This window comes from Nycticebus coucang, chromosome 2 (assembly GCF_027406575.1).
Source record: "Nycticebus coucang isolate mNycCou1 chromosome 2, mNycCou1.pri, whole genome shotgun sequence".
Taxonomy (NCBI): domain Eukaryota; kingdom Metazoa; phylum Chordata; class Mammalia; order Primates; family Lorisidae; genus Nycticebus; species Nycticebus coucang.
In genome coordinates this window covers 6297641-6541433 of record NC_069781.1, presented here as the reverse complement: position 1 = coordinate 6541433, position 243793 = coordinate 6297641, and the positions used below count along the sequence as shown (strand labels likewise).

The following is a 243793-nucleotide window of genomic DNA, read 5'->3' as shown; positions in this document are numbered from 1 at the left end:
CAGCAACAGGAGCACTTTCCAGAGTTAGGAGGAACCATCTCGAAAAGCTACCTATGTGCATTTTATCCACAGAAGGAGACGCGCAAACGGCAAAGACCCGCTGAAGATCCTTGTCCCCTTTAATCTAAGGACCTTAAAGGCATTGGTGAGCAGTTTCCATTGAATGAGCAGTCACTGAGACCTTAATGATCCTGTATCTTTGCCAACCCCATTCTCCAGATGTGGACACTGAGGCTCAAAGATGCCTGGGGGGCCCCCGCTGCCGGGAGGGTCCGGGTCGGGAGGCAGCTCTGGGGCTCCGGAGCCGGGCACTCCCGGGCACGTCCACCAGGTGGGGGTGAGCTCCAGGGACCGCGCGGCCTGGGCGCGGGGGCGCCGCCCGCCGCCGGTCCCTCCCTCCAGCGCTCCCGCCCCCGTCGTGGGTCCCGCCCGCCGGCGAGGGCGGGCGCGAGCCGGCGGGCCGGCAGAGCTCGGCGTCGGTGCCCTTGGCCATGGCCGTGGCTGCGCTCCTCCTGGGGCTGGCGCTCGCGGCGTCGCGGGCGGCGGGCGCGGGCATGGGCGCGTGCTACGACGGCGCGGGGCGCCCGCAGCGCTGCCTGCCCGAGTTCGAGAACGCGGCGTTCGGCCGGTTGGCGGAGGCCTCGCACACGTGCGGCAGCCCGCCCGAGGACTTCTGCCCGCACGTGCGCGCCGCGGGCGCGGGGACACAGTGCCAGCGCTGCGATGCCGCCGACCCCGAGCGCCACCACAGCGCCTCGTACCTCACCGACTTCCACAGCCAGGACGAGAGCACCTGGTGGCAGAGCCCGTCCATGGCCTTTGGCGTGCAGTACCCCACCTCCGTCAACATCACTCTCCGCCTGGGTAAGTGCGGGCCTGGGTCGCCGCCACCACCACCGCGTCGCCTGTCGCCACTCCTCCGGGGCCCAAGGCATAGGCCTGAACTACTGCTGCGAGCCCCAGCTAGGGCTGTGGGACCCTGATACGGGGCCTCAGGAACAGGACTGTACCCCTTTGTGGAAGGATACACTGAGGAGCGCCCCTTGGGGCGAGATGGGGCAGGAGGCCTCCTGGGAGTCCCTTTGCAGAGCCGAGTCCGGGTGTAGTTACAGTTCCCTCTAATGGTTTTCCATCCTCCACCCAGACCGTGGTGGGGACTGTTACACACCAGGGAGTGGACTCGTTCACCCTCTAGGGCAGGGGCTTCTGGTATTGGGGGGTCGTCTGGTGGACTTCAGTGGCTCAGTGGACCCCCGAGCTGCCTGCAATCTTGGGTTGTGCTCTGGATGGTGGGAGCTGAGACATTCAGGAAAAGAGAAGCCTTCTGGGTGGGAGGTCCAAATTTGTCCTGCTGTTAGGTGGCTTGCTTTGCCCACTCCGTGCCAGGGTGCAGCAGCCTTAGCACCCTGGACCTCGGAATCCCAGTCTGGACCCAGCCCTTCACTTCAGGGAGCCAGAGTGCCCCTTCCCCTCCATTCCAGCCTCCACAGCCCTTGAGGGAGGAGGTCACTGGTCACAGGCCCTGATCTGCCACAAGTCAAGATCTCCCAAAGCTTTGCAAACTCCAAGTACTTTTATAACTCATTTTTGACTGCTAAGCCTGACCTGAAGCTATTTCTAGGCTTTATAAACTATTTTCACTAGTTTATCCTAGTGAAAATGAACATTCATACATTTTGCCGCTGAGATCTCCTTTAAGTACAGCCTGCAAGCCCAGACCCCACTGGGGTGTTAACATAATGTGTGATGTACAACCTGGATCATCTTTCTAAACCCTGTGAAGTTCTGAATTCCAGAACCCATCTGGAGCCCAGGAGTTTGGAGAAGGGATGATAAGATGGCATACCCATGTTTCAGATGAGAAAATTGAAGCTCAGAGAGGTTAAGTGTCTTACCCAAAGGCAAGCAGCTGCTAAATGACAGTCTGGACCTGAACTCCACCACCCATCAAATGTGTTGGCTCCTCCCAAGCCTGGGCGACAGCATCTTGGGAAGGGCTAGGAAATGACACTGGAGTGAGGTGAGGGGAGGACAGTGAGGCCCCTCCTGCCTGCTGCCACCCCAGGGCCACGTCACCTTCTTATGGCCTGTCTAGACCACCAGGTGGGGCTTCTGGATGGAGTGAAGTCTCCTACCCAGGCAAGGAGGAGGGACAGGAAGCCAGTGGGCTGGGGGGAGGCTGGGGGAGCTGTCTGGATGGGGCTGGCAGGACCCCAAGGCCACAAGGGAAGGAATCTGGGACAGGGTGGGGTCTTGCTGGGGAGACACACTGTTCCATAACAAAGAGTGTCACATGTGTTAGGGGGACCCAGGGGCCAAGGAAAGGGGCCCAGCTGGGCACAAAAGGGGAGTAGGGGATGGAGGAAATGTCCATGCGTTTGGATTTGGGGACAGTTCCCACTTATCTACTGAGTGCTCACCACATGCCATGCCCCGTGTTTGAGCTGCACAAATAGGTGAACTCTGCACAGAACCCTCAGAAGTAGGGTATTGTGAACCTTCTCTAAGTCAACAGCCTGAGGATCAGAGAGACCCTGTGAGTGTGGAGGGAAGATGTGACCCACGCTTATGCACGCACACTAGAGTGCCTTCCCCTTGGCTAGTGTCCTTTCCGGCATGCTGTCCAGCACCAGGTACACTGTGTGTACACTGAGCAAAGAATGAACAGACAAATGAATGATGGTGTCACCTCCTCCACTCTGTGCTCTGTGCCCAGCTCAGGTTCTTCTTCACTTGCTCTGGGAGGCAGAATGGGGTAGAAATCACAAAAGGGGGCTTTGGACTGAGGCTCAGCAGAGTCACTTATTGGGCGAGTGGTGTCACTTCTCTCTGCCTCGGTTTCCTCATGTGTACAATGAGACTAGCAGTCTCTACCTCCTAAGGCTGTTGTGCGTATTCCATGAGCTGAGGTCAGAGCTGTGACGGTCCTTGTGTGTGACCAGCATCACTCTGCTGAGGACAGCTCAGGGCTGAGGCTCCCCTGCAGTTGAGCTCTACTGCAGGGATTGAGAAATGCTCTCCTTGGCCAGTGGCTCCTGAAAGACATCTAACCCCGGGCCCTGTTTACGCAAGATAGGTGCTAGGGGCTCACAGCAGCCTGGACTTTTCAGTTGCGTATGACCTAGATTTGCTCCAGGCTAAGTCATGGGTTGCATAATATTGGAGGAAGTGTCCCCAGTGTCCCTGGTGGATGCTCTGATTGTCTGAGGTGGGCCAGGGAGCCTCTCCTCTTGTTCCTTGGGCTACCTCTGTTGGCTCTATTCCCCTCCCTCCCTTGAAGGCTCACGAGAGGGGAGAGTGGGTGGCTAGCGCTGGCCCCAGGTCCCCTAGAGGGAGTAGAGTGAGGGGCAGGGGGAGATGGAGGTCCCGGAATGGAGGTCGCTGCTTTCCCAGCCCCCTGTAGCTTCTGGACATCTGTTCCAGATCCTCCCTTGCTGCGCTGAGCCGAGCCTTCCTGTCTGGAATGAAAGGCAGCAGCAGAGCTTGGCAGTTCCCAGCCCGCCTCCAAGGCCTAGGGAAGCCTCTGGGCTGGGGCCTGGTGGTAGGTGGGCAGCATGGGGGCTGCGGATAGTCATGGGGGCAACAGACTATCAGGGGATCTCACCACATGCCAAGAAAGAATTCACTGAGTAACATCCCAAGCTGGCATGGTTTGTTCTTTTACAGACAGGGAAACTGAGGCTCTGAGCATGAGAGGGTCACACAGGCTTGTAAGTCTGTCCACTGGGGCTCCCTCCTAACTGTGCTCCAGCGGGAAGTGGGTAGTGTCCAAGCGAGGCTGGTCCACATGTTCCAAGCCTGGGGAGAACCCAGGCTGGGCTGTGGCTTTAGGTGGGCACTAGGGGGTTTCCCTTCCAGCTTGAACACTTTCTTGGATTGCTGAGACCTCCTGGAACCACAGAAAGACCCCTGAGTCCCCAGGTGTGTTCTGGACCCCAGGGCCGAGAGTGCCGCTGCAGGGTCGCAGGATGGGCTCCTGCCTCCCCAGCTGCCACCCTCAGGTTCCGTTTCTTTATGTGCTGGTTCACCAGTGCACTTGGTAGTTACCAAGCCTGGCTCATGGGCCCTGAGCAAGACCGCACACAGTCCCTGCCCTGCAGGGCTCAAGGTCCGGCCACAGAAGATGGCCTATACTGAGGATAAGTGCTTTGAGAACACGTGGTGGGATCCATGCGTCTCCCTGAAGGTCGGCAGGGCTTCCCTGAGACCTAAGGGTAGTCAGATTGCCCAGTGGGGGAGGGACGTTCAGGCCAGGGGACGAAGGGACCACATGGGGAGGCAGCTCCGTATGTTGTGGGCCCTATTAGGCCTAGATGACCTCTGGTGCAGGGACTGAGGCAACCAGGGGGCCTGTCTGGCCATAGCAAGGAGCTGGGCCTGGTGGGGGCTGGACATCAGGGGAACCCTGTGGCTCCCAGCCCCCAGCTGGGCTCCACTGAGTCTTCCTGTCGAGTGGGCGGCCTTGTTTGCCTTGGCTGGAGCCAGCGCTGGGGGCCAAGTCCTCCTTCTTTCTCCCTGGACTATTGGCTGGAACACTGGGCCCAGGCAGGTCAGGGGGTCAAGGCAGTGGCCCTGGTTACCCTCCATCCACCCACAGAACTGGTCGTCAAGGCCCCTGGGCCCAGCTGGTCTTGGCCACCTCCCTTGCCTCTTGGGGCCTCCCAGAACTAATCCAGGAGTGGCATGGGTGGGAAATGCCAAAGCCCAGGAGGGTGTAGGCAGCCTCTGGTGGCCCCCCAGTGTCCAGGTCACCCCTGTGCACCTCCCAGTCTGGCTGTTGCCTGCTGTCCTGTAGCAGGGCCATAAACTGACCAGGATAGGCGCTCTTTCCACCAGATCTTTGCATATGCTGTCACTTCTGCCTGGCACACTTTCTCTTCCCACCTTCTGCTGACCCAGGGCGTGTGGTCCCTGTGCTGAGCCTTGGGGATGCAGCAGGGGTCAGGTACCCATCTGGCCCACTCAGCTTAAGAGGGGACCTCCGGGAAGCTACCCCCAACCCTCCAGGATTGGGCAGGGGGCCTGGCTATGCATTCCTGCATCCCTCCGCCTTCCCCCACCCCCACAGTCTGGGTCACACTGCCTTGAGGGTTTGGTTGGTTCATGGCCATCCCTAGCTCCCAGCAGCAGGGACTGCCTGTTTTCACAGCTGTGCCCCAGCGCCTGGCGCAGGGTGCTGGTGAAGGTTGCTGGGTGAATGAATGGGGCAGCGGGCGAATGCAGTTATGAGTGTGCGTCTATCCGGGACTGTCCTGAGTGCTGCACCGGCGTTTGTTTGTTTAGCTCTCTGTTGTGGTGATGTTCATATACTGCAAATGGGGAAACTGAGGCACTACACTGAAGTCAGTTGCCCAGTTAACCCAGAGAAATTTGAGGCCACAGAGCCAGAAAGCAGTGGAGCTGGGCTGTGAACCCAGCCTGCCCCGGCCACACGGCACTTCCTCACTGGGAGCGAGGGAGGGAGGGAGTGAAGAATGTGTGTTTCAGCCATCCTGGCCTTGCGCAGGCGTCAGGACTGCTTGCCATGGCAGCACCAGCCTCCCTCCCCTACTCCCCTTTCTTCCCGGCAGCTGTGCCCTCACCATCTCATGCCCTGGCTTTGCCTATTGAAATGGAGGTCAACATTCAGGACTTCACCTGCACCTCCTGCTCTGGCCTGGCCTCCCACATGAGCCTCTGACGGGAATCTGAGCGCTTCCTGAGCCAGCACTCATGGATGTCACACGAGGGCCCTAAACACAGGGTCCAAAGGAACGAATTCCATGTGCAGAGCAGCGTTATTGGTCATGACAGCCAAAAGGTGGGGGCAGCCCGCATGAATGCTCTATCCACACGTGGAATATTACTCAGCCTTACAAAGGAAGGAAATTCTGACACATACTGCAATGCAGATGAACCCTGAGGACGTTATGCTAAGTGAAATAAGCCAGTCGGAAAAGGACAAATACCATATGGTCTCACTTACGTGAGGCCCCTAGAATAGTCAAATCCGTAGAGACAGAAGGTAGAATGGCGGTGCCAGAGATTGCGGGGAGGGGAATGGGGACAGAGTCTCAGTTTGGGAAGATGAGAAGAATTCCGGACACGGATGATGGTGATAGCTGCCCAACAATGTGGGCTGTGAATACAGTTCAGTACTTATTGCCCCTGAACTGTGTGCACTTAAAATGGTTAAGATGATAAATGTTTGTCACCATAAAAGAAAATGTGGGGGAGGTGGCGCCTGTGGCTCGAGGAGTAGGGTGCCGGTCCCTTATGCCGGAGGTGGCGGGTTCAAACCCAGCCCCGGCCCAAAACCACAAAAAAAAGAAAATGTGGGGGAAACTGTATATATTGGCCCTTTGGGAAGGTAGTTTGGTGACATGGAGAGCCACCACAATGTTCCTGGCCTTCAGCAAAGGAATCCTACTTCTGGGAATTCAAATAAGGAAAGGAGCCTAAATGCATGAACAAACATTCATCAAGGCATTTTTTTGTAGCAGGGAGAAATTGGAACCATCAGGGAATAGTTAAATAAATTGTAGGACATAAATTCATACAATGATTGCAGCGGTTCAGTGAAATAGCTGACGGAGTTTGTAACAGTCAGGGCAAACCAAGTCTCAACGTTGAATGAAGAAAAAGAGACGAGTTGCTACATGTGGACTCAGATTTCTATTTCATTACCCCTAAAGAATAGGGCATGTAGTCAGTCCACTAGGCCAGTGGAATGAGCAGGGGTGCGTGGGAGCCAGCTAGATGAGGAATAGCAGGAACAGCATTCCAGGCAGATGGAATAGCATATCAGGTGGCCTGGAGGTGAGGGAGCCACATACTTCCAAGCAGTTTCACCACCAGTTGACACACTGGCAAGTGTGTTTGTCCTAAGGACTTTGAGTGACTTTTCTTCCTTTGTCAGTTTTCCTGCATTTTCCCAGTTTTCTTACATGAAGCATGCTCTAATTTAAAAACTGGAGAGAACACATTTTTACAAAATTTTTTTAAAAAGCAACCGCCTTGCCATGTTCTGTTTTAAGATGTTTTTCAAAGTTCTGTTGCAGTGCAGCTTGGCACCGTGACTCCTAATCCCTTAAAAGAAAGCGTGTGTAGCAAACAGAGTCCGGATCTGGGGGCGTCCTGGTGTCTGCTCCTGTTACGAGCTGGCTTTGGGGCTTGGAACCAGGCAGGGGTTAGCCCAGATGTGAATTCGCTAAAGAATGCTGTGCAGAGGTGCTGTAGGTCGGTGGTGCAGACTCCTCAGTAAACATCCAACAGCCAGACACCTCTCGGGAGGGGAGCTTGGAGCCACTTAAAAGGTAGCCAACAGCTAGAAGCATGATCAGAAAAAGGCAGTCACTGGTATTTCATGCAAACGAGCAGCATCACGCGATGGGAAACATCCCTGTTTTCCTTCCTTGCCAAGCCAGGAGTGAGAGAAGATGCAGCAACATCAGAGACACCGCAGGGACTTTCTGTTACAAGAGTTAATTAGAAAAGCCAAAAAAGCAACTTAATCCCTGCTTTGTGATGAAAAGGTTCCTGCAAGAGACAACTGAAAGCAAAGGGCCCCAAGATCTTCTAAACAGTGACAAGAATTAAATGTGCAGCCCTAACCCAGATCCTTATAAGCTCCAGGGGGTTATGAGGCTCCCAGGTGGTTGAAACAAGTGTGTTCTCATCCAGAAAGCTGAGTCCAAATGTCATCCCCAACTATTAACTGGTGGTGAAACTGCTTGGAGGTATGTGGCTCCCTCACCCCCAGGCCACCTGATATGCTATTCCATTTGACTGGAATCCTGTTCCTGCTGTTCCTCACCTAGCTGGCTCCCACGCACCCCTGCTCATCCCCCTGGCTTAGTGGACTTACACGCCCCACCTTCACTTCTCATTGCTGCCTCTTCCCTCTCTATGCTCGTGCCAGCCTGAACTGCCATGTGAAACATTCTTCTCCCTGCCTTCCCTGGCCAATGGCAACTGAACCTTGGAGCCATGCATGGGTTTGGATGCCTCGTTAATGCTCATTCAGCCTCCCTGAGCTGCTTCATCCTGTTCTACAAAGACCTGCCTGCCTCTCCCACTAGTCTGTAGCCCCTGTGGGGCAGAAGCCATGAATTCTTAGACTTGAGCATGGCTCCTGGCACACAGGAGGTGCTCTATAAATATTTGCCAGTTGGCCTGGCACAGTGGCTCAGGAGTTTGAGACCAGCTCCAGCAAGAGAGAGACCCTGTCTCTACTAAAAATGGAAAAAATTGGCTAGGTGTTATGGAGTCCCTACTCAGCAGGCTGAGGCAAGAGGATTGCTCAAGCCCAAGAATCCGAGTTTGCTGTGAGCTATGAAGATGCCATGGCACTCTACCCATGGCAACAGAGTGAGACTGTCTCAAAAACAAAAAAAAAACCACACTTGGTTGAGTGAATATGGACGAAGCATGATTGTCTAATTTGGTGCAGGTTGAGGCAGGTAGGCATGGCGGTGTGGCTAATGCTGCCACAGGTATGCCTGCAAGTCACAGTCCCTAAATGGGTCTTTTTAACAACAGCTGCATTCAGTGAGCGCCTACTGTGTGCCAGGCAGCACACTAAGTGTCTTACGCACACTTTACTGCTGAGACCCCCAGATAGTTCCACCTTGCATGTGGCTTACTGATGAAGAGTCTGAGGATCAGAGGATGTCACCCAGAAAGCTGTCTCCACTTGTCCACCGAGCTGCTGCCCAGAGCTAGTTACTTTCCCACTCCAGGCTCTGTGGATCCTCAGAGAGAAGGGGCTGCCCTGTGTGGAGGCGCCAATGCGCCTGGAGACGTGGAGGTCCCACTCGCCCCCTCGCAGTCCTCACTGCCTTGCTGATCCAGCAGCAGGAGACAGCAGAGGCCCCCCTACACGCTAGACACCAGGAGCACCAAGCTGTGTCCTCTCTAGCCAGCTGGGACATAAAGCCCATCAAGAATGACACTGGGACAGTCATAAAATCAAGCTGGCTCACATCCGGCACTGACCAAGCAGAATGAGCCAGATCGGAGAGGCTTATTTTGGGAAAATGGAAACAAAACAAAGCCCTTTAATTGGAGCCATCTGGGGATCAGTGGCCTGGGGAGGGGACAGGGTGGGAGCTGAGCTGGGAATGCATGGGCGAGGCTGCCCTGCCCCCATGGGCATCAGAACCAGGCGAGGGAGCTGCTTGCAGCCTGCAGGTGGGAGGGATCGCAGCAAGGCCCCTCAACCCCACCATCTGGCCACCCAGGATGCCTGTGTCTCCTCTCCCATCCTAGCTCTTGACAATTCTGGGCATGGTGAATCCCCGCCCATGACTGTGATCCCAGACACCACAAAAGCCTGGCTGAACCAGGGCTGTGCCCATCACAGCCTTTCCATCTTTGGACTAAGTCTAAGTCCCAAATATGAATTGAGCTTGTCAGGTCTATTGTCTAAACTGGAGAGAGCAAACAAGTTTCATCTGATGATTGCCTAGAGCCTTGTGTTAAGAAGGATTCTGAGGTCTAGTCTGAGCAGAGACGTGACTCAAGTATGCAAACTACAAGTCTGCAGAGAAGTAGCAAGGCATTTCAGATCGGTGCAGTAAATCAGGGAACAGACGACAGGCTGAGAGAATGACAGAGGAGAGCAGACACAAAGAATATTCCAGAGAATGATCTGGTGATTTAATGAATGCCGAAGTCATAGAGCTAGGAAGCAGTTGATCACAAGTTTCTCATTTTGGTACACAGACCAGGGGAGGGAAGAGGATGCTTTTCCTTCTTTTCCCCTATGGATAGCACAGAATTTAAGTCTCTTCTTTTAGTTCTTTTGGGTATATATCCTGAAGTGGAAGTGCTGGATCATATGGTAATTCTGTTTTGGGGTGTCTTTTTTTCTCTCCTTCTTTTTCCTTTTAAATGGACCAAAGCGTCCTGGGCTTGCTTTTAGTTTTAACCTTTTACAAGTGTAATCAGCCGAGTGAAGGAGGTGGGGGATAGTCTCTAACTCTTATGTAGACTCAAGCTTTAGGTTCTTCTTTAGAGTAAAACAGCCTCTTCTCTGTTTACAAAGGTTATTCCCGAGTTGCAAAAATTCTTTCCCCACTTTTTCCCCTGTATTTTATTCCTCATTCCATCTTAGCTGCCACAATCAGATGGAAAATGCGAGGACACTTTTTTCTTACATCTGTAGCAGAAAACTTAGCAGCAGACAGTTACTGCTTCAGGTCTGTCGAACAGACACATTATTTTAGTTTTTCGAAGAACCTGCCAAACTCATTTCCACAGTGGCTGTAGCCTTTTCATTCCCACCATCAGTGGGAACAGTGATTCCAATTTCTCCACCCCCTTACCTTCTTATTTTATGTTTTCTTGGTAGAAGCCATACTAATGTATGTGAAGCCAATTTTTTTTTTGCAATTATAAAATATGTAATATGTATAACAGCTTTACAAAGACATAATCCATATGCTATACAATTTACCCACTTAAAGTGTACAATCCTATGGTTTGTTTTTTGGGGTTATTTTTGTTTTTGTTTTTGGGACAGAATCTTTCTCTTTCGTGCTTGGTAGCATGCCGTGGCATCAGCCTAGCTCAAAAGCAACCTCAAACTCGTGAGCCTTTTGCCTCAGCTTCCCAAATACCAAAGACCACAGGCACCCACCGCAATGCCCAGCTAGTTTTTCTATTTTTAGTAGAGATGAGGTCTTGCTCTTGCTTAGGCTGATCTCAAACTCCTGAGCTCAAGCAGTCCACCTGCCTTGGCCTCCCAGAGTGCTAGGATTTCAGGCGTGAGCCCCTGTGCCCAGCCAAACGATGGCTTATAGTATATTCATAGAGTTATGAACCCCTTACCACAATCAATTTTAGAACATTTTTATTACGCCACAAAGAAATCCCGTGCCTATTAGCAGTCACTTCCTACTTCTCCCCAGGCCCCACAGTCCACCTTCTGTCTGTGTTCAGATGTTTCGTGTAAGTGGAATCATGTAACATGTCGTCTTTCGCAATTCGCTTCCGTAGTTCTTTCCGGGTCCGTCCCTGGTGTAGTGCGTGCCAGCGCTTCATTTCTTTGTATTGCCCAATAATACTCCGTTCTGTGAAAGTCCCTTTTAATGTATTTATTCATCAGCTGGCGGACACTGGAGCTCTTCCCGCTCTTTGGCTGTTACAGATGATCCTGCTGTGAACATCCACATACGTGTTTTTATGTGGACATCTGTTTTCATTACTCTGGGGTCTACTCCACCAAGGAGTGCAACTGCCGGGTCATATGGTAACTCTACGTTTAACATTTTGAGGAGCTGCCAGACTGTCTTCCAAAGCAGCTGCTTCTCCCTAGTAGTGTATGAGGATTCCAGTTGCTCCACATCTTCACTGAGGCTTAGTATTAATTGGCTATAAAAAATTTTTTTTGAATTTTAATTTTTTATGTTTAGAGATAAGATCTTGCCCAGTTGCCCGGGCTGGAGTATGGTGGCACAGTTACAGCTCAATCGACCTGGAGCTCCTAGCTCCTAGGCTCAAGTGACCCTCCTCCTTAGCGTCCTGAGTGGCAGGGACTGCAGGTGCTCACCACCATGCCCAGATAATTTTTTATTTTTATTTTTTAGAGATGGGGTCTTGCTATGTTGTCCAGATTGGTCTCCAACCTGTGGGCTCAAGAGATCCTTGCAAAGTGCTGGGACTTCAGGTGCCAGCAGGCCTGGCTAATGTCCTGTCTTCTGATTCTGGCCTACTGGGTATGGAGGGTGCCTCACTGTGGTTTTGATTTGCATTTCCCTGGTGGCTAATGAGGCTGAGCATCTTGTCCATTTGTGTATCTTCTTTGGAGAAATGTCTATTCAAACCCTGTGTCTGTTTTTTAATCGGGTTTTGTCTTTTTATTATTGAGTAGTGAGAAATCTTTGTGTAATGTACACAGAAGTCCCTCATCAGACATGTGATCTGCAGATATTTTCTCCCCTTCTGGGGGTTGCCCTTTCCTTTTCTCTGCGGTGTTCTTAGAAGGACAAAAGCTGTGGTTTTGAGTAGGTACAACCTGTCAGGCTTTTCTTCTGTTGAATGTATTTTTGATATCGTGCCTCAGGCTAACTCATAAAGATTTACTCCTATGTTTTCTTCTGAGGGTTTTGTGGTTTTAGCTCTTACGTAGAGCCAGAAGTTTAGGCAGAAGACTGAAGTCCTCAGTCCCAAAGCTAGGCAGTGACAGAGCTGGCAGCAGCTGGGGTCTCTGCAACCAGGGACAGAAGGGCCAGAGGAGAAAGCCCACCATGGGGAGGGAGTGCTCACCTACCCTGACGGTGGGCTGTTTGGGAGGGCTCATAGGGCATTCTTTCCTTCATTCACTTATTTACGCGCAAACACACTGCAGATGCCTGCCGGGCTGGGGTGGCAAAGATTACAAAAGAGAAGCAGGAGCTGGTGGTGAGGAGCTCTGTCCAGCAGGGGAGATGCTCTGATGATCAGTGGTTTCCACGTGGCGTGGCGAGCTGGGTTCCGGAAACAGACCCTCAGGAATTGTGTCCTGGAGGGCCCTCTCCTGGCTGGAGGAGGAGGTGGGGTTGGGGTTCGGCTAGTAGAGTCCTGAATGGGGGGTGGTATCTCAGACAGTGGGGAAACTGTCATGTTAAATCTACCCTTTACAAGGATGGTACCTGTGGCTCAAGGAGTAGGGCGCTGGCCCCATATACTGGAGGTGGCAGATTCCAACCTGGCCCCAGCCAAAAACTGCAAAAAAAAAAAAAAAAAATCTACCCTTCATTTCCTTCTTGTTACTAAAATCGAACATGCACTTCCTGTAGAAGTCGGACACTTCCTAGGGCCACCTGTGGCAGGTGGCGGTGCCCCACTCACCTGCCCAGCTCCTCCCCACCTGCACTCTCTAGTGGTCATGTCCGCACCCCCACCTCCCAGCCAGTGCTGCCTCTGCCCTGGGGTGGTCTTTCTGTTCCTGGGCACTGCTTGTTGCCCTGAGAAATTAGGAACCCTTTCCCTCCACCCCTTCCCCTAGCCTTGACGATTCCTTAACGTGGGCTGTCCTGGGGCAGTCTGGTGCCTAAATCCTGAACACCCCCATCGTGGTCTTGGCATTTGAGAGGGAGCTGAAGCCAAGGAGGAGATACCACTGGGGGTACGGGGTGAGCACAGAGGCTCAGGAGGGGCTGAGGGACTCAGGGGCTCAGGGAGTAGGTAGATTCTGGGAGTGCTCAGAGGCCCAGGGAACAAGGCAAGGCAGGGTCCCCTGGCTGGGGCCATGAGGGGGTGTGAGGAGGTGGCTTTGCAAGAGCTGTTTCTGTGGAATGGCCCAGAATCACTGAATTGCAGTAGACTGAAGGTTGAGGAGGCGATGAGGCCGTGGTGGAAATTTGGATTACAAAGAAGTTAGTAGTCAGAGGAAATGTGGGGTCCAAGAGGGTTTTGTTAGAGGTCTGTAGTCATTGCAAGGGAACGAGGTCAAAGGCATAGATGGAAGGGTCACCTTTGTTGGGGATATAGTAAAAGAAATAACTTTCTAATGATAGAGCAGGCTTTTTTAGGATGTGGCAATTTCCTGTTGGTAGAGATATTTGAGCAGAAAGACAGCTACATGTCAGGTGTACCACACAGGAGCGTTCACCTACATAAGGGGTGGCAAATACCTGGGAAACATGCCAGCATTGTCCTCTCCTGCATCTCCAACAGGCGTCACTAACTGATGTGGCACTCCCAGCCCAGCACTCCAGACAGCCTGTAGTGATCCACGCAGGAAAGTTTATGTGATGTAGCCGTCTGCTGTCCCTGGACCGGGGCTCTGATTCTCTCTTTTCTTCTCTAAACTGGTCCACATCTTCCCATCGCAGGGAAGGCCTACGAGATCTCCTACGTGAGGCTGAAGTTCCACACCAGTCGCCCCGAGAGCTTCGCCATCTATAAGCGCAGCCGCGAAGGCAGCCCCTGGGAGCCCTACCAGTTCTATAGCGCGTCCTGCTGGAAGACCTATGGGCGGCCCGAGGGCCAGCACCTGCGCCCCGGTGAGGATGAACGTGTGGCCTTCTGCACCTCCGAGTTCAGCGACATCTCCCCGCTGAGCGGGGGCAACGTGGCCTTCTCCACCCTGGAGGGTCGGCCCAGCGCCTACAACTTCGAGGAGAGCCCTGGGCTGCAGGTCAGAGAGGATGGGGCTCAGGGGGCCGGGCTGGGGCCAGCAGGAAAGTCAGAAGGCCAGACATGGGGACCTGTGAGACTGCCTGGTTTCAAACCCTGCAACGCAGAAGCCTTTGTGTGTCTGAACCTTTTGTGGATGCTTGACAATGAACCAGATGGCAGAGGGGCTGCAGCTGGCCAGAGGTGTCCCTTCCCTTGCCTCCAGTGGCAGAGCCCCCTTAGGAGCCCTGTGAGAACCACAGCTTACCTGGTCCTTTACTTATATGGGTGTAGGAACGAAGGCCTAGAGGGGGCAGGGGCTCTCTAGGGGTATATGTGGTGGTAGATGGACCCACACCCAAACCTGAATGTTCAGACTCCTGGCTGTTTCTCTTTCTGGAACTCTCTACCGTGGGCCTGGCTTCCTCCCTCTGTGAGCTGGTAATAGGCCTGCCCTGTGTGTCTTCAAGGGCTCTCACACAGATAAAATGGAAAAATGTGCCAAGAGCATGGGCCTGGGAGTCAGAAAGAATCCTGAACTGATGCTATAAGGCAGTGCTGGCCACCAGAACTTTCTGTGACAACAGACACGGTCTCTAGCGCCACTGTCCAGTTGTTGTGCCAAGAGTCACTGTGAGGTGTGACTAGCACAGGAGGAACTCCCCTTTAAATTTCCTTTTAATTTTAATAAATGTTAACTTAAATAACCACACATAGCTGGTGGCTGCCCCGTGGAGAGTGTAGCTCTGGGGGTGCAGGAATGCAGATAGGGCCAGCACAGGCCTGGCGGACAGTGAGTGCCCTTCCCTGTGAAGTCCTCATGCCAGGGAGAGCAGCAGGCCTGTGGCCGTGGCCATCCATTCAGGGCCCTCCAGTTCAGGCCACGTGGGTCCTGCCGGCACTGGTGCCCGTGCCCACATTCCTGCGTGTCAGCAGCTGTTCACCTGCAGACAGTTGTGTCAGTCTGCCTGGAGCTGCCGGGCACAGACCGCCTCTCCAGGCCATTTCCCCTGGTGCACACAGGCCTCCCCTGAGGCTTTCAAAGCACCTCCTGTGCCCACCTAGGCTCCCAAGGGGTTTGAGGTTAGAATCCTGTTTGCTTACAGGGTGACACTGAGGCCCAAAAGAAAGTTATGTCCTGCCCAGGCCATGTGCCCAAGAAGGCCTAGGGTCTGTCCAAGACCACACTCAGAGTCTGAGATCCACTGTGCCCAGGAAAGCTGTCACACTCCTTGTTACAGTTTATTGTAGCACAAGGGCACAGGTAAAATGAGTAAGGGAGAGGCACACAGGGCAGGGCCGGGAGAGACCAGGCCGAGGCTTTACTCATCCCTCATTGTGGAGTCCTGAAGACAGCACTGACTTCTCCCAGTTATGCTGTGTGACATTGTGCACGGATATTGCCAATAGGGAAACCCATCTGGGCCTCAAAGTCCAGGGTTGTTATTGGAGGATGGGCATGTAGACACAGCTGACTGCCCATCCGTGTGGCTGTCCTGTCTCTAGCCCCATCTGTCTCAAGAGGATACTGTGTGGTGAAGGCTCACACCAAAAATCACATGGTCAGCACAGAATCTCTGACGTGGTCCAAGGGAAGACACTCCTACCAGGCAGGACATTGCAGGGGCTTGAGGTCACCTCCCAGGAGCAAAGGGCCAGGCCTCTCTCTGGGCCAGGTGACTCCTTTACCACAGAGCCGCATCTCCAGGCATCCAGATGCTGTTTGTCCCATCAGAAATGTCCCCATGTCATCATCATGATTTTGTTTAAAATTAGTCTCTTCTCCTTGGGCTCTAAGCTTTGCAGATGAGAAAACCTCAGCCAAGGTCAGATGAAGACCAGGACCAATTCTGTTCCAACCTGTGCCAGCACTGCCGTCGCCCTCTGGGGAGGCTTGACCTCAGACCCTGGGCAGTTGGAGAGTTTATGACTTGTCACCTTGTGTGTCTTGGACATTGTCGCTGATGGAGAAATGGCCTTTTCATAAATGCTTCCATGTTTCTCTCTGGCAGATGCCAAGGTCACGAAAGGACAAAGAGAAGTAAACCCACCTTGCCTGCTTCCCTCATCCTCCCTCTAGACACGTGTGGGGGGCAGGGGAGCTTCCACAGAGGATGTGGAGCACAGAGCCGTGTGGCTACTGGGTCTCAGGTCCCTCTCTCTCCCCAGGGAGGGGCTGAGGACATTGTGGGAGAAGCCTACCCAGCTGTTGTAGAGTAAGGTCACAGAATTGAGCAGTCACCTGAGTGCAGGCTATCCACCATCTAATACCACTGACTGTCTGGATCAGGGTCTGTCCGGAACCCAGCTGCAGTGCTCACGCCTAGTGTAAGACGGAGGCATTGCAAGTCACAAAAACCCGTTTTCTGGTACAGCAGGCTTCAGTTGGCCCTAACTAACCTGGAAGCATCGAGGCATGCCCCCTGCGATTTGGGCTAACCACAAAATTCCCTCCCCCTCTCAGCTGCCATCCTGGGTCTCAGAGGTTTGACCTTGCTCCTTTACTGCCTTCCTCACACACTATCGGAGCAGGTCACAGGCCAGAAAGTGCCTGAGGAGCCCAGAGGAGAGTTACCAGTGGGCCAAAGGCCTTGGACAGGCTGTTGCCCTCTCTGGGCCCCACTGCTACGAGGATGGAGTGAGGGTGATCACAGAAGGGTGGGATAGCCTAGTTGTTAAAGCTTGGGCCTTGGGGTCAGATAGACCTGAAGCCGGGGTCTGCTGCACACCAGCTGTGCAGCTTGGAACAGAACCCTCTCCCTTTCTGAGCCACGGCCTCCTTGTCTGTAAATGGGGGTAAAAGCAGTGCTGCTCCTAGGGTTATCATGAGGGGCCCGAGCCATAATCACACAGTAAGAGACAGCAGATGCTTCACTGTCCAGCTGTGACATCTAGTTGGTTTGTGTTCCCAGGTGGCAGATTTTCTGGAGAAAGAGCAGAGTCATGGTGCCTTCAGCTGTAGCCATCTGGGTTCTCCAGCCCAGGTCTTAGCTCCTTGGTCCTTCGCTGCTCTGGGGACCAGCAGTATGGGCCTGACCTGGGCGTCTGTTAGAAATGCAGACTCTCCGGCCTGCCCTCCTCCTCTGAGTCAGAAGCTGCATTTTGACCTGATCGCTGGGTGCACAGCAACCTCTGAGAAGCACAGCTGTGGGTGCTCTGGGAGGAGGGGCTGCAAGCTCCTCACAAATTTGCTTAATGCTGAGGCTCCCACTTAAGTTTTCTGGTGCTGGACCCCTCTCCCCCCTGCAGAAGCACACCCAGGCAGTGACTCTGAGTTGCTGGGCTCAGTTGTGCTGAGGGGAGAACAGGCTGCCAGGAGCTCATTTTCTGTCCTAATGGGCCTGATTGTGAAGCCAGGGGCTTCTGGGCGGAATTGAGATGCTGATTAATGCTCAGCAGAGCTGCTCTGATTCTAACAGCAGGTGGATGAAAATGTCAGCCTTCACGTGGGTTTCCCAGACTTCCCACCACACTCTTCCAGGGAAGCTGCTCATTCAGCCATCAGCAAGTCTTTATCAAGCGCCTGCTATGTGCCCACAGAGCCTGGGGATGGGGGATAAGCCAGAACAAGGGCCCCAAGTCCCGGTTTTCCTGGGGCTTCCCTTCTGGTGGGAGAGATGTCACCTGAGACAGGTAACGTGTTGCAGAGCTGGGTTCTCAGCATGTCAGAAGCCAAGAAGCCAAAGGCCTGCCCCAGGCTGGGCCCAGCTGAGCAGGGAGAAGGTCGCTGAGCACATCATCCCTTAGCTTCTGGAACGGGGTGCAGGACGCCTGCACGAGGGAGTCTTCGATGGGATGCAGCACCCTCCAACCCCTCTGCCGCATCCTGAGCAGCACTGACATTGGCCTTTGCCCTCCGTACACCCTTGTAGAGGAGGCACTGTCATCGTCCCATTTCACAGATGAGGAAATGGAGGTGCCAAGACGCCGAGTCCCATTGCACAGTTTTCAGTGTCTGGGCTCCCAGGCTGGCTGAGCCTGGAGCGCCGGCTCCTTATTTCTGTTGAGTTCTCAGAATGTGTTGGGCCTGGCCTGCCCTGTGCCCCAGGAACCCCGGGGTGGCCAGGTGGCAGATGGGCACACACACGGCAACCTGCTGACGGCGTCCCTTTCCCTTCTGCCCCAGGAGTGGGTCACCAGCACCGAGCTTCTCATTTCTCTAGACCGGCTCAACACATTTGGTGATGACATCTTCAAGGACCCCAAGGTTCTCCAGTCCTACTACTATGCCGTGTCCGACTTCTCAGTGGGTGGCAGGTAGGCGAAGGCAGGGTGCTGGGGCCCAGGGCGAGGCCAGGGGGAGGTAGGACCCCAGTGGCCGGTCCTCAGCAGAAGGTGGCTGCTGGGGACTGGTGGAGCGGGAAGCCACTCCTGGTGCCTGGCTCCTCTACCTCCATCAGCGTGTCACCACACCCAGCTGCTCACCACTTGCTGGATTTTTGCACCTGTCATCCCCTCAGCCTGGAAGTACCTTACGTGGGAAATGTCACCTCCCACCCACAGAGAGGTGCTCCCTGTCCTGCCGCAGGCCCTCAGCATCCAGTCGGTACTGAGATGCTGTTTTGTCTGTTTCTCCAATATCTGTCCCCTGCCCAGGAAGCAGAGGCCCATCTCTTGCCTCGACATTCTAGGGCCTGTCTGCATGCCGCCACCTGCCGCCGGCTGCCCAGGAGGGCTGTGGAAGGAGGGGAGGCACAGACGTCCACAGCATACATGTCTCTCCTTTTAAAGGAGCAGGGGAGACAGATGTGTTCCGGTCTCAGTCACCTGGGGGTGGTGGACACGTGTCTGATGGCTCAGGTGGCTCACTGGAGAGGCTGTGCACCAGTGAGCGGGAAGCAGGGCTCGGGGGTGGAGACACGGCTGGAAGAGTGTTGGGACCTTGGTGAGTTTGTCTTCATCCAGCAGTCGCTGGGAAGCTGCAGAAGAATGTGGCCAGGGTAGTAACAGGGTCAGATTGTTAAACTCACCAAGCCCCGTGCCCCCAGCTGAGTGGGGAAGGATAAGAGAGGGCAGAGAGAAGCCCCCCCCCCAGGGCTCCAGGGCGTGAGGGGTGCGCTGAAGCAGCTGTCCGTGTGAGCCACAGGCCAGGGGGTGCGATCTAGGGGTGACATTGGAGAGACAGAGAAGCAGGGAGGGCAACTGTCCGCACCTGAGGGTGTCTGCACACTCCGGGGAAGGCTGGGGCTTGGGGGTGTAGGGCCACTGTGGGGCCGTGATGTCCTCTCTGCTCCTCCCTGGTACATCTCAGGTCAGGCCAGACCTCCTGTGAGAGGGCTCTTGAGGGGTGGCGGACAGTCCTGTGGGCTCCAGAGCCTGCCATGAGGGGTCTTTAGGCCAGAGAACATCTGGGCCCCAGCTGGGAACTCAGACCACCCTGAGATCACCAGCTGGCTGGGGAAAGCTCTTCACGGCGGGGCACAGGTGGCCCCAGCAGCCTGGGCCTCACAGTCGCCGGCAGGATCTCGTTGTCCTTCCTGGGGTTAGAGAGCTTCATGGAGGGGAGTGTTTGCAGTATTCCCTCTGGGACAGGAGTGGTCCCTTGTCACTTCTCTGGTGATCACTGTCTCCAGGACTGCCTCACCCTGCCAGGAGGGCTGGGTGCCACCTGCCTTCCCTGGGCCCTATTGGGAAGCACTGCCACGTACCTTCCCACACACTGTGTCCCCAAACAAGAGAGAACACCAGGGCTCTGCAGTGTTCAGTGATTCCCGGATGCTTGCTGAAGGCAGAGCATGGAATGTGGCTTGCGGGAGCCATCAAGTGGCCACAGAGGAGTGTCCAGGAGCACAGGGTCTGTGAGGAGTGGGAGAGGAGGGCTGCGTCTCTGAGCCCTGCCACTCAGCACTAGTTGCCTCTGAGGCCTGAGCCTGTTTTGTCACCTGTGAAATGGGGTTAAGAACGGATCTCACCCCAGTGGCGAAAAGACCTTGTCTTGGTCTGGGGCTGGCCCAGAGCCAGGCCAGAAGCAGAAGGCCATGGTCGTCCTCTGAGCGGTTCAGTCTGGCCCCTTAAGACGTGGATGTTGTGCACAGGATCGAGCACCTCTTTGTTCCCTGCCCAATTCCATCTGTCTCCAGAACCTGTGGGTGGCCTGGGGACACGGGGCCAGGGCTGCGCTCAGAAACACACTCCCTGGGGATTTGCCCCTTGATGAGGCAACCTCTTCCTTTTGAGACACAAAGAAGAAGCCTAAGAGGCGGCCTCTCTGGCCCCCCACACCCACTGCCCCTGTGACCCCTGGGCCACCCTCTACCCAGGACACGAAGGTGACTTCTTCCTGGGTCCTTCTCAGCCCTAGGGCGGCCCCTCCTAGGCAGCTTCTGTGGCAGCCACTTACTTTCCTGTGCCTCAGTTCCTCCACCTGTTAAGTGCAGGTGATCACAGGCTGTGAAGATGCGATGGTGACAGTCCAGCTTAGGTGGTCAGTAGAAACCTGTGACTGAGGGTGGACTCAGGGGCTGCCCTGCTGGCGCCTCCCCTCCAGGTCCTCCTCCTCTGTGTCTTCCAGGTGCAAGTGCAATGGGCATGCCAATGAGTGTGGCCCCGATGGGGCGGGCCGGCTGGCCTGCCGGTGCCAGCACCACACCACCGGCCTGGACTGTGAGCGCTGTCTGCCCTTCTTCCAGGACCGCCCGTGGGCCCGGGGCACTGCTGAGGCCGCCCATGAGTGTCTGCGTGAGTGTCCTGGGACATCGGGGACCGAGGCTAGTGGTGCAGACCGGGAAACAAACTAACTGAAACTTTATAGTGGGGGCTGCTCCTGGGTGGGCCCGTCAGCGGCTTCGGGTCCTCGTGCAGCTACAAAGATGGGGGAGCTGGAAGGGATCTAGGGGTGTATTTATGCCTCATTCATCCCCCCACGGACCAAGTCCGCCACAGCCGAGGCGCCATGGCCAAAGGGCCCAGAAGGCCCTGACTTGCTCCTTTGTTTTAACTGCTCCCACCCCAGCTACTAATCAAAGCCAGGCTGCCCATGTGTACTGGGGTTGCCAACCTGCCACCCAGCCTCTCCCTCAGCCCCCCAGGCAACCCTTTGATGTCCCAGCCCTCCTGTGACGTGGTTTCGATGGCCTAACCTCAGAGAAGCACTAGAGAGAGAATGATGTGCCTGCCTCAGCCCCCAAACCCTGCCCTCTCCCCACACATTCATCTGGCTTCCTTCAGGCCTGGGTCCTGGCTGGCGCTACTGCCGCCACGGGGACAGCATCTTCACCCACAGGCTGACTATGGATAGCTTGGCTGCCAGGCCCTGTGATCTTTTGGGGGCTGGGCCTCTGGCGGTCAGAACTGGGGCAGGGAGGGGATGGATTTATCCGAGGGACAGTGCACTGTCTGCCAAAGCTGCCCCAGGGCCTTAATGGGTTCCCTTTGCCCCTGTCAGGGAGTCTGCCAGGCTAAGAATGTCCTCCCCCATGCTGGCTGCTGCAGCTTTCTCCATGCCGGGGACACATCTGACCAAACTGCTTCTCCTGCTGTGTCCTCAGCCCTGTGGTCACATCTCTCTCCTCCTAGACACCAACCTGGACCCTGAGGTTGCAGGCTGACCCGCAGCCCAGGCAGCCCCTGAGCCCTGATTCTGTCCCAACCCCTCCAGTCCACCTCACTCGTGTCCTGCACAGCCAGTGCTTTGGTCCTGGCCCTGTCATCTCTCCTCTGGGTACCTGAAGCTCCTTCCCTCCTCTACTTGAGACCCAGGTTCTTTCTAAAGTGCAAATTCAATAACATCCTCCCCCTGCTTACGCCCTACCTCAGCTCCCCCTGGTTCCAAGCTGACATCCACTGACTGCAGTGGACTAGCCCCTTTGGAGCAAACTCTGTCCACTCTGACTTCACAGCTGCCCTGCACACTGCCCTGTGCTGAGGCCCCCTCCGCACAGCATTCCCCTCCCCCTCATGCCACCTGCAGACCAAGCCACACTTGCTTCTCCAGCCCCCCGTGGTTTACTCCCTGCTTGCCATGCTCTCCCCCTTCCCTGCCCCTTTGCCTGGCTGACTCCTTCCTGCTCAGCCTTCAGATTTAGCACAGCCATGACTTTGTCCAGGAGTCTTGTCCCATCACCCAGCACCACTGCAGGGGCCCCACCTTTCAGCTGCCAGAGCCCCCTTGATTCCGTCACAGCCCTGCTTGTGCATCTGGCCTCTATCAGACCGTGGGCATCACGAGGGTGGCAAGTGGGTCCAACCACCCATGATCCTCACCCTGGATCTCTAGGGGAGCCGACATGCAGCTGGTCCTTCATATGCACTTTTAAAAATGACTTAATGAGCAAATGAAGGGTGACAGTTGTTTTCTGTATACCTGAGTGATCTCTATCTCTGGGAATCATACTATTATTATAGCTTGGAGAACCCACAAGAGATTTTGGGATTGAGTCACACTGCTGCTCCAGGAGGTGGTCAGCCTCTGATCTGCTCCATATATCCTGGTTTGCCTGGGATGGTCTTGTTTCTGCCTATCGTTTTGCTGTATTTACTAACAGTACCCCCTTTGCTCTTAAGAGTGTCCTGTTTGGGAAAATCAGTCAGTTGGTCTCCATGTCCTTGATCAAGCTGAGCCTGAACTCCACTCTGGACCATGCTTGTGCCCTTTCCTGTGCTGCCTGCTCCTTCAGCACAGGGAGGCTGACTGGGCAGCTCACGCACACCCTCCCACCTCCTGCCCACAGCCTGCAACTGCAGTGGCCGCTCTGAGGAATGCACATTTGACAGGGAGCTCTTCCGTAGCACGGGCCATGGTGGGCGCTGTCTCCACTGTCGTGACCACACAGCTGGGCCGCACTGTGAGCACTGCCAGGAGAACTTCTATCACTGGGACCTGCAGAAACCATGCCAACCCTGCGATTGCCACGCAGCAGGTGAGCAGGCCCTGCTGCCCCGGCCCCCACCCTTGCCCTAGTCTGGCCTCTGCTGCTGCCCTGTGCCCTTCCTCCTCCAGGCTCCCTGCACCTCCAGTGTGATGACACGGGAACCTGCACCTGCAAGCCCACTGTGACGGGCTGGAAGTGTGATCGCTGCCTACCTGGGTTCCACTCTCTCAGCGAGGGAGGCTGCAGGTGAGGGCAGCCGGGGGGACAGGTGTGGGGTGCCCAGTATGGGTGCTCGGTGGTGTGTTTGGACCGACTGACAGGGAGCATGAGGGACAGGATATTGGCTGTCCCCTCCTACATTCTGTGTCCTGGTGAGGATTAGGGACACTCAGTCCCTGGGAAGGCAGAGAGAGAGACTTAAGGCTGGGTGCTAGGGCCTGTGGAAGACCAACTGGGCCCAGAGGGCAGGGCAGGCTTCTCACAGGAGGCAGGGAGTTCTGATCTGAGGCCATATGAGAGGGGAGGGAAGGGGGTTCCAGGTGGAAGAGCGTGGCAAAGGCCCAGAGACAAGTCCAAGGTGAAGCCAGGGCAGGTGAGCAGGGCAAAAGCAGCGCAGAGGAAGGCAGAGGAAGGTGGGGCCTCTGGGGCCTCAGGAGGGTCAGGCAGAGGCTGGTAGAAGCTGCAGCATGAACACCTGGCAGCCTGTGGATGGCTGAGCCATGGAGAAGACAGGCAGATTCTAGAGCCCCTCACAAGGCAGAGCTGGCAGGACATGGCGACCAGGAGAAAGGGATGAAGGGTGACCTCCCAGGTCCTGCTCCAGGCATCTGCACAGGCAAAGGCTGAATGTCATCTGGATGTGTGGAATCCACAGCACCTGGTGGGCCAGCCCAGGGGAGAAATGGGCTGGGATTCCTGGGCCGTGGACCTCAGAAAGGCAGTTCAACACATTTGCGATCCCTTGACTGAGAAAATACATAATGACAAAAATAAATAAATAAAACTTAGAAATACAGAAGCACTTTTAAACAAACTTGGCATTGGTTAATAACAGCCTTCTCATGTATTTGAAAGGCGGTGGAAACATGTGGGTGTGGGGAGAATCAGAGCCATTGCAAAACACTTGGTAGTTCTGGGTATAAAACTGACCATTAGGCTCGGCGCCTATAGCACAGTGGTTACAGCACCAGCCACATGCACCGGGGCTGGTGGGTTCGAACCTGACCCAGGCCTGCTAAACAACAATGACAACTGCAACAGAAAAATAGCTGGGCGTTGTGGTGGGCGCCTGTAGTCCCAGCTACTTGGGAGACTGAGGCAAGAGAATCACTTAAGCCCAAGAGTTTGAGGTTGCTGTGAACTGTGACACCACAGCACTCTACTGAGGGTGACAGAGTGAGACTCTGTCTTTAAAAAAAAAAACAAAAAAAAACCCCTGACCATTAGAGGAGGACCTGGCAGCTTCCCCAGGGTCTCCCTGGCCTCTGGGCCTTGCACGTCCCATTCCTCCCCTCTGGAGCATCCACCCTATCCTCCTTGCCTCGCCCCAACCTGTGTCTAGCAACCTCCTCAGTCCTCAGTTCTTAGCTGAGGCAGCACTCTCAGGAAGTCCCCCCCCTGCTCGGCCTCTCACCTTCATCCCCAGACTTCATCAGATGCCTCACCTTGGGGATGCCACAGCCTTTCCTGTCTCTTGCCACAGCGTGGATCACACTGCAGGGACCGTGGGGTTCATAAGGGCGGGAGCCACATCTTATCACACGGGTGGGTGGATGGAAGGAGGGAAGGAGGGGTGGATGGAGAGATGCAGGGATGGGTGAGTGAGTGGGTAGACGGGAGGCGATGGATAGAAGGGTAGAAGGATGGATGGATGACAAGTGGGTAACTGGTGGGAATGGTGGGAAGGATGCCTGGATGTACGAGTGGGTGGGCAGATGGACCACTCTAGCAGCGTGGCTGAGTCACTTCCTTGGCAAGGTGAGAGCAGTAAAAGCGGGTAGGCTTTGGGGACAGCCTGCCCCTGATCATCTCAGGAACAGGGAAGGGTAAGGAGTTTTCTCCCTAGGATGGGCAGTTCCCACTCTGAAGTTGGTCGTTGGACACTTTGTTTGACAGGCCCTGCACCTGCAATTCTGCTGGCAGCCTGGGCACCTGTGACCCCCTCAGTGGGCGCTGCCCCTGCAAAGAGAATGTGGAAGGCAACATGTGTGACAGGTGGGTGAGCCGATTCAGCAGTAAGCCTTCTGGAAGTGACCCAGGGGCACTGACCCAGGGTAAGGCTGTGGAGTAGAGGGAGAGTTGGGGGCACAGGCCTGACGCCGTGCATCTGCCATCCGGGAAATTACTCAAAGGCTTTATGGCAGCAGCACCGTGGTTCATAACCTGGGAAGAGATATCTTCTTTCCTAGCTAAGAATTCTGGAAAACACAGGAGAGACCATCCAAGCCAGAGGCAGCAGGTGCATAGGCTTTGGTCCTTAACATTCCTGTGTGAACAACACGGATGGATGTGGGGTAGCAGCCTGGACCGTGAGCTCTGCTGTAACCTCAGGATCGTTCTTAGGGCCCTGATTCAATCAGCTCCTACCCGTTAAGCTGAAATTTGAGGCTGTGTGCCATCCCTGCAGTCCTGTCATGGTATCCACGGGGCATCTGAATCTCAGGGACACAGGGTCTTGCCCAGGGTCACGTAGGCTGTAAATGTCCTCATCCAAGGCTTCTTTGCTCCAGCAGTGGGCCTGGCAGACACACATGGGCTGGGCTCCTTGGGCACATGCTGTCTCCTCTTCCTGGCTTCACGTCTGATCCCCAGGGCTGCTCGGAGAAAGAGCTGATTCTAGGGCAGGGCAGAGAAAAGAGAAGATGAGCCCAGAGCGTCTTGTAGTGCCAGAAAGTAAGGAAGTGCCAAGGGACAAAAACAGACACTAACAAGCAGCCCAAACCAGGACGGGCTCCTGTGTTAAAATGACACAGCAGCCAACCCGAAAGAGCTCCCAGAGCTGGAGCGATCTGAGCAACAAAACAAATAATGATACTTGTGGATTATGACCCAAAGAATAAAGTAAATATCCCCAAATCCATACTGATGTAAATAGATGACTGAATAAATAAATAGAAGGGGACAAAGGGACAAATCTTCCTTGGGGAAGGATTCCAAACAATGTAGATGGAGTGAGGAAAATAGAAAACCACTATTGGAGCATCATGGTCACAGTCATGCCGGGAAGAGTCCCCGAGACATGCTGGTGTTGGTGGTTGGGACTCTAAGGAGCGAGGGGATGTTTGCACAGCCTCAAAACAGTGTTCCCAAAACGTTCATTACTGTGTGGTTTTAACGTACGTCCACAAATTCTCTGACACTTCTCCCTCCAGGAGGTGGAGCTTAAGCCCCCTCCTTTTGAGAGTGGGCTGGCTTTAGTGACTCACTTCTACGGTGGCGAGCTCGGGCAGACCCCACCTGCCCAGGTGATGAGGTTAGTGTTGCTCTGACGCCGTGTGGATTTCACATGCCCCCACGTCATGGGATCAGAAGGGCACTTTGATGAGAAAACAGACAAGCTCAAACTGAAGGCCTTTTTTTTTTTTCTGAGACAGAATCTCATTCTGTCACCTGGGGTAGAGTGCCATCGTGTCGGTCAAGCTCAAGCAACCTCAGACTCCTGGGTTCAAGCCATCCTCCTGCCTCAGCCTCCTGAGTAGTTGGGACTATCTGACAGGTGCTGCCCAGTTTTTCTATAGTTAGTAGAGATGAGATCTCACTCTTGCTCAGGCTGGTCTCGAACTTATGAACTCAAGCAATCTACCCCACTTGGCTTCCCAGAGTGTTAGGATTACAGGTGTGAGCCACCATGCCCTGCCTGAAGGCCATTCTAAAAAATACTTGACTTAATACTTTTCAAAAAGTGTCAAGGTTGGCTCGGTGCCCATAGCTCAGTGAGTAGGGCACTGGCCACATACACTGGGGCTGGCGGGTTCGAACCTGGCCCAGGCCTGCCAAACAATAATAACTACAACAATAACAACAACAAAAAAAATAGCTAGGTGTTGTGGCAGGCACCTGTAGCTCCAGCTACTTGGGAGGTTGAGGCAAGAGAATCACTTAAGCCCAAGAGTTTGAGGTTGCTGTGAGCTGTGCTGTCACAGCACTCTACCCAGGGTAGATAAATAAATAAATAAATAAAATATATAAATAAAGCAGAGAAGTCCTGATGATGTCTGGAGTCTAGTTAACATTAACCAATGTTAATGTCTTAGTTTTGATAATTAAATTAATAAATAAAATATATAAATAAAGCAGAGAAGTCCTGATGATGTCTGGAGTCTAGTTAACATTAACCAATGTTAATGTCTTAGTTTTGATAATTGTCAGATGCCAACTTTAGGGGACACTACATGAAGCAGATATGGGAATCATCTGTACTGTCTTTGCACCTTTTCTGTAATTCTGGGGGGAAAATGTTTTAAAACAGTTTCCAGGCGGGTTTCCTGTGGGTTGCGTGGCGCCTTTTGCTCAGTGAGTAGGGCGCTGGCCCCATATACTGAGGGTAGTGGGTTCGAACCAGGCCCCGGCCAAACTGCAACAAAAAATAGCCAGGCATTGTGGCAGGCGCCTGTGGTCCCAGCTGCTTGGGAGGCTGACGCAAGAGAATCGCCTAAGCCCTGGAGTTGGAAGTTGCTGTGAGCTGGGATGTTACAGCACTCTATCGAGGGCAATAAAGTGAAACTCTGTCTCAAAAAAAAAAAAAAACAGTTCCCTAGTGATTCCGGACTCAATTTTGAACTTGAGTTAGTCTAGCTGTGATGCCCTGGACCTGCCCCTTCCTGGCCGATTCACGTGGCCCCTGTGGGCATGTTCTGCCTCGGTTCCAGGTGCCGCCCAGGGACGTTTAACCTGCAGCCCCACAATCCCGCCGGCTGCAGCAGCTGCTTCTGCTTTGGCCACTCCAAGGTGTGTGCGGCTGCCGCCCACTTCCAGGTGTACCACATCCTCTCTGACTTCCACAAGGGTAAGAAGGGCCCCCTGCAGCCACCTCCGAGGGGCCCGACTCCCAGCCCAGCAGGCAGGCCACCCTGCTCTGGGGAGACCTTACACTGGGGGCTGAGTGGGTGTGGTTCCTCAGCCACTCCCACTGTGGAGAGGAACCCACACAGCCTTGGTGGGGTTGGATGTGAGATGGTGGCTCCCCAGTACCTACTTGTGACTCTTGGGTTCCTCCCTGGTCCCTGATTTTTTTTCTTTGTACTCACGGTTGGGGTCAGTCATGGTGGCTCACACCTATAATCCCAGCACTCTGGGAGGCTGAGGCAGAAGAATCCCTTGAGCTGAGGAGTCCGAGACCAGCCTGAGAAAAGCAAGACCCCCATCTCTACTAAACATAGAAGAAACTAGCCAGCTGTTGTGGCAGGTGCCTATAGTCCCAGCTTCTTGGGAGGCTGAAGCAAGAGGATCACTTGAATTTGAGGTTGCTGTGAGTTAGGACACCATGGCACTCTCCCTAGGGCAACAGAGCGAGACTGTGTCTCAAAAAAAGAATAAAAATATACTCATGAGTGGGGGCCTGGGATGTAGCACCCTTTGGATCCTGGAGAGGAATTTCTACTCACCCTGTCAAGATTGGCCTCCCTTGGGGCGTCTACATGCCGGGCCCGGTGTTTAGGCTCAATCTCTCAGCCTCCACTTATCGGGTACCTGCTGTATGCTAGGCACCGTGCTGAGCTCCTTACCTGCTTGGAATCTCATTCATCTTTTACAGATGAGGTAACTGAGACCCAGAAAAAGTAGGTCACTTGCCTGAGGTCACATAATTCAGGCATTGGTGCCAGGGTGCATCAGCTCCTGAGTTTTACTTTTACCCACTGTGTAGGAGGCCATCTGCTTGGGACCCCCAAATCCAGGTGACACAGCCACATCCTTGAAGCAGAGCTTTTGTGGGTCCCTCAGAGCTCACCGTCCTCCCACATGGCCCCAGGAAGGGCTGGGAGTTGGTGGGGACAGAACGTAAGGGCTGGCTCTGGGCGCCCAGACATGGGGCAGTGCGCCCTCTGCTGGACACTGTAGAAGGCAGGACTAAGGGGTGTGTGGGTCACTGTTGCATGTGGACAAGAGTCCCCATGTCACTGGAGGGCCAGACTAATTTTCTGGAGCCTAAGAACAGTGTCTTCTTTTCTTTTTATTTTTTTATTTTTTTGTCTTATGAGACAGAGTCTCACTTTGTCACCCTGGGTAGAGTGCCATTGCATCATAGCTCACAGCAACCTCAAACTCTTGACCTTAAGTGATTCTTTTGCTTCAGCCTCCCAAATAGGTAGGACCATACACACTCGCCACAGTGCCTGGCTAGTTTATAGAGATGGGGTCTTGCTCTTGCTCAGGCTGGTCTCCGACTCCTGAGCTCAGTCAATCCACCCTCCTCGGCCTCCCAGAATGCTGGGATTACAGGCATGAGCCACTGCACCTGGTTTCCCTTTATGTTTTTGATCATGAAAGATATTGAGAACCCCAAAGTGCTTTTATTATGTGAGTTTCTTACATGGATATTGACTGTTTTGGAAAAGAAAACAGTAATTTTTAAATGCCTACTTATTAATTCATTTTAAAATAGTCTTAGTGGGCTTGGCGCCCTTAGCACAGTGGTTACGGTGCCAGCTACATACACTGAGACTGGCAGGTTCGAGCCCAACCCAGGCCAGCTAAACAACAATGGCAACTGTAACAAAAAATAGCTGGGTGTTGTGGCAGGCACCTGTAGTTCCAGTACTTGGGAGGCTAAGGCAAGAGAATCACCTAAGCCTAAGAGTTTGAGGTTGCTGTGAGCTGTGACGCCACTGTACTCTATTGAGGACGACATAGTGAGACTCTGTCTCAAACAAACAAAACCAGCCTTAGTGAACCTGTTATACAGTAACAAAAATAACAGTCTCAAGCTGTCACCCTGGGTAGAGTACTGTGGTGTCACAGCTCACAGCAACCTCCAATTCTTGGGCTCAAGAGATCCTCTTGCCTCAGTTTTTCTATTTTTAGTAGAGATCAGGGTCTCATTCTTGCTCAGGCTGGTCTCAAACTCATGAGCTCAAGCAATCCACCTGCCTTGGCCTCTCAGAGTGCTAAATTATAGGTACGAGCCACTGTGCCCAGCCTGAAAGAGAACTCTTTCTAAAAGACAGAACAGAGGCCGGGTGTGCTGGCTCACTTCTGTAATGCCAACATTCTGGGAGGCTGGGCAGGTGGATCACTTGAGTTCGTGGGTTGGAGACCAGGCTGAGCAACAGTGAGACCCCTGTCTCTAAAGAATAGCCAGGCATTGTGGCAGGCACTTATAGTCCCAAGCTACTCGGGAGGCTGAGGCAAGAGGATCCCTTGAGCTCAAGAGTTTGAGGTTGCTGTGAACTGTGATGCCATGGCACTCTACTGGGGGCAAGAAAATGAGACTCTGTCTCAAAAAAAAAAAAAAAATGAAGCTCAGTGCCCCTAGCTCAGTTGTTGGGGTGCCGACCACATGCACACAGGGCTGGGGGCTTTAAACCTGGGCTGGGCCTGCTAAACAGCAATGACAACAATAACAAAAAAATAGCCGGGCATTGTGGCAGGCACCTGTACTCCCAGCTACTTGGGAGGTTGAGGCAAGAGAGTCACTTAAGCCCAAGAGTTTGAGGTTGCTGTGAGCTGTGATACCATGGCACTCTACCCAGGGTGACATAGTGAGACTTTGTCTCAAAAAAAGAAAAGAAAAAAAAAATTAAAAGAAAGAACATCTTGTGAGAAGAGTGCTGCTCACTTCACGTTTTTGTGAATCGCGTTAAGGCCTGGCTGAGAGAAGCCACCTAATTCTTACGTTCCTTCTGCCTTGGTGACATCACACTCCTGCAGCTTCTGTAAAACTCCACTGAATGTTCGTGAGAGAAAAAGAATGAGAGATGCAAATAACATCTTGTTAGTAGGAAGATAGTTGATTTTATGGGCTCCCCAGAAAGGATCTCAGGGGTCTCCTGGGGTCTGGAGACCAACTTTAAGAACTGCTGCCTGGGACATGTGTATTTCATATCCCTCATTTTTCAGGGAAGGAACCAGCTTCAGAGAGGTTAAGTAACTTGCCCAGAGCCCACAGCCTGCAATGGGCAGAAACTAGTCCAGCACCAAGGAGCCTGAGCCTCCCCTCTCTGACGTCTTCCCTCTCTCCATCCCTTCCTTCAGACCTATCCAGGTGTTAGGTTTCCAGCTGCCCCCTGAAAGCACCCCATGAGATCATTTGCTCTATACTGGGCTGTGTCCCATGTTAACTGCCATGGTCAGAGGGAGGAATGAGCCAACACTGGGGACCAGGGCCCCTCCCTGAGTGCATGGTGTTAATGACACACCTACCAGTAAGGACAGCCTGGTGAGGTCACAGCTGAGGAAGTTCTCTGAAGCCCTGAAGATGGATCAGGTCCAATACTGCCCTGATGTTCCTAGATCCCCATGTGGGGATCTCCAGGCTGTGTCTTCATGTTGAGCTCAAAACCTCCCTGAAGAGACAGGGCAAGCCCCAAGGCCTGATCGTTCCCCCAGCAGAGCCTCCTGGGGCTCCCTCCCCCACTCAGAACTGCTGTAGCTGTCACTTGGAAGCCACCCCCAGGGCCTCACGCTGATGTGTTTGCTGTCCAGGAGCAGAGGGCTGGTGGGCCAGAAGTGGAGGGGAGCCTGAGCATCCCCCACGATGGAGTCTGAGTGGGATCCTGCTGAGCCCAGAAGAAGAGGAGGAGCTCACAGCACCAGGTAGCTGCTGGCCCCAGGCAGGACACACCACTCCGTGTTGGTTTCCTCAGGTGCTATGACAAATTGCCACAAATTTAGTGGCTGAAACAGCACAGATTTACTGTTAGTATTTTGGAGGTCAGAAGTCAAAAGTGACTCTCACACGGCTAAAATCGGAGTGCCCATAGGGCCATGTCCTTCCTGGAGCCTCCAGGGGAAGTTCTTTCCTTGGCTGTCTGAGCTTGTAGAACCTTCTGGCATGTTGTAGCTTATGGTCCCTTTGTCTTCAGAGCAGGGTGGGTCTTTCTCATGTCCCCTCACTTGTGTGGACTCTCCTGGGTGGCTCTTCCAGCTTTAACATCCCAAGATGCCCTCCCTACTTGGGGTCAGCGGTTAGTATGTTGACACCTTGGGGGTTGTTATTCTCCCATCAGACTGCAGTGTGTGATGAAACCCTCATTTTCCTGGTCACAGCCTTGCCACATTAGGCCCCACATACCCCCTGTCTATCTCCCATCAGTCCCTCACCCTGCCAGGCCACTGCCCCCCATGTCCAGGGACATGGGATTCCCACAAAAGGAGGGAAATTCTTGATCATTGTGTGCCCACCCCACCATTCAAGGGGGCTTGGGTCTCCTGGACATTGCCTCAGTCCCAGAGCCAGGAGCTGGGGCCCGTTCTTAGCTCTGCTGTGGACAGATTTGGGGTCTGCTGGCTGACCCCGGCCAGTTCTGCCTTCTCCTCCCTCCCCAAGAAGGGCTGGGTGGTGATGGCATGGGTGTCAGGAGTGTTCACCCCGCAGCCAGGAAGCAAAGAAACCTCAGGTCTTGTCATAGGGCAGGTGCTCCAAGCTCAAGCCCATGAGCAGAAAACATGCTCATGGCTCTGTTGACGTATTTGAGAAAAAGGAGTTTTTTGTTCCAGTATTGTTTTCTGGGCTCTGCGCTGGGTGCTGGGCACACTGCAGTGGGTGAGCCACATGGACGCCCTGCCCTGCCCTGCAGCGCTCTTGGCCGCAGGCCCCTGGGGCTCCCTGAGCCAGGCAGGGAGGGAATGTGGAAATAGCCCTCTGGGCTGGTTAGTGACAGGTCTCAGAGTTAATGAACACACATACCCTCTGTCCCAGAAGGTCTCTTCAGTGTTCTGCCTGCAAGTGTCCGTACTAGGGCAAAGATGCACAGAACAGGTGTGGAGCAGTTCGTAACAGTGCAATCCTGATATCTTCCAGCAGGGGGCGCTGGTTCGCCCACTGTTGGGCTGTGATGTGTCCGTTACTGAGATGTATGTGCGCCCAGAACAGCATGGACATTGATCTCACGTGTACAAAGTGTGCAGGAAAAGTGGCAGAGTGAGCGCTGTACACGCACTGGTGATTGACTCTGGAGGCTCAAATTGGAGTATAGCTGGGGCGTGTCCACCCTTTCCCAGGACACCATGGTTGGAGACTGCTCTCTGCTCAGATGAGCAAATCCGCCAGGAAGTGCTCTTGGGCAGAGGGACGCAGGGCCTGTCAGCTTGTTCAGGATCTTCCCACCAAAGTTGTGGCATAACGGGCTGCAGCATTTGAGGGACCTGCTGCGGAACTGAAGTTCTCCCCCCAAATAGAGGGAAAGTGCCAATTAAGGTACTAAGATATAAATACTTATTTTTCTTCAGTTTCCCCCTCGATTTGTAATGGTGTTTTGGGGGGAGTTTGGGGTTTTTATTATTTATTTATTTATTTTTGCTATTCGATGCCATTCTAGGTAAAGAAAAATTAACATTTTAAGTTGTTAGCATCAATTTAAACTTTTATTTTGGTAGCATGCAGTGCTGATGCAAGCAGATATCAGAGGATTCAGCTCACATGTGGAATCACTGAAATGACATAATTTTGTTTTTGTAGCTCATACACAGTTGTGTATTTTGTTCTTATTAGGACAGTGGAAACCCTGCACAAAATGAACCCAGTTGTTTTTATTTTGCTTCTTGATAATGCACATGTTCTGCCAACCCAGTCTGCCTTTGGCTTCGTCATGAGTAAGGAAAGACTGCAAGAAAAAAAGAAGGAAGGGTGGGGCGGCGCCTGTGGCTCAGTGAGTAGGGCGCCGGCCCCATATGCCAAGGGTGGCGGGTTCAAGCCCAGCCCCGGCCAAACTGCAACAAAAAAATAGCCGGGCGTTGTGGTGGGCGCCTGTAGTCCCAGATGCTCGGGAGGCTGAGGCAAGAGAATCGCGTAAGCTCAAGAGTTAGAGGTTGCTGTGAGCCGTGTGATGCCACGGCACTCACTGAGGGCAGTACAGTGAGACTCTGTCTCTACAAAAAAAAAAAAAAAAAGAAGGAAGGGTGGCCTTCCTTCTCCTCCTCCTTTCCCTCCTTCTCCTTTTCCTCTGCCTCCTTCTAGGTCATAACTTTCAGCATGAGCGGTTGGCTGATACAGGAAAGTGACATGAGTAAGAAGGGATCACATAGGTCTTCTTGGTCATCTGTGATTTTCAGAACACCTGTGACTTCATTCCAAATTCAGAGCAAGTTCTGAACAGAATGGGAGGTGGGGCCTGGGCCCGGCAGTGCCTCAGCCTAACCAGGCCAGAGTGCGCTCACCAAGCCCTTGCCTCCCACACGTTGGGGGCCATGGGAATTCTGTGCTCATGGGCCATTGTGAAGGTTACATGTGAGTGGGCGGCAAGGCTCTGAGGTCATGTATATTGTGTGTGTGTCTCCTCTGCTCAGACTCCACTGTGCTGTCAGACATCACTTACAAACCCAAGTTCAAAGATAAAATTGTTAAGACTATCAAGACCGGCTTGGTACCTGTGGCTCAGTGGTTAGGGCACTGGCTACATACACTGGGGCTGGCAGGTTCAAACCTGACCTGGGCCTGCTAAACAACAATGACAACTACAACAACAACAAAAATAGCTGGGCGTTGTGGTGGGTGCCTGTAGTCCCAGCTACTTGGGAGGCTGAGACAAGAAAATCACTTAAGCCCAAGAGTTTGAGGTTGCTGTGAGCTATGATGCCACGCACTCTACCAAGGATGACATAGTGAGACTCTGGCTCAAAAAAAAAAAAAAAAAGAATGTCAAGAGGGTGACAGCAGAGCATGAAACCAAGCATGGGGCCGGCATAACTGCATGGGTCACACACGGGTGAAGCCAGGGACAGACGGGCTGTAGAGGTGTGGGTTGGCCACCCCCAGGGTCTGCTGTGCAGAGTGCCTTAGATGTTCTGCTGGCTGTAGTTATTTTGTTTCAATGTTTAATTTCCAATAAAATCAATTGAGATACTTCAAACCAATCCAACTGTGTTCAGACTGTCAGAGCTTTCTTCTCTTGTCTTCAGAGATGTTCCTGGGAGACCAGCGGTTCAGCTATGGGCAGCCCCTCACACTGACCTTCTGGGTACCCCCTGGGGCCACCCCACCCCCCGTGCATCTGAAGCTGGAAGGGGAAGGCTTGGCCCTGTCTCTGAGGCACTCCAGCCTGTCCAGCCCGAAGGACACTGGGCAGCCTGGGGAGGTACAGCTCAGGTTCCTGTAAGTGTCCCCCTCTGTCCTGAGAAATAGGGGTCGGGTGGCCCCTGAGGTCCGGGCCCACTTCACATGCCCTTATGGTCATTCTCAGTCCCTGGTGCCACCTGCCCGTGGCAGGCTGTCACTTTGACTGCTTCCCCCTGCCAGCCTGCAGGAGACCTCTGAGGATGTGGACCCTCCGCTGCCCCCGTTCCACTTCCAGCGGGTCCTCACCAATCTGACCAGTCTTCACATCTGTGCTGGCCACCACCAGAGCCCAGGCCCTGCCGGTCAGTGATGACAGCAACATTCCCCCAAGACCCAAGCACTCACCTGGTCCTGGGACTGGGCTGGGCTCCTTTGGGTATGGCCTTGTCACCTTCTCACATCAGGGTGGTTATTGTCCCCATTTTACTAGGAAGGAATTTGCAGCTCTTGAGAGGTAAGGACACTTTCCCAAGGTCACGTAACTCATAAAGGCAGTAGGGATGGTGGCTGAGAACAGAGGCAGGGTCTGAACAGGTGTTCCGTCAGCTCTAAGGGGCAGGTGTGTGGCTACTGAAGCAGTGGAGAGAGTGGACCACCCTCCTCAGTTGGCCAGGGTTCCTCTAGGAGAGTGGCTCCCCTGCTGGTCACTGGCAGTATTGCACTCAGGCCACCCTAAAAGCTCAAGGTATCACATATCCTTGGTATTTGACACAACCTCCCACCCTGGTCATACAGTGATTGGCATGGTTATCCTCTGACCTATTCCTGGTGATAACCTATACACCTATACACAATGTAAAAAATCAATATAATGTCCTAACTGTGATGTACAGAATACATACAAGGGAAGGGAATGATATAAAAAATAATCCTGTGGTTTCCAAACTGTCAGTGCTCAGGCCCATGACCGCCCTAGAAGATGTAGGAAGTGGTCAGAGCTTCCCTGCTGTAAGGAATAAGTTTGGATTTAGGAGAAACAAGAAGCTCAGAAGCCATTTACATACACAGAGGGCAGGGCCAGGGAGATAGCGTCTGGGTGGCTAACTGGTGAACAAGGACTAGTGGTGTCAGCAGCAACTGGGAAGATTTACACGAAGAGTGTGGTTTGTCTCTGAAAGCAGTGACCAGGACTGGAGTCACAGGCAGGCCAGGGCACCGCCACCTTCTTACAAAAGGTTTACTTAGGCTCGGTGGCTTTGTTGCTTTGCTGTGTAGGGAGAGAGCACTTGGCAGAGGAACTGCTCATTTGTGGTTAACACTGTAAAACCCAGTTTCCAACATTCAGTTGAATGTGGTTGACCCTTATCATTTAAATGCTTTGTATTGTCATTTTGAAATCGTAACTAAATGGGAACTAAATCATAACTAAGAGAGTGAGGGCTGCTCCTGAAATAGGTTGTAATGGCGATGGTGAATGGTTGTTGGGAAAATTCTAAGCAAAACCAAGTACAGTGTTTCCTCCAACTGCATGGACAGCACCTGCATCCCTGGACAGTTCCACATGCGCCTAAGACATTCGCACGTGCCTGGTAGCTGGGAGCAGTGGCATACACCTGTAGTCTTGGCTACTCAGGAGACTGAGGCGGGAGGATCACTTGAGCCCAGGAGTTTCAGAGACCTTGGCTTTATGTAAAGTGGAGTTGAGGTCTAGGCTCAGATGTTTACCCAGGGGTTTTCTGCCCTTTCAGCAGGACATTTGAAGGTCACATGGGGAGGTTTTCCACATATCCAGGTGATAACCAAATGTCACCCACCAAGGTTGCTGGGGTAGGGGGCGATTCTGCTCCTTTTGAGAACTTCTGGTTGAAGTGGCCAGATTTTCCCAGGGCCTCACTGAGTCTAAGGGCTAGGGGTTACAGCCCGACCCCCTGGGCCCAGCTTCTTCTGCTTTGGAGCTGTGGCATAATTGCCTCCATCTCAACCTCAAGCTCCTGGGCTCAAGAGATCCTTCTGGAATCCACAGGTGTGTGCCACCACACCTGGCTAATTTTTCTATTTTTTGTAGAGATGGGGTCTCACTGTTGTCCAGTCTGGTCTTGAATTCCTGGGTTCAAGGCATCCTCCTGCTCAGCCTCCCAGAGTGCTGGGATGACAGGCGTGAGCAACTGTGCCCTGCTGAACTATTATTTTCATTAGTCTTGAAACATCTTATGATACTTTAAAAACTTTAGAAAATAGATCTTAAAATCTTGTCTACAGCGTAGCATCCAGTTCTGAGCAGGCCATGTGAGTTCCTACACCCCATCCTCCACTCTTATCAATTTTTTTTTTTTTTTGAGACAGAGTCTCACTATGTCACCCTCGGTAGAGTGCCATGGTGTCACAGCTCACAACAACCTCAAACTCTTGGGTCCAAGCTATTCTCTTGCCTCAGTCTCCCAAGTAGCTGGGACTATAGGCACCTGCCACAACACCTGGCTGTTTTTTGGTTGTAGTTGTCATTATTCTTTGGCAGGCCGGGGCTGGGTTCGAACCTGCCATCCCCGGTGTATGTGGCTGGCATCCTACCAGCTGAGCTATAAGTGCTGAGCCACTCTAATCAATCTTTAAAACATTTACCAGTCTGAGGGTTTTAAAGGCTATCATTGTCATTTAAATCTACATTTCTCTCACAACCACTCATTAGATAATGAGTGGACGTTATAAAATGCTCAGCCATATCTATTTCTTGCCCTGAAAATTGCCCATTTGTCTCCCTTGCCCTTGATTTGACTTTTTATTAATGACTGACTCATCGGCCACCTTTATTATTGTATATACACAAACAGGCAGGTTTAGGGGAGGAACGGGCACAGTATCATTCTTGTCTTGCCATGCAGGCCAAGCGCTCCTGACTGCTGTCCAGCTCACATCAGCCCGACGGGGGCTTTCCCCGCCAGCCTCCTGGGTAGAGACTTGTTCATGTCCCACGGGCTACACAGGCCAGTTCTGTGAATCCTGTGCTCCAGGATACAAGAGAGAAACACCACGAGGGGGTCCCTATGCCACCTGTATCCCTTGCACCTGTAACCAGCATGGCACCTGTGACCCCAACACCGGTGAGTCTCCCAGCACCCAATCTCAAGGCCACCTGGCTGTACCCACAACAGTGAGATGAGTACCAACCTGGATGGGCCAGCCTAGCACAGGTGCCAAGGTGTTGGCCAAGCTGTGGTGACATACGGGCATTGAGCCATCTTGTGCTGCTGCTTGGGCATCTTGTATTTTAATAAAACCAGTCACTGGAATTTATTGAAGTACCAGGTGCAGTGCCAAGGGGTTTGAATACATCAAGTCTCTGCCGGCCAGCTGGCCCTGGCCCACCCTCTGTCTGGGCTGGCCCTCTTTTTCCCAGGAAGGGCCAGGGGAAGACCCCAGGGATCCTGCCCTGCTGGGGGGGTGCTGTGAGGAGGGGCAGAGGCATTAGCAGGCAGGCAACGGCAGGGGCTCCCCGAGGGTCATGCAGATAGTAGTAGCTCACAAGTGTCCCTCCACAAATCTGCTTGCTCTTCTGTCAAGTGGGGTTGTGGAGATAAGGCCACACAGAGGGCAGGAAACCCCCAGGCTCTGAAAACACAGACCTGGTTTTCACCAAAGCTCCGCCATGGCTAAGTGGGCTCACCTTAGGGTCTTCACCTGGGAAATGCGGGCGAGGAGAGTCCCTACTTTTCAGGACTATCAGGAAATAATAAAATATGTCACCAGGTCCCTCCACATGCGAGCCACCTTTTTACACACTGCATCACTGGGTCCCGCAGAGATCCCTGTGAGTACCAGAGCCATTGCTGTCCGTCTCACAGGGGACAATGGTGCAGCCACACGGCCAGTAGGTGGCAGAGCCACATTGCCCTCCAGCCTGGACTCCCAGGTCAGCTGCTGTTCCAACCCACTTGTGGAGGAGCCCCTTGGGACAGATGCCTCTCTCCAGGTCACACAGCCAGGAGGTGCTGGAGGGGGTTGGACAGGCCTCTCCACTCCCACACTCAGGCCTCTCCCTGGAGCAGGTGGGCTCTCTCCGAGAAAGGGAAGGTCAGTGTAGCATTTTTTTTCCTGGAAAGATAGTAACCTGGGAGTTGGCAGACCTAGCCAGGGATGGCAAGCACAGGGGTCATCCTCCCTTCTAGTGCCCATGGCCAGCATCCCTAATCAAGCGGGATGGGGACTCATAACTCTTTCCCGGTATTGTTCAGGCAGCCTCTCTTGAGGAAGCAGAGTCCTTCCATGTGCTGGGACCAGGTTGCCATCCCCACATAGCCTCTGGCCCTGCCATGACTCCTGCTCTGTTTGGGCAAGTGGCCACCACTGCCCACGTTGGGAGCAGTCATGAGCCTGTGGGTGCTGGGCCTAGGTAGGGACAGTCCCTTGGATGCCACCCATACTGTGTGTTCCGCAGTGTGGGGCTCCCACTCATCTGAATGGGAGCTTTCTGGAGAGGTGGTCGTGGTTAACCCCTTCTCAACCAGGCTTCTCACCTGACTCCTGGAGTGGGACCTACCCAAGCAACCCGGGCTGGAGAAAGACTTTGCAGAATCCACTGCCTTCAGAAGCCAGAGGGCAGGGTCGGGGCTCTGTTCTCTGTGACTAGGTCCTAGAAACTTGCATGAAGGCGAGAATCTTGGGCCCGTGCCTGTCTTCGGGCTGGTCAGTCTTCCTTTGGTCCCTTTGGTTAAGAGGACAACACTAGGAGAATGAGCATGGCCGTGTGGCCCGTTGGTTCAGAGCAAGCTCTGAGGACATAGTGATGCTGCTGCTGATCTCCCCGGGTGCAGGGAGTGTGTGGCGCCTCGGACATAGGTCACCTTGGGCACTGACGAAAACCTTGAAGTTAGTGCTGCTGTTATTCCGTCTTGCAGGTCAGGGCCTCAGGCGTGGGGGTTTCAGACAAGTTGCCCAGAATCACAGGGGCAGTAAGTGATGGGCATGAGTCCAGGGTGGGTGGGCTCCAGGCCGTGCCGCCTCCACCGTGGGAGGTTTCCTGAGCCACTTCTGCCCGGGCTGTGCTCTGTGACATCCACCAGGAGGACGCCCACGACCCGTGGAGTTCTGGGCTCAGGCAGGTGCTTGTCTCGCCCCTCAGGGATCTGCGTGTGCAGCCACCACACTGAGGGCCCGTCCTGTGAGCGCTGCTCGCCTGGTTTCTATGGCACGCCCTTCACAGGTCAAGCCAACCCCTGCAAGCCCTGCCCCTGCCCTGGACAGTCGGCCTGCACGGTCGTGCCGGGGAGCGGGGACGTGGTGTGCACCCACTGTCCCCCGGGCCAGAGAGGTGAGTGATTCTTGCCCCAGAGTCCCGCCCCAGGGAAGGGGCGGTCTGATGCCCTGATTCTGCCCTGTGTTTGGGGTGTGGCAGGTGGGGAGATCCAGGCAGACAGGACTTCTGGGGACCCCGAATCCCTTAGCCCCATAGCCAGGGCCCCAGGCTGCTGTGGGTTTCTGGCCGTCCCTGAGCCATTGGCCTTTTGAAAATACCCATGCTTGGGTCCTGACCCACAGAGCCTGGTGTCACAGCTTGAGATACAGCCCAGAAGGCTGGATTCCCAGCAGGTTCCCAGGGTAATGGTGCCACACAGCCAGGTGGAACGCCTCTGATTCAACTCCTGGCTTTTAAAAACATCATCAGGGGATGTGTGAAGAGGAAAGTCCCCTCCCCCGGCCTCCTCCTCCTGTCTCCCATACCTGACAATTTACCTCCTTAAATGTACAATTCAAAGGCTTTTGTCATATTGCGTTCATAATTTTTTATTGAGGGAACATCCATAACGTAAGATTTGCCATCTTCACCACTCTTAAGTGTGTAACTCAGTGTCGCAAAGTGTATTCACAGTGTCCTCAGCTGTCACAACCACCCGGTTTCACACTATTCATCATCCTACACAGAAACTGTGCCCATTAAACCAACTAATTGCACTCCTCCTGCAGCCCCTGATGACAACTGTCCTGCTTTCTGTCTCTCTGAATTTAGCCGTTCCTGGCACCTCACACAAGTGGACCTGGACAACGCCTGTCCTCTTGTGTCTGGCTCATTTCGGTCAGCGTAACGTCTCATGGCTTCTAGACAGAGAAGCCTAGTCATCGGCTTCTGACTGTGCTTTTGATACCTGTGGTGCATTAAATTGGTCCTGTCAAATGCTCTGCTTCACTGGGACTGTTGTGAGAACAGCTCCCTGGCAGTCAGCAGGGCTGGGCGGATGGCCCCAGAGCAGGCAGCCCAAGAACCAAGGGACCAAGGTCCGCAGGACCCTACACCCCACCGGACATCACACCATCCCTCCATTTCCATAACCTTCCCCACATTTTCTGCATCCTGACTGCGGCTTTCCTGATGAGCAGATGTGAGGAAGGCCCAGCCAATGAGAGCGGGCAGTTAGAGAAGCTCGGGCTGACCCAAGGGAGGATATCAGGGGAGCAGGCCGTGGGAGAGAGGGTCACCTAGATGAACTTTCATTCTGAGGCTTTCTGCCAGGCCCCTGTCCCTTCTTTACCCATACCAGTGTCCTTGGGCCTTGTGAGAGACTAGCACATGCAGAGCTCGCCTGGACATCTGAGGTGGCTGCACCCCCTTATCCTGGGATGACACCTGCCTGCCATCCTGACCCTTTGCAGCCCTTCCAGGGTACCTGGAGCTACTGCCTGCTCTGCAAACTTTCTCCACCTGGGGACATCCAAGTGAATGGCCACTTAATTACAGGGGCCCACATCCTTCATCACCAGCTTCGAGCTCCCTCTTTGCTGTCTACCTTCATTTCTGTTTTAGAATCCCAAAGGCAGATGCTAGCCTCAACCTTGCACTCTCTTCAGATTTTTCCTTTCCATCCTTTTCTTTTCTTCCTTAGTATCCCTCATTTCCCTCAGTAACATGAACTTGATTTCAATAGAACTGATGAATTTTGAGGGCACGGGGAGCTCACATCTATTTTTCACATTGACAACAGCTATTTTTTAAATCATAAAATTAGTACATACTCACTGTGACCATCGAAGCAGTGTAGAAATCTAAAGAGGAGCTGGAAGGTGCATGTGAACATGGCAACCTAACAAAGCCCTCACCTTGCTGCCCCCAGAGGACCACGGCTGCTTTCTGGGTCTACGGATCCCCCCAACTTCTGTTTCACATAGGGATATGCAGGGAGCTGAGTGTGTTTACGCTACCACATGGCACAAGTATGTTTCTCTAATGCCTTGTCTGTGTCCCAAATGGACCTTCCAGGACACCACCCTCCAAAGGCCTCCTCAGGCAGCATTTCCCCTGGGGCTCAGAGTGACCCTGGGGCTGAAAGATGAAGCAGTAACTGCAGGTCAAACCCAGGAAGCGGGGCAGGAGTCTGAAACACACAGTCTAAAGTGAGTTCAGAAGCCACGGGAAGCAGATGAAAGGTGAAGGGACCAGGAAGAGCAGCTGAGGGGAGAGGAGGGGGTTCTGAGAAGGGGGGGAGACAGGGGCATTGGACGGTGATAGTGAAGGTGATGGTGAAGAGGAAGAGTGATCAGGATAATGATGAAGATAATGAGCAAGATGATGAGGAAGGTGATGAGTAAAATGGTCAAGGTAATGTGAGGGTGAAGGTGATGATGCAGATCAAGATGATGAGGAGGAGAAAGGTGATGAGATAAGGGTCAGATGATGTGAGGGTGATGATGAAGATCAAGGTCAAGATGAGATGAGGAGGAAGGTGATGAGATAAGGGTCAGATGATGTGAGGGTGGTGATGAAGATCAAGGTCAAGATGATGAGGAGGAGGAAGGTGATGAGATAAGAGTCAGATGATGTGAGGGTGATGCTGAAGATCAAGGTCAAGATGATGATGAAGGTGATGAGATACGGGTCAGATGATGTGAGGGTGACGCTGAAGATCAAGGTCAAGATGACGACGAAGGTGGTGAGATAAGGGTCAAATGATGATGAGGGTTCGGGGCCTGTAACTCAAGCAGCTAAGGCGCCAGCCACATATACCAGAGCTGGCAGGTTCAAATCCAGCCCAGGCCTGCCAAACAACGACGACAACTACAACCAAAAAATAGCCAGTTGTTGTGGCAGGCGCCTGTAGTCCCAGCTACTTGGGAGGCTGAGGCAAGAAAATCACTTAAGACCAGGAGTTGGAGGTTGCTGTGAGCTGTGACACCACAGCATTCTACCCAGGGCGACAGCTTGAGGCTCTTGTCTCAAAAAAAAAAAAAGACGATGATGATGAAGGTGATGAGATAAGGATCAAATGATGTGAGGCTGAAGGAAGGTGATGAGATAAGGGTCAAATAATGTGAGGGTGAAGGTGACGTTGAAGGTCAAGGTCAAGATGATGAAAGTGACGAGGTGAGGGTGAAGGTGATGCAGATGAAGATGATGAGGAAGGTGATGAGATAAGGATCACATGATGTGAAGGTGACGTTGAAGGTCAAGGTCAAGATGATGATGATGAAAGTAAGGGTCAAATGATGTGAGGGTGATGAAAGTGATGAGATAAGGGTCAAATGAGGTGAAGGTGATGATGCGGATCAAGATGATGATGAGGTGATGGGGTAAGGGTCAAGATGATGGGAGGTGATGATGATGGTGATTGAGGTGCTAGTGAAGATATGGGGGAAGGTCATAGTGATGATAATGATGAGGATGAGTATGTGATGACAGACACCACTGCTGAAGACTTACCACATACCAGGCTCCCTGTTAAGTGCTTTGTACAGATCATGTCACCAAACCCTCTCAACAGTCTTATGAGGGAGCTGCCATTGTTGTCCCCACTTTGCAGACTAGAAGCCTGAGTTCAGAGAGGCACAGGGGCTTTCCCAAGATCACACAGCCAGTGGGCAGAGCTGGAAGCTGGCCCCACATCTGCCTGACCCAGAGCCCAAGCTGTGCCTGATGAGACCAGAGGGTGCCACTTTGCTTCACGCTCACCCTTACCCCTTGGGGCCCAGCCCTGCCATTCCTCACACCTGTCCTCTCCACACACAGGACGGCGCTGTGAGATTTGTGATGATGGCTTTTTTGGGGACCCACTGGGGCTCTCTGGGGCCCCCCAGCCTTGCCGCCAGTGCCAATGCAATGGAAATGTGGACCCCAATGCCGTGGGCAACTGTGACCCCCTGTCTGGCCGCTGCTCACGCTGCCTGTACAACACGACTGGTGATCACTGTGAGCGCTGTCAGGAAGGTTTCTATGGGAGTGCCCTGGCGCCAGGGCCTGCCGAGAGATGCTCACGTGAGTGCTCATCACAGGGCCTTCTGCCAGGCTGTGCAGCGGCTCCTTGTCTAGGAAGCCTTGGTCTTCTCCTGGGTCTCTTTCACCCCTGAGATCTAACTCTGCTGCTGGATGTGTTTCTCTACCTGGATAATTCAGTCCTTATCTCACAGTCTGTGGTGGTCCTACCCCTGGACTTGCAATCAGGCCTCCCCTTCCCTTCTCCTGGGTTAACATTCAGCCCTGTGTTCCCCTCAGGGGGCCACAGCCTGTGGAAGCTCCCAGAAGCCCCACAGGAGAGAAGCACAGTTAGCTCCAAACTGACTCGCACCGGGGCCCTTTCCCGAGCAGCCCCTTCAGGAAATGTTGCACTGGCCCCGGATGAGAAGCTGCCCTTGGGGTGGCCGGGGAGCAGGGCCATGTGACCCAAAGCAGGGGGTGCAGGGCTCTGCCTCTGACCCCAGCCCTCCTCTCTGGGCCCCCCTTCAGCCTGACAGGGCCCAGGGCATAGCCAATGGGCTGGATTCGAGCTCAGCCCTCGAACCTTCTTCCAGGAGGGGTTTAGGAATCTGGGCTGAATGTGTGTCATCGGGGGCTCCCCCATATTCAGACCCCCAAAGACTGAACAATCTGTACTATTCCCCAATACCCTTTTCTGCTCCCACCCCTAGCCTGCAGCTGCAACCTTGAGGGCTCAGTCAGTAAGCAGGTACCCTGTGACCCAGTGACAGGCCAGTGCTCTTGCCTGCCTCACGTGACCGGGAGGGACTGCGGCCACTGCAGCCCTGGCTTCTTCGACCTCCAGCCTGGGAGGGGCTGCCGGAGGTAGGTGGATCAAGGCTGTGAGTGCCCTGAGTCCCTCTCCAGATGGAAGAAGGCACCAGGCAGCCTCCAGGAAGGGGCCTTGTTGGAAAGGTGGTGTCCCAGGCCCACTACCAGGTACACCATGCCCTTCTCTAAATGGGGACAAAGGCATGGTCCCTTGGTATCAGACTCATGGCCCTGCCAGCCCAGGTCCCAGGCCAATAGCAGCCCTAGGGTACATCCAAGTGGGCAGGTGGCCAGTTTGGTCTCTAATTTCCTTCTCAGTGACACCCATCACTGAGTGACCTTTTTGGCCACGGTAGCATCTTAGACAAGCATCTTTAGGGAACAGTAGAGGGCTCCAGGGAAATGCTGAACGAAGCAAACAGATTTCTTCCTTGCGGGACTTATCAGAGCCTTTAATGTGCTAATTGCATTGTGATTTTCCAATGGAGGGGTGTAGTTTCTACAAGACATATTTGTGTCGTAGCCTTTTTTCTGGCAAGCATCCTGTGACACTTGTATTTTCCAGAGCACAGCTTGGGGAAGCTGATGACACACACTGATAGGAGGGGGGCTTTGTTAGGAGAGGGCCTACCTGAAGGCCCTGGCCAGCTGCAGCCAGAATAGGCTGGACTAGGACTGCCCCACAGCTTGCCTCAGACCAGGTTCTTTCCCTTACCACAGCTGTAAGTGTCACCTGGTGGGCTCCCAGGAGGACCAGTGCCACCCCAAGACTGGCCAGTGCCCCTGCCGCCCAGGAGTTGTGGGCCAGGCCTGTGACAGATGCCAGCTTGGATTTTTTGGCTTCTCTATCAAGGGCTGCCGGGGTAAGGAAGCTGGGTCCTTCCCAGGCTGCCTGGAGGGTGGGGCCTGAGGTCTCAGGGCAGATACAACCAATGGGGAAGATGCAGGGCAGGTGTCCCAAGAGCAGCTGAGTTCCTTGTGCCTGGGGCCTTCTCGTCACCTCTCTGGGCTTCAGTTTCCTCACCTGTATGGTTGGGCTGCATTGACAGCTCCTAAACCTGGCTGGTTCTTAGATCCACAGGGAACATTCAGGTAAGTCAGGTTCTAATCATCACCTCCAACCTTCTGATCAGAATTTCCAGGGAAGGGCCCAAGGATCTGTACTTGAGCCTGCCTAGGAGGGTTCTGGGAGCTGCCAGGTATGAGGGTCCAGGGGATCCAGGGGGCTTGGAGTGTGGGGTGACACCCAGTGCCCACTGCCTCCTCCCCTGTAGCCTGTAGGTGCTCCCCGCTGGGCACCACCTCGGCCCAGTGCCATGAGAACAGCACATGCGTGTGTAGGCCTGGCTTCTCGGGCTATAAATGTGACCGCTGCCATGACAACTTCTTCCTCACGGGGGATGGCACGCAATGCCAGGAGTGCCCTATCTGCTATGGCCTGGTGAAGGAGGAGGTGAGTCTGCCCGGCCCAGGCCTGCTCCACCTTCCCATTTAATCCCTGCTCCCAGTGAGCACCAGCTGTGTTCTGGGCACCCAGAACAACCTGTTTGTCCGCAGCTCTCAGGCTTCATGGGCCCAGGGCTATTGTCTCCCTTTGCCCACCCTGCCTCCTGGCTCAGCCTCACCTGGCCCTTCCCCTGCTCTGGGTCGCCTTGTCACCTGTCCTTCCTGCCTACCCTGGGCCAAGGTCCCACACTTTCTCAGTTTCAGTAGGGAATGAGATCCCAGATGACCCCTTGGTAAGGAGGGTTGAGAGGGGAATGCCCATTCTGGGACAGAAATAGAATTTCGAGGGGGGCACAAGGCTGGAGGTCGAGCTCTAGGGTTGACCCATCAGTGTCCACCTTTCCCCTTAATTGTCATGTACCCAGGCAGGCAGCAGCCCTGGTAAGCCTCAGCCCCTCTCTGGCTCTAAACTGTAGCCACTTCAGGCCTGCAGCCCCCTACCAGAACCTGGGGGGCAGCTTTCATGAGTGCGGTATTGTAGACATAAGATGGCATGTACAGAGCATCAGGTACCATGCCCAGCTGCACGTGGGCCGGCCCCACGACCAGCCCTTTGCTGTTTCTGAAAGTGGGTAAATAAACGCCACAGGTAACCTTTTTCAGAATAGTTTTACTTCCAAATCAGTTCAGGTTGGATTTTGCCTTTGAGTAAGGAACAGAAAGCCTGTGGTCTTTCCAAGTGTTTTGGACTCTGGAATTGGGGACAGGGCTTGGGACCTGCCACTTAGAGTGCTTATGGGGGAACTGTGACTGGTGCCTAATAGGTGCTTTGTAAATGTGTTATTGTTCATATGACTAAAAGGCGGGGCTGGGGACATTCGGAGCATACTCAGCCAGCAAGTATCCACAGTGTGCCTGCTCTGTGCCAAGTCCTGGGACTAAGTGGACAGGACAGACAGAAATCCTCGTGGGGCTTCCCTCCTGCCCCTCCCTTGTTCTCTCAGTAGGACAGAGGTGTGGTCAGCTGTGTGTCAACAGCTGCTGTGGGCATGAAAAGGGGAGGGATGGCTATACTGGGGTGGCAGGGCTGCCTCTCAGAGGTGTGGTGTGCCCTTAGCTTTGAGGCCCAGAGTAGGGTTTGGAGAAGGAAACTCACAGGCAGAGCAGGCCAGGCAGAGGCCAGCAGGAGGTATCTGGCCAGGACTTCCAGGCTGATGGCCTCACACACGTTTTCTTCCTTGTCCCCTCTAGGTAGCCAAGCTGAAGGCCAAACTGACCTTGATGGAGGGGTGGCTGCAGGGATCCGACTGCAGCAGTCCCTGGGGACCACTGGACATTCTGCAGGGAGAGGCCCCACGGGGGGATATCTATTGGGGCCACCACCTGCTGCCAGGTACAGCAGGTGACCAAGAGGCATGGAGGACCATGGGGCCATGGCAGCTTCAGTCTGGTCTTGTCAGATGCTCTCAGGGTTCTCAGTATACAATCCTAAGCCTAATGGACCTCCACGGCCCACTTGTACTTGTGATTCTAGTGTTATACCAACCTCTGTCCCCAGGCCCCTTGTCCTACCCAGACTTGAAGCTCAGCAAGGACAGGCTTAGTTCACTCACTCACTCCACAAGTGCAACTCGAAGCACCGAACCAGCAGGGTCCCGCTGCCTTCATCCTCGGCATTTTGCTCACTTTGTATCCCTAGCACTGTGCTTGACACATAGAAAGTAAATAAGTTAGTATAAAAGAAAGGATCTGTCACCAAAGCCAGGTAGAATTTGGCCCCAGGGCACAGAAATTTATTCATTTATTGTTTGAATCAGAGTCTCACTCTGTTGCCCTTGGTAGAGTGCCATGGCATTATAGCTCACAGCAACCTCAAACTCTTGGGTTCAAGGAATCCTCTTGCCTCAGCCTCACAGGTAGCTGGGACTATAATAGCCACTATGCCTGGCTTTTTTTCTATTTTTAGTATAGATATAGTCTTGCTGTTGCTCAGGCTGGTCTCAAACTCCTGAGCTCAATCAATCCACTCTCCTCGGCCTCCCAGAGTGCTGGGATTACAGGCATGAGCCACCGTGCCCAGCCAAGAGCGTGGAAATATAGATGGCACTGAAAGCAAATCACTCACTTGGCACTTCTGTAGTTACAAACCTGAGCTGCTTCAGGCCCTGGTGTGGGTGAGCTGAGCTCCATTCACAGAACTTACTGTCAGGATGGGGCTCTCACATGCCACATCTTAAAACACCCACCGTGAGCAATGTTGTGAATTTCAGAGCTGACTGCAGTAGAGTGTCACTGTTGCTCCTGATTGAGGAATTGCTTGTGTGGCTTTGGAAGGCCTGGCTCCCTCCTGGTCCCCTGTGTCTGGCCAACTTACTGCATGTGGCACCTTGAGTCTGCTTTGCTTTCTCTGGGCCTCAGCCTTTGCATCTGTAAAATGGGGAGACATTTCATTTGGAACTAACCATTGGTATCCAGGGATGGTGATGGAGTCCATGTGCCTGGGGAGAATGGGGGGACTCTAGTGGGTGGGGACTTTAGTGTGATATCTCTATGGCTCTGAACTGTGGGCTTCCTGCAGGGGCCCGGGAAGCCTTCCTGGAACAAATCACAGGCCTTGAGGGTGCTGTGAAGGCCACTCGGGAACAGCTGCGGGTGCTGAGCAAGGGTGCCCACTGTGCCCAGACTGGAGCCCGGAAGACTTGCGTTCAGCTGGCAGACCTGAAGGCAGTGCTGGCATCCTCGGAAGAGGAGATTCTGCATGCAGCCACCGTTCTTGAATCTCTGGTACCCCAGGACACCCTTTCCCTGCCATGAACCTGGTGTCCCTGGGCAAGAACCCCTTTGGGAGGCTCGGTTACATCTGCAAAGTGGGGGCTACATTGTGCCTCCCACGCCGATTCAGTGAGATAAAGTTTGCAGAGAGCAGACACGTTGCACATAGGCAGTGAACGTGCGGTCACCGGCAGGTGCATCGTATTTGGTATTTCTGCATCCTAGGACTCTGCTTGCTGGAGGCCGACTTTGTGTTTATGTTTGTGTGTTTATAAAATTACTGACACTGTTCAGTTCTGCTTAGTAATTTAGCCAAATGCGGCCCTTGACCTTCAGGGCTGGGCCATCAGTTTCTTCTTCTTTTCCTCTTTTCTCTAAAGGTGATTCCTCTGGAAGGACCCAGCCCACCCCTACACTGGAGCCCTCTGGCTACAGCGGCCCGTGCCCTTGCCAGGAGGTGAGTCCCAGGTGCCTGGGGCGTGGTGACATCATGCCCAGCCCTTCTCTCGGGGGTTCTAGGCTCAGGGACAGCCTCCCAGTTACCTCCACGCCAGGAGTTGGGATCAGATGACACAAGAGCTGCCTAGCTGGGGAGGCAGGTGTCACCACCATGAGAAGGAGAGGTATTAAGGGGAGTGAGCGCAGAGATGTTGGGGGCAGTGGTTGGACTGAAGGCATCTGGGGGCATCCACTGGGTTTATTTTTAATAGCAGCTTTAATGGGATGTAATTCACACACTGTACAATTCAGGGGTTATGTATTTTCACAGAGTTGTATAGCGATCACCACAACCAACTTTAGAGTGTTTCCATCGCTCCCCAAACAAACCCTCACCCACTTGCCATCACTGCCCATTTCTCCTCACTCCCCCACCCCTGACAGCCACTGATCACTTTCTGTCTCTCTGGATTTGCCTCTTCTGGGCATTTTGAATTAACGGAGTGATACCATGGGTGGTCTTTCACATCTGGTTCCCTTCATCCTCGTTGTAGCACAGATCAGTACTTCACTACTTTTCATGGCCGAGTAATATTCCACTGTGTGGATATGCCACATTCCGTGTATCCAGTCATCCGTTAGTGGACACTTGGGTTCGTTCATCCATTGATTTCAAGAAGCACCATAAGTCCTAAAAGCATAAAGCCTGCAGCAGCCTTCCCCTCTGCCATGCACCAGGGGCCTGACACTCATTTCTTGGATGAGGAAACAGATTCAGAGAAGTGAAATGACTTGCTTAAGGACACACAGCTTAGAAAAGATAAATCCAGTTGAGCACAATGGCTCACACCTGTAATCCTAGCATTCTGGGAGGCTGAGGTGGGTGGGTTTCCCAGGCTTGTGAGTTCAAGACCAGCCTGAGCTAGCATAAGACCCCTTCTCTACTGAAAATGAAAAACTGAGTCAAGAGGATATCTTGAGCCCAAGAGTTTGAGGTTGCTGTGAGCTATGACGCCACAGCACTCCAAGGACAACATTGTGAGACCCTGTCTCAAAAAAAAAAAAAGAGAGAGAGAGAGAGATAAAGTCAGAATTCAAACCCAGGATGTCTGTATTAGGGTACCTATAATTTTCTGTCCAAACTGAGGTGTTTTAATGTATGATAAAGACCCTTAATCCTTATGGCAGGACAACGGGCATAAACTGTAACAGAAATAGGGTGTGAGGGCCCCTTCCTCTCTTAGTCTTCACTGTGTGTCAGGCAGAGAACAGAAAAGGAGTCCCCATCCTCATGGCTGTACTCTGGGAAAGGGGGTGTGGTTGGGCCCAGGCCCCTTCTTTGTGAGCTCTTGGCGATGGTCATATGGGCATTTTCACACAGTCACAGAGACAGCACCGCCAGGATTGAAGCTGCTGCCCGGAGGGCACTGTTTGCCTCCAACGCCAGTTACACGCTTCTCTGGAGTCTGGTGGAGGGTACTGTGGCCCTGGAGGCTCGACAGGAACTGGAGGACAGGTGAGACCTCCCAGATGTGGGTAGGGACTTGGCCTCCTGGAGCTGGCAGAGCCAGAGGCTGCTGGTCCCAGGACCAACTTACGGAGTCCTGACCTGTGTGGTAGGTTGGGATGTCTGCAGTCTGTGTTTCACTTGGAGTGGGGCCTCAAAGTCATGGGCCCACTCGGGGGTGAATTATAGGAATCCCGTGCCTAGGAGAAGCAGCCCAGCTCCCCTCTCCAAAGAAGGCACAAGGGCTGGGACCCAGAGCTCAGGTGCCCTGGCTCTGCTGCCCTGCCCACAGGCCACTTCTCTCATTTCCTCTCTGGCACTAGCTTCCTTCCCTACCTTTGCAGACCAGATCCACATCTCCGAATGGGTGACCCCCATCTGTCCCTCTCAGTTCAAGGCTCAGTGGACACTCACCAATACCTTGCTGAGCCCCAGGTTGATGTTCCTAGATGAGAGACTCAAACTGGCTCAGCTCAGATCAGCTGTCTACCCTGAGCCAGTGGACACAGCTGGGGTGAGGTCACATGACCCACCTTCAGGGGCAGGACCCCAGCTCTCCCAGAGGGGTAAGGGATGGAAACGAAGCTGGGGTCTCTACCCCAGCAGTGCTGTGTGGGGAGGTCCAGGTGGGGAAAGGTGTAAACAGCTGGATAGGACAGAAAGCCTGATGTAGTTGGTGGATTACAGGGGGTCAGCCCAAAGTTATCATGCAGCCCAGGAGTCTTTATTTACCAGTAAAGAGTGACACGCCCGGGGTCACCAGCAAGGGTGTGGCCAAGTCAAGACCAGGGCCTGGGCCACCATGCTTCTCACATGCCCATGCATTTCTTCTTTACTATTTATCCTGAGGAGCTAAACATTTGCAAAACATGTGATTCTCAAGAGCAAACCAGCTGAGCCCTTGCAGAAAAAAATTTCGCTGAACTAAGGAGGATGTGGTCCTCCCTCTGCCTTCCCACCCCTGCAATGTAGTGGCCACTTTCCAAGGCCAGCTGGCTGCAGGGCTGCAGGCATGGACCCTGCAGGGGGCAGCTCTGCCTGGGAAGCTGGGAGGAGCCTTTGCACATCTGGGGCTCCATTCCAGCCCCCAGACAGTGACCCTGCACCGGGTCCTTGGGCTATTGTGGCCTCTGTTTCCTCCCAGGTACCAGGAGGTCCAGGCAGCCCAGAAAGCACTGGGTATAGCTGTCACCAAGGGGCTGCCCGAAGCTGAGAGAGTGCTGGCCACTGTGCAGGATGTCATCGCAGATGCTGCCCCACACCTAGCGTCGCTGGCTGCCTCTGGAGTGCTGGTGAGCTTGGTCATCTTCAGAGCTCTGCGTGCGGTGGGGCTAGACAGAGGCAGGAGGCCTCAGCTGTCTAACAGTTGAAATGAGATAGTCCAGCCGGGCACAGTGTCTCACACCTGTAATCCCGGCACTCTGGGAGGCTGAAGTGAGAGGATTGCTTGAGCTCAGGAGTTTGAGACCAGCCTGAGCAAGAGCAAGGCCCTGTCTCTACTGAAAAAAAAGAAAAAGAATTAGCTGAGCGTTGTGGCAGACGCCTGTAGTCCCAGCTACTTGGGAGACCAAGGCAAGAGGATCGCTTGAGGCCAGAAGTTTGAGGTTGCAGTGAGCTAGGCTGACACCATGGCACTCTACCCAGAGCAACAGAGTGAGACACTGTCTCTAAATAAATTAATTAATTACATTAAATGAGAGACTCCACCTGCAGGGCTTGGCAGAGTCAGCTCAGCCAGTGTTTGATGATGACCAGGACGATGAAATGGAGGTTGGGGCCATTTCCGTACGTTGGTGACATTAGCAATGATACCAGACAGACACGGAGAGAAGTCCCAGCTCTGCCACTCTAGCTCTGTGACCTCAGTTTGGTCTGTCACGTGTAACTTGCCTGTTGAGCTGTTTCAGGGCTACTTCTGTGGGGCTGGGAAGGGATTCATGAGTAAAGCACAGGGTGGCCATTTGGCCCCTCTGTGCCTGTCACCCTACACTCAACTCCTCTGGATAAATCCCTGAAATCCCCAAACTCAGAAACTGAACTTTAAAGAAGGACTAAGCTTATGCAAATGCACTGGGGACAAAACCTGTCCCATGCTGACTGCCAAAGACTGGTCATTGGCAGCCTGTGCCCGTCCCACGTGTGTAAAGAGTCATACTGGGTGTGGACATTTTTGCCCAGGTTGCTGCCTCACACACTGAGGTGTTTCTAACATGCAGAGCCTGCATGGTCTGCTTCTCAAGTCCGGAGAATTCTACATTCCAAAGCATAGCTGGCCCCCAAGGTCTCAACTATAGCATGGTGGACCTGGGGAAGGACTCTCACTTTGCAGTGAGGAAATGTAGGTTAGGAAGGGTTAGCTGAGTTGCCCAAGGCCACAAAGCTAGAAACCAGAGGGGGGATTGAGTGTGAGCCTCAAGTGACTGGTGCTGCAGGCTGCCTTGTCTCCCTCTGCCTCTCAGCCTCCTGCCTCCCTGCCCCTGGGGCTTCTACCCGGGTTCTGAGGCTTGGGTCTGACCCTCAGCTTCTGCTCAGTAGGGTGCTTCTCCCCAAGGAGAGGCTCTGCCCACTGGCCCTCCTGCCAGGCTCTGCTGAGCCCACCATCTCCCTGCAGCCTCAGAAGTCCAAGGCTGAGGACCTGGGGCTGAAGGTGAGGGCCCTGGAGAGGACAGCTGCATCAAGAGAGCACGTGGCCACTGAGGCTGCCCGAGCCCTCCAGGCCGCTGCCCAGGCAGTGCTGCAGAAGATGGAGCCCCTTGTACAGGTCAGCAGGACACCTATAGGTGATATGGGTTTGGGGCTGAGGGAGGGAGCCCATCCTTCAGGTGCCTCCCTTAAAGCTCCAGAGAACCTCAGAGGCAGCTGAGCTAAGAGAAGGGTCCTTATTTCCTGAAATGAGTGTGTGTGAGAAGAGATGGGGTGGACAGACAGACAGACAGGCAACAGCTCCAGCAGTCCCCAAGCCACACCCACCATCCTCACTATCAGTTGGAAATGAGATGGTCCCTGACCGGGTGCCTGTAGCTCAGTGGTTAGGGTGCTGGCCACAATCTCAGGGATGGCAGGTTCGAACCCAACCCAGGCCTGCCAAACAACAATGACAGCTACAACAACAACAAAAATAGCTGAGCATTGTGGTGGGTGCCTGTAGTCCCAGCTTCTAGGGAGGATGAAGCAAGAGAATCATTTAAGTCCAAGAGTTTGAGGTTGCTGTGAGCTATGACACCACAGCTCTCTACTGAGGGTGCCAAAGTCTGTCTCAATTAAAAAAAAAACAAAGAAATGGGGCTCGATACCCATACACAGTGGTTATGGTGTCAGCCACATACACTGAGGGTGTGAGTTTGAACCTGGCCTGGGCTAGCTAAACAACTGCAACAAAAAATAGCTGGTCATTGGGGCAGGCGCCTGTAGTCCCAGCTATTTGGGAGGCTGAGGCAAGAGAATCGCTTAAGCCCAAGATCTAGAGGTTGCTGTGAGCTGTGATGGCACAGCACTCTACCCAGAGTGACAAAGTGAGACTCTGTCTCTAAAAAAAAAAAACAATTCTAGCTGAGGAGGTTATTTTTTCTTGCTTAAGCCCAAGAGTTGGAGGTTGCTGTGAGATGTGACACCATGGCACTTCTACCAAGGGCGACATAGTGAGACTCTGTCTCAAAATAAATAAATTAATTAATTAATTTAATTAAATTTAAAAAAAAGAAATGAGATGGTCCCCTTGCTCCCTCCCTCCCTTCTTTCCTTCCTCTGCTCATTCACCTACTATTTAGTGAATACCTGTTTTGAGCTGTCCCTGGGACCTACAGTGCTAGACCACACCATTTGGGGTTTATAGTCAGGAGGGGAGACAGTGTCAAATGACCAGAGATTTCAACAATTATGGGGTGAGGCCAGGCAGGGTGGCTCTCACCTGTAATCCCAGCACTCTGAGAGGCCGAAATGGGTGGATCATCCGAGCTCAGGAATCTAAGACCATCCTGAGTAAGAGTGAGACACTATCTCTACTAAAAATAGAAAAACTAGCCAGGCTTGTGGCAGGCGCTTATAGTCCCAGCTACTTAGGAGGCTGAGGCAAGAGGATCGCTTGAGTCCAAGAGTTTGAGGTTCTTTTTTTTTTTTTTTTGTAGAGAAAGAGTCTCACTTTATGGCCCTCGGTAGAGTGCCGTGGCCTCACACAGCTCACAGCAACCTCCAACTCCTGGGCTTAAGCGATTCTCTTGCCTCAGCCTCCCGAGTAGCTGGAACTACAGGCGCCTGCCACAACGCCCGGCTATTTTTTGGTTGCAGTTTGGCCGGGGCCGGGTTTGAACCCGTCACCCTCGGTATATGGGGCCGGCGCCTTACCGACTGAGCCACAGGCGCCACCCGAGTTTGAGGTTCTTGTGAGCTAGGCTGACACCACGGAACTGTACCCAGGGTAACAGAGTGAGACTCTGTCTCAAAACAAAAAAAAAAGCAATTATGGGGTGAATTTAGCTTAGTCCATGGGTTTCCAACCTATGAAAGTATAAAAGACCCCTTTAAACATTTTTTTTCCACAGTATCTTTTTTGTTTTTTTAATTATTGTTAAATTATGGGCGGCGCCTGTGGCTCAGTCAGTAAGGCGCCGGCCCCATATACCGAGGGTGGCGGGTTCAAACCCAGCCCCGGCTAAACTGCAACCAAAAAAAAACTAGCCGGGCGTTGTGGCGGGTGCCTGTAGTCCCAGCTACTCAGGAGGCTGAGGCAAGAGAATCGCTTAAGCCCAGGAGTTGGAGGTTGCTGTGAGCTGTGTGAGGCCACGGCACTCTACCGAGGGCCATAAAGTGAGACTCTGTCTCTACAAAAAAAAAAAAAAAAAAATTATTGTTAAATCATAGCTGTGTACATTAGTGCAATCAAGGGGTACAATGTGCTGGTTTCATACACAATCTGAAATATTCTCAACAAGCTGTTCAACTTTTCATTTGGAAAGAATTTAAGTTTATAAGAAGGCTGCAGAGAGAGTACAAAGAATCACATCCACCCTTCACGTGGACTCCCCTTGGGATAACATTTGGCCAAATGACACTGCAGTACAAGTGTCAAAATCAGGACAACACGACGAGATACACTGAACTAATTGACACCTTGTTCAGATCCTGCCCACCGTCACAGAGACCAGGAGCTACCCTCAACTTCCTTTTAAAGATAGGAAAAGTCTCCTCTGAAGAGGGAGGAGTGTCTAAAGAGCTGAGCCTGGTGCCTGGCAGCTGCCTGGGGAGCTCGGCTGTGCAACATAGTGAGACTCTATGTTGGAAAAAAAACAAGGGTGGCGCCTGTGGCTCAGTGAGTAGGACACCGGCCCCATATGCCGAGGGTGGCAGGTTCAAATCCAGCCCCGGCTAAACTGCAACCAAAAAAAATAGCCGGGCGTTGTGGCGGGCGCCTATAGTCCCAGCTGCTCGGGAGGCTGAGGCAGGAGAATCGTGAAAGCCCAAGAGCTGGAGGTTGAGCTGTGAGTCCTGTGACATCACGGCACTCTACCGAGGGCGGTAAAGTGAGACTGTGTCTACAAAAAAAAAAAAAAAAAAAACAGGCTCAGCTCCTGTAGCTCAAGCAGCTAAGGCACCAGTCACATACACCAGAGCTGGCGGGTTCGAATCCAGCCTGGGCCTACAAAACAACAATGACAACTACAACCAAAAAATAGCCGGGCATGATGGCGGGAGCTTGTAGTTACTTGGGAGGTTAAGGCAAGAGAATCCCTTAAGATCAGGAGTTGGAGGTTGCTGTGAGCTATGATGCCATGGCACTCTGCCCAGTGCAACAGCTTGAGGCTCTATCTCAAAAAAAAAAAAAAATTAAAATAAATAAATAAATCTTAACCACTGGCTGGGTGTGGTGGCTCACGCCTGTACTCCTAGCACTTGGGAGGCCAAAGTGGATGGACTGCCTAAGCTCACAGGTTCAAGACCATCCTGAGCCAGAGTGAGACCTCCTCTCTAAAAATAGCCAGACATTTGGCAGGCACCTCACTCAGCACGTCAGTTCCTCCCCACTGCCACTGGACGAAGCTAGATCCGTAAAGAATTCAGGTTTGGGGCGGTGCCTGTGGCTCAAAGGAGTAGGGCTCCAGCCCCATATGCTGGAGCTGGTGGGTTCAAACACAGCCCCAGCCAAAAACTGCAAAAAAAAAAAAGAATTCAGGTTTGATGCATGAATGGGGAAAAGTATGGCTCACCCTTACACTGGGATGTGAATGGACCTTAAAAAGGAGTGAACTGTTGCTCCAGGCTATGATGTGGGGGACACCTAGAAGCAGGGGAAGTGAAAGGCCACACGTTGTATGATTCCATTTGTGCCAAGGCCCTAGACCAGGTATATCTACAGGGACAGAAAGCAGACTGATGGTTGCCCAGGGCTGCTGCAGAGAGGTGGAAATGGGAGCCACTGCTTAAACTGGGTTTGTCTTTAGAGTGATAAAAATGTTCTGGAACTAGACAGAGGTGGAGTTTGCACAACATTGTGAGTGCACTAAACGCTACTGAACTGTTCACCTAAAAATGGTTAATTTATGTCATCTGAATTTTACTGCGATAAATAAATAAATAGGTAAATAATTTAGGTCCAAAGATCTACTCAACACTGCTTAAGTCTTCTGACTACTTAGCAACTTGGAGGGAGGAAGGTGGTGCTGGATTCAAACTCGCCAGCTCTGGTGTATATGATTGGTGCCTTAGCTGCTTGAGCTACAGGCACCGAGCCTGTTTTTTTTTTTTTGAGACAGAGTCTCACTATGTCACCCTCAGTAGAGTGCTGTAGCGTCACAGCTCACAGCAACCTCCAACTCTTGGGCTTAAGTGATTCTCTTGCCTCAGCCTCCCAAGTAGCTGGAACTATAGGCACCTGCCACAACACCCAGCTATTTTTTGTTGCAGTTGACATTGTTTAGCTGGCTCAGGCCAGGTTCAAACCCACCACCCTCGATGTATGTGGCTGGTGCCATAACCACTGTGCTTTGGGCACTGAGCCTTTCCTTCTATTATTGTGTTTCAGTTTTCCTCTGAGCTTTTGTAGGAGAGGTATCTTCTTGGGAGAGAGATTTGGGCAAACCAGGTGTTCCTTGTAGACAGCATGGCTCAATTTCAGTGATATTTTGGGGACCCGTGTATGTGGTTTGGTGCCCGCCTGACCCACCTCCAGCCAGTGCACCTGCCAGGCCACCGCCTCATCTCTTCTCCTCTCTCCAGCTGCAGCAAGAGGCCAGCGCCACCCTGACCCAAGCTTCCTCGTCTGTCCAGGCTGCTACAGTGACCACCACGGGGGTCAGGACCCTGCTGGCTGACCTGGAAGGTATGTGTGTCTGGCTTGGCTCTAGGCTCTGTGATGCACGGACACCACCCAACTCCCCCTCAGCCAGAGCAGGCTTGTGGGCTGAAGCCAGGCAGATGGTTCCCTCTGCCTCTCAGGGTCTCTCCCATGGCTGCCCTAACTCCTCATCTGACATGCCACTCACCAGGTACTTCCCCATTCCCCCAGTGTCATCAGACCACATGCAGAACCCCCCAGGCCCAGATAAGAATCTCACATTACTGGCTATCCACCCTGATCTAGTCCACTCTGCCCCGGGGTCCAGTTACCGGGTATGAATACACCTGCAGTGGTCCAGTGCTGAGCTGGAGCTACGGGTAGTGTGGGTTAGGTAGTCCAGGTGTCTTTTGAACATTAGGAAAATAGACCAAGTGCTCCTATTTTACATGGGTAGACTGATGAAAGAAATTGCTATCCATCCCTGGGTCAAAGCTGAGCAGGAAATAGAAACCAGCAAGTAGGATGATTCTTCTCCTCAGAGTCTCCCTACCTATGGGGCTTCTGCAATATCCTCTTTGTTCCACAGAGAAGCCACTGGGCTCCTTGTCCAAGAGACTAGATAAGGCAGGAACACACCTGAGCCCCAGAGGTTTCTTGGGGGTCCAGAAGTCAGGCCCTGGCTGTTGGCCTGGCTCTGTGTCCCTCCCCACCTTGCCCACTGCACAGAGATGTCGCTTCAGCCAGATGCCCGGGCCCTCTGAACAGAGGAGGGACTGGTCAATGCCTCCTATTCCCTAGGTTCCCGGTAGCCTGGAGTCCTGGTCACCTGCTGGTTAGGGGGCTTCCTCCAGGATAAATGAAGCTGTGTGTGCTTGTGTACTAGAGTCATGTTTAGGAAAATGTACATTCAATGATATATAATGATGGAACATTAGGATCTTAGAACATTGGAATTGGCTTGACTCATCTACCTTGGCTTGACTATCTCTAACAATGGGGTGCTCAGACCGGGTGTAGTGGCTCACGCCGGTAATCCTAGCACTCTGGGAGGCCAGGGCAGGTGGATTGCCTGAGCTACAGGTTCGAGACCAGTCTGAGCCAGCGTGAGACCTCGTCTCTAAAAATAGCCAGGCATTGTGACAGGCACCTGTAGTCCCAGCTACTCAGGAGGCTGAGGCAAGAGAATCGCCTAAGCCCAGGAGTTGGAGGTTGCTGTGAGCTGTGTGATGAGGGCGATAAAGTAAGACTCTGTCTATACCAAAAAAAAAAAAAAAAAGAGGGTTAGTGTTCAAATCAGTTTAGGAAAAATCTCGTCCTGTAGCTCCCCCTTGAGGCCTTATAGAGGACTTTAGAACAGCAATTTTTTAACGGGTATGCTGCAAGAGGATCTTAGGAGTACTGTGAAAAATTTGAAAGATTATTAATGAAATTACTTTTAAAAAGTTCAAAGTGCAGTAAGTGTATTCTTTTTTTTTTTTTACTTTTTTTTAATCAACATAATTCAAGTGTGCCGTGGAAATATAACTATGGGTTCAAGTGTGCTGTAAGGTAAAAAAGGTTGAAAATCACTGCTTTAGGGTGGCACCTGTGGCTCAGTCAGTAAGGCGCCGGCCCCATATACTGAGCGTGGCGGGTTCAAACCCGGCCCCGGCCGAACTGCAACAAAAAAATAGCCGGGCGTTGTGGTGGGCGCCTGTAATCCCAGCTACTCTGGAGGCTGAGGCAGGAGAATCGCTTAAGCCCAGGAGTTGGAGGTTGCTGTGAGCCATGTGACGCCACGGCACTCTACCGAGGGCCATAAAGTGAAACTCTGTCTTTACAAAAAAAAAAAGAAAATCACTGCTTTAGAATATTAAAGGCTCTGAGTATTCCCGTAATAAAGAAACTTGGCTCACTTAAACTTAATTGACATTTCTGCCTAATGTTTATTAACACCCTATAGAATGAGGCTTCCACTGAATGAACTTTAAACACCAGTTTTGTGTACAAGAAGCAATTTCTTGATCTAACTTCTAGAGAGAATGATTATGTAATATGATGCCCCCAAAGTTTAGAAGACTTGATGCTTTATTTTATTTTATTTTATTTTATTTTTGAGACAAAGTCTCAAGCTGTTGCCCTGGGTAGAGTGCCATGGCATCACAGCTCACAGCAACCTCAGACTCTTGGGCTCAAGTGATTCTCTTAGCTCAGCCTCCCAAGTAGCTGGGACTTTACAGGCGCCCGCCACAACATCCCGCTATCTATCTATCTATGTATCTATATATATATATATATTTATTTTTATTTTTATTTTTATCTTTTTTGAGACAGAGTCTCACTATGTTGCCCTGGGTAGAGGCACAGCAACCTCCAACTCTTGGGCTTAGGGCTTAGGTGATTCTCTTGCTTCAGCCTCCCGAGTAGCTGGGACTACAGGCGCCCACCACAACGCCTGGCTATTTTTTTGTTACAGTTGTCATTGTTTTAGCTGGCCTGGGTCAGGTTTGAACCTGCCACCCTCGGTGTATGTGGCTGGTGCTGTAACCACTGTGCTATGGGTGCCAAGCCAGGCTTGATGCTTTTAAAAACTTGACTTTTATCAACTGCAATCAGTACTTCTTATGATAAATTTCCCATAGAATTTTATCAGAAAGGAAAAAAGGTCTCTTTATACAAAAATGGAGACTGCTTTTTATTGGATAATAAAATCTATGAAAATTGTTAACATTTAAGCTTTTTGTCTTGGCTGCTTGGGAGTTCAGAGGTAAATAGTACATTTGGTTCCTGAAGTACCATTATCCTAAATTTCTGGTTCCTTCTCATTCCTTTCCCTTCCTTTTTTTATACCTCTCATTACAGAAGGCTCTTGGTATTCTTTTTCCTTTTTTTAATATATGCCTTTTCCCGAGTAAGATTTATTTTAAGAATTCAAGGATAGTAAATTTTAGACATCCTTTAATTCCATTTATATCATTACTAGGTAAATCATAAAAAATGATATTATCATCTTGATACATACCAAAGAGACGTAAAATTCAGTGTGTTTTTTTTTTGTTAAAAATATATAGGAAACTAAAATTAAAGAAAAATTTTATACAAGATAGAAATGTTTATCACGAAAACCAACAAATATAATAAAGGCAAAACACTGGATGAATTCTTATTAAATTTGGAAACGAGAGAAAGATAGTCACTGTCACCATCATTACTTGGTGTAGTAAGTCTAGCAGGAACAATAAGTTAGGGCAGTCTATCATATGTGTCAAAAATTTCAATGTAATAATATACTGGCTCTTGGTTTTCTACTGTAATGATCCCATTGTTGATTTATCTGTCACTGCACACATCCTCAAAGCTTGTTAGAAATAGGTGGTGCATAAAAAATTAAGAAGTGAGCAGATCCAGCCATGGACTGTGTTGGGGTCCCCACCCTTGCCACTGGCCCAGGCACTGATCACCATGTAACTTTATGACTTTGGTAAATATCGTAATTAAATTCAGTATGTCCTGGATGAGTCTGAGGAGGTTATACACGGGCCTCATGCAACTTGAGCTCCACTTGTGTTGTCCAGGGGCTTGGGGTCTTTCACACCCCTGTCACTGACCTCCTGGCAGGCTCTGGAGGCGGGAGCGTGGTTCTCCCGACACAGCCTTATTTGGGTTTGCAGGAATGAAGCTGAGGTTTCCTCAGCCCAAGGACCAGACAGTGCTGCGGAGGAAGGCAGGCATCGTCAGGGACAGGCTCCTTGCAGACGCAAAGAAGAAGACCAAGCAGGCAGAGAAGATGCTGGGAAATTCAGCATCTCTCTCCTCCAGCGCCAAGAAAAAGGGCAGAGAAGCAGAGCTATTGGCCAAGGACAACGCCCAGGTCAGGGCTGTGAGGACAATAGCCTCCCACCTTCTGGGCCTGCAGAAGGGCTGCCATCTGAGAGCCACCCCACCCTGAGGGCCTTTCCCACTGTTTGATGCTGACTACTCCACACTCACTAACAGCACAGGGGCCCAGCTGTTAGCTCAGAGTGTCACATGGTGGCCTTATTGGTTCCTCATGAAGTAGGTGTCCTTGCTGTCCCCATTATACAGGTGAGGACACTGAGACCCAGCAAGGTTCATGAATGTATCCAGGATTCGCACCTGGTCTGTCTGGCTTCACTGCCTAAACCACCAGGGGTGTCCAAACTGTGGCCCACGCAGGCCGTGCTGATCCTGTGAGGACTTTTTTTGCTTATCTGTGGTGTCAGATATCATGAAAAGTATGCACAGACCATTTTTTGTGTGTGCTAATTAGTTTTGTTAGTGTTTGTATATTTAATGTGTGGCCCCAAACAGACAACTCCTCCTTTTCCAAAGTGCAGCAGAGAAAAAAGGTTACCCACCCCTGCAGGCTTTTCTTTATTTGGGGCCATGTCACACTAGATGTGTGTCTCCCCAGCTCTGTTGCTGGCTTTACTGCTCACACCCCAAGTAAGCTCCTTCCTGGTTGCCTTTTCATGGTTTCTTGTTATGCAGCTTAGACATTGCCCAGCTCTCCTTTCTCTCTGTGCCTCTGTGTCCCCCCTGGAAAGGAGCTGGAATCTCCCGTCTGGGGAGGGAGGAGGAGTATCCAGCAGCCTGCACCTAGCCTGCACTCAGTACATACTTGTTGAATGGATGACTTGCGTGATGCAGATGACCGCCTGGCATTAGTACGTAAGAACTCTTTACCACTCCATCACCCTCTTCTCCCTGCCCCCTCCAGCTTGCCAAGGCCCTGCTGAGGGAAGGGAAGCAGGGGCGACACCGTGCCAGCCGGCTTGCCAGCCAGACGCAGGCCACACTCGGACAGGCCTCCCAGGAGGTGCTGACGTCTGTAGTGCTCAGACAGGAGCAGGAGGAAGCTGAGCAGGTATATATGCAAGACCCCCATCCCATTTTCTCCTTCCTCTGACAGTGGGGGGTAGTGGGGAATGGAGGAGCACTCAAGCTGTTCCTCCCTCCCCGAAGGTGGGTGTCCGGCTGACTGAGTTGGAGCGGCAGATCCGGGAATCGCGCCTCTCCCTGGAGAAGGACATAGAGGCTTTGTCGGAGCTACTTGCCAGGCTGGGTAAGGAGACCCTTGGGCTGGGTCCTGGGCCCCTGGGGCACCTTGAGGATCTTCCCTCAAGATCCAGTCCTAGGCAAGATTTCCTCCTCCTGCTTAGCTTACAGGTTCCTTCATCCCCATCCTCGGGGGCCATCACAGGCTTTTGTACCCACCCCAGGCCCCTGGGCCACGTGCAGCAGGGCTGGTGTCTAGGAGTGAAATCACATTGAGTAACTCTTTGTGCCTCCAGGAGCTTCTAGTCTGGTGGGGGAGGGAGACACAGAAAACTTACCACAGGCAAAGACATCTGTGGGTTCTTGATGACCGGCGGAGCCCTCAGTGACTGAGGGTTGAAGAGAAGAGAGAATGTCACAGAAGCAAGTGTGGTGTCGAGCATCAGGCGCTGGCTCTATGCCTTCCTTGGATATGAGACTTTAAGAAAGTCACTTCACCTCTCTGAGTCTCAGTTCCCCCATCTGTAAAATGGGAGTAACAGTGGGCAATTTGGAAAGTGCTTACTATAATGCAAGGTATGTGGTGAGGGGCAGTAAACAGTGGCTTTTAGGAAAGAGATCAGATTCAAGATGGGCCTTAGCAAGGAGGCATTTTGAATGAAGGGGACAGCACATCCCAACATCACCAAGGCTGGGAGGACAGCAGTCAGAGCAGTTGTGCTGAAATGAATAGCATGTGGAGTGCTGTGGCATCACAGCTCACAGCAACCTCCAACTCTTGGGCTCAAGCAATCCTCCTGCTTCAGCCTCCTGAGCAGCTGGGACTACATGTGTTCACCACCACGCATGGCTAATTTTCCTATATGTTTTGTAGAGATAAGGTCTCACTAAGAGGCTGGTCTCAAATGCCTAGCCTCAAGCAATCTTACTGCCTCAGTCTCCCAAAGTGCTGGGATTATAGGCATGAGCTACTGCACCAGGCTGAACAGCATGCATTTTTAAAAATGTAAAATACACATGTGTATAGTCACATTACTGTGCCACTGTCCCCACCACCCACCTCCAGAACTTTTCATCTTCCCAGATGGAAACTCTGTCCCCGTTAGATACTACCTCCCCCACCCTTCCCCAGCCCCAGACTCAGCCACTCTCCTTTCTGTCCATAAACTTGACTCTGGGGACCTCCTGTGGGATTTGCTCTTTTCTGACTAGCTTATTTCACCTAGTGTATTGTCTTCAAGGCTCATCTGCCTAACAGCATGCCTTTTCAGTTATCATTACTGCTGAAAGGACGAAGAATCACCATGTTCTACATTTTGTCTGGACACCAGGCCTGTGCTAAGCTACTCACAAATGTGACCTTAGAGAATTCTTATACTGACCTTTTGATGCAAGGACACTGATTCTCTTGCCATTTTGCAGATGTTGAAACTGAGGCACAGAGAGCACAGATAATGTGCCCAAGTCCCCACAGCCAGTCAGTGGGACAGTCACATGTGGTCTTACTGACTCAGAGCCACTGCTCATAGCCACTAGTCTGTACAGGACACTGTGAGCATAAACCACTGAGGCCACTGTCACTGTTATTTGCTTGTCAGACTCTGTGCTGGCATTGTCCTTGAACTGGGGATAGGAGAATGACAACACACACCTGGACCCTACCCCTGGGACCCCCACACAGCCTGGGCAGGTAGAATGGTGTAACCCAATTTTGAAACTCCTCAAAGGCCAGGCTGTTTGGACTTTCCTGTGGACAATGGGGCCTCTTGAGGTCTTTGCTGGGAGCAGAACTTGCCCCAGGAGCAGGGCTCTGGCTGTGGCATAGCTCCTGCAGCTATTGTGCCTGGCCCAGCCTTCCCTATCCAAGAAATTCAGGAGCCCTGGGGGCCAGTGGGATCCTATGGGATTAGAAGCCTCTGGGACTTACTTTCCCATCCCTGTCACTCTCCTACCTGGCTGAGCTCTGTCTTGCTGTTGAATGTCACAGTGACAAGATGACAAGGGTCAGGTGGAAGAGGCAGCCCATGGATCTCATTCCACAATCATTATCAAGTTCTAATGTGAACACCTGCCCCATCCCCTTGTCTAGGGATTGGGGAGGTACAGAGAGGTACTTAACTCCCAGGAATAGGGCTAATGCACATAGGGGCCAGGGTGAGGACCCTGCTGCCCATTTTCCAGGCCTACAGTCCCAGCTCCAGCTGCCCCCAGCCTTGCTCTGAAGCCAGGGACCATGCTGTTTACTCAGGTGACACCCACACCCTGGCACACTCTGAATGAATGGATGGCAGCGTGTTGGAGCCAGCAGAAATCATGGGAATCTCTCTCTCATACACATTGTTTTTTATAGATAAGGAAACGGATGTTCAGAGAGGGGACTTCTTTTTTAGCAACAATAGTAACACCATCAACAAAAAGTAACAGTTCTCCAGTACCATCCAGGGGGAGAGCTCCAGGGTCTGGATGTGAACACTTTGGGGTGGCTGGGCCCTTACCAACCCCACCACACAGTTGTCTTAGACCTTGTCTTTCCCTGGTGGATGGTGAACAGCAGAATCCTGTGAAGTCTGAGCAGGGGAGACTCTCAAGAGAGGGGGCTGAGCAGGTTCTTGGGGCCTGTGGGGGGAGCTGGCTCACACTGAGGCTATCTGTGCCCCTCTCCCCAGGGTCTCTAGATGCCAGTCAAGCCCCAGCCCGGGCCCTGAATGAGACTCAGCAGGCCTTGGAACACTTGAGGCTGCAGCTGAGCTCACCAGGGACCCTGCAGGGGAAACTGAGGCTGCTGGAGCAGGAGTCTGAGCAGCAGGAGCTGCAGATCCAGGGCTTCGAGAATGACCTCGCCCAGATCCGCGCTGACAAGCAGAACTTGGAGACCATTCTGTACAGCCTGCCTGAGCACTGCGCCAGTTGGCAGTGAGGGCTTCTCAGACCCCCCCACACACTCCCCCACCTGCTGTTTTCATGGCCCAGGACATGCAAAGGCTGCCGCCCCCACTCACAGATGTGCCCACATCAGTATGCCCCCAAGCCGGCTGCTGTGGGTACCCTTCGAGCAGGAGCTAGTGTGCATACCTGGCTCTCTGGGGCATTCATGCATACTCCCATCCCTGCACAGGCATAAACACACACCCATGTTAGTAACAACACGTGCACATGCACACGTGGGTACATGCCTGTGTGTGATGCACACACATGTTCAAGTCCATCCAGGCATGCACACGTTAATGAGTCCACAGCTGCTGCTGAGAGCCACCTATGTACTAGGCATCCATGGGTGCTAGATGGATTGTGCATCAGAGACCCAGCAGCGTTAACATGCCTTAACATGGAGTAACTCTTATTCCAGATAGCAGAGAGATCTTAGCAGATCTACAGAAATCCAGGGTTCAGCAAGAGCTGGAGTAACTAGTCCCAGAGCTGCCCTCTGCCCCCGCCTGCCTGCCGATGGTAGTGGGTACCCAATAGCCCTACACAGCCATGGGTCAGCAGGCCAAGAAACACAAGATCTGGAAGGGTTCTCAGCAGTAGAATCTGGGCCCAGGGACCCCAGAGGCCATGATGGGACCTAGAGCAAGGCCTGCCCTGGCAGGGCACTGTTAGCTTTTCCAGACACTTTCCTCTTGGAACCCTGAGACTGCACTGTGCACTGGAGGAATCACCTGCCCTGGGCCCCATCCCCCTTCAGCCTGTGCCAGGCCCTCAAGGACTGGAGGGGACCTGGGTCATGGGGGTTCAGGCCGCTGAGAGCACGCCTTTATGGCCCCAGTAATCCAGTTGGCCTTTGACATTCCATTCACCAGTCCTGTGGCCCCACCTGCCATGAGGGAGGCCACAGGGCTGTGGAAGCATGGCTGCAGCCCAGCCTGTCCTGCCTGGGGAACCCCCCTGTGGCCAGGCCCTTGCGTGGCCTCTGCCCAGGACTCCCTGGCATTTCCTCCTGGCACTCCTCCCCTTTCCTGGGCCCTCCAGCAGACAGCAGGGCTTTGGCACTTAGAAGATGGGGGACCAATTCTGTTTAATGTGGGAATAAAGGATCCTTTTTCTGAGTTGGATGGTGAGTCTCTGATCCTCCCTGAGGGTGGGCACCAGACCCTGGCTGTGGGCTGCACACTACACATCCCAGGGAAAGCCAGTGTGCAGGCAGAGGAGGCACACGCAGTGGTAGGAAGTGGGCAGAACCAGAGTTCATGGGTTTGCCAATTCTTCCCACTGGGGGGTTCTACTGGGGTCCTTTGTAGGTACCTGTCCGCCTCCTCTGTACTATTGGTCACTTACCAGGCAAAGTATGTGGGCTGAGGAGCCTGAGGGTGGGGTACAAAGAGGCCCTCAGCTGACCTCTGTCCAGGCTGGACACAGGAACTCAAAGCAGAACAAGGAGCAGGGAGGAACATCTCAGGAGAGGTGGAGGTCGTTGGGCTTGGCCTTGAAGGGTGGGGAGCAGGAGGAAAGATTCCAGGCAAGAGGGTGGGCAACACCGTGGGGCTTGCAGGGCGGGAGCCTGGCCAGCTAGGGTAGCTCTGGGGACTAGATTGAATCGGTGGGATTATGGAGCAAGTTTATCAGGGCTCGTGCCCCAAGGCCCAAACCCCTCCCCACCGTTTTAAGCAGAAAAAGGGAATCTATTGGGAGGGTCATTTGGAACCTGGGTGGGAAAGGCTGCCAGGCCTTGGAAACAGCCTGGGGGGAGTCTGAGGCTGCCAGGGTGGGGCAGCTTCCCCCTCCTCCCTCCTGCCTTTTCTCCTGGTCTCTGCCTCTGCCCCATGCTCCTTGTTTGCTTTGCTTTTTTCTCTTTACAGAGTAGCTTTCTTTGCTTTTCTTGCACTTGATGGAAGAGGAGGCTCCACTGCCTCCCCCGCTCCACCATGGCCTCGTGTGTACATGTCATCAAGTCCAACACTTAGAGACAAGCTGGCAACTCTCCTGATTCCAGCTTCTCAGCTCAGTTTGGGTCCCCTAACCCCTGTTCAGGATAACAGGGATCTCTGGATCCAAGGCCACATAATGAGATGACCATGACCCCCTCGACCTAATGGGGGACACTTCAGAGAAGAGGTGCGCTCCTCCATAGATAACCTTAAAATCAAGGCGGGGAGGGTTGGTGTGGGGACATCACTGAGCTGAGCTAGAGACTTGGTAGATTTGCAGGGTCAGAGAAGAGATGCTGAAGACAGGGAAGCTGCTGCTCCAAAGAGTTTGGTGACTGGTGTTTGGTATAGTGGTGCCAAGGAGACAAGGTTTCTTAGGACCTTTGGGACAGGGTCTGTTGTCCTCCCTAGCACATGCCCCTAGTTTCTCTGTTGACGGGGCACACAGCCATTCTGATGTCTGCTCTAAGCATCAGCCTTTATCCACGCAAGCCGCAGAGCTCAGCAAAGCCCCATTCCAGCATCCCCAAAGGGTGGAGAACAGGCTTCCTCTCCATTCCTCAGGCCTGACACTTGTGACTCATGAGGGCCAATCATTCCTGGAGCATGTACACAGCCATTTTCTGGCCCCAGAGGTGGGGCTGCTGCTGGCTGGAATGTGGCAGCTGTTGAACATCTGGCCAGCAATGCAGCCCAGCAGATGGGCATTACAAGGTGGGGTGGCCCCAGTCCTACAAGATGGCTGACTGGGGCCAACAGCCCATGTGGTCAGGGCAATGGGCCATCTGAGCCTGGACCAAAAACTGAATTGTGAGAGCCCTGTTCTAAGTCAGCCTCTTCTTTGGCTTCCAGAAGGAAAATCGCTCATCAGCCAACACCTAAGCCCTCTTCCCTCCGAACTTTTTCTACTTGCACAAACCACCCAGAAGGTAATTAAAGTTATAAAAGCCCCCGCTTAGTGAGAAATTCTATTTTCCTCCATTCTGCAGACAAGGGGACTGAGGCTTGGCCAGATCAAGTGGTTTGCCCAAGGTCACAGAGCTTGGCCTGATCCAAGCCCTAGGAGAGAATGGGCAGAAGAGAAAAGCGGGCACTGGCTGTGCTGGACAGTGGTGGTCTGTCAGGTGGACAGGTGTGGGGGCAGCCCGGCCACTTCCCTCAGTGAGCAGCCACAGAAAAAAGATGAGCCTCTCTCTGGTCTCAGGATCCCAACCCTAGAGTCAAGATGGAGGTGACCTGGGGAAGGAGACTTCCTGGCTCTAATTCCCAGAGACATGCTCAGTGCGTGCAGTGGGCCATTCCGAGTGACCTCCTGTACTGTGTGCCCAGGACAATCCTCCTCGTCTGTACCTGCGGCCCAGGATACTTGGTGTGCCCTCTTTATTCTCAGACTGTCCTGATTTGGACATTAGACTTCACGGTCACCTTCGTTACCAGTCCTGGTCCCTGCACCCTGAGCTCCACCCTTCCTGGACCTAAGGGCTGGTTCGTCCTCCTGGTGAAGGCGCACTCCAGGCTTCAGCTTCCTGACTTTTCTACCAATGAGAACACCTGAGTCCTGTTTCATGGAGTTTTGAGAATGAAAACTGGTGCTTCGCAAAGCATATGGTGCATAGTGAGAGCCAGGTGATGGGTTTTATTAACAAGACAGGAATTCATTACAATCGAGTTGATGTGCCACGGGTGTCACAGTGGCGCGAAGGGCAGCATCAAGGTGACAGCTTCCGAAGTCGAGCGCTTATTCCTCGACGACGCACGCACAGCACTGGATCCTCACAATCGCCCCCTATAGTTCCAGCTAAGATTGTCCCGTTTTGTTCCTGGGGAAGGGACTTGCCGAGCGGGGCAGCAGCAGAGGGAGGGCGGCTCCTGGTCCCGTATAATAGCCGCTTTGAGGCAGCGGCTCCGGAGGCGGGAGGGGGGAGGCGGGGAGGGCGGGGGAGGCGGGCGGGCAGCAGAGGGAGGGGTGTGTCCGGCCGCGCGCGCCCTCCCTCCGCCCCTCGGTCCCGCCGCCACACGCAGCGGGAACTCGGACCAGGCGCCTGTCCTTCTTCGCCGTCCCTCGCCGCGGCCGCGATTCCCGAGCCCGCGGAGCCGGTGCTCACCATGTCGGTCGCGCTCGGCAACAGGTTCCAAGGTAGGCGCTGCTGTCCTCTCGCCGTCCTGCGCCCAGCGTCCCCCAGCGCCACCTGTGCGCGCCCGGCGGACGGAGGGGTCCGCGGCGTGCGGGAACCGGGCGGGCGGGGGCAGCGGCCCGGGAGGCCCCCGCTGCCCCGGCGCCTCTTTGTCTCCTGCAGGAGGGAAGGCGTTCGGTTTACTCAAAGCCCGGCAGGAGAGGAGGCTGGCGGAGATCAACCGGGTAAGCCTCGCCGCCAGGGCAGCCTGCGAGTCGCCCCGGCCGCGCGACGCGAGGGTGCCACCTCTGTCCTCCAGGCGGTGCGGGCCGCCACAGCCACCCCTTTCTCCCCTTTCCTCGGGCCCCCCCAGCTTCCTCCCTCCGCCCCCAGCCCTGTAGCCTCCGCACCAGGTAGGTCCGCCTCCACCTCCCAGCTCCGGGCTTGGTGTCTCGGGTTGCAAGTTACTCTCTGGCTGGGGAGGTGGGGCTGGCGAAGAGCTGGATGCCCGCCGGCTCGGGGCTTCCCGCAAGCCCTGTAGGGACCGGCCGCAGGGATTTGGCGGGAAGGGACCCCAGGCCTGGGCTTTCCCCACCGCTGAACGTAGGGTCGCTCGGAGATGGCTGGCAGTTCCCCGGGGCCTCCCGCCTCCTGGCGCCTCCAGCCACACAACTCTTTTGCATTCCGACTTTAAGGAAAGGTTGCCCGAGGGACCGATGCTTTTCTTGCCGGTCCTCCTGGATTCCTATGAAGAAATGCTTCCTGCTGTTGCCTGGCGCCCAGTGGGAGCTACATAAGTTTGTTTAATGACCATGTAGATTCTAGAAGATAAGACAAGATGTTAAGACTTGTCTGCATAGGACAAAGCTCAAAGGTAGCCTAGCCCCTGGCTTTAGGCTTTCACAAGACCTGGGGTTAGATCTGGGCTCTTTTGGGGTGATAGCTCTGTGGTCATCAGCGATGAGGGCTCAGTGAGGGAAGGTGTGCAGCGTGCTGGGTCCACCACACGGTGCTTCCCACATTCCTTCCTAAGTGGTGGCAGAGGTGTGTCCACTGAAAGGAGCCTGGGCATCCCCCCTGCTGCCCCCGCTAAGCCGCTGCACATCTAGGGTCTGAGCCCAGCCCGAAGTTCCAAAGTGGAACTTTGGATGCTGGTGGGGTCAGCAGAGTTCTGGGGAGGGCTGGGGGAGGAGGGCCCTGGGTTGGGTTCCTTCTTGCCAGCAGCTTGCAGACGGGAGTCTGCTTGGTTTTCTTGCTTGCTTAGAAGTGGGCAGCCTGTCTGTTATCTCCTGGCTACAGGTGTCCCATGGAGGACTCAGGACCTCAAGGTCCCTCTAGGTAAACTCCAGCCCCCTCCCCACCACTCTTGCCTTCTGATACCATGTTGAGCACCGAGGCTGAAGTTTTGCCGGGACATCTGCCTGGGGCTCCCACGGGTCCAGGGTCGCTGCTGGGTTCCCTCCCAGGTCCCGTCCCTCTGTATCAGCCCAGCCTCTGTCTTGGCTGCTCTTGCTCTCTGGACAGGAGCCTGGGACCCTGACCTCATACAGCCCCATGGGCCACTGGGGTGGGTGGGTTCTGAATTGGCTGAATCCACCCACAGCCAGCAGGACCCTGAGCCAGAGACAGCTGGAGATGGGTGAAGTGACCATAGTTGGACAAGCCAGAAGAGCCGGAAGTGCATGGGACTTTCTGTGCCAACCCCGCCCTCGGGGAGGCAGATAGAGGGTGAGAGGAGGCTGCAGGGTTGTTTTGGGAAGTGGACTGCCTTGGCTCAGAAGGGGGAGGAAGGTGGCATCTGGACTGATTTAGGCAGCACTGGGAATGGGGAGCAAGAAGGAGGTGTGGTCTCACGATCTTGGGACCCCTAATGCCCAGAGAGGGTAAGCCGCTGACCCAAGGTCACATAGGAGCCAGTAGCAGAGCTTGCCGCTGCTTGATGCTGTTCTGATCACGTGAGTCCAGGCTGCTGTAGGTTCTGCTAGGATCCACATCTGGGTCCCAGTAGGAAGGAGGCTCCATGACCAAATTGAAAGCTTGAGCTGCTTCCCTACCCCAGCAGGGCAAGGTGGCTCACCATGGCCTGTGACCTTGGGCAAGCCACTTCATGTCTCTGAGCCTTTCTCTCCAGAGGGAGATGGTGGTCGTTGTGATTTTTCAGTGAGATAATCTACTTAAAGTGCCATGGATAGCTGGCTGCCGTCCTGATGGTTATCACTCAAGATGCAGTGAGTGGGAGAGATACCATGGCCCATACTGGCTGCTCAGCCTGGCAGAGCCTTAGTCTTCCCAGTCTAGAATGGGAGCAGAGGTCCCTGCTCCCTCTCCAGTCCCTGCAACAGTGGAGAGCAGCAGATGGAAGCTCTTTGCAGACTGTGGGAGAAGTACTCTGTGTGGGGGTCTAAGTCCAGTTCACCCAAGACCATGGGCTGGGGTGGGGGGTGTCTGCTGGGGAGAACTATGTGGACAGCCCATCTGTCTGCTTTTGGGGTGCAGCTTTGCTGCCTCACTGCAGTGTAGATTTGGGGGAGAACTGGGCTGAACAGCTCCCCGGTGGCCCTCTGGAAGTAGGAAGCCATGTGGGACCGGGCTCACTGCCGAGAGTTACCAACTGCTGTGCCAGGCAACTTGGGCACTGTTGTGGCTGCTGCCTGGGACAAAGCCCAGCCTGGCTGGCAGCTCTGGGGGCTTCTCTGGGCCAGCACCCGAGTCCCTCTCATGCAGGCCGGCTTCCAGAGGGCAGCAGGGTAGCTCCTTCATAGCTGCTGTGATTATAAAGGATTCAAGAGTAAAAATAGGAGATTCAGGTGGTTCTAGAGGTCCTGGTAGAAGGAAGGAATGGGGGACTGTACAAAAATGCACTGTTTTGTTGGTTTCACTTTAGTTTTTGCTATCGATTTCTGGCACTTGGTTTAGCTCATGGAATGCCCACTGTAACCCTGGGAGGGAGGTACTACTGGGTATTGCCGTTTTACAGAAAGCCAGACTCCAGGGGCTCAGGAAAGTGCTTGGGTTTAGCAGCTGCAATTTGAACCTCACCTATCTTCTCCGTCTCTAAGCTTAGCTGGGCCTCCTCTGTGGGTGTTTATGTGTACACGCACGTGGCCGTGTCCACACTACTGGAGCAGGCAGAACTGGCGAGCGCCGCCTACTCCCCCCACATAGCTGGCATTCTCTGCACCCTAGTGACACAGTAGGTGACCCCAGGCCATCCAGGCCTGGCCTTATATGGCAACAGGAGATATTTTCTCCAGCTTCCCACAGGGACTGAGGGCTGTGGGGCTGGGGGCTGTCCCTCAGCATGCCTGTGCCCTGGCACAGAGCAGGGGGAGCCCAGAGGACAGCAAGGGCTGCTTGAGCCACCTAGTGGGCAGGATCTTTAATCCAAGATCATGAGCTATGGCCGTGCTGCCCAGCGTGTGTCATCTCACTAACCCTCTCATAGAGTGCGCCTGTCTGTAAATAGCTCCAGGGTTAAACTGTGGTCTCCCATTTTAGAGATGAGGAAATAACATTGAGGAGCTGTGACTCCTGTTTTAGAGATGAGGAAACAGAGGCTCAAGTGGATGAAATCACCTGTGCAAGGTCACACAGCCAGGAAGTGGCAAAGCTGGGATTCAAACTGGGTAGGACTCCAGACATTGCCACAGCCCAGCTGGCTTCTGTCCACCAGGTAACTACAGCCTCGCTGTGACACAGGCCTCTCCTGCTTATGTGGATAAGGATCTCTGGCAACTGTCCAACATCCCAGCCCTCCTGGGTCGAGTGAAGGGCACTCAGCATTCCCTGTCACGTTTAGGTGTCTCATGGTTATTTCAGAACCCATGTGCCATCTGTACTGAGAGGACAGCTGGGCAGGGCAGGCTGGGTGTTTTTGCCCAGGGGTGTACGTATCCCCCGCCCCTCCTCTAGCAGAGAGGGCCTCTGAGACCCGACCTGGCAGCTACAGAGATGTGTCTCTTTCCCTGTGTACCTGGCAGTACCACTGTGTCTCCGCCCAGGTGAATGTGCCCAGCTGGCATTGCTGGGCACCTGTTTCTTGCTCTTCCTTAATATATTATAAGGGAGATGGTGATAAGTGACCACGTGAGCCTCTGAGGATTCAGTGTCTTCCACAGGTCTGGCCGGTTATGACCTCGGTGTGGTTGTGCACAGGAAGCTGGAGATGGAATTTCTGCAGAGTCTGCTTCATTTCTGTAGCTGGTGGGGTGTTGTTCTCCAGCTGCCGCATCTATTAGTAGGGACACGTGTCCAGATGAGGCCCCGTAGGGACACGTGTCCAGATGAGGCCCCGGAGCTGCCGTGGGAACATGAGCCCACTGTCCTTGTAGGTGCACGTTACAGGCTCCTGCTGCTCACCAGGTGCCAGGCACCTTTTGTGGCCTGGTCTTGGCCCTTTAAGAGCCATGGGCTGCATCAGAGGCCGCCTGCCTGGCATGGTGCTGCTGGCCCCTGGAGCTCCTACTCAGGGCTTTCACCCCCAGCCCCTTGGATGGCCTCCAAGAGGTGATATCTGCCCACTCCAAAATTCTGCTGCAGCTAATACAAAAAGACCAGCCTGAAGGGCCAGGAGTGAGGGTCCGCCAACAGGTGCTAGAGGTACCAGCCCAGAAAGAGAGTAAAGTAGGGGAGTGGACAGGTGGCAGGGCTCCGGAGCTCCTAGCTCTGGACTGGGAGAGGAGAAGGAGGTAGAGAAAATCATCTCCCCTCCATCCCCCTGGAGGGCTATAGAGTGGCTCCCTGGCCTTCAGAATAGCCTACAGCTAGCTGCCCAGGATGAAAGGGAACGCCTAGTATTGGTTTTATTTCCCCAGAAACCTGTGGCCAGGCCACCTTCTCCTTGTTTGGGACAGGGAGGAATCTGGGATGGTAAAGGGAGGTAGACTTTGAATTGGTAAAACTTTGTAATCTTGAAGAAGTTGAGCAACCTCTCTGGGCCTCAGTTATCCCATCTGTCAGATGGGGATACCCAGAAAGTGGAGAGAGAAATCATAACGAGCCTACGTGGGTTATGGGATAGGGGAACAGTCTTCTTCCTAATCTGTTAGCTCAGTGGTTCTCAACCTTCCTAATGCTGCAAACCCTTTAATAAAGTTCCTCATATTGTGTGACCCCCAACTATAAAATTATTTTCGTTGCTACTTCATAACTGTAATTCTGCTACTGTTATGAATCGTAATGTAAATATCTAATGTGCAAGATGTATTTTTATTGTTACAAAGGGGTCATGACCCACAGGTTGAGAACCGCTGTGTTAGTTTATGAGGACCTGTGGAGGTTATAAGCTGTATATCTACAGATATACGTGTTAGAAAAAAGTAATGAATAGCTAACATTTAATATTTGCCAAGCATTGTTTTAAACATTTTACGTGTGTTGATTTATACCCTATAGTTGTCAAGACTTTGAGGTAGATAAGATCTTTTTTTTTTTTTGTAGAGACAGAGTTTCACGTTATTGCCCTCAGTAGAGTGCCGTGGCGTCACACAGCTCACAGCAACCTCCATCTCCTGGGCTTAGGCGATTCTCCTGCCTCAGCCTCCCGAGCAGCTGGGACTACAGGCGCCCGCCACAACGCCCGGCTATTTTTTTGTTGCAGTTTGGCCGGGGCTGGGTTTGAACCTGCCACCCTCGGTATATGGGGCCGGCGCCCTGCTCACTGAGCCACAGACACCGCCCGATAAGATCTTTTTTATCCTTCCTTTTTTATCCTGTGTGAAATGAAGTAGTTTTCACACAGCTACTAAGTAAATTCAACGCAGGCATTCTGGCTCCTGCCTACCCTCTTTTTGTTTCTTTTGCTTTTCTTCCAAACACCTGGAGTGGCTTCCATCTGCAACCAGGGGCCTTGGATGGACAGGGTACCTGCCCACTGGGCATGCCTGTGCCCCAAGGCTGGGCAGGCTGTGTGGGGAGGTTCCCTGGAGGGAAGAAGCCGTGGGCTGTGCATGAACAGAAATCAAGAATCCAAAGCTTGGGGAGGGACTGGCAGCCCAGCCGGTGGAGACCTGTTCCTGCTGCTTCCTCCCCCGACACAGCATGGCCGGCACAGCCATCCCAAGCCCAGGGCAGGAGGGGCTGCCTGCCCACGCAGGACAGGGTCAGCTGCTTCTCCTGCCTTTGTCAATCTGTAGCTCAAACATTTGTCATTTTTGGCTCTAAGGAAAATGTATGAGTCTAGTCCCTGCATCTCTAGTCTCTGTGACACACAGGCACTCACTTGCAGAGCATCCTGATCATTTCAGGGGTGAGGGTGAAGGACAGTGGGCCTCTCCATTCGTCCAGCAGATGTTTCCTAAGTGCCAGCTGTGTGCTGGGCTCTGTCAGGTGCTGGACATCCGAGGGGCACGAGAGACGCCCAACATGTGTGCTAGGTTCCGAGGACCTACCTCCACCCACTTCCTCGGTGGCTTCTGCCCCTCAGCTCTGCAGGGAGGGAGCTCCAGCAGGCCACTAGCCAGCTCTGTTGCTTTGGGCAAGTTATTTTTCCTGTCTGAGTCTCAATCTTATCAAGCACCTACTATGACAGTGAACAGTAGCCTTACCAGCAGTGACAGGGTGTGTTGTGTTGGGGAGAAGGAGAAGCTGAGCAAGATAAAGGTGGGTTGCAAGTAGGGGTGACGGCCATGGGCTGATTGGCCACGTTGAGAAGATGAGATTGAGCAAGGCTCAGAGGAAGTGAGGGAGAGAACCACATAGGTGTGTGTGGGAAGAACATTCCAGGCGGGGGCACAGCTAGAGGGGGTCCAGCCAAGGGGGCTTACCAGCCACGTCTGCAGTACATGCTGTGCTCTTGGCCTTGCTCTTCATGGTGGCTCTGTGTCTGCGTGTGATTTCTCTCCAAGATCAGGGACTGTCCTTCCCTCCCAAACCCCATGTTCCTGCAGAGTGGCCCACACAGAGCTGGATCCCTCAGCTCCCAGACGTGGGCCTCGGCTGTACTCTTGTCTCTCCCCATGAAGGTTTTGCAGTTCTGGGCAAAATTCAGGGAACGTAGGGCAACGTGGTGAGTTGGCGCCAGGCTGAATGGATTCCATTTACAAATTCAGAGACTGTGAAGTTCCTACTTTCGTGAGATGTCCTTTTCTGAACTCATGGCAACAGTCACTGGTAATTGTTTGAAAAGTCTTTACTTGGCAAAATCAAAACTTGGCAGCATACATTAGCGCTTCCCCCCTTCAAAAAAAATGTTTCTTGTCTGTGTGACCCCAAAGTCCAGGAACCGCTGATCTAATATGTCCCTCCACTGGACAGATACAGGTCAGGAGGTGCCTGGTTTGCTTAGGGTCACAGACAAAAGTTAATTGTCCTACTCTGAGTCAAAGAATGGGGTGGGAAAGCAGTGCCCAGGAGCTCAGAGAGGGAGGAGGGAGAAAGGAAGTCCCCGACGGAGCCAGCTGGGAGGAGGGCAGCCTCCAGCCTGCAGGAGAAGGATCTAGCACCATGCCTGATACATGGTAATGAGGCCTCAAGTGAGCTGTGGCCAAGCCAGCTAGACCCCTTGCACCCTGGGGCTGCCCTCTGCCCAGCTGCGGGAGTCTGACAGAAACAGGTTCCAAACCAACCTTGTGCTCCTTTAGCTGTCTGTGGACTTTAGACTTGTTATTTAACCTCTCTGGGTCTCACATTCTAATTCGTAAAATTAGAATAGTAGTGGCTGTGAGAATTTAGTGAACTAATACAGTGGCTGCCACAGTCAAGGTCTTACTGAAAGCCAGAGGGCAACCAGACCCCTCCCCCAGCCCAGTGAGGACAGCACATTGCCAGGTGGCTTTCTCCTGCCATCAAAGGGTGCTTAGTTAACGTGGAGGAACTTGAGCCATAGGAGGAACCATATTTCATCTCATACTCAGTCTTACAAGCCCAATGCTGAGTGTTGCCAGAGGATTAGCCCTGTCGAGGCACAGGTGTGTATTATTCCGCCTATTTCACAGCGTGTAAAGAGAGTACTGAGATCCAAACCCAGATTGCTAGAGTCATTGGGGTCCTTGTCATCCCTATTCTACTTTAAGCCTCTTGGCCATTTACAACAGCCTGGGAAGGCAGTGAGTTCTCTGCCCTAGGAGAGAGAAATGACCAAACGGTACAGATTTGGTCATCATTTAGTGGAAAATGATGCCTGGAAATTAGAGACCAATCAAATGAATGATGGTAACACTGAACGTCATTTAAAACACTGTTTATGATCTGTAATTTTGGGATAGGAACCTTTTTCACTTGGTCTCTCCTGCTCTGTGTAGACCTGGTCCCTTGTACATGGTGTCTCTGAAAAAATGTTGAGTGAATACACAAAAGGAGCCGCAATGCCCTTGTCCAGCCAGCTCAGGAATGAGGAAAGGGATGTCCAGGAAAGAGGGGGGGATTTTCAGGGTCTGAGTGGTAGGATGGGACTGTGCCCTGTGCACCCCCATCTGAATACAGGTTCTAGGGCTGCTGGAAGATTAGCCACCAGGCATGTAGGACCCTGGCGCTGTGCCCAGCGTGGCAGGTGTCACTCATTTGTAGCTTTCTGTTTTAGAGTGGAGACCAGGCCAGCACCTGTGATATGCCCTTATGTAAGCGTCAGGACTAAGCACGGGGGCTGTAAATGAGGTGGAGCTGAGATGAAGTTCAGGCTTGTGAGCCTCACTTTCCTCATCTGTAAAATGGGGATAACAACAGTAGCTACCTCTCATAGCTATTAGGAGATCTAAAGAGATCATATAGGTAACTGCTTCACCCAGGATCTAATCCTACCCCACTGAGCTGGTTCTGAAAAGACCAGCCGAGTCTCCAAGTATCCGAGGGGAAGATGGGGCAGGGATTGAAACCATAAGGAAACAGGTGGGAGGGTGTCATTCCCAGGCACAGTCATTTTCTGCCTAGAGCAGAGACTAATAATATGACAGCTGCTGTTTATTAAGTACTTTTGACATGCCAAGAGTTGTTTATACACTCTCATCAGATTCTCATAGAACTCAAGAAACAGCTGTGATCACCACCACCACCCCATTTGCTGGATAAGACAATAGAGGTACAGAGGAATTAATTATAATTGTTAATGATGGAACCGGGTAGCTTGTCTTTGGAGCTCACAGCTGCAGGGTGCCCTGGGTCACAGGTCCCAGCACTGGTAGCTCAGTTGCTGGCTGAGCTAGAGCAGACCTGCAGGCTCAAGCTGCTCAGCTGGCTTCTTGCTCCCAGGGTGAACTGTGCAGATCTGCCTCAGGGAATGGGAAGCCAGAACAAACCCTGCCTGGTCAAGCCTGGCCACCCAGCAGGAGAGGAGGCACCTGGACAGTGGGCCCACGTGTGAATTACCTCTGACCCCTGACCCCATTCAGCACTGTCCCCTTTCCCCTGTAGGAGTTTCTCTGTGACCAGAAGTACAGTGATGAAGAGAACCTGCCAGAGAAGCTTGCAGCCTTCAAAGGTAAGCAAGGGCTCAGGGTGCAGCCTTCTAGGGAGCTGGGCTAGCCCCTGCCCCCTTGCATGCAGGGCTAGGCTATGGCCCCGTTCCATCCAGAATGCCCCTCTTCCTGGCTAGGCGTGGAGATGGGCCCCTCCACCTGCCTCTCTGCCGCCACAGACCCCCTCGCCCCTGGCCCACAGGCCTGGCCCTGCCCTGTGCTCTCTTCGCGGCTGCTGCAGGGCTGAGGCTGGCTCCTGTCCGCTGCTCAGCCGCTCGCTCCGGGCCCCTGCACACAATCAGCTCTTTGTGAGCAGCCCTTGCCTCTCCCCCTCTGCATCCAGCATCGGGAGCCCCTGTGGAGAATGGAGGTTTGTGTTGCCACAGAGGGGTGGGGGGGGGGCAGAGTTTCTGCCCATTGAGTCCCGACAGCATGGATGAAAAGAAAACAGGGCCTAGAAGCCTGTGCAGGGAGAGGGGTAGCATAAAGGTCTCTCTGTTCGGGGCCCTGGCTCTTGGGTCCCAGCCAGCACCTCAAAAGGAGAGGAGCCCTGCACATAAGGAACATGGCAGACCCACCTTTCCTGCCAGGCCGTGCTCAGGCAAGGGAGTCCTGGACTCCCTGGAGGACAGATGGTGAATGGCCTGAAGTGGCGTCTCCCTCCCAAGACTGTAGTGTGGGCATCCTCTCTGCTGCAAGACCAAGAATCTGCCAACTGCTCCTAACACTGCTTAAAGCCTAGTCCCTGGGCAGGACATGGATGGCCTGTGATATTAATAGCAGCTGCATTTCATGGGCACTTCTCACAGCACAGGGAGCTCCTGAGTCACCCAGCTCACCAGGAGGGTGACAGTGTTTAGTACTGTACAGATGAAGAAACTCAGGCTCCACTGGGGGAGATCATTGGAAGGTGATACACAGCTCACCCACGACAGAGCTGGGACTTAATCCCTATGTCAGTCTGGCTCCAAAGCCCTTGCTCTTAACCATGCTGTTATGATGCTTTTTACATTAAGAAAAAAGAAGAGGGGCGGCGCCTGTGGCTCAGTGAGCAGGGCGCCGGCCCCATATGCCGAGGGTGGCGGGTTCAAACCCAGCCCCGGCCAAACTGCAACAAAAAATAGCCGGGCGTTGTGGCGGGCGCCTGTAGTCCCAGCTGCTTGGGAGGCTGAGACAAGTGAATCGCGTAAGCCCAAGAGTTAGAGGTTGCTGTGAGCCGTGTGACGCCACGGCACTCTACCGGAGGGTGGTACAGTGAGACTCTGTCTCTACAAAAAAAAAAAAAAAAAAAGAAGAGAGGCGGTGCCTGTAGTTCAGTGGTTAGGGTACCAGCCACATACACCAAGGCTGGCGGGTTCAAACCCAGCCCGGGCCAACTAAACAACAATGACAACTATAACAAAAAATAGCCAGGCTTTGTGGCAGGCACCTGTAGTCCCAGCTACTTTGAAGGCTGAGGCAAGAGAATCACCTAAGCCCAAGAGTTTGAGGTTGCTGTGAGCTGTGATGCTACAGCACTCTATGGATGGCAACATAGTGTGACTCTGTCTCAAAATAAAAAGAGGCTCAGTGCCTGTGGCTCAAGCGGCTAAGGCGCCAGCCACATACACCTGAGCTAGTGGGTTCGAATCCAGCCTGGGCCCGCCAAACAACAATGATGGCTGCAACAAAAAAATAGCCAGGCGTTGTGGCGGGCGCCTGTAGTCCCAGCTACTTGGGAGGCGGAGGCAGGAGAATCGCTTGAGCCCAGGAGTTGGAGGTTGCTGTGAGCTGTGATGCAACGGTACTCTACCCAGGGCGACAGCTTGAGGCTCTGTCTCAAAAAAAAAAAAAAAAAAAGAAATAGAAAAAAGACAGCTGTGTCCCCACTCTATCCCAGCAAAGACAGGACAGCCATCTATTGATTCCTTTCTCTCTGCATCCAGTGAGCACTTTCACTGGTGACTCCGGGAGGAGGGACAGGATCTTGGGGCTCTAACGTCCACTCTGATTATGTTACCTGGGATATAGGATTGGCTTTGTCGGGCCAGACTAGAATCACAGGGAGTTATGCTGGGAAGGGCCTCAAACCGCTCACTCAATTTGCTCTCCAGGTGAGCTCTTGTAGGCCAGCCCATTCTCCAGCTGGGGGCACCAGGGTGAACACATAAGTCCCTGCACAGGATAGGATATGTTCCAGTTGGGGGTGGTAGTGTAAACAGAGAGCAGGGAAATACAAAGATCACGGGTTGTGGTAGGTGCTTTGGTAAGAAATGGACCCTAGAGGGAGGATAGGGTGCTGGGGCGGGGGGTTGGGAGGGAGTGTGGAAGGCCTGAAGGCATGAGGAGGAGCCTTGAGAATACCTGGGGAACATTCCAGGCAGAGGAGCAGTGAGGTGGAGCGGGTGGGGAGTGGACAGGAGAAGCAAGGCCACCCAGGGACCTCAGCTTGCTCACATTGGCCACTCTGCTGAAGAAGGGCTGACCTGCCAAGGCCACACACATCACTTGACCTACCACCCTTGTCAGGAGATTACAAGCTCATTGCTCTGAGGACCCTCCTTCCCTGTTGGAGGTTTTCCTGGATTCCTTAATTCCCTTAACTCAGTCTGTGGCCAGGGCAGACCCACAGGCCTTTGTCCCGGATTCAGAACTGTAGGGACTCCAGGCTCCCACTAGAATCACCTAGGAGACTCTGAAAACACTCTATTCTTGCCGCCACCCTACTCTTCCCACACCCACTGGATTTGGATCTCCAGGGCCAGGAATCAGATCTAGCCAGTGTGCAGCCGGTTCAGATGCAGCTGGCTGGCACTGATGGGGACCCGGGAGGAAGCAGCTGACCTCCTCCCAAGAGGCAGAGTGGCTCCTAGCCCTCTTTCCCTCACAGCTCCTGCAGGCAGGATGAGCTCTTTCTCCAGAGATTGTGGCTGAGATGACAGGGGCCTTGGGTCAAGAACCCCTGGTGGATGAGGCAGGTGGTGTGAGGTCCTGAGAACCCGGTCATTTGCCCTCAAGCAAGTCATTGGGTCCCTTAGCTGTCCTTCTTAGCTAATGCTGGTTTTTGCCTGTGATTTCCAGAAAAGTACATGGAGTTTGACCTGAACAATGAAGGCGAGATTGGTGAGTGAGGCTTTGAGTGTGGGGGAGGAGGGTGTTCAGTGGGTAGAAGGTTTGAGGTTCCAGAGAGCCCCACTGACCCACCTGCATGGGTGGAGCACATGGGGTGGTCCCGTAAGAGTGATAAACACATACCGCAGCTTTCCCCTTCTGCCCCTGCCCTGGATCCCTGCCCACCTCTCAGCCTCCCACCCAGGTGCTACGGGGACTCAGTGTAGAGAGTGCCACACCCTGCCCAGTGCTAGAGACCCTCAGGCTGCTTTACATGGTCAGTTGACACCCTGCACAAGGGCTGGTGTTTCCTTGATCCCCCAGCCTATCTCTGATGTGGTTTCTTACAGTTGGCAAGCTGCTTTCACTTATGTTGATTCTTCCTGCAAAGGACTCTTAATCGTGTCCTGCTGTCCAGGCACTGGGGGTGACAGACACCCTGTCTGTGGCGCTTACGTTCTAATAGGCCATGGCTCAGTTTTACCAGCTATGACGTAGTGAAGGCCAGTTTGATGATCCCCATTTTACAGATGAGGAAACCAAGACTCAGAAAGATGACTGACTTGCTTGAGCAGCTGGTTGTTATGTGGCAGGCTGGGCCCAGCTGTTTCTGAATGTGTTCTCTGCTTTACCCTATAGCTCTGGTGTTGCCAATCCCACTGGCATTTCTGCTCCTGTCTCCTCTGTCCTCTCTCTTCTCCCTTTTGAATTTTTTTTTTTGAGAGTCTCACTATGTTGCCCTTGGTAGAGTGCTGTGGCATCACAGCTCACAGCAAGCTCAAACTCTTGGGCTTAGGTGATTCTCTTGCCTCATCCTCCAAAGTAGCTGGGACTACAGGCACCCACCACAAAGCCTGGCTATTTTTTGTTGCAGTTGTCATTGTTGTTTAGCTGGCCCAGGACGGGTTTAAACCTACCAGCCTCGGTGTATGTGGCTGGCACCATAACCTACGGGCACTAAGTGGACCCTTTTAAATATTTTGATCACTTTCTCTTTTCTTTTCTTTCTTTCTTTCTTTTTTTTTTTTTTTTTTTTGAGACAGAGGTCACCCTCAGTAGAGTGCTGTTGCATCATAGCTTACAGCAACCTCAGACTCTTGGGCTCAAGCAATTCTCTTACCTCAGCCTCCCAAGTAGCTGGGGACTATAGGCACCTGCTACAATGCCTGGCTATTTTTAGAGGCGAGGTCTCACTCTGGCTCAGGCTAGTCGCAAACCTGTGAGCTCAGGCAATCCACCCGCCTCAGGCTCCCAGAGTGCTAGGATTACAGGGGTCAGCCACCGCATCCGGCTGATCACCTTTTCTTTTTTTTTTTATTCGTAGAGATAGAGTCTCACTTTATTGCCTTCAGTAGAGTGCCGTGGCGTCACAGCTCACAGCAATCTCCAGCTCCTGGGCTTAGGTGATTCTCTTGCCTCAGCCTCCCAAGTAGCTGGGACTATAGGCACCTGCCACAATGCCCGGTTATTTTTTTGTTGCAGTTTGGCCAGGGCTGGGTTTGAACCCACCACCCTCGGTATAAGGGGATGGTGCCCTACTCACTGAGCCACAGGCGCCACCCTGATCACCTTTTCTTTAGCAAAAAAATTTTTTGGTTTATCAAATTAATACATTTTCATCATAAAAAATGTTGGGAGACACAGCAAAGCACAAAGATAAAAATATTTCACTGACAATCCCACTTGCCAGAAATAAGTGCTGTAAACATTTTGGTATATACTTTTTTTTTTTTTTTAATTTTGAGACAGAGTCTCACTCTGTCACCCAGGCTAGAGTGCTGTGCATCATCATAGCTCACAGCAACCTCAAACTCCTGGGCTCAAGTGATTCTCCTACTTTGGCCTCCCAAAGTGCTAGGATTACAGGCATGAGCCACTGCACCTAGCCCGTTGGTTATTTTGTTAGAGTTAAGGCTGAGGAATGAGATATTGTTGGTCAAAGGCTTTTGAAGCACCTTGACAAACTGCCTCAGAAAGGTTTTGCCAACTTAGAGTCTGATGGCTGTGTGTGGTGCCCTCTTTCCCTTTCCTGGAAAAGCCTGCCCCGCTCTCTCTTAAATGCCTGGACATCCTGGCCCTTCAGGCCTGGCCCCAGTCCTGCCTGCCTTGCCTCTTGGGGGAGTGCTGGCCACAGCACTGCCCACATCCCTGCAGACCCCACCCTGCTCCCACCATCTGCTCACCCATTGTTCACTCGAATAATCTGAAGGAAGTTGCCTCAGATCTTGGCAGTAGCTGGGAGGTCCAAGGCAGCAACTCCTTGGGGATGTAGTGACTTTTTGGTGCCTCCCTTGTTTTTCTTGAATTTTGTTCTTTTGTTGGTTTTCCTGCTCGCAGGATATTTCTGGCATGCTTTCCCTTCCAGCTGAGGCAAAGCCCTAGGACAGCTTGGGGGGCAGGGCAGTGGCCAGTGGGGAGGAGCTGCTTGCCACCCAGCACCCAGGAGAGTGACTTTCAATGCCTGGGGTCAGACCAACTCCCTGACTCCAGCTTGCTGGGCAGTGATGCCTGAGGGCACATGAGTGGACACGGCTCATCCAACACTAACAGTGTGAAGAGCAAGGGCTGCCTTGCTGAGCGCCTGCTGTGTGGGGATCACACAGTGTCCCTGGGAAGAATCCCCTCCACCTGTCCCATCACTGATGGGAGCAGGGGTTCAAAGGGGTTTGTTTGTTTTGTTTTTGTTTTTTTGAGACAGTTTCACTCTGTTGCCCTGGGTAGAGTGCTGTGGCGTCATAACTCACAGCAAGTTTAAAGTGATCTTGCCTCAGCCTCCTAAGTAGCTGGGACCACAGGCCTGTCCCACCACATCTGGATAGTTTTTCTATTTTTAGGAGAGATGGGGTCTCACTCTTGCTCAGGCTGGTCTCAAACTCCTGAGCTCAAACAATCCACCTACCTTGGCCTCCCAGAGTGCTAGGATCACAGGTATGAGCCACTGTACCCAACTGAGTTTGCCCCAGGTCCCACGGTAAGAATAGCGGAGGTCAATTCCAATGCAGGTTTATCTGACTCCATAACCGGGTCTCTAACCACTAGTTTCTACAGCTTCTTATGAGCTCGAGCATGATGGGCTTATGGAGTGGTTGTGGACGCCAGGGAGGGATCTCCCACCCAGCCTCCAGCATAGGATGCCAGAGTGGAACGGTCCCTGCTCGGGCAGCCTGTCTCCACCTAACAGATTTGCTTTTCGTCTGGCAGACCTGATGTCTTTAAAGAGGATGATGGAGAAGCTTGGCGTCCCCAAGACCCACCTAGAGATGAAGAAAATGATTTCAGAAGTGACAGGTGGGGTCAGCGACACCATTTCCTACCGAGACTTTGTGAATATGATGCTGGGGAAACGGTCTGCAGTCCTCAAGCTGTGAGTATCTTCTCACCTCTCCTGGGGCCTCTGAAGGCAAAGTCATTCTGTATAGAGGGGATCTGAGCCCTTCCCCAGCCAGGTAATGCATGTGTGACCTGGTGGGCAAGGTACTTAATTTTCCCAAACTTTATTTATTTGTCAAATGGTTATGTTTTATTTATTTATTTATTTATTTTGCAGTTTTTGGCTGGGGCTGGGTTTGAACCCACCACCTCCGGCACATGGGGCCGGCACCCTACATCTTTGAGCTACAGGTGCTGCCCAAATGGTCATGTTATTAATAGTAAGACATACTTTGTAGGGGAAATTAGCCTGTAGCAGAGCGTCTGGCAGAATTAGTGCTAAGTAGTAACTCTCAAGATAATTATGGTGATAAATCTGTCAAAACTTCCCGAGCCTCAGGTTTCTCATTTGTAAAGCAACTCCATCATCACCATGGGTTGTTGTGAGCAGAAAATGGAGTCAAAATTGATTCTAAAGGGAAGCAGAATTTCAATCTTGATGCTGTTACTTGCTACCGAAATGAATCTGGGCAAGCAACCTTAGGTCTGCAAGCCTCAGTTTCTCATTTGTAAAATAGGGATGCTCAAGGCTTCTGTGAAGTGTGTCCTGAGGGTTAATGAGATGACATGCCTAAGGGATTCCAGCCCAGTGTCTGGTGCTTCCCCACTGAAAAATACAAAGGTGAAATATACCTGTCTCATTTTATGAAGGAGTTTGTTCAAGCCCAAGGAGGCTGAGTCACCAGGTCACAAGCTCAGGGTTCACTCTGGCCAGAGGTTTTAGTGTCCCCACTTGCAAATGGAAATGCTGTCAGAGGTTGAGTGTCTTGCTTGAGTCCACCAGCTAGGCAATAGCAGAGTGGGCATTTGAACCCAGGCTGTTCCTCCCAGAGCCCCTGCCCTCTGCTCCTCAGGCCTCTTCTCAGAGCAGGAAGGGGGTCTGAAGATCTGAGAGGGGCCTGAGCAGAGCCATGCCCCAGCCTCGCTCAGCCTCCTCTAGGGAGCATGGCTAGGGAGGGGCACAGCCTCAGACTCAGAGGCCTGGAATCTTGGTCTGCCTCTGCCTTGGACGGCCTGTGTGTTTCTGAGGAGTCATTGCCATTATGAGCCTCAGTTTTCTCCTCTGTAAAATGGGACTAGCAGGCCCTTCCCCAAGACTGCTGTCTTGGGCAGACAGATTTGAAGACCTTGCTGACATAAAGGCTGGGGGTGATCTTTCCCTGGATGAGAGGAGTCCTAATCCTGTTTTCTTTTTTCCGTCTCCAAACCAGAGTCATGATGTTTGAAGGAAAAGCCAATGAGAGCAGCCCCAAACCAGTAGGCCCCCCTCCAGAGAGAGACATTGCTAGCCTGCCCTGAGGACCCCATCTGGAGCCCATTCCGACCCCGTCTGGCCTTCCCACCCCTGTTCCTCCCTGCGCCTCTTGACTCACTGTGATCTGTCTTGTTTGTTTGGTGTCTGTTTGAGTTTTCAGCAATATCCTTGTAAAGCACACGTATCTGCCTTAAGGGGGCTGTGGGCTGGAGAACCCTGAGCCTTGGGTCCCCTCCCTTTTTTCTTCCCTCTTTCTTGCTTCCCTGTGCAGAGGGGCTAATATCAAACCAAAAACTTGGAGGGGGCAGGGCCAGGGCAGGAGGCTGGTAGCCTGCGTTCTCCACACGTCTATCTTCCAGAAGGTCCCTGAGCTAAGTTCAGACTCTGGCCCTGGTGAGGACCCCAGCCCACTTTCAGAAGACCCTGGGGGTAGGGATAAGACTGCAGGGCCTTGTTAGGGTCTCCTCAGACACATGGTGCCAGCACTCTGGGTTTGTCCGGGAGGTGGCCACTCAGTGTCCACTGCCTTGGCTGGTAGCCCCCAGGCCACACCTTTTCTCATCCTTAGCACTGTGACCGAAAGTGGGAAGGAAAGAAGCTTGGCAATTTGAGCCCTTCAAGAAGGTACCAGAAGGAACCCTTTGGTCTTGCTCCCTTTCCTCACTTTTATGGGCAGCTAAGAGGGAAAAAAAAGGTGCAGCTCCATGGTCCCTTGCTGGGGCAGCAAAGGGCTTTGGAGGTAGAGATGAGGCAGAGGCCTTGGGGGGAAGGTTCAACTCAGTGCAGTCCTGGCTTGTAGGGAGGATGCTCAGCACCAGGATGGGAGAATGAGGAGTAAAACATACCTGCTCGAAGTCAGCACCACTGTTCAGCCAAGAGCTGAGAAAGAGGTTGTCCTTCTCATCCCAGTCGGCTTGATGTCTGACTACACTTCCCTCATTTGCTTTCCTACCGTACTCACAGCATTCATCCACTCATTGAACAGATATTTATTGACCACCCATCATAAGCTTTAAGTCCCCCACACTGTCCTGATATGTGCTGTGTCTACTGTCTCTCTTCCAAAATTGCTCAAAACCTTGAGCTTGGAAATTAGATTGGGGTCACCTATGTCCTTTCTTATGGACTCCAAGATTTTAGAGCACTGATTGCCCCTGTAGGTTAGCTGGGCCAATCCTCTCACTTGACAGGTGAAGAAACTGCAGTAGTCCACAGGGATTAAGTGCCTTGCCCAAGGAAGAGTCTGGACTGGAACCCAGGTGTTCAGGTGCCCTACCCACACCTCATCTGAGCTGCCTGGTCAGGAACAAAAACACGGGTGGGTGGGAAGAAGCCTGGGCAAGGCTTCCCTCACTCTGCAGGGTCTGGGTGAAGACTACCCTGTTTAACTGAAAATAAGACAGTGTCTTATTTTAAGGTGGCTCCCAAAGATGCGCTAGGTCTTATTTTCAGGGGACGTCTTATCTTTCCTGTAAGCAGGTCTTATTTTCGGAGGATGTCTTATTTTTGGCGAAACAGGGTAGGTTGCCTCCTACAGTTGTGCCTCTCCTACAGCTTCATGGTGGAGCCTCAGCTGCCTCTCAGAACACATGCAGGAAGATGTCAGACCTGGCCCCATCTTTGTTGAGCAGGGAGTTCAGCCTGGCCCCTACTTGTGTTAACATACTTGTTAAGCACCTGCCATAGGCCAAGAGTTAAGAACCAGAAATGAAATTGACTCACGGAATTTAATTATAGTAGGAAGGTCAGACCCAGACAATGACAAAGAGGTGAATGTTAGGAATGGGAAGGGTATGGGGTGACTGCCACATCCCTACTATCTTGGGGAGCATAGCTGGGCCCCAGACAGGGTAAGAGTCTTAGAGGAACCTTTGCAAAACCTTAAGTGGAGAGGACTGGGGGCAGTTTGCACCAGTGTGGGTTCCTGTGGCTTCTCAGGGTTCCAGGATGGAGATGCTGCCTCTACACCAGCTTGAGGGAGAGAAGCAGGTAGGGCTGAGGAAATGGCCAGGTTGGGTTAATCCACTAGTTTCAACCAGTTCAGGAGCAAGATTATTTGGCTACAACTGGCTGATCTTCAGTTTAAGGATCTGTTTCAAATGCACAGGCCTAGTTGAAGTTTAAACCCCAGCAGAACATTCCTCCCTGTAAATGTAAAATCCTACTACCAACTCTTTCTCCTGAGATCAATAGATTAGCAGCTGCCTGTCGCCACCCCTTCCCACTGTGTCCCCTCTTTGGGACAGGCTGAGACCTCTGAGGAAGCTAAAGCCTTTTTTCTTTTTTTTTTTTTTTTGAGACAGAGCCTCAAGCTGTTGTCCTGGGTAGAGTGCTGCTATGGCATCACAGCTCACGGCAACCTCCAACTCCTGGGCTCAAGCGATTCTCCTGCCTCTGCCTCCCAAGTAGCTGGGAGTACAAGGCACCCACCACAACGCCTGGCTATTTTTTTGGTTGCAGCCATCATTGGCGGGCCCGGGCTGGATTTCAACCTCAGGTGTATGTGGCTGGCACCTTAGCCGCTTAAGCCACAGGCGCCTGGCTGCTGAAGTCTTTCTTTTTTTTTTTTTTTTTTGGCCAGGGCTGGGTTTGAACCCGCCACCTCCGGCATATGAGACCAGCGTCCTACCCCTTTGAGCCACAGGCGCCGCCCATCTAAAGCCTTTCTTGATGACTTAGATTCAATGTCCCTATTCTTTTTTTTTTTTGAGACACAGTCTCATTATGTCGCCCTCAGTAGAGGCTGTGGTGTCACAGCTCACACAGCAACTTCATACTCTTGGGTTTAAGCGATTCTCTTGCTCAGCCTCCCAAGTAGCTGGAACTACAGGCGCCCGCCCCAACGCCCAGCTATTTTTTTTTGTTGTACTTCTCATTGTTTGGCAGGCCCTAGGCTAGGTTCAAACCCACCAGCCCCGGTGTATGTAGCTGGCGCCCTAGCCTCTGAGCTCCAGGTGCTGCCAATGTCCCTGTTCTTTACTAAGAGTGGAAGGCATACCCAAGCAGGCTTATTTTAGTGGGTTTTATGTTTACTACAGAAAGCCTAAGCCTCCTGGGACGAGAGCAAGGGGTGTGTGTCTCCAGTTTCTGGGAGGGCAGGACAGAGGATTCTGTCACAGATTAGGGGTGGTGTCCTGGTTAATCCCACCAGTCCCTTTATTGTTTCTTGGAACTCCTGGAAGGAGAGGGTCTCAAGAGTGGCCCCTGGAAAGGGGACATCTGCATGTATTTCAGGTTATTGCTTTTGGCTCCACGACCCTTACTTTCCCTGGCTAGGGAGTTAATTTCTTGGGACTTCAACTGTCTTGTTTTTGAGAGACCAAATCTAATGTAACCAGTAAGGTGGGCCTGCCAAGTATGGCTCTGTTCCTATGACTCAAGAGTTTGTTGTGCAAATTCAGGTGTATGAGGTATGTTTGTGTGTGTGTGCACATGAGTGTGTAGGGGGTGGGTTATCATCTGTACAGATCGGAAATAAACTGAATAAACTTACCAGTGTCTTTTGTGGTGTATTTTGAGGATTGCTTTGGGCTGAGCAGATAAGAGATAACGCTAGCTAATGTTCTAACTGGAATGAGCGAGTCCCGGGTATTGGGTCTGAAGCAGCAGAACTTCATCTACTCACAGCAACCCCACAAGATGGGTTCAATTATGTTATCCACGTTTCACGGCCGAGAAGCCGGCTTGGCTTACCAAATATTAAATACTAGAATCTGCCCTCCTGGAGCCAACCCATGGTAAGAACTTCTGTCCTAGAACCTTGATGACATCATCCACTACAGAAATGTCTTCTCCGTGGGACTGTGTAATATCACCAGTCAGCATTATCCAGACAACCTAAATTATAATCCTGCTTCTACTTTCTGTCTGTGGGCCAGTGCAGAATTTCCTCAACTTCTCTGCTTCCTTTGCCGTATCAATTAAACGTTAGTAAGAATCCTCCGGTGACCTGAATGTCTTGAAGATTACAGAGTATCACACATCTAAAGGGTTTTGCGCAGAACCCGGCACAAATTCTTTTGTGACCAGAGAGGGGTATTGCTCTTGCTCTGGAAATGATTACCTTGAAAGGACTAAAAGCCGTTCTCTGTAGCCCGGTAACCTTCCCTGCAGCCCGGACCCCTCTCTCAAAAGCTGCTCCCGGAAACATTGTCAAGTTTCTAACTTCCCTAAATCAGAAGCTACTAGTAGCCACCTACATCTAAGAGTTACTGTGAAGCTTCACGGCAACCAAAAGCCTGAAGCATTTTAGCTATCGCCTCCCAAGAAGGAAAGCCAAGTCTAACCAGCCACCGCCAGACGCAAACGTGGGGCGGAGCTAGGACTATCCAGGGCGCGGGAGCGCCGGCTCTACAGCCACGCCCTTACTCCCCCACCCCGCGAGCCGGCCAATGGGGAGAGGCGGCCAGCGAGCGCGCGACTTCAAAGGCTCTGGCGGCGTCCCTCGACGGCGCCGCAGAGGTGGGCTGAACGTCACCAAAGCGCGCCGTCAATCGCGACCCATCGCGCGCCGGAAATGCGCAACCCACGCGCGCCGCTGGCGCTGAGGGAAGGAAGTTGGCTTCTGAACGGCCTGGGCTTTGTGGGCAAGGCCGCAGGCGGTGGCAGCAGTGTCTAATACAAACCGTTGGAGGCGCGATGGGAGACGAGATGGATGCCCTGATCCCCGAGCGTGAGATGAAGGTCAGAGACTTCTAGACTTCTTCTGCCTCCCTGCCTTAGTTCTGGCGTTCCCTTTAGAACGGCGAAGCGTTGTGCCAGCTGCCCCGCCTCCTGTTTAAACAGTTTACCGAGTTGAGAGTTCTCACCTGTGCGCCCTGGAGCACTCTGTCGTGCAGCCAGCATGATGGACCTAGCGAATTCAGGTTCCCCGTCCTTTAATGGTCTTGAGCACGCCTCTTCAGTTACACTAGGTGCTTTAATGTGGGTTGCCGGAGTAGTGGTAATAACTGTTTATTGAGCTTTACTCCTTGCCAGGCACTGTGGTAGTCATCACAGCAACCCCGAGAAGTAGACGTTATTGTAAAGAAGCAAATTGAGGCTCAGAAAGTAATTTACCTAAAGTCACATTGGACAAGGGGCCTTGAAAGCCAGCTTAGTTAATATCCTCTGTTTTGTTCTACTTTTCTTGTACTACTTTTGTCCGATAGTTCATTCTGGCCTTACGATCATCCATCCTATAAAACCTTTAGTTATTTGGACTAAGAAGATTTTGGCACCGGTATCAGCTTATAAAGTCAGGAATCTAAAAAAGGGTCAAACGGTCCAAATGATGGTAATGCGGGGGCCCCCTGGAGATAACTCCCAGAAGGATGTGCTTAATAATTCTCAGATGTGTTCTAACAGTATGAGGGTACAGAGAATTAACTACATTTATTTTAAAAAGCCGAAAGGAAGTACGTTACAGGAAGATTTCAGGCATTTGTGTAAACAGCAGATCATTAAAATGCATTTTGGGATAGTAATCCATATCATATTTAAAATAGCGGTTCTTTTTTCCTTTTTGAGAATCACTGCCAGGGGTCAGCCACCTGATGGGGGGGGGTGTCATTCTTTAGATATGCTGGGATATAAGAAACAGGAACTACCGATGCAGAATATGTCACTTCCTTTGAGTTATTTATTGACTGTAATGGGAGCTGTTCTGTGCGTCTTCATCCCACTGGTCCTCTCCACCCATGTGACCAAGACTCATGTGGGATTTTTGGGATTGTCAGGATGAAGAGTACAAAAAAGACTGCAACTTTTATTCTGTTTTCTATGTGAAACCGTAGTAGTTTCACATGGAAAGCTGTGTGAATTTTTGCTTACTATAATTGGTAGGAAACAAAGACTATTTCAGTTGATGTTTTAAAAAATATGTATTAGGGCCGGGTGCCGAGGCTCATAATCCTAGCACTCTGGGAGGCCGAGGTGGGTGGATCGCCTGAGCTCACAGGTTCAAGACCAGCCTGAGGTAGAGCAAGACCCTGTTTCTGAAAATAGAGAGTTGTGTACCTGGGCATTATGGCAGGTGCCTGTAGTCCCAACTACTTGGGAGGCTGAGGCAAGAGAATCACTTGAGCCTAAGAGTTTGAGGTTGCTGTGAGCTATGATGCTACAGCACTCTACTGAGGGCAAAAAAGTGAGGCTCTGTCTCCAAAAAAAAAAAGAAAAGAAAAGAAAATTTGTATTAAATCACAAATCCAATGAAATTACCATGGATGTGTATTAGGGATTCTGTAAGAAAGACATCATAAGAATCTAATGTACAGGTGGCATCTGTGGCTCAGTGAGTAGGGCACCAGCCCCATATACCGAGGGTGGTGGTTTGGCCCCTGCCAAACTGCAACAAAAAATAGCCAGGCATTGTGGTGGGTGCCTGTGGTCCCAGCTACTTGGGAGGCTGAGGCAAGAGAATCGCCTAAGCCTAGGAGTTGGAGGTTGCTGTGAGCTGTGTGATGCCACAGCACTTTGCTGAGGGTGATAATGTACAAAAATGAAGACTGAGAAAAGCTGTAACAATTTTTGAAGTTTAAGCTTTATGCTGGGTCATAAGACAATACACACCATGAAATAAGATTATAAACAATAAAGTGTAGTTTTGTGGCAATTCAGATAAATATTATACTAGGAATTCAGAAAAAGAAATGATCAGTGTAAGCTGGATTAATCAAGGCTTCATGGACGATTTTCCCCCCATTTATTTCATTCAACAAATATTGAGCATTACACTAGGCGCTGTGGTAAGTATAAGGAATTTTTTTTTTTTTTTTTTTAGACAGAGTTTCAGTTTTGTCACCCTCGGTAGAGTGCTGTGGTGTCACAGCTCACAGCAACCTCAAATTCTGGGCTTAAGCAATTCTTTTGCGTCAGCCTCCCAGGTAGCTGGGACTACAGGTACCCACCACAACACCCGGCTGTTTTTTAATTTTTTTTAGAGACAGAGTCTTGCTGTGGCTCAGGTTGGTCTCGAACTCATTAGCTCAGGCAATCCACCCACCTCAGCCTCCGAAGTGCTGGGATTATAGGCATGAGTTACCTCGCCTGGCCAACTATAAGGAATTTAAAGACAATTGAGACAGTTGTTGGCCTTACTGTAACGCATACTTTTGGTTGCATTGAAATTGGGTCTACTGGAATATAGCAATAGACATGAGTTAATTTCCTATTTTTTCTGAATTGATCTTGTTTTGATTCCTTACAATAGGATTTTCAGTTTAGAGCACTAAAGAAGGTGAGAATCTTTGACTCCCCTGAGGAGCTGCCCAAGGAACGCTCAAGTCTGCTTGCCGTGTCCAACAAGTATGGTCTGGTCTTTGCTGGTGGAGTCAGTGGGCTGCAGATTTTTCCTACTAAAAATCTTCTTATTCAAAATAAACCTGGAGATGACCCCAATAAAATAGGTAAATTTGTTGCTTTATGTTGCATAGTAGACAGAGAGGATACAGTGGCAAGCTAATATGTTTCTTTCTCAACAAATCTCTCTGCTAATAAATTTAGCACTGCTACTTATTAGTTTTAAGGTTGACTCCTAAAAAGATAGTTCCAGTTAGAATGCTGGAAACCTTTGTAGGTTTTCTCTTTGGTCCTTTGTTTCTCTTTCAGTGAGTTGTTCCTTTAAGCTCAGAGGGAAGAACCTACCATTATACTATGCTGTTATTCTTGCTCAGTTGAACTTGATCTCTGGCTCTGTAGAAAAAGGATTTTGTTGCATGGATTTTTAGTTGGCATAACAGGACCACCCAAACAAGTGGGAATGTCTACTATTTAGAGCAGTGTTTTTCAACCTTTTTTATCTCATGACATAGTTGAACCTACAGGTAAACTTCCACGGCACACTTAAATTATGTTGATTAAAAAAAAAAAAGTAAAAAAAAATATGCTTATTGTGCTTTGAACTTCTTTTGAAAATTAATTAGTGATCTTTTTTTTTTTTTTGAGACAGAGCCTCAAGCTGTCGCCCTGGGTAGAGTGCCGTGGCATCACAGCTCACAGCAACCTCCAACTCCTGGGCTTAAGTGATTCTCTTGCCTCAGCCTCCCAAGTAGCTAGGACCACAGGCGCCCACCACAACACCCGGCTAATTTTTGGTTGTAGTTGTCATTGTTGTTTGGCAGGCCCTGGCTGGATTTGAACTTGCCAGCTCTAGTGTATGTGGCTGGTGCCTTAGCCGCTTGAGCTCCAGGCGCCAAGCCAAGTAGTGATCTTGAAAAATATTCATGGCACACCTAAGATCCTCTTATGGCTCACTGGTTGAAAATCACTGATACAGAGCATTGTTGCAAAAATACGTTCAACAAGGACAATAACCAGTTTCCCCAGGTTGTATGAGGAAGAATCCCTGGGATTCCTCATGCATATGTCTATAAAAAAGTTAAGACTTATCTGCATAGCTAGGTATTGGGGGCATGTATGTATTTATATAGATGCAAAAATTGTTTCACCTTGACCTGGATAAAGAGGTTGTGGCTTTGTGCTTAGAATATGCTGTTTTCTAATTTGCCATTTTTTATGTTTCCATAGTTGATAAAGTCCAAAGCTTGCTAGTTCCTATGAAATTTCCAATTCATCACCTGGCCCTGAGCTGTGATAACCTCACACTCTCTGTGTGCATGATGTCCAGTGAATATGGTTCCATTATTGCTTTTTTCGATGTTCGCACATTTTCAAATGAGGTAAGCTGTTGATACACTATAAGGTCAGTTGGGAAAACAAAGAGATTTCCTGAATTATAACTTGGAAGCTTACTTTGAAGTCTCTTTCTAGGTTAAAAATGTGGGTTTTAAAAAAGTTCTTAACTATAGAATTATAGAAGGGACTTCAAGAAATTATTTTCATGGGCGGCGCCTGTAGCTCGGTGAGTAGGGCGCCGGCCCCATATGCCGAGGGTGGCGGGTTCAAACCCAGCCCCGGCCAAACGGCAACAAAAAAATAGCCAGGCGTTGTGGCGGGTGCCTGTAGTCCCAGCTGCTCTGGAGGCTGAGGCAAGAGAATTGCGTAAGCCCAAGAGTTAGAGGTTGCTGCGAGCCGTGTGAGGCCAGGGCACTCTACCCGAGGGTGGTACAGTGAAACTCTGTCTGTACAAAAAAAAAAAAGAAATTATTTTCATAACACCATTTGCCCCAAGACATTTTTTTTTTTTTTTTTTTGTAGAGACAGAGTCTCACTTTATGGCCCTCGGTAGAGTGCCGTGGCCTCACACAGCTCACAGCAACCTCCAACTCCTGGGCTTAAGCGATTCTCTTGCCTCAGCCTCCCGAGCAGCTCGGACTACAGGCGCCCGCCACAACGCCCGGCCATTTTTTGGTTGCAGTTTGGCCGGGGCCGGGTCTGAACCCACCACCCTCGGTATATGGGGCCGGCGCCCCACCGACTGAGCCACAGGCGCCGCCCTGCCCCAAGACATTATCATTTCTCATTTACACATGAGACAACCAACCAGGGAAGCTTAGATGATTTGTCCAAATCCATAAAATTAATAAATAATGTCAAAAGTTTTGTGTCTCTGATCTCCTAATGCAGTGTTCCTCTATTCCCAGGCAATTTCAGGATGGTAATAGTCGATAATATTGAGTGTTTGTACTGACTGTGTGCCAGGCCCTGTACTGCGTGCTTTGGGTGCCTTGTCCCTTGTTCATGCCCACAGCCTTACATAGTAGGTTCTACTATCTTTGTTTAATAGATGGAGGAAAATTCTCAAAGGGTTTAATTGTCCAGAGTCAGAAAGCTATTAAGAAGCAGAGCCAATATTTTAGTATCTGCTACTTATTGGTTATTTTGTATTTGTGTATTTCCATGCTAGAAGTCCCTCTGAGCATGTTAGAATAATTGATTGCCATTTTCAAAGTTGTGCTGAAATTGTAAGAAATCGATTGTTGTTGTAAGCTAAATCTTTTTTTATGGTTGTGGAGAAAAACTGTGATTTGAGAAAACTTGTATTAATACTATGTGAATATTAAATGTCTGTGCATTTACTAAATTATTAATTTATCTTGCTTTTATGTGTTTGTTTTAAAAGGCTAAACAGCAAAAACGCCCATTTGCCTATCATAAGCTTTTGAAAGATGCAGGAGGCATGGTGATGGATATGAAGTGGAACCCCACTGTCCCCTCCATGGTGGCAGTCTGTCTGGCTGATGGTAGTATCGCTGTCCTGCAAGTCGCAGAAACAGTGAAAGTGTGCGCATCTCTTCCTTCCTCAGTAGCAGTAACATCTGGTGGGTAATAAAGTCTTTCAAGCTATAACATATAGTCATGGTAATCTATTAAAAATTAACTTCTGGAAGTAAAAATGGGTATTTTTTTTTTTTTTATTTATTGTGTGTTTTGGGGGTAGAAATGGAGAGTTTCTTTACTTCCATAGCTAATGTCCTTGAAACCAAAAGGCACACATCATTTAATCTGAATGTGCTTGGCTTTTCTGGAGAAGTATTTTGGTACAGTTGGATTAGAGCTTTGTTTTTGAAAATACCATAATTGGGGCGGTGCCTGTGGCTCAGTGAACAGGGCGCTGGCCCCATGTACCAAGGGTGGTGGGTTCAAACCCGGGCCCAGCCAAACTGCAACAAAAAAATAGCTGGGTGTTGTGGCGGGCACCTGTAGTCCCAGCTACTAGGGAGGCTGAGGCAAGAGAATCGCCTAAGCCCAGCAGTTGGAGGTTGCTGTGAGCTGTGTGATGCCACGGCACTCTACCAAGGGCGATAAAGCGAGACTCTGTCTCTACAAAAAAAAAAAAAAAAAAGAAAATACCATAATTGTTTCTAAATCTGAAGGATTATACTCTGAAAGTCATTTGTACCTTCAGGGAGGAAAGCACTAGAAAATACCAAATAATAAGAGAATGATTTCTTGATAGGAGACCCTTCTCTCTTCTCCTTATCTGAAGACTACAGAGTTTTCTATACTTTATAGATTTCAATAATTTATTGAAAAAGCATTTTTAGCTTTCAGTTCATTGGTCCCGTGATAAATCATAATTGGCTTGTATTGGGTTTTTTGTTTTTGTTTTTTGAGACAAAAGTCTTACTCTGTTATCCTGCGTAGAGTGATGTGGCATCATAGCTCATAGCAACCTCAGACTCCTGGCCTCAAGCTATTCTTCTTCATTTTTTTTTTTCTTTCTATTTTTAGTAGAGACAGGGTCTCAATCTTGCTTAGGCTTGAACTCCTGACGTCAGGCTGTCTACCCACCTCAGCTTCCCAGAGTGCTAGGATTACAGGTGTGAGTCTCCTCACCCAGACTGTCTTATTTATTTTATTTTATTTTATTTTATTTTATTGCGACAGAGGCTCACTATGTCGCCCTCAGTAGCTGTGGCGTCACGCCCTCAGTAGCTGTGGCGTCACAGCTCACAGCAACCTCCAACTCTTGGGCTTAAGCAATTCTCTTGCTTCAGCCTCCCAAGTACCTGGGACTACAGGTGCCCACCACAATGCCTGGCTATTTTTTTGTTGCAGTTGTCATTGTTTAGCTGTCCTGGGCTGGGTGCAAACTGGCCAGCTTCAGTGCACATGGCCGGCACCATAATAACTGTGCTATGTATGCTGAGCCAACCTGTCTTATTGAAATGATTTTACTTTTTTGTTTTACTGAGAGGGATGATCCTACAGTCTTCATGGACTGACTGAGGAATAAGAAATGGTGATTAGCAGGGCGTGGTGGCTCACGTCTGTAATCCTAGCACTCTGGGAGGCTGAGACAGGTGGATTGCCTGAGCTCACAGGTTCGAGACCAGCCTGAGCCAGAGCGAGACCTTGTCTCTAAAAACAGCCGGGTGTTGTGACTATAGTCCCAGCTATTTGGGAGGCTGAGGCAAGAGAATTGTTTGAGCCCAAAAGTTTGAGGTTGCTGTGAGCTATGACAGTACGGCACTCTACCCAGGGTGACAAAGTGAAACTCTGTTTTTCTCAAAAAAAAAAAAAAGAAGTGGTGATTACATATTATAACTGTGTGTAATAGATCTTACTAGTTTGCTCCATTTTCTTTATTCTTTAATTAGTAGTCTTCTCTTTGTTTAGTGTGCTGGAGCCCTAAGGGAAAGCAGTTGGCAGTGGGAAAACAGAATGGAACTGTGGTCCAGTATCTTCCTGTAAGTTCTTACCTTGAACTTCAGAACTTTTCTTAAGTCAGCCACTATTGGGGGGGTGGTTTGGGAATATCTCTCTTGTTTTTTCTATCAAAAAGTAGTTTATACCCGTTGTCACAAATTGATCAGTGAGTGAAAACAAGAGCAGAACTCTCCCCTCCCCTCCCTGCTCTTCCTTTCCGGGGCATCCGCTATGTTTTGTTGAGTGGGTAACCTTCCCAAGCTTTCTGATGCTTATGTAAATAGTCTGTGTCGTAGATACAATATTTTCGTTTTGTTTATTAAGCAAAATGTGATCATACTCTGTGCATTATTTCCCAGCTTTATATTTCCAATCCATACCATAAAAGCAGAGCTTAAGGAGAAAAATAATTAGTGATAAAACTATTGCCATAATGCAGAATCACTGGGTCCATCTTAAAGTTTCAGTTTCTTTAACAAGGGCAAGAAAAAAAATGGATGCTCCTATTGTTACATGTGCACTGTCACCCTCCCTGTGATTTTTTTTTTTTTTTTTTTTTTTTTAAGACAGAGTCTCAGCCGTTGGTTGAGTTCCGTGGCATCACAGCTCACAGCAACCTCAAACTCTTGGGCTTTAACTGATTCTCTTGCCTCAGACTCCCAAATATTTGGGATGACAGGAGCCTGCTACAACGCCCAGCTATTTTTAGTGATGAGGTCTCACTCTGGCTCAGGCTAATCTCAAACCTGTGAGCTCAGACAGTCCACCCACCTCAGCCTCCCAAGTGCTGGGATTGCAGGCGTGAGCCACTGCACGTGGCCTCCCTGTGATTTTCTTGAGATAATATTCACAAATATTCTTTTCTTTTTTTGTCTCATTACGTCACCTTGGTAGAGTGCTATGGCATCATAGCTCACAGCTACCTCCAACTCTTGGGCTTAAGTGATTCTCTTGGCTCAGCCTCCCTAGTAGCTGGGACTACAAGCGCCCACCACAACACTTGGATATTATTTTTTGTTGCAGTTGTCATTGTTGTTTTAGCTGGCCCAGGCTGGGTTCCAGCCCGCCAGCCCTGGTGTATGTGGCCAGTGCCCTAACCACTGAGCTATGGGTGCCCAGCCACAATTATTCTTCAATGTAAATTGACTCACAGAGAGTCCGCATATGTCCATTCAAGCCTGCACATGAAGGAGGGGGCCTCACAGGTGGTGCAACAAGGCCTGTGTTGTACATCCTTCTTAGAGACTGTTTGAGGGAGGGCGGGCGTGGAGTGGTGAGTGTGGTGGTGTGGTTTTGAGGTTAAGGTTTTTTTTCTTTCTTTTTTTTTTTTTTCTTTAGACAGAATCTCACTTTGTCACCCTGGTTGAGTCCCATGGCATCATAGCTAACAGCAGTCTCCAACTTTTAGGCTAAAGCCATCCTCTTACCTCAGCCTCCCAATTAGCTGGGACTGCAGGTGCCCACTGCAACGCCCAGCTATTTTTAGAGACGTGGTCTCGTTTTTGCTCAGGCTGGTCTCACATTCCTGAACTCAGGCAGTCACCTGCCTTGACCTCCCAAGAGTGCTAAGATTACAGGGATGAGCCACTGCTGTTGGCTCAAAGTTTTTTGTTTTTTTTTTTTCTTTTTTGTAGACACAGAGTCTTATTTTGTCACCCTCGTTAGAGTGCTGTGGCATCACAGCTCACAGCAACCTCTACCTCTTGGGCTTAGGCCATTCTCTTGCCTCAGCCTCTCAAGTAGCTGGGACCACAGCGCCTGCCACAACACCCGGCTGTTTTTTTGTTGCAGTTTGGCAAGGGCCGGGTTTGAACCTACCACTTGGTATATGGGGCCTGTGCCTTACTCACTGAGCCATAGGTGCTGCCCCAAAGTTTTATTTCTTGTTTGTTTTTCTGTTTGTTTTTTTTTTTTGGAGACAGAGTCTCACTTTGTCGCCCTTGGTAGAGTGCCATAGCATCACAGCTCACAGCAACCTCTAGTTCTTGGGCTTAGGCGATTCTTTTTCTCCAGCCTCCTGAGTAGCTGGGACTACAGGTGCCTACCACAATGCCCAACTATTTTTTGGTTGCAGCTGTCGTTGTTTGGTGGGCCCGGGCTGAATTCGAACCTGCCAGCTCAGGTGTATGTGGCTGGTGCCTTAGTCACTTGAGCCACAGGTGCCGAGCCTTAAGTGTAGTTTTTAATGGTGTAGGAAAGCATTTATGATCTTACTTTTTTTTGAGACAGAGTTTCACTGTGTCACCCTGGTAGAATGCTGTGATCTGACAGCTCACAGCAACCTCCAACTCTTGGGCTTAAGCGATTCTCTTGCCTCAGCCTCCCAAGTAGCTGGGACTATTGGTGCCTACCACAATGCCCGGCTATTTTTTGTTGCAGTTTGGCCAGGGCCGGGTTCAAACCTATTACCCTTGGTATATGGGGCTGGCGCCCTACTCACTGAGCCACAGGTGCTGCCCCAAAGTTTTTTTTTGTTTTTTTTTTCCCTTTTTTTTTTTTATTGTTGGAGATTCATTGAGGGTACAATAAGCCAGGTTACACTGATTGCAATTGTTAGGTAAAGTCCCTCTTGCAATCATGTCTTGCCCCCATAAAGTGTGACACACACCAAGGCCCCACCCCCCTCCCTCCTTCCCTCTTTCTGTTTCCACCCCCATAACCATAATTGTCATTAATTGTCCTCATATCAAAATTGAGTACATAGGATTCATGCTTCTCCATTCTTGTGATGCTTTACTAAGAATAATGTCTTCCACGTCCATCCAGGTTAAAACGAAGGATGTAAAGTCTCCATTTTTTTTAATGGCTGAATAGTATTCCATGGTATACATATACCACAGCTTGTTAATCCATTCCTGGGTTGGTGGGCATTTAGGCTGTTTCCACATTTTGGCGATTGTAAATTGAGCTGCAATAAACAGTCTAGTACAAGTGTCCTTATGATAAAAGGATTTTTTTCCTTCTGGGTAGATGCCCAGTAATGGGATTGCAGGATCAAATGGGAGGTCTACCTTGAGTGCTTTGAGGTTTCTCCATACTTCCTTCCAGAAAGGTTGTACTAGTTTGCAGTCCCACCAGCAGTGTAAAAGTGTTCCCTTCTCTCCACATCCACGCCAGCATCTGCAGTTTTGAGATTTTGTGATGTGGGCCATTCTCACTGGGGTTAGATGATATCTCAGGGTTGTTTTGATTTGCATTTCTCTAATATATAGAGATGATGAACATTTTTTCATGTGTTTGTTAGCCATTCGTCTGTCGTCTTTAGAGAAAGTTCTATTCATGTCTCTTGCCCATTGATATATGGGATTGTTGGCTCGCTGCCCCCAAGTTTTATTTGCTATTTGTTATTGCCTAAAGTTGTCACGCGAAATTTGGTACATATTCTTATTCTCCTTTAGGGCATTTGCCTGTAAACAGATAATGCATTTTGTTTAGTTTCCCTGCTTTGTTGTTTGCCTTTTTTTTTGAGACAGAACCTCAGGCTGTCACCCTGGGTAGAGTGCTGTGGCATCACAGCTCACAGCAACCTCCAATTCCTGGGCTCAGGCGATTCTCCTGCCTTCGCCTCCCAAGTAGCTGTGATTATAGGTGCCTGCCACAAGGCCCGGCTATTTTTTGGTTGCAGCCATCATTGTTGTTTGGCGGGCCCGGGCTAGATTTGAACCCGCCAGCTCAGGTGTATGTGGCTGGCACCTTAGCCGGTTGAGTCACAGGTGCTGAGCCTCTTGTTTGCCTTATTCATTTATTTATTTATTTATTTATTTATTTTTTGAGACAGAGTCTCAAGCTGTCACCCTGGGTAGAGTGCCGTGACGTCACATCTCACAGCAACCTCCAACTCTGGGACTTAAAGCAATTCTCTTGTCAGGGGAACATACTGGATTTGAATGTTTCCTTATTTTAAGGATTTAACACTTTTTTTCCTAAATCTCTTTCAGACTTTGCAGGAAAAAAAAGTCATTCCTTGCCCTCCATTTTATGAGTCAGATCATCCTGTCAGAGGTAATACCACTTTTCTTGTTTGGCTGATCGCGAATGAAGTGCATCTGTATTACAGAAATCCTAAAGTTTGTGATACCTGCTCATAGAGGTGTTTGTGCCTGCTTCGTGAATAATGCCACTATTTCAGCCAGCTAATTAAATCAGTGTAAAATGAGAACACCTTGGGAGACACCCATGTTTCATGGTAAATGACATGAAATAGATCACAACTTTCTATTAGAATTCTTCATAATTTGCCCTGAGTATAATGCAACAGAAAAATTACTACTTTGGGATAAATTTTGGCTTCTTGAGTCTTTATGAACTTAATCAGTGAAATCTGGACCTTTATTAAGCAATAGTACTTTGATTTTTTTGAAAATCTATAGCATGTTATATGTTATTGCATGTAATGTATATTCCAAACGTTTTTGCTTTATCTGGCTGCTGTGATTTTTATTACCTACTAATGAGGGCATGTGTCTTTCAGTTCTGGACGTGCTGTGGATCGGTACATATGTCTTCACAATAGTATATGCTGCTGCAGATGGGACTCTGGAAACATCTCCAGATGTGGTGATGGCTCTACTACCGGTAGGCGTATGAAAGGGAATGTTAGGTCCTTTGAAATTTAGAAAAGTCTTCTAAAAAAAGCTGGAGGATTTGGTTTCCAGTTCCTCTGACAGTGATCATGCAACTTCAGGTATTAGGTTTCATGCTGTACCCTGGGCCTGGGGACCAAAATGGTTATATCTACTTATAACATGTTCTCCTGTTTAGTTATGAGGTTAAAAAAAAATGGTAAAATTTGCTTTTGCTTAAGCTGTATATAAACTATGAGTTGTGGTTAACCTGCAAAGGAAATTTTAGAAAAGTGAAAAACTTGATTTAAAAAATTTTTTCATTTATTTATCATATATTTATCAAATGCTGTCAGTGTGCCAGGTCCTGTATTAAAGCTGAGAATGTAGCAATGAGTAAGGCAGAGTCATTGCCTTTGTGATTTTACATTCCAGTCAGTGTGCTGGTCAATACAAAGTGTGGGGTCAAGGACTGATGGGGGTGGTAGGGAAAATAAAGCAGTGTTAGGGATGGATGGTGACTGGGATGCCACTTGAGATTGGGGGGTCAAGGGAGGCCTCTCTGAGGAGAAGCTACTTGAGCACAGAAGCAAATGGTGTGAGAAAGTGAGTCATTGTGAAGATAGGGAAGAACATTACTAATAAGATCATCAAAGAGTTGCTAATGCGCAGTGGCATTTTAAAAAGCAGTTGAGGCAGAATTTTTATTTTCAAACAGAATTGTTTTTCTTTGTTTTGTTTTTTTTGAGACAGAAACACACTTTGTTGCCATCAATAGAATGCCATGGTGTCATAGCTCACAGCAATCTCAAACTCTTAGGATCCTCTTGTGTCAGCCTCCTGGTTAGCTGGGACTATAGGTGCCGGCCACAGTACCCAGCTATTTTTAGAGTCAGGGTCTTGCTCTTGCTTAGGCTGGTCTCGAACTCGTGAGCTCAAACAGTCTACCTGCCTCAGCCTCCCAGGGTGCTAGGATTACAGGTAAGAGCCACCATGCCCAGCCAAACAGAACTGTTTTTCACAATCCAGAAAAAACATTAAATAGTATTTAGTAAAAAGACTCCCCAACAAACCATTTTTAAAAAATCACTTTTTAGGGCGGCGCCTGTGGCTCAAGGAGTAGGGCGCCAGTCCCATATGCCAGAGGTGGCAGGTTCAAACCCAGCCCTGGCCAAAAAAACCGAAAAAAAAAAAATCACTTTTTAATCCTAACTCTTAGAAATAACTGTTGATATTTTATTATTATTTTTTAATCACCTCAAAAGATTTATTAAAAGCATTTGACAAAATTAAACAATTTTCATGATTAAAAATTCAAAAGTATCAACTCCAACATAATAAGATCATGTAAACAAGCCCTCAGATACCATTATACTCGGTAACGGTTCCAGTGTTTACTATCAGGAACAAGACAAGAAAGCCTAATCTGATCACACTGTTCAACATAGTACTAAAAGATCAACTCCAAGCTGTTAGATAAGAATAAAAGGCATTCAAATCAGAAATGGAGAAATAAAATTCTATTTGCACACAAGGTACTCTTGTACATAAAAAACTCTAAAGGTGGGGCGGTGCCTGTGGCTCAGTGAGTAGGGCGCTGGCTCCACATACTGAGGGTGGCAGGTTTGAACCCAGCCCCAGCCAAACTGCAACAACAAAAAAATAGCTGGGCGTTGTGGTGGGCACCTGTAGTCCCAGCTACTCAGGAGGCTGAGGCAAAAGAATCACCTAAGCCCAAGAGTTAGAAGTTGCTGTGAGCTGTGACGCCATGGCACTCTACCAAGGGCGACAAAGCAAGACTCTGTCTCTAAAAGAAAAAAAAATAAACCATAAAGATTATACCAATTTAAAAAGTTATGGGTGATGCCTGTGGCTCAGTGAGTAGGGCTCCAGCCCATAAACCGAGGGCAGCTGGTTTGAATCCAGCCCCGGCCAAACTGCAACAAAAAAATAGCCTGGCGTTGCGGCAGGCGCCTGTGGTCCCAGCTACTTGGTAGGCTGAGGCAAGAGAATGGCCTAAGCCCAAGAGCTAGCGTTTGCTCTGAGCTGTGGCACCACAGCACTCTACCGAGGGCAATAAAGTGAGATTCTGTTAAAAAAAAAAAGTTATAAGCCCACCTAGTAAGGTTGTCGATCAAAAACATCAACCTGGAAAAGTTATTTACATTTCTACACACTGACTTTTTTTTTTATTTCAAATTAATATGAGGGTACAGATAATTAGGTCCAATGTTTGCATTTGTTAGGTAAGGTCCCTACTGTAGTTGTGCCCCTGACCCAGGTGTGCTATACACCACTACATTATATCAAATAGGTGAGAGCACACTTATCTGACTTCGTATAAGAATTGAATACACTAGATGCTTGGTTTTTCATTCTTGTGATACTTTACTAAAGTGAATGCTCTACAACTATATCCAAGTTAACAAAAAAGATATAAACACTTCATCTTTTTTTTTTTTTTGGTTTTTGGCCAGGGCTGGGTTTGAACCCGCCACCGCCGGCATGTGGGACCAGTGCCCTACTCCTTGAGCCACAGGCGCCGCCCAACACTTCATCTTTTTTATGGTTGAATAGTAGTCTGTGGTATACATATACCACAATTTGTTGATTGATGGGCACTTGGGTTGTTTCCACATTTAGGCAATTGTAAATTGAGCTGTGATAAACATTCTAGTGCAAATGTTCTTATGATAAAATGATTTTTTTCTTTCCTCTGGGTAGATGCCTAGTAGGGGGGTTGCAGAAATGGAAGGCCTCATTTTACTTCTTTATGGGATTCCCCATACTTTTTTCCATAAAGGCTGTATTAGTTTGCAGTCTCACCAGCAGTGTAAAGGTATTCCCTTCTATCTGTAATCATCCCAGCATTTGCAGCTTTGGGACTTTGTGATGTGGGCTATACTCAGTAGGGTTAGGTGCTATCTCAAGGTGATGTTGAAAATTTCTCTAATGATTAAAGATGAGCATTTTTCCAACTGTTTGCTGGCCATTTGTCTGGCTTCTTCAGAACATTCTGTTCAAGTCTCTTCCACAATAATAGATGGCGTTGTTTGTGCTTTATTTGCTGATTAATTTGAATACTCTGTTGTCACTAGTTATCAAACTTGTCAGATTCATAACAAACTAATCTCTTCCCCATTCTGAAGATTGTCTATTTGCTTTCATTGCAAAACCTTTTTAGTTTAATTAAGTCCCATTACTTTTGTTGCCAATGGAGTCTTTCCCAGGCCAATCTGAAGAGGAGTTTTTACAATAGTTTCTTCTAAAAATTTTATTCATGCGTCTAAGATTTGATTCTTTTATCCATAGTGATTCAATTTTTGTAAGTGGTGAGAGGATGTGGGTCTAGTTTCTGTCCTTAACATGTGGTGATCCAATTCTCCCAATACCATTTATTCAATAAGAATTATTTTCCAGGCTTGGCGCCTGTAGCACAGTGGTTACAGCACCAGCCACATACACCAAAGTTGGAGGGTTCGAACCCAGCCCAGGCCAGTTAAAACAACAATGACAAATGTAACAAAAAATAGTCGGGCGTTGTGGTGGGCTCCTATAGTCCCAGCTACTTGGGAGAGACTGAGGCAAGAGAATCACTTAAGCCCAAGAGTTTGAGGTTGCTGTGAGCTATGATGCCGCTGCACCCCACAGAGGGTGACAAAAGTAAGACTGTCTCAAAAAAAAAAAAAAAAAAAATTCTTTGCCCCAGCATATTCTTCTTTGGTTTATCAGAGATCAGATGGTGGTGTGAGGCTGGTTTCATCTCTAGATTTTTTCTTCTGTTCCATATTATCTATCTCTACATGCCAATAACATGCTATTTTGATCACTATGACTTATAATATAATTTGAAGTCTTGCAGTGATGCCGCCCACTTGTTTTTATTACTAATAATTGTGTTGGACATATGGGTTTTTTTCTGACTACACACAAAATTAACTATTTTTCAAAGTTCTTCAAAGTATGATATTGGCATTTTATTGAGGATTGCATTAAATCCGTAGATTCCTTTGGGTAGATCACCATTTTAACAATGTTGATTCTTTTGAACCATGAGCACACTATGTTCTTTCATTTGTTAAAGTCTTCTGCTATTACTTTTCTCAGGGTTTTAGAATTCTCATTGTAGAAGTCCTTCACCTGTTTTTTTAGGTACATTCCTAAGTATTTCATTCTTTTTGAAGCTACTGTGAAGGGAACTGTGTCCTTGATTGGCTGTTACTGATGTATACAAAGGTGACTGATTTGTGGACGCTGATTTTGTACCCTGCAACATTACTGTACTTCTCGATTACTTCCAGGAGTCTTGTAGTTGAATCTCTGGGGTTTTCTAAGTATAAATTCACATCATCATCAAAGACTGAAGTTTGACCTCTACCCCCATTTGGATTCCCTTGTATCTGCAAATAAAATTGCAACTCCTTTTTTCTGATTTCGATGAGCCTGAAACATTCTTTTCTTTTTTTTTTTTTTTTTGTTGCAGTTCAGCCGGGGCCGGGATTGAACCCGTCACCCTCGGTATATGGGGCCGGCGCCTTACCGACTAAGCCACAGGCGCCGCCCTGAAACATTCTTTTCTAACCTTTCACCCTGGTCTTCTTTTTTCGTTAGAAGTTAGATATGTTTTCTGAAGATAACCTATAGTTGGCTTGTGCTATTTTATCAAGTCAACCAGCCTGTGCCTTTCAGTGGGGAATTCAAGCCATTCACATTCATGGAGAGAATTGATAAATTTGGTGGACTTTTGTTTGCCTTGTTTTCTGGAGGTCTCATGCCTAGTTCTATCTTTGGGTCACTGTAGAAGCTAGGCTTTGACTTCTCATTTCTGGTAATCTTTACTTTGCTGGTGGACCATTATGAACATCTGTGTGTAGTATGGGTCTGAGTATTTCCTCCAGGGTTGGTCTTGTAGTGGCAAATTCCTTCAACGATTGTTTGTCAACAAAAGATTTGCGTTCTCTGTCAAATATGAAACTTAATTTAGCAGGATATAGTATCCTAGACTGGAAGTTGTTTTCTTTGAGTAAGTTGAAAGTTGTAGCCCATTCTCTTCTGGCTTGGAAAGTTTCAACTGAGAAATCTGCTGTTACCCTGATGGATCTGCCCCTATAAGTCAATTGGTGCTTACTCCTGGCTGCTTGTAGAATTTTCTTTCATTTTGACATTGGCCAAGCTCATTACAGTGTGTCTAGCAGATGCTCTGTTTGTATTGTGATGCCCCGGGGTTCGATATCCATGAAAAAGGAGTATATCAGAATCTTTGGTGACACTTGGGAAATTTTCAGTTATGATATCCTGCAGTAGAGCATCCATGCCTTTTCTTCAATCTTTTTCTCCTTCAGGGATATCTATAATCCATGTTTGTATGCTTCATGAAGTCCCTTAATTTTCTTTTTTTTTTATTATTTTATTTTATTTTATTATTAAATCATAGCTGTGTACATTAATGTGATCATGGCGCACCACACACTGGTTTCATAGACCATTTGACATATTTTCATAAAACTGGTTAACATAGCCTTCCTGGCATTTTCTTAGTTATTGTGTTGAGACATTTATATTCTACATTTCCTAAGTTTCACATGTACCCTTGTAAGATGTACCGTAGGTGTAATCCCACCAATCACCCTCCCTCTGCCCATCCTACTCCCCTCCCTCCCCTCCCTCTCCCCCTTCCCCATATTCTTAGGTTATAACTGAGTTATAGCTTTCATATGAAGCCATAAATTAGTTTCATAACAGGGCTGAGTACATTGTATACTTTTTCTTCCATTCTTGAGATACTTTGTTAAGAAGAATATGTTCCAGCTCTATCCATGTAAACATGAAAGAGGAAAAGTCTCCATCTTTCTTTAAGGCTGCATAATATTCCATGATGTACATATACCACAGAAGTCCCTTAATTTTCTAAGAGAATGCTCAGCTTTTATACTCTTTTCTTCTGACTCTTTAACTACCTGAGTTAGCTCAAGAGCCTTAGCCTCTAGCTCTGAGATTCTTTTTTTCACTGTGGTTTAATCTCTTATTGATACTTTCTACTGCATCTGTAGATTCCCTTAATGACTCCTTCAATTCCTTAAAGTCAAATATAACCTCTCTAATTTCACCATGTCTTTCATTCGTTTCTGGGAGAAATTTTTCAATTTTCATTAGGTTGCTATCCAGTTTCTCTATAATTCTCTTTATAATTTTTGCCATCAATACTCTAAATTCCCTTTCTGTCATTCCTATAATTTCTTTATCCAGGGGATCCTCTGTGATTTCTGCCTTATGATCCCTTGGTGGGGGGTGGGGTGGTGGTGTTTGATCTGTAATGGCGTTTCATATTGGCAGAATTTTTTTGTTTACTTGTTTGTTCCTGCTCATGTTTGTTTCCTTCTTGTTTACTTCCTTCCTCTTCTTTCTCCTCTCTCTTCCTCTTTTTTCTTCTTCTTTTTTTTTTTCTCTTTCTTCCTCTTCTTAATCTCCTTGGTTTCTGTGCTTGGGTGATGGAGTGGCCCAAAAACAGCGGGCGAGGAAATGTCTCTAGTCTGCTTCTTGGAGTCCTCTGTCATTAGTAATTATCTGCACGTCACAGAGGCTGCACCAGAGAAACCTCAGGGATCCAGAAAATGCCTGTTGATACTTTAGTATAGAAAATTTCAGGTCCCTTAATATATAAATAAATGTCTAAATAAAACACCAGTGAGAGTTGTACTTGTTATTCTGTTTCATAATCTTGTTATCTTGTTTTACTTAGGACTAAATTGTGAACATCTTTCTGTGTCAATAAATATTAGGTTATTAAGGATGAAATGTCTGATTCTCTTAAGAGCTAAGTTTGACAGTTGGCATTTCTAACATCTCACTTTGATACTGCTGGGGTTTTTTTTTTTTGAGACAGAATCTCACTTTGTCACCCTGGGTAGAGTGCTGTGGTGTCACAGCTCACAACAACCTCAAACTCTTGGGCTTAAGCGATTCTCTTGCCTCAGCCTCCCAAGTAGCTGGGACTACAGGTGCCCACCACAACACCCATCTATTTTTATTTTTTGGTTGTAGTTGTCACTGTTGTTTGGCAGGTCCGGGCTGAATTCCAACCTGCCAGCTCTGGTGTATGTGGCTGGCGCCCTAGCTGCTGAGCTACAGGCGCCGGGCCATCCTGTAAAGGTACATCCTCATTCTTTCAAACACAAGTTTTGGCTTGTGATTATCTTTCAAATTTTTGGGGGGACAATTTTTGTGAAACCATAGGTAAGTCAAAAATTAGTCTTCTTATGGGCGGTGCCTATGGCTCAAAGGAGTAGGCCGCTGGCCCCATATACTGGAGGTGGTGGGTTCAAACCATCTCCAGCCAAAAACTGAAAAAAAAAAAAAAAAAAACCAAAATTCGTCTTCTTTTCAAATATGAGTTCCCTGTGGAGCCAATGCAGTGCATATAGCTCAAAATACCAAGAAAGTGTTTGGGACGGATGTGGCCAGGGAATGTCCAGTATGTCTATTAAGAAGTTCCATTCTGGCGATTTTTGGCTCGGCGCCTGTGGCTCCAGCAGCTAAGGCGCCAGCCACATACTCCTGAGCTGGCGGGTTCAAATCCAGCCCGGGCCCACCAAACAATGACGGCTGCAACCAAAAACATAGCCGGGTGTTGTAGCAGGCGCCTGCAGTCCCAGCTACTTGGGAGGTGGAGGCAAGAGAGTCGCTTGAGCCCAGGAGTTGGAGGTTGCTGTGAGCTGTGATGCCACAGCACTCTACCCAGGGTGACAGCTTGAGGCTCTGTCTCAAAAAAAAGAAGTTCCATTCTGGCAATTTTAATTGAAAATGAGCCACATGACTGAAAGCTGTAGTGGAAACGAATCCATCTCAACCTATGTGTGAATTAGCAGCAAAGTTTTACGTTAACTATTCAATAGTATTGGACCATTCGAAACAAATTGGCAAGTTAAAGAAGCTGGATAGATGGGTTCTGCATGAATTAAACACACGTCAGAAGAGGAATCATCTTGAAGCTTGCCTTTCTTTGGTGTAAAGGTGAACCGTTTCTACACTGTATTGTATTTTGTTGTTATTTGTTTGTTTTTAGAGACAGAGTCTCACTTTGTCGCCCTCGGTAGAGTGCTGTGGCGTCACAGCTCACAGCAACCTCCAGTTCTTGGGCTTAGGCGATTCTCTTTCTCCAGCCTCCTGAGTAGCTGGGACTACAGGCTCCCACCACCCTTGGTATGTGTGGCCAACACCCTACTCACTGAGCCACAGGCGCCGCCCTCTACACCGTATTGTTATGTGTGATGGAAAATGGATTCTTTTTGGCAATTGCAATTGTTTAGCACAATCTTAGATGAAGACGAAATGCCGAAACACAGTCCAAAACTGCATGTTCATCAAAAAAGTTGCTGGTGTCTGGTGGTCCAGTGCTAGTATTATCCACTGCAGCTTCGTGAAACCTGGTCCATAGATTACAGCAGATGTCTCCTGCAACCATTTGGGCAAAATGGTGAGGCCTCTGATCAGGCAGTAAAGACAGCACTCAACCATATGTCACACAAACAATAATGCTTAAACTACGGAAGCTGAACTTGGAAACTCTCTGTCATTCACCATAGTCACCAGACTTGCACCAACTGACTTCCACTTCTTCCAGACTTTGGGCCACTTTTTTTTTTTTTTGGAGACAGAGTCTCCCTATGTTGCCCTCAGTAGAGTGCCTTTGTGTCATAGCTCACAGCAACCTCTAACTGTTGGGCTCAAGCAATTCCCTTGCCTCAGCCTTCCGATTAGCTGGTTCTATAGGCACGCACTGCAACGCCTGGCTGTTTTTAGAAATGGGGTGGGGAAGGGGGTGTCTTGCTCTTGCTGAGGCTGGTCTCGAACCTGTGAGCTTAGGCAATCCACCTGCCTCGGCCTCCCAGAGTGTTAGGATTATAGGCATGAGCTATCACCTCTGCTTTAGAGATTTCATTGCCACTCACTTTTTAGGCTTCTTTGCTGCTGACATAAGGAAGCTACTGTTAGGCGGTGCCTGTGGCTCAGCGAGTAGGGTGCCAGCCCCATATACCCAGGGTGGTGGGTTTGAACCTGGCCCTGGCCAAACTGCAACAACAACAAAAAACATAGCCAGGCATTGTGGTGGGCATCTGTATTCCCAGCTACTTTGGAGGCTGAGGCAAGAGAATCGCCTGAGCCCAAGAGCTGGAAATTGCTGTGATTGTGATGCAAAGGCACTCTACTGAGGGCGACAAAGTGAGACTCTGTCTTAAAGTTTTTGGCCGGGCCCTACTCCTTTGAGCCACAGGTGCTGCCGTCTGTCTTTATTTAAAAAAAAAAAGAAGGTACTGTTAAGGGCGGCACCCATAACTCAGTGGGTAGGGCTCTGGCCACATACACCGAGGGTGGCGAGTGCATACCCAGCCCAGGCCAGCTAAACAACAATGACAACTACAACAAAAAAATAGCTGAGCATTGTGGCAGGTGCCTGTAGTCCCAGCTACTTGGGAGGCTGAGGCAAGAGAATCGCTTAAGCCCCAGAGTTGGAGGTTGCTGTGAGCTGTGACGTCATGGCACTCTACTGAGGGCGACATAGTAAGACTCTGTCTCAAAAGGAAAAAAAAAAGAAGCTACTGTTAAGAAGGGAAAAACTGTGTTGATAGTTTAGGCACATACTTTGATTAATTGTACTGCTTCTTGTTTGAAATATAGTTAAAACTTTTGATTAATAATTAGACATTTCAGCAGCCAAGAGGCCGAGAACCCAGGCAGGGGGTGGAGATGTGGGCTCCCTCCCTACTCCAGCCTGCACAAGATCTAGAAAAACTATTTCTTCGCTTCCTATGGAATCAGAAAGATCCTGAATAACGAATGCAACCTTATATAGTAAGAACAAATCTGGAAGCATCACTTTACCAGACTCCAGGCTATACTGCATGGCTGTCATAATTAAAACAGCATGGTACTGGCATACAAATAGAGACACAGACCTGTGGATCAGAGCAGAGATCCTGTGCGTGAAATCATCTTTATAGTCCTCTCTGATCTTTGACAAACCAGACAAAAATATACACTGGAAAAAAGAATCTGTACTCAATAAGGATGCTGAGAAAACTGGATAGCCCCATGTAAAAGACTGAAACAGTACCTACATCTCTTGTCACACACAGAAATTAATCACAGTAGACAATAGACTTAAACCTATAACATGAAACTATAAGAATTCTAGAAGAAGGCTTGCGCAGTGCTTCGGGCCGACAGGACCTGAGGGCGCAGGCAACTTCCGGCTTGGTTTCCCCGCCTCCTGCGAGGCCAAAGCTGTTGGGGCTCCTCGGTGGCCGTGGTGGGGTGGAGGGGGCAGGGCGTGGTGGGGTAAGGAGAGTGCCGGCGTGGGGTTCCCTGGAGCCATGGCCTGCTCCATTATCCAATTCTGCTACTTCCAGGACCTCCAGGCCGCGCGGGACTGCCTCTTCCCTCACCTGCGGGAGGAGATCCCCAGCGGCGCCGTGCGGAGGGACCCCAGTAAGTGCCCCTGTCCTCGCCCTTCCCTTCCCCGGCCGTCCGCGGCCTCCGCTTGGCGGCTCCGGGTCTCCAGCGCTCCGCGCCTCTGCGCTCTGGGACCTAGTCTGCTCTCGCCTCCCCTCTTCGCTTTGGAACGCTCCCTCCATACCTGACATAAAGCCCGGTGGGTGTCGCCTCTTCCTTTCAAGCTAGCTTTTCTTTTCAGTCCCTCTGGCTAAAAACTGCGTCTTCCTTTCGTCACTGCTTTCTCTTCCCTCCTCTCATTCCTAGCTTTCCTTCCCAGTGTCTTCCCTATCCCCACTTCTCCTCGGCCCGGGGCCCCTGGTTCATACTGCCTGCTCCGTGTTCGCATCCTCCCCACCCCTTGCCATATGTCCGCACTCCACCGCGGTATTAACCCCCAGGCCCGCCGTCTAATATCGCTGGGACTGTGGCCTTCTGCCACCTCCCCTTCCGAAAACGTTTATCATCCCCCACATTCTCTTCTTCCGTCTTCTGTCCCCTATTCAGATTTAGAGAACATATGGCTGATTGACAAGTGAGTGACTCTTACAGTGTGAGTAAGTGTCTCTCAAGTGAGGAAAATGACCTGTCAGGAAGTGAGTGAGTGCTTTATTGAGATGAGAAGCCTTCTACCTATCATTATCGTCATTGTTAAATAAGCTCTTCCCCATGTAGTTTAAAAATCCCATGACTGGTTTATTAGATACAACATCCATTTCTCATTTTGAAAGGATGTGCTTTATTTTTTTGTTTATTATTATTTTGCATTTCCAACGTGAAGCACATTTGGGTTTGTAGTACAGTGCTGTCACTTTATGCCGTGTTTAAATATAAGGCCCACTAAACAAGCTCCTCTCCCTTTTAAAAATATAGACAATACCAAAACCGTCTGTGAATGAGTACTTAACTCTGTCCCAGTCATTGGTGCTATAAACCAAATAAGGTTGGTGGTCCATGCCACTAGGAGCTTATGATTAACTGGGAGGGACAAATCAGTAAGCTACCAATAGTGTGATCAAGTTATATACAGGGTGGACATAAAATTTGCATGCAACTTAAAATAGTTTAACATAGTAAATTGCACACAAACTTCATGTCCACTCTGTATATGAAGAACTCTTTTAAAATGATAATACTTAAGCCTGCCTTTGAAGTAGTAGAGGAATAAGGGAGAGGCATAGCATGTGCAGAGGAAGGGAGGCCTGAAGTGACATAGTATTTGGAAAACTAAGAAAAGCTGAATGGAGAGGAGGATGTGAGGGGAAGTTTGGGGGAGACGAGGCTACACACGTAATGGTAATAAGGAGCTAGTTCATGAGCTTTGTGAAAGTTGTTGGAGTACTCCAAAAGCAGAGGAATGATGTGTTCTGATTTGTGCTTAATGTAACAAACATAATTTGTTCAATACCTGTAATGTGTTCTGGCAGCAGTGTGGAGGAGAGATTGGAAGCAAAACTTGGTTGGGAGTTTGTTTCAGCAACCCCAACAAGAAGTGATGTGATCGCCAACTTATATAGCCCTAGCAGGATTTGAGAAGGACTTGATTACAAAGATATTAAGGGGGTAGAATCTACAGGACTTTGTCAGTGTCTGGAGATGGGGGTTAATTGCTAGTGAGGAGTTAGGAAGCCTTTGGCTTTGGCTTGAGTAAGGGTATATAGTATGTGAATGAAGGAGACAAATGTTGAACCTTCTGAATTTTAAACATTTGTGGTATTTCCTAGTGAAGGGGTCCAGTTGAACACTATAGAAAGATCTAAAACAGTAGACAGTCCTAGGCTAGAGATGTTAATTTAGGAGTTACTAGCAAAAAGAGCCAATTCAGTCTCAAAGATTGTGTATTTTTGAAATGTACTGAGTACTGAAGTTTAAGACTCAAGTAGAGATTACTGGTAAAATGGAGAAGTTAATGGAGAGAAAAACCAGGTGAGAGTAATGCCCCCCAGGAGCTGAGGAAGGAGAGAATATGATGAAGGTGAGGAGTGTTGAGCAGTTTGCAAATGCAGCTGAGGTCAAGTAAGGTAAGGATAGAAAAGTGCTCACTGGTTTTGAGAAGGTGGAGATGATTGAGACCTTAGGGCAGTTTCAGTGGAATGGTAGAGGCACAAAGCAGATTTATAGGATGTTGAGGATTTAAAAATGAAATGCCATTTTAAGGAGTTTGGTTGTGAAGGATAGAAGACACAGTATTATTGACAGTGCATGTAGAGAAAAGAGACACATTTTTTTCCATCCATGTGCCACTCCCCTGGTCCAGACCGCCATCTTCTTGCAACCTAGGCCATGGCACTTACCATCTTCTTACAGATCTTTCTGCTTCCACTCTTGGTCTCTTATAGTAATTAGTAAGTTTCTAGATAATTTAGACACAACAGTCCCCTCTTTATAACCCTATACAGTTTTTGGTTGCACTTAACATAAAATTTAAAGTTCTTACATGGCTTATAAGGTCCTTGTGGCCCAGCCTCTTGCCACTTCTTGGACCCCCCAGTTCTGTCCCCTTATTTCTTATGCATCAGACACTCTTTGTTGTTAGAACAGCTGAGCACATTTGTGGCTGAGGCCTTGCTGCTCTCTGTGCTTTGGATGCTCGTTGGAGATCTTTGCATGCTGGTTGCATCTGGTCATGTACTTCTTAGCTCCAATGTCAACTCCTCGAGGTAGCCTTTTCTGACCAATTCATATAAAGAAGTCAGTTTGACCCTCTTGTTCCCATTTGTTATTTTCAATCATATCATCCTCTTTGTTTTTATCTCTATATCTATATTGATCAATATGGCAGCCTCTAGCCACATGTGGCTTTTGAACCCTTGAAAAGTGGGTAGTGGAATTGAGGAATTGAATTTTTTAAGTTTTACTTAATTTTAATTAGTGTAAAAGCTGATGCAGTTAATTGCAATAACATTGTATGGCATAGTTACAGGTGCTAAAACTCAGATACATATAGATTGAATACTTGTTCAAGGTCACACAGTGAAGAGTAAATAAACCCAGGATATGAACTTAGTCCAGGCAGTTGGGGATATAATCATATCCCAGACATCTAGACTAATTTGCATTATGCCTGTAGGCTTGCAAATATGGTTTAATTTATAACTCTTTTAAATCAAATTCATAGGTTTATATAACTTGGTGGCTACCATAAGTTCATGTAGAAAATGAACAGAAAAGGCCTCTTAACCAGTGACCCCCTCTGCAAAAACCCATACAGTTGGCCCTTGATTTAAGATGGTTCAACTTAACAATTTTTCAAGTTTGCAGTGGTATGAAAGTAATACGTATTCTGTAGAAAGCATATTTGGATTTTTGAAATTTCATCTTTTCTAGGACTTAAGGGTATTGGGTAAGATATTCTATCATGCTGGGTACATGATTACAAGAGTAAATAACTGATACTGTACAGTGTACTGTATTTAGTAAATTACATGAGATACTGAATACTTTATTGTAAAATAGGCTTTGTGTTAGATGATTTTGTCCAACTGTAGGCTAATGTAAGTCTTTTGAGCACATTTAAGATAGGCTAGTCTAAGCTATGATGTTTGTGTATTAAATGCATTTTTGTCTTAACTATTGTCAACTTACAATGGGTTTATCAGGATGTAATCTTTTTGTAAGTCAAGGAGCATCTATTTTAACTTATGTTTCAGTAGTGCTTTAATTTACAAGAAGTCAGAAAATAATTTTTTTTTAAATAATTTTTCATATTACAATTTACTTGGAATTTATAGAATGACTAGTACTATGGATTTCTGTAAATATCCCTGGCCATCTTTTACAGAACATTGGGTTTTGTACAGAGCTCTTTGTTAGGAAAATGTGACTCTAAACTTTTGTTGTGATGAAATTTTAGAGAGTAAGAATGAATTTAGTAGAGCAGGTAAATAGGACCTCCCTTAAACTGCTAATAGTATTTACCTTTGCTTTTCTTCAGTTTATTTATTAGTGTTGTAAATGATTATTAGGAAGCAAATTATGAGATGATTTTTATTTTCCTAGTTGATAGAGTTTTCATTTCTTAACCCACCCCATCTCTAGGGATGATGTAAAAACAAAAAGCCTCAATTGTGAATGATAGAGCTTATCAGTGTAAAGCTAATACCTTTATTTTAATGTGGACTACTGCAATATAGTGATACCATTCTCTTCCATATTTGAAGCATAAACGAATAACAATATGACTTTTTGTTACTTTGTATCTTAATTATAATGGGGACTGACCTCTAACTTTAAAAGATCTTGAACTCTATTTCCCAATGTTTATGTTACTGATAACTATTAATTGTTCTTATAAATTAAATACTATTTCAGACATGAAAAAAAAAAAAAGAATTCTAGAAGAAAATGTTATAAAATGTTATAGATAGTGGCTTTGGTAAAAAAATTTTGAGGAAGACCACAAAGCAGTCACAACAACAATAGAAATAAACAAATGTGATGTGATCAAATTAAAAAATATGCACAGCCAAAGACACAATCAGTAGAGCAAATAGACAACCTCCAGAATGGGAGAAAATATTTACATGCTATTCATCTGACAAAGGGCTGATAACCAGAATCTATAAAGAACTCAAGCAAATCAGCAAGAAAAGATCAAAAATTTAAAAAGTGGGCGGAAGACATGAACAGAAACTTTTCTTTTTTTTTTTTTTAAGAGACAGACTCTCACTTTGTTGCCCTCCATAGAGGGTGAGGTGTCACAGCTCACAGCAACCTCCAGCTCTTGGGCTTAGGCAATTCTCTTGCCTCAGCCTCACCAGTAGCTGGGACTATAGGCACCCGCCACAACACCTGGCTATTTTTTTGTTGCAGTTTCGCCGGGGCCGGGTTCAAACCTGCCACCCTTGGTATATGGGGCCGGTGCTCTACCCACTGAGCCGCAGGTGCCGTCCACGAACAGAAACTTTGCAAATGAAGATAGACTAATGGGCAAAAAACCCATGAAAAAAATGCCCCATGTCTCTAATCATCAGGGAAATGCAAATGAATACCACATTAAGATATCAAACTTAACTCCAATGAGACTGGCTTATATCAAAAAGTCCCCAAGCAACAGAAGCTGGTGTGGATGTGGAGAGAAAGGAATACTCAGACACTGTTGGTGGGACTGCAAACTAGTACAACCCCTATAGGAAATTCTATGGAGATACCTCAAAGCACTAAAGTAGACCTCCATTGATCTAGCAATCCCACTATTAGGTATTTACTCAAAGGAAAAACCAAAAAATTTTATGAGAAGGACTCTTGCACTCAAGTGTTTATTGCAGCACAATTCACAGTGTCAAAAGATGTGGAAACAACCCAGATGTGCATCAATACATGAGTGGATTAATAAAATGTAGTATACGTATATTATGGAATACTACTGCACCATAAAACATAGTGATCTAGTAGTATCTTTTGTAACAACCTGGATAGAATTGGAGACCATTTTCCTAAGTCAAGTATCGTAAGAATGGAAACACAAACACCACACGTATTCAATACTAAATTGGAACTAGTTGAATAACTATGTGCACGTAAGGAAGCAAAACTCAGTGGAATTCAAATAGGTGGGAGGGTAGAAAAAGGGGATGGGCAAATTTACACCTAATGGGAGTATCACACACTTCCTGGGTGAAGGGCATGCTTATAGCTTTGACTTAAAATGTACAAAAGCAAACTCTGTAACCAAAATGTGTGTACCCCCATTATATTCTGGAAAAAAAAAAGTATGTCAAAGAACAAACAAAACAAGTGAAAACAATAAATAATAAATAATAAAAAAATAAAAATCACACATTTCCTATTTAATAACCTAATCTGAATCTGAATTTAGCTGTTTTGTTTTTTTTTTTTTTTTTTTTTTGAGAAAAGTCTCACTTTGTCACTCTTTGTAGAGTACTATGGAGGCATAGCTCACAGCAACCTCAAACTCTTGGGCTCAAGCCCTCTTCCTGCCTTAGTTTTTCATTTTTAGTAGAGATAGGGTCTCAGTCTTGCTCAGGCTGGTCTTAAACTTGTGAGGTCAAGTGATCCACCCACCTGAGCCTCCCACCAATATATATGCATTTTATATGATTGTTTTTATTTTTTGGAATAAATACCTAGGAAGAAAATTTTGGGGTCAAGGTACATGTGCTTTTTTGATAGGCTTTTAAAAACATTGCCAGAGTATTTCTTAGAAAAGTTGTAGACCACCCAGGAGTCCACGTTCCGGTAGCTATGCCAGGGGCTGCTGGAGGAGTATGACTTAGAGGTAGCCGGCCAGAGGGATGAGGTCCCTGAGGCTGGTGAAGCTGAGACCTGTACCCCACCCGCCTGCCTAGACACTGATTAGAAGAAGACTGAGCAGTAGCTGTAGCAGGAGAAGGAAGGCTGCCCGCAGCCTGCTGGCAAAGCAGGCCACAGGGTGAGCTACCCGGCTCTAGCACCAGGAGCTCTTCCGGCTACTTGGGATCAAGGCCCAAGTAGCTCCGGTGGTTGAAGACAACAAGGTCTGTATGCTGGGGTGGCTCAAGTATCAGGTCCCTGACATCCACGTGCACCTTAGCTCAGAGCTATTTGACTTGGCTCAAGGCCCTGAAGCTTGAGGGCAACATCCTCCAGGACTGGTTCAAGAGCTTCCAGAGGAGGAATATGATCAATATGATCAAACTTCATGAAAGAGCCAAGTTCAAGTGCAAAATGAAGCTCATGGAAAAGCCAGCGTTCAGGAGATCCAGTTAGAGCTGTAGGATGCTGGAACCCCTCCCTTTAATAAAGCACCTTCTGACGGACAGAAAAAAAAAATTCCAGGACTGAGCATGGTGGCCTATACCTATGATCCTAACACTTTAAGGGGCTGAGGCAGGAGAATTGCTTGAGGCCAGGAGTTTGAGACCAGCCTGTATAACATAGTGAGATCCCAGCTCTACAAAAATTTGTTTTTTAAATGTAAGACTGTGACCCATACAGAATGCTACAGCAGTGGTGGTGTCCTGCCAAGCCATAGAGGTGATGTTATCACAACAGTGGGCCTGGAGGTCAGAACATCAAGCCAGAGATGATTATTCTTAAGCAGTAAGATTTCATGGAATTTGCTTTGCTAAGTTTGGTACTTCCTAGGGATCCGTCACTCCTTTCTTCTTTTCTATTTATCCTTTTAGGAATGTCTATCTTACTCCTGTCCCACCATTATATTTTGGAAGCACATAACTCATCTGGTTTCATAAGTTCACAGCTAGAGAGAAATTTTGCCTCAAGATGAAATCCTACCTCAAGTCTCACTTTTATGTGATTTAGATAATTTTTAATTGAGACTTTGGACTTTAGTGTTTTAAGTTGATGCTGGAGTGAGTTAAGACTTTTGAGGCTGTTGGGATAAAATAAATGTATGCTGTATATGAGATGAATTTGGTAAGGGAAGAGGTGAAATGTTATAGACAAAGTATTTGTGAGAAGGAGACTGGGAATTTTCACCCCAAAATTTGGCACTGTGGTATGCTGATTATTTTAAATGAATGGCCCTTGAAGACCAGCAGACACTGATGAAGCTTTACTCAGATACTTCGTTATCTGCCTAAAATCCGGGACAGCCAAAGAAGAAAATAATTACCTCTGGTTCTCTCCCGGAGTTTTCATTAATTTAACTTAAATCCTAGAAAGAGAGATTGAAATCTGGCAACACACCTGGACAGACTTTTGTCATAAATCATTATCTGCTCTGTAGGCCCAAAACACTTTTTCCCAAGCCAAAGCATATTCTCCCAGCCTGTTGAGGTCCCCTAAAAATCACTTACTATGAAAGCTAGTGACTTTTCCCCTCCCTTCTTTCATCTATGAGAAGGTTATGTAACCATCTGTACTTCATTGGATTATTGGGTAATCATTGTACTGCAGTTCCCTTGTGTTATGCATGTAACAATAAATTTGGCATGTCTTTTATTAAAAAAAAGAAAGAAAAATTGTACTGGTTTATACTCCTATCACCAGTGGTACTACCCAAGTGTCAGTATGCTGTGGTAACTTTCAGTCTTTGCCAATCTGATAGGTGGTAAGATGTCTTGTTTTTAACTCTTTTGGGTTTCTGTTAAGGTAAAATTTAAAAAATGTGTTTACTGAGATGCCTTATTTCAAGATACCATGAGAATTCTTTTATTCTCAGGGGTCACATTAATACTAGCATTTATTTTTGACTATGGTTAATATATATATATATATATATATTTTTTTTTTTTTTTTTTTTTTTTTTGAGACAGAACCTCAAGCTGTCACCCTGGGTAGAGTGCCATGGCATCACAGTTCATAGCAACCTCCAACTCCTGGGCTCAAGTGATTCTCCTGCCTCCGCCTCCCAAGTAGCTGGAACTATAGGCACCCGCCACAATGCCCAGCTATTATTTGGTTGCAGCCGTCATTGTTGTTTGGCAGCCTGGGCTGGATTCGAACCCGCCAGCTCAGGTGTATGTGGCTGGTGCCTTAGCCGCTTGAGCCACAGGCACTGAGCCGACTGGTTTATATTTCACACACTGGGCTGGAAGCTTTATGGGCATGATTTCATTTTATACTTACGACAGCTTCTGAAGCAGGCTTAGCAGGACCTTTACGCACTTGAGAAAACAGTATCAGGGAGGTTGAAAAATCTATGTGCTTGTCCCACAGCCAGAAGGTGAGAGCAGAGTCAGATGTGTTCTGGCACAGGGTAATGTTTGTACTCTTGGCACTGTTCTGTGCTGCCTTTGTACCATGTCTATGTGTTTGGACTTAGATTTTTCACTGTGTTTTCTCATAAAATGTAAATGGTTTGTCTTTCGAGATTATTAAGTATGTAGGATTAGAGGTAAATTGCACATGAGTTTTTTTCTTGCTCTGTTCATTGTAGAAAAAAGAGGAAAAGCACCCGGAGATATTTGTGAACTTCATGGAGCCCTGCTATGGCAGCTGTGCAGAGAGACAGCATCATTACTTCCTCAGTTACGTGGAGGGATGGTGAGCAGACAGCTTGGGCGGGGTGTGCCTCTCTCACTCGCGGGTGGAACTCATGTCACTTTGTTCCACTTGGACATCTTTTCTGTAACTGATGAAAAGAGGACTGAGATTCTCCGAACATATTTTCAGCTGATGCTTGACAGTGTCTTTGACTACTACTTCTGTTTTCCTACTCTTGAATTATTTAGATTGAAAACATACCAATTCTAAAAAAAAATCCCAATTTTCTCAGTAATCCCCAGTGTTGACTTTTGAAAATATTGATATTTCAAGAATATATTAAAAGTTCCTTTCTGGGAGATGGTGCCTATGGCTCAGTGAGTAGGGTGCCGGCCCCATATACCAAGGGTGGCAGGTTCAAACCTGGCCCCGGCCACACTGCAACAACAACAAAAAAATAGGTGTTGTGTCAGGCGCCTGTAATCCTAGCTACTTGGGAAGCTGAGGCAAGAGAATCACCTAAGCCCAAGAGCTGGAGGATGCTGTGAACTGTGATGCCACGGCACTCTACCAAGGGCAACAAAGTGAGACTCTGTCTCAAAAAAAAAAAAAAAGTTCCCTTTAGGGAACAGAATTCCTCTTTGAAAGATAGATTACTTGAAGTGAAGCTTGTGTCCCTTTAGCATGATTATTCTGCTTTTGAGTGTTTGTGTCTCAGGAGCTGCTTGATTATGTATTTCTGTTGTCAACACGTGGGTGGGCAGTATGCTGACTCTGCAGTGCTTTATCACTGGAACTAAGAAGTTGAGGTTGATACCTGGAATCTTTCTATCTTCAACCAGATAGAAACCCTTATTCTCTCCTTCACATGTGGGAGAAATCCTCACAGACCGAAATCAGGCTAGAACTGTTGCTGTGTTTGAATGTAATGGTCTCTGGTTTTATTCTTTAAGGGATTTGGTGCTGGCAGCATCTGCGGCTTCAACAGAAGTTAGTATCCTTGCTCGACAAAGTGATCAGGTATTTCTCTTTTTTGTCACTTTTGTGTGATACTCTCCTGAGTAAGATTTTGGAGGAATTAACTATGTGGTTAAAATTTTTTTTTGTTTATTTATTTTTGAGACAGAGTCTCATTTTGTCGCCCTTGGTAGAGTGCCCTGGCGTCATAGCTCGCAGCAACCTCAAACTCTTGGGCTAAAGCGATTCTCTTGCTTCAGCCTCCCAAGTAATTGGAACTGTAGGTGTCTGCCACAACTCCTGGCTAGTTTTAGAGAGGAGGTCTCGCTCTGGCTCAGGCTGGTCTTGAACCCATGAGCTTAGGCAATGCACCTGCTTCGGCCTCCTAAGTGCTAGGAGTACAGATGTGAGCCACCACACCCAGCCAGTGGTTAAGATTTATTTATGTATTTATTCATTTATTTTTATTTTTTTGAGACAGAGCCTTAGGCTGTTGCCCAGGGTAGAGTGTCGTGGCATCACAGCTAACAGCAACCTCAAACTCCTGGGCTTAAGAATTCTCTTGCCTCAGCCTCCCATGTAGGTGGGACTATAGGCGCCTGCCCAACGCCTGGCTGTGTTTTGGTTGTAGTTGTCATTATTGTTTGGCAGGCCCGGGCCAGATTTGAACCTGCCAGCTCTGGTGTATGTGGCTGGCGCCTTAGCCGCTTGAGCTACAGGCACCGAGCCAATGATTTATGATGGTTATGATTTAGATGAGCTCACATCCCTTTTAATGAGTTTCTAGGTAAGAGCAAAGTTTAAATGGCAGGCTTCTTTGGACCAAATGGCTTGGCTATATTGCATTGGAGAAACATGGGCGTCAGGTTTGGTGGTTCTTCAGCGTCATAAAAAGCCCTTCTGTTATTTTAGGATCCATCCGTGGACTGTGGAAGTGTGTTATGTTTTCAGCCTCCAAACACAGTATAACCTCAGTGTGTAGGAGGCTTTTTCTGCTCTGTTCTGTTTTACCATCATTGTCTTCCTATCAAATGAACCTGCCCACACTGTACAATTAACTATAGCCCATCCTCAATTATGGAAGAAAAACAGGCAGATCATACCAAATTGTGATTCATGAAAAATATTTTTTGTTTGACTTTGAAAAGCCTCCAGAAAGAGAAAAGCACCTGTGCGTGGAAGTGCCCTCTTTGCAGGGATGTGGAGGACCAAGGTGGTAGTGGAGTGTCATCCACTCGTGGCTACTTCAGAAGAGGCACAGTGAAAGGGAAACTTTTTTTTTTTTTTAATTCTGCCTTGAGTTTAAAAATGTTTGGTGTACTCACAAGTATAAAACAAGTATTTCCCCATCCCATACACAGATATTCTGTGCCTCTTCAACCACTCTGTCACTCCCTGGGTGGCAAGGTGACCCCCGGTGAGAGGTGTGGATCTCTCAGTTTCTGGGTGGGCTGCTTCTGGATCAGAGGCCAGAGTTTAGCAGTCAGATTTGCTGTTCTAGAACTATCTTGAATTGACTGCAGTGACAGTTTCTCATTAGCACAAGTATTTGTTTACACAATAAAAATATACTTTTATTTTTACTTTGTATTAAAATTTATGTACATGCTTTAAAAAATGAAGTAGTGGAGAAAGGCTTATAAATGAAAAGAATCACTTCTATCCAACCCTGTCCTGCTCTAGACCTACTCCAGAGGAGGCCATTTTTAACTTGTAAATTTTTCCTTGTGATGGCTATCACTCTTATCTCCAAAGAATTTGTTTCATCACTAGCTATTGATAGTTTTATTTTTATTATTACTTCATTTTGAGACAGGGGCTTGCTTTATTGCCTGGGCTAGAGTGCAACGGTGTCATCATAGTTCACCGTAGTTCACTACAACCTCAAACTGAAAGGCTCAAGCAGTCCTCCTACCTTGGCCTCTCAAAGCATTAGGATTATAGGTGTGAGCCACTGTACTTGGCCTATAGATTGTTTTTTAAAGTTGAAATTGGTTTTGTTAGGATGAGCATGTCTGTTATTTATTCCATAGGTAAGTCCTGTAGTATAATTAGTCTTTTTTCCTGAACAGCTTTTTGTTTTTCACTTTGTGACTCATTGCCTAACACTATTTCCGTGTGATTCCGCTGCCTGGTTTTGGTCAGCACTAAAAGCTAAACAAAATGTCAGTGACTTTAAAAATTGGGAGTCATTTGCTGGAAGGAGCAGCCCATGCAAGCAAACTTAAGTGAAAGAGGAGTTTACTGGAAAGACTCAGGGAGGTCTGAAGGAATTTAGGGGAAGGAAGACTGACCAGTCTGAAGAGCTGATAACAAGAACTCAGGTTGCTTTCTGTCTCTTCTGCCTCTGCAGACAAATGAGCATAGGGCCTCAGAGCACAGGCCAGCATTACAGGCTTCCCTGCAAATAGAACCAGCCGGAGTTCCCGGGCCCAGTCTCACATGTCTCCAAGCAGCATTCTCTGGCTTAGTGCAGCTGTTGGACTTGTTCCTCATGGCCAGCAGTCTACTAGTTGTAGTGGAAAATACCTCAGAAAGTGTTCAGGATACTGATTATTCACAAGTTAGGGGCTTACTATACCAGGAACAGATAGGCTGATTTGGAGGATTAATCTTTTGGTTGCTGAGGCTTTCAGATCATCTTCCCAGATTTCACAGCCTCCCCCAGTAAACATGACAAAGGAGGCATCTCTGTTCTTCTCTCCTGTTTGAATAATGCCAAGAAAATCAGTGCAAAGCTCTAACATTTCCTGTCTCTTTTTTCCCCAGATTAATTGGGAATCTTGGCTACTAGAGGATTCTAGTCGAGCCGAACTGCCCGTGACAGACAAGAATGATGACTCCTTGCCCATGGGAGTTGCCATAGACTATACTAATCAAGTGGAAATTGCCATCAGTAAGTGTATCCTGGGCTTATAGTCTCTCTAGTAATGTTTAACATTGAAAAGACCGTTACTACAAGCGTTCGTGACAGAGTCCTCTGCTAAGTACTTTTAACTTCGGCAGCACATTTCTACCTGAAGAGTGCTATAGAGTGCATTGTGACAGCATTAGACTAATTCAAATGGCTTTCATTGATGACCCCAAATCCAGACATACTGTGTATACACATGTACTTGTCTGGTACTTTGGAGCCTGGTTGAAACGTAGAGCATCAGGATTTCGTGGCTTGGTTTCTGTGTCCATGTGAGTTCCCTAGTAGGTCCCAGAGGAGCACTACCCTGATTTGGTACTGTGCACTAACACTCAGTTTGAAGGAAAGGATTAGGAAATGGACACCACAGGCCCGTGACTTCCAAATTGGGCCTGGGTGTGTGCTCTGAATACATCTTTTCCCCTAAGATTCTCTTGTTGTCTTAATTGGCAAGACCTACTTAGGATTCAACTGTGAATCAGTATAAAGTTTGAGGTGTTCTACATCCTACTATGTGTTTTCCAAGTTTAGTCTGTCATTTTCTACCACACTGAGCAGTTCTTAGAGACTACTTGTTTGTTTGTTTGTTTGTTTTGAGACAAAGTCTCATGCTGTCACCTGGGTAAAGTGCTGTGGTGTCATAGCTCACAGCAACCTCCAGCTCTTGGGCTCAAGTCGTCCTTTTGACTCAGTTTTTCCATTTTTAATGGAGACAGGGTCTCGCTCTTACTCTGATCTTGAACTCGTGAACTCAAGCAATCCACCCTCCTTGGCCTCCCAGAGTGCTAGGATTACAGGTGTGAGCCACCATGCCTGGCAAGACTTCTGTCTTGGTCAGGAGAATGCCAAGCCTACCTCCTGAGTACTGGAACACTCATAAAAACTGAGGGACCTTTGGGAGGGGCAGAGCTTCTTTGGGCCTACTGGAGCTTTCCCTGGTAGGTCCCAGCAAGAAGGCAGTGATCCCATGGTAATGGTGGCTCTCTTTAAATGGCTCTCTTTAAAAAGTTGATGCATGAAGCTGGGTGGAGTGGCTCATGTCTATGATCCTAGCATTCTGGGAGACCAAGGTGGGTAGATTGACTGAGCAATCCAGGAGTTTGAGATCAGTCTGAGCCAGAGCAAGACCTCCTCTCTCTTAAAAAAAAAAAAAAAGCCAGGCATTATGGCAAGTGCCTATAGTCCCAGCTACTTGGGAGGCTGAGGCAAATGAATCATGTAAGCTCAGGAGTTTGAGGTTGCTGTGAACTATGATGCTATGGCATTCTACCAAGGGCGACAAAGTGAGACTCTGTCTCAAAAATAAAAAATAAAAAAATAAGAAGTTGATGCATGAAAGGCTGTTCAAGTCTGCATCAGAACAAACTGCCTTGAACTGCTATTGAGATGAGCCCCTCAAGCCTTCTTGTTTAGCAGTCTTTCTCTTCTGGGCTCAGGCCCTTAGCTTGATTTGGTTCTTTTATCATCTTTGTTTTCTTTTTTATCAGGTGAAGAAAAGACTCTTCCTCCTGCTCCAGTTCTCATGTTACTTTCAACAGATGGTGTGCTTTGTCCATTTTACATGATCAATCAGAATCCTGGGGTTAAGTCTGTCATCAAGGCACCGGAGCGCCTTTCATTAGAAGGAGAGCGACAACCCAAGTCACCAGGTACGTGCCTTTGCGTGTTTTGTCGGTCAGGGAGCTATACAGGGCTCGTACAGTATTTCCCCGATGAAAATGGCGTGAGGATGCACAGTGGTTGTCTTTACTGGGCCAGTCTTAGGAGGGCATGGGCATCTTTTTTTGAACACATGTACATATTTGTACTTGCCATCTTTACCCCCAAGCTTCATTTTTCAGCTGTTAATTTACTTCAGAGAAAAAGGAAGGTCAAAGAAAAAGGAAGGTCAGCCAGACAAATCTCTTCAGGTGATTTAGCAATAATATCTTATTACAGGACCCTGTATTACATGGTCTAAATCCTGAAGACTTTGAGTTTAATCATGGAGGACTAGTTAAATAAATGATTATATATTCATACAGTGAAATGCCATGTAACTATTAAAAATGTTAAATTTATTGACAAGGAATTGGTGAAATATGAAAAGCCCTGTATGCTGGGTAATCCCTTTTTTATGAGGAAAAATATATACATAGAAAAATACTTGAAAAGAGGATATTAAAATCTTAAGTAGTGGTTATTTCTGGATAGTGGGAACATGGAGATTTTTTTAAATTTACATTTAATTTTTTTTTTTTTTAGAGACAGTCTAATTTTACCACCCTCTGTATAGTGCTGTGGCGTCACAGCTCACAGCAACCTATAACTCCTGGGCTTAGGCAATTCTCTTACCTCAGCCTCCCAAGTAGCTGGGACTATAGGTGCCTGCCACAATGCCCAGCCATTTTTTGTTGCAGTTTGGCCGGGGCCAGGTTTGAACCCACCACCCTTGGTATATGGGGCCAGTGCCCTACCTACTGAGCCATAGGTGCCGCCCTACATTTTATTTTCTTTAAGTTTGTTTTCTCTTTTTTGAAAACATTAAGTAATAACATCTTATTACTTAAGGTGGAGGAAAAAAAATCATTTAAGGCTCATCAGACATCAAGTAATAACCACAGGCAACATTTTGGTACATATTCTTCATACAAATGAAAGCACACATATAAATTTTAATCCGTATTTTTAAAATTTTCACCCTAACATTTTTACCACTTGTAAAAGGAAAATATAGCACTATATTGGCCAGGTGCACTGGCTCATGCTTGTAATCCTAGCACTTTGGGAGGGTGAGACAGGTGGATCACTTGAGGTCAAGAGTTGGAGCAGAGCTGAGCAATGTGGGCGGTGCCTGTGGCTCAAAGGAGTAGGGCACTGGCCCCATATACCGGAGGTGGCAGGTTCCAACCTAGCCCCGGCCAAAAACTGCAAAAAAAAAGAAAAGCTGGGTGGGCAGTGCCCGTAGCTCAGTAGGCAGGGCGCCGGCCACATACACCTAGGTTCAAACCCAGGTCTGCTCATTATGCAACCAAAAAATAGCCGGGTGTTACAGTCCCAGCACTCTATCCAGCTTGAGACTCTGTTTCAAAAAAAAAAAAAAAAAAAAAAAAATAGCTGGGTATTGTGATGGGTACCTATAGTCCCAGCTACTTGGGAGGCTGAGGCAAGAGGATCACTTGAGTCCAAGAGTTGGAGGTTGCTATGAGCTATAATGCCACAGTACTCCAGGCAACAGAGACTCTGTCTTAAAAAAAAATATATATATATATATATAATAAAAAACACTGTAATATAGTGTTAACAATATAGCACTGTTTTCTATATTGGAATTTTACTAGTATTTCTCTCTCTCTTTTTTTTTTTTTATTTGGAGTCTTACTCTGTCACCATGGGTATAGTGCTGTGGTATCATCATAGGTCATAGCAACCTCAGTCTTTTGGACTCAAGTGATCTTCTTGCCTCAGCCTCCCTAGTAGCTGGGACTGTAGATACCTGCCGTGACACCCAGCTAGTTTTTCTGTTTTTAGTAGAGACAGGGTCTCGCTCTGGCTCAGGCTGGTCTTAAACTCCTGAGCTCAAGCAGTCCACCTGTCTTGGTCTCCCAGAGTGCTAGGATTACAGGTGTGAGCCACCACATTGGCTTGTATTTCTCTTTTTGAATTCTTTTAAGTATATAACTAATATAATTTTTTTTTCTAGTGTATTCAATTTCCTATCTAAGAAAAAATACATTGACCAATTGATTTAGATAAGGTTGGCAATACTTAGGATTTATTTTTTCAATGCTTCCGAATGCAGAGAGAGTTATACTTCAAAAATAATAGCCACTTGGCCGGTGCCTGTGGCTCAATGAGTAAGGCACCGGCCCCATATACCAAGGGTAGCAGGTTTGAACCCACCCCCAGCCAAACTGCAACAAAAAGTAGCTGGGTGTTGTGGCAGGCGCCTGTAGTCCCAGCTACTTGGGAGGCTGCGGCAAGAGAATCGCCTAAGTCCAAGAGCTGGAGGTTGCTGTGAGCTGTGACATCATGGCAATCTACCAAGGGTGACAAAGTGAGACTCTGTGTCTTAAAAAAATAAAAATAAAAATAACAGCCACTCAAAAACTTGGGCCCTACCAGTTAGCAGTGCGACCCCCAAGCAATACACCAGATGGTCTGCATTACCAGTGGTGTGTCAGGGTATCACACTATCCATAGTTGATGTGTTCTTTGAGTTGTCCCCCCTACCCCCATAAGTGGTCATGAGTACTGTGAACTATTTGTACCCAGTTTCCTGGTTTGTCTATAAGTAAGCAGTGCAGCCTGTGAAGTTGGGAGCCTGTGTGATTAAGGTTGTTTCTGAGTACAGTGCAATGTGAGGGACTTTGCTACCAGCCCATTAAATCCTGGAGCACAATCTTAGGTCAGTTAGACTTTCATAGGAAAACTCCCCTCTTCCCTCATGTTTGGTCCAGAGATAATAGTGATGTTCCAGTGAGTAGGAGAGAGCCTCCAAAGGGGCAGAAAATCTATCTTGTCAGCTCACCAACTCTAGCTAAATAAAGCCCATGTTGTGGATTCAGTAGAGTGGAACCATTGATACTCCCATCCGTTTCTACACTTCAGCTCTAAGGATTCTGTCCTGAATGATCAGTGGTAGTAATAGAGTGATGGTTTTCAAACAAACTGTTCTATTTTTGGTGGAAAAAATACCAATGATTTCTTTAGGGTCCAGTATTTGTTGGTCTACTAACATGAATGAAGATGTTTACCAACTTTTTTCTTTTGAGACAGAGTCTCACTTTGTCACCCTGGCTAGAGTGCCGTAGTGTCACAGCTCACAACAACCTCAAACTCTTGGGTTTAAGCAATTCTTTTGCCTCAGCCTCCCAAGTAGCTGGGACTACAGGTGCCCGCACAACACCCAGCTGTTTTTATAGAGATGAGGTCTCACTCTGGCTCACGCTGGTTTCAAATCTGTGAGCTTAAGCAAGCCACCCGCCTTGGCCTCTCTGAGTGCTGGGATTACAGGAATGAGCCACCCACCATGCCCTGCCTGGTGTTTACCGTCTTTATGTTTATGTCTTTAAAGAAGTTAGGTATTACTGATTCCATACATATTGTATAAAAGAAGTATTAATCATAGATTTCCTTGCATTATTATACTTTTATTAAAGTAACAATTTACTTGAATCTTTTCAGAAAGTGGTATTTTTCATGTATGTATCCCAAATATTTCATTGCTTTAGATACAGTATTTTCTATGAAGATACATTATCATTTCAGTTAATTTTGAAGAACTAAGTTCTGGTCATTTAAATAGGAAATGTGTTGACACAAAAATATTCTTTTTTAGCTATTTAACTTAAAGATTAATATGCTTACCCTATTGAAAGTTTTGAAAATAGAAAAAATTTTGGTGTCTGTGGCTCAAAGGAGTAGGGCACCGGCCCCATATACTGGAGGTGGTAGTTTCAAAGCCGGCCCGGCCAAAAAAAAAAACTACAAAAAAAAGAAAATAGAAAAAATTTTAAAATTACCTTTTGCAGTATTCTTTTCCAGTGTTTTTTTCATAAGCATCTTTCTTCATAGTTGTAACTATAATGTGTACAATTGGTATAAATCGTACCAATAATGTGTATGATTGGTTATAAATTTAAATTGTAAACATTTTCCGGGTTCTTAAGTAATCTTTGTGATTCATTTAAAAAGAGTGATTTCTGGACTGCGCCTGTGGCTCAGTGAGTAGGGTGCCGGTCCCATGTACTGAGGGTGGCGGGTTCAAACTCGGCCTTGGCCAAACTGCAACAAAAAAATAGCTGGGCGTTGTGGTGGGTGCCTGTGGTCCCAGCTACTCTGGAAGCTGAGGCAGGAGAATTGCCTAAGCCCAGGATTTGGAGGTTGCTGTGAGCTGTGTGATGACATGGCACTCTACCGAGGGTGATAAGGTGAGACTCTGTATCTAAAAATAAATAAATAAAAAGAGTGATTTCTTTCTCTTTTTTTAAGTTAATCACTTATTATTTATTTATTTTTTATTGTTGGGGATTCATTGAGGGTACAAGAAACCAGGTTACACTGATTGCATTTGTCAGGTAAAATTCCTCTAAAAGAGTGATTTCTTAATATTCCATTGACAGTTTTTTACCATTTGGATTGTATTACATGTCTTCAGTTTTAGATTATTTTTGTGGGCTTTATTCATTGAAGGGGGATTTCTGGGTCTATTTTTTTATGGTTATTTGGATATAATGCCAAAACATTTTCTTAAAAAATCATGCTAAATTAATTACCTACCAGTGGTAGTTTCATTTTAGTTTTACGTAAGTATAGAGGATACATGTTTTAGTTTTGATAATTTAGAGGACAATCAAAAATGTTCCTCATTTCACTATATGTTTCTTTGATTGAAATTGTATATATATATATATATATATATATATTTTTTTTTTTTTTTTTTTTTTTTTTTTTTAGACAGAGCCTCAAGCTATCGCCCTGGGTAGTAGTGGTATCACAGCTCACAGCAGCCTCTAACTCCTGGCTTAAGTGATTCTCTTGCCTCAGCCTCCCACGTAGCTGGGACTACAGGCACCCACCACAATGTCCAGCGTTTTTTTTTTTTTTTTGGTTGTAGTTGTCATTGTTGTTTGGAAGGCCTGGACTGGATTTGAACCCACCAGCTCTGGTGTATGTGGCTGGCACTTTAGCCACTTGAGCTACAGGCGCTGAGCCAAAATTGAATATATTTTTTATGTGTGAATTATGTTTCTAGCTTGTAATTATTAAAGTCTTGAAATCTTTAATCTCAATTTGTATGAGCTTTCTAAAAAACAGAAGACTTATATTTTAGCTGTTTTATCATGCCTAAGTAACTATTTTTTACACAAGTCATAACTTCTTTTTGTAATTTTTTTTTTTTTGTCACTTCTAAATTTATCAAGTTGTCAGCCTCTCAGAGATCTTTGAGAAATGTATTTTTTCTGTATTGTTCATTGAGTATTCATGGAGTCCCGTCAGCCGAATCTCTTTCCTCATTTCCTTTGCCATACACGATATAAGTTTCATACATCTTATTACCCTATGTGGGAAGTCTGGCAGTAACTATTGCCACCTTTCTTGCCCTTTTTTTTTTTTTTTTTTTTAATATTTTTGCTTCTTGAACTAGGATCATTTCTGGCCTCATTCTACCACATACCCTTTTTCTCTGCTTTTTGTTATTTGGACCTGTACTGTTATACTACTAACTTTTTCATTTCTTTTTCTCCTTTTTTTTCATTACAGGAAGCACTCCTACTACCCCGACCTCCTCTCAAGCCCCACAGAAACTTGATCCTCCAACAGCTGCAGCCCCTGTCTCTGCGCCACCTTCATCATCTGCTGCTCCCATTGCCACCTTCTCTTTACTTCCTGCTGGGGGAGCCCCTGCTGTGTTCTCCTTTGGTGCTTCATCCTTGAAATCATCTGCTTCTGTCACTGGGGAGCCCTCTTCATATTCCAGTGGCTCTGACAATTCCAAAGTAGCCCTGGGCTCTGGCACATCAACCTTCTCTTTTGCTCCTCCTTCTAAAGCCTCCCTGGCCCCCACCCCTGCAGGGTCACCCATGGCCCCATCAGCTGCCTCATTCTCCTTTGGGTCAGCAGGTTTTAAGCCTACCCTGGAAAGCACACCAATGCTGAGTGGGTCTGCTCCAAACTTAACAATGAAGCCTTGCTTCCCACCATCATCCTCTGCAGTCAAGGTCAACCTGAGCGAAAAGTAAGTCACTTTAAAAAGTTTGTTTCTTCTATTAGATAGGTAGAAATATTGCAGGGTATTAGCTGGAATTAGAGTCATTGTGAGAGAAGTTACTCAATTGAAATTTTTGTCCAAAGTAATACTTGCAAATGGTGTACATTCAACCAATGTAGAAAGCTTGCATTTCATCAGTGAACAGAGGCAGAAGTGTTCTCTTAGCTAGTGTTACATTTTCTTGACCTCTAGGCAATTTGTATTTAAATACTTGTTTTGCTTTTCCACATTTTAAATGTAAGAGATATTTCTTATTTTTTAAAAGGAAGCAGGGTGGCCCCCGTGGCTCAAGCCTATAATCCTAATACTCTGTGAGGTTGAGGCAGGAGGATTGCTTGATCTCAAGAGTTGGAGACCAGCCTGAGCAAGAGCAAGATCTCGTCTCTACTAAACATAGAAAAATTAGCCAAGTGTCATGATTCGTACCTATAGACCCATTTACTTGGGAGGCTCAGCAGGATCACTTGAGCCCGGCAGTTTGAGGTTGCAGTGAGCTACGCTAACACCACTGCACTCTACCTAAGGTGCCTGAGCAAGACTCTGTTACCAAAGAAAAATTAAAAAAAAAGAGGAAGCAATCCAGAATATACATTACATCCTGGAAGGGAAATGAGTGACTTGTAGTCTTTTGTTTGTTTGTTTGTTTTGTTTTTTGTTTTTTGAGACAGAGTCTCACGTTGTCACCCTTGATAGAGTGCGTGGGGTCACAACTCACAGCAACCTCAAATTCTTGGGCTTAAGTGATTCTCTTGCTTCCCAAGTAGCTGGGAGTACAGGTGCCCGCCACAACACCCAGCTGTTTTTATAGAGACAAGGTCTTGCTCTGGCTCAGGCTGGTCTTGAACCCATGAGCTTAGGCAGTCCACCCTCCTTGGCCTCCCAGAGTGCTGGGATTACAGGCGTGAGACACCACACCTGGCCGTGAGTCCCTTGTAGTCTTCATCCCCTTGTGTCTACTCTACTCACTCTGAACTGTTACCTATAAGCCAACAAAGTGATCCTTGTGAAATTGTAAATACATTAAGATGACTCTCCTGCTAGATCTGTCCCTGGTGCTTCTCACTGCTTTTCAACTACAATCCAAATCTTCAGCATGGTGTCCAGGGTATCCAGTTTCCTCCAGATTTAGGTCCTGGAGCTCACTCGTAACTTTTTTATTTCTTCTTTATCTTCTTGTTCTGTTCTTGCTGGAATGTAGGCTTCTTGAGGGAAGCAATCCCTTATAGCTTGTAACCCCTCCCAAAATAACCATGAGTGTAAACATGCTCAGCTTTCCCCTGCTCTCCATTGCTGCTGAGTGATGGTCCTCCTGCTGTCGCTGTCATTGCTGACGTGGGATTGGCACATAGCCACCTCATTCTAATAGTCGCAGAGCTCTGTCTTGTTGGCTCCCCACAGTTTGTTTGCCCAGTCATCTAATGCTGCGTGTTTAGTTTGCTTAATGGCTTTTGCTCTTTAGGTGGAACTGACTTTACATTCCTGTTACACCATAAACATCCTAAAAATAGTGTCCTGCTTTTTTCTTCCCCTTTCACTCTCCAGAGAAGGTGACTACCCCCAAAGTGAGTTCTTAATCATTTCATTGAAGAAAAGTACTAAACTCTTCAAAGCTTGGTTGGGTCTCCCCATCCTTTTTTCACTCAGCTGGATAGAATAGAAAATAAGTATTTTATATCATAATAAACTTAATTTCATCTTTACAGTAAGTACTGTATTAAAGTACTCAATATTTTAATTGAACAAATCCATTCCTAAATAAGCAGACAATAATATAAATGTTTCCTTTCAGCTTTCACCTTTTATAAGAAATAGCTGAACATTAATGTCTCCTAAGGCAAAAAACGACAGATAGTAAGTTATCCTTTGGTGACGTTGCTCATGCCAATGTGAAAGAATCTTCTAGCAGGCTTTTCTGAGGCACTTTGGCTCTCATTTTCAGGTTTACTGCCGTGGCTACCTCTGCTCCTGTTAATAGCTCTCAGAGCACACCTTCAATACTGCCAATATCTTCCACCTGCAAGCCAGCTGTTTCTGCACCTCTCAGCCACCCCACACCTGTCTCAGCATCAGTCAGTTCCATGTCACTGAAGTCCTCAGTCTCTCCCTCACCATCAGGTATGATTTTAAACATCTTTAGACCTCCAGTCCTTCTTTCCTAGGTTAGTGGTTTTCAGTGTTAAGAATCCTAGCTGAGGGGGCGGTCCCATATACCGAGGGTGGTGGGTTCAAACTCAGCCCCTGCTAAACTGCAACAAAAAAAATAGCCGGGCATTGTGGTGGGCCTGTAGTCCTAGCTACTCGGGAGGCTGAGGCAAGAGAATCGCCTAAGCCAAAGAGCTGGAGCTTGCTGTGAGCTGTGATGCCACAGCACTCTACCAAGGGTGACAAAGTAAGACTCTGTCTCTTAAAAAAAAAAAAGAATCCTAACTAGGAGGTTATTTTTTCTTGCTTCCTGTATCTCACATTAACCCATTTATGCTTCAAGTTCCATTATGGGAATGGTAGTGATGTAGGAGTTATTTATATCCTACTGTTTGAGGTCATCACCGAGGTCTGATTTTTCACACCTGTCTGCCTCCTGTGTTATCACGTGGTACACAGAGTTAGTCACTGCTGCAGATACTGGTGTGCTGGGAACTTGTCAAAAAGTCATGCAAAAAAAAAAAAGAAAAAAAATTCAGAAATTTCACCCTCCAGTATAAATGAGTTGTGCTGTGATTTTCATACTCTCAGTTGGGAGATTTGTAATGGCCTTGAGGCTACCAGGCTTCTCTCTGACACTTCTCATGGAGCTGAGTGTACTTGATTCAAAGAAAGCATCTTGCCATTGGGCATTTATCTTCACATGGAGCCTGCCCTCTGTGCAGGGCAATTGCAGAGCGGCTGCTTTAGGGCACACAGGAGAGAGAGCTCTTCTGGTTATTCTTTTATTATTATTATTATTTTTTTTTTTTTAGAGACAGAGTCTCACTTTGTCACCCTCAATAGAGTGTGGTGGCATCACAGCTCACAGCAACCTCCAGCTCTTGGGCTTAGGCAATTCTCTTGCCTCAGCCTCCCAAGTAGCTGGGACTACAGGTGCCCACCACAACACCTGGCTATTTTTTGTTGTAGTTTGGCCGGGGCTGGAGTCGAACCCACCACCCTCGGTATATGTGGCCGGCGCACTACTCACTGAGTCACAGGTGCCACCCTCTTGTGATTATTGTAGAGCAGTACTTTAGGGCGCATGGGAGAGAGAACTTTGTGTAACTCTTGTGATTTTTGCCCAGGGGACAGTGTTTCTTTTTCATAGTCATACTATAAGCAAGAAGTTTGTTACGTAAAGATCATGACTAGAAATAATTACAGCCATTGAAGTATCTAATAATACATGGGCAAATGTACCTAGTCTGTCTTGTCTTTTACTTTTGAACTTAGAGGTTACAAAAATTGTGTAATGAATGCTATGCCCTTTACCGAGATCCAGCACTTGCCAACATTTTACACCATTTGATTTATCTTTCCTTTTTGTGTTAAGGGTTTTTTGATTAATTTCAGACATCATGAAACACTTCATCCCTAAATATTTCACTGTAAATATTCTAAAATCAAAGACATGGCTCAGCACCCGTAGCTCAGTGGTTAGGGCACCCGCTACATACACTGAAGCTGGCAGGTTCAAACCCAGCCTGGGCCTGCTAAACAACAATGACAACTGCAACAAAAAAAATAGGCAGGCATTGTGGCAGGAGCCTGTAGTCCCAGCTACTTGGGAGGTTGAGGCAAGAGAATCTCTTGAGTTTGAGTTTGCTGTGAGTTGTGATGCCACAGAACTCTACTGAGGGTGACAAAGTGAGAGTCTGTCTCAAAAAAATAATAAAATAAAATAAAATCAAAGACACACAGACGTTATCAGACTTGAGAAATTTAACAGTAATCTTACCTCTTAGTCCATATGTACAATTGTCCCAACAGGGTTATTTGTGGGTGGTTTTTGTTTGATTGGGTTTTGGGGGCGGGGTTTGTTTTTTGTTTTTTTGTTCTTGAGACAGAGTCTCACTCTGTCGCCCAGGCTGGAGTGCCATAGCATCAGGTTAGCTCACAGCAACCTCAAACTTTTGAGCTCAGGGACTCCTCCTACCTCAGCCTCCCCAGTAGCTGAGACTATAGGCACTCCCCACTATGCCCAGCTGATTTTTTGTTTTTAGTAGAGGTGGGTTTTTGCTTAGACTGGTCTCAACTCCTAAGCTTAAGTGATCCTCCTACCTTAGCCTCCCAGAGTGCGAGGATTATGGGAGTGAACAACTGTACCTGGGCCATTGCATTTTGTTTTTATCTCATTTGTTTATAATTTCAGATCGTTCTTCAGTTTTTTTGTCTTTTTTGTCTTTTACCTTACAACATTTGTGAAGAGGTCAGGCCATTAATTTTGTGAATTTGATCGTTACAGCTGATGAGATTCTCGATAAGTATTTTGGGCATTACTACCACAGAGGTGATGTACATTATCACATGATTTCATTGTTCTGACACAATGTTAGGTCTGCACATGATGATGTTAGGTTTGTCAGGTCTATCTTAATTTTCAAACAAGGGTACATGTGAAACTTAACTAAATGTAGAATATAAATGTCTTAACACAATAACTAAGAAAATGCCATGAAGGCTATGTTAACCAGTTTGATGAAAATATTTCAAATTGTATATAAAACCAGCACATTGTACTCCATGACTGCATTAATGTACACAGCTATGATTTAATTTTTAAAAAATTTTTTTTCAAGTTGGTTGCAGGCATATCTTTTTTTTGGAGACAGAGTCTCACTATGTCACCCTCGTTAGAGTTCCGTGGCATCACAACTCACAGCAACCTCAAACTCTTGGGCTTAAGTGATTCTCTTGCCTAAGCCTCCCAAGTAGCTGGGGCTACAGGTGCCCACCACCACCACTCCTGGCTAGTTATTTTATTTTTAGTAGAGATGGGGATCTACTCTTGCTCAGGTTTGTCTCAACTCTTGAGCTCAAGCAGTCCACCCACCTCAGCCTCCCACAGTGCTGGGATTATAGGCATGGGCTAACACACCTAGCCAATAATTGAGTATTTCTTAGTTAATATACAATAAAGTGTGTGTCTGTGTGTTTTTTAGACAAAATGCTATTGCACACTTAATAGACTACAGTTTCTTTTATAGGCACTGGGAAATCAGAAATTTTGTGACTTGCTTTATTGCAATACTCACTTTATTTGTTGTGGTAGCTGGAACCCAGCTGCAGTGTCTCTGAGGCATGCCTGTATTTTCATGAATGACAATCATAATATCTAGCCAGATATACTTGGGCAGCCATTTGAATTTTAAGTATCAGGAATAATTTTATTTTGGTAAATACTGAGCATATGACCTGTAAAATTCCTGAAATCTTGGCTCCTTGCCAGTTGCTCAAGAGAAGGTATTGCCTTGGGAAGTTTGCCAGTCACCACATTCTGGGTCTTTTCATCAGACTCTGAAGGGCATCTGTCTATGACCCAAGAGATTAAGAAATATTGCCCTGGTCTTTTCACATCTCTTTGTAGTTCGCACATTTACTTTCTCTCACCACCCAGATCTCCCTACCTACCATTACCATTGTTGAATTCTTAAAGTTTTAGGGCTCTAAATTATTGAATATCAATCCTAGTTGCACACTAGACTTACTGGGCAATCTGCTCCCTATCATTTTAATCAGACCTTTTGGGGATGAGATTTGGTATGACTTAGGTATGCTTGCTTTTTTTTTTCTCTTTGAATTTTTAATTAAGTATCATTAGTTGAAAAATGTCTGCCTTTCTATTTTAAGGAAACAGTTCCATATTTTACTTACTTAAACATTTTTTTTTTTTTTTGTAGAGACAGAGTCTCACTGTACTGCCCTCGGTAGAGTGCCGTGGCGTTACACAGCTCACAGCAACCTCTAACTCTTGGGCTTACGCGATTCTCTTGCCTCAGCCTCCCGAGCAGCTGGGACTACAGGCGCCCGCCACAACGCCCGGCTATTTTTTTGTTGCAGTTTGGCCGGGGCTGGGTTTGAACCCGCCACCCTCGGCATATGGGGCCGGCACCCTACTCACTAAGCCACAGGCGCCGCCCTACTTAAACATTTTAAATACAATAAAACATTTTATTTTAAAATAAATATAAACTTACAGACATTTAACATTAATATAATCAATTTAGAGGATGGACTTCCTCCATCTTTGTATTTAAGAATATTTTACTGGCGGCACCTGTGGCTAAGTGGATAAGGTGCCAGCCCCATATACCGAGGGTGGCAGGTTCAAACTCCACCCTTGGTAGAATGCTGTGGCATTAGCTCAGCACCTCAAACTCTTGGGCTTAAGTGATTCTCTTGCCTCAGCCTCCCAAGTAGGTGGGACTACAGACACTGGGCTATTTTTTAGAGATGGGGTCTTGCTCGGGCTCAGGCTGGTCTTGAACTCATGAGCTCAGGCAATCCATTCGCCTCTGCCTCCCAAGTGCTGGGATTATAGGTGTAAGCCATCGCGCCCAGCGTGGCTCTGAAATTTTAATGTATTTTTTTTTTATCATGTTGTAACAGAGATTGACACAATTGGTAGTCATCACTCTTTAATAAAGATCATAAAAGTAGGGTCAGGAACGATGCATAACTTAATTCCTTAGATTTGGTAAAAGGACATTTGTGATGGGAGAAATAATGGGAATAAATGCTGTCTTTTTTAACTGACTTCTTATTCAAGCAGGACGATCTATGCAAGGCAGTCCAAGCGCAGTACCCTCAATGGTACAGAAATCACCCAGGATAACCCCTCCAGTGGCAAAGTCAGGTTCTCCCCAGGTATGTTTCAATTCAGCTTGCAGTGCTTGTGTTTGTTATTGTATGGCCCCAAGCACACATATTAAAATGATGTTTTAAAATTCAGAGCTTGGAAATAGCAATTAGGATTGTGTGATAGAAAATACCAAAGTGTGAGGTTTGAATAATTGTAATATATACTCATGAAAGCAATTGGTTTACTTTAATTTTTATTGACATATAATATCACAGAAAAGATACATAATTTAAGTAGAGATAAGTGAATTGTCACCAACTGAACCCACTTGAGGCATTAGCACCCAAATCCAAAACCAGAAATTTACTGAAACTACAGAATTCCTCCTTGTAAGTCCCCTTCTGCTTAGTCACTCATCCTTGCCAAAGTGATTTTGATTTTGAACAGCACAGATGTATTTAGCCAGCTCATACTTTCTATCAAATGGAACCATACAGTATGTTTTCTTATTTCTGACTGTTTTGTTCAGTGTTATATTTGTGAGATTTATCCATATTGCTCCTGTATGGAATTCACTGTATAAGTATATATCACAAGTATTTGTTCCATTCTTGATGGGCACTTGCATGGTTTCCAAGTTTAAGCTATTATGAATAGTGTTGCTTTGACCCTTCTAGTTGATATTCTCTAGCAAACATATGCACACATTTCTTTTGGGCATATGCCCAGGAGTTGATTTGCTGGGTCCTAGACGACGTGTATTTTCTTCTTCAGTAGATTGTTACTAGGAATATACAAGACTTCCAGCAGCTCCACATCGTCACTCTTGATATTTTTCATCTTTCGTTGTTGTGTTTTGAATTTGTATTTCCCTAGTGACTAGCAAAATTGAACTTATTTCCATCTAATTATTGGCCATTTGGATAGTTTCTTTTATTTGGTGTTTGTTCATGTCTGTAGTCTATTTTTCTGTTGCATTATCTGGCTTTTTCTTCCTGATTTGTAAGTATTCCTTGGACATATACACACACACAATGCAAATACTTTCTCTCTTTTTTTTTTTTTGAGACACAATCTCACTTTGTTGCCCTGAGTAGAGTGCTGTGGTGTCATAGCTCACAGCAACCTCAAACTCGTGGCCGGGCTCAAGCGATTCTCTTGTCTCATCCTCCCAAGTAACTGGGACTACAGGCACCCACAACATCCAGCTATTTTTAGAGGCGAGGATCTTGCTCTGGCTCAGGCTGGTCTGGAACCTGTGAGCTCAAGCAATCCACCCGCTTCAGCCACCCAGAGTGCTAGGATTACAGGCGTGAGCCACCTCACCCAGCCTCACAATGCAAACACTTTCTCACCTTGAATTGCCTCTTAATTTTTTTTTGTGCTTTCTTTTGATGAGTACAGTTATTAATATAATTGAGTATATCAATTTTCTTCTTTTACGATTAGTGCATTTCACGTCTTTTTTATTTATTTATTTATTTATTTATTTTTGAGGCAGAGTCACAAGCTGTCGCCCTGGGTAGAATGCCGTGGTGTCACAGCTCACAGCAACCTCAAACTCTTGGGCTTAAGCGATTCTCCTGCTTCAGCCTCCGAAGCAGCTGGGACTACAGGCACCCACCACAGTGCCCGGCTGTTTTTTGGTTGCAGTTGTCGTTGTTGCTTAGCAGGCCCGGACTGGGTTCGAACCTGCCACCTTAGGTATATGTGACTGGCACCCTGCTGACTAAGCCACAGGTGCTGCCCTAATTCATGTCTTATTTTAGAAATAATTTTCTATTCCAAGGTCAGAAATATACTTTTTCCATGTTTCTTTAAAAGGTTTATTATTTTACTTTCATTTAAATTCTGTAGTCTGTCATCTCACTTTAATGGTTTAATATCAAGAAAATTGTATGTTAGTTTTTCATATAATTATCTGAGTGCCCTGAGAACAGGAGTCACGTTCTCCATGTCCCCTTAGCTGATGCCCCTCCCACCCTAATGTACACCTGAACTGGACACATAAATACCCAGGTCACAGTTCATGTTTGTGGCATAATGTATGTTTATGAAAAAAATGTTTGCTGTTAGAGGGGTGCAGTGTTGAGTTTTTTTTGTTTTTTTGCAGTTTTTGGCCAGGGCTGGGTTTGAACCTGCCACCTCCGGCATATGGGGCCGGCACCCTACCCCTTTGAGCCATAGGCGCTGCCTTGTTTTTGTTTTTTAAATAAGAGATGGAATCTCCCTCTGTCACCCAGCTGGAGTGCAGTGGCACAATCATAACTTAGTGCAACCTCAAATTCCTGAGCTCAAGCAGTGCTCCCACCTCAGCCCCCTGCGTCGCTGGTGCTACAGGCATAGGACATCATGCCTGCTAACTTTGAAAAAGATACTGGTCAGGCACAGTATCCTAGCTGACACCTGTAATCCTAGCAGTATGGGAGACCAAGGTGGGAAGATTGCTTGAGAATAGAGCTCAAGAAGAGCATAAATAAGAAATACAAAAAACAGATTAGCTGGGCATAGTGATGGGAGCCTGCCATCCTACTAAGGAAGCTGAGGCAAGAGGATCGCTTGAGCCCAGGAGTTAGAGGTTGCAGTGAACTACCATGACACGATTGTACTCTAGGGGGGATGACAAAATGAGACTCTGTCTCAAAAGACAGTGGCCTCACTGTTGCTCAGGCTGGTCTTGAACTTCTTGCTTCAAGTGATCTCCCACCCCAACCACCCAAAGCATTAGAATTACAAGTGTGAGTCACTGTGCCTGACCAATGTTTGCTGTTTTAGTGAATGCTGATACAATCAGTCTAAGAGTTCTCTAGTGTTAGTTGTTGTAGCAAATATTTTACCTTAAAAAATAAATAAATAGGGCGGCGCCTGTGGCTCAGTGAGTAGGGCGCCAGCCCCATATGCCGAGGGTGGGGAGTTCAAACCCAGCTCCGGCCAAACTGCAACAAAAAAATAGCCGGGCGTTGTGGCAGGCGCCTGTGGTCCCAGCTACTTGGGAGGCTGAGGCAGGAGAATCGTGTAAGCCCAAGAGTTACAGGTTGCTGTGAGCTGTGTGACGCCATGGCACTCTACCCGAGGGCGGTACAGTGAGACTCTGTCTCTACAAAAAAATAAAAAATAAAATAAATAAATAAATAAATAATTGGCACCTCGAATGGTAACATCTCTAAAAACGAACTTTGATTTTTTTCTCCCCAGAAACTTTTCCTTCTCTAGCATTCCCAACTCAGGAAGTAGCCCAGACAAATGAGCTGTTGCACAAGCCCGCAGCCCAGAAGCATCCTCTCTTTCCTGTAACAGCACCCGCCTCAAGTCCAGGCTAGCAGATGGTCTTGTCACTTCCACCCTTTGCTGTCATGAGCTCATAGTTCTGTTGCTCTGCTGGTGTCCCGTGTTAAGCCATTGACCTCCTGACTGCTTTTATTGCCTTCTCCACTCTAGGTAGCAGCAAGAGGGCTCTCTTTTTAAAATCATAAAGCAAATCATCATTTAAACTCTCTTCAAGCACCAGTAGTAGCTTTCTTTTTTTTTTTTTAGTAGTAGCTTTCTAACACCCCTAGAATAGAATTCAAACCCCTTGGTGTGGCCTTGCACCACCTGCCTCCGCTTGCCTCCTGATTCTGTCTTGCCCCTCCAGGGCCCACCCTGACATCATGGAGCCTGCACGTACTTTTTCTTTGCTTCAGACACACCAAGTCTCTCCTGCCTCAGGGTTTGCACTTGCCCTTCATGCTGCCTGGGAGGTGCTTCTCTTCTCTAGCTTCCTTCCTTCCTTACTGCTGTCTGAAGTAATGCCCCCTTTTATACTCCTTATGTTTTCCTTTTTATTCACCTGTTGAAATTATCTGATGTGTTTACTTTTCGTTATTTGTCTTGTCTCGGTAGAACATAAATATAGTATCTGGTTCACCTCTATCTCTGCTGTCTGGAATATACCTTATACAAAGTACAGACCCAGTAAATATGGGTTCAAAAGAATGAATGACGGAACAATATGATACAAAGAGCGTCACTCTCTATGATATGCACTGATGTGATTGCTCTAGAAGCCATAACTTATAGGACACATTTTTAAACCCTTTCTCTTCTATTTTAGGTGAAGTCACTTCAGCCTCCTGTTACAGAAAAGCAGGGAAATCAGTGGAAAGATTCAGATCCTGTGATGGCTGGAATTGGGGAGGAGGTAAATTTGTTTCCTAAGGATTTTTTTCCAGAGATAGTTCTGATAGTGAGATTTGTATGGCTCTGAGTACAGACTCCCAACATGACTAGTTTATTCTAGCATTGAAGCTTGGCCCATCCTAGAAGTCTGAGTTGTTAGTAAGCACAGTAGCAGAGACATTACTCTGTGCCATTCAGCCTGAGTAGTTCCTCACTTGTGGCTTCTACAGATTGCACACTTTCAGAAGGAGTTGGAAGAGCTGAAGGCCCGGACTTCTAAAGCCTGTTTCCAAGTGGGCACTTCTGAGGAGATGAAGATGTTGCGAACAGAATCAGACGACTTGCACACCTTTCTTTTGGAGATTAAAGAGACCACAGAGGTTTGTGTTGATGGATATTTTTTTCTGAATTAAATTGCATTTTTAGAAATTGTTCTAGTATTCCATGGGTATATATATTATACTTTTATCTCGTCAAGGCCCACAAATTCACACCCTATCTTCAGCACTTGTTAATGAATATGTGACTTTGGGCAAGTTAATCTTGCTACTCTGTTTCAATTTTCCCATCTGTAAGATGGAATAATATTTTTTACCCCTTTGATACATATTATGAATTTTGTGAAGTTTATTGTACTTGTTACTTTAAGTATACTTGAAAGCTTAATATCTTTAATAAGTGTTAGGAAAAAAAGAAAATAGGATATTTTAGAGCATATACAGTATAAAAATGTTAAACATTTGTTGTTAATAGTGCTATTTATTGTTACTTATATTATTACTTACTATGTGCTGGGCTCTGTGCTAAATTCTTCACCTATCTTTTCTCCCTGAATCCTTGTAACTTCTCTGCATTGTATGTTCTAGTATTCTCTCAGTTTTTTAAGTCTGGATACTGAGGCTTCGAAAGGTTAAATACTTTGTTGAAAGTCAACCATCTAGTGACTGATCGTGCCGGGATCTCATTTCGACTGTCTGACTCCATGGTTTTAGTCTTAAATGACATCCTTGGAAAGGGAAATCTCTCTAGAGTGATAGTAGTGATTGTCTTCAGGCAGAAGGATTGTGTACTGTCAATACTTTATGCCGGTTTTCTGAGTTTTCAATCATTAGTATATGTATTTTTGTTAAACTAGGACAAAAAATAATTTTTTTAAAAAACTAGTTATCTTTCCTTCTAAGCAGTGAAATTCCTTTTTTTTTTTTTTACATGGCTTAAATATATTCAGATGTTCATCTTGTTAAATACTTGAGAAATGCCATCTTCCTTGATCTAGATAGAAAGGTGTTGTTTTTAGAATTAAAAAATTTTATATCAATATCTTCTTGTACCTTTTCTAGTCTCTTCATGGAGATATAAGTACCCTGAAAACAGCGTTACTTGAGGGCTTTGCTGGTGTTGAAGAAGCCAGAGAACAAAATGAAAGAAATCGTGACTCTGGCTATCTCCATTTACTTTATAAAAGACCTCTGGATCCCAAGAGTGAAGCTCAGCTTCAGGTAGGAGAATCTGTTTTAAGCTATTGAGAAGATTTAAAAACAAACTGCTTTGCAAGTTGCTCTTTCTGTAGGTGTGGATTTGGATGAAGGCCCCCTATGAAGTTGTCAGCTTTCTGCGTATAATTTACCACACTTTCCATAAACTATCTTAACTGTGGGAAAGAAAATGGTACACTTTTCTACTTAATTTTTTTTACTAACAGAATAAAATTCTTTTTAAACCTTAAACTTAACAGAAAGTATTCTCCTAAAACATATTTTTATAAATCAAGTTGTGAATAAAAATATTTAAAGTAGCAACTATTTCTTGAGGGACAGGTAATCTGCTAGGTGTTTTTTGAGGGGTTTTGTTTGTTTTGTGTTTTTTGAGATAGAGTCCTCTGTTTCCCAAGCTGCAGTGTAGGAGTGCAGTGGCATCATCACAGCTCAGAGCAACCACAAACTCCTGGGCTCAAGCAATCCTCCTGCCTCAGCCCCTCACGTCGCAGGGACTATAGGTGCCTGCCATGATGCCCAGCTAATTTTTATGTTTTTAGAAGGGGTGGGGTCTCACTCTTGCTCAGGCTGGTCTCCACCTCCTGAGCTCAAGCAAACCTTCAGTTTCAGCCTTCCAGATTGCTAGGATTATAGGTATGAGCCACCACGCCTGGCTGCTGGGTGTTTTTATACATTATTTTTAGTCTTCAAAGCCAGCTTCTCTGCAAGATAAGAGTTTGGGTCAAATCTATCAAAAATAGAAGGTGCATCTTACAAGGGTATATGTGAAACTTGGTAAACGGTCTGTGAAGCTAGTGAATGATGCCCCATGATCATATCAATATACACAGCTATGATTTAATAAAAAAAAAAAGAATAGAACACAAATGTCTTAACACTGTGATTAAGTAAATGAGGTGAAAGCTATGTTAATTAGTAGGATGTAAGCTCTCCAATTTGTACAAATAATCAACACATTGAATCCCACAAAGGCATAAATGTATTCATGATCTGTGTATATATGACTTAATAAAAAAAGATAAATTGAGTTTAATGGACTGAGTAGGTTGCCCAAGGTCATGCTGACTGGTGAGAGTGGAACCAGAATTGAAACTTATGTCTGCCCGAGCTCTTTCCTGTGTGCCATACGTTTTTCCTCATTAATTCTTAACTATTCTTAGTCTTTACTAAAGCTATCTAATTTTGCTTTCCATCTTTTGATTTATCCCAAACCGTCGTGTTCGGAGTCCTCTTCTGCCTTCTTACATTTGCCTGGACTCTTGGTGGGCAGGACACATGCATAAGCAACTCTAGTCTTCCTCACCTCAGATGTGCTTTAACAAATTTAAGGATGCAGACTTTACTGTGCCCATGTTTTCTTCCTACCCTTGGGGTCAAACTTACCGATAGTAAGAAAATGAGAGAAGTGGTCCCTTCCCTCAGAAAGGTTGAGGAACCCTGTTGTTCTCTGCACCCCTCTGGTATTCCTCATGCAGCTTCCTTCCACTGTGGATGTTACCTCTCATAGCAAGAGTGCTGACTGCCCGCCCAGTGCTCATCACATTGTACGTAAGCCTCCCCGCTGCACCCTAGCTACATGATCTTCCTATGTGTCTTTTCCACCTCTTGCTCTATTGCCAAACCAAGAGGAAAGCATGCAGCTTTTAGGAGACAATGTTCTTCCTTAGAAAGGAAAATGTTTTGTGCTGCTAAGTAAACAATAACAGTTAGCATATATTGAGTGCTTACTATGTACAAAACAAAGAAGAGACCAAGGTACCTGAAACTGCCCAGGTTTCACCACCAATAAATTCTGTAACCTTGGCCCTGAGCAGTCTGCCTCTAGAGCCTATGCTCTTAAAGGCTATGCTACAATCTACAATTCCCATGGCTGTGTGATAATGAGAACAACGAACATACAAATTTAACGTAGGATGTGTTGTTATGGGAACAACTAAGCCACAGAAAAGAAGTATTTGTGATAGCCCTTGACAGAATTTTTTTTGCTGATAGACACAGGTGGGAGGGCATTCAGAGGAAACATCAGATAATGCAGAGGTGTGACGACAACGGAAATGGTCAAAGGACAGAGCCCCTGTAGTCATCAAGTATTGAGTAGCAATCTATATTTGCTACTAAGGCCACTGCTACTACCCTTGAGTCAGCTTGGCTCCTTTTAAATGACATTTTCTCTTTTTGAGTTGGGACATACACAATTTTGAAAACATTTAAACTTATAAGATCTTTATACATATGTACAGATCTTCCCTTAGTGTGTGACACTTCATGTTCATTTGTATACATTCTTAATTGGATGTTTCATCCTTTTAATTTTTTTTAAGACAGGATCTTGCTGTGTTGTCCAGGCTATAGTGCAGTGGCTATTTATAGGCACAATCATAGTGCATTACAGCCTGAAGCTCCTAGGCTCAAGTGATCCTCCAGACTCATCCTCCCAAGTAGCTAGGACTACAGGTGCACACTACCATACCTGGTTCTATTTTTAATTTTTAAGAGTTAAGTTGCATAGCCAAGAAGGTTAACAATGGCCTCAATTTTTTTTTTTTTTTTTTTTTTTGAGATAGAATCTCACTATGTCACCCTCAGTGGAGTGCCATGGTGTCACAGCTCACAGCACCCTCAAGCTCTTGGGCTCAAGTGATTCTCTTGCCTCAGCCTCCCAAGTAGCTGGGACTACAGGCGCCCGCCACAATGCCCAGCTATTTTTTTGTTGTTGTTGCAGTTGTCATTGTTGCTTTAGCTGGCCTAGGCTGAATTCAAACCTGCCAGCCTTGGCGTATGTGGCTGGCACCCTACCCACTGAGCTACGGGCACTGTCCAGCGGTCTAAAGACCATTATTACAGTCCTAAAATAAGTTAAATAGGTAAAACTTTAATAATGATACATTCAGTTTTTAGTACTTATGCTTTTTTATTTTGAGACAGAGTGTCTCTATGTTGCCCTCTGTAGAGTGCAATGGCGTCACAGCTCACGGCAACCTCAAAACTCTATGGGGTTAAACGATTCTCTTGCCTAAGCCTCCCAAGTAGCTGGGACTACAGGCGCCTGCCACAATGCCCAGCTATTTTTTGTTGTTATTGCTGTAGTTGTCATTGTTGTTTGGCAGGTCCGGGACGAGTTCGAACCCGCCAGCCTCAGTGTATGTGGCTGGTGCCCTAACCACTGAGCTATGGGCACCAAGCCCTATTTTTTGTTTTTAAGGACAAATGAATATTTCTCAATTGGTGGGATGACTTATATATTCTATTTTGTGAATATATAGGTTCAGAATTATTTTCATTGTTTTGTAGGATAATTTTGTTTATAACTAATTTCATGGGTGGGAGAGAACAAAAAGTAAATGGATATACTATGTTGGGTGAAAGTGCTTTGGAAATTTCCCAGACTATGTTGAGATAGTCTCAGGAGCTGAAAAAGGAGAGCTAAGCAAGAATATTTGTTCTCTGGGGGCCTTAGGCAGACACACCTATTCTGTTTTTCTTTTCTTTGTACTTACTGCTTCTCTGTGGAAAAAATTAAGGTAATTTTCTGTTTTTCATTTTAATTATAACATTTCAGTGATTATATTAAACCTATTATGCTTTCCTTATTCATTATGGATCCCAATGTGGAAATGTTTCACAATTATTTTGACTGTTTTCATACATCTTACCCCAAGCTATCAGAAAAATGAGTCATTTGCCTTTTAATTTTTTTTTCTTATAGGAAATTCGGCGCCTTCATCAGTATGTGAAGTTTGCTGTCCAAGATGTGAATGATGTTCTAGATTTGGAATGGGATCGGCATCTGGAACAAAAGAAAAAACAAAGGTCAGCAAATCTCTCATCCACAGTGGGTTGGAGTAGATACTGCTGTTGCTTTTTTTTTTTTTTTTTTTTTTTTTTTTTTGAGACAGAGCCTCAAACTGTCGCCCTGGGTAGAGTGCCGTAGCATCACAACTCACAGCAACCTCCAACTCCTACGCTCAAGTGATTCTCTTGCCTCAGACTCCCAAGTAGCTGGGACTACAGGTGCCTGCCACAACGCCTGGCTATTTTTTGGTTGCAGCCGTCATTGTTTAGCGGCCCGGGCTGGATTCAAACCCGCCAGCTCACGTGTATGTGCCTGGGGCCTTAGCCGCTTGAGCCAAACGCGCCTAGCCACTGTTGCCTTTTTTAAAAGATGATTTGTGAGCAGCTGTCAAAATCCCTCTGTGCATCCATTCTTTTTGACATAGTCATTCTCCTTCTAGAAACTTTCTTACAGAAATAATAAAAGATTCTCACAACATTTACATAGAAGAATTTATATTCCAGCACAATTTATGATAGTGAAATATTGGATTCGTCCTGATTTTTTTTCTTTATGATTATTATTATTTTTTTTTTTTTTGAGACAGTCTCATTATGTCACCCTCAGTGAGTGCTCTGGCATCACAGCTCACAGCAACCTCCAACTCTTGGGCTTAAGTGATTCTCTTGCCTCAGCCTCCCAAGTGGCTGGGACTCAGGTGCCCACCACAAGGTTCGGCTATTTTTTGTTGCAGTTGTCATTGTTGTTTAGCTGTCCTGGGCCAGGTTCAAACCCGCCAGTGTATGTGGCTGGCACATTAACCACCGTGGTACGGGTGCCAGGCCGTGATTTTTTTTTCTTACTACAGAATACTTTGTAACCATTGAGTAGCATGTTTCCCCCCCCACCCCCCAAATTATATTAAATATATTTTCCATGTTACATGAATTGTATATAATATATAAATAGTTTATCACAATAATTATTACATATAATATATAAAAATAAGTAAAATAGGGCAAAAATGCATACTGGATAATCTGAACTTGGAGAATACATAGAGAAGAGACTAGAAGTAAATTTATCAAAATATTTGGTTAAATGTGCAAGATTGGATGAAGAGAAAAATTTCCTTTATAATTTTCTGTGTTTTCCAAATTTTCTTTTAAGAAAAAACTTCTAATTAGTGTGGCTCATTAAAAGGATGAGAGGAGGGCGCTGTCCCCATACACCGAGGGTGGCAAGTTCAAGCCCGGCCCCCGCCAAACTGCAACAGAAAAATAGCCGGGCGTTGTGGCGGGCACCTGTAGTCCCAGCTACTCGGGAGGCTGAGGCAAGAGAATCATCTAATCCCAGGAGCTGGAGGTTGCTGTGAGCTGTGATGCCACGGCACTCTACCGAGGGCGACAAAACAAGACTCTGTCTCTAAAAAAGAAAGAAAAAAGGATGAGAGGAATGGTGGCCAAGGAATGAAAACCCTTTTGGTCTAGTCTTTTATCCCTAGATACTTGGTCTCATGCCACACATCTTCTGGAAGGAGTAGAGTGCAGCACACTGTGGAAGTGTGAAGTACCCATACAGATCTGACAGTCAGAACAGCCAGGAAATACCTACACTGGAGTTGTAGGATTAGCCCTTTTCTCCATTTTATTGTTTTCACTCTTGTTGTAGTTTGTTTTTTTGTAGAGGGTTCCTTTACTTAAACCATTTATACTCAATTCTTTTCCCATTGCCGTCCTTAGGCACCTGCTTGTACCAGAGCGAGAGACACTATTTAATACCCTAGCCAACAACCGGGAAATCATCAACCAGCAGAGGAAGAGGTTGAATCACCTCGTGGACAGTCTCCAGCAGCTCCGTCTTTATAACCAAACTTCCCCTTGGAGCCTTCCCTCAGCTGTTCCTTCTCAGAGCAGCACTAACAGGTTTGCAAAGAACTTGCACTCAATAAATGTGGTTGAACGAAAGCATGAATGTATATTTGGGGAGTAATGTGGGACAGTCTTAGCATGGTTGAGATGTGGGTTTGAAGGTGACTGCTGTCTGTTACCTTCGTGATCCCGGTCAGGTTCCTCACCCTCTCTTCTCCTTTGTTCCTTTGCCTAAAATACAAGGATGATAATACCTGCCTCGTGAGATTGTTGGAGAATTAAATTAAGTCTATAAAGTTTACCTAATGTCGGCCCTGGTAAAGTAGGTGCTCAATATATCATAGCAGATACTATAGTGACAGTGTTGTTGTGTCAGCTGATAGGATTAGGGAGACTGCCTGGTCTCTGAAGCCCAGATTTGCCATTCCGTTTGAGTATGAAGCCTTTTCAGACTTTGGCAGCAGACAGTTTACCCTTTATGTTACCAAAGACCCTTTGTGATTCTGCTTTTAGGCCAAATGTGTAGATTTTAATTGCCCTTTATTCTGAGGCTCTGTAGTATGTATTTTATATGGAGGTGGTGTGTAATACTGAGGTGGTGATCTCCTTTCAGACTGAGTGCATCAGTTGGTCAGATGGCATATTATTTTTATATATATATATGTATACACAAACACACACACATACATATATATATATATATATATATATTTTTTTTTTTTTTTTTTTTTTTTTTTTTTTTTGAGATAGAGCCTCAAGCTGTCACCCTGGCTAGAGTGCCGTGGCATCACAGCTCATAGCAATCTCCAACTCTTAGGCTTAAGCGATTCTCTTGCCTCAGCCTCCCAAGTATCTGGGACTATAGGTGCCCGCCACAACCCCCAGCTATTTTTTGTAGTTGTCATTGTTCTTTGGCAGGCCCAGGCTGGATTCGAACCCGCCAGCTCTGGTGTATGTGGCTGGCGCCTTAGCCACTTGAGCTGCAGGCACTGAGCCAGCATATTTTATATTGAGGGCACTTGCATCCCTTGCATTTACATTGAAAGGAATAGTATATCCCTACAGCCTCTGATCTCTCAGCTCCTAATTGGTCTGTGTGTAACATTGTCCTGTTTCAGTTTTGACAGTGATCTTGAAAGCCTTCGCAATGCTTTGTTGAAAACTGCCATAGAATCTCACGCTAAACCCTTGCCCAAAGTACCAGGTAAATCCTTCCCAGTCTTTTAGTTTTTTAAATCTTCTTCCAGCTATTGACATCTTAAAAGCCAAGTTTAAGCATTTATGGGTTCATGAATTTCTTGCAGCTAAACTGTCCACCATGAAGCAGGCACAACTGAGAAACTTCTTGGCAAAGAGGAAGACCCCACCTGTGAGATCCACTGCTCCAGGTAAAGGGGCTTGTTCTTAGTTTTTTAGTGTAAATCATATAGTACATGATGACAGGGTACATGTGTGTATATGAGTGTGTGCTGATTCTTAATAGGGATAGAGAAGATGTCCCCAGAGTCTGTTGTCAGTAGATACTGACATGAGAAACAGCTTATATGCACTTACACCCTTGATGAAGCAGCTCAAGGTAATTGTTTTGGCTTTTGTATTATTTTTTAATGAAGTCCCAGGTAGTTGGCAATGATTCACAAGGGTTTAAAGTAGGCTGAGCTGGATCTCTGCTTTAACTAGAGAAACATTACTTGTCTGATTTGTATAGGGTGTGGATTACATTTGGAAAAGATTACATTAGGAAAAAAAGCCTTTTTCTCTTTTTTTTTTTTTTTGGCCGGGGCTGGGTTTGAACCCACCACCTCCGGCATATGGGACTGGCACCCTACTCCTTGAGCCACAGGTGCCGCCTCTCTTTTTTTTCTTAAGGAAGTAGAAAAAAAGTAATTAGGCAATGATGGTTAAAAATACTTCCTGAAAAGAAGCCATATAGCTAATGAAAAATTCTTTTTTTTTGCCATTGATATCTATGTAGGTGGCTGGCACTGTAACCACTGTGCTACGGGTGCCAAGCCAGAATTAAATCATCTTTATTTCTCAAGTAAAATAGGGCCTTACTTAGGTCATTTTGGTTTACTCCCAAACTGTTTTTCTTTTTGCATGTAAATCTGATTTTTTGAAAATGAGAATGAGACCAGGTGTGATAGCTCATGCCTATGATCTCATGATTATATATATAACCATATATAATCTCTTAGCACTTTGGGAGTCTGAGACAGGAGGATTGCTTAAGGCCAGGAGTTCAAGACCAGCCTGGGTTGAACAGAGTGAGACCTCCATCTACACAAAAAACTTTTTAAAAATTAGCTGGGTAGGGCGGTGCCTGTGGCTCAAAGGAGTAGGGCCCCGGCCCCATATGCCACAGTTGGTGGGTTCAAACTCAGCCCCGGCCAGAAACTGCAAAAAAAAAATTTAGCTGGGCATGGTGGCACTGACCTATCGTCCCAGCTACTCAAAAGACTTGAGTCAGGGGGCAGCGCCTGTGGCTCAAGGAGTAGGGCGCTGGTCCCATATGCCGGAGGTGGCGGGTTCAAACCCAGCCCCGGCCAAAAACCACAAAAAAAAAAAAAAAAAAAAAAAAAAAAAAAAGACTTGAGTCAGAAGGACCACATGAGCCCTGTGATTGAGCCCCTGCATTCCAGCCTCTGTGAGAGAGTAAGACCTGTCTCTAGAAAAAGGAAAATGAGATTGGGATTATAACGTTTATAGTTTTGTATTCTGATATTTTAAAAATTAAAAATGCATGAGTCCATAAAAGTGTTGGCAAAAATAATGGGGAAATTGGAACTCTTACGTACTGTCGGTAGAAATGTGAAACAGTGCAGCCACTATGGAAAAGCTTGGTGGTTCTTGAAAAAACTAAAAATAGAGTTACCATATGATTCAGCAGTTTCACTTCTGGGTATATACTTAAAAGAATCGAAAACAGGCTCAGTGAGATTGTTCATAGTGGCATTATTGAGAGTAGCTAACAGGTAAAAAACATGTTTGTTGAGGAATAAATGGATAGACAAAAACGTGGAATATTATTCAGCTTTAAAAGGGAGGGACTTTCTGACATACCAGTGAACCTTGAGGACATGCTACGTGAAATCAGCCAGTCAAAAAAAGGGCAAGTCTTGTGTGATTCTGTATGAGATTCCTAGAGAAGTGAGGGCATAGAGACAGGAAGTAGACCGTGGACTACTTCCACTCCCCAGCCACGAAAGGGAATGAGGAGTCGTTTAATGGGGGCAGAGTTTTAATTTTGCAAGATGAAAATAGTTCTAAGAGGGATGGTGATGATGGTTGCACAACAGTGTGACTGCCTGAGATAATTGAACTGCACATTTACATGGTTAAGGTGGTGTATTTTGTTATGTATATTTTACTACATTTTTTCAAATTAGAAAAAAATTCATAAGCCTTTTCTCTGTCTTCTATTTTTAAATATTCTTTGAACACATGCCTTATGTAAACTACGTAATTTTCCTTGTATTAGGCGGTAATTTACTTAGTCCCTGTTAAGTGTTAATCTTGCTGCCAAGATTTTCCTCAGAACGTCTTTGTTCATAAATTCTTAACCCACATCTCTGATTATATTTTTATGATAGATTACTTAGAAGTGAGATTTTTTTTGGTAATTTATTAATAAATTCAACAAATATGATTGGCTACTTTGTTTCAGACGATGGTAAGTAAGGAAACATGGTCTCCGCCCACATACGACTTCAGTGAAGGGGGGAATACAGACATTAGGCAGATAACTGCACATTATACTTAATACTACAGCATGTGCTGGGAAGAATAAGAGCATATAAACATTTTTATTTTATTTTATTGATTGATTTTTTTTTTTTTTTTTTGAGGCAGTGTCTCAAGTTATTGCCCTAGGTAAAGTGCCGTGGTGTCATACCTCACAACAACTTCCAACTCTTGGGTTCATGTGATCCTTTGGCCTTAGTTTTTTCTATTTTTAGTAGAGACGTGGTCTCGCTTTTGCTCAGGCTGGTCTCGAACTCACGAGCTCAAACTATCCATCCCCCACTTGGCCTCCCAGAGTGCTAGGATTACAGGTGTGAGCCATGGCGCCCAGCCTAACATTTTTATTTTAAATTGTGAAATATAAAACACATGTAGAAAAATGCACAAACAAAAATATGTGTCTATGTAACCTCTTCCCAGGTTCAGAAACAACATAGTTACCTCCTTAGAAACCCCTCTTTGCTTACCTCTTCGCTGCCTTCCTCTCAAAGATACCATTATACAGACATATGTAAGAATTAGGCCTTTGCTTTTGTTATTTTTTACTATTTTGAAAATACTGAAACTTCCAATTGCAAGAATACGGTAAACATCCAGTTACCCTTCACCCTTATTTGCCAGTTAATGTTTGCCACAATTGCTTTATTTTTTCTACTCCCCCATATTGTAGTTACTTTTGTTGAAGTGAGAATAAATTGAAGACGGGACCCTTAACCTGGAAATGTTTCAACATTTATCCTCTAAGAATAAGAACATTCTTTTATACAACCATAATGCAGTTATTAGATTCGGGGAATTTCATATGTATGGAATACTGCCATCTCATATACAGTTGATAATCACATTTTGCCAGCTGTGCTACTTATGTCCTACATGTTGACTTAAAAAAAAAAAAAATCAGGGCTTCAATCCAGGATCCTATATTGCATTAAGTCGTCATTCTCTTTAGGCTCCTTTTCTATGTTTTCCTTCAGAGTTTTACTTCTTAAGCATGCCTCCCTAAACACTGTAGTTTGGTTTTGCTTGGGTTTTTTGGTAAGGCCATTCATTTATTCTCTGGTTGGTCGTCTCTGGTTCCACAGGTTTGTAAGATTCTTCCATGTTGTTACCTGTAGCTGTTACTTATTTTTGTTGCTGTGAAGTATCCCATAATATGAACGTGCGGCCTTCGTTTGTCCATTCTCCTGGTGTACGTGTGCTGTCTTCAGTTTATAGCCGTCACGGGGTGGGTGTTTTGACCATTTCTGTGCATGTCTCTCAGAGCACATGTGAACTCTTTTCATTTGGTCATAGAGCTAGGAGAGTAACATTGCTGACTCATATTCTGTCCATATGCTCAGCGTTGTAGATTCTGCCAGTTTTCCAAAGTGGTTACACCAATTTTTACTTTACCATTGGAGTTATGAATGGTCCAGTTATTCCACATCCTTGCCAACCTGGATATTGTCAGTGTTTGTTCTTTTAACTCTTCTCTTCAGCAGTCCATTCCTTTGTACCATTGAACAGTATTCCATTGTGTGATATACCGTATTTTGCTTATTCTATCTAAAATTGATTTTTCTGTATGATATGAAACATAGCTCACTTGTCTTTTTTTGTATTTAAGTATCTGATTATCCCTAAACTGCTTTTTTTAAAGATTTCTCTCCCTGCTTGGCAGAGCCGCCTTTGTTGTGAACCTGTTCTTCATATAGATGTACATTAGTTGGTCTCACACTAATTAGAAGGTACGGCCACTACACTAACTTGATTAAGTCTTCAATACTGATCTCTTCTTAGATTTTAGAGCTATTCTGTCCAGTAAGGTACCCTATTTAATTAATTTAAATTAAATTTAAATAAAAATTCAATTTCACAGTCCCAGTAGCCATATTTCAAATACTCAGTAGACACATGTGCGTAGTGGCTACTGTAATGATAAGCACAGATAGAGAATGTTTTATCATTGTAGAATGCTCTATAATGGGGGTTGGCAAACTTTTTTCTTACAGAGCCAAATAGTGAATATTTTATGTTTGCAGGCCCTGTGGTTTCTGTTGCAGTTATCTAACTCTGCCACTGTAAAGGGAAAACAGCCAGTGTATAAAGATAAGGGCGTATCTGTTTCAGTAAACCTTTATTTATAAGAAGAGAAAGCTGGCCCATGATTGTAGTTTGCTGTCCCCTGATCTTCCTGGTGCTCTACATTTCCGTGTTAACGTTAACATTGTCGTGTTAAATTCTACCAGCTGTACTTAGAAAATAGAATGATGGCTGCTGGGGACTAGAGGAGGAGGGCTGGGGAGTTACTGTATAATGTAGACAGAATTTTGATTTGTGATGTTGGGAAAATTCTGGAGATAGATGGCAGTGATGGTTGCCGATTGTGAATGTATTTAACACCATAGAACTACACACTTAAAAAATGGTCATGATAGTGCATTTTATGTTCTGTATGTCTCACCACAGAGAAAGAGGGGAAAATTTTTACCTCCCTTGGCCATCAAAGAGAAGTTGAGATGTGGATTGGGAGTGTATTGCGTCTCGGGTCGCCTTTGGCTGGCTTTCATACTGTGCTGCCTCTCAGTCCCTGCTCACGGCACATGTGAGCTTGTTTGGGTCTTCTTCAGTTTCTCCTGATGTTTTCTGCGGGGAAGACATGCACATCTTTTTTAGATTTATTGCTAAAAATTTATGACATTTTGTGACAAAAATCTTGTAGAATGATGTGCATATGGGACATACATGTCCACAAATATTAGAAAAGTTATTTGCTGTAACTTGGAGGGGAAAGGGCTAGGTTTTCTGTTTGATATTTATTCTTTTCGGTACATAGGAAGTAACATGCATTCTGAATTCATGATAGAAAATTCAGTGTTCTGTTGTTTGTATTTTTTTTTAAAAAAAACTAATTGATTAAAAAGAATCATTGGATTTATCTGGAAATGCTGGAGACACTGAGGCCTGAGGACACGCTGTCTTCCCAGCATGCATTAGGCCTGTCTGAGGAGTTGATTGTTAACAGGCAGCGGTAAAGACATGACTGATCACCCTACCATGGAAGCTTGTCTGTCACTTTTCTGGTATGTTGTTCTACTGCTGACAACTTCTAGTAAAGGCTCAAGGTCTCCTGTTTTGACACCAGCATTAAGTCTGTCTCTCACTTTTTCACATTCTTTTGTTTGACAGCCATAATGTTCTTCTCCACACAGCTCAGTGTTTCAAAGCCCCATTTGAACAAAGACTCAATCGTCTTTGTTCAAATTTGACAACAGCTGCTTCCATTTCAAATAAGTAATAATTAAATCATTTTACAAATGGGATTTTTTTATTGACGTGAAAATTATGCACCTTTTGGACTTCCTTTGAGTTGTCTAAATTGTTTTGTTTGCTGCTTCTATAGCCAGCCTGTCTCGGTCAGCCTTTCTGTCTCAGAGATATTATGAAGACTTGGATGAAGTCAGCTCAACGTCATCTGTCTCCCAGTCTCTGGAGAATGAAGATGCCCGGCCATCCTGTAAAGATGAGGAGATGGTGGTTCAGGTTCCTCGGCATGCACCAGTCGCTCGGACTCCTTCCATCCAGCCCAGTCTCTTGCCCCAGGCCACTTTTGCTAAATCTCACCTGGTTCATGGTTCTTCACCTAGTGTGTTGGGAACTTCACGTAAGTAAACAGTGGGAAAGGAAACTAACTTTTTTCCCTGTTAGCTTTCTAACTAATGAAGGAACTGTAACTGAGTTAATAATACTATCACACCAATAAGGCTGTTGGTTCCAGCCCCTTTCTGCTAATATTCCAGACACTGGAAAACTTAATTCAAAAGGTATAGTTTCCCCTTGCAAGCAAAGAGAGACCCTCTCAAGGTTATGCACTATAATGGCTTTTCTATTGAGTCCAGCTTATGTTTTCTAAAAAAGATTTTTTTCACGAGTAAAAGGGAGAGGCTGTCTGCCTCAGTATAAAGTGACATCCACACTCATGCTTTTCAAATCCTGGTCGTTTCAGCCTTGCAGCGTATTTGGCCTCAAAACACACCAGCTCTAGTGCTCAGTGTCATTATTGGCTCACAGATGCGACCTGTATTATGCTCTCACAGCTGTGGTACAGAGTGTCAGGACCTTGCATCAAAGTGACTTCTAGCAGAGAAAAATGTAGACGTGAGGTACTAGAATGAAGAGATTCTTGAAGAAAGGAGATCAGGGAATAATCTGTATTGGTATAAATGTTATACCTCAATCTGTATCAGAAGAGATACAGCTCATGTAATGTATACACACTAATAGTAGAGGTGGACAGGCAAATGGCATGTGCTGTCTTTGACAGATATAGGTGCCAGCCAGCCAGTTTATTGGCACTTGTCTATGTTAATGCTCACAGATTTTTAATTTTAGCATTTTCCTTGCAACCTAGCAGAGGATTTACCATTTTAACTTTTGTACGTTCCTGTTCTCTGACCTACTCTCTTGCTTTATTTTTCTTTTCCCCTCAGTGTCTACGGCTACTAGTAAAATTATTCCTCAAGGGGCTGATAGCACAATGCTGGCAACGAAAACCGTGAAGCATGGTGCACCTAGTCCTTCTCACCCCATCTCTGCTCCCCAGGCAGCTGCTGCCGCAGCACTCAGACGACAGATGGCCAATCAGGTGCCAGGTAAAAACTGTAGCCCCACAGCTGTGCAAAGCTCATGAGCTGACTGAGTCACAGGCCAGAGCATCAGGTAGCAGGAAACAACTGGCTCGCTTTCTTGTGCTTCAGGAGAGAAGAGTGACGTCCTCTCTCCTTTTTGTGGAAAGACTTCCAAGAAGGCAGTGACTAGGTCTGAAATGTTTTCCTTTTAAGGGAAAGTATTAGATCTACCCCATTTATTTAAGTAGGAAATCAGTGGTGGTTTTTTTTTGTTGTTGTTGTTGTTGTTGTTTTTAATGAAAACTTGCTTTGGGGGGTGGGTTTTGGTTTTTTTTTTTAAAGTGAAGTTGATAGTCCTTACTTTTTGAGCCCTAAAATTGATCTTTGAAATTAGGTAATTTAGTAACATGAGAATCATCTCATCTCACTGTATCTTTTTTTTTTTCCTTTTTTTGAAACAGGAATGCCAAGCTGTCACCCCGAGTAGAGGGCTGTGGCGTCATAGCTCATAGCAACCTCCAGCTCTTGGGGTCAAGCAATCCTCTTGCTTTAGTTTTTCTTTTCTTTTTCTTTTTTTTCTTTTCCATTTTTAGTAGAGATGGGGTTTCACTTTTACTCAGGCTGGTCTCGAACTCGTGAGCTCAAGCAATCCACCCACCTCGGGCTCCCAGAGTGCTGAGATTACAGGCGTGAGCCGCTGCACCCAGCCAATCTCATTGTATCTTCAAGATCCCTGCCATCCTTGAAGGGTGGGTATTAGTATGCCCATTTTTCATTTGAGTAACACAAGGTTCAGGAAAGTAAAGGTTACCAACCAATAAGTGACAGAGCCCAGACTCCACCCTGTGCTATTTCTATTTCAGTACAGCTTTTCCTTAACACTAAATTTTGCCATTACAGGTGGGAGTTCTAATAAGCTAATTAATCAGCACTTATAGTTTGTCAGTGGTTTGTGATTTTCCAAAACTTTCTACAATCTAGATAGTTAGCCTCAAGGACTTCAGTTATCACTAGTTATCAATTTTATGAGGTGGTGGTTCTCAACCAGAGGCTATTGTTTTCCCCTGAAACAGTTGGCAGTGTTGCTGGCATACAGTGGGTAGAGGCCAGGAGTGCTGCCAAAAAACAAAACTTTTTCCCCCCCCCCAGTGGTAAGGCAGGATTCATTTACAGAAACAAAGAATATAAAAACCCCAAAGCTACTGGCAGAGAGGACCCAGGTTGGGGAACAAACTCTCTCGCTCCTTCTCTCTGTCTGTCTCCGGGCTCTCTGTTCAGGGGTATATATTATTGCAGGAGTTTATTTTGCCGGAACTCAGTGGTTAACTCAATGGTTACATTTAGGGTGTGGGTCCTCTAAAGTGACATTCAACCTTCCCAGTTAGCAGCAGGAGGCTGAACTCTCAGGCCTTGGAAACTTATATGAAATTGACCAGCCCTAGAAAAGGTGGGGTTTCCCCTTCAGCCAGAAGTTCTTGGGGAAGGACAGACCAAGGCCCGGTATCTTCTCCGCAGTTGTTTGCCCACTCTGGCTACTGGAGCCTCCTACGGCCTACCCACCCTCCTCTGCTGGCTGCCACAGCATCAATACCACCATGGCTAAGGCGGCAGGTCCTGTATCAGTTCTCCCTCTCCGAGTAGAAACTCTTAACTGCTATTAGGGAAAAGGGGAAAGACTCAATCTAACTGCTTCCTGCTGAATCAGGCAATGCTAGAAGGGTGGCAGTTAGGGTTTTTCTGGAGGGAGAGCGATAGAGGTCCGCAATAGAATCAGGTCCTGGACTGGAACCATCTTTACTGTGTGTGGCTTGATAACATTTCTGGAAAATACAAATCTGATTAGCATATTAAAAGGCAAGGATAGGACAGTGAGAGGAGGGGGTTAATTACAGTGTCAGGTTAGAAGAACAAAGTCAGTGATGCTAACAGAAAACTATATTAACATTTTCCTTGCTATCTTCTAAACAATAACTTTAAACTTTCTTTAGGCTCATAAGTGTAAGTGGACTGTGGTTGATTCTTTTTATGGTCTGTTTCTGTAGAAGGTAGTGGATTTTAGGATTTTACTTGTGAATGATATATCCAGGAATTGATTTCTATAACATTAATAGCTGTAGAAGAAGACAAGATAACAGAAAAGGGACCTTCCCAAGTTGAGGTTAGGGAAGGTAAATTGGAAGGAAGAGTTTTGATCATGACCAGATCTCCAGGACAAAACAGTTCTTTCAGTCCTGGGCCTTTTCTGTCCTGCAAGGGAATGCTTCAACCCAATTAGTTAAAGTATCTACAAATACCAGCAAATATTATATGTACCATAGGGAGGTGAGTGAAATCTATTTGCCAATCTTCACCTGGATATTTACCTTGTCTCTGTATACCTGGAGGAGCTAAGTGGTGATTTGAAGGATTGTTTTTCTGACATACCTCACAAGTCCTTGTTATTTGTTTTATGATTGTAAATAGGTTTTTTTCCATTAAAGAAAGCTTTAGCAATTTGATAGGTACTTTCACTGGCAAAATGAAAAGACTAATGTGAAGTTTTAAGTATTTTCCATTGACTTGCAGCAGGTAATAGCAAAAGTCCACCTCTATTTTGTAGCCAGCCTGATGGAAGTAGTGAATAGTCTCTAGATAAAGCCCATACCTTTTCTTTTTGTGTATATTGAGGCGCATGATTCTCAAGTGATCCCTCCCAAACAGGGGGTGCCACAAGGGGGATTATTCCTTTCTGTACTGCTATTTTAGCCTCTTTATCAGTAAGTCGGTTACCTTCAGAAATCTCATCTAAGGTCTTTTGGTGTCCCTTACAATGAATAACTGCTACTTCTTGTGAAGTAGGAACGGTTTGTAACAATCTGTCTATTTTATGATGATATTTTATGGGGGAGCCATTGGAAGTTAGGTATTGTCTTTCCTTCCAAATAGTAGCATGGGCATGTAAACTGAAGAAGGCATATATACTGATTCATTTGTTTTTCCCAGTTTCTAAAGTCCGGGTTAAGGCCATTAGCTCAGCTAATTGTGCACTGGTTCCTGAAGGGAAAGACCTGTTTTCAGTTACAGCATGCTGAGTAACTAGAGTATAGCCTGCTTTGCGAGTTCCTTGTTCTATGAAAGAATTTCTGTCTATATGCAAAATCGTGTTTGGATTGGGTTTTGCTCTTCCCACTTGTTCTTTGGTAGCCCACACTTCTGGGTTAATTTCTGTCTCCGATAAGGGAAGGCATAGTATTCTTGTCCCATATTCATACAAATAGTTCTTCGTATGCTTTAGTTTGTATGTCCTTAACCAAAAGGGGAGCAGGACCTTCAGGCATGATTAGGAAGGCGTGAGAGAACAGCCAGCCACCCCAGTTGCAGCTTAAAGGCTGAGAGAAAAATTTGGTAACCTGCTTTCTAGATACCCCCTGTATGTATAGTCACAGATTTGAGGGATAAAAGACCAGGGTTAGAGAGGAGTACAAAAAAGGTTGCTCCAGTGTCCAGAAGAAATTCTGTTTCCTGGCCCTCCACTAGGAGGCAAACCCAGGGCTCTTGAGGGGTGGGGACACAAGCTAGAGCCATGAGGATCTGCCCTGGGCGCCCTCAGTCCAGTTTGGGTGCTGATGGGATCACTGTCGCAGGAGGCCTTCACCTCTGAAGACAGGCCACCCTCCAGTGGTCACTCTTGTATCCTGGACAGGGGCCAGGTGGCTTGCTTAGTCAGTGGTGCTGCTGGGGGCGGTCCTTCCTAAAGTGGCCAGTCTGACCACATTGGAAGCACTTGTTCTCAGCTCCTCTAGCTTCCCTCTGCCCCTGAATGGCGCCTGTTTGTTGGAGTGCCGTCACTAGAGCTGTCGTTCTTCTAATGTCCTTTCTCTCTTTTTCCTCCTCTTTCTCCTGATCTCGGTTATAAAAGACCACAGTGGCCGTTTTAGGTTATGATCTGGGCCTAAAGCCGGTTTCTGGAGTTTCTTTCAAATGTCTGAGGCCGCCTGAGTGATAAATTTATCTTTTAAAATAATTTGACCCTCTATGGAGTCAGGTGTTAACTGGATGTGTTTTCTCATCATCTCCCTAAGCCACTCAAGAAAGGCTAAGGGACTTTTATTTTGCTGCTGGTAAATAGTAGACAACTTGGAATAATTCGTGGGCTCTTTTTTGGAACGACATAAACCTTATAGAATACATGTTAGAAAATGTTTGCATCACCTTTTTCCAGAAGGTGAAAACCAATTTCACCTTCTTTTTCAGGGTCCCATTCGGGATCCTCAAAGGACACTACCTGTCTCCCCAGGGGTATCTGTCCCTTTTCCCAGGAGATATACTGCCATCAGTATTGGACATGAACCACAAATTACCTCACTTTCTAGCTTCATTTAAGACTTCATTTTTTTCATTAAAAGTTAAAGTTTGATCTAATAGTAACATTACATCTCTCCAAGAGAGATTAAAGCTTTGTCCTAAGCCTTGGAGAACTTCATCTGTGTACCAATTGGGATCATCAGAAAATTTTCCTAAGTCAGCCTTAATTTTGCTTTATATCTGTTAGAGAAAACAAAGTGTATACTCACGCACTTCCCCTGTCACCACCCACAGTTGCAACCAAGGGACACAAAGAAGGATATAGTTGCCTTCTAGGGGTCCCAGTAGGACCAGAAAAACCTCCTGGGACAGCCTCCTTCCTGGGGTTTTCTGAACGCACGGAGGAAGGTGAAGGAGAAGTAGATGGTGGGTTTGAACTAGGTGGTGACAGTGTCTTTCACGGGAATCCCTGACCATTTGGGGAAGTTACTACAGACAGGAGAGTTGAATCTATCTAACAGGTCTTACACAGTTGGGAGTTGTTCCTGAGGAAAAAGACAGCTTGCACATACGTATTCAGACCATTTCCTTTCTCATTTACCATAATGTGGAGTACCTTCTGGTAGTTATCGTTCACCAGTAGAGAGTTGATACTGAGGCCAGGCCTGGTTGCAGAAGAAAACCATATATTCTTTTTTCAGCATCTGGGGATCAAACATGTCCCAGCATAGCCCCGTGGCGTGTTCTGGCAGCACAGGCCAAAAAGTCAGGTATCCAGGAGCCTGGTCCCACCTAATGACAGTTCTCTTGACAAGAGAATACTACCTGGGTGTTCTCTTAGAGAACGTTACCCATCTGCGGGAAAGAGTAAACCTCCAGCGTCTTAATCAATCCCACCCCATACTCCTGGGTTGTCTGAGCATCCTCTGGCCAACTCAAGAAGCCCTCCGGCCAAACAAAAGGAAGCATCCTTCCAATGCTTGGGGAAGAATCACTAGGAGAGTGGCCTCCTCAGCCCCTGAACTTGTCTGGAATTAGCTCCTCTTACCAGTATAGCACTTAGTATCCACTGGTTCTCCTGTGCTTATTACTTGCTGGCACCACAGCCCAAGAAATCAAGTATCAGGGAGTTTGGTCCCACCTGATGCAAGTTCTGCCTCTTTCTGTGCCTGCCCCAGAGTATCCATCAAAGTGGGGATGAGCCCTGCCCTGGAGAAAATGGCTGTGCGGTGCTTACACTTTTAACATTTTATACTTTCTACAAGATTTTTCCAAATCCCAACCTCCTTTTTTCTCCCAAACATTGACAAGGTAATAATAATTAAACTCAAGGTTGAGAGACACTTTGAAACTTTTGCATTACAATTAGGTGCAATGAGCAGAAGTCTTAGAGAAACCTGGAATTATTTTAAACTTCCCCGTTTACATCAATAAACAAGAAATCAAATACCCAGGGTCATTTTCATTGCTCCTCTTTATCTTCAAGAGACTGAAGTGTAGCTGGGGGTTCAGGGCCATTCTTGCCTTGGGGAGTTGCCCTTGTCTTCCCTTCACAGGCCTCTGGTTACCCAGACAAAGTGTGGAGGGGAGTCATTTTGCCCTTTGTTTGGAGCTGAATTGTAGTTAATAGGTTTTGGCCTTTTTTCTCAGCCACATAAAAAGTTAATCGAATTCAATTTTGCAATGAAAAGCAATAAAAAGGACCTCTACAACATTTGAAACACTTAAAACATTTGAAAAGTGCCAAAATTAGCCAGTAACAAACCTATCTAAATACATAAAACAATCACAATCCTTTGCCCAGCATTCAAACAAAGCATATATACTATCAAGGAGAGAGATAACCAGAAGAGGTCTATATAGATAAATAGGAAAAATTGGGGACCATGGAAGAGAAGAAAAGATAGTAAAAGCTGGGACAGCACGATTTTCCAAAGGCCCTCCCAAGTCCTGGGGTCAGAACCATTGCTGTGGACCCCCAGGCCTCTGGGTGTTATTGCCTTGCTCAGCTCTCAACCAGGGAAAAGGAGTAAATGCAGAACAGGTTCAAAAGTCCTATAACGTGGCCTTCAGCTCCTTTCTGGAGCCAAGGGTAATTGGAAAGTTCATTCCCCAACAGCCTTTTGCCTGTGACCTGGAGGTCAGCAGCTGCACTATGCACATTTACAGGCTGATGCACATCAACATTGTTAGTCTCCATTACTATAACTATAGAGAAAAGCAGGATAGAGGTAAGTGGTCCCATTACTTACTACAATTGTCTTCTTTCCCCATACAGGCCACCAGTATTTTGTCTTCGGTCCCATCTGGGTCCCCAAATATGATACTGGAGTTTCAGGTTCTTAGTCATAATGTCCTCACATTTTCTGTCTTAAAAAAAAAACAAAAAAACACAAAACTTAAAATGCACAGGACACCCCACAAGAAAGAGTTATCTAGCTCTAAAATATCAATAGTGCCAAGGTCAAGAAACTGAAGTATAAGCTAAGTATTTAAGCTGAGGAGAATTATTTTTCAGTTATCTCTGCTTAGAATACCTATCAACTTACAGTCCTACACTGGTTGAGCTTTAAAAGACTCAGAAGTCGGGCAGCACCTATGACTTAGTGGGCAGGGCGCCAGCCCCATATACCGAGGGTGGCGGGTTCAAACCCAGCCCGGGCCAAACTGCAGCAACAAAATAGCTGGGTATTATGGCGGGCGCCTGTAGTCCCAGCTACTCGGGAAGCTGAGGCAAGAGAATCGCTTAAGCCCAGGAGTTGGAGGTTGCTATGAGCTGTGTGAGGCCACAGCACTCTACCGAGGGCGATAAAATGAGACACTATCTCAACAACAACAACAACAAAAAAGACTCAGAAGTCATGATGGTTTGATGTAGGTAAGAAGGAATAATCATTAGCTGTGACAAATCAGAACAGTTTAAAGAAAATCACAACTATTAAAAATATTTAATTTCGGTGATACCTATATCTGAAATATAGAGGAACAAAAACAAGATAACTTTTTATTGTACCTGTGAGCTTTCTGAAAATAAAATTCTGTGATGCTATCTTTAAGTATTGGACCAAGCAGATTCTTGGTATTGTGCTGACCAGGTCCAAAATCAAGCTGATTGAGGTGAATATTTGTAAACTTAAAATCTGCCAGGACTTAGTTTGTTCTGCTCTCAGTAGGAGGTGGTGTGATCTCCTTTATCATGTTGGAAGCAAAAATTTCTGAAGTGTAGACGCCTTTGAATGTGAAAAGATGTGCAGTCATAGGCAAGGTGTGCCCGGTCATGCTGAAGGAGGGAATAAAGAATCGTGCAAATCCATCTTTGTGCCTGGGGCACATTTTTCACCTCTGCCAAAGATACAGTTCCAAGAGATCCAAGAGCTTTGTTCAGGCTTTCTTAACAGTTAATTATTGGATGCCAGTAAGTCTTTTGGAATAAAATTTAAGATTATAGGACACAAAGAGAAGTAAAGGCTGATGAGATAACTAAGATAGGTAATTGTCAAACTGATGTGTGTTGCCCTTTCAAATTTAGGCTTCTTGGCCTCTTCCCAGACCTTGTCCAAGCTCAGTTTTCCACATTTTATTCATTGGACCTGTTTCACTAAGCTGTGAGCTCCTTTAGAGCAGAAACTATAGATACCTTTTGTATTTTCAGCACCTAATAGCAGAGCCTGGCACTAATATGCCCAATGTGAGAGAAAGAACAGCTGAATGGCAGAAATTCCAAGTCTGGATGCTGCCAATCCCTCGAACTTCCTGCCCTTTTCCAGGGGGGCCAACAGTGTGGCAGGTGCCTCGGTTCTGCTGCAGAAGAGCTAGCCAGGCACTTTCCCCCCTACACTGGTCCATTTGATTACATTGCAAGAAGTTTCGTTCCATGGCCTGTCAGTGGAGTAGGCCAGGTGTTCCATTGAATACCCCTACAGACCTGACTGGAGTAGATTTCCTTCATATAATAGGGTAGTAATCTGCTCGAGTTTGTGTCTTGATTATTCGTTTATCTATGGCTAGAATTTTGATCCTTTATGGGAATTAATGTAATTCTCCTCTCTATTTAAACAGGCATAAGCACATTGACCGAATCAACCTTGAAGAATGTCCCTCAGGTGGTGAACGTTCAGGAACTGAAGAATGACCCTGCAGCTCCCTCTGCAGCCGGAGGGTACGTTCCTGCTCCTCAGTGTGTCTCGGCAGGCAGATGTTCTGTAGCAGTGGGGACTGCCGTGGAGCAGCGTCACTGCTGTCACCGTCTGGCTGTGCCTCCTACAGAGCCTTAGGTTGAAGAGGGATGGACAGGTGAGCCTGCCTCCATAGTTGAGAGGTCAGGAGATCACCCTTTTCAACTTTTCCTGTAACCCTGTTAAAGGAAAGGTCCATCTCCTAAACCTTTAATGGCCATCTCAGTGTTGTGTGTTCTGTTTGGTTTTTGCTGTGTGGAAGTCTGTGGGTGATACACAGTAGCTGTGTAGTTCATTTTGTTTTTTGTTTTTTTTAACGTTCTCAGGGTTTCAGATTGACACTTTAGGTTTTGGGCAGACTGCCGACTCTGAAAACTGGGATTTTGAGGGTAATAGTCTCCTCTCTTCTTTCTTCCCTTCAGGCATTTCTATTCTTTGAATTTATTTTGCCTTTTATGTGGGGGGTGGGGGGGAAGTCTTTTAAAAGGCAGCAGCTCTGTTTGTAGACCCTTTCTTTCATGCTGTATTTGAGGATGGATCTTGGCTGCGGGAGCCCACTCATCTTTAGTTCTCATCTGTGTTCAGAATTCGCGGTGCTATCTCCTTGTATAGCTCTGGGCATCAGGGTTCATAGAACATACTTAGGCCCTGCTTCACCCTATGCATTTTGTAGCCACAGTCCCCTTAGAGTCTAGACCTACTGTCCTTCCCCTATGGTGTAGGGAAGAGTCCAGGGACACTTCCTCTGTCTGAATGTGGGAGTCGTGAACACTAGTATCAGATTTCGGGAGTTAGTGTCTGGTACTTGTGAATAGGCTAGTGGCAAAGAGCAGCCGCAGACCCTGTGGTTTTTCCCTGGTATGCTGCTCTCTGCTTACTGTTCCCTTTGCATGTTTTTAATGGTTCACTAGTCTACTGGCCTTCTCTTTTTTCCATGTTGGTCCCTTTATCGAAACAGCCTGTTTTAGGAATTTTTTAGTTATCTTAGGGCATACAAAACAGCCAGAAAACAAGCTTTTCCACTTTCGTATCTTGAAGTGACTTGGGAGCCTTGGTATGCTGTTTAGACCAAGATGGTATTTGTGGTTGTTGCAAACTTTTCAAGGGAAGGAACTATGCATTAGAGTTTGGGAATTGTAACCAGGTTCCCAGCATAGAGAAGGCAGAGAGAAGCCACTGAAAGGCAGAGTATTACGTAAGACAGGAAAATCCCACATGTAGTAAAAGAAGTATGGTCTGGTATCTCTGAGATACTTCAGCTATTAACCATGGCTGAGGAGCAACTCTTAGAGATTTTACTTTATCTTCTCTCAAGCTTTGTTTCCTCAAATGCTTCATCTGAGCTGATCTTTGAGGAGGGCTTTGAGTTTACTCTTTTTCTGGCAACAAAAATAAATACAAGAATTATAAAGGAATCTTGAAGAAACATTCTCTTCCATTTTTCACAGATTTGGACTCTGGTATAATTATTTAACTTTTATGCCCAGCATACTGCGTGAAATGTATTTGCCTTTAAATAATCATTTATTGGCTTGGAGCCTGTAGCTCAAGCAGTGAGGGCGCCAGCCACATACACCAGAGCTGATGGAGCTGGTGGATTCAAACCCAGCCCGGGCCTGCCGAAGGACAATGACAACTACAACCAAAAAATAGCCGGGCATTGTGGCGGGCGCCTGTAGTCCCAGCTACTTGGGAGTCTGAGGGAAGAGAATCGCTTAAGCCCAGGAGTTGGAGGTTGCTGTGAGCTGTGACGCTACGGCACTCTACCCAGGGCGACAGCTTGAGACTGTCTCAAAAAATAAATATATAAATAAATAATCATTTATTGAATAATAGGTGAAACATAATTGATAAAGGAAAGTTTGTATTACAACTTCCCCTCATAGGAAAGATTGACAGAGCAGTATATTTGTTGTAAAACAACTTACTTTCAGATTCTTTTAAATAGTAATTTCATAAGTGTATTTAAGCATATGATGTTGTGGTTAGTTTTTTCTGAGTAGAACCTTAGAAGATTTGTTATAGGATGAGCTTACATATTTGTGCCGTTGGTGTACAAGTGCTCATTGGCTTCATCCATTCTCTTCATTGTCACCCCCCACCACCACCCACCTCCCCAGTCATACAGAGGAGTGTTTATCTGGAGCCCTCCCGTGGCTGCTCTGAAGCCAGTGCTCACGTGCTTCAGCAGATTCTGTTCTAAGCATGATTCTGCCCTGGTTGCTAAGGCAGTAGTGAATAAGACGTAGCAAATATATGCCCATGCTTTCGGGGCACTTATATCTTAGCCAGAAGACAGGAAACGACCAACTACACAAGGTCATTTAGTGGCGATGTGGTTCAGAAGGAGGATAAAGAGAAATCCTGTAACAGGGCAGGCTGATAAAGACTGGGATCAGGAAGGAGCTTGGTAAGGAAAAGATGTTTTAGTTGAAATTTGGATGGTAACTAGAAGTTACTGGGTAGAGAGTGGCTAGAAAAGTGTTTTGGACAGTGGGTACATACAGAGTGAGGAAAAGCACAAGTCTGGGGAGGAGGGCATGTTTGAGGTAAAGTTGAAAGAAGGTCAGGGGTGGCACCTGTGGCTCAGTGGGTAGGGCACCGGCCCCATATACCGAGGGTGGTGGGTTCAAACCCGGCCCCGGCCAAACTGCAACCAAAAAAATAGCCAGGCGTGGCAGGCGCCTGTAGTCCCAGCTACTCGGGAGGCTGAGGCAGGAGAATCACCTAAGCCCAGGAGTGGAGGTTGCTGTGAGCTGTGTGACGCCATGGCACTCTACTGAGGGTGATAAAGTAAGACTCTGTCTCTAAAAAGAAAGAAAGAAAGAAAGAAAGAAGGTCAGAATGACTAGAGCCCTGGCAGCAAGGAAGTAGAAAATGGAGAAAACGAGGATAAATGAAGTTAGAAGACATAGGATTTCTGGTTTTTGTTTGTTCATTTGTTTTTACCAGAGCACACCAAATATATTCCTTTTAGAAATTTTCTGTTTATTCATTCTTTCAACAAATACTTAATGAGCATTTACTGTATGCCACTGAGTGTGGTGGCTCACGCCTATAATCCCAGCACTTTAGGAGGCTGAGGCAAGAGGATCACTTGAGCACAGGAGTTCAAGACCAGCCTGAACAAGAGTATGACCCTGTCTACTAAAAACAGAAAAACTAGCTGCGTATTGTGACAGGTACCTGTAGTCCCAGCTACTTGGGAGGCTGAGGCAGGAGGCTCCTTTGAGCCCAGGAGTTTGAGGTTGTTGTGAGCTAAGGTGATGCCATGGCACTCTACCCTGGGCAACATGTAATATATTATTAGGTGGTGATAGGTGTTATAGAGAAAATTAAAGCAGAGGAAGGGTTTGGGGAGTATTGTCTGCGTGTGGGTTACAATTTCGTGTAGGACTCCACAGGAAGATACTTGAATGAAGACCAAAAGGCCAGAGAGCAGGTCTTCTGAATATCTGAGGGGAGAAAGCTTCAAGCCCAAGGCCTGTGGCAGGAGAGAATGTCTGGCATGTATGAGAGAGAGCCTCAGGCCTCAGGTGGCCGGAGCAGTGAGAAGGAGGAGGAGAGCCCTGGGAGGCGAGATCAGGGAATATGTGGATGACGAGTCCTAGCTTTCAGTTCCTATGGGTGTGTATTTAGGAATGGAATGTTTTATAAAGCTGCCATTGTCTAGGTATGGTGGCTCACACTTGCAATCCCAGCACATTGGGTAGCTAAGGCAGGAGGATCACTCTAGGTCCAGAATACAAGACCAGGCAACTTAGTAAGACCCTGTCTTTACCAAAAAATTTAAAAATTAGCCAGGCAGGGTGACATGAGCCTGTGTAGTCCTAGCTACTTGGGAGGCGAAGGCAGGAGGATTGCCTGATTCCAGGAGTATGAGATTGCTGTTTATTTTTATTTAGTTAAAAGGTTTAAATTTATCCTTGAGTTTCTTTTATATCTGTGGTTATTTAGAAGGGTGGTATTTAGGCCAGCTACAGTGGCTTCTGCTGTGGATCTGCCTGTTTTTCTTGCAGTTCTGTACATTTTTACTTCATATGTTTTGAAGTTCTGTTAGTAATTGTACAAATGTTTAGGGTTTTTTTTGTTTGTTTAGAGACAGAGTCTCACTTTATCTCCCTTGGTAGAGTACTGTGGCATCACAGCTCACAGCAACCTCCAGCTCTTGGGCTTAGGCAATTTTCTTGCCTCAACCTACCAAGTAGCTGGGACTACAGGTGCCCGCCACAATGCCCGGCTTTTTTTTGTTATTGTTGCAGTTTGGCCAGGGCTGGGTTCAAATCTGCCACCCTCGGTATATGGGGCCGGCACCCTACTCACTGAACCACAGGTGCTGCCCCAGTGTTTAGTTTTATTGTGTTCTGTGATGAACTCACCTGGTTGTCAGTCCACAATGACTCTCTTTATCCCTGGTACTTCCTTGTTTAGTGTTAGTATGGTACATCTTTTTCTTTTATTTTAGACTTATTTTTTGTTGTCTTTATACTTAAAATAGATTTCTTATAGTACAGTATTATGAATGCATTTAATATCACTGAACTATACATTTTAAAAATGGCTAATTTTAACATAGTAAATTTTGTTATGTGTATTTTACCACAAGTAAACATAATTTAGAAATAAAGTGGATTTCTTGTAGATAGCTTGTAGTGGGTTTTTGCTCTTTTTATCCCATCTGACATTCTCTATGACTTTTTTTTTTTTTGGAGACAGAGTCTCAAGCTGTCACCCTGGGTAGAGGGCCATGGGGTCACAGCTCACAGCAACCTCAAACTCTTGGGCTTAAGCGATTTTCTTGCCTCAGCCTCCCAAGCAGCTGGGACTACTGGCACCCGCCACAACGCCCAGCCATTTTTTGTTGTTGTTGTTGTTGTTGTTGTTGCAATTGTCTTTGTTTTAGCTGGCCTGGGCCCGGCTCAAACCCACCAGCCTTGGTGTATGTGGCTGGCGCCCTGCCCACTGAACTATGGGCACCACCTCTCTATGACTTTTAATTGGAGTACCTAGATCATTTACATTAAGTGTGGTTATTAACAGTTGAGCCTTGTGGTAGGCGCCTGTAGTCCCAGATACTTGGGAGGCTGAGAGTCACTTAAGCCCAAGAGTTGGAGGTTGCTGTCAGCTGTGACGCTACAGCACTCTACAGAGGGCAACATAGTGATACTCTGTCTCAAAAAATAATAATAATAAAGTTTAAATATACCATATTGGCATTTGTTCTCTATTTATTTCTATATGCCCGTTCCATTTTTTCTCTTTTTCTGCCTTCCTTTGGATTATTTTAAAATAGATTTTATTTATTTATTTTTGTTTTATTTATTTATTTATTTATTTTGATATAGTCTTACTTGTCACCCTCCATAAAGTGTCATAGCATCACAGCTCACAGCAACCTCCAATTCCTGGGCTTAAGCGATTCTCTTGCCTCAGCCTCTGAGTAGCTGGGACTACAGGAGCCCTCCACGACACCCAGCTATTTTTTGTTGCAGTTGTCATTGTTTAGCTGGCCCGGGCTGGGTTTGAATCCACTACCCTCGGTGCATGTGGCCAGTGCCGTAACCCCTATGCTACAGGTGCCGAGCCATTTTTATTTTTTTAGAGACAAGGTCTTGCTCTGTTGTCCATGCTGGAGGCTAGTCATAGCTCACTGTAGCCTTGACCCCTGGCCTCAAGCGATCTTCCTGCCTCAGCCTCTCAGGCAGCTATGACTTATAGGCCTACACCAGTGTGCTCAGTTAATCAAAAAAATAGAGATAATCTCACTGTGTTCTCACAGGCTGGTCTCAAACTCCTGGCCTCAAAAGATGTTTCTGCCTCTGCTCCCTGAGCCACCACACCTGGCTTGTCTCTCAGACGTCTTTCTAACTGTTGATTCCCATTGTTTTGGTTCGTGGTCATGCACATTGGTGACCATTGAGCACGTTTATTTGATAGGACGCTGTTTTTTTCTGTTTCTTCTCTTGGACCACAGTAGAGGTTTCTTGGGTTCGATTTGTCAGTGGCTTATTGGGTAACTGCACCGAAGACCACTTCTCCGCAGGGGTGTCCCGTGTCCCCGTATATAAGAACTGTGAATCCCAGGTTTGTGTGATGAGGATTTAAGATACTCAGGAGATGTATACCATTATCACAAGTAAGTAGAAAAATTATTATACTTAGTCTCATTCGTACATAATTTAATTTACCATCATATCCTAACCAGATTTTGAGTATAGAATCTGTTTTTAATTTAGATAAATTGCCACTTTTATCTCTAGTTTCTTTTTTGTTTGTCTTTGAGAAAGCGTAAAAAGTTTCATTTCCTTTGTGATTCTCGGAAGCTAAAACCATTTCTCTAAGCAGGTTTGCTCTGTCCACCAGGGACTACTCGGGCCCAACAGTATCACTTACACCAGGCATCCTCAAACTTTTTAAACAGGGGGCCAATTCACTGTCCCTCAGACTGTTAGAGGGCCGGACTATAGTTAAAAAAAAAAAAAACTATGAACAAATTCCTATGCACACTGCACATATCTTATTTTGAAGTAAAAACACGAAACGGGAACAAATACAATCACACTGCCTCATGTGGCCCACGGGCCGCAGTTTGAGGACCCCTGACTTACACATTATTTTTCTCCATTGGAGATTCAGCAGAGGAGAGAGGGGAGCGCTATACCTCTTACCTACTAGCTAGAATCTCTCAGGTAAACAGAAATGTGTTTCTCCAAAGACACGCACATTTATAGCTGCTTCTGGCTTCAGCCAAAGCATAAAAAGGTGCTTTGTTTCATTAGAATAACCTCATTTTTTCTTCTCTCTCAATAAAGTCTGTTTTAGGATGGTACCTGTGTTAATCCAGCAGAGAGTCCCTGTGTACGTGAGGATTGTTAAGTTGTTTGATAATTTTCTTCTGTGAGGCAAGGGCCTATTTTTGTCTTTTTTCTTTTAAGTTAATTTTCTGATGGAAAGATATTAATCCTCTCTAAATCTAGAGGGAGTTCTGAAAAATAAAACCAGATCCTACAGATACTACTGATATATCTGCCAGTGAAAGTAGCTTTGGGCTGAAGAGAAAGCAATTGATTGAAAAATTGCCACTAGGAGCCAAGTAATTTTGTCTGTGATTGTACTAACAGGTAATGTTCCCATTAACAACTAGGTGACTTTTGAATAATAGCTCCCTACGTACTGTGTTCAGGGATAACAAGATGGGAAGAGCTCTTTCTGCAAATAGGGGTGCACTTTTTGTGCTATAGCAGAGGTACGGGTGAAGATGAAATGGTGGTACATTTGGATCCCTTATATGCTGGCCTGTTGGACCATGGCTCTTGGGGGGGAGCTGCTGCAAGGAGTTGAGGTCCCTTCTTTGGGTAGCACTTTTGAGCCTTATGTGGCAGCAAATGGAATGCACCCCAAAGAACCTGTGGAATGTTTTTTCAGGCTTGGTAAAAAGAATCAGGAATTTCCTGTGTAGTTTAGAATGGGGGGAAGGTCTTGTTATTTAGATTAGAAAAAGATCTAGATCTGAATAGTTAGAAAATTGGGTTTTTTTCTTAGGATTGCAGGAAGGAAATAAGTTAAAGGTCACTGCTTTGACTTCCATACTAAAAACCTAAGTTTCTGCTTGATGCCCATAGCTCAGTGGTTAGGGAGCCAGCCACAAACACTGAGGCTGGTGGGTTTAAACCCAGGCAGGCCTGCTAAAACAATGACAACTACAACAAAAAAATAGCCCAGTGTTGAAGCGGGCACCTGTAGTCCCAGCTACTTGGGAGGCTGAGGCAAGAGAATCGCTTAAGCCCAAGAGTTGGAGTGCTATCCACGGCCTTCTTCCGAGAGCAACAAAAATGAGACTCTGTCTCAAAAAAAAAAAAAAAAAAAAACCTAAATTTCTTTTTCTTTCTTTCTTTCTTTTTCTTTCTTTCTTTCTTTCTTTCTTTCTTTCTTTCTTTCTTTCTTTCTTTCTTTCTTTCTTTCTTTCTTTCTCTCTTTCTCTCTTTCTCTCTTTCTCTCTTTCTCTCTTTCTCTCTTTCTCTCTTTCTCTCTTTCTCTCTTTCTCTCTTTCTCTCTCTCTCTCTCTCTCTTTTTCTTTGCAGCAACAGTCTCACTTTATTGCCCTCAGTAGAGTGCCGTGGCATCACACAGCTCACAGCAACCTCCAACTCCTGGAGGCGATTCTCTTGCCTCAGCCTCCTGACTAGCTGGGACCACAGGCGCCCGTCATAATGCCCGGCTATTTTTTTTTGTTGTTGTTGCAGTTTGGCCGGGGCCGGGTTTGACCCTGCCACCCTCAGTGTATGGGGCTAGTGCCCTACCCACTGAGCCACAGGCGCCACCCAATTTCATTTTTTTTGGGGGGGGGGTAGAGAGTCTCACTATGTCACCCTCAGTAGAGTGCCAAGGTGCCACAGCTCACAGCAACCTCAAACTCTTGGGCTTAAGTGATTCTTTTGCCTCAGCCTCCCAAGTAGCTAGGACTACAGTTGCCCACCTCAGTGCCCAGCTATTTACAGAGATGAGGTCTCACTCTGGCTTAGGCTGGTCTTGAACATGTGAGCTCAGGCAGTCCACCCACTTCAGCTTCCCAGAGTGCTAGGATTACAGGCATGAGCCACCACACCCAGCCTCTAAATTTCATTTAAAAAATTTATTCTTTGGGGCGGCGCCTGTGGCTCAGTCGGTAGGGTGCTGGCCCCATATACCAAGGGCGGCAGGTTCAAACCCGGCCCCGGCCAAACTGCAACCAAAAAAATAGCCAGGTGTTGTGGTGGGCACCTGTAGTCCCAGCTACTCGGGAGGCTGAGGCAAGAGAATCGCCTAAGCCCAGGAGTTGGAGGTTGCTGTGAGCTGTGTGAGGCCACGGCACTCTACCGAGGGCCATAAAGTGAGACTCTGTCTCTACAAAAAAAAAAATTTATTCTTTGGCTCGGCGCCTGTGGCTCAAGCGGGAAGGCACCAGCCACATACATCTGAGCTGGCGGGTTCGATTCCAGCCCGGGCCTGCCAAACAACAATTATGGCTGCAACCCCAAAATAACCAGGCATTGTGGTGGGCTCCTGTAAGTCCCAGCTACTTGGGAGGTGTAGGCAGGAGAATCGCTTGAGCCCAGGAGTTGGGGGTTGCTGTGAGCTGTGATGCTACAGCACTCTACCCAGAGCGACAACTTGAGGTTCTGTCTCAAAAAAAGAAAAAGAAAATTTATTCTTCAATCTAAAATCTGTCAGATGAATTTGGTTGGGGTTGAAGACATCATTTGTATTCTACTCAGAAATAGTATCATTTATTAGACCGAAAATTGACCCAAAGATGAATGTGATTTCTACCCTGTCCTCCCTTTCTCTGAGTGTACACTCTGTTTGTTTTTCAGTTCTTTGGTGCCATACTCCACAGCCAAAACGCCTCATGCAGTGATAACCCCGGTGGCTGCTAACCAAGCCAAGCAGGTACTGTATTGATTTTTACTTTAACATTCATGCAATGTCTATCTTTGTAATTGAGAACTGTACTGTGCCAAGTTTTGACTTTGTGTATATGAACCATAAGTCTGATAAAGACCCGTGACCCTTACCCCATAACTTACACCAGTCTTGACATGGTTATTAACGAGAGTAGTCTTCAGGACCTGATACTGTCTTCACAGACTGTTTGACCTTCTGCACCTAGAAATCTTGGGCCATAATTCTCATACCTCACATTTGTCTGAGGAATTGTATTTTACTTTCATTTAACGTTATCTCAGTTAATCCGTACAACAGTCATGTGCAGTAGGGCAGGTGTTTAGGTCTGTCTTACTGCTGTCAGAAGCCTAGGCATGTTCACTGGTTAGTAAGTGGAGGAACCAGAGCTGGGCCCGAGGCTTCTGACATCTTGTCTGGTACTTTTTTTTCACTACACTGCTCAGTATCTGGGGGATAGGTTATCTTGTTTTATCCTATAAATCCTGTTTTTCAGAGTTTGCATATTTTTAGTGATATTATGTCTAGCTTCAGGCTTTTGCCTCACAAACATTGTCTCCTACAAAAATAGGAGATATTATTTAAAATATAAAAATATTTTAAAAATATTATTTAAACAGTTAAATAATCCAGAAGTAAATAGTAGGAGATGTCTGGAAAGTAGATCAAGCTTTCTCTGAAACTTTTCCTAAGAAATCCTGGTTTCTCTGCTGCTCATCTCTGAGATGAGTAACTTTAGTTTGTGTTTGGGCTTAAACATAATATCAGGACTAGCCTCTGTATCCCTTAGTTTACCTTGACTTAAAATGGCATTTAAGCATTTAGCATTTGATCTTTTTTCTGGAGGTTTTCATGTTCCCCAGGGAGGACACATGATAAGGCATAAATCATGACAAATGAGTGAGGAAACGTTGGCTAGAGATGGATAAACTGAGCAGTTTTGCTTTTAACCTTATTGTAAGTCCATTGAGAGCTAGAACCATTTTATTCATTAATTCATCTACCAAATATTTAAGTGACTTTTATGTGCCACGCACTGTGCAAGGCACTGGGAAACTAACCACAAACTAGGCAAGCATGACTTTGCCTTCTTGCAGAACATTTCTGCTTCCTTCCTCTCATGTGATCTTATAAGTGGTTGACTTAAATTGAAACTTTCTTTTACTTCTGTTTTTTTTTTTTTTTTTTTTAATTTTTTTATTTTTTTTTGGCCGGGGCTGGGTTTGAACCCGCCACCTCCGGCATATGGGACCGGCGCCCTACTCCCTGAGCCACAGGCGCCGCCCCTTCTGTTGGTTTTTTTTTGTAATTAAGCTAAATAAAAGTGTTTGTACTTGGTTACTTCAAATTATATTTTTATGTTTACATTTTACATGTTCCTCCATTTCAGAAGATTGTTAGTGGTGTAACATTTTGCTTGTACTCTGTTACAGGGATCTCTCATAAATTCCCTAAAGCCATCTGGGCCCACACCAGCGTCCAGTCAGTTGTCATCTGGTGATAAAGCTTCAGGTCAGTTTGCGTTCTTGTCTTCCTAAAAACGAAGGTAAAAGATGCGCTCCACAATGGAGTTCATTACTGATGATCACAGAGGCAGTTGGTGTAGGAAGTCAGGTACAGAGATCACACACGTATTTGAAAGACCTCAGCTAATGAAGAATTTCTAGAAAATTAGTGAACCCTTCAACAGCTGTGTAGATTTCTGAAATTTTGAGGTTGGTTTGAGAAACTTTAGAACATTAGGAACTTCCTTTAAATTCTAAAAAAGAATAATAGTATTTTCTTCTCTTGGCTTACTGGATGATCAGTATTCAGAGCAGAGTAGACAAGCATATTGAACTGTTTCTTCTTCTAAAAGGAATTAAAATTTCTCTTGGTTCATAGTCATAATTCAGAAGCTGGTAAGAAATAGAAAGTAAAACAAATTTGTTGCAATGTAAGATCAGAGTAGATAAAGTAAGTCAATATTGTAAGTTTTTGTGGCATCACATACTTCCCCAGGACTCACTCAAGCATAATTACTCTTTTTTTTTTTGCAGTTTTTGGCTGGGGCTGGGTTTGAACCTGCTACCTCCAGCATATGGGGCCAGTGCCCTACTCCTTGAGGCGCAGGTGCCACCCTGCATAATTATTCTTAATTAGCTTTCATAGTAACCATAAATGTTCTGATCAAACATTTTCCCAAGCTCACTTAAAGCAGCATGCTTTCTTTGAACTTAGGTTTTATGTCCGTCTTCCTCAGGGTCCCCTGTTGTTGCCTCCTTTTCATGCCCCACCTGGTTGGGCTTTGTATTGCTTCCACTCCCAGGATCTTATGCTGCCTGCAGTCCTACATTTTTACCGCACCCTGGACTCTGGCTTTTATTTTGATTCATGCTCTCAAATGTGTCTTCAAGCAAATTCTGTTAGAAACTCTGAACTTCACACATTGACAGCCTCCATCCAGGAATCCCTACTCAGTTATACAATCATTCTAACTTTTCTTGGTCATCTAGAGCTTTCTAATTAGATTTTACATTTATCTTAAGTAACTATTCCTTGTACTTAGAAGAAAAACATTATGTAAGTCAAAGTTGTATTCTAGAATTGAATACTTGGAAGCACAGATTTTCACGCATGCCTCACACGAGGAGGAGGTACACAGCACTTCTTAACTGGGGCCTACAGCTTTATGCTAAAAGGAAAATTTTGGTGGACTTGTCAAAGGCTTTTGAATCATTTAGGGTTCAAATTGACAAATTTTTTTGTATTTCTGGCAGATATTTTAGAACTTTTTTTTTTTTTTTGAAACAAGTCTCACTCTGTTGTTTAAGCTGGAGTACATCCAACCTATAGATCACAGCAACCGCAAACCCCTGGGCTCAGCAATCCTCCTGCCTCAGCCTCTTGAGAACTGCGACTATAGGTGCCCTCTTCCACACCCCGCTAATTATTCTATTTTTGTGGAAATGGGGTCTTGCTATGTAACTCAGACTGGTCTTGAATTTCTGGCCTTAAGTAATCCTCCTGCCTCAGTCTCCTAAAGTGCTAGGAGTATAGGTATGAGCTACACCTGTAGTACCCCGGCAGAAGTAGGTTTTTTTTTTTTTTTTTTTTGTCTGATTGTTTTTTTAACGCTGAGTCTCACTATGTCACCCTCGGTAGAGTGCTGTGGCATCACAGTTCATGGCCACCTCAAACTCTTGGGCTTAAGTGATTCTCTTGCCTCAGCCTCCCGAGTAGCTGGGACTACCGGCACCCGCCACAACGCCCGGCTATTTTTTGTTGCAGTTGTCATTGTTGTTTTAGCTGGCCTGGGCCAAGTTCAAACCTGCCAGCCTCACTGTATGTGGCTGGCGCCATAACCACGGAGCCACGGGCGCCAAGCCAAGAAGTAGTCTTTGAGGGATCATATATCCTAACATTTTTCAAGGACTTCATTGGATAGTTTTCTGTCACTCTTGAAGCTAAGAATCAAGGAAATTCGAGGGACTTTGCTTCATTCATATCTTAGGCAAGTAATGTGACTCCCAAAGAAATTTCTAAAATTCACCACTCAGTGATGATCAGGAATCAGTGTCTTTCATAGCTAGCTATTTACTTCAAGATTTAGCAAAGAATTTTTTCTTTTGGTAGGAAAACATCTCTGAAAAATATGATTTAAGAGGTTGTAAAGAGTTTCTCTTTTTTAAGAAAAGCATCTTTGGGGGCGGTGCCTGTGGCTTAGTGAGTAGAGCGCCGGCCTCATATATTGAGGGTAGTAGGTTCGAACCCAGCCCCGGCCAAACTGAAACAAGAAATAGCCAGGTATTGTGGCGGGCACCTATAGTCCCAGCTACTCGGGTGGCTGAGACAAGAGAATCGCCTAAGTCCAGGAGTTGGAGGTTGCTGTGAGCTGTGATCCACAGTACTCTACCGAGGGCGATAAAGTGAGACTCTGTTTCTACAAAAAAAAAAAAAAAATTTTTTTGGGCTGTGCCTGTGGCTCAAAGGAGGAGGGTGCCAGCCCCATATGCCGGAGGTGGCAGGTTTAAACCCAGCCCTGGCCAAAAACTGAAAAAAAAATAATAATAATAAATTAAAAATTAAGAAAGAAAAATGGGTGGCGCCTGTGGCTCAAAGGAGTAGGGTGCTGGCCCCATATGCCAGAGGTGGTGGGTTCAAACCCACCCCTTGCTAAAAACTGCAAAAAAAAAAAAGAAAGAAAGGAAAAGCATCCTTGGGCCAGGTGCCATGGCTCGTGCCTATAATCCTAGCACTTTGAGAGGCCGAGGCAGGTAGATTGCCTGACTTCAGGAGTTTCAGACCAATCTGAGTAAAAGCGAAATGTCATCTCTAAAAACTAGCCAGGGGTTGTGGTGGGTGCCTAATAGGTCCCAGCTACTGGAGAAGCCCAGGCAAGAAGATGACTTGAGGGCGGCGGCCCCATATACCAAGACTGGCAAGTTCGAACCCGGCCTGGGCCTGCTGAACAACAATGACAACTGCAACCAAAAAATAGCCAGGCATTGCAGCAGGCACCTGTAGTCCCAGCTACCTGGGAAGGCGAGGCAAGAAAATCACATAAGCCCAAGAGTATGAGTTTGCTGTGAGCTGTGATGCTACGGCACTCTACCCAGGAGTAAGACTCTGCCTCAAAAGAAAAAAAAAAAGAAGATGACCTGAGCCCAAGAGTTTGAAGTTGCTATGAGCTATGATGCCACGGCACTCTACCAAAGGCAACAAAATGAGACTCTGTCTGAAAAAAAAAAAAAAAAAAACAGAAAAGAAAAAGAGAAGCATTTCTAAAACCTGTATAGAATGGTTCTCCTATTAATAATGGCAACACCTTCATTATTTTTTCTGATTACAAAACTACTTCATCTCCACAAAAAAGGTCTGTGTTGTACGTAGTGTAGAAACTGAAAGCTGCCCTATAAATTTCTCATTCCAGAGAAAACAGTTTCACGTATAGCTCTTAAGAGTACTTAATTGTTGGTTTTTAAAGACATTACTATAGCTACTGATTTTGTAACCTGTTTCCCCTTCTCCATCCCTACTTAAATGTTTTGTTCATCTTTCCATTAATGCCTTACTGATTATAATGGCTGCCCGTAACTTCATCAAGTAGTTGTACTCTGTTAAGTTTTACTAGTACTCTGCTAATAGTTAAGGTCATTTTACCAGTTTTACTAGTATTCTGCTAATAGTTTAGGTTGTTTCAAGATGATGAGCAAAGCTGTGTTGAACATCCTCATACACAGTATATTGTGTTCCAGTAGGTTAAAAAATATCTTTACTAGTGTCTTCCCTATATTCATTTAAGGACAAAGTACTTTTTTTTTTTTTTTTGGCCGGGGCTGGGTTTGAACCCACCACCTCTGGCATATGGGACCGGCACCCTACTCCTTGAGCCACAGGCGCCGCCCTAAAAGTACTTTTTTCTTATTGTTGCTTGGTTTAATTTGGTTAATTTGGGATTTTGTTTCTTTTTTTTTTATTATTGTTAAATCATAGCTGTGTACATTAGTGCAATCAAGGGGTACAATGTGCTGGTTTCATATACAATCTGAAATATTCTCATCAAACTGTTCAACGTAGCCTTCATGGTATTTTCTTGGTTATTGTATGTAGACATTTGTATTCTGCCTTTAGTAAGTTTCACCTGTACCCATTCTAAGATGCACCGTAGGTGTGGCCCCACCCATTACCCTCCTTCCACCCTAACCTCCTCCCTCCCTTCCCCTTCCTTGGCCCTTTCCTCATAGTCTTGTGCTATAGTTGGGTTATAGCCTTCATGTGAAAGCTATAATTTAGCTTCATAATAGGGCTAAGTACATTGGATACTTTTTCTTCCATTCCTGAGATACTCTGCTAAGAAGAATATGTTCCAGCTCCATCCATGTAAACATGAAAGAGGTAAAGTCTCCATCTTTCTTTAAGGCTGCATAATATTCCATGGTATACATGTGCCACAATTTGCTAGTCCGTTCGTGGGTCGATGGGCACTTGGGCTTCTTCCATGACTTAGCAATTATGAATTGGGCTGCAATAAACATTCTGTTACAGATATCTTTGTTATATTGTGATTTTGGTCTTCTGGGTATAAACCTAGTAAAGGAATTATAGGATCGAATGGCAGGTCTATTTTTAGGTCTCTAAGTGTTCTCCAAACATCCTTCCAGAAGGAACATATTAGTGTGCATTCCCACCAGCGATGTAGAAGTGTGCCCTTTCCTCCACATCCACGCCGACATCTCTGGTTTTGGGATTTTGTTATGTGGGCTACTCTTACTGGGATTAGGTGATATCTCAAAGTAGTTTTGATTTGCATTTCTCTGATGATTAAGGATGATGAGCTTTTTTTCACGTTTGTAGATCGTACGTCTGTCTTCTTTAGAGAAGTTTCTCTTCAAGTCCCTTGTCCACCCTGAGATGGGATCACGTGTTCTTTTCTTGCTAATAGGTTTGAGTTCTCTGTAGATTCTGGTTATTAGACCTTTATCGGAGGTATAACCTGCAAATATTTATTCCCATTCTGAGGGCTGTCTGCTTGCTTTACTTACTATGTTCTTGGCTGTGCAGAAGCATTTTAGTTCGATCAGGTCCCAGTAGTGTATTTTTGATACTGCTTCAATTGCCTGGGGAGTCCTCCTCATAAAATATTCACCAGGCCGATTCCTTCAAGAGTTTTCCCTGCACTTACTTCAAGTATTTTTAGTTTCATGTCTTAAATTTTAATCTTTTATCCAGTGAGAGTCTATCTTAGTTAATGGTGAAAGGTGTGGGTCCAGTTTCAATCTTCTACAGGTTGCCAGCCAGTTCACCCAGCAACATTTGTTAAATAGGGAATCTTTTCCCCACTGAATGTTTTTAATTGGCTTGTTAAAGATCAAATAATGGTAAGTAGCTGGATTCATCTCTTGGTTCTCTATTCTGTTCCAGACATCCACTTCTCTGTTTTTGTGCCAATACCATGCTGTTTTGATCACTATTGATTTATAGTACAGTCTCAGGTCTGGTAGCATGATTCCTCCTGCTGTGTTTTTTTTGCTGAGTAATGTTTTGGCTATTCGAGGTTTTTTCTGATTCCATATAAAACGAAGTATTATTTTTTCAAGATCTTTAAAATATGACAATGGAGCTTTAATAGGAATTGCATTAAAATTATATATTGCTTTGGGTAGTATAGACATTTTAACAATGTTGATTCTTCCCAGCCATGAGCATGGTATGTTTTTCCATTTGTTAACATCTTCAGCTATTTCTTTTCTCAAAGTTTCATAGTTCTCTTTGTAGAGATCTTTCACGTCCTTTGTTAGGTATACTCCCAAATATTTCATCTTCTTTGGCACTACTGTGAAAGGAATAGAGTCCTTGACTGTTTTTCGGCTTGGTTATTGTTGGTATATATAAATGCTACAGATTTATGGGTGTTGATTTTGTACCCTGAGATGTTGCTGTATTCCTTGATCACTTCTAAAAGTTTTGTAGTAGAATCCCTACTGTTTTTCAGATATACGATCATATCATCTGCGAAGAGTGAAAATTTGATCTCTTCTGACCCTACGTGGATACCCTTGATCCCCTTTTCTTCCCTAATTGCAATGGCTAAAACTTCCATTACAATGTTAAAGAGCAATGGACACAATGGGCACCCTTGCCTGGTTCCTGATCTAAGTGGAAATGATTTCAATTTAATTCCATTCAATACGATATTGGCTGTGGGTTTGCTGCAGATGACCTCTTTTAGTTTAAGAAATGTCCCTTCTATACCAATTTTCTTAAGTGTTCTGATCATGAAGAGATGCTGGATATTATCAAAAGCTTTTTCTGCATCAATTCAAAGAATCATATGATCCTTATTTTTTAGTTTGTTTATATGCTGAATTACATTTATAGATTTACCTATACTGAACCAGCCTTGAGACCCTGAGATAAATCCCACTTGGTCGTGGTGTATAATTTTTTTGATGTGTTGTTGGATTCTGTTTGTTAGGATCTTATTGAGTATTTTAGCATCAATATTCATTAGTGATATTGGTCTATAATTTTCTTTTCTTGTTGGGTCTTTCTCTGGTTTGGGGATCAAGGTGATGTTTGCTTCATAGAATGTGTTGGGTAATATTCCTTCTTTTTCTATATTTTGGAAGAGGTTTAGTAATATAGTTACTAGTTCTTCTTTAAAGCTTTGATAAAATTCTGATGTGAAACCATCTGGTTCTGGGCTTTTCTTTTTAGGGAGATTTTGTATAGTTGATGCTATTTCAGAACTTGATATAGGCCTGTTCAACATTTCCACTTCATTCTGGCTAAGTCTTGGTAGGTGGCCTACTTCCAGGTATTGGTCGATTTCTTTCAGATTTTCATATTTCTGAGAGTAGAGTTTCTTATAGTATTCGTTAAGAATTTTTCAAATTTCTGAGGGGTCTGTTGTTACTTCATCGTTACCATTTCTAATTGATGGAATTAGAGATTTTACTCTTTTTTTCCTGGTTAGGTTGGGCAAAGGTTTATCTATTTTATTGATCTTTTCAAAAAACCAACTTTTGGATTTATTGATCTGTTGTATAATTCTTTTGTTTTCAATTTCATTTAATTCTGCTCTGATTTTGGTTATTTCTTTTCTTCTGCTGGGTTTGAGGTTGGAGTGTTCTTCCTTCTCCAGTTGCTTGAGATGTCCCATTAAGTTATTAACTTCCTCTCTTTCCGTTTTCTTGAGGAAGGCTTGCAGTGCTATAAATTTCCCTCTTAGGACTGCCTTTGCAGTTTCCCAGAGGTTCTGGTAATTTGTGTCTTGATTGTTGGTTTGTTCCAAAAATTTGGTGATTTCCTTCTTAATCTCGTCTGTAACCCGTCTATCCATCAGCATAAGGTTGTTTAGCTTCCGTGTTTTTGTATGGGTATGCAGGTTCCTATTGTTATTGAGTTCAAGTTTTATTCCATGATGGTCTGAGAAGGTGCAAGGAATAATTTCTATTTTTTTAAATTTGCTGAGCTTAGATTTGTGGCCTAGGATGTGGTCAATTTTGGAGTATGTTCCTTGGGCTGATGAGAAGAATGTGTATTCAGTTTTGTTGGGATGAAATGTTCTGTAGGTGTCTGTTACGTCCAGATGTTGAATGGTTAAGTTTAAATCTAAAATTTCTTTGCTTAGCTTCGTTTTGGAGGATCTATCCAGCACTGCTAAAGGGGTGTTAAAATCTCCAACTACGGGCGGCGCCTGTGGCTCAGTGAGTAGGCGCCAGCCCCATATGCCGAGGGTGGCGGGTTCAAACCCAGCCCCGGCCAAACTGCAACCAAAAAATAGCCGGGCGTTGTGGCGGGCGCCTATAGTCCCAGCTGCTCAGGAGGCTGAGGCAAGAGAATCGCGTAAGCCCAAGAGTTAAGAGGTTGCTGTGAGCCGTGTGATGCCACAGCACTCTACCTGAGGGCGGTACAGTGAGACTCGGTCTCTACAAAAAAAAAAAAAATCTCCAGCTACTATGGAACTGGAGGAAATCAAGTTGCTCATGTCTGTTAGAGTTTCTCTTATAAATTGAGGTGCATTCTGGTTGGGTGCATAAGTATTAATAATTGAAATCTCATCATGTTGAGTATTACCTTTAACAAATATGAAGTGTCCATCCTATCCTTCCTTATTTCGGTTGGTTTAAAGCCTATTGCGTCTGCAAATATAATTGCAATGCCTGCTTTTTTCTGCTTTCCATTTGCCTGGAGTATAGATGACCATCCCTTCACCTTGGGTCTATATTTGTCTTTTAATGTAAGATGCAATTCTTGTGTGCAGCAGATATTTGGCTTGAGTTTTTGTATCCAGTCAGCCAACCTGTGTCTCTTTAGAGGACAGTTTAAACCATTCACATTAATTGAGAATATTCATAAGCCTTTCGAGAGTCTGGTGGACATTTTTAATCCTTTTACGACTGTGGAAGTTGGAATTTTCTGGGTGGGTTTACTTTTGTGGGCAGTATAACGTAATGCTGGTCATTATGGAGGATAGGTCTGAGAATATCCTGGAGAGCTGGTTTAGTTATCGCAAATTTCTTCAACATGTGAATGTCATTGAAGTATTTAATTTCTCCGTCATAAATGAAACTCAATTTAACTGGGTACAGGATCCTGGGTTGAAAGTTATTTTGTTTTAGGAGATTAAAAGTCGATGACCATCCTCTTCTAGCTTGAAAGGTTTCAGCAGAGAGATCTGCAGTTATTCTAATATTCTTGCCCTTGTAGGTGATGGTTTTCTTTCGTCTGTCAGCTTTCAGAATTTTCTCCTTCATATTAACTTTAGTGAAATTGATTATGATGTGTCTGGGGGATGTCTTATTTGGGTTGAGTCGTGCTGGAGTTCTGAAACTGTCTGCTATCTGAATTTCAGAATCTCTTGGCATGTCTGGAAAGTTCTCCCTCATAATCTCATGGAGAAGAGACTCTGTGCCTTGTGAAGCCACTTCATCGCTTTCGGGGATCCCTATAAGACCAACATTGGTTTTCTTCAAATTATCCCAGAGCTCTCTGAGAGAGTGATCTGTGTTTGCCCTCCATTTCTCTTCCTCTTTGAGGGTTTGGGAGCATTCAAAAGCTTTGTTTTCAATGTCAGAAATCCTTTCTTCTGCTTGCTCCATTCTGTTACTGAGGGATTCTACTGTGTTTCTCAGATCTTTGAGGGCTGCAACTTCTTGTCTCAATGTGTCAAAATCTTTTGTCCTTTGGTCTTTGAATTCGTTGAATTCTTGAGATATCTTCTGGGTTACTGCTTGGAATTCTAATTCGATCTTATTTGTTATCCAGATTCTGAATTCGATTTCTGACATCTCAGCTATTTGTTTGTGCATAGGATCTTGTGCTGTGTCTGCCCCATTGATCCTTGGGGGAGTTGATGTACTCTGATTATTCATATTGCCAGAGTTTTTCTATTGATTTTGCCTCATGATTGTTTTTCACCATTGCCTGTGGCCATCCTCAGAGTTGGGGAGGTGTCTCTCCAAGATTAGACCCCAGCAGGATCACTCTATTATTGCTGGATCTTTGTAGGGAGTGACCCTGTGTAGTTCCTCTGGAGCTGCCCCAGCCAGGGAGTTCTGGTTGTGGAAGCAGCTCTGGAGTGTGACACACCCGGATCCAGCAACAGGGCGGGAGGTGGTGTGCACGGTTCTGGGAGTGCCTGGCACCCAGTGACTTTGGCACAGATAGCCCAAGGCTCTAGCAGTCTCTGGCCAGGATAAGGGCTCTGTGCAGAGGCAGGGAGGGCTCTGGAGGGCACTCGGTCACCAGAGTCCCTGGCCAGACGAGTGGGCCTGTGTGGAGGCAGGGAGGGTACAGGAGGGAGGACGCAGGGTTGCGTGGCTCCTGCAGTTCCTGGTCAGGGCATGCGGAGGCCCGGCGGGCACAGCTCTTATAGAGGTCTGGGCAGTGCCAAGCCCAGGAGTTTGAGGTTGCTATGAGCTGTGACGCCACGGTACTCTACCCAGGACAACATCCTGAGGCTCCAGTGTGCCAGAACCAGTCTCACTCTGCCCCTGAGGGTTAAAGCTATAGGTCCCTGCCTTTAGGCTGCTCAGTCACTAGGTTACTAGCTCCCGCCCAATCTTTGCTCTGAGACCCTGAGGGCAGAGCTTGCCGGGGCAGTTCTCTCACAATGACACCCTGCGGCCCACAGCCAAACACCATTAGCTCCATCAGGCTCAGCGGCTCACCCAAAGTTCTCCACACTCCTGCTCAAGCTCTCCCCAAGGCAGTTCAACCGAGTGCCAAGTCCAAAAACACCGAAACAGTTCACAGGTGAGGCCTTTCCGGTTTGCAGTCTCATTGCTGCTTGTACTGACGGCTGCCGGCGGGATTAGGTCAATCAAACACACGCAACCACTTGCCAGTTTTCCACTGTTTTTGTCCTCCTCTTGGGGTCCAGAAGTCCCTTGCTGACTCCCTGTATCCTCAAAGGGATGATTATAGGCAGATCCCACCAGCCAGAGATGCCTGGAGTCTTATCTCCTCAGACTCACGGTGCCCAGTTGCAGGGAAGCTGTTACTCGTCCGCCATCTTGTTCCACCTCTGCAACTCTGAGCTCCCAGCACTCCCCTCCACTCTCACTCTGAGGTCTGGAGGCCTGTCCCCCAGGAGTCCAGATTCTTGGGTGATTTTTCAAGGGCTGTGGACAGGGCCTAAACTGTAGCTGGTCAGTGCTGACTCTGGGGCACGGGAGTGAGGAGAGGATGGTCGGCTGAGAGGGAACCACACTGGAGCCGCGATGCCCCGAGGCACAAAGCAGCACCTGTCTTTTAGCAATAATAGGGCTCACTCACTCTAATTTGGGATTTTTAAGTGTAGTTTTTCTTTTTTTTTTTTTTTTTTGAGACAGAGTGTCACTATGTTGCCCTTGGTAGGGTGCTTTGGCATCACAGCTCACAGCAACCTTAAACTCTTGGGCTTAAGCCAGTGGTTCTCAACCTGTGGGTTGCAAACCATAGGAACTGTATTAAAGGCCCATGGAATTAGGAAGGTTAAGAACCACTTGCTTAAACAGTTCTCTTGCATCAGCCTCCCAAGTAGCTGGGACTACAGGCACCTGCCACGACACCCAGCTATTTTTTTGTTATTGTTGTCGTCGTTGTTTAGCAGGCTCTGGCTAGGTTCAAACCTGCCACGCCTAGTATATGTGGGCCGGTGGCCCTGAGTATAAGGGCACCGTTTTTCTATTCTCCTCCTATAGAGCAATAGAGAAAAGATTGAAGATTATACCCCAAACTATTAGAATGGTTAGAGTGCAATTGAATAGGGAGAAAATGTGGGTTGTACTTTCTATCTTTCTACATGTGTCTATATTATAGCAATCATGTATTCCCTCTATAATTTTTTTAAGAAGAAAACTTTGTTAAATAGCAAGAAATCTATAAAAAAAAATGCAAAAAGATATATAGAAGTAAATAGGCAGCCTTAAGTTTACAATTCAGAAATCTTTAGCTCGCTAGCCTGTTTCTCTTTGCATTTTTTTCCTTTAGGGTATATTCATTTCAAATAATTTTAAAACTACGGTATGTACAGTAGCTGTAACTTTTTTTTTTTTTTTTTTTGCATAGCCTCCCATTACAAGCGTTTTCCAATACCACTAAAACTTGTAAGAATATAGTTTTAAGGCCTGGCGCCTGTAGCTTAAGTGGCTAAGGCACCAGCCACATACACCAGAGCTGGTGGGTTCGAAGCCAGCCCAGGCCTGCCAAACAACAAGGACAACTACAACCAAAAAATAGCCGGCTGTTGTGGCGGGCGCCTGTAATCCCAGCTACTTGGGAGGCTGCAGCAAGAGAATCTCTTAAGACCAAGAATTGGAGGTTACTGTGAGCTGTGACGCCAAAAGAATATAGTTTTAAAATGTTAACTTTAAAGGGCCATAGAATTATTCTGATATCTTTTCTGGAAAGGAGAGTGTTCTATGCCTTAGTTCAGAATTAACATTGACAGAATGAAAGAGCAAGTTGAGCATAAATTAGTCAACATGCTCCCTCCCCTTGGCCTCTGGCCTGTCACAGAATGCACACAACGTCCGCAAAACTAACACTGTGACTAAGCTGTAGGGAATTACAAACTGGAATAGCATTTCTAACTGACTTTTGTAATGTTCTTATCTTTTCCTATGATTTCAGGGCCCGGGACAGCCAAGATAGAAACATCTGCTGCTGGGCAGTTCAGCAAGTCTTTCTCGTTTTCTCCATCGGGGTCAGTAATGAATTTAAGTTTTGTGGCAAATTGCTTACAACCCTATAGTTAGCTTTGCCAAATCTTAATATTATAGATATATTTATATGGTTCTTAAATGTGCATGAACCCAAAATTCTTATCACTACAGTAACATATCCGATGATAGTGGCAGTAACTTAATGTTCTAATATAAATGTTTCCTTTTTATGGTTCAAGTTTTATGTGTGTTATTACATGTTTGTTTTGTTTTTAAACCTAAGCCTCATTTTCTGTTAAATGCTGTAGTTTATCTAGCTTATCACACTAAGACATTTTCATTCTGACACATTTGGTGTTGGATGTGATGATTAAATTGGCTTTATTGTATTGAGAGTTGACTGTATTGAGAGTCTACTTCATAGAGAAGGTAACAAAAGGCAGTAGATGCTTGAAATTTGGGGGTTATATAAGTATGGAAGATCCACTTCTGTTCCATTTTTTAAAAAATAATGGTAGTCATACCTGTACAGTTGAGTCATTTCAAAAGTGAAAGAATTTTCTACGTCTCCTTCTAGGGTGAGTCTTTGTTAACCTTGGAGTGAGATACCTGTTCTATGTTCCAAGCTCTCACGCAGACACCTCTGTGAGCTGCCAAAGCATTTTGTTCCTTCTACCAAAGCAGTTAGGCTGTGTAGTTGGGATCAAAACCTATCCAGAGGTTTTTTTGCATTGAAGTGTGCATCAGTTTCCCAAGAAAAGCCTCTAAACCAGCAGTTCTCAATCTGTGTGAGAACTGCTGCTCTAAACTCTTCACATTATGCCTTTGTAACTGGAATCATGTTAACTGAAGTCTCTTCTTCCCAAAGTTAATATGTTTCTTTTATTTTTATTTTTTTTCTTTTTGTAGAGACAGAGTCTCACTTTATGGCCCTCGGTAGAGTGCTGTGGCCTCACACAGCTCACAGCAACCTCCAACTCCTGGGCTTAAGCGATTCTCTTGCCTCAGCCTCCCAAGTAGCTGGGACTACAGGCGCCTGACACTACGCCCGGCTGTTAATATGTTTCTTAAGTGTTGGGCAGCCTAACGTATTAGAAGAAAAGGCGGTATTAGAATTTGAGGAAGAATGTTATATATTATATGAATTTTGCTTTCCTTTTCTTTTTTTTTTTTTTTCCTTTTGGAGACAGGGTCTGACTTTGTCATCTGCTCCCCAGTCGTATAGATTGGATTTTATTTATTTGAGATAGAATCTCTCTGTGTCACCCAGTACAGTGGTGCAATCATAGCTCACAGTAACCGCAGACTCCTGGGCTACAGCAGTCCTCCTGCTTCAGCCATCTAAGTAGCTGGGACCGTAGTCATGTACCCCCATGTTCGCCTAATTTTTAAATTTTTTGTAGAGAAGGGTCTCACCATGTTGCCTGGGCTGGTCTCAAACTTTTTTTTTTTTGAGACAGCGTCTCACTCTGTCTCCCTCGATAGAGTGCTATGGCATCACAGCTCACAGCAACCTCCAGCTCCTGGGCATAGGTGATTCTCTTGCCTCAGTCTCCCAAGTAGCTGGGACTACAGGTACCCACCACAATGCTCGGCTATTTTTTTGTTGTTGTTGCATTTTGGCTGGGGCTAGGTTGAACCCACCACCTTTGGTATATGGGACCAGTGCCCTACTCACTGAGCCACAGGCGCTGCCCACAAACTTTTTTTTGTTTGTTTTTTTGAGACAGAGCCTCAAACTATCACCTTGGGTAGAGTGCTGTGGCATCATAGCTCACAGCAACCTCCAACTCCTGGGCTCAAGCAATTCTCTTACCTAAGCCTCCCGAGTAGCTGGAACTACAGGCACCCACTACAACATCTGGTCATTTTTTGGTTGTAGTTGTCATTGTTTGGCAGACCCGGGCCAGATTCGAACCCGCCAGCTGTGGTATATGTGGCTGGCTCCCTAGCTGCTTGCACTACAGGCATAGAGCCGTGGCTCAAACTTTTGGCTTCAAGTAATCCTCCCACCTCAGCCTCCCAGAATGCCAAGATTACAGGTGTAAGTCACTATGCCCATCCTTATCTTTTTCTTTATTGTAAATCATTATGTTTTATGCTTTCCAAAAATTATTTGGAGAATATTTTAAAGAAGAGTTCAATGTCAAGAATTAATAATAATTAATCTTCCATGAAATGGTACTCTTCTGTTTTTTAAAGTTGGAAAATTTAGACTCATTGAGTCAATAACTTGTCTCTAATAGATAAAATTACCTTGTCTCTAATAGGTAAAATTTATTTTATTTATTATTTTTTAATAGCCCCTCATCAGTCAACTTGATAGGTACAGTACTTTCACCAAGGTTGAGATGTACTGATAAAGGGTTTTCTGTTTGTTTCATATGATCATATATTTAGCACATCTTTTGGGTGGTCTTTATCCATTTGAGGAAGGCAGTGATGGGTAAAACAAATCTGAATTCTTAAAATTTTACTATATTTGATGTGCTAGGTTTCTTAAATTTTAAAACTGTGTTTAGTTAAAATCTGCTATGTAAACTTTTGTCACAGTGAATGTTCTATTCTGGTTCACGTTTGACTGTGGTATCTTAACTTACAGTGTAATGAAAATGTAGAGAAAGGAGAGAGGAGGTGGTGAAAGGAGTCAGAAAGCTTTTGAACCATATTTTTCCAGCCCAGAATTCATAGCTATGTCAAATGGCAGTGACAAGGCCTTCTCTTTTATTCTGTCCGTCATCTCCCGAGCGAGCAGTGTGGGGCTGTCCAGTGTGCTCCTCACTCTCCCTAATTCAGTTGCTTCTGTGTCACCAGAGGCTCCCAGCCCTCACCATGCAGCCATCTGTTCTGGCCACCATTCCCACATGCTCATTCCTGGTATGTTTCTGCTACTGCAACTTTGCTTTTCTTGGAATAAATTCCCACCCAAATCTCTACTGTGGAAAGCCCAGCCATCCCTCCAAGCCTTCTCATTTGCTCCCTCTTACTTCACCCACAGTGCCTCTCCTGCTGAGAGGTCTTAGAGTAGCTTTACTGCTTGTGAAATATATGTTATGTTTTAAGTGTGTTGTTTGTTTTCTAGATTACAAATTCCTTACAGGTCATTTGTATGAATGAATTATAAAGTAGAATATTACAAAAGGCTATATTATGCCTTAAGTTTGTTCCTTTTTAATTTCTCTTTTTCCACTCATTAGGACAGTTGGCTTTAATTTTGGAATAATCACACCAACACCATCTTCTAATTTCACTGCCACACAAGGTATAGTGTCTGTGTTGTGTAGCATTACTTGTGTATTTACCCTAAATAAGTACAGGTTATTTTTATACAGATGTGTTGACATTTACTTGCGCCTGAGTTTTGTTTACAGTGTCTGCATTAAAGCTTGGTGTCGATGACGCGCATTAGAAATAGGCTCAATTTAAGATACTGATCTGAAGGATTTCAGTCTATTTCCAATATTGAGAACAAGGAAGGGATTTGCTTCAGTAAAATCAAGGCAGTGTTTTAATATTTAAATGTTAACATGTGAATTAAAATATCTTTCTCCACCTTTTTCATCTATAATTAAAATTCCACCCATATGTTGGGTGATTATGTAGGGTAAAATAGACATAATACTGTAGAAATAAAAGACCAAACTCATTGCTTTTGCTTAATAACATCTCTGCAAATACAGTGGTCCCATGCGTGTTGTTAGAAACCCATCCATTAACACGTTTTTTTTTGTTTTTTTTTTTTTTGTAGAGACAGTCTCAGTTTACCACCCTTGGGTAGAGTGCCGTGACGTCACACGGCTCACAGCAACCTCTAACTCTTGGGCTTACGTGATTCTCTTGCCTCAGCACCCCGAGCAGCTGGCACTACAGGCGCCTGCCACAACGCCCGGCTATTTTTTTTGTTGTTGTTGCAGTTTGGCCGGGGCTGGGTTTGAACCCGCCACCCTCGGCATATGGGGCTGGCGCCCTACCTGCTGAGCCACAGGCGCCGCCCCATTAACACGTTTTTAATGTTTCAATGAATTATTAAGTGCCTTCCAGTTATCAGTTTAAGTTATTACATTCATAGTTTTTATTATAAAGGTTATGTGGGGGGTTTTTTGTTTGTTTTTGTTTGTTTTGGTTTTTAAGACAGGATCTTGTTCTATTGCCTAGCCTAGAATGCAGTGGTGTCATCATAGCTCACTGCAACCTCAAATTTCTAGGCTCAGGAAATCCTCCTGTCCTCAGCCTCCTGGATAGCTGGGACTACAGGAACCCACTACCACATCCGGTTCCTTTTTTATTTTTTATAGAGAGGGCATTTTCACTGTGTTGCCCAGACTGGTCTTGAACTCCTGGCTTCAAATATCCTCCTGCCTCAGCCTCCCAAAGTGCTAGAATTATAGGCATGAGCCACCATGCCAGGCCCAGTGTGTCTTTTTGAGCAAAATATAGAGATATTTTAAAGTATAGAGGAGATTAGGATCACACATTGTGCCCCTTGGTAATAACTATTGCTATTCTATTATATTTCCTTCTGGGGATTTTGTCCGTTACTTTTTTTTCCATAATACAATCTCAGGCCAGGCATGGTGGCTTACGCCTGTAATCCACAAGGCGGGTGGATTGCCTGAGCTTAGGAATTCAAGACCAGCCTGAGCAAGAGCAATACCTCATCTCTAAAAATAGCAGGGCATTGTGGCAGGTGCCTGTAGTCTCAGCTATGCTGGAGGTTGGGCAAGAGAGTCACTTGAGCTCAAGAATTTGAGGTTGCTGTGAGCTGTGACAACACCGCACTCTACTGAGGGCAACAAAGTGAGACTCTGTCTCAAAAACATCAAAAATAAAAAAAAATACAATCTCATGTGAATTTTCCAAGAATTATTAAAAAATCTTATGTAAATATCATTTTTATGGCTTTATAATTCTATCTTATAGCTATGCCATATTTTTCTAACCATTCACCTATTGGACATTTAGGTTATTTTCATGTTTCCCCTATTATAAATAAAATTCTGGCCATCTATCATTTATTTGCTCAACACATATGTTTGTGAGTGCCTACCCATGTGGTAGGATTTTCTTAGTGGAAACAGGATTTTCTGACATCTACGGTTGTCCCAAAAGTTGCCCCTAACATTGCCATACATATGGGAAGTGGGAAATTGTAGCTAAATGTACCTTTCTTTACAAAATATTCATTACAAAATTTTACAAAGAGGTGGCCAAAATGTAGGGAGTACCTGATGATCACAGGTAGTAGAGATTTTGCAGTGTTCCCCAGAGTTTTTGATAGCCACGCGTCTTACAACAGCATTGAGTTAGGATCATCAGTAGAAATGTGCAGTAGGTTAATCTTAGTTTATGAATATCATATTTCTGTTACTCTCATTTACTGTTGTTTGACCAGGCCTTTTTGTGAATGCTTTGCCCATGCATGGTTTGGTCTTTGTAACAGCTCTATTCAATTAGGCATTGTAATTATCCAGATTTTCCATGTGAGGAAGTTGAGGCCCAGCGAGGTAAGGTAACCTTTCTAGAGTATACAGCCAGCAAGTGGCAAAGTTCTTGACCATGTTCTTGACTCTAGGCCTTGCTGCCTCTGTAAAATAGTGAGTTAATAGAGCAAACAAGTAGCCATTAATTGTATGTAAAAATGATTGTGGATTAATACTTCATTTGCCCATAAAAAATAAAGGAAGAACTTCCATTTTTAATCAAATCCTGGTCTTTAAGTAGGTCTGTAGGCTAGCATTATGCTGAGGATGTTATTGAGAAAAGTGCACAGGTAGTCAGGGGAATATAAGGGAGGATGCCTTTTTATCTTTTGGGTAATATGTTATTTCATGTATTCTAAATGTTGTGGATTTGTTGTGATTTAATGGTCCTAAAAAGAGTATATGTTCCTTTTCGTATCAGTGAGGTGATAGTCAGAGCTGATGTTCCTAAAGAGAAGCATTCATTCTGTCCTCCCCAAAGAAAACTGTTAGAACAGGATATTCCTGACTCTTAAAGAGGAAGAAAGAGTTTTGGCTTAGAAATCCAGTCAATGGAGCCCGTGGTAGGTCCTATTTTGCCAAATCCAACTCATTTCCTAATTTCTTTTTCTTACAAGGGGCAACTCCCTCCACTAAGGAGTCAAACCAGCTCGACACATTCTCATTTGGTGGGGGAGGCAAACCTTTTTATGAGACTGTTCCTGAAAGCTCTCCTCCTGGAATCATAGCAACACCCATCCTCACAGGAGCTGCCACTACATCTCCAGGAGAGACCTCTCCGTCCGGCAGCAGACCTGTGGCACCTTCTGGAATTGCTCTTTCTACCACCTCTAGCAAGTTGGAAACTCCACCATCGAAGTTGGGAGAGCTTCTGTTTTCAAATTCTTTGGCTGGAGAAACTCTAGGAAGTTTCTCAGGACTACGGGTTGGCCAAGCAGAAGATGCTGCAAAGCCAGCTAGTAAGACTTCATCCACAAGCCTAACTAGTGCCCAGCCTACCAAGACGTCAAACGTGCCCTCAGGGTTTAGTTTTAGTGGCCCTGCAGCATTAGGGAAGCATGTGGAGCCCTCTGTGACCTCTTCTGTCACCACCACCACCACAGTAGCATCACCAACAGTTGTGAGCCCGAGCACCAGCAGTTCCTCGGCTGGTGTTTTTAGCAGTCTACCACTCACCAATGCAGGGCCCTCTGGGGCAGTCAGTCTTGGTGGGACATCTCTAAGTGGTGGCAAGACTAGTTTTTCATTTGGAAGCCAACAGGCCAGCAGCGTAGTGCCATCTACCCCACCGTCAGCTACAGCTGCCAGCGGCACTCCACTTCCAACATCATTCCCCACCTTGTCATTCGGTAGCCTCCTGACTTCAACATCTGTCCCCTCCCTGCCTGTGTCCTCTGGTAAAAGCACAGAGGCAGCTGCGTCATCGGCTTTGCCCGAGAAGCCAGGCGGCAGTGAGGGCTCAGTGTCAGCAACCTCACTCCCAGGGCAGCAGCCATCAGCCCAGCCTCCCCAGGCTCCACTGCAAACTTCGGACTCTGTTAAGAAAGAACCCGGTCCTGTCCACCCCACAGTCAGCACTGCAAGCACCGCAGCAGCTAGTGCCAGTCTCGCAGCACCTTCTGCAGAGTCCATGCCAGCAGCCACGGTGGGCCCTGATGGCAGGGTGGAGGCAGCATCTCCTGTTTCCACCTTCTCGGTGCCTGGACAGGCAGCTGTCTCAGCTCCTGCTGTCTCGAGTCCAGGCCCTGTGACCATCGAAACATCAAGTGCCCCCACAACCTCTAGCACTGCTTCCAGCATTGCTCCCAGCCCAGCTACAGAGGCAGCAGTGTTTGGGGCTGTCACTTCTGGCTCGTCAGTCTTTACTCAGCCCCCTGCTGTGAGTTCAAGCTCAGCCTTCAGCCAGCTCACCACCAACACAGCCACTGCCCCCTCTGCCACCCCTGTGTTTGGGCAGGTGGCAGCCAGCACTGCACCCAGCGTGTTTGGGCAGCAGACAGCCAGTGCAGCCAGCACGACAGCCTCCACGCCACAGGTCAGCAGCTCAGCGTTTGGCAGTCCAGCTTTTGGTGCCTCAGCCTCAGGAGTCTTTGGACAGACGACCTTTGGGCAGGCCCCGGCCTTCGGGCAGTCGACAAGCAGCCCCGCGGGTGGCTTCTCCTTCAGTCAGCCTGGGTTCAGTTCCGTGCCTGCCTTCGGCCAGTCTGTTTCTTCCACCACCACATCCACCAGTGGGAATGTCTTCGGTGCCTCTTCAAGTGCCAGCAGCTCTAGCTCCTTCACATTTGGACAGTCCTCTACCAATGCAGGAGGGGGGCTGTTTGGCCAAACAAGCCCTCCTGCTTTTGGTCAGAGTCCCGGCTTTGGGCAGGGAGGCTCTGTGTTTGGTGGAGCCTCAGCCGCCACCACCACTGCAGCGTCCTCCGGGTTTAGCTTTTGTCAAGCTTCAGGTAAGAGTTTATGGAAGCTTTTTACTTTGCTCCCTTTGTGTTATTTGAAACATTTGCAACAACCTGCATTGCTCTCATAATTAAAAGAAAGAAAGGGGAAAAGACCCAAAAAATAACCTGTAAGAGAGGGCAAAGCCCTGTGATCTCAAAAGTTACTTTGCCTAATTGGCTGGATCTGTTCTAGCTCAGTGTAGCTCCGGTTGTGCTTCTTAGCAAGTCGTCCACTCTGCTAGCCACCAGACTGCCAGCCAGTTTCATGGGGAAAAAACAGGGATCTTTAGTTTAAGGTCATGGCAAGTAATTTAATGTCTCATAAATAAGATATTTTCAATTTGGAAAGTGCTTTAGAGGTCAGTATGTCCAAAACTGTCAAGCCTCAAGGAGACTAATCCAGTGTCAGATAGTGCCAGCAGTGGGGTCAAAAGGAGAATCCCCGAAGATCTGTCACTGCCCATCTGGTATTTTATATTTTCTTTTACCCCATCTTTCGTACTAGAATGGTAGATACTGACATTTGAAGACTTGGGTTTTTCTTATTTTCCATGTAGTGATTTTTTTAAGTTTTACTACTTTTGATAGTTAAAACTTAATCCTTAACTATTGCATGTCCAATTTTAGTGGCTGCTTTTACTTCCAAAAGTTACCAAAGACGGGACAGTTTAAAAACTTTTCTAAAGTTTGCTTTCCGGTGGCTGTCTTACGAGAGGCAATTCTTCACCACTTAGGCTCTGGGATCAGTGATAAACACGCATCAGTGATATTTTTTGGTGGGCAAGATTATTAGTAACTTCTGGCTCATTTCTTCAGTGATAATTTACTTGAAAATGGCTCATAAATTTTCAGAAAGAAAATGTTTTCCTTCCTTCAACAAATGTTTTTTAAGCTCCTACTAAATTTGCATACACAGACCTGTGGTAAAAAGACACAGTTTTGCTGTCTGCCAGTTGGCCTCTCTGAATGATGAGAAATGTGCTGACTGGGTCCAGAAAATAGAGAAAAAGCCTAGTGAGTCTAAAAGAGAGTAGGATATTAATCATGGTCTCTACTGCACCATTTATTCTGCCTTCAAAATTTGAGAAACCTGGCTGGGCGTGGTGGCTCATGCCCATAGTCCTAGCACTCTGGGAGGTCGAGCGGGTGGATTTCCCCAGTGGAGTTTGAGACCAGCCTGAGCCAGAGTGAGACCCCATCCCTACAAAAAAAAAAAAAAAAAAAAAAAAAGCCGAACGTTGTGGAGGGCACATGTAGTCCCACCTACTTGGAAAGCTGAGGCAAGAGAATCACTTGAGCCCAAGAGTTGGAGGTTGCTGTGAGCTGTGATGCTACAGCACTCTACCAAGTGCCATAAAGTGAGAGTGTCTCAATAAAAGAGTAAATAAATAAATAAATAAAAGAAAATAAAAAGAAAATTTAGGGGAAGAACTTCAAACTAAAATAATTTAATACAAAAAATTTAAAAAAAAAAAAAAAACTTGAGAAACCTCATGTACAAGCATGATGAGACTATTCAGAACCCCTGAAGACGTATGTTTTCATCTAGTGTAGAAAAGTACCTGTGCACTTCAGCCCTGGTAGAGGAGCTGAGATTTGCCCAAGCTCACCTCCCTCATCAGTGATGGAAAGACAATAGAACTCCTGCCCTATCACTTCTTATCTGGTATTCTTTTGTTAAAATATGTACATAGTTCTGCCTGATTTTCCCAGGCCTGTTCAGTCAGCACCTCAACCATGTTATGCCATCTGGAAGAAAGATAAACTACCTTAAAAGAATTGTTATTGGAGAATCATAGGAAACCAGAGAATAAAACTATTCATAATAGTGAATCAGTCATTGGAAAGAATTCCCGGTGGCCTCAAGTCTGGGGAGAAGTTACTCTGGGAATATACCATCTTCTTGGCCCCCCACTTACTTGGGATTTAATAGGAGGGAAGGAATCTATCCTTGGGACTTTGAAATTTATACTATTATAAAATGTTAGCAATAAAAAAAGGTTTTAAAGTATTTACTCAGAATTTTTTCCATTTTCTTTTTTTTTTTTATAGAGACAGAGTCTCACTTTACCGCCCTCGGTAGAGTGCCGTGGTGTCACATGGCTCACAGCAACCTCCAGCTCTTGGGCTTACCGATTCTCTTGCCTCAGCCTCCCGAGCAGCTGGGACTACAGGCGCCCTCCACAGTGCCCGGCTATTTTTTGTTGTTGTTGTTGGAGTTTGCCTGGGGCTGGGTTTGAACCTGCCACCCTCGGTATGTGGGGCCGGCGCCCTACTCACTGAGCCACAGGCACCACCATTTTCTACATTGATTCCTAAGTTGATTTATCCTGTGACTCTCAGCAAACAGAAATGCTGTTAAAACAAACCAGTACTTTTTTTTTTTTTTTTGAGATGGAGTTTCACTATGTCGCCCTCGGTAGAGTGCTGTGGCGTCACAGCTCACAGCAACCTCAAACTCTTGGGCTTAATCGATTCTCTTGCCTCAGCCTCCCTAGTAGCTGAGACTACAGGTGCCCAACACAACACCTGACTGTTTTCTTGTTACAGTTGTCATTGTTGTTTAGCAGGCCCAGGCTAGGTTCAAACCCTTCCAGCTCCCATGTATGTGGCCGGCACCCTAACCCCTGGACTACAGGCGCCCAGCCAAACCAGTACTTTTGTTGTTCTAAAGAAGACTCATCCAAGTTGAATTTTTGTTTTCTTTGTATTTTATAGGTTTTGGGTCCAGTAATACTGGTTCTGTGTTTGGTCAAGCAGCCAGTACTGGAGGAACAGTCTTTGGCCAGGTAAATATGTGTTTGTCTGTATTCATGTCCCATGTATCAGACCCATCCACATTTTGCCACTGTAATAGAATCAGTTTGTGTTGTGTCTCCAAGCTCAGCATACAGCCACCCACTTTCCTAGGCTTCCTTCTCCAGCTGCCTCTGGATGTAGAAGTCTTGACTTTGGAGAAAAGAATCACTAGAATTTTGATCCTTCTATGATAGCCCTCTGGGAAAGTACTTTAAAAGCACATTGCCTGGCGGCACCCATAGCTCAGTAGGTAGGTCACCAGCCACATATACCCAGGCTGGCAGGTTTGAATCCAGCCCCAGGCCAGCTGAACAACAATGACAACTGCAAAAAAAAATAGCTGGGTGTTGTGGCGGGCGCCTGTAGTCCCAGCTACTTGGGAGGCTAAGGCAAGAGAATCACTTAAACCAAAGAGTTTGAGGTTCCTGTAAGCTATAATACCACGGCACTCTACCGAGGGCAACATAATAAGACTCTGTCTCAAAAAAAAAACCAAAAACACAATGCCTGATTTCTATCAGTTGGCCTGTTCTGTTAGGCCAAGGGTTGACAACCTACAATCCATTCCCTTTGGCCTTGTTTTGGTTTTTTTTTTTTTTTTTTTTTTTTTTTTTCAGTTTTTTTTAATATTTTTAAACGGTTGTTTAAAGAAAACAAAAAGGGGCTCAGTGCCTGTGGCTCAAGCGGCTAAGGCGCCAGCCACATACACCTGAGCTGGCAGGTTCAAATCCAGCCTAGGCCCACCAAACAATGACGGTCGCAACCAAAAAATAGCTGGGCGCTATGGCAGGCACCTGGAGTCCCAGCAACCTGGGAGGCGAAGGCAAGAGACTTGCTTGAGCCCAGGAGTTGGAGGTTGCGGTGAGCTGTGATGCCACGGCACTCTACCCAGGGTGACAGCTTGAGGCTCTGTCTCAAAAAAAAAAAGAAAACAAAAAAGGGAGAAGAATATGTAACAGATTGTGTGTACTCCCTGTGCCAAAGCTGTATGTCATCCAGAGACCCCGCTTGGTGATGTGAGCTGTTTGACTTTGCATAGTTGAAGTTCTCTGTGTAACAGCTGGAGTATTAAGTGCCTAATACAGATTAACTTGAGTGATCACCAAAGCACTTCTATAAGGTAGGAGCTGTTATTTACTCCCACTTGAGAGATAGGACTCTGGGGCCAGAGAGGTTAAATGTACTATTTTATCCCATACCAGCAATTGTTAGATCATATTAGCCTCCTAAAGAGCCCATCTGAAAAAAGATTCTCTGATGTATTGGAAACGGTTTTGATTCTCTGAAGGTGGAATTGCTATTAGTCTAGCAGTTAATAAAGTGCTTGGAATAATTTGTAATTTTTATAGATGCACAGGAAATATTCTTCATCATCTGCACTTTTGTTTGAAGATGGGTTCCCCCTTAGTGATCTCTCTAAAAGAGAGAAATGAAACTTCTGATTTCCCATTTCTTATAATGGAGGTCTAGGTTATTCAAACTAAGTTCCTATTCAAAACTGCTAAAACTGTTAGATGCAACATAATCTAACTAGGTATTTTACCAAGCCAAAAAAGGGAAATGGGGACCTAGAAAAGTGAAGTACCCCACAGAAGCCACTATGCCTTGACAGCACTTGCTAATCTAAGAAAATTTGAATTCTCTATTTAAAAATCCCCAGGGTAAAGAAACAAAAATTACTAAGATATGGACAAAATAGAGACCTTCCTCAACAAAAAGCTAGGACTCCAAATTAACAAGCCTCAGCCTTCAAATATGGCCTGACATGGTTCTAGCATGGTAGAGCTTCCAGATGTTGGGCAGAGCAGTCAGACTCCCTCTAAATAAAACATGCTTTACTCTAGGCCTCAAATTATTCTTACAAATAACTTTTTTGTAAAAAAGAATTCTCACACCTAAATTAGTCACATAAGGAAATAAGGAACTATGAGCAAAAGCCAGAACAAACATCAGAAATATCTTTGCAGAGACTGCCTAGAGTATAAATCAACTATGTTTTACATGTTTAAAAGAAATGAAACAAATTTGAAAACACCATTAAGGAGTAGGAAGTTTAAAAAAAATGTCAGAACAGATTTGAAAAATAACCACATAGAATTTCTGGAAAAAATACAGTAATTAGGATTTAAAACTCAGTGGATATATTTTAAACACATTAGACCAAACTGAAAAGAGTAGTAGTTCACTAGAACAGGATGGGACAGTGAGTGTTCAGGCCCTGAGGGTGTCGGCCACCTCTGCTGTTGACTAGGGAAGCACCTAGAATCTGCAGAATGAATGAGTGTGGTTATGTTCCAGTAAAACTTTACTAACAAAAACAGGCCATGGCCTGGATTTGACCCCTGAGCTGTAGTTTGGTGACCCTTGAACTGAAAAAGTAGGTTAGGGCGGTGCCTGTGGCTCAAAGGAGTAGGGCACCAACCCCATATACTGGAGGTGGCAGGTTCAAACCTGGCCCCGGCCAAAAACTGCAAAAAAATAAAATTAAATAAAAATTAAATAGTAGGTTAAATTATCTGGAATGCATCATGGAGAGCAAAGAAAGATGGAAAATACAAAAGAGCAAAAATCCTTCAAGAGAAAATCTCACATACATTTAATCAGAATCCCAGAAGGAGAAGAGAGAGAATGTGTGGCAATATTAGAAAAAAATACAGAAATTTCTAAAACAAATAGGCAACAGCAATCCACAGATTCAGATGCCCAACAAGTGCCACACAGAATGCATTAACATTAAAGGAAATTGATTCTGAGACCTGTCCTAGTGAAACTGCAGAACAACAAAAAGAAAACAGTGGAAGCAAATAGAGAAAAAGACAGGTTACATTCTAAGTAGCCAAGTTGCAGTGACTGCTGACTTCCTGGCAGCAGCTACAGAGAATTAAATAAAAATCAAGACTTTTTATTTCAGGTAAACAAATACTGAGAGAATGTATGTTTAGTACACCTGAAGGAAATTCTAAGGGATATTCCTCAGGCAGAAGGAAAATTCTACCTCACTAAAATTACAGCCTTCTTAATGTTAGGGTAGAACAAGCCATGAAATAGGAAAATTGTAGCCTGTATAACCAAAGGATTAATTGTATTCAGAGTATGTAGAATTCCTACAAATCAAAAAGAGGAAAATACAGCTATACCCAAATTAAATGATAAAAAGAGCTATTAATACCAAGTATTAGTGAGGAAAAGAGCAACTGAAATTCTCATATGTTGGGCAGTGCCTGTGGCTCAGTGAGTAGGGCGCCGGCCCCATATACCGAGGGTGACAGGTTCAAACCCAGCCCCGGCCAAACTGCAACAAAAGATAGCCAGGCGTGGGGCGGCGCCTGTGGCTCATGAGTAGGGCGCCGGCCCCATATGCCGAGGGTGGCGGGTTCAGGCCCAGCCCCGGCCAAACTGCAACAACCACAAAAAAATAGCCGGGCGTTGTGGCGGGCGCCTGTAGTCCCAGCTGCTCAGGAGGCTGAGGCAAGAGAAACGCGTAAGCCCAAGAATTAGAGGTTGCTGTGAGCCGTGTGACGCCACGGCACTCTACTACCCGAGGGCAGTACAGTGAGACTCTGTCTCTACAAAAAAAAAAAAAAAAAAAGATAGCCAGGCGTTATGGCAGGCACCCGTAGTCCCAGCTACTCGGGAAGCTCAGGCAAGAGGATCACCTAAGCCCAAGAGTTGGAGGTTGCTGTGAGCTGTGATACTATGGCACTCTACTGAGGGTGACAAAGTGAGACTATCTCTAAGAAAAAAGAAAGAAATTCTTATATATTGCTGGTGAAAGTATAAAATCACATTAACCACTTTGAAAAGCCATCTGGCAATATCAAAACTATACAAAATCTCTACTGACCCAGCATATCTACCTGGAATATGTAATAAACAAGAATGAGTGTTTTTGCTCAGCAAAAGATACGGATAAGAATGTTCATAGTAGGCCAAGCACAGTGTCTGATGCTTGTAATTCCAGCACTTTGAAAGACCAAGGCAGGAGGATCGCTTGAGACCAGGAGTTTGAGACCAGCCTGGCCAATAAGCAACATCCTATCTCTACAAAAAAATGAAAAATTAAAATTAGCTGGGTGTGGTGGCACACACCTGTAGTCCTAACTACTCTGGAGGCTGTCAGGAGGGTCTTCTTAGCTTGGGAGTTTGAGTGAACTGTGATGATGCCACTGCACTGCAGTCTGGGCAACAGAGAGCAACCCTGTTTCTAAAAAAGTAATAATTTTTGCTGGGCGCAGTGGCGCAGCTGTAGTCCCAGCTACTCGGGAGGCTGAGACAGGAGGATCGCTTAAGTCCAGGAGTTCTGGGCTGTAGTGCACTGTGCTGATCAGGTGTGTCTGCACTAAGTTCAGCATCAATATGGCGACCTCCTGGGAGCGGGGGACCACCAGGTTGCCTAAGGAGAGGTGAACTGGCCCAGGTTGGAAACAAAGCAAGTCAAAGCTCCTGTGCTAATCAGTAGTGGGATCGCACCTGTGAATAGCCACTGCACTGCAGCCTGGGCAACATAGTGAGACCCTGTCTCTTAAAAAATGATAGTAGTTTTTAAAAAGAATGTTGATAGGATGATATTCTTCATAGCTAATGATTATCAGGAAAGCTAATGCTTATCAGTTGAAGAATGGATAAGTAAATTGTATTGTATTTATAAAATGTACTACTCCTGTACAAAATAGATGAAACCTACAGGTATAGCGTTAACAGATGCTGGCGTGGACACAGAGAGAAAGGAACTCTTACACATTGTTGGAGGGACTGCAAACTAGTGCAACCTCTATGGAAAATGATATGGAGAACCTCAAAGAACTTAAGGTAGACCTGCCATTTAATCTAGCAGTTGCACTGCTGGGAATATAACCAAAGGAAAAAAAGGTCATTTTATTAAATGTTTATAGCAGCACAATCCATAATTGCAAAGTTGTAGGAACAACCCAGGTGCCTGCCAATACATGAATAGATTAATCAACTGTGGTATATGCATACTATGAAATACTCCTCAGCCACAAAAAAAAAATGGCCATCTAGTGTTTTGGCAGGGGCAACCTGGAGGGAACTAGAGACTATTCTTCTAAATGAAATACCACAAGAATGGAGAAACAAACTCATCTACTCCATAGCAAATTGAAACTAAATGCACAAATGGAATCTTTGTTTTGTTTTGTTTGAGACAGAGTCTCAGTTACCTTGGGGTAGAGTGCCGTGGGATCATAACTCACAGCATCCTAAAACTCTTGGGCTCAAGCGATTTTCTTGCCTCAGATTTCCAAGTAGCAGGGCCTATAGGCACCCACCACAACGCCCTGTGATTTATTTTTAGAGATGGGGTCTCGCTCTTGCTCAGGCTGGCCTTGAACTCTTGAGCTCAGGCAATCCATCCAACTTGGCCTCCCAGAGTGCTGGGATTACAGACATGAGCCACCGCTCCCGGCTTCACATATGGAAGCTTAGTGAAAGTCAGGCTTCAGGGCGGCGCCTGTGGCTCAGCGGGTAGGGTGCCGGTCCCATATGCCAGAGGTGGCGGGTTCAAACCCAGCCCTGGCCAAAAAAAAACCACACAAAAAAAAAGAAAGTCAGGCTTCAGGTGAAGAGTGGATCGGTGAATCCACACCTGTGGGGTACACTGTCTGGGTGAAGGCCACACTTGTATGTATCTATCTGAACACAAAGTACGGTGGCTCATGCCTGAAATCCCAGTACATGTAGACTGAAACCAGGGCCTGTCCAAATTAATTTATTAGTGGTGAGTAAGACAGACAAAAGTGACCATGCTCACAAAGCTTCCATTTGGTGGAGGGGATCAGTCTTTGAAGACCGGGAAGAGGTGGCGCCTGTAGCTCAAGCGGCTAAGGTGCCAGCCACATAAACCAGAGCTGGCGGGTTCAAATCCGGCCCGGGCCTGTCAAACAATGACAACTACAACCAAAAAAAAAAAAAATAGCCGGGCGTTGTGGTGGGTGCCTGTAGTCCCAGCTACTTGGGAGGCTGAGGCAAGAGAATCACTTAAGCCCAGGAGTTGGAAGTTGCTGTGAGCTGTGACGTCACAGCACTCTACTGAGGGTGATAAAGTGAGACTCTGTCTAAAAAAATAAAATAAAATAAAGACCAGGAAGAAATAAAGTACTGGGAAGAAATAAAGCATAAAGATTGTGATAATAATCAGGGAAGACAGGTTAGGTCAGACAGGCAGGAAATACCTCTCTAAAGAAGTTTCATAAATATCTTTCTCTTTTTCTTTTTCTTTTAACATTTTGTCTCTTTGAATTAAGACCAGATAAGAGCCCCACATTGAGTTTGCTTAGTATACCTCTTAAGTCTCTTTGTAGGTTTCCCTTTCTTGTCTCCATTTTTTATTTTTCCTCACTGTTCACTTGTTGAGCAGAGCTGGTCATTTGTCCTGTAGCTCCCCAGGCTCTCATTGCTGACTGCATCCTTGTGGTGTGGCTTCCGAGTTAACTTGGTCTTTGTTCCCCTTTTACTTCCTGTGAAGTATTTGACTTAGTCCTTATTCTGTGATATTAAGGAATTATTATTAAGTTTCTCTGTCGTAATGGTGTTGTGGTTGTGGTTTGTTTAGATTTATACTGGGAATAACTAGATGAAGTGATGGACGTGTCTGGGATCTGCTTCCTCCCTAGGCTACAGTGAACAGGATTCTCTCTCACCATTCGTGAGAGTGCGGTAACCATCAAGTCATACTCACTTCAGTGAAGTACATTAGTTATCTGCTCTATTCATTTCTGTGGGTGGGCATTATCAAATGACATTAAAATTAGGCTAAACCCTCTAAAATTGGTGGGGGCTTGCAGGTAGAATGTTCATGTATCAGCAGTTTCCTGTCTTTCAGCCTGATACTTCCTCTCTAGAAACATCAGTTGTCGGGCCTTCTTCTTTCAGTGGCAGCTGACTACTTAATCAAAGCCTGTGCTTTTGTGCTTGGATTGGATTGGATTCCTAGCTGTTACTTGTCATTAAATGGCTGTAGTGAACTGTTACTAGCTGTTTTGGGGTTTTTTCCTAAGAAATTTAAAGGAAAAAAATACGGTAGACTAGCAAGTGCATTAAGTCAAAAAAAAATAAGCTTGTCATGTTCAAGGAACAAAAGACAGACTGTACCAAGGGAGGGAGAGGATGATAAAAGATGTGAGAGAGATGGGGACAGATCACGGAGGGTCTGTTAGAATTTGTAAAAAGGGGTGAAATGATCTCACTACCATTTCAGTGGTACTCTACCTGCTGGTGAACACAGATTGTACTGGCAGCAGAGACCAGGTAAGTTGCTGTAAAGTCCAGGGAAAGGGTTGGGTTTAGTTTGTTCAGAGCAGACTCCAGAGGAGGGAAGTGCTAGGGAGATGATTTGGGAGTGGTCCCCTGGAGGTTTGACTCTTGTGAAGATTAAATGATTACTTAGGAAAGTACCTAGCACGTACAGAGTGCTTGATCGTTGTCCTGTTATTATTGTTAAAATACTCAGCAACAACTGTTTTTGATCAGGTAATTCTAGTTCAGGCATTGTTGTAAAGAGAATTATGTTTCTTAGCTCATAGATTTTACACACCATTATGAGGTGGGTAGTTTATTATCCCCATTTTACAAAAAGGACTAATACCACGACTGTGCCCCCCATTTGAAAGAGGCTCCTGTAAGTTCCTGTGCACAGAGACTCATTTCAAAAGCCCATCTTTATTCTGCACCATCAGCCAAGGAGATAACACGCTCAACTAATGTGAGTGGGCCCTCAAATATAGAACTGGTTATTCTTAAAGAACCATTTTCAAAACAGAAATCAAGTGTCTGGTGCCTGATACAGCTTTGAGTCAGCATCTACCCCTAAGTTAGCAGCATCCTCTGAGCATAAGATACAGGAACTTGGACAGAATTCAGCTGTGGTCATCATTTCAACAGTGAAGCTAATTTAAGCTTATTTCTGCAGCACTGAGAAAGTCATTATGAAATAAAATCCACGAATTGAGAGAAAGACAGTATAAATCACTTATCCATTGCTGATGAGTTCACCCAGACACTGGAGGAATCAGAATAATTGTGCTCATAGTAACCACGAGATGTTTTTAAACATTTCTGTTTGGTAGATGTCTATTTTTCTGGCATTGTGTCAGACTTTAGGCAGCAGGTCTGATAAACACTACAAGTTCCCACCTACTGTCAATCACGCTTTTAGAGAACTGTGGTCATAGAATAACTTGAGAACTTCTGATTTGTAGGAAGTCCCTGTCCAGAGTCCAGCTTCTTTGGGGTGGTTAGAACATCCACACCAGACCTAATCTGAGCTCTCTTGCATTTTCTGTTTGTACCAGCTGTGAGCACCTCCTGCCCACGGATGTGCCCTGCCATTTTCCGATGACCTCCTCATCCTATCTTACTTCCTGACCCTTTTGTTTTTCAGCAGTCATCCTCTTCCAGTGGCAGCGTGTTTGGGCCTGGAAATACTGGAAGAGGGGGAGGTTTCTTCAGTGGCCTTGGAGGGAAACCCAGCCAGGATGCAGCCAACAAAAACCCATTCAGCTCAGCCAGCGGGGGCTTTGGATCTGCAGCCACCCCAAGTAAGTTGAGAAGGGTTTTCCCAGTCCCTCAGTCCCCTGATGCCATTGTCATCCTTGTGGTGTTATCAAAGCTTCAGTGACAAATATAAAAAGGAAGGAAAAAAGGTCTAGAAGGCCCATTTAAAACAACTACCCCACCGCAGTGTGATTTGTTTTTGTTTTTTTAATGAGATGCCCTATACAATCATGAAAAGACCTCAGAGCTGCAGGGAGAGATCTGCGTCCTGAGCTACTCCCCTCTCCCAAGGCGCAGATCACACTGAGTGGGAATTGCCTGCAGCGAATGCAGCAGACCGCCATAAATGAGCAGCCTGAAACAAGCAGAGGATGCAGAGGAAGAGTGTGTGGACTTTCATTCCAGTAGTGCTGTCTTTGAATTTGCTTTAAAATTCAGCTTCACTGAAAAGCTAAAGGCTTTAGTATTTTTCATCTTTTACGTTTTGGTTTTATTTTCATCTGAAGCTGTATCTGCTAGCACTTTCTTCTTTAGCTAATTTTTAAAATTGTTGAGACAATGCGTGGTGGCTTGGCCAAGGCAACAAGAGCCAGACCCTGTCTCAAAAAAATAGTAATAAAATTCTTTGTTGAGTTGTCTATTCTTGGTTCGAAATGAAAGATATTTGTTTATTTAACCCAGGGATGTCCAACCTGCAGCCTGTAGGCTGCATACAAATTATTTGAGGATGGTTTTGCTTAGCTGTGGTGTGGGATATTGCAAAAGGTGTGCATGGGCCTTTTCTTCTGAGCATCAGCTTTCATTAGTGTGTGTATTTCCTGTGTGGCCCAAGACAACAGCTCTTCTTTCAGTTTGCGACATAAAATAAAGTTTGGACACCTGGAATCTTTAAAAAACAATCTTGTTGCTGATGGGAGCTGAGGTCGGAAGTTGGGAGCCTGCCCTCTTTGTCTCGTCCCCTTTTACTTAATGTGTTCCATGCGCCACACTCCTCTGTGGTGCTGTGTGAGATCATCATGAATCGTGAGCTGAGGTTCTGCACTCAGACAGATGTTTCCTCAGAATTAAGGTCCCTGCCGTTAAAAGCAAAGCTTTCTCTCCTGATTTGCCCCTCTGCATTCATAGATCAAAACCATTATTTTGATGTCACTGTCCACTCCAACAATATGTAAGGAGAGATGACTTGTCAAGAAGCACATACCTCTTCTCTGGCAAAATCATAATCGGAAATGTTTCTTTTTCAGCTTCCAGTCTGTCAGGAGGGATTTAGAATCCAAGAATGAAGTGTTCTTAGAAATGAAGCCTAGTAGTTTTCAAAAACATTTTTTTCCTATGAATTCTTAAGCACAATGCTAATAAGGAAAATAAAAGGTTTTTGCCAAAGCCCAGTTCACAAGCCCTCAGATGCAGAGGGGCAGTTCCTCTGGCCGCCATTGAGGGCTTAGGGGCTCCCTAGCACATACTTTGAAAACAGGACCCTTTTCATAGCTCTCTCCATTTTCCAGTGAGGAAGGAAGCCCAGAATGGTTAGGTGATTTTTTTTTTTAAGTCACAAAGCAAGACACTTGCAGATCTAAAACTCATATCATATCTACCAAGCCAAACACAGCATCTGACACAGAATAAGCCCTTAATAACATTGGGCCATCACCTGTGAGATGGAGTTACTAGCCAATTTTGTTGAAATTTCTTTGTATCATATCCCTGTAAAAGTTCAGTTGCTCCTGGCTGATTTCCTCTCCACTGCCAGGGCTCACTGTCGTGAATGGCTTCCTCTCTCTGTGATCAGCTGATACCGACTCAGGAGAGCCAGCGGAGTCTCTTTCCAACAGAAGAGCCAAAATCAGCCCTAGGGGGAGCATTTACATGCTACAAACCAGGGCTCCTCTCCTGTGTGTTGTCAGACACTGGCACATCATTATCTCTACATAAACACAACTATTCTTGATACTGGATACTTGTTGAGCTTCATTTCCCAAATGTTGTCTATTAACACATTGTTGACTGGTCACAAGTTAACTCGCGTTTTCATGCCCAAATGTTGACTGATCATGAGTTAACTCATGTTTGCATTTGCTTAGCTATTGCAGTTTTTAAAACACAAGGTAATCATAAAAGCTTTCTTGATCATGTTCAGTCGTGTTCACTTTACTATAAAAAAAATATTTTTATAGATATTCGGATTTTTATCATAATTCTAGTATTGCAAAATTTTCAACCATGATGGATCACGATGGTGAAGAATTTTTCAATGAATTATATTCAGATGCTTTATCTGATTGTCCAGATGATTTTGAAATATTTTTATAGTGATCTGGAAAAGGATAATTTATCAGAAGACAGTTATGAGTTGTTAGACCATCAAAATGGCAAGAAGAAATGTAATAGAATCTGTTAGTGAAAGTGCTTTCGAGCTCAGCACCTGTGGCTCAAGCGGCTAAGGCACCAGCCACATACACCTGAGCTAGCAGGTTCGAATCCAGCCCAGGCCCTCCAAACAACAATAACGGCTGCAACCAAAAAATAGCCAGGCCTTGTGGCGGGAGCCTATAATCCCAGCTACTTGGGAGGCAGAGGCAGGAGACTCGCTTGAGCCCAGGAGTTGGAGGTTGCTATGAGCTGTGATGCCACGGCACTCTACCCAGGGCTCTGTCTCAAAAAAAAAAAAAAGAAAGTGATTTTGAAGAAAAGTAGATTGAAAATCATATTACACCAACCTTAAAGGATTATATAGCTATTTTGGGTATAACTGTTGAACTTAGTGATCCACAGGATTGGTGAAGTGATAGATTTACTTTCTGATAATGATTGTTTTTATTTAGTTAATTTTCAAACCAATTTATACCACTGCCAAATAGAACAATTTTATGAAAACTCTACTAAAACTTTACCATAGATAGAGGTTACCAATAATGATATAAAGAAGTTCTTCAGTTCATTGATAAGACAGACAAATTGCATGTATTGTCAACAGACCCTTTGCCTGAAACACCAATATTTCCTAAAACTATGACCAGAATGACAGTCAAGCAAGTCTCTACATTTTTTCACCTTATTCATAATTCATAAGCTATACGAGATAGGACAGACTTTATAAAATTAAGCCTCTTTTGGCTTACTTTATTCCAGAATTTTATCTTTATATATACCTAAGCAAGAGTTACTCCTAGAAGAAGCATGGATCACGTAGGGAATGTATTGGCTTCATTTCACTTTTCATATTCAATTACAGAATAATAGCTGGTAATAGGGGATAGCTTCTGTGTAACATTGAAACAATGTGTTCATTATAAACCAACAATTTACATTTATGCTTATGGGAAGTTTAAGTGAATTTGAAGGAGTAGAAGAAAGATAATATTGTTTTATTTTTAAAAACTAAAATGTACGATTTGATAGTGAAAGGAACAGGAATTTTTTTTTTTTTTTTTTTGCAGTTCAGCCAGGGCTGGGTTTGAACCCGCCACCCTCGGTATATGGGGCCGGCGCCTTACCGACTGAGCCACAGGCGCCGCCCCTGGAACAGGAATTTTTTAATGCTGAGGACCAAGTACAGGAAACGAGGCAGGAGTGATGGAGGAGGAGGAGTTAGAAGTCATCTCAGGAAGAGCATTGTCCTCACCACAGTATTAATAATGCTTCCTGCAAAGTCACCGGGGAAGCCTCTTTCTCCTTGGGTGGCTCTGTAACATCTGATCCTTTGAGTGCCACTTCTTTTTTTTTTTTGTAGAGACAGAGTCTCACTTTATGGCCCTTGGCAGAGTGCCGTGGCCTCACACAGCTTACAGCAACCTCCAACTCCTGGGCTTAAGCGATTCTCTTGCCTCAGCCTCCCAAGTAGCTGGGACTACAGGCGCCTGCTACAACGCCCGGCTATTTTTTGGTTGCAGTTTGGCCGGGGCCGGGTTTGAACCCGTCACCCTCGGTATATGGGGTCGGCGCCTTACCGACTGAGCCACAGGCGCCGCCTGAGTGCCACTTCTTTCCCAGACTGTGTGATTGCCTCCTCTGGGGTGACTTCTTGCCTCTTAAACCTGCTCTGCTGCTTTTCTGTTCTCCCAGTTGCTGGGGACTGTGTCCCCCCACAGTCATCTCTGTGTACCCCTCCCTGCCACTAGGCTCCTCCACCATGGTCTGGAAGTTCATCCCAAATGGAGTGTCTCAAAACAGCTTTTATTTTGCCACTTTCCCTACTCAAAAGCCTTTGGTGGCTTCCCACTGACAATAAGATAAAGTCCAAACCAACTTTGTGTGTGTGTGTGTGTGTGTGTGGTTTTTGGCCGGGGCTGGGTTTGAACCCGCCACCTCCGGCATATGGGACCGGTGCCCTTCCCCTTGGAGCCACAGGCGCCGCCCCCAAACCAACTTTAGACTGGAGTTCAGGGCCCTCCATGAGCTGACCCCAAAGCACCTTCTGACTTTGATTCCATTCTCCAGCACATTCCTTCTGCTTTGGCCAGTTGTCTGCTTACTGTCAACACACACACCCTCCCTTCTCCCTGCTTCAGTGCCAGGGTTCACACTGCACCCTCCACCCTGTTTGAGCCTGCCCTTCTCTTGGGATAAATGCAAGGCTGTTCCTCGGTGTACTTATGCCTCGGGGTCAGTCAGCCCACAGCAATCTCTCCCTGTCTGGAAATCCTGCAGCACTGGGATTCCATTCCTTCACAGAATATCAAGCAGAAGAGAACTAATCTTTATTAATCACCTGCTGTATGCCAGATGCTCTAATTCCATCATAAGCAGTGCTATTAGGTGTGGCCGTCCTCATTTTACTGACAAAGAAACACATTCTGAGCAGGGCTATGGGCTGCAGAGATTGCACAGCTGCTAAGGGCATAGCCAGTTTATAGTCTGGTATGTTTCCAAGCTGTGGTAGACCAGGGTTCCTCCTGGGACCTTCCTCAGCCTGGCAGTGTAGCAGAACACTCCCAGTGGTGCCTCGCTGGGCAGCACTGGGCTCCTTCTGCCTAGTGTGGAACAGACTCCAGTACAGATAGCCCTCTGAGCACAGACAGGGTGGACCAGCCTAGTCCTAGAGCTCCCCTTTTTAACTCTTGAGAAGTCATGAGAATTATGGCAATGACCATGAAAGACTGCTGAGGACACCGTTGCTTGAAGTTAGTACTGTAAGAGTTTGTTCTCTCTGTCATCTGCAGACACCCTACCACAGATAACCTATTCAACCCTTCAGGTCATGTAAAATTTAGCACCACTGTGAGTTGTTACCCGTAAGAAACTGTCACTTTCTTAAATCTTGTCCTGAAGACACTGTTTAGAGTCATTTTTTTCTGCTCAGAAACTAAAAACATATTTATATCAGGAGATGAAGAAACCATTTGAAAATCATCTTGTGGGCCCACAAGGCTTCCCCTAAAACTGTTGTGTAAGAAAATGTCTTGAACAATGTCCTGGACAAGGGCTGCCTTCAGAGTGTGCTTGAACTCTCGGTTAGTGACTTTTTTTTTAGAGACAGTCTCACTTTGTTGCCCTCGGTAGAGTGCTGTGGCATCACAGCTCACAGCCACCTCCAGCTAACCCTAACCCTACTCACTGAGCCACAGGTGCTGTGCTTTTTGTCATATTTTCAAAAGCTAAAAATTTTGTGTTATTTTGGAGCCATTAGGGAGGGAACCAAGAATGAAACAGAAGCAGACATTGTCTCATGCCACTGTGTTTCAGAGTGGCTTGAGTAAGTGATAGAGCTCCTTTTGAGACTAACGACAGTGATTACAGCTTTAGTGGTGAACTTCTTGGAGTGTTTACAAAATGAAAAGGATTTCATTCTCTGCTCACCTGCTCTGTGCCTCAGGGCACTGGATCTGATGGAGTTGTGGGTGCACAGTGGGTTCTCTGCCGCATTATCTCATCTTCCCAACAGCCGTGCGTAGTGAGAGTTGCTGTCCCTGCTTAATATGTGAGGAAACTGGGACCTAGGAATAGTCAATCCTGGCCCAAGGTCACACAGCTGTTAGGAACCCTAACCCAGGTGTGACTCTAGACCTCATGCTTGTTCCACTGTAACACACTATGAAGATCTTAAAGACAAAGGGTTCTGAAAAAAGATTAAAAAACCAGAAGACTTTCAATGACTTCTGACTTCTCTGGAATTTAATTCTTCTGTCACTGTCTGAGTAAAATCATTTCACTGCTCATTTCATATGGTTGCAACCAAATTTCCCCAAAAGGAAATCCAGCCCCCAATCCTGTGCTTGAATTTCTTTGCTATTTGAAATTTTGCATTGCTAGCAGTAACAGAGTGAGAAAAAATTGCAGTCCTCTGTTCTTGAAATACTAAGCAGAAGGAATGGCTAAGAAGCCTGTTTGGTCTGCAGTGTCAAAAGTGTCAAATGTGCTGGCACTGGAAAGGAATCGAATGTAACCTTGGGCGAGTCCATCAAGAGAAAGATCAGGCTGCTCCAGAGGGCTTTTTGTGGGCTCTACCAAGGTAATCTTGTAGCTCCAAACGTGAGGGCAAGGTAAAGGGATTTCATAGCCACCCCAGCTGTCAGTGCCTGCCATCCACCACATGTGGGTCCTTAGCCAGGCTCTCCGGTTGTCAGCAGTGGTTTTATAGAGCAGCGACCTGCATGTGGTGGCCAGAGTCTCTGGTATTATGTTACTGATGCCTAGAGGTGTGAGGTGGCTGGGTCCCTGAAGTGAGACCACTCCCCTCCTGTCCTGTAGGTCAGCATTGCAACTGGAGGTGTCAGCCCTGCGTGGTCTCCCATTGGGGTGGGTGGCAGCAGAGCGGGATGAGAGACGGGAGTAGACAGGTTAGGGGAGCACCATCCAGCAGCTCCACTTTGAGTATTCCCTTCTGCTTTTTTCCTTTCATCATGAGCACCTGATTGGTTTGGGCAGAAACTGGTCTTGCTCAGATGCTCACACTTGCCACTTGGTGACAGTCAGCTCTTCATTGCTCACCTGCAGTTACTCAGAGCTCACGTTTTCTCTCCCATTTATGCTCATGTCTTTGAGCACATCTCCCTGCCTTGTTGTGGGGACAAACTAATTTTAATGAAGCACCCATCCAGACATGGTGGGAAAATGTATTATTCCTCCTTTTCCTGCCCTCCAAAAGATTTTTTTTTTTAATCCTGATTTATAGTGTGCTGTTTATTATTTGAGTAACTTTTTTTTTTTTTAATTTTTTTTGAGACAGTCTCACTTTGTCACCCTTGTAGAGTGCTGTGGTATCACAGCTCACAGCAACCTCAAACTCTTGGGCTCGAGCGATTGATTCTCTTGCTTCAGCCTCCCCAGTAGCTGGGGCTACAGGTGCCCGCTACAACACCCGGCTAGTTTTTAGAGACAAGGTCTCACTCTAGCTCAAGCTGCTCAGGCAGTCTGTCTGCCTCGGCCTCCCAGAGTGCTAAGATTACAGGCATGAGCTATCGTGCCCGGCCTCATCCTGGTTTTTAGTAGTTCCTTTTTTCCTTCATTTCTTGGCATGGACTCAGTGCATAGTTGAGGGAGAGAGTGGCCCTCTAGATAAGCGCCTAGAAGGTGAAGAGCTTGATTGAACCTCTCAGGAAAAGGAGATCAGACTAGAAGTTGGGCTTTCCTCTTTACATTCTGCAGAGCCTCCCTGGCTCCTGTCTGGGGGGAGACGGGAGCACTATGATTTTTCCCATCTCATCTGCTGTTCTCTGAGCAGCTCTGGCAACTTTGAGTGTTCCAAGCAAGACTGTAAAGCAGAAAGTAGGTGCTAGAAGCCATCATGCCTGGGTTTGCATTTGCTCTAACTTTAATCTCCCTACAAACTTGAAGTTGATCTTGATGTGACGTGTCCAGTGAAAGCAATGACAGCAGCCCCATGTGCAGCTGGGTAGGCCGGACGCCTGCGGGAGCACCGGGATAACATTCTTAGCCGGGGCTGGGTTTGAACCCGCCATCTCCAGCATATGGGGCCAGGACCCTCCTCCGTTGAGCCACAGGCACCACCCCGGGATGACTTTCTACAAAGGAGGCTCTGTGTCGGGATTCCTCACCCCCCCCTTTATTTTATGCCTGTAATAAACCAGGAAATCTCGAGCCTGGTGCCAAAATGATTAAAAACTCCGCATCAAGTTGCATGAAAATCAGAGAAAGTATCTGTTACTCCACAGCTCAGTTCCCTTGGGTCCTAGGCTTCTTGTCACTCCTGCTTCCTCCAACGCCCAACTGAGGTTTGACATTTCTCTCACTCTGATCTCCCTCGCACGTCTTCATCTCTTCAGATACCTCTAACCTCTTTGGAAACAGTGGGGCCAAGACATTTGGTGGATTTGCCAGCTCATCATTTGGAGAGCAGAAACCCACCGGCACGTTCAGCTCTGGAGGAGGAAGTGTGGCATCCCAAGGCTTCGGGTTTTCTTCCCCAAATAAAACAGGTACTCCTATCCGCATTAATTATGATTGTTTACATACATATATCTATTTATGCATAGAAACCTGGTAAAAGATATTTCCAGAGAGGGTCTCTCAAAAAAGTAGGGCTGGAGAGTGGGCGGAGCTCCTCTTTCCTCCAGTACATTTATTGAACAGCTGCTGCATCCTTAATGCTGTTCCAGGGCTTGGCGCCTGTAGGTCAGTGGCTAGGGCACCAGCCACATACACTGAAGCTGGTGCGTTCGAATACAGTCCGAGCCCACCAAACAACAATGACAGCTACAACTAAAAAATAGCCGGGCGTTGTGGCGGGCGCCTGTAGTCCCAGCTACTTGGGAGGCTGAGGCAAGAGAATCGCTTAAGCCCAAGAGTTTGAGGTTGCTGTGAGCTGTGGCACCCTGGCACTCTATCCAGGGTGACATAGTGAAACTCCATCTCAAGAAGAAAAAAAATGCTGTTCCAGGACTTCTGGGTACACATGTGCAGCCCCTTAAGAGAATGTGGAGTCTTCCTAGGGAAGAATTGTTCTAATACTGCATGTATTGTAACTAACAATCAAAGGACAGGAACGCACGAGAAAATAACTAAAATAAACAAGAAAGCATCCTGCAAGACCCAATTGTAAGAAGGACTTTACCTAACCCAATGCTATCGGTGTAACCTGGTTTCTTGTACCCTCAATGAATCTCCAACAGTAAATTAAAAAAAAAAAACAATCAATTAAAAAAAAAAAAGAAAGAAAGAAAAAGAAAACATCCTAAGCCCCGGGTTTGTTGGTTGCCCATTACCTGTGAAGGTCAAGGTAGACAATCTGTTTGATTTCTTTTTTTTTTTTTGAGACAGAGCCTCAAGCTGTCACCCTGTGGCATCACAGCTCACAGCAAACTCCAACTCCTGGGCTCAAACGATTCTCTTGCCTCCACCTCCCAAGTAGCTGGGACTACAGGCACCCACCACAACACCCAGCTATTTTTTGGTTGTAGCAGTCATTGTTTTTTGGCAGACCTGGGCCGGATTCGAACCCGCCAGCTCAGGTGTATGTGGCTGGCACCTTGGCCACTTGAGCCACAGGCGCCAAGCCTGTGTACATCATTTTGCCCTCTTTCCCAAATCTCTTTTTTTTAACTTTTAATTGAAGTATAACTTACTTATGTATACACAATACCCAGTATCCACATATCAGAAGTATACAGCTCAACTAATTTTCACACTTGGAATATACTGATGTAACTGAGAAAAAAAAATGTTATCAGCACTACTTTTTCTCTCAGTATTACTACTAAAGTATGTGTTTATAAACTGTATGCATTTTTATAATCTTGTATTTTCATAATTAAAAATTTAACAACAGGGCAGCTCTGTGGCTCAATGAGTAGGATGCCAACCCCATATACCGAGGGTGGCAGATTCTAACCCAGCCCTGGCCAAAACTGCAGCAACAACAAAAAAAAATAGCCGGGTGTTGTGCTGAGCGCCTGTAGTCCCAGCTACTCGGGAGGCTGAGGCAGGAGAATCGCCTAAGGCCAGGAGTTGGAGGTTGCTGTGAGCTGTGTGAGGCCACGGCACTCTACCGAGGGTGATAAAGTAAGACTCTGTCTCTAAAAAAAAAAAAAAATTTAACAATATATATTTAGATCTAAAGTCAGTTGCTTCATTTCTGTTAACTGCCTCGCTGCCCTGTTTGTGTCTCAAGATCTTTCAGACACACACACACACACACACAAACATTTGAGAATTTTAGTTTATTTATCATCAAGACTTTTTGTTGTAGGAGCCTGATGATGTTTTCTTTGACTCTTCTATTTTTCTTTTTTTTTGGTTTTTGGCCAAGGCTGGGTTTGAACCCGCCACCTCCTGCATATGGGACCGGCTCCCTACTCCTTGAGCCACAGGCACCGCCCAACTCTTCTATTTTTCTTATGTGGTTCTTTATCCTGGGATCATGTCTCAATTGATTTAAGAATCTGACCCTTCTGTTCTTTTCAGCCTTAGAGAAAATAGATGCTCCCATTTTTCAGTGTATTTTTCCTATTTGATTTTTGTCCCATGAATCCTTAGGATTCAGGATTCCAACTACCTTTCACATACATGAGGTGAATGAACCAGGAATGTTAGAGTAAAAGTGGAGGAAAGAGCACTTGCCCTCATGATGCAGAACTTGTATAGATTCTTGGAGAGCTTGTTCTATCGAAGCGAGTACCTTAAAGTGCTGAGCAGAAGGAAAGGCCACTGTAAGTAGAAGAATGGCCTTCCTACCCAAGTAGTACAGATGCTGAAGGTATCAGGATTGTCTCTTGCTTTAAGAGGCATTTTAGGTTGATAGTTTCATTTGTTTGTTTTGAGACAGAGTCTCACTCTGTCTCCGTAGGTAGATGCCATGGTGTCATAGCTTGTAGCAACCTCAAACTCTTGGGCTCAAGTGATCCTTTTGCCTCAGCCTCCCAAGTAGCTGGGACAACAGGTGCCCACCAGAACGCCCAGCTGGTTTTTCTATTTTTAGTAGAGATGGGGTCTCACTCTTGCTCAAGCTGGTTTCAACTCCTGAGCTCAAGTAATCCATTCATTTCAGCCTCTCAAGAGTGCTGGAATTACAGCCCTGAGCCACTGCACCTGGCCTAGGTTGGTAGTTTGTATGGATCTCTGAAAAATTCCACAAGTGTCCATCCTCCTTTCAGTAAAGTTGCATTAGAAAAGAATACTGCTAGTGATTATTTGAGGAGCAGACATAAGGTGGGGCAGGCTGAAATTGGCCTTGCTGCCGTCCTATGGCAGCCGGTTCTGCACCCCTGCTGTCACCGGAGGTATTAGATTTAGTGACATGGTGGGAGGCAGGTGGGCAAACAATGTGGAGATGAGTGGTGGGCTTTTAAGTCACACAGACCTGGACGACGCCTGTGGCTCAGTGGGTAGGGTGCCAGCCCCATATACTGAGAGTGGCGGGTTCAAACTCAGCCCCAGCCAAATTGCAACAAAAAGTAGCTGGGCATTGTGGCGAGCACCTGTAGTCCCAGCTACTCAGGAGGCTAAGGCAAAAGAATCGCCCAAGACCAGGAGTTGGAAGTTGCTGTGAGCTGTTACGCCACAGCACTCTACCGAGGGTGATAAAGTGACACTCTGTCTCTTAAAAAAAAACCCACACAGACCTTGTTCCAATTCCAGCTCTAGTACATAGCAGCTGGCTAAAATTAGACATGTTCTGTGAGCCTCAGTTTCCTCACCTATGCAGTAACGATCTCAAGCTTATTTGAAGGAGTAAAAAGAATTGTTCTAAAGTACCTGGTACCTATTGGGCCCTCAGTAAATCAGAAATTTTATTAGTAAATTTCTAGTTTTTTCTAGAGAAGAAAAGCATATAAATATGGCAGCTAATAAAATTGAACCCCTTCTCCCATCAGGAATGAGTTGCCTATCTCCAAAACTAATAGCAGGTGACTCTTTTCTTCTTGCTATATTTGGCTGTGGCCTAGGTTGTTTGGGGTTATTTTCCCTGTGGGTGGCCAAGGGGCGCAGGGGGTGTTAATCTGCTCCCCTCCCCTATCACTTAATTTTCTGGATCATTGTGACTTCTCATTTTTCACCCACCTTCCACCAAGAAGTCTAAACAATATTGAATACAAGGCACTAGATAAAGCCCTGTGTGTCTAGGAAGAAAGTGTAACTAGATCTGTGATCAGTCTTAAATAATTCAACCACAAGGGTTTTTTAGCACTTTTTTTTCCAGTCTGTTATATTTGTAACCCAACAGTCTCCATTATCATGGCTTGGAATTTCACTCAAGCTTTTCAAATGCAGAATGTTAACCCAAACGTGAGCCTTAGCAGAAAGTACCTTCTCAGTTGTGCAACCTCTGTTAAATGGTAAATAAGTATAGACTTAAATCACAGAGAAATAGTTAACTAAGGGATTCAGCTGGCAGCTTTCCATACCCAGTATTGGATCTTTCTAAGCATTTTTTAGCACTTTTTTTTTTTTCCAGTCTGTCATATTTGTAACCCAACCAACCCATTATCATGGCTTGGAATTTCACTCAAGGTTGTAAAATGAAGAACATTAACCCAAACATGAGCCTTAGCAGAAAGTATCTTGTCAGTTGTGTAGCCACTGTTAAATGGTAAGTAAGCACATAATTGAATTATGAAATAATAGTTAAGGAATTCAGTTAATAGCTTTCCATACCTAGTATTTGATTTTTCCTGATGGAGGTAGCAGAAACTTGTGGGGTGGTGATATTTATACAAAGGCCAGGTTCATCCCCCAAGTAACAGATTCACTTTCTGAAAGGGGAGAGAATAATGTGCCTGGCTTCTCAGGCTGATGATGTCCTCAGTTGTCACCAGGCCACCATTACTCCACCTAGCGTGTAATTCATAGGCCAGCGCTTGTTTCAGAAGAAACCCCATCAGGAGCAGGAGGGAGAGCTCAGGGGAGGATGTTTCATCTGCCTGCTGGGCATCACCGCCAATCAAAGGGAACTGCCTTGTGCGTGGCCTGACCCTTTCCACATGGCTGCCCAGTGTGTGCTGCCCTCCAGCCAGCTCAGGTCCACCACACAGCAGTGCCAGCCACTCACTGAAGGCGTCTGGAATCTGAGGCTGTCCTCACAGCTGGCTTCTTACGTGATTAGATTTGGAAGCAGTCTTCCTCAGAAGAAATTCAGTGTGCTTTTTATTGAGAAATAGTTCCAGACTGCAGAAAGAAAGCATTTTTTAAAATTGGTTGAATCAAGAGAGGGACTCTGGTGAGAGATGTACAGGCCTTCAGGCTGTAAATAAATAAAAAGCACCTGGTTCAGTGCCAGCCTACATGTCTCCATCTCTGCTGTGACCCAATTCAGGGATTCTTCCTGAGAGGGGTTTTGAGCCTCTGATTTTATAATTTGGGTTTCCATAAAGCTCTATAAATGGCTTGCTTTGTGCCAATAAGTAATGAAATCTGTCATCTTCTGACAGTTCTGTAGGGATTGGAGAACTTGAGAATGGTTTTTCAATGAGGAATCTCGGAATATCTCAGAGGGCCTGAGAGTGGGCTCTTGGCGGTGGTCTGGTGTGCCCAGTCTGCCTCTGGAAGGGGGTTAAGCACCTCCAATGTGGGGCCTGCAGGACCCCACAGCCTTCTGCTAATGGACAGAAGTGGTTTGCTTGGGGGTGGGGGGCTGGTGTTGTTTTTAGTTTGAATTATTTTATTAATAGAAGGGTGTTGCCCTTTATTGTATAGTTCTTTGCATTTGAATTTCTAACGTCCTCTTTTCCCTTCTTTCCTTCCTGCTTTGATTTGGTTTCTCATGCTCATTGTCCCCTCTTCTGTCCCCTCCCTCCCCCGTCCCTCTTTGCTTGCCTCTGTTTTGCTCAGGTGGCTTCGGTGCTGCTCCAGTGTTTGGCAGCCCTCCTACTTTTGGGGGATCCCCTGGGTTTGGAGGGGTGCCAGCATTCGGTTCAGCCCCAGCCTTTACAAGCCCTCTGGGCTCGACGGGAGGCAAAGTGTTCGGAGAGGGGACTGCAGCCGCCAGCGCAGGAGGGTTCGGGTAAGCCCCCTGAGGAGGAACCTGGGGAGAGGAGAGCTGGTACCAGCTGAGAGCCCAGGGGCCCAGTACTCTTATTCTAAAAAGAATATTCTTGCATTTTCCAAATTCTTGACCATGAGCTAAAGGCCCCCTCCCATGATGTTAGCAAGTAAGTCCCTTGAGATTCCTGCTCCTCTCTAGGTGAGACTTGTTTGTTTCACGCTAGGCTCTGTCTACTACTTGGGTAGACATCAGCTGTGTTGTTGCCCCTGACTATACAGTCCTGGTCATCAGAACTCAACTGCCTCCCTGGTGGGGTTAAAGGAAGGAAAACAGCCCTGCCTTGACTACTTCATAGCCACCATGTGTGCTCACTTCTTAGGAAGTTCTAGATCAGTCGTTTTTATCAGATTCTTTCCTCTTGGGGTTGTTTTACATTAGACCCATTGTCCTTGAGCAAACACCTCCTGTGTCCCTGCCCACCTTCAGCACCCAGAGTGGGTGTTGAGTCCTACAGTCCATGTGGGAGAGGCTTGGCGACCACACAGCTGCCGAAGCTGCTCGTATTGCCAGTTCACAACCCTGCTTGACAATGTATCTCAAGGAGTCCCGTAAGAGCACAACTTCAATCTGGTTGCCAAAATCCCAAAGAAAAAAACAGCCTTTGCCACCACAAAATCGCAGTAAAATGTATATGGTAATGGGACTCCAAAGTCTCTGGTTCAGAGGAGGTATTATTGCCTGAAAGTGGCTCTTACCTGCACTATTGGGCTTGGGATGTATAAACCTGGAAGCCGGGGGGTGAGGGAGATGATTTGTTTGAGGAATTGTAAAGGTATCTGGGATATGAGTCTTGGCAAGATGACAACATCTTTGTCTTGGAAAAAAAAAAAAAAAATCTGTTTTTTCGGCTCGGCGCCTATAGCTCAATGGCTAGGGCGCTAGCCACATACACCGGAGCTGGCGGGTTCAAATCCAGCCCAGGCCTGCCAAACAACAATGACAACTACAACCAAAACAGCTGGGCGCCGATAGTCCCAGCTACTTGGGAGCCTGAGGCAAGAGAATCGCTTGAGCCCAAGAGTTGAAGGTTGCTGTGAGATATGACACCAGGGCACTCTACCAAGGGTGACAAAGTGAAGGAAAAAAAAAAAAGAAAGAAAGAGTTAGGGACCTGTTGGTCTTGATGGGCACCCACCTATGCAGTGATGGCCTGGCACTTAGTACCGCAGAGTTGCTGGGATGTTTTGGGTGACCAGGATGGTGAGTTATTATTTATTTACCTGAAACCAGCTTTTTTCTTTACTAGTAGAAAAGAATCATATTCTGCCTTGCAGTGGCTCTTCCAGGTAAATCCTGACTATCTGGTTAGTTCCATTTTCTAGAATATGGCTAACAAGTACCAGGTCAGGTGTTGTATCTCAGAAAGAGCTCATTACCTATTTTCAGTTCTCTGACCATGGGCCTTGTCTTTGACCCTAGCAGGCCTCTCTCTGAGAAGGGTAGCTTTGTAGATGAGAGGCCCAATGTAGGAGGAGAAAAAGAGAAGGCCCCTGGCCGCCTCTGTATAAAAGACCCTTAACCACATCCTTAAGAGTAAATAGAATGAGAACATGCTTTTCTTTCTTTGGGGTGGACTCTTGCCCTAACTGCTGTCTCTTCTAAAAAACACTGATTCTCTCCCTCACCTGGTCACTTTCACACCCCAGCAGCTGTTCCTAGCCCAGGCAGTTCTTCTGAAAATGACTCAAGGCGCTATAATATGTCACTCACACTCATTTGCTGGACCAAATCTGGAGGGGAAAGCCCCTGAGTGAGGTTATCCAGGGAACTGACTCCAGGTTGGGGAAGCAAGGGAGAGAATAATAGCCATTTTTACATTGTTTCGTATCATGTTTATTGATCCAGGAAACAAACACAAAATTCTGGGTGAAATGATGGTGGAAACCCCCCCTCCCAGTGTAAATAGAATGATGATCTTTGTGTGTACCAAAGTCTTAACCTCATGATAGAAAGTAAATAGAATCAAGATCCCTGGAGGAGCTGAGGATAAATAAATGAAATGAAAAGTGCTAAAATGGTGGAATCAACCTAAGGGCTTTGTAGCAGGAAGCCTGTGCTGCTTAGTTCCAAGATGACCCGGAGTTCCAGGCAGTGGACGAATACTAAAACACTGGACTGATGGGATTTCATTTTGTATTCTTGCTATTTTTCTTTCCAGAGCTGAGATGAAGGTTTGCATTGGGCTGTAACCTGTTCTTTTGGAGAGGCTGCTAGCTTAGGCCCAGACTTTCACTTTGAATCACGTGTGTCACCCATGTCAAGACTCAGGACAGTGGGCTGAGGCTTGCAGTCATCGGAGTGACAGGAGGCCCCACTAACCACAGTCCCTTTCTCACTGGCATCCAGGTTCGGGAGCAGCGGCAACACCACGTCCTTTGGCACCCTCGCGAGTCAGAACGCCCCCACTTTTGGGTCATTGTCCCAGCAGACTTCTGGTTTTGGGACCCAAGGTGGTGGCTTCTCTAGTTTTGGATCAGGCACGGGAGGTAGGTGGCCTCATGTTTTCCCACACCTTCCCTCACAGACACAGTGGGTCCTCTGTCTTCTCCCCCAAAACGGTCAACATGTTTTACCTGTTTACTTGCATATTTTAGAAGCTGAAAGTGGTTGAAAAACAAAACGTTTTTAGGTTTTAGTTAGACTTGCATCATTGTACCAATTCTTACCTGACAAATTATTGACTTGATTTGAGAGCCCCCCAATAATAGTTTTATTAGGCCTTGGTTTAAAAATCCAACTCAGCAGACTCAAAAATTAAGATGTAGAAACTTGACAAAATGCCTTGCATTTGTTTGACATTCTGTCGCTTCTGATCGCAGAGTACGTTTGCTCCGATTTTCCTTGCAACAAACCCACAAGGCACAGAACTTAGGCATCATTGTTGTTTTAAAAATGAAGAAACAGAAACTCCAGGGAGCTAAGTGAGTTGCCCAGAGGTACGCAGTTAGTAGCAGAATTTCTCTGGCTGTCAAAAACAGGGGTCCTCAAACTTTTTAAACAGGGCCAGTTCACTGTCCCTCAGACCGTTGGAGGGCCAGACTATAGTTTAAAAAAAAAACTATGAACAAATTCCTATGCACACTGCACATATCTTATTTTGAAGTAAAAAAACAAAATGGGAACAAATACAATCACACCACCGCATGTGGCCCACAGGCCGTAGTTTGAGGACCCCTGGTTAAAAAGAAGAGATAACAGGAAAAGAGAAGGCAGGCGGATTGCCTGAGCTCACAAGTTGGAGACCAGGCTGAGCAGGAGACCCCCGTCTCTAAAAATAGCCAAGCGTTGTGCTGGGTTCCTGTAGTCCCAGCTACTAGGGAGGCTGAGACAAGAGAATCACTTAAGCCCACGGATTTGAGATTGCTGTGAGCTGTGATGGGTATGGCACTCTATCGGGATGACAAAGCGAGGCTCGATCTCAAAAAAAAAAAAAAAGAGAGAGAGAGAGACAGCAAGTGGACAGAAAACTAGAGAAAAAGCAGGTTTTCCTGATGAAATGGATCTGTATGGTCCAGTGCAGCTAAGGGAGAGGGACCCTCTACCTATAGCCAGGCTTAACAGGAGAGACACATCCTGAAGTGACAAGGACCTCTCCTGCTTTCTCTCAGTGGGTCTGCTCTGGAGTTAACATGTCCCCTCCTGCTGTCCTGTAGCGGGTCCTCTCCTGCTTTGTCCCAGTGGGTCTGCTCTGGAGTTAACATGTCCCCTCCTGCTGTCCTGCAGCGGGTCCTCTCCTGCTTTCTCTCAGTGGGTCTGCTCTGGAGTTAACATGTCCCCTCCTGCTGTCCTGCAGCGGGTCCTCTCCTGCTTTGTCTCAGTGGGTCTGCTCTGGAGTTAACATGTCCCCTCCTGCTGTCCTGCAGCGGGTCCTCTCCTGCTTGCCCCAGTGGGTCTGCTCTGCAGTTAACATGTCCCCTCCTGCTGTCCTGCAGCGGGTCCTCTCCTGCTTTCTCTCAGTGGGTCTGCTCTGGAGTTAACATGTCCCCTCCTGCTGTCCTGCAGCGGGTCCTCTCCTGCTTTGTCTCAGTGGGTCTGCTCTGGAGTTAACATGTCCCCTCCTGTTGTCCTGCAGCGGGTCCTCTCCTGCTTTGCCCCAGTGGGTCTGCTCTGGAGTTAACATGTCCCCTCCTGCTGTCCTGCAGCGGGTCCTCTCCTGCTTGCCCCAGTGGGTCTGCTCTGCAGTTAACATGTCCCCTCCTGCTGTCCTGCAGCGGGTCCTCTCCTGCTTTCTCTCAGTGGGTCTGCTCTGCAGTTAACATGTCCCCTCCTGCTGTCCTGCAGCGGGTCCTCTCCTGCTTTCTCTCAGTGGGTCTGCTCTGGAGTTAACATGTCCCCTCCTGCTGTCCTGCAGCGGGTCCTCTCCTGCTTTGTCCCACTGGGTCTGCTCTGGAGTTAACATGTCCCCTCCTGCTGTCCTGCAGCGGGTCCTCTCCTGCTTTGTCTCAGTGGGTCTGCTCTGGAGTTAACATGTCCCCTCCTGCTGTCCTGCAGCGGGTCCTCTCCTGCTTTGTGCCAGTGGGTCTGCTCTGGAGTTAACATGTCCCCTCCTGCTGTCCTGCAGCGGGTCCTCTCCTGCTTTGTCCCAGTGGGTCTGCTATGGAGTTAACATGTCCCCTCCTGCTGTCCTGCAGTGGGTAGGGGAGAAAAGGGCTTTACCCCCAGGCTTTACCTCCTGAGCCAGGAGGCCTCTGTCCATTAGGTATAGGTTTTTTAACTCTGCCTTTTTCATCTGCTTTTCAGGATTCAGCTTTGGATCAAATAACTCGTAAGTATCCATCTCCGTCTTTATGTCTGATTTGAATTGAAAGCACTAAATAAAGATGGAAGAGTGTGTGGTATGTGAAAACTATTGAAATAGTAATTCTTGCTGGGTTTGTGCATTTTGTTTGCTTTTTTGCTATTTGGGGGCTTGTCCTAGAAGCCTGGGGGCTCAGCAGCAGGTTTGAGGTTTTGTGGACTTGCTGGTCTCTGTAGGAACGTGACAGGGAGTGCCAGATCTTACCGTCTTAAAGGGCACAACTCGGAGAACCTGCCTGCCAGCAGGTGAAGGCTTGATGGGCAGGACTTAGGTGCTGTTTCTCCTCACTTCCCTGTTCCTGTCTCAAGCTTCGTGCTGACCGCTGGGCTTCAGCCCTTACCAAGTCTTGTGTGTTGATTCTCCCTCTTGCTTCTATATAGAGCTTTAACCTTTTGACTGTGAACAAGCCTTCAAATAAGATGTTCATTTGGTGCGAACGATGCCTGTAGGCAGTTCAGTTTCTGAGCGCTCTGCCGTCAAAGGGTTAAAATTCCGCATCCCGACCTCTGGGAGGCCCTTCCTCAGCAGAGCAGAAGCTGATTCCACCTCTTCTGGTGCTTCCTTGCAGGTCAGTCCAGGGCTTTGGTGGCTGGAGAAGCTGAGTGGGTACCGGCCCTCCTCCTGTTCCTGGGAGAACTGCTTCACCAGCTGACACCAGAGCAGCCTGTTAAAATGGACGTTGTGATTGAAATGCACAGAAAGAAACAACAGAGACTAAAACTCAAGGGACGTTTACTTGCCTGTTTTGTTTTGTTTCGTATTTCATGTTGGGTTTCCTTCCACCCCCCACTATTAAACTGTTTGGTCTGTTTCCATATAGAACGTAGTTGGGCTTTTTCAGATCACAGCCAAGATAGAAGTTTCCCCATTTCTGTGGCTCAGAGAAACCAGCAGAGCCTCTGTTAGCCAACAGTGTGTCTTCAAGGGTGGCATCAGAAGTAGCCAGCATAGGGTATTGGTAAAAAAAAAAAAAAAGTGGGGGGCATAGAACCAGCCCTGGTCTCGCATGGGACCCAGAGCCCTCCACACAGGGAAGAGGCAGAGTGTCAGTGAGTCACCCCTCTTTAGTCATAACTTGTCTTTTTCACTGTTGTACATCAGGACCCCCAAAGGGCCACTCTGTGACTGGGCGAAGGCAAAGGCACTCCCTCTTGCAGGCACCAGTTGAATTTTGGAAGGGGTAGTAGCACCTTGTAGTATAGTCACGATTAGCCATGAGGCAGACCAGGATGGCGTCACCTGAGTGCTCCGCAGTGTACTGCCCTCAGAATGGCCTCATCAGCTCAGCTCAATGTCCTCACGGGTACTGTGTGTCCTGCCTTGAAGAGGAAGTGAACAGGGGATTGAGAAGACAGCCTTTATTTCTGGTGTGTGGCGGTGACACTGGTGGCCACCCCTGCCCACTGTTAGCCATGGTGCAGATAGCCCTTGGGTAGACCCAGGAGTGACAGAGATACTGCTCTTGCCAGATACCCCTGGCAGTTTGACGCTGGACTTGATAGCAGTATTTGCTAGCATCACCCAGGGATTGTAATTTCATCTTCATTAAAGTGCTTATTTCTCTTCACTGCACTATCTTTCCAGCCTCGGCATATTTTTCAAACCAGGACCACCTCACATCACAAGTAGGTGTAATAAGAACCTACCTCTCAGGCTCAGACTTTGATAGGGCCTTGGGCTTAGGTTGTTAATGGGGAGCATTGGAAAGGGACTGGTTTTTAGAGTTTTACATATTGGCAGGTTGCATTTTAAAATGTTTTAATAAAAGTTTGACTTATGATACTGCTTCCTCATGTTACATCCAGTATGACCTCCTTGGTTCTGTTGCCTTATTGGGTGAGGGTGGGCCACAGGAGGTCTCCACTATGCCACAGCCTGCTCTGTGGTCTCCACCCTGCCTGTGCCTCAGCCTCCCCTGCAGTTTCTGTAGGGATAGATTCACAGGCTCAACCTTGAGATTCTGACTCAGTGGACGCCCACTTGTTTTTATGTTTGATGGAATCTCGTAGTTAGCACTGTTGGAACCTTCCCCAAGCCAGCTGTCAGCAGAGCTGAGAGCTGGAACTAGATCTGCGGGTGTTTATGGGTGACTGTCATGCTGCTTTCCATTATTTAGGGGCTCTGCCTCTTACAAAGAACCAGGGACTTGAACAATTTAATGTGTGGGCTTTTTGGTCCTTGCAGAACTAAAGAGCCTCCCACCTGCTCCATCCTGCACCCACAGGAGGCCTCCTCAGTCCCAAAGCAGGGGTATGGGCCCAAACAAGTCAGTCACCGGGCTGTTAGTTTGCACACCAGGGCCATCTTAAGACAAAGGAACTCAGATTCTGATGGGAAAAGCTCACGGCAGAGGCCTAGTTTGAAGGGAGTGATACAGCTGGAGGTGACATGAGCATGTCATCTGACCGACCAGCACCCAGACTGGGCTGATCCTTGCCTACCCTCTGTTTCCCTCGACACTCCTTTTTATAAATAGAATCTGGTTCAGCCTAACCCTTGACCTCAAATTCTTTGCACTAATCCTCCATTGAGGTGACATGTGACATCTCTCCAAAAGGCCATATCAGCTGTGCTTGGCCAGATAACGACCCCGCCACTTGCTGCTGGGACAGAGGCCCCAGAGGAATGTGCTGCTGATATGTGAACCCCTCATCCTTTTTTGGGATCAATTACAGCGGTAGGTGGCAGAGGTCAGCTCATCTCAGGCAGCCTGTATCCCCTGAAACCAAACATCAGGGACATTGGGCTGGGAATGCCCAGGCAAGAGATGGAACAAAGGGCCCAGATGATAGTGTGGGGATCGTGTCTCTGTGCAAAGATGGGGCCACAGCTGCTGTGTGGGCCCAGGAGGACAGCCAGGCCACTCCTGGAGCAGGGCAGGCAGGCACAGTCGGTTTGTTTGTATTCCTGCTTTATGTAACGAAGGAGAGGGAGGAGGCAGAGTTAAACTAGGTTGTGTTTTCCTTGAATTTTTCTAGGTGTAAATGTCATACAGTCGTAATTGGTGCTTCAGATGGCAACACAGTGGTGACAGGCCACAGGTTGGGCTGCTCAGGGACAGGTGGAACCTCAGGTACAGTGATTCCCACAAACCCGGCCTCTCACCCAGCGAAAGCACAGGTCCCCTTCCATACTGATGTGGCTGAGCTGGTGTCCCCTCAGCACCGTTCTGCCCATCCCTGTGCGTGTTTATAGGGCTTGCTTTCTGTGTCTGGCAGCCTTCAGGGAAGTTCCTAGGTCAGGTCTCCAGCATTACGCAAAGGGAGTGGACGTGCAAGCTGACCTGACCCTAGCCCTCACTGGCTCTGTAACCAGACAAGGCATTTGGCCTTGTCATGTCTTGAGGGTTTTTTCCCCTAGGTCATAACGTGGAAATTGGACTACCTGTCAGGCTGGGCAGTGCGGTACCCAGACCAAATGAGATGGTACGCGGAAAGCACTCGGCACAACTGCATTTTCGGTTATGACTATGAGGCTTGCTTACAGAAGCTCGCCTGACATCCAGCTAGGACAGCCCTAAGTGACTCCCACTTGACCTCATCTGGCTTGCTGGACAGTTGCTCTTCCCCCAGGCTGTTGGGCTCTTATCAAACACTGGTCCACACTGCTGCTGGGGGACCTGGCATTAACATAGGACTTCTCAAGTTTTACTCAGAGACTGATTCAGCAGAGCCGAGTTGGGCCCTTGAATCTGGGGTTTTAACAAGCAGGCGAGTCCAAGGTACATGGTCCCTGGAGCCCATGTTGAGAAGTCCTTTAATAGCGATAATAATCATAAATGGCCTCCATACAGGGGCCATCTCAAAAATACGGCACTAACTCCCATGGACATGTTTATTTTGCATGGGTATGGGATTTTATCTGAAATTGTTTAAATTTAAGCTGTTCTCTGGGAGCCTGCTCAAAGAAAAGAAAAACTGAAAGCATGAGTGGGCCTGGTCACCTCCTTATGGGTCAGACCCTCCTGAACTCTCCTGCCTGAGGTGCCCTGATCAATGGAAGGAAAGGCCTTCCCGCCACGTCCTGCCAGCAGCCCAGCGTGCTTACTCTCTGGCCTGCCACTTAGTCATTCATTTAGAATTAACACGTAATAGGAGGAGGGTGCCACCTGCATCCTCTGAGGCTGGCGCTCTGTCTTTCCTTTTTCTCCTGACAGACGGCCTGACTTCGAGGAGCTGGTGGGAAGGCGGGAAGGCACGTCTGCCACACTGTGGGGTTGGTCTCCCTCCTGTGTCCTCACCCCTCTTCACTTCTTTTTGGGGAAAGAAACAATTGGGTTGAGGTTGCATCAGGCCCCAAACTAATGCTGTTTTTGAAAGGCAGAACTCTGCTGAAACAGGTCCCCACGGCCAAATAAGTTTAGAAAAAGACTGGACCCTGGGCAGCGCCTGTGGCTCCAGTGAGTAGGGCGCTGGCCCCATATACCGAGAGTGGCGGGTTCAAACCCAGCCTCGGCCGAAATGCAACAAAAAAATAGCCGGGCGTTGTGGCGGGCGCCTGTAGTCTGAGCTACTTGGGAGGCTGAGGCAAGAGAATTGCCTAAGCCCAGGAGTTGGAGGTTGCTGTGAGCTGTGTGATGCCACGAGCAATAAAGTGAGACTCTCTCTACAAAAAAAAAAAAAGACTGGACCCAACAACATCTAAACAAAACTTAACATATCCATTCATTAGAGGATTTTTTTGAACCTTTAATGTGCAAATGTTGTTTTAAATCAGTAAGATAGAATAATCTGCCATTCTCCAAATATTTCTGCCACGGAACCTTTTCCCTTGGTTTTAGGTTCCCCAGAACTGATCTTCCTGTGAGTTGTTTCCAGCGTGGGTTCCTCTTTCTACTTGATGATCATAGTAATTCTGATAGGTTGAATCCTTGCAGTGTGCTGGGAGCTGCCTGTCCTAAGTACATCACCAACATTTCCACATTTCACCTTTCAAGCTAGATACTAACCCACATCTTTTATTTGAGAAAATTGGGCAAAAAAGGAAGCATTTGGCCTAGGTCACACAAGATGAGTGTGGAGCAGCCCTGGGACAGGGCTTGGCCTCCCCCCTGCTCCCGCTGGGCATGGGCTGGCTATCATTGAATGTCTTGGTTCTAAAACATGATATCAGTTGTTTCAGAAGAAGTGCCACCTGCTTGTGCCAGGGACTGTTGCACTCTACTTCTCCACTGACTGTCCTGAAAATGAGCCTTCCCTGGACATAAACGGCAGATACCCTGACACCATGCAGTTAACTTGCCTTGGCTCTGCAGCCTTCAGCCTGGTTAGTATTTGCCATCCTGGTCTGCCTACACTGCAGCCAGGGGAGGGAGGGCTGGGCAGAGGCTGGGTCTGTCTAGCTCTTGCTGGCACAAAACCTGCATGGATGGGTGCTTGTGGGGCCTCATTGGGATGGTCTGAGCCTGTGGGACCAGCTTCTCCCTGCCCTTCAACCGCCTCCGCCCTTCCTTTGCTGGCCCCTCCGTGGTCTGGCTTTGAGGCCTGCCAGAGTCCCCCCGGAGGTCCAGCCCAGGCCCAGAGAGGTGCAGTTGCTCCATGGTTATAAATAGAAGCCCATCATCCATGCCGCAGGCCTGGCCAGAGATTCTCCACATTGTTTTCGGGCCTAGATCTCCAGCTGCAGAGAAAGTCCACGTGGGGGAGGATAGAGGCCTGGAGTCCCAACAGCTCCTGCTGTGGCTGGATGTGACTTCACCTTGCTGGCGAGACTAAACTGGCCCTCGAGGACAAAGCCACATTGCTTCCTGCCTCTTTAGATGTTGGCCCCCTGGCCTCGCCTCCCACCTTTACATCTGCAAGGCTAGACGCAGCCCCCCACTTACCCTGGTTCTCAAAGACTCCTCTGCCCTTTCTCTGTTCCTCAGATGGCCTGCTCACCCCACCTCATCTGCTTACATGGTCTCTGCCAAAATGCCCTTTTCTTCCGTCCTCACTTGTGTTATACAAGTGTTACGCAGGGCTGCCCCAAGCCTTCTGGGCTGCTGCCCGGCTCACAGCACTTGATAACCACTCACACAGCTGGTGGTTGGATTCATTCATCTAGTCTCCCCCGGACCAACGGTCAGCTCCATGTGCAGGGGCATGTCAGCCTTGTCTGGCCTCAGCCCCTGGTGGTACCTGGAGAGCAAGAGTGAGAAGCTGCCGATAAATGACTCCAAATGACTTCCTAGAAAGAAGCCAGGGCTGGCTCCAATGCCAGACCTCAGTAGGAGAGGATGGTGAGAGTGGAGAGTTACAGTTCAAGGGCGCAGTGCCAGCCAATGGCACAGAGCTGCCGGCAAGGCTAGTGCTCCCTAACCACGCGTTGTGGTCCTCTGGGTAGAGCAGCTGGGTGAGTGGGGAGGAGAGTGGACACAGGGAGTACGAGGCTTCCCTCTGAGACGTCTGGGCTAGAACAACTCATTTCATCTACCTTAAGCTAATAAGGCAGATGTCACAAGCTCATAGGGTGCGGTACACACAGGGCACCTGACAGCGCCTGACACAGTCACTGGGGTGCTCTTGGCTCCCCTGGCCTGGGCACATGCCCACAAAGTCCTCGCTGATCCCGGAGCTGACCTGTACTCACTTTAGGAATGGGGCTCAGGGACCCCTGAGGGAGGGCAGGGGGTCAGGCTGACAGGCCCTGCACCTGTTCCCCCTAAGCCTCACCCACTGCCCACCAAAGCACCCTCAGCCACCCCACTTGCCAGTCTGCTGGCCAAGGGACTGCTGGGTGGGAAGGGCCGCAGCCTGAGTTTTGAGTCACTGGCTACAGGTGATGGGCCGTGTGAGCTGATGGAACAGCTTAATTGTCACCAGCCAGCATTTTCAGGAGTACTTAGAATTCTGAAATCCTGGCGTGTTTGCTTTTAAATTGCTTTCATTCTCTTTGTTTTAGGGAACCCACATTTGGCCCAGTGTGGGGAAATGAAAGTGCTGTCATGTCAACGGGCGGTTTGACAGAGCAGCTTGCTCCCTCCTGCCATCCCACATGCCCAAGGCCCAGGCCAGCTGGTCTGACAGGAGCCAAGTGCCCACATTCGTCAAGCAGGGGCACCTCTGTGCTGGGTCAGGCCTACCCACTCCGGGGCCTTGGTCCTTCTGACCTGGCTGACTACCAGCTCTCATCTTCAAGGTCCTCTTTTTCCATCAGAACCATTCTGGAAACAGGAAGAAATATAGCTGAGGCAGTCGAGCCAAGTGGTATCAGACAGTGCAGTGGTTGTCAGCCTGACAGATGGTGGGACCCATGGTCACCATCCAAAAGCACTCATCAATGCACCGTGCTTCCCGTGTGCAGCACCCCTGCCAACCCGTGAGCACAGCAGGCCCAGTGAAGGGGGGGAGGGATTCTGGACCATTCCAGCCACACGCTTAGCACCCAGCCCTTTCCCCACTGACTACGTGGCTGGCTGCAAGATGTGTGTTCAAGGAGGAGGCAGCTCAAAGCCAGGCCACAAGAGATTCAAAGAAGCCCAGAGTTTTAGGGCTGAAGATTATCCTGTTCAAGTCCCCCCTTAAATACAAAAAGGAATCAAGACCCAAAGAAGGGAAGAAAGAGACTCAATTCAGCCCCTGCAGGGGTCCTCAAATCCACTGCCCACGGGCCACATGCAGGGGTGTGATTTTATTTGTTCATAGTTTGTTTGTTTTTTAACTATAGTCTGGCCCTCCCCAATGGTCTGAGGCACAGTGAACTTGCCCCCTGTTTAAAAAGTTTGAAGACCCCTGCCCTAGAGTTTATTGGTTAAGATCATGGGTACACCCAGCTCAAACCATCTCCTAGCCCCAGTTTTATCGGTTATGAAAAGGGGAAATGATAATACCTTCATCTAGATCTGTTGAGTAAATTAAATACTATATTGAAGCTGGCATCATCACTATTAGCATTTATTGACAGTGTGAGCAGGAGGCCTTGCTCCCCATTCCTGACCCGATTCTCTTACTGCTCATCATGACTCCTGGACTCGCTCATATATGGCTATAGTCAAAGAGTTAAAAAGCTATTAATACTCCAAGACAAAAAACAAACAAACAAAAAAAAATACTCCAAGACAAACGGTGATGGCTGCCCTGAGGCAAAACCTTTCTAAGAGCAAAAAGGTCTTCTTCAGATATACACGATGGGTCAGCCAGTGTAATAAATAATCACAGAATGAGAAAAATATCTACTCGTAAATATTTTACTGCCACATATTGAGCCATGCCAGAAGAAACAATTATTGGAAGTCACAGCATGGGGGTGTAACTATTGCACAGGGCCCCACAACCTCTGAAGGACTGAAGACTTGCAGGAATTCAGAGGCCATTTCAGTCTTCGCATGTCCCCAGAAGACGGTGCCTGTAGCTTGAAGGTGCAAACCAGCTGGGCCTGCCTCTTCCCATGTGGGCTGCTTACAAAGATCTGTCCCTAAGGCCCTCACTGCTGATGGGGCCCTCACTGCCCCATCCCACTGGGGCAATCCATGTTAAAACAAGGACTCTCAAAATGCATGGAACTTTAAGTTAGAACTGCCAGTATAAGAAATTAAGACTCGGGCGGTGCCTGTGGCTCAAGGAGTAGGGCACCAGTCCCATATGCCGTAGGTGGCAGGTTCAAACCCAGCCCCGGCCAAAAAAAACCCACAAAAAAAAAAAAGAAAGAAAGAAATTAAGACTCTGCCTTAGCTCGGCACCTGTGGCTCAAGAGACTAAGGCACCAGCCACGTACACCAGAGCTGGTGGGTTCGAATCCAGCCCAGGCCTGCCAAACAACGACATCTACAACCAAAAAATAGCTGGGTGTTGTGGTGGGCACCTGTAGTCCCAGCTCCTTGGAAGGCTGAGGCAAGAGAATCACTTAAGCCCAGGAGTTGGAGTTTGCTGTGATGCCACAGCACTCTCCCCACGGCGACAACTTGAGGCTCTATCTCAAAAAAAAAAAAAAGACTGTCTCATACCAACCTTCTAGTCTGGTCTTCATTGTAGAGATGAGCCTCATCACGGTGGTATCCACCCACTGTTTTGTTTTTTTCTGAGTCTCAAGCTGTCACCCTTCGGTAGAGTACTATGGCGTCACAGCTCACAGCAACCTCAAACTCTTGGGCTTAAGCGATTCTCTTGCCTCAGCCTCCCACGTAGCTGGGACTACAAGCATCCACCACAACAGCCAGCTATTTTTTGTTGTTGTTGTTATTTTTGTTGCAGTTATCATTGTTGTTTTAGCAGCCGTGGGCCAGGTTCGAACTTGCCGGACTCAATGTATGTGGCCGGCACCCTACCCACTGGGCTACAGGTGTCGCCCCACCCACTGTCTCTTGAATTTTATGTTAGAATGCACCTAGGGCTTCTCTGCAACTTGTTTCTCTTTCCAGTGTCTTATCTTGCTTACCAACGTTAATTTTTTTTTCTTTTTTCAAACTTTTTTGAGGCAGACTCACACTGTGACCTGGGCTAGAGTGCCATAGTGTCAGCCTAAGTCACAGCAACCTCCTGGGCTCAAGCAACACTCCTTCTTCAGCCTGGTGAGTGGCTGGGACTACAGGTGCCCGCCACAATGCCCAGCTACTTTCTCTGTTTTTATTTTATTTTATTTTTATTTTTTTATTATTTTAAGACAGGGTTTCACTATGTCACCCTCGTAACCGCTGTGGGGCACGTAGCCAACTTTTTCTGTTTTTAGTAGAGACAGCGTCTCACTCATGGTTCAGCCTGATCTCAAACTCCTGAGCTGAAGGCAAGCACCCACCTCGGCCTGAGTGGTAGGATTACAGAAGTAAGCCACCATGCCTGCCCAAAGGGTAAGTATCTGTACCCAGATAACTGGTTTGGGGGAATCTAGAAAGAAAAGGCCCCAGTTCTGCTCAGTTGATCACCTAGTGCTAAGCAGGGCATGCAAATAACTTGCCTGAGTAGATGAGAGTCATTCTAATCTGAAAGTCAATTTAATTTCCAATTAGATTCTGTTTTTTTTTTTTTTGGTTTGTTTGTTTTTTTGTTTTTTTTGAGACAGACTCTCAAGCTTTCGCCCTGGGTAGAGTGCCGTAGCATCACAGCTCACAGCAACCTCAAAAGCTTGGGCTTACGTCAGTGATTCTCAACCTGTGGGTCGCGACCCCTTTGGGGGTGGAACGACCCTTTCACAGGTGTCACCTAAATACATCCTGAATATCAGATATTTACATTATGATTCATAACAGTAGCAAAATTACAGTTATGAAGTAGCAATGAAAATAATTTTATGGTTGGGGGTCACGACAATATGAGGAACTGTATTAAAGGGTCACGGCATTAGGAAGGTTGAGAACCACTGGCTTAAGTGATCCTCTCGCCTCAGTCTCCCAAGTAGCTGGGACTACAGGCTCCCACCACAACACCCAGCTATTTTTATTTGTTGTTGTTGCAATTGTTGTTGTTTTAGCAGGCCCAGGCCAGGTTCAAACCCTCCAGCCTCCGTGTATGTGGCCAGTGCCGTACCCACTGAGATATGGGCACTGCCCTCCAATTAGATTCTTTTTTTTTATTATTATTAAATCATAGCTGTGTACTTTAATGCAATGATGGGCCTCCAATTAGATTCTTAATCAAAGATGTTTATTTTGTCTTACTGCTAAGTTTCTTTTTTTTTTAAGTTTTTAAATTTTAATGAAGTTAAATTTGTCTCTTTTTCTCATGTGACTTGTGTTTTTTATTTTTTTATTTTTATTTATTTTTTTGAGACAGCATCTCACTATGTCACCCTCAATAGAGTGCTGTGGTGTCACAGCTCACAGCAACCTCAAACTCTTGGGCTCAAGCAATTCTCTTGCCTCAGCCTCCCAAGTAGCTGAGACTACAGGCGCCCACCACAACACCTGGCTATTTTGTTGTTGTTGCAGTTGTCATTGTTGTTTAGCAGGCCTAGGCTGTGCTTGAACCTGCCGGCTCTGGTGTATGCAGCTGGCACCATACCATTGAGCAACAGACACCAAGTCACTGCTAAATTTCTGTCAAGAATGAATAGAACAGGGGTAGGGCGCCGGCCCCATATGCCGGAGGTGGCGGGTTCAAACCCAGCCCCAGCCAAAACTGCAAAAATAAAATAAAATAACTTAAAAAAAAAAAGAATGACTAGAACAATCAAGTATACTCGGTTTACTATTTGTAAGTTTACTAATACTGCAAATAATGACTCCCGTTCTTTCCTGTGCTAACACCAGATTTGAGAGGGAGGGAAGAGCAGAGCGCTAGAGCAGAGAGCAGCCCTGGGGGACTTGTCCCTGTGATAAGATTCTCCCTCTGCATCTCAGCTCTGCTGTCAGAGCTGCTTCCCCACAGACCAAGGGCCCGAACCTCTAGGCAGCATTCTCCAGATGTGCCTGTTGATCTAAACACAAAAGTCCATCTTTCAACCCAGAATCCCTTAGCTTTCCTCCACATGCAAGGAAAGGAACCTACTGAGTTAGAAAATGTGACCCACATTAGATATGACAAGTTTAAGGCATGAGGAAAGTCTAAATCCCTGTAGAGATATGTGGCTCATCTGCAACTTTTGGCAACATAGAGCGCTTCTACCGCTGACTGTGCGTCAGAAGAGATGGGATGCATGTGGTTTGGGGGAGGGCCGTGGTCTTTCTGCGAGCATCCGCACCGCCTTGCGTTGGCCGTGGTTTCCAGGAGCTGCCTATGGATGTTTGCATGCGTTGTGCAATTACCATTGGTGTTTTCTTTAATATATCAATCATTGTGTTCTTGTGAAATTGCTATACTTTTTAAAGAAAAATAAATCAAGGGGCGGCACCTGTGGCTCAGTCGGTAAGGCACCGGCCCCATATACCGAGGGTTGTGGGTTCAAACCCGGCCCCGGCGAACTGCAACAAAAAGATAGCCGGGTGTTGTGGCGGGCACCTGTAGTCCCAGCTGTTCAGAGGCTGAGGCAGGAGAGTCGCTTAAGCCCAGGAGTTGGAGGTTGCTGTGAGCTGTGTGATGCCATGGCACTCTACCCAGGGCCATAAAGTGAAACTCGGTCTCTACAAAAAAAAAAAAAAGAAAGAAATCAATGAATTCCTCTAAGTCTTGGTTATTTCTAAGTACTTTTTCCTCTAGAAAACATAGGAGTGGTGGCACTGGTCCATAAAGTCTTCCTAGATGAGCTGTGTTTTTCTGTTTCCAGCAAAATGAGTTAGTAGGAACCAGAATTCTCCTCCTTTCTGAAACAAGAAAAAATCCAGTCCAACAGTTTTCAAGACATCAGACAAAAAAAGAAAGTGATCTTCAAGATTCAAGAAACAAATGAGGGACCCCTAGAACTGCCCCAGTAGCTTCCTGGAAAGAGTTTCCAGATCACAGTGCAGGGAAGGAGAAGGCAGGTGGAGCCTGGTGGTCTTACACTTTCACAATCAGGGAATTGGAAGGAAGAGAGCCTGGCGGAGAGAGAACACTGGACGCTTGCAGAGGGTCCTGTCAAGTATACAAGAGTTTGAAGAAAAAATAAGAAAAATTTAGAGGCAAAATCTTCAGAATTCTCGCTTGGCACCCATAGCACAGTGTTTACAGTGCCAGCCACATGCACCAAGGTTGGTGGGTTTGAACCTGGCCCAGGCCAGCTAAACAACAATGACAACTGCAACAAAAAAATGGCTGGGCATTGTGGCGGGCACCTGTAATCCCAGCTACTTGGGAGGCTGAGGCAAGAGAATCACTTAAGCCCAAGAGTTTGAGGTTGCTGTGAGCTGTGATGCC

The 243793-nt window shown here is 46.8% G+C and overlaps 3 protein-coding genes across 9 annotated transcripts; all 3 read left to right on the top strand.

The window, feature by feature from the left end:
• Positions 1 to 456: 456 nt before the first annotated feature.
• Positions 457 to 66671, top strand: LAMC3 (laminin subunit gamma 3). Of its 2 annotated transcripts, none has more exons than XM_053556540.1 (28): positions 457 to 864; positions 13800 to 14104; positions 18209 to 18339; positions 20594 to 20760; positions 22752 to 22940; positions 23021 to 23138; positions 25008 to 25106; positions 27761 to 27897; positions 31533 to 31643; positions 34947 to 35139; positions 35284 to 35405; positions 37923 to 38141; positions 40160 to 40348; positions 44033 to 44278; positions 44929 to 45082; positions 45749 to 45891; positions 46303 to 46481; positions 47726 to 47867; positions 49053 to 49258; positions 49627 to 49703; positions 51066 to 51200; positions 52336 to 52483; positions 53803 to 53952; positions 58401 to 58503; positions 62112 to 62311; positions 63182 to 63328; positions 63427 to 63526; positions 66126 to 66671. In XM_053556540.1, exons 1-28 carry the CDS (start codon positions 492 to 494, stop codon positions 66374 to 66376), a joined length of 4734 nt encoding a protein of 1577 aa, XP_053412515.1. In that variant the 5' UTR covers positions 457 to 491; the 3' UTR covers positions 66377 to 66671. The 2 variants fall into 2 exon arrangements, with proteins under 2 accessions (XP_053412515.1, XP_053412505.1); XM_053556530.1 differs by having other exon boundaries at positions 53743 to 53952.
• Positions 66672 to 70293: 3622 nt separating this feature from the next.
• AIF1L (allograft inflammatory factor 1 like) lies at positions 70294 to 91093 on the top strand. 2 transcript variants are annotated; one of them, XM_053559585.1, is made up of 6 exons: positions 70294 to 70461; positions 70622 to 70683; positions 79784 to 79850; positions 82888 to 82929; positions 86119 to 86281; positions 87558 to 91093. In XM_053559585.1, exons 1-6 carry the CDS (start codon positions 70431 to 70433, stop codon positions 87643 to 87645), a joined length of 453 nt encoding a protein of 150 aa, XP_053415560.1. In that variant the 5' UTR covers positions 70294 to 70430; the 3' UTR covers positions 87646 to 91093. The 2 variants fall into 2 exon arrangements, with proteins under 2 accessions (XP_053415560.1, XP_053415569.1); XM_053559594.1 differs by lacking the exon at positions 82888 to 82929.
• A 1019-nt stretch (positions 91094 to 92112) lies between these two features.
• Positions 92113 to 232888, top strand: NUP214 (nucleoporin 214). Of its 5 annotated transcripts, none has more exons than XM_053559309.1 (36): positions 92113 to 92284; positions 94791 to 94986; positions 96107 to 96258; positions 97602 to 97800; positions 99602 to 99672; positions 103570 to 103633; positions 104103 to 104206; positions 123524 to 123630; positions 124524 to 124590; positions 127297 to 127423; positions 128929 to 129090; positions 134687 to 135161; positions 137134 to 137309; positions 141934 to 142028; positions 146057 to 146143; positions 146352 to 146501; positions 147462 to 147620; positions 151324 to 151427; positions 153132 to 153314; positions 154379 to 154464; positions 154565 to 154648; positions 160387 to 160647; positions 161474 to 161635; positions 169955 to 170054; positions 179424 to 179499; positions 180945 to 181023; positions 193114 to 193186; positions 196343 to 196407; positions 199243 to 201075; positions 203785 to 203855; positions 212264 to 212420; positions 220599 to 220751; positions 226099 to 226270; positions 228659 to 228798; positions 231053 to 231077; positions 231679 to 232888. In XM_053559309.1, the coding sequence occupies exons 1-36, from the start codon at positions 92240 to 92242 to the stop codon at positions 231710 to 231712; spliced, it is 6294 nt and encodes a 2097-aa protein (XP_053415284.1). In that variant the 5' UTR covers positions 92113 to 92239; the 3' UTR covers positions 231713 to 232888. The 5 variants fall into 5 exon arrangements, with proteins under 5 accessions (XP_053415284.1, XP_053415277.1, XP_053415288.1 ...); XM_053559302.1 differs by having other exon boundaries at positions 141931 to 142028; XM_053559313.1 differs by having other exon boundaries at positions 92137 to 92284; positions 141931 to 142028; positions 212267 to 212420.
• Positions 232889 to 243793: the final 10905 nt, after the last annotated feature.

Bases quoted from the DNA above. Each gene is read 5' to 3' on its own strand.
- NUP214 (XM_053559302.1), top strand. From the start codon at position 92,240: ATGGGAGACGAGATGGATGCCCTGATCCCCGAGCGTGAGATGAAG. The intron at 94,987-96,106 runs GTAAATTTGTTG...ATGTTTCCATAG, and splicing joins AGATGACCCCAATAAAATAG to TTGATAAAGTCCAAAGCTTG. The intron at 146,502-147,461 runs GTTTGTGTTGAT...TACCTTTTCTAG, and splicing joins AGATTAAAGAGACCACAGAG to TCTCTTCATGGAGATATAAG.
- AIF1L (XM_053559585.1), top strand. From the start codon at position 70,431: ATGTCGGTCGCGCTCGGCAACAGGTTCCAAG. The intron at 70,462-70,621 runs GTAGGCGCTGCT...TGTCTCCTGCAG, and splicing joins GCTCGGCAACAGGTTCCAAG to GAGGGAAGGCGTTCGGTTTA. The intron at 86,282-87,557 runs GTGAGTATCTTC...TCTCCAAACCAG, and splicing joins CGGTCTGCAGTCCTCAAGCT to AGTCATGATGTTTGAAGGAA.
- LAMC3 (XM_053556530.1), top strand. From the start codon at position 492: ATGGCCGTGGCTGCGCTCCTCCTGGGGCTGGCGCTCGCGGCGTCGCGG. The intron at 27,898-31,532 runs GTAAGAAGGGCC...TTTGCTGTCCAG, and splicing joins CCTCTCTGACTTCCACAAGG to GAGCAGAGGGCTGGTGGGCC. The intron at 47,868-49,052 runs GTACAGCAGGTG...GGCTTCCTGCAG, and splicing joins GGGCCACCACCTGCTGCCAG to GGGCCCGGGAAGCCTTCCTG.